The 288,358-nt window shown below is 37.4% G+C and overlaps 10 protein-coding genes and 1 long non-coding RNA gene across 22 annotated transcripts in view; 2 read left to right on the top strand and 9 right to left on the bottom strand.

The window, feature by feature from the left end:
• The window catches only part of unc5a (unc-5 netrin receptor A), a 154,958-nt gene extending 130,865 nt beyond the window's left edge, over nt 1–24,093 (bottom strand). For all 6 annotated transcript variants that reach the window (XM_043257248.1, XM_043257250.1, XM_043257251.1 and 3 more), the window contains exon 1: nt 23,509–24,093. In XM_043257248.1, coding sequence (XP_043113183.1) covers nt 23,509–23,546 — 38 coding nt within the window. In that variant the 5' untranslated portion in view covers nt 23,547–24,093. The remainder of the gene's footprint in view (nt 1–23,508) is intronic.
• Nucleotides 24,094–152,065: 127,972 nt separating this feature from the next.
• Nucleotides 152,066–176,840, bottom strand: LOC122357324. Its single transcript, XR_006252454.1, has 4 exons — nt 176,347–176,840; nt 167,800–167,945; nt 154,464–154,664; nt 152,066–152,470 (listed from the first exon to the last, which is right to left on the bottom strand). It is a non-coding gene; the product is annotated as an uncharacterized LOC122357324 (long non-coding RNA).
• Nucleotides 174,573–175,693, top strand: atoh1b (atonal bHLH transcription factor 1b). Its single transcript, XM_043256673.1, has one exon. The coding sequence runs from the start codon at nt 174,646–174,648 to the stop codon at nt 175,339–175,341; it is 696 nt and encodes a 231-aa protein (XP_043112608.1). The 5' UTR covers nt 174,573–174,645; the 3' UTR covers nt 175,342–175,693.
• Nucleotides 176,841–176,845: 5 nt separating the features above from the next.
• dok3 (docking protein 3) lies at nt 176,846–183,093 on the bottom strand. Its single transcript, XM_043256672.1, has 5 exons — nt 182,985–183,093; nt 181,817–182,125; nt 180,723–180,804; nt 179,066–179,235; nt 176,846–178,447 (listed from the first exon to the last, which is right to left on the bottom strand). Exons 1-5 carry the CDS (start codon nt 183,039–183,041, stop codon nt 177,245–177,247), a joined length of 1,821 nt encoding a protein of 606 aa, XP_043112607.1. The 5' UTR covers nt 183,042–183,093; the 3' UTR covers nt 176,846–177,244.
• A 224-nt stretch (nt 183,094–183,317) lies between these two features.
• Nucleotides 183,318–189,959, bottom strand: LOC122358244 (probable ATP-dependent RNA helicase DDX41). Its single transcript, XM_043258038.1, has 17 exons — nt 189,771–189,959; nt 189,401–189,490; nt 189,164–189,317; nt 188,565–188,639; nt 188,415–188,475; nt 188,179–188,315; nt 188,020–188,092; nt 187,774–187,927; nt 187,445–187,581; nt 187,131–187,293; nt 186,805–186,936; nt 185,575–185,646; nt 185,393–185,489; nt 184,937–185,086; nt 184,263–184,334; nt 183,963–184,073; nt 183,318–183,824 (listed from the first exon to the last, which is right to left on the bottom strand). Exons 1-17 carry the CDS (start codon nt 189,795–189,797, stop codon nt 183,688–183,690), a joined length of 1,842 nt encoding a protein of 613 aa, XP_043113973.1. The 5' UTR covers nt 189,798–189,959; the 3' UTR covers nt 183,318–183,687.
• A 410-nt stretch (nt 189,960–190,369) lies between these two features.
• On the bottom strand, nt 190,370–202,688 carry fam193b (family with sequence similarity 193 member B). Its single transcript, XM_043257016.1, has 10 exons — nt 201,993–202,688; nt 199,861–200,136; nt 198,790–198,973; nt 198,158–198,373; nt 196,840–197,248; nt 196,566–196,752; nt 195,853–196,086; nt 193,764–194,802; nt 193,587–193,662; nt 190,370–192,252 (listed from the first exon to the last, which is right to left on the bottom strand). The coding sequence occupies exons 1-10, from the start codon at nt 202,158–202,160 to the stop codon at nt 192,156–192,158; spliced, it is 2,886 nt and encodes a 961-aa protein (XP_043112951.1). The 5' UTR covers nt 202,161–202,688; the 3' UTR covers nt 190,370–192,155.
• A 367-nt stretch (nt 202,689–203,055) lies between these two features.
• abhd18 (abhydrolase domain containing 18) lies at nt 203,056–210,302 on the bottom strand. 2 transcript variants are annotated; one of them, XM_043257018.1, is made up of 13 exons: nt 210,154–210,302; nt 209,549–209,658; nt 209,022–209,106; nt 208,732–208,832; nt 208,547–208,622; nt 208,008–208,092; nt 207,871–207,898; nt 207,646–207,784; nt 207,447–207,536; nt 206,269–206,370; nt 205,754–206,132; nt 205,509–205,671; nt 203,056–203,964 (listed from the first exon to the last, which is right to left on the bottom strand). In XM_043257018.1, exons 2-13 carry the CDS (start codon nt 209,638–209,640, stop codon nt 203,910–203,912), a joined length of 1,395 nt encoding a protein of 464 aa, XP_043112953.1. In that variant the 5' UTR covers nt 209,641–209,658; nt 210,154–210,302; the 3' UTR covers nt 203,056–203,909. The 2 variants fall into 2 exon arrangements, with proteins under 2 accessions (XP_043112953.1, XP_043112952.1); XM_043257017.1 differs by lacking the exon at nt 210,154–210,302 and adding an exon at nt 209,953–210,109.
• Nucleotides 210,303–211,156: 854 nt separating this feature from the next.
• LOC122357678 (metal cation symporter ZIP8) lies at nt 211,157–220,827 on the top strand. 2 transcript variants are annotated; one of them, XM_043257153.1, is made up of 8 exons: nt 211,157–211,745; nt 211,860–212,019; nt 214,581–214,750; nt 215,354–215,476; nt 215,819–215,950; nt 217,607–217,796; nt 217,921–218,105; nt 219,020–220,827. In XM_043257153.1, the coding sequence occupies exons 1-8, from the start codon at nt 211,530–211,532 to the stop codon at nt 219,167–219,169; spliced, it is 1,326 nt and encodes a 441-aa protein (XP_043113088.1). In that variant the 5' UTR covers nt 211,157–211,529; the 3' UTR covers nt 219,170–220,827. The 2 variants fall into 2 exon arrangements, with proteins under 2 accessions (XP_043113088.1, XP_043113087.1); XM_043257152.1 differs by having other exon boundaries at nt 211,158–211,745; nt 215,816–215,950.
• Nucleotides 219,514–248,444, bottom strand: LOC122357677 (diacylglycerol kinase theta). Of its 2 annotated transcripts, none has more exons than XM_043257149.1 (23): nt 247,687–248,444; nt 244,206–244,285; nt 236,533–236,632; nt 235,130–235,215; nt 233,967–234,092; nt 232,123–232,279; nt 231,056–231,130; nt 230,624–230,724; nt 230,276–230,490; nt 228,444–228,528; nt 228,180–228,234; nt 228,016–228,077; nt 227,728–227,878; nt 226,969–227,007; nt 225,570–225,685; nt 225,020–225,171; nt 224,593–224,741; nt 224,308–224,486; nt 223,946–224,046; nt 223,715–223,861; nt 223,510–223,621; nt 222,971–223,123; nt 219,514–222,791 (listed from the first exon to the last, which is right to left on the bottom strand). In XM_043257149.1, the coding sequence occupies exons 1-23, from the start codon at nt 247,892–247,894 to the stop codon at nt 222,690–222,692; spliced, it is 2,751 nt and encodes a 916-aa protein (XP_043113084.1). In that variant the 5' UTR covers nt 247,895–248,444; the 3' UTR covers nt 219,514–222,689. The 2 variants fall into 2 exon arrangements, with proteins under 2 accessions (XP_043113084.1, XP_043113085.1); XM_043257150.1 differs by lacking the exon at nt 247,687–248,444 and adding an exon at nt 246,667–247,115.
• Nucleotides 248,445–251,692: 3,248 nt separating this feature from the next.
• nfkb1 (nuclear factor of kappa light polypeptide gene enhancer in B-cells 1) lies at nt 251,693–275,041 on the bottom strand. 3 transcript variants are annotated; one of them, XM_043256655.1, is made up of 25 exons: nt 274,708–275,041; nt 274,538–274,616; nt 273,425–273,459; nt 272,618–272,717; nt 270,596–270,636; nt 270,184–270,282; nt 266,410–266,558; nt 265,585–265,748; nt 265,017–265,175; nt 264,375–264,479; nt 261,501–261,592; nt 260,679–260,817; nt 260,207–260,350; nt 259,998–260,093; nt 259,550–259,720; nt 259,294–259,435; nt 259,003–259,117; nt 258,716–258,917; nt 258,460–258,629; nt 257,672–257,774; nt 257,278–257,417; nt 257,142–257,202; nt 256,494–256,660; nt 256,165–256,291; nt 251,693–253,636 (listed from the first exon to the last, which is right to left on the bottom strand). In XM_043256655.1, exons 3-25 carry the CDS (start codon nt 273,452–273,454, stop codon nt 253,542–253,544), a joined length of 2,811 nt encoding a protein of 936 aa, XP_043112590.1. In that variant the 5' UTR covers nt 273,455–273,459; nt 274,538–274,616; nt 274,708–275,041; the 3' UTR covers nt 251,693–253,541. The 3 variants fall into 3 exon arrangements, with proteins under 3 accessions (XP_043112590.1, XP_043112591.1, XP_043112592.1); XM_043256656.1 differs by having other exon boundaries at nt 274,538–274,587; XM_043256657.1 differs by lacking the exon at nt 274,538–274,616.
• Nucleotides 275,042–275,737: 696 nt separating this feature from the next.
• ube2d2l (ubiquitin-conjugating enzyme E2D 2 (UBC4/5 homolog, yeast), like) lies at nt 275,738–283,540 on the bottom strand. Of its 2 annotated transcripts, XM_043256658.1 has the most exons (8): nt 283,228–283,540; nt 278,276–278,339; nt 278,153–278,184; nt 277,957–278,034; nt 277,667–277,772; nt 277,462–277,555; nt 277,289–277,345; nt 275,738–276,629 (listed from the first exon to the last, which is right to left on the bottom strand). In XM_043256658.1, exons 1-7 carry the CDS (start codon nt 283,249–283,251, stop codon nt 277,297–277,299), a joined length of 447 nt encoding a protein of 148 aa, XP_043112593.1. In that variant the 5' UTR covers nt 283,252–283,540; the 3' UTR covers nt 275,738–276,629; nt 277,289–277,296. The 2 variants fall into 2 exon arrangements, with proteins under 2 accessions (XP_043112593.1, XP_043112594.1); XM_043256659.1 differs by lacking the exon at nt 277,289–277,345 and having other exon boundaries at nt 283,228–283,536.
• Between the last annotated feature and the right edge of the window lie 4,818 nt (nt 283,541–288,358).

Raw genomic sequence — 288,358 nt, 5'->3', positions numbered from 1 at the left:
TCGAGAAATGTTTCACGTCGCCAAGCCCTAATGTGCATAGAACACACAATAAAGAGAAGCCCAGACAAAACAAGCACAGAGAAACACACACACACCCAGACAATTAAAGAAATGCTTTCCAGACAGAAGGCTGATTGTTTATCTGTGTTGTAGCATAGAGAATTGAAATCTTCTGCGTCAGATAAGACATCAATCTCCCTCTGTGGGCTGCGTACATAAATCTGATTAGGAGCAGAATCATTTCCCCTTCAGGACTGTTTTATCTGTCCGTTCCATGCCTCGGCGGCAGATAACTCTGACGGAACTCACAGCCAGAGGTTGATGTTCTTCACTCACCACTGAGATGGCACACCAATCCAAATGATGTTATATTTGCCAAACAGGAACATGTCCATCAACTGCGGGTGACTGCTGGTAAGCCGATGCTCGGTTAGCAGGAGAGGATACGTTTGAAATGAGATTTTCCAAATTACGCTCGTTTAAATATGGACAAAGGCACTGTTTTGTGTGTGGCTCATTTTTTGGTGTGATTGCACAGAAAAAAAAAAAGAAAAATCACTTCTCTGTAAAAATAGTTAAATGTACTTGAGAGGCGTGACTGCATAAAATAAATACTTGCTGGGAATATATTTTGAATTAATTGCATTGTTCATAACTCATTTGATGGCGTTTCTGATTTTCAAGTGAACGCATGTTGTTTCAAGGATGTTCTGTCATTTTTCCTGGAAAATAGGACTGACTAAGGAAATTATGAGTACTTGAGTACTTCAGAATGCACATTATCAACTTACTATAGCACTGAATAGTGCGTCATGGAAAGAAGTAATTACTGGAATAAAATTAGTGCTGGGTTGTTGTAGTCAACAAAACTGCAGCTTTTCAACTTTAAAGGATTGCATGGGAACATGATGAAGTCAGAAATACCTGGTTAAAAAAAAAAGAAGAAAATTAAATTAAAATAATCGATAAGACAACAAAACTCCATGAGAAAGTAAAAGGAAATCAAAGATAATAAAAATATGAGTAATGCCTCTGATCTGTGCAGATGGGGGTCCACCCCCATTGCCACTTACCTCCTCTATAGAGGAAATAAATCATCCTGGTGAAGGACCACAAATAACTGCTCAAAGCAATAAAACAGGAGGTAAGTTGAGCTTATCAGAACCAACTATTCTCTGAGGGAACTCTACAGTAGCACCCTAAACAAAAATGTGTTTTTAACTTGTATGGTATTGTTTTGTCATGTAGCATTATCAAAACAAAACAAAAAATTGACCAGAGAGAAGCGGAGTTGGATTTGCTGCAAGTGATGAAACGCTGAATTTCTATTCCAATGATGAAACAATTTTGGATAAACTGAGGGTGACTAAATTTGCAGCAAATTTTCATTTTTTGGTGAACCATTTCTTAAATGAGATACCTGAGCTTGCGAGTGCATCACAAATCTTTAGAACTCTGGTGGCAATCATTGCAAAACTTTCTCTGATAAACACCTACCGCAACAGCAAATTTATTTAGAGATGAAATCCAGATGGGACATTAACATGTCATTTAGACTCTTTGTATGGTAGAGTTTAAACCATAGATGCTCAACGGGTATGAAATATCGCCCGCAAGTGAATACACTGTCATTTGCTCATATTTTAACGTGAAGTAAAGACTTACAGGTTTAAAAATCGAAATATTTTACCTCCTCATGCACTGCCATCCCTGCCTGGGAATCAGTTCTCTTACAGTACACTATAGGCAATAAATAAAGCATCGTACGTCACCACAGGCATAGAGAAATAAGCCCTGCCACATTCTTGTATGCAATAGACATGCCTTTCAACAATTATCCATCATGTTTCTCGTTTAAAAGAGCATGCAAATTTCTGAAATAGGGATGGACGGTTTTCTCGGTCAGACCAGATGCATCAGGTTATTTCCAGAGGACAATGAGGTTCTGGCATGAAGCGCAATGGATGAGCTAAAATAAGATGATTATGATGCATTGCTAACAGAGCTGCTGCCGCCAATTATATCGGCCAGTTAAAATGACAGACCACATTATGTGCATTTCCCTCCAATCACGTTGGGAGGGATACGGTTAGTTTACTGTAATTCCCTGCATGCGAGTACATCAAAAGCACACTAGACCATCGAGACAAGCTCTTTTTTTTTCTCCTGGGTTTAATTGTAGTTGAAGAAAGACAGATCCAATACAAGCACTCTACACTGCCATGAGAGCACGAAGGCACTCCAGATCAGAAAAAAAGGGAATCTGCAGGAAACATTTTTTTATATTTTTCCTTTCAAGGTCTTGAAAAAAGTAATTCAAGTGATATGGAGAGTATGAAGGCTATTTATTCGATACATACGGCTTATTATTGATGAATGTTTCTATGAGATATCTAATTATGGTAAAATGTGAATAACATAAACATTGAAACATAATTATTGCTCTCAGAAATGAACCATGGACTGACAGAGGTCAGTTACAGAATTTATTTATTTTTTATTATTTTCAACATAATAAGGCAAAAGTATTTTATATTTATTTCATATTATTTCTCATCCTTAAAGAGCTGAATACGAAATTTGAATATGAAATTGAACGGGCAAAAATACTTTTCATTCAAAAAGTGTAGCCATTTTGCAACTTTGTTGGCATGACAATGCAAGGACACAAACCCTAAAATGATGATTTAAGCAACTTTACAGCTCGAATAAAAATAATGATAACAATACATTAAATTATAATACAATTGCTAGCTGATCAATTGATTGCTCAGTTCTCCTCAAAACCATTCACATATCACGATTTACAATCTCTTCTTCATGAAGTTTTACTAGAAATATTTGTATATGCAGGGTATAAATCTAACCCAGCAGTTTCTAACCACTAGCTATAACGCACATGAAAGCCCAACAAAAAACAAAAGAATCCTCTAAAATGTTCTTTAACAAACTGGACAGCAGTCAACATGGGGAAAAGCGGTAAAGTGGATTATTTCCCGGTGCTGAAACTCATCTTGTCGTTAGAGCACAAAGTGAAAGGATGGATGAGAGAAGAGAGAGGAGGATAGAAAGAGAGGAGCGCAATGGAACTGATAGCGCATCATTTATCCTCACGGCAGCCTGGGCCTCTTGTGAAGTATGAAAACATAACGCTGATGAAAATCCTATTGATTCCCGTCGATTCTGCTTACATAAATTGCACTCTGCCTCCGCGCTCCAGGCTGTTAGAGAGGAAAATTTTGTTGCATCGCCTAGAAATAGCTTTACTGACGGTCAACAATGACAAGTGGCAATATTGAATGCAAACAGATGCGGTTTTACAGCTCAACAAAAGGTTTGACCTTCAGGGCGTTACTGAACAATTCTACTGGTCACATTAGATCTTCCTGTTCAGTGTCGGATCAACTTTTTATTTTTATCGGAGAATGGCCAAGAGCGGTTTATATTGTAAGATTTATAACTGTTTTAATTAATTCATGCACTTCCACAAAGCCCTTTGTTTCAAAATGTAGGGCAGAATACTTGTGTTTCTTGCTTATTTTTGTGATAATCTATTCATGAATAGAAAATATTATACAAAATTCAGTTCTACCCTGAAAACGAATTGATGTGGAAAAAGTTGCTTACTTTCAAGAAATAAATTTGACTTAATGTGAACTCAGTTGACAAAATAAAAGCAAATATATATATATTAACAGCCAGTGCACATGCATCCCTAATAAGTTCCTGTCAATCATCACTTTCTGTCTTATTAAAAACTTCAAAACAAAACAAAAAAGCAAAAAAATTAGCATACATATTACTAGAATAGTAGCCATATATTATTATTAATTAAACACATATTATTGCCTTATTTTACATGACCTAATTCTACATATATACCCAATCCCTAAACTTAACAACTACTTTACTAACTATTAATAAGTAGCAAATTAAGGATTTATTGTGGGAATAATTGTAGTTGATAGTTGATAAGTGTTCCCTATTCTAAAGTGTTACCAAAAACAAAAATAATCAATTAATAATTAACAATTATGAATTAATTTCCATTGCTTACAAGTTTTACTTGACCTTTTTATTTTTGTATTTATTTATTTTTTGCTGTTCAAAAAGCCAAAAAGACGTATTTTTAAATGATCCATCTGTATGCCTTTCTGTGTTCTGCAGACAGTCAAGTCTAAACGACTAACTTTATTGACCAAAGAAAATGTGTTTATTTAAATTAATATATTAAAAATAATAATTAAAAACTATTAAAAACATGCATGTTTAAAACAACATGCAGGTAAGAAATGACAAAAAAAGACAATTTTACATTTTAGGGTGAACCATTAATATCCAGAAAGACCTATAATTTGAATATAATTCAAAGAGAAATTAAGAAATGTATAAGAAGAGTTCTAGTAAGAATTAATACACCTGCCATCTTTTCCAAAAGACTAACCCCTTCACCCTCAAAACATTAAAAGTTGAGTAGCCTCATAAAGAAGTTCATTCAAGCCCTGAAAGCAGATTCCTGAAGCATCTTGTGCTGATCCGGTTATATTTTTTTCACGGTATTTGGGATGTGTAGAGGAGTCCCAAGACTGTGCTCCAGAGCTAAATGAGTCTGCAAACCCACCATTATGGCTCCCTCAGCTCTTCTCTTCATCTCTATGATGAGCAGAAGTCAATCAGATGGGAACAGCAGAGGAGCCGGAGCTGATTTCGAGCCCAGAGGTTAAAAATGAAAGGGCATTCGACAAGACTGAGCAACATGTATGTTGAGACAAGACGGACGGCCGGTCCTGATATTTATCTCCCTCTCTAGCAGTCCTGCTGCATTTTTAAATTAAAGATAGTGAGATAGCAGCGGTGGGGGAGTGTTTGAAACCCTGTGATCGGACAGAGTAATGAGAGATGGAGAGGGGGTTAGTATATCAGCCCATCTGGCCTCTATCATGGGGTCAAGAGTTCCTGCAATGCTATTCCATTATTACCAGCGCTCTGCCTCATCTTATCAGCCTGCATTTCCAGCAGCAGAATTACCATTGCCGAGCTCTACGATTAACAGCGATTATGTTTTGATTGCTACTTCTGTCTTGGTGTATAGATATGGGGTTTTAGGGCTATTCACATGATCAAAATTCATACAGAAGGTATAAAAAAAATTGCACATAAACATTCATTACATTCAGGTTTAGCAACGATGGGTATAAACAAACACTAGGCAACAGTTCACTGCACTGCATTTTACAATCAGTGTCAGAATCTGAAAAAATGATGAATCTGTTCTGACAGATCCTTGACAAATCATTTTCACAGTTTTCTGGTACGATTTTTAAAATTAGATAAATGTACTATGTTAAAAAAAAGTGTCAAATATTAAGCCTCATTTTCTCTCTTTTCTTCGAGCTGTGGCTCTCAAATGGACAATTTCATGTCATTTCATAATCCTGTTCCTCCACACTATTTTCCCCATCTACAGTCAATAAAATATCAAAAGGCCTTTCTTTCTTTTTTAAAAAAAGGAAGAAAGGCAGAGCAGAGCATATCAAAGTCTCACGTATTTATTTATTTATTATTATTTTTTAATAGTTAATAGGTTACAGTCTACATCACAACTATGAACCATGATTTGCTAGTCAAAGGTATATATTTTATCTGTTACTAGCAGGGTGTGGATTCACAATCTAGTAGTCACTTCTGTATCTGAATATTTACATTTTTTAGCAGTTGAATAGCAGAATTTTCAGCATCATTACTTCAGTCTACAGTGTCACATGATTACTCATAAATCATTCTAATAAATCAGAAATCATGCTGATTTGATGCTTAAAAAAACACTATTAACATTACCAACATTTTAATTTAATTTCAATATTGATTTTTGATCATTTTATTATTTTAATTTTTTTTTAAGAATAAGAATTAAGAATTTAGAATTTGGAGTTAAAATGCATAAACCTGTAACAAATCTGTCAAATAATTCTGTAACCATTTAGGAATACAAAAAAACACAAAAGTTTAAAGGGGTCTTTAATGAAGCCAAAAAATCAATATGCTTTTGGTCTCCAATGTACCATATAATCCAAAAACTATATTTTTATTGCTCTGTTTGATATGGTAAAATAGCCTAATTTGAGTTGAACAAAATTCTTAAAATACCACACAAAAGCGCAAGGATGCAAGCGGGAATACATGACCAAAAAGCACAGAAAGCATAATTCCCATCACAGTATGTTCACAAACAATGGAAATGTGAAAAACGAGATTCACATACACAGACAGATGGGCCACAAAGGCACAAGGAGGAGAATGTGAATAACACTTCAGAAACATGCTGAAACACCAGCCATCAAAGACAGCCCAGACGCTGATATAGACACACAAGCACAGCAGGACCACACTGGGCTGAAATAACACGATATGTTCCAGCTATTGAGGGTATTACTCGGATATTAAACATAAACCAGTAGGATTGGGATGAACTGGCACATGTGTAGCCTCATGTAGCCAGACCTTTGACTAAACAAAAAAACATGGTCCACACTGAGGTTTTTTCTTGCCCACTTCAATCAACATGTTAAAGTGGCTGACCACTGCTTTTGTTTTGCTATCTGAAATAGATACGGCACAAAAAGACAAGGGCATTACATTTATAGATAGATAGATAGATAGATAAATGCCGGCAAATGATTAATCGCAATTGGCTTTTCTTTATATAGTATATGTGCTGTGTATAGTTATTATGTATAGGCTATATAAAAAAAAATATGTTCATATATTAAATATATTTATTTAGAATATAAATTTCATATGAATATAATGTAGACGTCAATATTTTCTAAATATCTACTGTATGTATATTATATATACATAATGAATATACAGAGAACAAATATTACGCAAACAAAGACTGTATTCGTGATTAATCGTTTGACAGCACTAACATGTAGGAAGAATTAACTAGCATATGTATATATATAAATACACATATACGCGCCTTATTATTACATATAATTAGCAAGTACTGTATCATGAAAAAAAATTATATATACAAAAAACACTGTTCTGCTCATGAATATCTAGTTGGCCCAAACAAAACCAAAATATCTGATGGCAGTAACCTGACAAAATTCAGTGATTAACCTCAAAAGTGTTTGGACCAACCTGGTACCTTGCAAACTGTACTTTTCTTTATTATTTGAGAACAAATTTGTTTGCAAGTGAATTAGGTGAAAAGGCTGCCCTGGTAATTTAATTCATTTGCAAAACTTGCAAACAAGTACAATTTTTATGCCCAATATGCACACGGCCATTAAGTGGGTGGCTCCATTGAGAATTTCACAAAGATTCAGGTTTGCAGATGTAAGAAGGTAATTCCACGCCTTGATCATCCCGGCAGAACAGAGGCGACACACTTTGTCATTGTGACTCGGATGGGATGTGACACGAGTGGCAAAAGCTATAAACGTATAACCCCAGAAAAGTGCTCACAATGCAAAGCTTAGGTGCTGCCGTTCAGCGCTTGACAATCTCAACACACATCTAAATGGCAGATCCCATGTCGCTTCAGCAAAGTGCAGGGCACTGTTAATCCTACTTTCTTTCCATACAGAATTCCTTACTTTTGAACCTCCTTTATGTTTCTAGAGTTCTCGGGATTAAATTGGAATTTCTTATCTGGAGCGCTCATGCCCGACTCGCTCTGCACTTTAACTATGAAATGATGCAAAGCTTTCGCATGAACTGTAAAAACGGCACAAAAAAAGTTGGCAGCTGCATTAATTCAGAATACGTGAATAATCTTAGCATCTGCTTACAGTGTAAATCGGTTATGAGAACTGAGAGCAGATTTTAAATACGAAACCAGCTGACATCAGGCTTTTTTTATGAGATTGATAACATCCGTACATATCTTTGATGTCGATGGGTACAAATAGATTCTATCATCTTAATATGTACTTTCATGACTAAAGAGTTGCCAGCAGTCACAGTCATGTGCTGGCATAAATTGAGAATGATCAAATTCATACTGTACGTGTGTGTGTGTGTGTTTTTAATCATACATTTACTGGAACATCAGTAACTGTAAAGTTTGATTTAATTTAATGAGGACGAGCATGAAAAATTAAGTATTTATCATGCATTTCTCAGCATTATTTACTTATGTTGTTCCAAAGCCATATACTGTACCTTCTACAGTAGTAAAAAAAATAAAAGTAGAAATCCAGCTGAATTTGAACAGCTTCGTTATGTACTTAATACACTTCTGTGCTTAAAATGTGGTAGTCAGATTTCATCAAAAATATCTTAATTTGTGTTTTGAAGATTTTCAAAGTTTTTACAAGTTTGGAACAACATGAAGGTGAGTAATTAATGACAACATTTTCATTTTTGGATGAACCATTCATTAAATTCTCAGGTAATATGAAAATCCTGTTGTCTTTGAAAATCTATGAAAATCATCAGGCATATGGGCTACTTTCAAAGTACTGTTTTTCATCCTTTTTGAACTCCGTATGAACTGATTCTTCATAAAGTTCTTCTATATCACATGAGGAAAAACGGCATGTTTAAAACAACAATACTTTGAGTAAATAATGGTATAAATTCATAGCCGTGTGGAAGTCCTCTTACGCTTCACCATCACGTTAGCAGGTCGTGCATAAATGGAGATTACAGACGTTTTCAGATACTGAAATCAAATGACGAGCGGATAATGCAAATGGGGTTCGTTTATAACTCATTTACAAACCTGCATTAATGTGATGATATTCAGAGCTCTCGTTGTCATGCGGAGACGAGAGAAAGAAACAAATGAGACAAGTTGATTCATTACTTTTGTGAGACTTCTTTTTTTTATGCATTCATTATTCGGAAGCCAATTAGCAACAACCATTATGCCATTTCTCTGGATTCTCTCCAATCACCCTTAAAAACAGAGGCAGAAAAATTGCAGAATGTTTTTTTTCATTGCAGGATTTTTTTGTATCTATTTTGAAATGAGCAAAAAGTGAGAGAAATATATAATATTATATATATTTAGAAAACAGGACAAAATATGAGCAGACCACGTGCAATAAAATAGCAAGTTTGAGTCAATAGCATCAGATCAGATCATGTGATACAAATGTGTACTGGAATGTAATGGACCACATGCGCTCTCACTAGACCATTTATCCAGCCATTATGATTCATTATCCCGGTTGTAACAGACTAATACACTGATCCATTAATGTGCAAGAACAGTAACATGTTGAGCAAATGAGCTCATCTTTTCATCCAATTAGCACTGAGTGTGACATCTATTGTGGATCAACATAAAGAGTATCATTAAAAGAGTGGAGAGCAACCATCACGTGATTGTCCACTACACAAGCATTAAATGTTCACTGTGTGAGATCATTAAGTTTTGAAATTCAGTTGTCAATGAATGTTGAAAATCTCATTACTCAGTTAATACGTGACATACAATATACGCCACAGTACGTTTTGCTCTCTCACAGGCTTGCTGTGAAAAGCTTTCAACGTACAGTATGTATATGCGTGTGTGTGTTGGTATTTGTGGTTTATGGAGACACAAATGTGTTTGATGACATTAGTGTGAGGCTTAAAAAACGTGTTTTTTTTTCAAATTTAAAACTTCACGGTTTCCTGTATGGGGTAGCTTTAGGTTTGCTGTAAGGCAACAGCACATACAGTTTGAACAGTATAAAAACCTATGTAAAACCTACAGTATAATTACTCTTGTGGAGTGTCCCAGTAAACAACAAATACCAACACGTGTGTGAAAGCTATGTGTATACACTCAAACACACACAAACTTTATTTCTGTGAATTGGGGGGGTTCCATAGACTACCGCAACCCTAAACCTATATTTGCTCCCCAAAATGAACAATGATTTTTTTTTGCCTATTGTACAAGAACAGTCTGCTTATATCATGTATGTAGCAGTGGTTTCAACACCACTAGTGGCATCAAATGGAATTGCTGTTTCTTTAATAGCTTTGTCTCAACCGGTGGTTTCTGAACAACTCAAAATATGGGAGATGCCTGCAACTGCTGCAGAACTTGGCCACTTCACCTCTAAAGTCCCACCTAGAAAAAAACACTTTGTCTTAGAAAATGTTCTTTAACAAAAATAGCACTAATGCTTTGTTTTCCACACCCATGTTATACTGGCTTGGCTGCACCTGCATCTCTGCACTTGAGCTTTTCCAGACATTCAGCTTGTGGGCAAACTGCCACAGAAAATTAGAGGTTGAGCCGGTGCTCCTTATTTCCTGTCCGTATCTCTCTCGTCCGCTCTCTCTGTCCCCGCCACGTCTCCATGTCTGAGGCCACACCTTTGTGTGTGAGCACAAACAAAGGCGGATGCTCTAATAGGAAGGATCTTTGTGATTTCTCCCCTGTAAATCCGCCCTTTGTTCCACCCCACACTATTAGGAAATGCCATTAGTGCTGTGCCAGACAGTGATGGGTACTGACAGCCAGCGACTTCTCTGGTCAAGAGAGCAGCCTACAGCCATAAGTGTGTCACCAGCCTTCTCACATGTCACTGCCTCTGACTCTGGCTCGCAGGGATCACCTTTGTTCTAGCTCTTTCAAACAGGACAGCTAATTGTGTGACCGAGAGTCGAGGACAGAAGACGGGCGAAGGAGGGGGTGGTCCAGACGACCCGTAGTTTGCTTAATGTTAGCGTGACTTGTTCAAGGAATTCAGGCAAAATTAGAGACGTGTGCCCTTTCTCTGTATTGACAGGATTCTATTTATTTATTTATTTCCATACACCGCCTTTGTCGGGAAAAATTAATGCCATGTGAAAAGAACACATAGGCAATTTTGTCTAGTGGCTGGCTAATATGATAAGACGGCTTCTACAAGGCCTGGAAAGAGGTGATAGCAAAGACTCAGCATATATCACACACCTCCGAGTTGATTAATGTTTTGTCAAATAACACCTTCTCACAGAGCGATCTGCAAGAATGAAAAATTCTAGGGTGAGGAAAAAATGGCATATCTCAGCATTTGAGGGATATCGCACCATAGACATGTTTTAGTTGCTTTTTAGGGGGAAAGACTCGCGTTGACTCACGCTGTCCTGAGATCTGGAGGGAAACGTGGGAGGAAATGGACTGGAATATGACTGGTTTTTGTTCAACCAGGCAGACGGGAATGACATGTGAGTGGCAGAACAACGCTATACTATTCTTTTGCCATCTTACAAAAGGTTTTCTCCGTATCAATCCCGACTCTCGAGCGATTGCACTTCTGCCAAAAGCAATTGTCTTCATAGTAGAGGATTTGTAGAACAGTTTCCAAGAACATTCACTTACTACATAACCAAATGATCATATTACATTGCTCAACATTAAAATCACTGTTTAACTTTGGAGGAAAAAGGTATAATCTAATGCTTTCTTAAAAAGACACACATTAAAGCAGAACTTTGGTTTTAATTAGATCGTATTTGAAGATCTTCAACTCCATGACAAGATAACTGCAGATTTGTTATGAGTAGGCACAGATGCAATCTGAAGACATTTCCGTGCTAATTTTTCAGGAAAATCTAAGTTTTGCAAAATGGGTTTCAACATTGTAAAATGTGTGAAAAGGAGCAGAGAGTATGAAACTCTTATTGGTATCTTGAGATCAGAATCAAATTAATCAAGATGATTAATAAACATGTCTAGAATAACAGGTGTACCAATGTTTCCTGGAAATTCCCCCACAGAGTTCTGATTAAGAGTCAGTACCATGACAATACAGTGTCATATCAATAAGATAAACACACAGGACTATATTATACAATCAAATGCACTCTTATTATCATCTCATCTCATCCCTGAACCATGTAAGCATAACTGAGAAACACCAAAAAAATCGGAAAAAGTCTTAAAATCAATTCCAACTCCAATCATGCAACTCAGTATTTTTGCATCTTGATAAAACTATCAGGCAAGAGATAACAGAACTGAAGACAATCAGAGGTTTTTATCGATGCCATCTAACACATTTAAAGAGCTGGCTCTGATACGGTCTTAAATCTTAGAAATGTTGTTGGCAAAAATCCTATTTTGTAGGCAAAATTTCATGGATAATGATTTGGAAAAGAAGAAGTAATTTTGTGAATCAAGTGAAGCTGTATACCTTTCATGAAAACACTGATATGTTTTGTAAGCAACTGCTTTCATCGAAAAATGGTCATTAATGGAAGCACAGAATGGCTCAAAAAAAGAAAGCAAATTATCCTACATCTCTCTTCCTCTCTGTGAGACACTGTCTCGTCTAATGCATAAGGACAGCTAATGTATGGCATTGATTAACTTAATAGAATCTGAAAGGTAAGACGTGCTTGTTAGACTAAGACCGAAGCTTGTAGGTAAGAGAGAGGGCTATGGGGAATCGTAAATCATTTATAAAAATGACAGGGTTTGCGTTTCATTCCTGCTTGTTTCAGCGTCCAATTTTTAATTCCTTATCCTTTAAACCCAGAACAAATCTCTCACATTTGGCTGAGACAAATCCTTTGCTACTTTCTAGTAATTCCAAGTAGGAGAATTGTTGAGGGTACAAAGTGGCCCATGTAAATAGAACAAAAAAGAGAGGAAGAAAAATAAGCAGAATTAATCAGGAATGTCGTTTATCATTGCTGGCAGTGTGGTGTTTAGCCAAACAACAACAAAACTCCTGAAGCAAATCTGAATCAGTCATACCACACCTCTCAGAAATGTAATTTAGATTTTTCATAGAAATAGAAATTTGGCTGCTTTTAATGAGGCGAAAACCCATGATGGCAGCATTATAAGTCTATAACACGACTTGTATATATATCTATCTATCTATCTATCTATATTGTCTAATGAACAGAATGTTCAAAAGAATTTGAAGTAGTAATGATATTTAACATGTAACAAACGGTATGTATTTATTTTCTTGCTAAATGAAAACATCAATCAAAAAAATATTTTGGTAATATAATTAAAATAATTACATGTGGGTAATTGTTATAGCACATTATAAATAAAAGCTGCTATGAACATATCAAATGTGAGAGACAACATCAACCAAATATAAGAATCTGAATGTGGCACTCAAATGCTAGCCAATCAGAACACAAGTCTCTGCCAATCTTAACCAATGGCAGGGACATCTAGGGTCTAGGGCGGGACAACTGTGTCAAATCTGCAACTAAATCTAACATCAGCTGTGTCATACATTTGGCTTCTTCAGCTAAAATAAAAAATAAAAATAAAAAAATAACTATTACATTGAACTTTTTTTTTTCTTTTATAAAAGCAATTTCAACTAAAGTCCACACTAAGCAGCACAATTTCCAGTAAACCATCCTCCTTATATCGTCTCTGGAAGAGTGTACTTTGAAAAGGCTTGGCTAAATAAAAAGTAGCCAAGTCTGCTTTTGAAAATGTTACACTTAAACCACATTAAAAACCTTAACACAATCTCTGAAAAAGGCTGAATAAAGGCTTTTCACCCTATGTCTATCTCAGCCAAACAGCAATAATAGAGTACATTTGTGAAGCACCAGTGAATCTCAAAGCTCTTTGTACTCCGGGTTAATTCATGAACGAGAGGCTGAGATTGTTATCACCTGAGCTATACATAACCTGATTTGGCATCAAAACAGCTCCTATCCCGAGCGTTTGACTATTTGGAGAGAGACGTATGCGTCTAAGTTTAACAGTGTGAGATTTATTGTAATGATTCAGCGGGTGAAGCCGCATGCTTACCAGCTCTCGGCTGGGTAATTAGGTGGCCCGAGCACTGAGAATGAGACAATGCCAGGACACCTCTACTCTTCTCAGCGTGGTGAAGTCTTGAGTAACCACAGTGAGTCAGGGAAAGAAGAAAGGAGATGATTCATAGAGCTCTCAATGAAGGCGCTTCGTTGAGGAAAGCAAGACAGAAATGTTTCTTACACTGGGAGCTGTAAAAGTCTGGGCAGAAAATTGAATTGTTTTTAAAATAGCAGCAAACCACGATCCACAGGCAGAGAGTCTGCCTACTTGGGTTATGGTGGACTCCACAGATATTTTTAGACACATTTAAAGCAAAATTAAGCATCCTGACATTTTTCCACATGCTGTTCTAAACCAGTAAGCTAATTTATTTGTTCGTAGAGCACAATAAGAGAAAGTCTTTTCTGTGTTATTTTTGCCTCAGAGTTTTACTTTGAGACACTGAGATATCATGACCGGTCAAACTAGGACAATTATATTTCTAACACAGTAGTTGTAAATTCCGAAGCCATATGACGACTGTTTTTTGGCGCAGCTCTTGAATATCATTACGAAAGACATTATATTAAGAAAATGATTACTGAATGCAAACTATGCCTTTAACACTTGAGAAAAACTTCAAAAACAATTTTTTGACCTTGCTGAAAAATCACAGACCTTTAAAAACATAAACTCAAAGTCTTTTTTAAACCCGTTGCAACTTCTTGTGTATAGACCATGACTGAAGCTGAAGGGAATATTCGGGGGTTAACTACAACTTAATGTCTAAAGACAGCTTTTGTAGCATGCTGTCAATTACCGCAGCAATAATTTCAATGTAATGCACTTACTGAAAGCCTTGCAGGCGAGCTGACAGCGGCATGAATAAACGATTAAAATAAACATTAAGTTGTAAATAAGTAGGAATATTCCTTTAAGGCTTTGAAGTTATTAAAACAGCAAAAATCCATTTACATTGGCAAACTCTCTCACTTTCTCCCGTATGCATTAATCATTATTAACACTTCATTTCTGCATTGCACTTAAATATTCTAATTTAAAATGTGCTAAAGATGTATGACAATCACTTGAGAAAGAAGATGGCACACTGTCCTCTAAGGACAAGATGTGACATAATGAAACATTTGGCACTGTGGAGTCTTTTATTGCAGTGACATCAGATCTTCGGGTTACATAAATCTTAGAAGAGGTTCGCTTTCACAGCGAGAGTAGAAATTAACAGAAGGCCTTGTTAATTTGTATGACCCAGCTCTCAAATCCTTTTGCCCCTAGAGACTCCTGCTGAACATGCAGCATCTCGGCTGGCCGTTCCTGAAAATGTGTGTGATTTACGTCGAAAAACTAATCCGATACGTTTGGCTTTGTTTAGGAGAAGCCAAGAGAGGCAGCAGCGCGCAAATTGCGTTTAACCACTCTCAAGAGCTGAATTTGTTCGAATACCTCAACGTTATCCTTGATAAGCTTTTAAATCGAAACAAAGATGTCGCTTGTATCCTCTCATTGCTAAAAGACACCACAAACGTCCTTCACTACAGCTCATTCAACATGCATGAGAGCCAAAAGCTAACACGAGCTCATCATTTTTTGTAAATGAACCAGAAAGCATGTTTTACGGCTGAAATAATACGATCAAAATCATTTCAGACCGCACACACACACACACACACAAACACATTTACAGTAAACACGTAGACCGACTGTCTCCGTATGCCATTTCACGGAGGCACGAACAGTCAGGTCTCTAAAGAACGCCTGTATGACTAATGAGCCCCATGGGTTACTATAAACAAAGAGAAAGCGGCGAGAGGACCACCTTTAAAGGTCTTTCAAACGTACTGAAATCCTGCGCTTACAGGGATTAAAAAAAAGTATAGGCTTATAAGAAAAAGCAAATGACACATTTACAGTATTCATTAAAATCCATAGGCTGTGCAAAGGCCCAGAATGAGCAATTCTGTCATGATTAATTATACAAGCATGAAGTCTTAAATCTATTTCAATGGCTTCACTGCTCTTAACGTCCTTGCCGGGAAATGTTGCTTCTCCATCTCAAAATCTAAAATCTTGTCTGCTACGACCGTATTTCGCACGCATTCCCGAGCTTAACGCATAGGGCTGGCATCATTTTATTCTCAGTTAAAGTAAAACGAAGAAAATTAAATGTTTTACCCACACACTTTTCACAAGCTAGAGGCTGCTAATAAATATGGGTGCCAAAGGAAGTAGTAAACGTGCTACTTTTGCCAACCCTGAGTCTTCCAAATGAATATAGTGTCATTACAAATGCTAGTGTGATTCTGACATCTAACCTCACAAAAGATTTACTCTGGTAGCTTCTGCCAAAATACCAGTTACAACTGTTATTGTTCTACAGAGAAATCGTAATAAATTAAACCTGCTGTAAAAATGGACTATACAGTGCATAACATGTAGATATCACTAAAATATGTGGTATAAGAAAGCAAAGTCATTTTTGTGAGCGCCCAAGTTTTATTTGGCTTATAGAGTCAAATAAAAGTATGAAACTAAATAACAAAATTAAACTAATGTTCAGTGAATAGTTCATATCATATTGTCACATTCATGACTAATCACCCTCTGAGCTACAGATTATATTTTTCCTATTAAAATTGTTTCTGTAATAAACACTGCATTACTGTACATTATTAATTTATTGTTTCCCCTACTGCCAGATATTTTCTCAAAACAAACAGAGCCATGAGACTATTAGTTTTGGCTACTGCTTGTTGATTCTGGCAAACATCCGAGTGATCTGACAGGAAACAAGGCGGCACTGATTGTCATGACAACAACAAACTTTAATTTTATGCGACATTGCATTTTTACACAGTATCTGGAGCTGGCACAAAAGGCACTTTGTAAGAAGCTTTTAGATTCTGTTTTAGTTATCTGTTTACTGACGACAGTGGTGGCTAATACCAAATTACGATCATTTACCGCAAACAATGACACCAGAAAGGTCATTTATTGAGATTTCTATCATTTTAAAATCACAACATGTAAATACTTAAACACAGAACGAGGTTACAGAAGCCGGCAAAGTGTAAAATTAAATATTCAGATTTTAAACGTCTTCCGTGTCTCTGAAAAGGGTGAGCAGATGTTTTGAGCTGGCCGTTGCATTCCCTGATGACTGCTGAGTGAGGGCTGAGCTACGGCCAGTGTTGACTCAGTTGAATTGCCAGCCTGAGGCACAACCGCATGGAATATGAACGTAATGAGCAAAGGTCAATAGGTCTCCTTCCCTGTCAACATCATCACTTCAAGAGGACACGTTTTGGCCATCTCCGAGCCAAGCCGCCCTCAAATATCCTTGCCAATAGAGAGCTTACCACCTCCAGCCTGCCTGAGGTACTTTGTATTGACATGAGACATGCTCATACACTCACATGGTAATGCTAAAACACGCCAACATACAGTTTATGTGTTTCATATGACACGTGGAAATCTTTCATACGCAAAGAACTGCCTTTTTTTTTCTTATGGAAATGTCACAAAATACCATGTGTGCTGCTATGTGTTTCTTAAGATTGTTGCTATATGCAGTTGCTAGGGTGCTTAAATAGTGACTTACTTGCTAAGTTTAAAAACCTCACCCTCTTTTTGATTTATGAAGAAGGAGAAGGTAACCATAACAACAGTACTAACACAAGTCCTGTCGTTATGTATCGCTTTATTACAGGTTTAATCCACAAATATAACAAACATTCTCATTAAATAAAACAGCAGACATTTAAAATTAATTTATCATTCCTGCACCTTGAAGTTTAATAGTATTTTTTATAATATTTAGATTTTCAAATCTCTAACCTTGAGTAATAGAGATGCTTATGTATGTAGAGTGCAAATATTCTTGAATGATCAACCTCTATACTTTCCAACTGCAATATCAACAAAGTTCACAAAGAAAGCTCAATCATATTCAATATCTATATCTCTTAGTGACCAAAGAGCTTTGCTTTGATACCCAGCGGTCTAATAACCGAAAGCCCTGATGTTTGCCTTCGTGATTATAAGCAAGCAAGTTTGAATTGAGGTTAGCCAAGAACGGCAAAGACAATTTTGCACTTCAAACTCACAGAACACAAGGGTCAACCGAGTACATTAAACTCAACAAAACTCATCCGGATCAGCCATACGTAAAAGAGACAAGGCTGAACTCTAGAGTTTCATTAGCCTTGAAGTGGGCAAAATATCAATATGATGTACTGTCATTTCTTTTGATGCTGGACCAGTTGTGCAGTTCCGCCCTCCCTTGTATTATGGGCTGGCAGAGTGTTCAATCTACATCACGGCAGTAGTCAAGACAACGCTCCCCGGTGGAAGCCCTCTGGAAGTCTCGTGTGCTGCCTCTGCTGCTGTGCGGCGCATACAAATAACAATATTCTGGATGCAACTTAGACAAACTTAAAGGCTACAAAAGCACCCAGAGGAGTTGCATAAAAGGCTCAGATTGAGCACCTCTGTGTTTAACTCTACCCTGTCGTTGATTGATGGCCAATTAAACAGTTAGGGGGTTATTGATCACTGGAGAATGAAGAGCATCCCCAAACAACCTTAAATATGCTGGGTGATGAACCACAGATGGGCTGAGAGCAAGCGGAGCTCCATAGCAAATTTTTCATGTTTATGTTCTCCGTCGCCACCGAACAAACCCTATGGAGTAATAACAGTTGGAAGAAAAAATTACCCCTTTTGTTGCGTTACTATTGCGAGACGAGGCAAAGTGCTCAAGTCTATTGAGTATTCAAGCAGATGGTTCATCATTAAAGCGGACAGATCTTACTTAGATCTCGCAGGCTGCGAGTCAAGCCAAAAGCACCTTGGGAAATGCACTCTTATCTCTTCGGGGAAGGGCATTCACCCAAGGCTTTCATAGACTCTAGTGCTCACAATGTGCTGAGAAGCAGTGTCTGCACATTAAATGCATCTGCTCTCAAGGTCAACAGTACTCCAGCTTTCTCTGGCCACTGACAGCACCTCGGGGAAGAACACGATTAGTCTCTCTGGTGACAGCGCTGATCTTTGGTTCCTCCTGCTGACCGCATCCTTTCTGAAGGGCGTCGCCGCGCTGCTTGCAGGAGGGGGCAGGTGCTGAAGCCCAGGACGGGACCAAAGGGGCCTACAACAAAGATTGTACTACAACATGCAATTCCTCATTAGCAGCTGTTCCTGTATGCAACGTAGATTTTCAAGTTGCAATATACTAAAAGTTCAATATACTAAAAATGACGCAGTTCTACGCTAAACGCAATGGAGAGATACATCTTGTATGTGTATTTACGCTTTGATTTGTACAAACAGCGTATCTTTCCATTGCGTCTAATGCAGAACTGTGTTCTCAACTTGGATTTACAGGATACTGTCCAAAATGTCACAACAGTGTTGTTATTTCGGTTTTCTCTCCATAAAAAAGTATTCTCGCTTAATAACGTTATGGTTGAACCAAAATATCTTAAATTGTGTTCTGAGAACAAACAAAGATTTTACGAGTTTGGAACGACATGGGTTTATCTTGATGTAAATATCAATATCTATGGTCTAAACTGTAATTAAAAAGACAGGACACAGGGAAAACATAAGTTCATTTCACACTTTTAAATTGAGTCCTGTAAGACATCTATATTACCAAAATTGTTTGAAAAATGTACATGTATTTATTCACCATGCTAACCAGCCAAACCTCGACCCCTTGGAAGGCACAAAGCCCATTTCAAAAGGCCAAGGACCCACCTATAGCCCACAATCCACCTCATATACATTCATCTCCATGTGCTTAACTGGAGAAAAAGGGTGCATTTCTGAGATCTGATGGAGTTTGATAGGAGACTTCCCCCACCCCAAAGGTGCGTGTCACACTTTCTCATGTTCTCTGCCTCGCCTCTCCTCCATTTGCATTTGACACTTATGGAGAAGACATATATAGCAGTGGGAGATAAGAAAAGACCACATTTGTCATCAAATGGAGCGTGCTCTTGGATTATGGAAAGCCAGCTGCTGTTGACTTACACTGTTTGCCTTTTCCTCATCTCTGTTACACCATTTCACGCCTCTCCATTCATCAAACTCAAATACGGCTATACATATATATATATATATATATATATATATATATATATATATATATATATATATATATATATATATATATATATATATATATACGTGAGGAAACTGTGAGAGTGGGAGAAATGTACCATTTATTTAAAATAAAAAAAAAAACATGTAAAATTTTTTGTGAAATTGCTATGTGGCCGGTGTCGTGCTAAACGAAACACAACAAAAACAGATTTAATCACGTTCCGCTTCTAGGCACTTGCTGCGACTCCAAATAACTCTGCTCTCAGACATTAATCTGTTCAAATCTTCCATTTTTCTTTGAAATTCTGCACTGCTTGGTTCTTTCGGTTCTTGTACTGTACATCCTGAAAAGTCATTGGTTAGCAGTAAAGAGTCCTCTCTTTACATGCATCGTTTGAGTTTATAGCTTACAAATGGAAGGGCAAAATCTTTTTCATCTTTTCTCTTTTTTTGACAACGTATGCTGTGAAAATCTGGTATGGTTTATTGAAAGGCCTAAATGATGTTTAAAAATTAAATGAAAATAATTTCACTGTAAGTCGTGAACACCAAAACGCCAGCTACATCCTAATTGAAGTAATCCAAAGGACAACAGTAAAATCACGTCTCTGGCGTCTGAGGGGCCTTTGAGAAGCTTCTTAACCACATAAGAAAGCTTTTGAGTTTCACTGCACCCCAAAACCCATCCCTTTCAATGAACAACCAAGCACACTCACAGTGGTGCCAAAAATCTCTGAAACAAGCCCACCACAAACTCCAACCACAAAAATCCCCTGCCTTTTTCTCTCACACACACAGAGAAAACAGCAAACCCATTATATCACTCCTTTCCAAAGAGATGGGAGCAAATAAGAAACCGTACTTTACTGCAGGGTTGTGGTTTGATTGCACGACTGATTCCTGTACTTTCAGAGTGTGCATTGAATTTGATGAAGCTGAAGTTGTGTAGGTATGCATCATAAACATAAACGATTTGCCATGTCTGAATAAAATGCTAAGGTCGGAGGATTGCAGATCTGTTATAAGACCACAGACAAAACGTGGGAAAAAAATGCTCAACCAATAAACCACATAATCATATTTGGTCAGGACATCAGAATATTTAGCCTATATTCCTATATACTTATTATTTATTTGAGTTCTGCATTGGCTCAATATAAAATCCTAAAGCAAAACAGATCCACTAACACAGGCTATAGTATGAAACACACACACACATCACAAACACAATGTGCTGATTCCTTTTGTCTACAGACTGATGAAAACCCTCCTGTCGGCTCAACGGTAGCTGATCTCCCTGAAGGCACCACATTGTTCGAGGAAGAGCTCTGTTCTGTCTCTTGCGTTCCCTCTGATGAAGACTGACAGGTCGACCTTTATTTTTGACCGAATTATGTTTCAGGGGAAAGACAAGTTAGCTTTTTTTTTTTTTTTATAGGAAAATGCACCGTCAGCCCATTTCTCCCTGGTGAGAGCACCTTATGTGATCTTTTATGATCTTTTGGACTAACAGCGTCTGCGAGCTCACGTGCTTCCATTATTTCCCCTCCGTCCAATTTACATTTTCTCCTCTTACAAGTCTGGAGAATAAGAAGATTCCTGTCTGATCTTTTTTCATTTGGAAGCGAAGCAAGATAAGTGTCCTTGACAAATTAAACAGAGCATGTGAAGATGGTGGGAATTTAGGGCATTTTTCGTGATGCCCTGCAATCTACTTAAAAAATGCTCCGTTTGATTGGATGTATAAAAAAACCTCAGAAATGCCACTGCATTTCTTATATGATTCCCTTGGGTAGGACTGTTTACCTAGTATTAATTTATGCAAAATCCTTCACTAATTAATGTACAAGAAAATACCCTCTTAATTTAGATTTCTCATGCAGAGTTTCCTAAAGCAAGACTAATAATTACACAACTTTTAACAAGTTAGCCCTCTGTCCACAGCAGAGAGAGGGCAGAACAATTTACGCCAAGTGTGAAATTTTGACGGTTGCTCTGAGGATACTCATCAGCGGTCCCCAGCTGGGCTCTATGGTGATGATTACTATAAAACCTCCAGAAACTTTCCCACAGTCAAGTTTCCCACAGCCAAGACCTTCCTTACTTCTCTTACTCTCTTGACGCAAAGTAATACAGATCTCAGCAAGCCCAAACTGGTCCACAAAAACACATTGTGGGTGGACTAGGTCAGTGTTTCCCAACCTTTTTTTGTTTTATGGACCTCCACAGCCCAAATAACATTACAAAACGCCAAATATAACCAAATGCAGCCAAGAATACGTTTTTTTTAGCTGATGTTACACTGGATATAATTTAGTTATTAATAATGTTTTCAAAATTGTTATTTAAAATACTGTGCAATCAAATGCATTTATATAATTTATATCTTTGGATGTCTGGTTTACAGGTTTAGCAAGATTAAAAAAAAAAAAAAAAAAAAAAAAGCTAAATCTCTCAGGACTACACACACCCCTGTGGCTGTAATTATGTCCAGGCATGGACAACAGGTTAGTGTTATTTGATGTAATATGATGTTTTAATATGCAACCGTCTTTCTTTCATTCCTTTAACAGTACGAAGCTGGCAACAAAAACAACTCCAGCACAGTAAACAACGGTTTACAACACAATGTGACATTTCTCCCATTAAATATATGCCATGAATTAATCTTAATATGCATATCCGTACTGATTCTTATGTAAAAACGCATAAGCTTGGCATTTTTGTAATGATACAGGCTTAATTCTGGCTGTGGGAGCAATAACAAAGAGTCATTATTTGAGCAACCTTAACAATGTGTCACATCGCTGCCTTAGCAAATAAATACAATTAAAAAGAAGAAGTACTCATAACGAAAACGCAAATTTAAACAGTTTATTGACCACCGTCGCTTTCCGCATAGTAAATATTCACTTCTTTCCTCGTAAGGCTACAACGGGCAGCTAACCAAGACAAGCGCACGATGTGTGATGGGAGGAGAGGGCGATTATTTCTGCACGTTCTTTTCCATTGAGCTGACCGCGAAAGCGTGTTTACCTCAGCTTATATATCTGCACACAACAAATGTACCCCGCGCCGTTCGATGACCGTCGGAGCTCACCGTACTTCTCAAAGCTGTCAGAAACGCTGCCAATGCAGCAAGAACGGATGAACGTCGGCGCGTGGAAATGTGCGCGTGTCGAGTAGTTCGAGCTGACGCTCGCAAAAACGCAACACGCAATACAGGACGCAACATTTAACAATATCTATCTCTTTAACCCCCCGCGGTATACATTTCTAGTCATTTTAAAATAAAACCTTGGTTTCGTGTATTTATAGTCGCTCAAACGCTCGGCCGTAGCGTCTCACGCGCGCCGCGCGAGTCTCGTGCTCGCAGTAACACGTCAATCAAACTTACCGCACGTTCAAGTTCCTAAATAGATTCTTCGCCTCTGTTTCTGCGTGTTCCGGTCATTCAAAGTAACAACAGTACTACAGTTTGGAGCAGACTGCTTATTTCGCATACACGTGAACCCCGTGAAATATTATATTGTGTTATTTTTCGGGAATTCGCATCACAAAGAGAGCCGGCTGCTGTGTGTGAAAACAATTACGCCTCGCTTACGCATGCTTTTATCAGTCGAAACTGAAAGATGCGTTTCGAATTGAACGAAACTCACCCGTGAAGGTAAATCCGGACGAAAACAAGCAGATCCATGTGAGTACAAGCCCGGATCTCCAGCGGACAAAGGGACCCAGGTGTAACGGCATCTTTATCACCTTCTCGTTCAAGTTGAAGTCAGTAATATCTGCTGAATGAGCTGCGAGGAGTATCTGCTGTCTGTCTGGGTTTAGTTTTTTTGTAATATAACACCGATCAGCGCATTTAGAAGTCCTCTTTCAACACATATCCTCTTCCTGTACCTTGGCCATCAGTGCGTCTTCGTTGCTCAGATACAGCAGCGCATCACAGGTGTGGTAAATAAAGACGCGACTCTAATTTCTTCAGCTCACTCTCCCGCATACGCACGCTCCAGACGCGTGAAGAGAGAGAGCAAACGTCCTCGCTCTTCTTCGTCTTCTCGCTGTCCGCTGCAGAACACTTGCTCCGGTTCACAGAACGGTGGATATGGGCTTCAGCGCGCGAACATCTGCTGCTACGGCAATGCAGGAGTGAGGAGACGCGATGTATAGAGCAGCGAGGGAGCAAAACCCGGAGCGGAGTCCGGAGTCTTCACTGGAACGGAGCGCGGAGACCCTTGGAAACGACGCGTCATGTAAGCGGATAAGTGAATGAATGCGTCTTTACGTGTTTCACGAACAGACGGGAGCGGGGCTAGTTGTCGCGCTTTCGCCAAAGTCGATGTGTTTAAGGCTGGGTTTGTTGACAGCGTTTAGTCTTGCCGTATATAGCTACTTAACATTTTCACCGGGGAAAAGATAAAGTTCATTAAACACGTTTACATTTGGCGCAAACAGCGGCGCGTGTGGTTTAGGTTGCCATAATATAACCCTCCATTAAAAAGACTATTCTAGTCTCTTTTTTTAAAGCTCAGTATGAAGCACAAAATGCACAAAACAGGGCAAATGATAAAAAAAAAGATGCATTGAAAATATTAGCTCGCTGTTTTGGCCAATAGTTATTATTATTATTATTATTAGTGTTAGTATTGCTATCAATCAAACGTTTAAAATTGAAACCTTGTAAGAAATCTTTAACCCTCCCTGTGACAACTAGCCCCGCTCTGCCCTGCACAGTACAGTACATGTTATGGATATTACTCCATCCAATGCAAAATCATTGAACAAACCTAATTAATAATTAATCGCTTCTATCTAGTAATCTAGCTATGATCTCTTTCTTCATTAAACGTTTTGCCTGCCCACACACGCTAAAGAGGAAAAACAGGGGGGGAAAAAAAAGATGTGCTGTCTGTCTATTATTGCCGATGGCTAGTAGTTAGAGATATTAAGGGCATTGTCAGATTAAAAAGGTTACAGGTTACAGCTTCCCGATTCGACGTGTTTCGTACGATTACACATGAAATTTAAATCAAAAAAGAGCTTAGCGCTTTCCACCCAAACATTATCCTATTCCACATATCTGGATCGTGAATTTCAGATACCTCCCCAGATTAAAGAGACATAAGTGCAAGCGATATAGCATTAAATGCAATCATTTCAGTGTATTACACACAAACAGCGAGGCAGTTGAGGTTTGATGATTTGAACGGTTTGGTAGCAATGTAGACCAATGTAGGTTGGTTTAAGCAGCAAACATGAACGCCGTTTGGACTGCAAATGGATTACAAAAATAAATAATCTGTTCATAAAATATGAGCTCAATACCCGCGTCGCTTTACGAGCTCAGTGCATGAGCATCAAGTTCAATTTGTGTAAAATGAGAGACGTCAAGGCAAAACTTCTAATTAGCGATAAGGGCATTTGCATTGTTTGTTTATTGATCTCGTGTCCATTGACTGAAACTGGAACCGGGCTCGGGTGTTAAGTTAGCAAACATGCAGAAAATACCGTACTGCTACACATCTGGGCCTTTTGAGTCGAGTATGATTAAAGATTTAGAGACACCACCTTTATAATGAATTGTGCTGAAGCTGTAGCCGTTGATCAATAACAGCATTCCTCGATGCTTTGCCAGCAGCCTGTTCCTTAAGGTGTTTTGCATCTGTTCAGTCGATGTTTGTATCAAGCTAGAAGTTACTTCAGCCTTGATGTACTTTTCAATACTTTTCAAGATAGGCTTCTCTGAACTGGCAATATTTATCTGCTCCCCAAAGCAATTAGCTGCGAGGTACGAAGCGGTCAGCATGACTCTTTGTATTCACTGACTGCGTTTCCAATTTTCCCTGAACCTCTGCTTAAGATGTTTCGTGGAAGTAACTAGGGCGTTCAATAAACAAAATTACATAATTGCTTAAACGTAGTGCTCTGTTTAATGGACATGCTCTAACATCTAAAATTTGTTTAATTCCGTCTTTGTTTGCTTCTTATGTATTTTCTTTTGTGCCAACATGCAAAATGTTCAAATTATTCTTCACAGAGGGTCACAGAGGACAGGGAAAAACGATGCTAAATGCAAATAGTGAAGTACCATTTTGTAATCATGCGTAGTTAGAACAGCAGAATAGTTCAAATGGCTTTTCAGAGAAGAAAATGCTTCTTTAGATATTGCCATCAAAGGCCATGCGCCTAATAAAACAATATGGTATAGCAAAAGAGAAAATTGACCCAGACTACATTAAAAACATAAAAAAAGCTATTTTCTCAACGTTTCTTTAATTGTCAAATCGGACCAACAGCTTAAACGTTATTTGGTGAAATAAGTCTTTTCCCTTTGATAAGTTAAGATGCGTTAAAGCGAACAAACAATATACTATGCGTTCTGTTACTAAATTATAATAATTTAGTAAATGATGACAGAAAAAGCAAAAACGCAGTAAAAGAGATTCAGCTGCAAGGTAAATTTATTCTGTGACATATATACAGGCTTATGAATATTTGCATATTTAATTGCTCATAATGTAATTGAAGATATGTCGTAGCAACCATCTGAATGCAAATTCACTGATTTCACTCAATTAACCTGTGGGTTTTAATGAAAAGCTGAGATGTGAAATACTGTTAATTAAGTACAATAAGTGTTACATTAGAAATTAATAATCATTGGCCTATCTTTTTACTTCGAAATGAAAACTATCATTCTAAAAATATGAATCAGTCTACTAATCCTCCATTAAGAAACAGACGAAAAAACAAATATGTCAGATCACTTGCTCACACAGAATTGTTTCGTACAATTAAATTCCACTATTTTTTAAAAACTATTTAGCTATTCATCAAAAGTGCTGAGATGAGATTTTGTGCCGCCTAAGGTCACGAGAAATATAAATAAATAAATAAATAAATAAGGAGTGTGTGTGTGTGTGTATATACCCTACATTTGAAATATTATGTTACAAATTGTGTTAAAAAAATTGTATTTGATCAAATAAAGAGAAAACAAAACATGCAAACCACAGCAAAAAAAGCATGCACAGCTTTGGGCCTGGGTAACATTTCCCTACTAGAGCAGGTATAAAAAAAAAAAAAAAAAAGAACACCCACAGAAACACCTACACACACACACACACTGCACACTGATCACCTTTAAGCAAATTAGCTGCATCATATCATCTTCTACTGCGCTCGCAGCCTCTCAGTTTGAACTTGTGTTTTATCAAATTAGATTTCAGCGCCACGACGCAGCGGCTGAGAGACTGTGCGATCATAATAGCTAGTCAGTGGATTGCACATCGTAGTGAAAGTCACTTAACCAGACTGCAGGAAAATGATGGGTTTGAATTTGCATACTTTCCTTTTACTCTCGTTGTGTGCCATCCTCGAATTAGCATGGGTAATGTGTAACTGCACATTAGCATAGCATGTGTAATGGCATATTAGTGTTAGATTAAATTCCAAAAATTGAAAAAACGCTGTAGAGATGCGAATACGAGAGGCGAAAGCAATAAATAAACCAACAGAAAGTAGATATTTATACAGCCTGCCACAGATTACTGCTGCATGGACATTAGCATTATCTGCACAGAGTAAAAACAAAGTGCTAATATATATATCATTTATAGATATTCTAGTTTTATAAATATTTGACTTCCGTTTTTTATACCCTCAGAAGGGCTATAAAAGATTACAAATTGATAGTTATGTCCTCTTATTGCTGTCATTATGAAGACGTTTCAACACCATTATATCGCAGAAGGCTTGCAATTTACCAGTATCCAATAACAAAAGACCTCTAAGGGATCTGTGGCACTTCAGCATGCTCTGCCTTGATCATGGCTGCTCTAGAGCACTTTTGAAGTCTGGAGATTGCTGATGAGACCATATTCCAATATCCCATCATTCTCTGCCACAGCAATTTCTCACTTTCACAGATGCAGGCATGAAATGGAAAAAAAAAGGGGGAAAGACACTATGAGCAACAGTCTATCGCAGATAATGCTAGTAAAAAAAATCATATGTTGATGTTGAGTTGATGTTTGGGGGAAAATAAATATTTAGTATTTTACAAGCTTGAGCAGGGTCAACAGTTTATGAATAAATGAAGAATATTTACTGTTTGTAAGTTTCTATCCGATATCTAACTGTATTTTGCAGCACTTATATTGTTTTTTTATTCAAAATTATAAATAAATAAATATTACCTGAAGTATAATGCAATGCTATAAGAACATTTAATTAAGAGTATTTACTGCCTTTAAGTTTCTATCCACCACTTAACTGTATTTTGTAATAATAATAATAAAAACACTCACTCAATCAATCAACCGATCTATATTTATATATAATGCAAGGTTGCAAGGGTTTTTTTTCCTTATTTTTTTAGAAAATAAATATTTTGCGTTTAATTTAACGTCTAGTATAATTTAATCATATTTATTAGGTACAAATGTAATTATTTACTTATCTATTCTGAGACATATGGCATTTGCAGTATAGATGTTTTCGTTACCAGACAATACGCTTGTGCTTTATTTGTCCTTACACCCGTAAGAATCAGCCTACCATTTTACAACCTTGTATTCTTTTGCAGTTCCTAATAAAGTTACCCGCCATGCCTTTAAAGAAACCTTTACTCGTATTTGCCATTTTGGAGCCTTTTCACGCATCAGTCCTGCTAAAGTCATAATACATCAGGTTACATCCTAAAAGCTTGTTATCCTTTTGAGCAATCTTATAATACTTGCAGAACCAATTTAACACCACCTCCCCCTAAGGTTTAAGTTCCATATATAAGGTTTAATTAGATTCTATAGCTGCAGGGCTTAAAAAAAAATAAACACCAAAATCAGCTATTTAAAGTTTTCTTTCATGCTTTGAACTTAATACACAGTGCATATTCCTTCTTAAATACATTGTGCTAAGTATCTTTTCCCACTTTAAAAAAAAAAGGAGTTAGAAAGCAAGAAATTCATAAATACATTTTATAAATAAAACAGGTTGAATTGTTGTTTATGAAATGGGCTTCCGAACCAGTGAACTATGAAACTCAATTTACAGACCTTATTAAATTTGTTCTCCTTTATCTAATCTTCAGGCCATTGACCTTCATAGAGTGTTTAGCCTGCCTGTAGTTTTGAGGGCACTGTGACATCAGTTCCTCTGTTGGGTTGACTGAAATTGGTTCAGGGAGTCAAACACAGCCTTTTGATTATGAACCATCTTCATTTCCGACGCTTTCTTCTTTTTAAAAGACTCCATTTACATGATTTGAACAAAGGGACAAACAATGCTCATCTATCACAAAATATGATGTCTTTACTATTACACACCAGAGGGTTGTTTTAGGAGATATGCTGATTTAATTTTCTTTCAGTCTTCAGTGTTGTAAATAAATTAGCATCTGAGAAGGATGAAGTACCGATACCTCTGAATTTGTCGAGTTCACTGTTGATGATAGTGTAGTTCAGCAAGAGGTTACCACATCAGGGGGCTCATGATGTTTCTAGTCCTACTTCCCAGCTCTAAAATATCCAGTAATCAAGTAATAACATTAGAAACAAGTGCTGCTGTACAACAGAGACAGAACAAACAGATTAATCCAGTGTTTCCCAAGCTTTATTTTCCTTTGTGTGTTCACTAAATATTTACATCTATGCACAACCATTAATAATCTAGTATTAAAATGATTCCCTCTTAATGACAAGAAAGATCATTTTATTGTTGTTATGCAGAAACACACACACACACACGCACACACACACACACCCACCCACCCACCTAAAACTAAAATACATTAACTGATATAAAAATTATAGACTTAAAAAATAAAATGTATTTTATTTCAGAAAGTTGCCATTCAAATTTCTGGGGGGTTTTTGTATTCAAACTGCTATTTAATTAAAACGTAAACCAATGAATGAAAATGATAAATATTTAAATGAACATTTAAAAATATATATATAGTTAAAAACGCACAACAAAGTAAAATGAAAGTAAAACAGAAAATATAAAAATAAAATGTAATTCAACATTTACAAAACTTTTTAAGTTATTAAATGTAAATATTTTTAAACTTTATATCACTGAAAAGGGCAAATCTTCAGTAGGAACTGTGTACATTAACATTACCATCAAAAATAACATCAAAAATCACTACATCAATTATTTCACAGCCGTACTCTCTCTCTCTCTCTCTCTCTCTCTCTCTCTCTCTCTCTCTCTCTCTCCCTACTCTCTTTTTTTTTACTGCAGGTTATAATTTCTGTTTTATAGGTTTAACAAAGCCAAAAACCAAAATCTCTTCAAGTACCCTCTGGATCCTGGGTAAGTACCCCCTGGGGTGCACGTGCCTGCTTGAGAATCACTGGATTAATCAGATTTTCAATTAAAGGGCAGAATCCGGAAAAATACGCCTCTGTTTCTTCCTACCTTCTTCCTCTACATTTGGATGATTTTTTTCTGCTGTTGAAGACGGCAGCATCACCCTACCTCCCGTGAACGGTGGGTAAGATGTGATCAGACAAAAAAGGTGCCTTTCTCTGAAGCACATATGCTCATTTGTGACAGTAACTTCTGAGAGAGACAGAATAAAAATGTCAAGTGCTCAAGACACGTCGCCTGCAAGAACTTCATTGGGATCTTTCACACTCCAAGCGGTGACATCAAAACGCATAGAAAATGTAACACAACATGTCAGCGCTTAAGCAGGAACAGCTTTTGGTGACAGTTCCTTGCCCAAATCAGTGGGTAAAGACACACACATACGTGTGTAGGTGTGTGTGAGAGGAAAGTAAGGGAATGTTAGTACTGACAGTCGAGTGTAACTGCATGTGAATCCAAGCCTCTAGACGCTGTGCCTCCTCATGTTTTTGCAATATGATTACAGTAATGATAGACAGTGTCTTTTGGCACAAAAGACATAAACGTCTTCATAAGCTGATACCGAATTTATGGTGTTTGCGTCAGCCTCCCTGAACAAGACCATCCACGTCTATCAAACTTGAGACTGAGACTGTTCAGAAACCGGGGAAGTTCACATAGCGTTTTAGTATTCACCATGAGTTTCTGGATAGGCTGAGGTATTGGTTTTATACCAGAAGGATATTCCGGCAGAATAGTCAAATTCCTGAGCAAGCGTAGACCTTGTGAACAAAGAAATAGAGGCGTGTTTTATTTTTAGAGGTTCCTCAAACAACTGAATATGCTTTAATAAGCAAAACTCCACTGAAGGCGGTTGTTTCGGTTTGCTTGCTTTCCTGAAATCTTTCTGTGGAAAAGAAGCATGCAAGCTTGTGGTTTGTTTCTCTCTTTTTCCGTATTCTGTACACTCTCTCCGGTTGAAAAAATACGTATTTCCTGTGCTATACTTCCCAAGACAGTGTTCCTTTGTTTTCTAAACAATCCTATTGTGTAAGTGCGGGCATAGACCTTGAGTGATGTTGAATGTTTTATGAGTTTGCAGCATTCACATCCACTGACTGGGAAAGGAAGGGCTTTAGGAACCAGCGTGATAAAATGCGTTGAAAGACAAAGAATAAAACAAAAGAAACTTATAATAGACAGTAACGCGTTTAGTTTAGCAGCAGGTCCTCGGTTCTTTGAATAAAGTCATGTGTGAATGCTTTCAGCTTATGTAAAGTCACTGGCACACTGGTGAGTTTGTTTACTTCGTCCTTGGATTTGGTGTCACGGCTATGTGTGCTTGAAGGAAACCAGGAAACCAGGAGTTCTCTATCAGCTTTATGAAATAGTAACTTGTGTTTGGTTCTCCATTCTGGTTTACAAGCCAGGTACTGCTTGAAACAACTCCTGAATAAAGCAAACTCACAGTGTTGTTGCGGTCAAATAGATTGCACCGCGGCTGGCAGGTTTTTAGGGCTGATGACTGTTTTGGTGGCTTAAAAAGAATAATGTTTCATTCCTTTTTAAGGCCTTCTCGGATACTAGTTCACTTGCTTGAACTGTGATCTTAAAGGCACAATTCACTCTGGATTGAAACGTTCTGTTATCGTTACCATACGTCATTCAGAACCCATATGATTCTTTCTCTGTGGAACACAATAGGAGAATTTTGAAGAACTGGCTACTTTTCCCATGCAATTACAATGAATAGGAACTGCTTCTTTCAAGCTTCAAAAAAACGACACAAAGGCACCATAGAAGTGGTCCACACCACTCATAAACACTACTGTACATGCCACGTCTTCTCAAGCCACATGATAGCTTTGTGAGAGAAACAGAGCTAAATTTAAGCTGTTATTCACTCATAATCTTTTACGTGACATGAAAACCAGAAGAGTCAGATTCATGAAATCAAACCATTCAAACCAGATCAAATGACTCACTGAATAAATCCAACTCAAAAGAGAGATTTTTTTCAAGTATCAATCATGGCTTCTTCTTCTCAGTGTTTTGCTTTTCTCAAAGATCTGTTTATATTTTCAGTAAATAATGTCTTTTATCAGCTTACAATTTGTTTTTTTCGAATGAAGACTCTAAATATTGCTCACAAGTGGCACTTTTACTTTTGTATATTGACAACAACGACCATGATATTTATCAAACATTCATGTTTAACAGAAGAAAGTCGTGCAGGTTTGAAAGGCGTGAGGGTGAGTAAATGATGTTGGAACAGTCATTTTCTGGATGAACTGTTCCTTTATCTCAAATAAGACAGATTTTGAAACTGTGACAGTGTGCGTGCGGAGCAAAAAGCTTGTCAAGGTAACCGCTAATTAAAATCTCTCTGATTCTGTCATATTCACTCAAAGCCTGTCACATCAACACTTCGGAATAAAAACAGAGATGTCATATAACCACAAAGAATACTTTCCAAGCTAAATCAAACTGTTGTAGTGTCAAGAGATCTCCGAATTAGCTTGAATATGGCAGGCCAATGATCTCCTAACTAAAGGGAATAATTAACCAGCATGTACAAATTACATTCTATGAGCAGCAAAAGAAAAACTCAATATTCAATATGCCAGTTCAGAGCTGGACCAAAAGGAAGGCGACCTTCTGTACACCGCTCCTCTACTTTATAGTTTGGCTCGCACATTTCTTTTTGCAGCTTTCATCTTTTTTTCCTCTTCTTGGACCCTGTCCATTTATCTGACCACATTTCCAGAGACATGTCAGATGGATATCGACAGACAGCCCAATCTAGTGGCAAGTGCAGATATTGTACGCTCCACACATCCTGCTCATTCAATTCTGGGAAATTGGTCTCTTTGAAAAAAGCCTGTCATTATTTTGTCACGCCTTGTCCCAAGTGACATTTACAGCAAATAAGTCCACCAGCCAAACGGCACAAAAAAGGACTACTGTGAAGTCATGGCGGTTTTGTTGTTCCTCTTTTGTTTTCGAAAAAGAAACAAAAATGTATTGGCAGACATCTCTAATCTCGTATATGTACTGTACGAAACAGAGAGGTCATAATTTCTTTTAGCTTCTTTGTTTTGTGTTATGGCCCCATTTAGGCTTGAGTCACATCTCAGGCGCAGAGTTAGTTCTTTTCAAACTTCCCTATCGCTGTCATTGCCTTAAATCAAAACTCATGAGCCAGTGCAAGTGGACAGGACCGTTATTGTCCTGTCTGCTTGAACTAAGGCAATGACTATATCTACCCAGAGTGATGCTGTAACTGTCTTTGTGCTTTAAGCCATGCTGTTTGTTTTAAATCTTTATAATATTTACGTTCAATTAATAGTAAATCTATCTGTTAGTATAAAAATGTTTGCCCCCGTTTGCCCCCAAATTAGACAAAATAGTCTAATGCCTATATTTTTATAAACTATTTTAATTAAATATAAAAACACTGCACAATTAAAAACTTTGAAACTTTGAGATATTAAAATAGACAAATCTATATTTGAAATAATAAACATAAAAAATTAGCTAGAAAATAGATTAGTACTATTAATGCAATAATAATATTTATGAGGAAGCAGACTTGACGTCAAATGGTGAAAAGCTTTGCTACAGTCCAAAAATACAGGCATACATTAAACATTATGCAGATTTTTGTAACAATCTGAATGAATGCATTTTTTTTAACTCTTTAAATAAAATACATTTTAAATTAATAACAAACTATGCCATGTTGTATGACAAATATGTGTCACATTTATTAATTTATGTAAAAATGTGTAATAGGAATTATATATGCAATAAATCGTGAATTTTTATATGCAATAAATCGTAAATCCTAAATGTTTGCCGCTGGTTCATTAACTCACCCAAAAGCATCCCATACATATGAGATTAAACAAATGCGTCAGTATCCAGCGTGTCACACCGCTGTCACTGCTTAAAATGTCACGCCAGCCACCCCTAATGTGGTGTTGTCAATATTGGTTTGCTAATGCTAGTGCCATTGTCCCCCTCTAAACCCTTCAAGGCAACCATTATAAAGTCTATTACTCTTTTTCATCATTCGAAGTCATCCCAATCCAGATAAACAAGAGCATGTCATGCCACAGGGACTTAATATCCAGATGCCTGTCACATAAATCAAAAGCCTGTCTTTAATGAACATGCTGGAGAAATCTTGTAAAGGAGATACATTACATCAGTAAACTGAGAGAGGAAATAAAAGACGACCGAGCTTCCTAAAACCTTACAGCATGCAGTATAATGTTTCATTGTTGTCAGCGCAGTCACAGGTGCTAAACAGTAAAGAGTAAACAATAATGACTCCGATAATAAGTTTAAAAACACAAATAGGCCCCAAGTGGTGCTGTTTCAGCAGCTACATTATTATATTTCAGTGATGCTATTTATTTCCTTGGGTTCTCTTTCACGTAGAAATACTTTAGGACATTTCTTTAAAATTTGCACTGTTTTAAAAGCTGCAATATCAGACCTTGACATCAGATGGGAGAGACCCCCAGCATTTTTAAAGAGCGTTCATCCTCGTGTTGTTCTTCCTTTGCTGCAATTGTCGAAAACAAGTCCGTAAAAATAGTTCAAGGAGCCATTGCCATGATACTCAGAGGTTCCTTTCATCTTCTCAAGCTCTCCATCAGCAAAACATCCGCCTGATCAATCTGTCTTCACTTAAAATTAAGGCACTGAAACACATTAACCACTGGACGCTACAACCGTGAAAATATAATACAGCACTAATCATTCTAAACCTAGCTGAACTCTAGTGGAGCCCATGAATGAGGGATGAACCTCAACGCTTGTGCTGCTTGTTACTTGAAAGTATAAGAAGATGGGATTGGTAAATGAAACAAACTAAATTCAACAAAGACAGAAGGCCTACACAATGAAAAAAAAGAAACTTTGCAACTTATTTTACTTTCAGACATAAAGAAAATAAAATTAAAAATAACATTTATGAAACAAGAAGTAATGTAGGATGAGAAATTAATTTCCGTCATCATTGATTTGATTGTGAATCCCATTACACAGGCCATGTCTGTTATTTAAAAAAAAAAAAAAAAAATATTTGTGCGATAGTTAAAAAGAATCACTGAAATCCACAAAAAATACAATTAAATCATTCACAATGCATTATTAATATTTAAAATGTTTTTTTTTGCTTTAAAGTAATGAATGCTTTCATTTTGCAAGGTACATTAATATGATGATCAATGAGTGAAAATTTTACATTCTTGCAAAATATTTATATTTTAAATAAATTTATCAAAGAATCCTGAAAAGTTCCAACATTAAAAGTGCCTTAGAATGGAAAACTGTGTTCACCTTGATATAGTTGAATAATAAGAGTTCTGTACATGGATGCAAATACAGTGAGCCTCGAACACCATTGTTTCCTCCTTCCTGTGTAAATCTTGTGAATAAAAGTAGGTGAACATAACACTGTCTGTGACATAACAGTCGGGATAACAAATATTTACACCCCCAATATTTGCATAAGGTATACCCGCCCATGTTCTAGGCCAGCCGCCAGTCGAACCTACACACAGCTGAACCATCAGAAGTTCTGCAGGTATCGTGAAGAAGCAAGATAGGACAATAGTGAAAATGGCAGATCATAGAAATAAATGTTATGTTCCAGGCTGTGCGGGGGATGTGAACTGCAGGGATGAGTTGGTGTCACAGAAAGCTACTAAAGGGACATGGTTATCTCCTTGCTTAGCAGTTGCCTGTTACAGTAAGTACATAAGATTTCACGTACCACATAAACAGAGTAACGATTTTTTTTCTAATCTTGTAAACTATGTGGTAAGTACTGCCTCTCCGTAGTATAAATAATTAAGTGCTTGCGAATCTCGTAAGCGAAAGTGAAAGTAAAAACCAATCATGCATTTGAAAGCAGTTTCAATGCCCTTCATATTAATATATGATCCCAGATTTTTTTTACAGCATAATTACCCGACGATATAACTGTGAGAGACAGTATTGAAATATACATTTTCCTCCTTGTAATTCCTCACTACTGTGTGAGCTAACTTATGAAATGAGCCCTTTGTAAAACAGCCAATCAGAAGAGCTCAACATTGAGCTGCACTGTGAAACAGCCAATCAGAGCAAGTCTCAACATTATTATTCATAACCCATCCTAATAAGCCAACAACAGACCATTTAATTCTAGTGAGAAATGCTAGGGTTCTAAATGGACATGTAAAAGTGGAAACATACGTTCTATGTAGATATCAGAGAACTATTAAAACAGTGTGTCAGTGCATTCTATTGAACCTTTAAGGAAGAAAGCAACAAATAAGCTTATTAGGATGATGTGACACTTACCCATCATTGGAAGAAATTATATTAAAATATTATAAAATAGAAAATGTAACCTTAAAAAAAAAAAAAAAAATCACAGTAATATTTCACATTATTACTGTTTGCACAATATCAATTAAAGAGATAAATATTATATTTAGTGTAAATACTATATATTTAATCAAATAAATAGATAAAAATAAAAACATAAAATGTTGTATATTTATACATAATTTTAAACCCCATCATATCATGTGAAAAATGGATTGCAGAGGTTAACTTACAGAGGTTAATCTCTTAATTTGAAAGTTTGTGTTGTCTTTTATTACTTTGATTGTTCAGTTGTGTTTTGTTTAGTTGTCTTGGGTTGGAGGTCTTAAAACGCGAGATGAACGGGAATGCTAACAAACAGCCATCTCTATATATTACCGCCACCATTTACCATTATAGCCGAACATTAACAAATAAACAAATAAATAACATTATTTGCTATCCCTTTCTTTTGTTCAGGCTCTTGCAATGAAAAATATCTATAGATCATCTTGTAAATAAAGCTGTACTCAGATGCACAAGACTTGCATTGCAATCACAAAGAAATGTTGCAAACCGCTGTATTTCATAGCAGACGTGCACGGCTGTTCTGAATGTCAAGCATCCATCAAGTTCAGCGGTATTCAGATTCCACGTACGGGAGTGAAGTTGATTAATGATGCATCTGGAAAAGATCTGCTCAGATTTGACTGAGAGAAGGCATCCCAGATAGATTCTAGGGGAATCAAATATCAACAGGAAATAGCAATACACTTACAAGCGCGAAGGTTGAGTGTGTCAGAGAAATTGTATACAGCTTCCTGACGGAGTTCATTTTTCTCCACTCCGTGTCCTTTTATAGTATTTAGTGAAGATGCTGCAAAACAAATTAGAGCCGTGGCCTCTCGTGACCTGCCACTGCATGGTTTTAAAGATTGATACGTATCGATGAAGTATGGATATCAAGACAGCGACTGTCTCCGGTTACCCTCGGTTTGAGTGACTTGACTTGAATGCCTGCCCAGACAAAATCTATACTGAATATATTCAAACACGGTTTATGCTACCGCAAATATAAAACACAAAAAGAATCACACTCTCTGATGGAATCAAGCCTTTAAAATAAATACTGAATTACTCTCACTTAAAAAAAGAAAACGAAAACAACAACAACTACACAGTGGTGTGTTTTCAGCCATAGTCCGCCTTCTTTTATATGTATGAAGCCATAGCAGGTGTTCAGAGCACTCCGGTCGATCCTTACATAAACCAGCTGAATGCTGACTTTTATGAACACTTTATGGAGTATTAAGTGAAAGTACGGTAGACAGTGTTCGATTCACAGCTGTGATTGTAGAGGGATATAAAGACAGCACTCCTAAAGACATAGTGCAGCAGGAAGGTAATAAAAACTTACTTCATTTCCAACATCCGCAGCTGTCAGAGAAGCAACACCTGAGACTGCGGCAAACGAAACAGTGCCTTTTAAATGAGAAACTCAACTCCAAAGCACAGTTCTCAGTCTATTACAGCTAATACGATCCACTTAGCTCTTAATTTACAGTCCATCTGTGAAGCATTTGCTTTGTCACCATCTCAGGCCCTAATAAATCACAGTGTTAGTTCTACATGCCACTGATACACCTTTAAAATTGAAACCCTTTTTAACATTTACACAACCCTGTCACTCACCACCAAGCAAATCCTGAGAAAGACCTGAAGAGACACTTTTGTAGGCAAATTAAACCAGCAGAGGGACAAATTTATTCTTATTGTTTGAGGTCACTAGTTTGAGCTGTGTGTGTATATATATACAGACGTGGACAAAATTGTTGGTACCCTTTGGTCAATGAAAGAAAAAGTCACAATGGTCACAGAAATAACTTTAATCTGACAAAAGTAATAATAAATAAAAATTCTATAAATGTTAACCAATGAAAGTCAGACATTGTTTTTCAACCATGCTTCAACAGAATTATTTAAAAAAATAAACTCACGAAACAGACCTGGACAAAAATGATGGTACCCCTAACTTAATATTTTGTTGCGCAACCTTTTGAGGCAATCACTGCAATCAAACGCTTCCTGTAACTGTCAATGAGACTTCTGCACCTCTCAGCAGGTATTTTGGCCCACTCCTCATGAGCAAACTGCTCCAGTTGTGTCCGGTTTGAAGGGTGCCTTTTCCAGACTGCATGTTTCAGCTCCTTCCAAAGATGCTCAATAGGATTGAGGTCAGGGCTCATAGAAGGCCACTTTACAATAGTCCAATTTTTTCCTCTTAGCCATTCTTGGGTGTTTTTAGCGGTGTGTTTTGGGTCATTGTCCTGTTGCAAGACCCATGACCTGCGACTGAGACCAAGCTTTCTGACACTGGCTAGTACATTTCTCTCTAGAATTCCTTGATAGTCTTGAGATTTCATTGTACCCTGCACAGATTCAAGACACCCTGTGCCAGACGCAGCAAAGCAGCCCCAGAACATAACAGAGCCTCCTCCATGTTTCACAGTAGGGACAGTGTTCTTTTCTTGATATGCTTCATTTTTTCGTCTGTGAACATACAGCTGATGTGCCTTGGCAAAAACTTCGATTTTTGTCTCATCTGTCCACAGGACATTCTCCCAGAAGCTTTGTGGCTTGTCAACATGTAGTTTGGCATATTCCAGTCTTGCTTTTTATGATTCGTTTTCAACAATGGTGTCCTCCTTGGTCGTCTCCCATGTAGTCCACTTTGGCTCAAACAACGACGGATGGTGCGATCTGACACTGATGTTCCTTGAGCATGAAGTTCACCTTGAATCTCTTTAGAAGTCTTTCTAGGCTCTTTTGTTACCATTCGGATTATCCGTCTCTTAGATTTGTCATCAATTTTCCTCCTGCGGCCACGTCCAGGAGGTTGGCTACAGTCCCATGGATCTTAAACTTCTGAATAATATGTGCAACTGTAGTCACAGGAACATCTAGTTGCTTGGAGATGGTCTTATAGCCTTTACCTTTAACATGCTTGTCTATAATTTTCTTTCTGATCTCTTGAGACAACTCTTTCCTTTGCTTCCTCTGGTCCATGTCGAGTGTGGTACACACCATATCACCAAACAACACAGTGATTACCTGGAGCCATATATATAGGCCCAATGGCTGATTACAAGGTTGTAGACACCTGTGATGCTAATTAGTGGACACACCTTGAATTAACATGTCCCTTTGGTCACATTATTTTCAGTGTTTTCTAGGGGTACCATCATTTTTGTCCATGCCTGTTTCGTGAGTTTATTTTTTTAAATAATTCTGTTGAAGCATGGTTGAAAAACAATGTCTGACTTTCATTGGTTAACATTTATAGAATTTTTATTTATTATTACTTTTGTCAGATAACAGTTATTTCTGTGACCATTGTGACTTTTTCTTTCATTGACCAAAGGGTACCAACAATTTTGTCACGTCTGTATATATATATATATATATATATATATATATATATATATATATATATATATATATATATATATATATATATATATATATATATATATATATATATATATATATATATATATATATATATATATATATATATATATATATATATATATATATGTATGTATATATATATATATATATATATATATATATATATATATATATATATATATATTTAAATGAATAAATAATAAATTCATTTTATAAATATGACAATTAAATCAAAATATTTATGTGTATTCAATCTTCAATTAAAAACACAAAGTATCAATAGGATGGCTTACATTTAAATTTATTTTAACACAATACACAGTTGCACCTGTGTATATATATATATATATATATATATATATATATATATATATATATATATATATATATATATATATATATATATATATATAAAATTGTAATGAAATAAAATGTGAATAAGATATTTGTTTGCTACAATGAAAATTTTTTTTTGAGAAAAACTAAAACATTATTAGATTACATTTTAAAAGAACAATATTATTTTTTACTTGCTAAACTGTTTATGTTTTTCTACTTCTTCAAAATGTCATGTTTAGTTTAACCTGTTGTTACACATTTCCTCATAATTGTTTAGCAATTTCTGCATGAAAAATGTGTATGTTATATAAAGTTGTGCTGCACATGGTTATGCACATCAGTCGACAAACTTAATGGTTTTTTTTTTTTTTTTTGTATGGACCACAACAGTTGCGTAGAGCATTTGAATTCGAATCAGTGTGTTTTGAGTTTTCCTGTTGATTGAATGCTGTTTTAGGAGGCAGCTGCCCTTATAGACAGTAGACAGCAAAGAAGTGCACTATTAGATTTTGAAACCAAGCTTATGTCGCTTCTTTGTACAGTTTCTACTGGCTGTGCAATAGCTTTTGTTATTTCAACTGTTACACATTTTAATTCCTTGACTTAAATTCACCAACAGATAAAACACACAATCCCTTTTACATTTATAGAGCCAGAAGCACTTCCACTGTTATGAGGTAAACATATTCCTCTGTAAACACAGTACAATTAAATCTCTCAATAAAACATGTACTACAAAGCTCTTCCTGTTTTTCATACCTTCTAACAGACTGTTTTTAAAGTTGTTTCCTTTTCTAAACTCAATGTCGTATAGAACCACAGAAACATCCCTGCTTTCATACAACTTACACAGAAAGGTTCTAGAAATGCTGGGAGGTGCAAATGAAGCACTGGGTTCTGCATACAAACTCTTTAACCTGATGAAGAGGAATTAAAAAATAAATATTAATGTAGGTGAAATCCCCTTAACTGTTTTAACCCTGTCCACAGAGTGTCCGCTTCAAAAGAAAAGCTTAAATGAACCATGGAGCTAACAAATGGCTTGAACGTGTTATCTCACCATACAGATTCTGGCCTGCGTTTTACAAATGGATTCATTTTAAAAGTACAAATAATTCCAAAAAAAACCTATTTAAAAAAAAAAGCCTGTTTTAAAAAGTTGAGTTGGTGAAAGTTTAAACAGTGCAACTCAGAGGATGAAAGCCTACTTTATGCTTGAAAGACAAGAACACACTTTCTAGATAAATGGATTTGATTATGTATGACTTATTTACTTTCCATAATTCCTCATATGCCAAACTACCAAATATGATGTTTTGAGTAATACTGACTTATCTTTCTCAAAATAATATACTTTGTAATTTGCAGGTAAAAGAGTGGGTATTTGCTGTGCAAACCTTTGGAGCGCTCTTGCCTCTTTAAAGATGAAAACTAAGATCTCAGAACAAATAATGAAAAACAAAATGAGAGGTCACTTTTTAATGTCCAGTGTAAAGTGACACTGCAGTTTGGTCATCTCTCTTTGTGTGACTTTTAAAGTGATTTTAGAAACATCTTTATTCTGACTCACTTTCCAGTCCATGGGCTGGAAGTTCACCCATCCAAACCGTTTCTATGATCGTTCTGCCTCTTGTTAGATCTCAGCTTGGAAGTTGGTTCTCTTTTTGGTCAATTAATTTTTTTTTGCTTTGATGACTGAAAATTCTGCAACTTTTTTCACGCAGAAACACACAATACTTAAAACTGTGCAGTTTACTGAGGAGGGGTAAGCTATGGCTATGGGTTTGAAGCGGAGCTTTTCTTCAATGCCAGAATAAACCTACTGAAATGTATGAAAATGTACGCTTTTCAGTTTTGCAGAAATATATGTAGAGGCACACATTTCCAGTGAGCAAATGAGAATTTTGTATTTGATTCACTCTCCCACATAAAAAGGTATAAATGTTGTTAATAAGGTACTACCTTATTTAGTCCTATAGGGTGTCCTATAGCACTTAGATAGTTCGTATTAGTACATCTTGTTGCCCCAATATTAAAATTCACATGCTGAATGCAGTGTCAATTTGGATAGATGGAAATGCCTGGTAGAAACTAAAACTGGGAAAATGAAACTCGTATTTAAGAAGCAACCTGCGTCAAATCCAGGGGGCAGAATGACTTCTGGGTAGAATGTTTAGATCTCGCAACCACCTAGAAACCAAAACATCCTAGCAAACATCCAGCACTCTCAACACCCACAGCAAGTTCTCTAAAAATGTCAAATTACATAGTAGAATTGAAAAGCATTGAAGAGCAATATCTTTCACTCAGAGACCTTACATTACCAACAGCGCGCTTTTTTTTTCTCCTTTCAATCTTTTCGAGTTTCAAAACGCCTCGCTCCTTACAAAAGGCCCCTAATCTTCTGTTATGAGATGCTCCTCCCAGTTCCACCAGCCAGAGCCACTCGCAGTGACAATTCAAACAAATGTATTTTTTATGAATTACACTGTTGGGAAGAGTCTTGTAAATTACATCACTGCAAGGCATGGTGTCTTTGTGATAAATATATATAAATATATATCTAGAAGAGAAAAAAATAAACAGTGTTCAGCAAAAACAAACATCCCCAGTAGCTATGGGTAGTGTTGCGCTGTATTTGGAGGCAGTGAAAGCTTAGGAACAGCTTGTGAAGGATGCGCTCTGCACTTCCCATCGGCACCACAATCTGGCTGAGTGTGTCCCAGCGGACACCATCCACAGCACCACATCGCAAGCGGCTCACACCTATACGCTTACGTGTGCAATCTTCCCCGCTGTGCTTGACCTTAAAAAACAAACGCACACATACACGACCGCAACAAGCCTGCAGAGAAATATATCCTCATCAGGCTCTGTAATTTCATCTTAATGAACAGAAAAAGGCCGACATTCAGGACTTGTGGATGTCAATCATGTATTTCATCAGCGAGAGCTTATTCCTGCTTAGCTGGATTAAAAGAATGAATCTGCACCCAGTGCCGTTTGAATCATTTGAGTGACAGTGTTGATAAAAAAAAAAAATTCGACATGCTCTTTACTGACAAACAACCGTTTTTCAATTAGTGACATTTTGTACTTCTTAAAAAACGTGTTGAAGATAAAATCATGCAACAGTTTAGACTTTTGATATTGTGTGTGATGTTAATGATATTTTTGGAAATTCTGAGGGGGAAATCATTGGCCTTCAATAATCTAGCTAGAAACAAAGCAATAAACTTTAAACTTTAAATCAGTTGTTTCTACATTTAAATTCTCAAATGAAGAAGCAGCTGACCTGTTTTGTAATTACACCAATGAAACCTCGTTAAAAAGAAGAAAACAGACAAAGACATGCCTTCACTGTAAGATATAAGAAAAAAAGTACATTCTGAGTGGCTGACAAGTTTCAAAGTCATTTTCATGTAACTTTAATTTATAAAATATTACAAATAATTAAAAATTAACCATTTTATAAGCAATGCTTATAAATTCTAAACCATTTATAAGCAATGCTTATAAAATGCTTATAATGCTAATTATCATAAAAAAAGGAAAACTTCAAAATCATACAAGGATGAAGAAAAGTTCCCCTAACTGAATTCATCCATGTACAGTACACTGAAAGCTGCCTACAAAATATGTGGCCTACAATATATTGCAAGACTTGGATCTATGTCAAGTCACTGACACGTTCAATTCTTGTTGGAGGGTTGTGTGCTTAGGCTGCGTTAGAAGACAACTAATAGGAACAGATCGCAGAGAGCACATTTCCCCTCCTCTAAGTTTGTTTGAGGCGAGAACAGCTGTTCCGGGCTCGAGAGGCACTGGGATTGAATCGTAATGAACCAGTCCTGTAGTTCGTCAAACAGCGCTGTCAGATACAAAACAAAAGAAGACTTGCTACCCACTGTAACGCAAAATGTCACTGAGTCAACGATCAAAGAAGAGGGAGGCTTATAAAAGGCCTTAAATGGCCTATTCAAAACCTAAAACTCATTTGATACACTAAAAATGTGGTGTTTGAACACTAATGTCACTGCTACGCAGGTCGTTGCTGGTATGCAGCACCTTTTGATCTCTGTACCGCTGTAATGAATACGCTTGCGTTGTAATTTAAGAAAGACTTTCAAGTAGACCGTCAAAAAGATGATCTGATCAAACTCTAGCATTTAAACTGTATTGATTATAAGAAAATGAACATGATGGAAATAAAGAGTTAAAGTACATCATTATACTTATTTTATATTCTAATTAAACTGTTTGCAAAGCTTTAAATTGAACAGAAAGGATTGAAACATCACAGAAGTGATCTAATTCCTGGAAAATAGAAGAAACTGAATTTTTAAAGGGACATTACAAAAGACTAACAGAATAGTAAGTGATATTGATGACAGAAGAAATCGCTAAATAAGAAAAAAAATCTATAATTACAATTATGTTTTTTTTTATTGTGGCACTTTGGACTATTTGAAACTTTAAAATGGAAGAAACCTATGATTTCCAACTCTACAAATTGTCGTTTGTACCATTTTATTCGTTATACTGAAACAGATATGGATATGAAAATGAACTGCATAGCAGGAATGACCCATGCACTGGATTTGTTTCCAAAAGAGTCTATTACCATCCTGAATAAATGGTGTGTTTTCTCTCTAAACAGCCTCTGCTCAGAATAAAAACATCACTAAACATGTAACTTTGGATTGCAAAATGAAATAATAGTGTAACATAAGTGTGTCAGTGAATTAATTGCTGTAGACGGACTGTATCATATGGGAATTGTGCTGTCTCCGCAATGATTTTCCACAGTTTTTTTCCCTCCCTTCTCCAGGAGAAGCATCATAAGAGGCAGTTGTCAAGGGAATTTGCAGGTATATGCAGGCTTGCCCTTAAAAACGAGAAGTCCCACTGAACTGTACTTGAATCTGAGAGCCTGCACCAAAAGCCTCATTAAAACACTGCACCACAAAGGAATCAACAGTACTGTGCACTACAGGACCAAAGTGGGGAGTTTGTTCCTTTCTTTCAAAGTGAAATTATAGGACTTGAGCCCAAGGGACAAAATGCTATACTTATTGCTGCACTGTTGCAATGAACCCGAAGCAAAAAATAGCAAAAAAACATTTGCCAATGGACTTTTAACGTCATCGTCAACCTTCTTTATTTTCAACTCAAGCTCCTGCTTATTATGAGCAATTCATCAATGCACTTTATTGCAAATAAAGAAAATGTTTCCATGATAAATGAACTCATAATCTCGTTGTCGTAACATTAGGACAGTACCATTCAGAATTTAATAAAGGATGCCCTTTACATTCCAAACGTAAAACTGAATTTCAACTGAGATAGAAAATGTCATTTGAATGTAAAAAGATAACAACATGGATGGATGGATGGATGGATGGATGGATGGATGGATGGGTCAACACATAAGCAGATAATAACACACGTAGATAGATAGATAGATAGATAGATAGATAGATAGATAGATAGATAGATAGATAGATAGATAGATCCATTGACTACCACCATATTGTAAATACGCCATTAGTTGCATTAAGCTCATCATCCCAAAATTCAATAAAAGTGCACTAAATGTCAATGTGATCGCTTTCACTGGACAGGAGAGATGGCAGAGCAGGAAAGCTATCTATGAGAAATTTCAATCATCGAAACAGGTTATTGCCCGATCCCGCATCTGTTGGTATGCAATTACACGCGTTTCAACTCAGATGCGCTCTGGGACAGGAATCAATAACGACCAATTAAAGGTATTCATCAGGGAAAAGGGCGAGACATTTTACAACCCTGACAATCAGGAATAACAAGTACCGGATTGCATCACATCGGACGGCCAGAGGAGGAGAACACAAACAAATAATCCTGCATCCTATAAGTTTATCTCGTCCTTTCTACGAAAGCCAACAATCCCCTTCTTTGTCCGCGTGCCAAGCTCTTCATAAATGACATAATCTTCGGCAGGGAGCGCATTGGGTCATTTGGAGAAACAGACATGAAACATCAGCGGCCGAGCGAGCAGTCTGTACCCAGATTACCGCAGCATGCTGGAAACAAACGCTCGCTTCACATTTTTTGATACGCGGCAGCGCATTCACACGCTGATCACAGAAGAGCGTGTGCACGAGCAAGCTGGGTGCTTGACATGGCAGAACCATTTCTAAGAAGATTACAGATTTCTTCAAATGAAATAGGCCTAATTTCTCAAGTGAACAGAATAGATACAAGAGAATATTTCTAGGGGCTGAACGCTTTCAGAAAATGACACGCAAAATTTGGCAAATTATTGTAACGTCAGCCTCATTACAGACCAAAATAGACGAGGTCGCATTCATGCTGAAAGAACGCTGAATATTAGACTAGTTTTTACAGCAATTTAAAGCAGTACTAAAAAAGCGCCTGTACTTCTAATATTGGAATTTGTTACTTGGGGGAATAAACTGATGCCTAAAAAAATAAGAACAACTTTTATCTAGTTTCAACTGGATTTTTTTTTTTCAAGGAGCAGGGTAGTGGGCAGGACATGTCCCATTAAAGTAAAAATGTCTTGACTCGCACACTGGAGAGAGAAATTCATAGATTTGTGCCGCTCAAACACTTCCGCACCATCTGTAACTGACAGCTGTGAAGATGTGCAAATGAAGCCTAGCAGTCTTCCGAGCAGACTGAGAAGATTTGATAAGCTGAATGATTTATCTGGTTTACTGAACTTATCATTTACATATACATATATAAAGTTGGGTCCAAATGTCTGAGAACAGCAGTGAGAATGAGTGGATTTTGCCTTGTTTTTGAGCTGAATGTGAAATACAGCTGATAGCAACAAACCAATGTTATTTTCAGTTGATAAAAACAAACAGAACAATATGTGTGAAATGTTTGTGTATACAAAAAGCATGACATCTTAATATTTAGTTTGTACATCTTTAAAAATACAGATTTTTCTTTGTCTGAAAAAGCCTATGCCATATTGTATTTAAAATGCATTTATTTCATTTTAAGAGTACTTCAAATCCATTAACATATTTATTAAAGTATCACTTAAGGCTTACTGATATAAAATTATAACAGAATTTTATTTGAAGTATTTCTGCGCATTGCTCTTTTTTATATTATGCTTAAATTTTTAACATCACTATTAAGGTCCTTAAATGCAATATATTTAAAGTGTATCTGTAATAGTTCCACTTTAGCTCAATCAAATATACTTCAGTATATCTTTATTTGGACCTCAGAATTACTCCTGTGTTTGCATGAAAAATTTGCATTAATTAGTTCCAATTTAGCAGACTTTAAGTACACCAGTTTAGCATAATTGCTAAATATTTCTACAAAAATGTGTAAATGTATTTGTAGTATTCTTAGCACAAAATAAATGTATTTAAAATGCATTTGAGGAATGTATTACTCATGTCTTTATTTTGCCACTCTGAAAACACTTAAGTTATCTGAACTCCACAAGTTTGCACAAACCCTGATGATTCCATATTATTTGCTTGTATAATGTTCATTTTATATAATAATGAGCATAGTCTGAAACTGTAGCTTGTCAAAGTTATACTAGCTACTCTTTTGCATTATAGAAAGTAGAACTAGTATTATGTTTTAAATATTTAACAGTATACCCTACTTTTCAAAAGTTTGGGGTCAACACACTTCTTTCTGTCTCTCTCTCTCTCTCTCTCTCTATTTCTTCTTCTTCTTCTTCTTCTTCCGCTTATCCGGGGCCGGGTCGCGGGGGCAACAGTCTAAGCAGGGACGCCCAGACTCCCCTCTCCCCAGACACTTCCTCCAGCTCTTCCGGGGGAACACCGAGGCGCTCCCAGGCCAGCCGAGAGACATAGTCCCTCCAGCGTGTCCTAGGTCTTCCCCGGGGCCTCCTCCCGGTGGGACATGCCCGGAACACCTCCCTTGGGAGGCGTCCTGGAGGCATCCGGAACAGATGCCCGAGCCACCTCAGCTGGCCTCTCTCGATGTGGAGGAGCAGCGGGTCTACTCCGAGCTCCTCCCGAGTGACTGAACTCCTCACCCTATCTCTAAGGGAGCGCCCAGCCACCCTACGGAGGAAACTCATTTCGGCCGCTTGTATCCGAGATCTCATCCTTTCGGTCATGACCCAAAGCTCATGACCATAGGTGAGAGTAGGAACGAAGATCGACCGTAATCGAGAGCTTCGCCTTGCGGCTCAGCTCCTTCTTCACCATGACAGACCAGTACAGCGACCGCATTACTGCAGAAGCTGCACCGATCCGTCTGTCGATCTCTCGCTCCATCCTTCCTCACTCGTGAACAAGACCCCAAGATACTTAAACTCCTCCACCTGGGGCAGGAGCTCCCCACCAACCTGAAGGGGGCAAGCCACCCTTGTCCGACTGAGGACCATGGCCTCAGACTTGGAGGTGCTGATTCTCATCCCAGCCGCTTCACACTCAGCTGCAAACCGCCCCAGCGCACACTGTAGGTCTTGGCCAGATGTAGCCAACAGAACAACATCATCAGCAAAAAGCAGAGAAGCTATTCTGTGGTCACCAAACCAGACCCCTCCGGCCCCTCGGCTGCCTAGAAATCCTGTCCATAAAAATAATGAACAGGACCGGTGACAAAGGGCAGCCCTGTCGGAGTCCAACATGCACTGGGAACAAGTCTGACTTAATGCTGGCAATGCGAACCAAGCTCCTGCTCTGATCATACAGGGATTGGACAGCCCTTAGCAAAGGGCCCCTTACCCCATATTCCCAGAGCACCCCCACAGGACACCACGAGGAACCCGGTCGAATGCCTTCTCCAAATCCACAAAACACATGTGGACTGGTTGGGCAAACTCCCAGGAACCCTCCAGCATCCTGAAGAGGGTATAGAGCTGGTCCAGTGTTCCACGTCCAGGACGAAACCCGCATTGTTCCTCTTGAAGCTGAGGTTCAACTATCGGACGGATTCTCCTCTCCAGTACCCTGGCATAGACTTTCCCAGGAGGCTGAGAAGTGTGATCCCCTATAGTTGGTGCACACCCTCCGTCCCCCTTCTTAAAAAGAGGAACCACCACCCCGGTCTGCCAGTCCAGAGGCACTGTCCCCCGCGCCCACGCGATGCTGCAGAGGCGTGTCAGCCAAGACAGCCCTACAACATCCAGAGACCTGAGGTACTCCGGGCGGATCTCGCCCACCCCTGGTGCCTTGCCACCGAGGAGCTTCTCAACAACCTCAGTGACCTCAGCCAGGGTGATGGTCGAGTCCCCCCGGGTCCCCGGCCTCTGCTCCTCAGTGGAAGACGTGTTGGCGGGATTGAGGAGGTCCTCAAAGTATTCCTTCCACCGCCCGACAATATCCCCAGTCGAGGTTAGCAGGTTCCCACCAGCACTGTATACGGTGTTGGCAGGGCACTGCTTCCCTTTTCTGAGGCGTCGGACGGTTTGCCAGAACCTCTTTGAGGCCGTCCGATAGTCATTTTCCATGGCCTCCCCGAACTCCTCCCAGACCCGAGTTTTTGCCTGCACAACCACCCGGCAGCGGTCCGCTTGGCCCACCGGTACCTGTCAGCTGCATCAGGAGTCCCATGAGCCAACCAGGCCCGATAGGACTCCTTCTTCAGCTTGACGGCATCCCTTACTTCCGATGTCCACCATCGGGTTCGGGGGTTGCCGCCACGACATGCACCGGAGACTTTACGGCCACAGCTCCGGACGGCTGCGTCGACCAAAGAGGTAGAGAACATAGTCCACTCGGACTCAATGTCTCCAGCCTCCCTCGGAATCCGGTCAAAGCTCTGCCGAGGCGGAGTTGAAGATCTCCTGACAGGGGTCTCTGCCAAACGTTCCCAACAGACCCTCACAGTGCGTTTAGGTCTGCCAAGTCTGTCTGGCCTCCTCCCCCGCCAACGAATCCAACTCACCACCAGGTGGTGATCAGTTGACAGCTCCGCCCCTCTCTTCACCCGAGTGCCCAAGACATGCGGCCGGAGATCAGATGATACAACCACAAAGTCGATCATCGACCTCCGCCCTAGGGTGTCCTGATGCCACGTGTACTGGTGGACACCCTTATGCTTGAACATGGTGTTCGTTATGGACAGACCGTGACTAGCACAGAATTCCAACAACAGAACACCACTCAGGTTTAGATCGGGGGGGCCGTTCCTCCCAATCACGCCCCTCCAGGTGTCACTAGCATCATCACCAACGTGAGCGTTGAAGTCCCCCAGCAGGACGATAGAGTCCCCGGTTGGAGCACTTTCCAGCACCCCTCCCAGGGACTCCAAGAAGGCCGGGTACTCTACACTGCCATTCGGCCCGTAGGCACAAATGACAGTGAGAGTCCTCCCCCCAACCCGAGTCGCAGGGAGGCGACCCTCCCGTCCACCGGGTTAAACTCCAACACATGGCGGCTAAGCTGGGGAGCTATGAGCAAGCCCACACCAGCCTGCCGCCTCTCACTGTGGGCAACACCAGAGTAGTGAAGAGTCCAGCCCCTTTCGAGGAGATGGGTTCCAGAGCCCAAGCAGTGCGTGGAGGTGAGCCCGACTATCTCTAGCCGGTATCTCTCGACCTCCCGCAACAACTCAGGCTCCTTCCCCCCCAGAGAGGTGACGTTCCATGTCCCTAGAACTAGGTTCTGAGTCCAGGGGTTGGGTTGTCGAGGTCCCCGCCTTCGACTGCCACCCAAACCACAAGGCACCGGCCCCCACGGTCCCTCCTGCAGGTGGTGGGCCCACGGGAGGATGGCCCCATGTCGCTGTTTCGGGCTGAGCCCGGCCGGGTCCCGTGGGGCAAGACCCGGCCACCAGGCGCTCGCATGCCGGCCCCGGCCCCAGGCCTGGCTCCATGGCGCCATACCGGGCGACGTCGCGACTCCATTACGGTTTTTATCCATAAGGGGTGAGGTGGACCGCTCTTTGTCTGGCTTGTCACCTAGGACCTGTTTGCCTTGGGAGACCCTACCAGGAGCATATAGCCCCGGACAACCTAGCTCCTAGGGTCATTCAGGCACTCAAACCCCTCCACCGCGTTAAGGTGGCGATCCTCGGAGGGGTGGCGATCCTCGGAGGGGATCTCTCTATTTTGCTAAATCAAAATTCACTCAGCAATAAACTGATCTAAAAGTAGCAGACCTTACATACAGTTAAATTTTTAAATAATTTTTTTTATTAATCAAATACTCTAAATAAATTCTTGGATTTCAACTACATTACCAACACGGTCCCAGACCTCCCTGTATAATATATGCAGATGTTTAGTGTTGTTTATGCTTCAGAGATGTGGGAAATAAATGTCTTAGCCTCTCGTCTTTTTTCTCGCCTTAAACAACTTGCTAAACGCATACCGTCTCATCTGAGAATCAATCGCTCTCTCTGAATTTCATATTTCACTCCCGTTAGCATTGCCGCTCTCTCACTACATTAGTATGGGGCCACTAAAGGACCGCATTAATACAACTTCAGTAATAAAACACACGGAACATCCTTGACTTGCATTTTGTGAAGCCAGGCAATCAATAAGAACAGAATTATAGTGCAGTGGAGTGAGAGATTTTAATCTGGGACTAAATATCATGCAGTGGATTAGTTTTAGACGCTTTCATACCCCCAGTGTTCTTCATGAAATATGGATAAGGCAGGGAGAGGATTATGAAAAATAAAGGCATTTTCCCAAACCTGTCTCCACAAGACGGAGATCAAAAATGGGAGATAATGGGCGGCTAAAGGATTTCTCCGTGCTGTTCCCCAGCAGATGAAGCTCCTCGTCCCCCGGTTTGGGTTCTAGATTAATGAGAAGCCCCCCTGGTACGACACCTTACAGCAGTGACAGGGCACTTCCTCAAGAGACTCTGCCTTCCTCTCTCTGGGGCATATCTCATGGTCACTCCTGCTATGATGAGCTAAGAAGCTTTTATAGAAAGAGGAGAAAGAAAAAAAAACACAAAAAAATGCAAATGTGCGAGCATCATTTACATACAGGAAGATTATAGAGGTGACATTGATACAGCACTGATACGGTGTAATCCTTCCCAAGTCCTTGGACAAGCTGTTTCCTGTGTGCTTGTTTCAAGGAGGCATTTCAACCTTCTTGGCTAAAGTCTGTGAAAAGACGAGGATGTAATTAGGGCCCCTTTTTCCCTGTGTGATCTAACAATGCAGTTCTAATGGGAAATCTGTGTTAGTTCCATGCAGCTTGTGGGCTGTAACTGCTTCATAGTATTACATGAAAGAGGATGATGCGTATTAATATGTATGAGGATGCAAACACGAGGCTTTTTTGGAATGTATAAGGCATTTCAGCCCTTGTCACCTACACGCGTGTCTTGCCCTGGGTGAAACAAACAACCTTTTGCCTGGTGTGTGCGATTTGTTTTCGTGCGTATGTCTGTGTTTGAATGCGCATATAAAGTTATATGGCTACCAGTATTAAGAAACTAGATTTTGCCATGTTTCAAACTAATCAGAAGTAGTTATCTGTACTTCGAGCTACACTTCTACAAAAAAGCCAACTGTAAATACATAAATAGTTATATATTTGACATTACTTAATGATTATTACCATTATTATATTATACATTATATTCATTGTAATATGAGTATCATACTATTATGTTTTTTGATAACGTTTTAATTAGATTTTCTTGCTTTTAAGTCAATTTTAGTAAAAAATTATAATAATAATTTTGTTGTGTTTTTATGTAATTTTCTTTTATTTATTCATTGATTTGTTTATTACTTTATTTAAATTTTTGTCTTAGTTATAGTATTATAGTTTTTAATAGTCTTTTTATAGAATTTTATTTCAGATAGTTTTATTTTAGTATTTCAGTATATCAGGTTTGACTAAAGACTAGCTGAAAGATTAATGATTTATTTTATGTTTACATTTATTTTATTTGAAGTAAAGAATTATTTTAAAAATATTTTAGTTTTTGTTATCTATAATTATTATATTATAGTAAATAAATTATATTATATTATATTATATTATATTATATTATATTATATTACCTTTTAATGTAGTTAGAGAATTAATTTTGGGGTTGTAGTTGTTTTTTGTTTTTTTAGAATTAGGAGTTGAAAAATTAAAAATGGAAAAATGGTACCAGGCAGCAGTGCAGTTGATTTCAAATAAACATTTAATTACCCCTACACGCTCTACATAATTTTTCATAATTTTTACCAACAAATACTGCTATAAAAACACCTAAAATTAATTGGTAAATTACCTTGTGAATCAGTTCATTTATGAGAATCATCCGAATGAATGATTCACTGGAATACATCAAAAGGTTTAGCACTAAACATAAGATCTGTCCAGCTCCGATGGTATATTTAAAATACAATATGACATTAAAAACAGCAATGCAGCCTGTTGTTGCTGTGTTCAAATGAGCTCCAAACCAGAAAATGAAGTTAATATTGAAGCTACTTATATTTAATTAGTTCCTACATTAGAAAATCAGAAAAGGGAAGAGTGATCAGAGCAAGCGAATGCATCAAAAAGAATCCCAACTGGGCCAAGAGTCAAACTCTCAGACAAAATGTTCTCAAATTAAGCTTAAGCACATAAAACAGAATTTGACTTATGGGTAGTCCCTCAGAGATAATTAGCTTTGGCTAAAAAAAAAAAAATTCTCCATTCTCCTGTAAGATGAATTAAAAGCGAGGAATCAATGAACATCTTTGTCTGTTAATGCCCTTTAGTAGCACAGATAAGAAACAGTGATTACAATTAGATGTGTAATTGTCTTAGGCAAAATACAGCTGGCGACTGAGATCGATGGGGAGGGTTTTAAAGGGACGCGTGATAGGGAGAAAGATAATAACAGTAATCAGTCTGTCATTATACAGATCATTCTGATTTTACTAAGGACCTCAAGGTCTCCACTGAGCATCTTAAAATATTAATATGTTTTCTTGAAATTGCAGCCGGGGTAATTTTATTTAATGCCTCAAGGAAAACAGTGCACTGTAAACAAGCTTGCCGGGTGGTTGACACTACTCAACTGGGAACAAAAACATTTAGCACATACTCTCGGACGCATGTGCCACATACGCCTTATCCACTGGCTCATCTACACAAAGTAAACGTGCTCAGACGCCGCCAAGAACGGTTAAATCGAGTCCAACTAGCATATCACCTCATCTTCTCCCAACGTAGGTCAAACCACATTGTCCCAGTGATAAAGCGGCCCGTGCTTCACGGTCACCCCTAAATCTGTGATTTAGCAGCCGAGAGGCTTCTCTTTGCATTGGTGAAGTCTGTTTTAGGGATGCAACGATGCCATTTTTTTCAAAACCAATCCAATCTGATACTGAAAATTTGAAGTATTGTGTGATACCGAGCCAATCCAAAACCAGAGCATTTTTTCTTTAAATGTTAATGTTAAACACAAACTACATGGACAACTTAATTTTAATGAAGAATAATAACAATTATTATTATAAACTAGGCCAGTGGATAACTCAGCAGCAAAAGATCATGCGTGCACAATAATTTTATAAAATCTAGTAAAACATTTTTATTAACAAATAAAAGGAAAAAAGTGCAGAATCAAATCTGCTAAAATGTTACACATTGCTCTTTGTATCGTTGTAAAATACATTGATGAAAAAAAAACAAGCAAAACATTCATAAATGCACTGTAAAAGAATACTTTTAAATGTATGGCACAGTAATGAAGGCAGCAACATATGATGAAAATAAATATTATTTATAAACTGTCATTGTTAAGCAGTTATTCATCTTGTATCGCTCGGGCTGCGCAGGCCTCCGAGTCCGCATACAAAAGTTCAAAGTTCAAATCTGTGCGATGCTTTACTGAGCCTTTTTTTTAACAGCTTTAAATCTCTGTACGCTCTGGAAAAGAGTTTAATCGTTTTGACTGTAGCAACCGAATGCAGAGGACAGAGGACAACAGACAGTCGCAGCAGAGAGAAGACTAAAATATTCATTATATTCATTTACCTCGCATTAAACTATGGGACAGCTTCAGAACACTTGAAATACAGAGCACAAAAACTATGGTGATTTATAATGTTTAACAAAATATATAAGATTGGATTTGGATCAGTCTTGTCTCACCGATACCTAACCGCAGAAATTGTCCGTATCGGAGCCGATACCGATCCTGAGCATCGGATCGATGCATCACTAGTCTGTTTTCCAAAAAGAGCTTCCTGGCCGTCCCCATCCCGGCATCTGTTTAATTGTTTCCGCACATTTCAAATGTATCAACCGACTCCTCCACCAAAATTGCTGTTCACCCTGGAGTGATTTCAAGCTAATTGCGTTATCCATTCTCTGTTGATATCCGTTGAAAACTATGAAGGGAAATTCAGATCTGAAGTTTGTTAGCGTGAACATTTAGTCACCCAAACGGCTTCAAAACAACACAAGAAAAACTCTCCAAATGGACTGCGCGCCATTATTTCACCTCATTACTATGTATGCTCTTATTTTCGAGATATACTCAGTTAGCTCTGCTGTAATGGATCTCATTTAGGCAAGCAGAGAGGCAGCTCTCCAGGGCCCTGCTGTTCAGTTCGGAGTCACACTCTATACTGTGACTTACATTCTCCATACATACCAGTATAATAGCTGCCCACCAATCAATAGCCTGGATCAATAACTGCATGAAAGTCAACAGGGGTACGCATGTGGACAGACCAGGCTGTACCTGGCTTCTACAGAAATACAAAATGTTTGCAAATGCAAGATACATACTGGAGCCATAAAAGATATATTTATCTTCTTACCAAATTATTGCCATGGTAACATGACAAGAAATTGCTCAAGAAAATATTATACTTCAACCCTTTTTTTTTGTTGAGGAAATTAACACTTTTATTCAGCATAGACACAATAAACTGATTCAAAGTGACAGTTAAATTGTTACAAAGAATTCTATCTTACATAAATGCTGTTCTTTTGAACCTTCTATTCAAAGAATCCTGAAAAATTTATAAGAAGAAGAAATGGTACCTAAATACCAGTTCTGCAATATTAAATGATTTCTTAAAAGATCATGTGACACTGAAGAATAGAATAATGGTCGCTGAAAATTCAATGCTTCCATCACAGGAATAAATATATTTTTTTTTAAAATGCATTTAAATGTAGTTTAAATGAATGATTTTCATCCTCCACGCTGTATCGTACAGTTTACTACAAGGATGATATTGTTCAAGAACAAACATGTTTGTTAACAAACAACCTCTTAGTTGCCAATCAGAAAACCATCCCAGAACATCTAATAGACATACATATCACAATTTCTTTCCAGTGTACCCAATTGGACAATATAGATTGGCAGTTTCATCTAATATGAACGGAATGTCGTTTCCATGGACAACGGCGTAACCTCTTCGCAGACTGAGCGGAAGCGCTGGAACCGAATTGCTTAGCTGATGTAGAGGTGTGAATCACGCAGTATAGACTACATGACTCTGCGCTAAACACTAACACTGAGGAGCTCAGCAGAATCAAAGTGCTGATAGATTGAGAGCTTTACAGCAAAGAAAAAGGGGTCATCAGAGGCTGAAAGGAGTTTTGCATGCATAAACAGCACTGCTGGCCTCAGTTTATTCACTGCTGTCAGTCGGTTAGAGCAAGGAAACATGCTTAATGAAATGCACTCTGCAAATTCTCCCCGCTTTATCACTCCAGACGGGATTCCAAAGTCTCGTAAACCCACTTCAATGAATCAAACATGTATCCATTTCTTTTCCCACTGATTTATATTAGCTTGCATCTGTTTAATGAGGAGTCTCAGATAGGTGGAGAGAGAATGATCTTGCCTGATGACCAGCAGTAAAGGAAGATGATGGCTATAGATACAAGAACTCTCCTGTTTGTCATTGTAAATTATTCTCCAATCAGAGCACCTTTATTTTTCTCATTCTGTATGTCTCTCACCTTCTGTCTGAATCTTCTTGTTGGCATTAGAATTCCTTTCAACACTCTAATGCCCCATCAAGGATAAATGTTAATTAGATTTGTTTGTAAACTGGAACCCTTCTAGAGCTCACTATTCGGGAGGATTAAATGCAAGGCACTTTGGCCTGTTAAATATTAACGATTGTTTCCTTGGAAGTTCTTTTTAGGTGAATCTCATAAAATGTTCAAACAAGTTTGTATTTTGCATGAAAATGAACCCTATTTTTACATTGCAAGATTATTTATGAGACATTTATGCCAACTAATTTCTCAATTACCATAATGCATATACATGTTATACTTTGTTTTGGTTTTTCTTCTATTATTTTTCTTATAGCTACCATGATGCAGTATTACAGTACAAAATATTCTAAAATAATGCTTTTAATCCATTGTGATACAAATGCTTCAATGACGTATAAACACTTCACCATTTAAATATCATTATTTTATGCTTGCATTAAACTAATAAAAAAGAGATTTTTTTTTTGCAGTATGATAATGAGACATGGGTTTGGGCTGTGTTTAATTGTCAAGAAAATAATGTCATGATGCGAAAATCTTAATGGTCCTAAAAATAGGCTTCATTAGGTTTTCATGAGATTCGCCCATATACCAGTCCAGAAACTGAAGTCATGTTGTCATTAGAGAGCAAGAGAGAGAACGAGTGAAGCAAAATAAAGAAAAGGTCAGGATAAAATTTTAACATGAGCCACAAAAGTAGCAGATATTTTTTTTCTGTTTACAAACCGCACCCAAACTCTCCCACGTTTCAGCTCCCCACTGTGTTTTACAGAGACAAAAATAAAAATAATAGTCTATCTATAACCCTTTCAATACACCCAACTCTTCGTACTGTCTTTTGGGAGATAAACAGTGACACAAATCAAAGCTCCTTTAGGCTATTTGGTGGTTTCGATCAAATAGAAATGAACAGATACACTGAGAACTGGATACATATTGGATGGATAAACTGCTGAGAAATGAGAATCGAGGAGAAGAGAAGCTTTCTGTGATTTTGGTAAGTACAACACATGGATACGCAATATTGCTGGTTTTGGAGTAACATTAAATCAATAAAAAGGTTTAGGTTTTACCTATAATTTCCAGCAAATATTAGATGAATATATTGTTTGTTTGACAGGAACAAAAGTACAACTCGATCTAGGAGGGCTATTCGATTTCAGTACCACGGACAGCTCTGTTTGTATAAGACCCCTGCAAAATAGCAGCCTAGATCAGCCCATAATTTGTATATGAAAGCCACAAACTAACATGAAACTTGACCGAAATATAGCTCTTTCAGATCACACCTGTACTGACAGCAGTTATGGAAGTGTTCACTAATTCTACAGCTGGCAAATCCCTCAAAAGACTTCACAAACCCTGTAAGCTGAAGGTTCTGCGGATGGCGGCAGGAGATGAGGAACTGAGTGGCAGCACACAGTTTACTGATTACACGCCTGACAGATCTTCAGGGCAGATGTTTTCACAGCCACCCCCAGATCTGTTCAGCTGCTTTGCCACATTGCAAAAATTAATTAAAATTAAAAAACAGAGACAGAATTTGGATGTTTCCCAAAGTGATTCAGCTAGAGAGCGTTCTTTTTTATGATGACTTTGAATGACAGGTGTCCGAACAATATGTGCAACCTGCTTAAGTGCTGAAACAACTAGATTGAGTTACGAATGTTTTCTACTTTATACTCATATAAACAACAACTGTTGCAGCTAAGGTTTTAGGGTCTTAAACATAGTCAACCCAATGGAGGATTGCAAGAGTGACCATACACTGTAGGCAGCCTTCGTACCACAACTGTTCACAATAAAAATCTTCAAGACGTCTGAGCATGGAACCGCACCAACAAACCCGAATCATAAAATGGAAACTCTTATTCCGATTTGAATTTTATTTGAAAGTCACTTAATTAAAACGAATGAGAATTTAAATAAATTTGCAATAAAAAGCAAAAAGTCTCATTATCGAGAAAAAAAAGTTTGTCAAGACCAAGTAAGAATGATGGCTTGAAATGTTTAACAGTTTTGTAAGCCTTACAGACATATACACAGAAGTGTACATATATGTATTTCTGTATATTTAATAAAGTTAGACAGTTTTTAAAATACTAGTTTAACATTTCCATTTTGAATTTTACACAACCCTGCTATAAGTCACTGATCATCGGTATAAAAGCACTGTAAATAATCTGATGTGGAAACATTTGATTTATTTGAGAGTGTAGAGACAGCCTCTGTTAGGTCAGTACTGTTGAATCACATTGACTTGTGGCTTAGACAGAGGTATATACCAACAATTAACAACCTCAGAGATCATGATAGGTCTGTCTTGAAAGGTTTATATTTCAGCACTAAAATCAATTTCTCTATGGAGACAATGAATGGGATTTTTACTTCTGGAATCCTGCTGTTGCGCTCTATAAATGAAATATGATCAGCATCTCTTAAGGATGCCAATAGCCTTCTACAGAAAGCAATATAACATTTATTTCTTAATATAATGCATTAGGGGGGTTGTTTCACCTAGTAAAACTACTCTATATTCAAAATAGAATGCTGTAAACCCAAAGTTTAAAAACCGGCTCCCTTTAATAAGTGTGAATAAATCAAGTCAAAGGAAAGCTATGTTGAATGTTAAATTTAGACGTTACAGATGACATCTCAAAAATAATCAGACATTAACATGATCACACTGCATTCACATTAGTGATCTAAATCACATACCGAACCTTGAAAACACAACCATCCTGGGCTTTAGAACAACATCTTCCTTTCAAGGCAAAATCCACAAAAAGAAAAAGAAAACTTTCGCATTAGTGTTTGTTTCTATTTTTGCCCTCTGGACTTTAATGGCCTTGCTAAGGTCAGTTTTCCATAACAGTTTTGGCAATGTATTCATTTGAGGATTCATTTCCTCTGAATCTTTGTGTGTTTACAGTTATTCATTAATAACTTTCTCTTTCGCTGTCTCTCTCTCTCTCATGAATTATTGCATGCACAGTCAGTGAGCAACCTGAACACTGTCTACCCATATCAGAAATGAAACAGTGCAGTTTGCTGAAATTGCCCCTGATTTATGTGCACCTTACGTCAAAGTCAAGGATGAAGTTTTTCTGTCACAGGTCCAACTCAATTCTCAAATTCTTTTTGGCAATGGTTTTATATGTTTTTTTCAGCTGGCAACGAAGGGATGCACACCTAAAAATTAATTAATTGGACAACTTTTAGACAAGTTTTTTTCCCCCCTTTTTGTGAATGTCAATTGATAAATTATTCTGTGTTTTTTTTCAATCATAAATTAACAAATAACTAAATTAAAAAGTAAAAAGTATTTTTTTCTAATACTAAACTTCTCGAGGGAATCATGCTGAAGTGCATAGGAGCAAATGCAATCTCACAAGGAAAAATTACACAGCACACATAAAGCATCTTTTAAAAATACAAAATACAAAATATTTTTCCTTGTTTAACTAAAGACTGTTCACGAGTTCAGAATAATCCGAATAAGTCAATTTATTTCACCTGGAGTTTCCATCTCTGCTGTCAGGCTCCAAAAAGCACAAAAATAAATAAATAAATGAAAAAAGCAACAAAGCTTCAAAAGACATAGAAGAACTATGTTTATGGTGACTTTTTTTTGGTCTTTTTGGAGCTTGAGAGGTGATTGACTATTGCAGCATAAAAACTCCCTGCATTGAAATACTTGTAAAAATAATTGTTCCTTGAAAAATAACAGCGATCAGATCTGACAAAACAAAAAAAAAATCATTTATTTTGTTTCTACCCGCCCATCTTTGTTTCTTTTGTCCTTTAAGTAATTAAATGCTAAAACTCATATTCTTTTTTTTAATTTTTTTTTTTATCTATTATCTGACAGTGAAAGGTCCAGAAATCCCCCATCCTTTTTTCATTAGGTCCAGGGCAGGCCTATAAATAGGACTTTCTTTGCTGGAGTACATGCACATATGAAAATCACATTTAAAATGCAGATTACACAGAAATGTAAATTTTTCTTCCAGGTGCACTGCTTTATTACCGGCCTGCCTGTCAATATGACAAATGACATCATTTAACTCTCAGTCAAAGCAGTGTGTCGAAAGGGTTGAAGCATTTCAAATTTCGAACCCCTGAAAATTTTCTCACTTAAAGTCCTAAAATGCAGCAAAACTTGCTGAATTCCAGCATAATTTAAAGTATTTAGTTATCAGCAGTTTTCTATCCATTGCAATGAACAATTCCCCTCCAGCAACTTTCTCAAGAGCACAGTAATAATTAGGTCTTTACCTATAACAACCATTTAACTCATAGCATCTCATAATAAGTCTCAACATTTTTGACTTGGATGCATATAAAACAATAACGGAACACCAAAGCATATCATATCTGAGGAAAGTGCAAGTATGTGTCTATTTTAATGTGCAGCTCTCTTCTATATCTGGATGTTTTCTCAGCTTACTGGTACAGTAAAACAAGAGCTAATTGCTGTTTATTTACTTTATAAACCGTGTAACCCAGAGCCTGCTGACGGAAAAAAAATACACAATTAAATGTTTCTCTTCAAATGTTTTACTTACTTTGTATTAAAAAAATAATAATAATAATACATTTTATAAATAAATAACTACTAAATGAATTATTCATAACGGGGACATACTGCGTGCATTTTTTCCAAGGCTGTCAATCTAATAAAACGTTTTAATTACATGACATGCCGACTAATTGATCAACTAATCAAAATTAATCACATGCATCAGTATTTACAAAGTAAAGCCCCAGACATTATTATGGCACATGAAAACAAAAACAAAGCCCAAGTTAAAGGTCAGATGGTTTTAATGGTTTTATGTTTTAATGGTCTTTTTTTAATATATAAATAATCGTACGAAATTAACATGTTAAATTGACAGCCCTGGTTCTTTCACTGAGTCTACAGTAGCAGCACACCCACTCAGGCCAGATTCACGCTCCAACAAGCGTTGTCACACACTAGTTACCTAAACTGCAATCACATGCAACTTTAGTGGGATGTTGCAGAATGTTGCATGAACAGTTATGTTGCACATAACAAGCTGGCGTGACATGGCATTTGAAAATCCACAAAGCAGGAAGCCTGACAGTTTTGTCTCCGTCTTGTCCATTCTGTCAGCTATGTTTTCGGGATTGAGGCTCTTTAATGATATACCAGAGCAGCTGACTATGGGATGGCAGCCACTCGGTTGCTCATATTTAATTGGATCCGGAGCATTGAAATTTATACCTCATTTTCAAAGTGTAACAAGTTCCCTGCCCACCCCAGGATATCAATTTTATTACACATACTGGTGACAGCAGCGTTGCCATATTTTTAAAAAAAGAGAGAGAGAAAAAAAAGTCTCTGAAAATGTTTCAAAAATAATTACAGGTCAAGAAAAAGAAATTCGTTACATCAGCTGAAAACAACGCCAGGATGGGAAAAATGCATATCGAGCACACTCTCGATGGGCAACGTAGCTTGTTACGCTTAATTAATTTCACCAATATTTGTCATGTGCACCCAGCCTGAAGAGTTATGAACTCATCATTTACATACTCAGAAATCATTGATCAGAACAACTGCATTGATTCGCACCATTTATATAAGCGACGCGACACCCACGCTCATTGACAGCAGAATCAGTCATGTCAAAGACGGCTTCATTAGTGCTACAACCATTTGCATGCTGAACGAACGATAATAATGTGATGTGAAATATGAGCTAACAGAACAGACATTACAATGCACCACTGATTTCCACCCCCTACGGTAAAATAAGAGGACATTTACGAACACGTTACGAACATTTTAGAATGGGGACCACAAGAAAAGGGCCGCTGAACCTCCGCGGCAGTCCTTGAACTCTAATCCCACATGCCCCTGATGAGGGAACACAAAGGACCCCTGGAAAAGGCCACATCAATTTACGAAGACGACCCAGTCTAACCTGCAAGCCAAAGAAACAGCGGCTGTCTCGACTTGAAACGTGAAGACACAGAAGGAGTGTGATGCGTATGGATTTTCTTTTAAAGGTAATACGACTCTCAGGGGGCCGTGGCAGCTCTGGTTTGGATTTGGAGACACAAACGGTGATAATTGAAAGCGACAGCAGGTTGAGTACAATGAATGACTTGATAACAACAATCATAACCCTGTAATCATCTCAGCAAGGTACGCTCAACTTCCTAGGTAAACAAAATTACCCCGACTGACACACACCGTCTTGTTTCTTTGCCTGTTTTGGCCATTGATCGTGATTCGCACATTGAAGCCCGCAAACAGAAGAAGAGCGACGGAGCCGGGAACAGTTCGTCCTATATTTGCACTGGAGGGAGCGACAGCGGGAGTGTCATTCGCTGATGCCCCTCTTCACAACCTCAGGGACGGCCGCAGCCACTAACGGACACATCCTGCCCCACTTTCCCTCCTCCGGATGCTCACTGCGGTCGGCAGGCTTGTGAGCGATTGTAGGACTAAGCGGTTTGCCTGAATCCATGCGGCTATGAGTGCACAGGACTGCTTCATGTTTTCTCAATCTCAACAATAAATAAGTAGAGACTATAAATAATGAAAATTCACTTATTTTAATTTTAAAAGCAAGACGAAGTGCTCAGCTAGCGAGGTAACCAAATACACACTGTTTAAAAATAATTAGATATATAATGAACATAAATTAAATATAACAACTTTTACTTGCAGAAATGAGGCAAGCGCACAGTGAACTTGAACTAAGGCATGCTAGTTAGAATGGGTGAATCACATTCTTCACGTTTAATAATAAATAACTAAAGCATAAATAATAAAAGTACAATTAGATCCTATTTAAGTCAGAGTTAATTTTATAGATTAAATGAATACGGAATGATGAATTATTGACTACATTTAAAGAACGGAAATTTGTCAAACAAAAAAAGGAAAAATTGAAAATAAGTGAAATTAGATAAAATGTTAAATTATTTGTACACTATGTAATTGATTGTATTACAAGATATATAAATATTTATGAGACAAATAAATAGTTGCATCACCACAAAATTATTTAATAAACAAAGCATTTTCTCTGTTGATACTTGCATTGCATTATCAGCTTTGCCATCTGAACTGTTGCCTTCTACTTTTCACTTACAGGTCAGCTATTGTGAAATAGGATGAAAGTTCGAACTGGTCAGGTTGAAGTCAACATGTTTATTTCAAGTAGCACATTACCTTCAAATAGCACAGAGGCAGTTCAAAAGATAACTGGAGTTTCTGGGGGTGTTTCGGGGGAATGGGGTTTTGGATTTGACGTGCCCTTACAATTGTGCTTTTTTGCAGTTGCTTATAAACAAATAAATGGGTAAAGTCTAAGAACACTGAAATCAACAAAATCTGGGCTATCTGGGCATGTACATGATTGTGTTTTTGTGTTTTATGTGTGGTTAGTGAAAAACAATCATTTCGAAGTCACGAAAGTAAAGGCCATTAAAACATATACAGGAAATGCCCTGTGGACGAACATATGCACTGGCCAAGCATTAACATCTATATGCACCTACTTGCACAGAGTATGTTACTGGTCTTGGGAAAGCACGCTACTATTCAACATTATTCCGAATAACAGCGACATCCATTGTAGTTTTATACTCAGCTGCTGAGCGATCTTTTACTTGAAATAAACAGATGTATTGAAGCTCCTATTGTGATCATAAGAATCTAAAAAATCTAGGTAAATGAAAATCATTTTTCAATCACCAGGCTGCTTAAAATGATTTATCAAGACATATCAAACAAAGACCAATCCACCTGCAGTGAACTGTCTTTTTAAGATACAGTGCAATAAAATGTGTACTTATTTCATATTCACCACATCTAGGGAAAGTCCTGGCCTAATGGACTTGTAAGTTGCAATCTGTACTTTACAATGCTGTCTTTAGTGCCTTGAATATACACATTATAGTGGTTTCCAGTATGATAGTTATACACTGTTTATCAGCACTTGTTTGTGTGTCTCAGTGAATTCCGCAGTGCACACAGTGCTATCCAGCCACCATCTGTGGAAATGATATTTTAGCATTATCCGTGCAAAATACCACTTTTTATGTGTTTTTATCATCTGGTATTGCTAACAATGGACACATCACGAGTCTTCCGACATGTGTACTGGAAAGCGTTCAACTCGGATATGGCATCATTCCTAGCTCTGACTTCCAAGGTAATAGAACGCAGCATGAGACTACTTTTTAATGACTGCCAATATACAGAAAGAGATGTTTTAAAATAAATAAATAAATACTTACAGCTGTTTGGAGGTGAACTATGAGGACACAAACCCATTTTGTTGGGTGAGACAGTTTTATAGTTTTCGGTGGTTGACTAAAATACTTAAAGCTGCAGTCCGTAACTTCTGGCGCTCTAGCGGTTAATAAACAGAACTGCCTGCGTCGTGTGGAAGAACACTTGTAGCCGGAGCTTCTTCGCTGTGTATGTCTACATACCTGGGGCTACTCCGCAGCGGTACCTACCCAAACCAGTCTAAATAGTCTGAAAATAAACACTTATTATAGATGTACCGTAGGGATTCATTACAAGTCAAAACCACGGTTTGAAAATGGATTCATGGTGTACTTGCTTAGTATATATATTTAGTAAATTCTGAACACAAAAAATTCAGGACTGCAGCTTAAAAAAAAAAAGATCAGTGTTTTAATAAATTCTCAGAGTTAGTACAGGGAAACCAACCCACATTTTTTTATTTATTAGGTTTTTTTATTATTATTATTATTTTATTATTATTTTTTGCTTATTAACGTGGGCTTAAAGAAAGTATTCTGGCATTGAAAAAAAAATCATACACTTCGCCCTTTAACAGCTTATATACTAGTTAACAAGTTCTTATGGGCAAAATTCCCATGACTCACGTAGATAAACGTCTGGCGTTGAAAACAGTGCTGCAGGAATTATTAAAAAAAATATTCTTGTGCAAAGCTACTCTGAATGTAGTGACCTATCTTTCCAGTCTGCTGTATCTTTGAGAATGTGTCTGTACGTGCAGTGTTGACTCAAGCAACAGGGAAAAGGAATTACAGGTTCACATCCCCTGGCAGTGTACCTTGGCCCTGTTAAGAAAGAACATGCTCCACTCCGCTTCCCATAACATCAGATCTAGGCTGCGCTGCTTTTACAGGATGTTTACTCCTCAGGGGCTCAGATTCATCCTCTTTGGGTTCAGGTCACCTCTCTTTTTTACTCTTTCTTTCTCTTTTTCTCACTCCCTCTGTCCTAACACCATGTACCATATGCATTACCGACTCGAAAATGGCTTTCCATCAACATGTACAAGGGTACTTTAATGAATAGCAACGACCTCTGTTGATTAATACATAAGAGACGTTTGGCTTTTTGCTGGGGTTAAATTAATCTTAAAATAGACTGTCGACTTAAATATAAGCTGCACTTGGTTAACTTGGTCTTTTGAAATGGCACCAGTGGTCCCTTTTTTTTTTTTTTCAACTTTCAGAAAAGCCCAGTAAATATGTACAAATCACTCGCGCTGCATCATACCGGACAGTGGACTCAGGGTGACCCAAATTGTTATATATATGCATAACACATTAAAGTAATGAGTTTAATCCTGCCCATGAATTTGCTTTCGGTGCAGACCCCGGATGCGCCCTATCTTGGCGGGAACACCCGCCTGCCATTGTGACACAGATAATTTCACAGATGATAAATTAATAATAAATGCTGTGATCATCTTTGCAGGGGCTCAGTTGGGGGCAAATGCCACAAACGTTTTTCACACCGCAGCTTGGATAGGCCACGCGGACACATGGCAAAACTGCTTACCAGACATCCCAAGATAAAGGGTGTTGCTCATGGGAGAACAGCACTTGTCAAAGGGTGTTTGTATAAAGACTACTAGCTTCACAACATCCGATGCATTATCAAAGCAAAAGTGAGAAAGCTGCACACCAAGAAATTGTCAAATTGTTGATTTTAAATGCAAAACTATATTTAAACATAAATCTAAAATGGTAAAGTTGTCATGTTGTATGTTTATCTCAAGTGTCATAATGTGGAGACCAAAATAACATTGTTAATACATAAATGGTTTAGAAATTATAAAAAAAAAAAAGTAAATTCTGCAGTTCTTACCATATACTGGTGGCGAAACATTTTTAATAATTAAATGTGGGGTTTTTTTATTGTATTTTTATTTTAAAGAAAATAACAGCATATTAGAATAATTTCTGACCAATAATGTGACAGTGAAGTAATGGCTTCTGAAAATGTAACATTTTTGAGTTTGATTAAATAAATATTATATTATGCACTGCCATATTATAATCAAAAATTTTGTGACATTAAATATAGACTACCTAGTTTCATAGACATAAAAGTACCTTGGTGCACAAGTACATATCACTACAGTTTCCAAAAGACATGAACATCAGAGATACTTGAAAACTGATGCTTTAGCATCACATATATCCAGCTTCATATCTGTTTTTTTATAGTCGGTAAGTTTGTTCGTTAGCTTACGGAGACATACTTGAGAGGCAAGGAGCCCCGGTTTGAATCCTGTGTATGGCTCGACAAAACAGTTCAAATCTGTGTAAAAGAAAGCTGAAATGGCATAGTTGCATCAGCAAATGTGTTTTCATACCAGTTTTGCATTTGTTAAGACTATCGGGTCGGTTTAGAGATTTGGTGTAGGGCATATTTCCAACATGATAGAGCGTTCATTTTTAGAAACAGACCATGGATATTTCAATTCTGAATCACCACAATACACACCTATATGAATGTAATAAAAATGTGCCAGGAAACGTGTGTTTTAGCGCCACATTTTCCTTTGAAACTGTGGCGAAGCACACAGTAAAGTACGCAAAAATTGCACGGAGGTACATATTTTTATTAAACTACGTTGATTATAGAGTAACACAAAGCTATCCAAAAATGCCCTGCCTCTGTCCACACTACGGTTTGTTTTTGGTAATGTCTAGATCACAGCATGTGCGTCTTGCCAATAAATTGCTCAGAATTGTAAGGAGGATGATTCAGAGACCCCCGTGATCACTCTTCAATCTCACTCAAAGAAGAGCATTTCAATTAACCATTGTGCTAGGCAACAGTCTGCCTAACCCTCGGATTGGAGCCGGGCTCGGAGGAAGAAAAGAGACGAATCCTGCAGTTTGGAGACCATATACGCATCATCATCACCCAGAAATTCTCCTTCTGTCCATCCCAGCCTCCCTTTCTTCGGCCCAAAATGGGTCTCCATTGAAAACGTTCTGTTGTTATTGACAGTCAGGGGAATCAATTAAAGCCCCGGCAGTTTATTCACCAGCCCAGCGAGAGCCGTCTACGGAGGGCTCTCCAATGACGGAGAACAGTTAAGATTATAACTCATTTCCTGTGGAGGCACAAAGGGCCTCCTGGTGACACAATGACTTCTGAGTGCTTTCTAGAGCTCTTTGAAAGAAGCAGGAAATGTGTTAAAAGGACATACAGTAATAGCTGCCATGCAGCAAGAGGACGGACAGACCCTTGTACAAGCAACTATTTGTTGGATCTGTTACCCAGGGTGCCCATTTTGGCTTTCTTCAAATATGCTTTAAAGGAATAGTTCACCCAAAAACGAAAATGAAGTTGCTTACTCATTCTTATGGCAAACCCTCATGACTGACTTTTTTTCTATGGAACACAATAGAAGCTGCCACACATTTCAGCCTGTCTCTTACACAAAGCTATTGTAAGACATCAAAAGACTGCAAATGTAGCACACAAGTCATATAGACCGCTCATATGGTCATTTTATTCAGCTTTTTTGAGTTTGACAGCCCCTTGCCACTATGTGATTTCACAGTGATAAAAGATCATGCAATGTTGACAGGGAAGTAAATGATGTTGAATCACAGGTATTAAACTAAAGCTATTAAACACAAGAAAATATGCGTATGGAAACCGTAATCTTTAATAATACAAGGAATACAAGGAACAGCATTTATTTGAAAAAAAAAAATCATAAGAAAAATCATATAAGTCACTTTGTCTCTTTGCTGAATAAATAACATAAAACAAAACCAGTATATTGTGATAGGAACTATGCTTTTACTGATAAACAAGTAATTTTGGTTATGGGTTAACAAGAATATAGCTTTGCTCTTTATACTAAACAGAATAGCATTTTGTGATTTATCAAATTAAAAAAAAAGCAAGACAAAATAGCTTGCAATAACATACGTATTGAAAAGCCAAAAAGATGCAGTGTTCTCCTCATACAGTATATGTCTGAAAACTGCTGTGGCCTTTATGATTAGCATCATCTACAAAACATCCCGTCGGATAACCTTAGGAGACTACTAACATATTGACTTTAACACTTTGAGATCAGTGATCTAACTATTTCTCCCTCAAAATAAACGCTTGCATCTTTGCAAAATTGAAAAAAGAAGGGAGGAAAACTGAAAAGAAAGGCATGCCGCAAATGGATATTGGTGATGGATTCACTTTCACGCTCTGTATTAGGCGGTAAATTGTTGCGCGGCTTCTAACGTGCGTGGCTTTATCGGCAGCCATGCAGGTCTGCTGAATTTGAATCCGCTGTTTGTAGGTCTGTGTTGTGATGCTGGATGTCAGGCCTGTGTTAATTGACTTTCTGCAGGTGGTTTCCCACATTTCCAGCCTACAGAACCCAACTTTCACAGTCTCCATCTGGGCTGATGGGTTTGGATTTTTCACACTGTTCTGCTCTGAAGGCTGACTTCAGTGGGAGAAACTCCAAACGCGCTTCACTCTGTTTTTAAAGGCCACCTGCACATCAGCTACATGGAAGGATATACCACACATATCACATTAACTCTCTCCCACAAGCGCATGTGTACTTACCCTTTTTATATTTAGCCAATACTTCACAACTTCACTAAACTACAATTCACTTGAGTGGTTCAGTACGGTTTCACGAAAAGGGATATTTGAGCAGACGTCTTGACAAACAATGTACACGTCAACAAGAGAAAAACATTTGTTCTCTAAGCATACATTTCAGACATTTAGGAGCTGACATTTGGAGATGTTCTGCCAAAGATAAACCTTGCTTTGTGCTGGGTATTTGATGAAAAGTATCATTTAAACTGTGTTAGCAATGCAATAATACGGTGTGTAATAAATACTTTGCGGTGTACAATATACAGTAGACATTTTAATCAAAAGCACACTGCTACAATGTGGCTTTGACTTATCTTAAAATGTAGTTATTTAGCAATTTTAATTTAATTTTGTGTAAAAAATGTAGTTTGATCAGATCAAATTTGTGGTTTATATTCCTGTTCATTCATCATCTTGAAAACTCAAGGTCAAATTAAGCTGACTGGATAGGGATATAGTATTTCACCTAATGTGCTCTTTATGGACATTTTGGCTATTGTAGCAGCTATTTTAAACACAAATAAATGCAAGCTTACTATATATAGCCTACTATTTTTTAAGTTAACAGTATTAGCCAACAAAATTAAGAATCAATGTTTTACCTGACAATGCTTTGTTCTACTTCTAAATTTCACATTAAATTTAAATTTTGTAATTGTTTGTGTAATTTACTAGCGATATCTGAGACAAAAAAAAAAGTCTACACCAATTATTTTTTCCAGCGCACTATGCGATGATACATTTTCCAACCGTAGTTAAATAGATGTTATGTACAGATATCATCTAAAAATGTAGCATTTTTAGCAATGTTTGGACGCAACCACACTAAGATTGCATTCCTCTTTTTTAATTCCAACAAAAACCTGTGTTTTGGTTTTCTGAGCAGTATGTGTCATACATCTCAGACTAAAACAAACAGACAGACACTTTTGCTGTGGCACCCAGGGAGCAGTTGGTGGTTTAGCGCCTTGATCAAGGGTCTCACCTTGTGGTATTGAAAGTGGAAGAGAGCATTTACTCCCCAGTATACAGAGACTCAAACCCACAGCCTTCGGGTTACATGTCAGACTCACTAACCATTAAGCCATAATGGCGTCTGACAAAATTTAGCCAAAGTATTTTGCAGACATTTGCATATATTAATGAAGACACTAAAGAATCACAGCAAAAACTGGTATCCGATGTCCTCTTTAAACAGAACATGAAACTACATTATGCAACTATAAACATTTCAAATGCTAGTATGCTACATTTCTTTTAGATGTTTAATTCAGCCGGTGCAGCTATTGGAAATTATTCATTATGGACGTCATTTTGCATTTTAACTTTAGCTTGAACTTACAATTTCTTCTGGTCCATTTATCAGAGTAGAGACGGAAGGTCGGTTTGAGCGCATTGCACTGTGGGATACAATATTCTACTCAGTGTGTTTTCCGTTGCATACTGCTCATTTTGACAAATGTAGTAGCTCAATCCGTGCATATCATTTGCATACTGTGCAAAGTATAGTAGTTACTATACACTACATTATTAAATGTATACTCTAGAGTATGCTATTCATAAAGTACATAATCTTTGTATTTCAAACGCCATCAAAAATGTAGCTATTCCAGTAATATTTTGGGAGCATCAGCACACTGTCGGGGTCAGATAAACACCCTGCCGTTAGATTACGCCACCGCACCTCCATCTGAGTGCCGTTTCCTGTTTCAGAGACTTGTTTCCTTGGCAATTCTCATTGGATGATGATGAGGAAAGCTATCATAACATCTGAGAGTTTCCACATATACTGTGCAGCTCACCGAATGCAATGCAATTCTCTAAAGCGAAAATGCTCGACTTATTGGATCTGGTTTCACAGGTAGGAGACAGACTGAAATTAGCATCCGTGCTTTTCAGACATGTGAGAGTTCAACGAACTTTGACGAGCATACAATAAAACAAACTAAAATGCAATAGAGAGACTATAAATCTAGTGTTTCACCCTATCAGACCTCCGTGATACAATCAGAGGAGAAAGAGATGCCCAGAAACCCACTCAGTGGTGATATCCGCTGCCTGTGGAACCTGACCAGAACGCTGTGGCATAATGTAGCTGATCAGTAAAACTGACAGACTCTGGGGGTGTGAGAGTAGAGTGAGACAGCTGGAAAGGTCACAGGATACAAAGTAGCTATACCTCTTATTGTAGAATGAATCAGCTTAGTGAAGCTGCCCTTTCCTCTCTGTCATCCCACCAGAATCCAGATGGGCTCTGATGGAAAGACCGTCCACAACTCTCCATGGGATCTGGGCGTACTTCTATACACATTTAAAAATGTCTATAAAACCTACAGTGTTCCTCTAATGACCGTATCACAATTCTCATTATAAAAATTCTACATTCAGATCGGATTGAGGCATAAACGCACACTTGTGCTACATTGATTTCCAAACAGCTGACAGACTAATGAATGTTATTACAGGAATACTTGATTCTGATTGGTCAATTATAGTATTCCGTTTCCACATATTTCATTATAATGACCGCTGCTCTCAACAACACCCTTTGACTGACAATTAATCTGGGAAGCCAATGTTTCCTAAAGTATACGTTAACTGTTCTTTCTCTGTATGAGAATAAAATAAATCAATATTTCATGTCTAAATATTTATTTATTCTGTAAGTAGTTGCATAATATGCTAGATAATGCAAAGTCAGGCTGCCAGTATTACAATACACACACTGACAGGTTGATCAGGACTCAATGTACGGCTTAAATCAATATTTTATGAGTGAATTTCATTGCAAAAATAAGCCTTTCCTCAGCACTTCGGTATCTTAATCAACCTGTCAGAGCTTATTTTGCAATTACATCTAAATGTACATCCTTTACATTTTACATGGTGAATGAATGTTTATACTGGTCAAAATAATTCGTTAATATTTACATAATATCCGTTGACATGAAAAAAAAGAGGTTATTAGAGTTATTTTCACTTCTATATTATAACAATAGTACTAAATGGCCATATAATTAATAATTGACCAATAATTAAGCATTTAATCGGGCAAAAATAAACATGGAGAAAAATCATAAAATCATTTAAGTTCAAAAGACTTTTGTCTGTGTTTTTTTGTTGTTGTTTTTTTTGTTAATTTTACACATTATTTGGGTTTATGTAGTTTATTACAATTAACAGCAACAATTTGAAATTATCATATTTTTATTGCAACCATTTTATTTGTTATATAATAAATAATAATATTATTAATAATAACAACCAACAATTACCCATTTAATCATGCATCGATCATAAAAATAGAGGAAAAAATTAATGAAATCACTATAATTTAAAAGATATTGAGCAAACACCAAAGTTTGCATATCATTTGGGTTTGCAATAATAATAATTCCTATATGTCACTTAAGAAGCTAACATTATGAACAGAATAGCCCTTATTCCTTTCTGATTTGTCAGTGCGAAATGTCAGCCACGCAGAAGTCCAGGATTATAAAAAGGACTGCATTTTTTACCAGAAAGATGGAAGTTAATACATTTGCTTAATAAATGCGCACATTATAAAAATCACTATACAGTCTCCTCTCTGGCTTATTGCTTAATTTGAATGTAGATGAGATAGCAGAGACAAAGTCACACATTTTGTTCAGCTAAAATCCAAGACATATTCGAGATAATTAGATTGCATAGATTGCTGCTTAAATGTGCAGGCAAGAACTCGCTGACAAAAATTCTTGAAATTTCCTCGCAGAGCACGTTACACATGGAAGACACCGTCACGTCTGAGCCACAACAGATCAGAGCATTTACCAGCCCAAGCAACAACACCATCAATAAAATCGGCAGACTTAGCCCAAGAATTTTACATGCTGTGTGCTTAACAATTATTGAACCGCAGGGAGGAAGGAAAGAGAAGGAACACAAGAAATAGAAAGAGAGCGAGAGGAAAAAGGGAAATGAGTTTTAATTGGTTATTTAAACCTGCTGGACATCAACAAAGCACAGCCAGCTGAGAGACCAGCATTATTATATGCAGGAAACATGCACTAATTTTATCCTAAAATGACAGCCCCGCTGGTCAGCTTCGAGCTTGTGGTGCTTCTGAAGATTAATCAAATCACTCAGTAATTTTTTTCCTCCTCATAATCGCAAAGCTTATCCACACTTCCGTTTTTAAAAGACTCAAATTGCAGGATTTCACATGATGCCTTTCATTTGGCGTCCACGTGCTCGCCGCATGTTAAATTGTTTTTGAAAATGATTGCAGACATATTTAACCTGCGTGTGTTTGACTGCATTCATCATGCCCGGGGCACATGCTCCTGCCAAACACAACTCCAAAATGGAACTAGAATGTGACAATTGTGAATAAAGCCATCAGTACCTGGCTAAGACTGCGAGTGTGCAATTTTATTTTATTTTTTTGGAAGCTAGTGTGGCATTACTCATGGCTGCAAGGGCAGAAGAAAGTGGAGGGATGTCAACTCCATTACTTTGCTACCTGAAATGGACAGGTGACCTTTCTAAAATCAGATCAGATCTGTATGTCACATACTACTCCATGCAGTGCTAGAAAATCATAATATCTCTAAATGGGATGACATTCGGGGGCTGCAATGATATTCCCGGCGATATGTGCGAATTAAGAATTCTCTGTGCAGGCAGAAGCTCAGCTTGAATCGAAGTTTTCACACAGTGGGAGCTTTCCCCTCTGGGCCAAGGTTTTAGAAAGTGATATAGCAAGATTTTAGCTCTTGCACTTGGAGTTGACATGCATTTCAGTGCACAAAACTCTGTGAAGCTCACACAGAAACTCCAATTCCAAACAAATGTGCATGATTCTCAATTAAAATGACTATGGAACTCAGTGTTTTGCGCATGAAAAAACATGAACGCATGCATCACCAAAATAACGATAACTTATAAAGGAAGATCAGCAACATAATGGCATATGATTGTAAAGTAAGTATTCTAAGTATGGAGTCGTAAAATTGAGACGTTACAAACAAACACCCTTCATTCACGATGATAACATTCATGTCAATTTATTAGCTACAATCCATGTTTGATGCGACTATTCAGCAGAGTCCAGAAATAACCACAAATGTCATTTCATCAGCTGAACAACACTCGGGCAATAATTAATGAGAACATTTTGTTTCTCCTACCCTTGACTCCTTTGAAAAAACAATTGTAGCTACACCACTTTGACATTAAGGTTAATTTAATGAGCGTGTTATAAAAGCAAGGCTTTAAATAGCAGTCCAGTTGGAGCCAGAGGAGAGTGCAGTGAATGAAAAAGCAAGTCTTTCCGGGATCAATGCAGTAGGTTAACCTATACTGTTGTATCAGTGCAGTCAATGTGGACACATCAAAGGAATATGTCAATGAAGAGAGTTAACAGAAGTTAAAGGCCAACCCTGTGGGATGGAGATCAGATTTGGGTCAAGAAAACATTCCAATTGGGTCAAAAGATGATGTGGCGGTGGTTGAAAAACCCTTCAGACTTACATGGGTCAAAAAGGCACCTTTTCCACCTCTAAACAAATCCTTAACCCTAAGCTTTAAAGGAATGGTTCACACGAAAACAAACATTTCCTGAAAATTTACTCACTCTAGGTCCATCCAAGATGTAGATACGTTTGTTTCTTCATCGGAACAGGTTTAAGCAAATTGCATTGTAGCATTGCATTACTCGCTCATCAATAGATCCTATGCAGTAAATGGGTGCCATCAGAATAAGTCGAAACAGCTGATAAAGACATCACGATAATCCACAAAAAATCCAGTCCATCAATTAATATCTTGTGAAGTCGATAAACTGTAGCGCTCTGTCCACAGTAAAAAGTCCACTGTTGTCCTTTCACATCAAAATCCACTCACAAATTTGTTTCAAATTGTTTTTGCTTGTAAATGGTGTGTGAGAAGTGCATAATGTTTTACTAAAAGCAATCTATGGCCAGAAGCAATGGTCTGAAGTTAAAAATGTCTTAATGATAAATTTGTCTGTTAATATGCTGATTTCAAAGATGTTAACTGATGAATGGAGTCAAGTGAATTGATATTTAAACTCTCATTTTTACGGCACCTATTCACTACAGAGAATCAATTGATGAACAAGTGATATAATGCAAAAGTTCTCCAAATCTTTTCTGTTTTGGGCACAACTTTCTCTAAGGGTATAGAATGCAAATCATCTGGCATGTGGAAATTTTCACTTTTCAGACAAAAAAAAAAATCCTGAAGACTTTCATTGAAGCCTTATATACAGACTTTTAGCTTGGGCTAGTAAACAACACCCTACAGTAACAATCGCAGAGCAACAACCTAGTGTAAAAGCAATTAAAAACACAATATGTTTTCTGTGAACAAACCTGTTCATAATAAACCTGTGAAAAGTTATTATAGAAAGCATATTGCATTTTCAAATGCTTTGTTTAATAGATTAATGGAGGTAATGAGGCATTGCTCCAGTTCCTAATGAAACGGAATGGCTCCTCCAGCCGTATGTGGTCCCCGTCCGTAGTTTTTATCGCATTCAGCATTTCTTTACAACAACCCATGTGTAAATTAATCTACTCAGCTAAACAGGCATCGTTTGAACATTTGAAAATCCCTAAAAAATGTGCTGGAGCAAGCAAGTCAACGGAGTACATGCTAGTGAAGAGTTGTTAAAGCTTTACGGCTCTTCCTTATTTTTTATTGGTGTTACTCATGTCTGAATAGAGAGTATTTTTCTCTCTTCTGTCAGATAGTCGATATCAGCTAAAGTTTGTTCAGGCTGTAGCCTTCCGAGGTTTGGTTTATGCTTCCCCTCCTGGAATACAAGTGGATGTTCAGTGTTTGGTTGCAACGACAACTAGAACTAGCAAGCTGAACATGACTTGAAAAGAAAAAGACTGTAGTGCAACATGAAATGTGTACTAATGACAAAAGAAGAAAAGTTCTCTTTTCATCAGTATAGAAATGTCATTGCATTTGACTTCTAAAGGTCAAGAGGCAAGACTCGCATAAAGCGGAAGCCCATTACTATATACATCATATCTTGAAAGGACAAATAATGGACAAATAGAGTTCATTTTTAACTGTTCCTCAACAAGCCATGAAGGTCAAAGGGTCTTAAATGAATTGTGCGTGTCCGTTTCTAACAAAGCTAAATGCAATTTTTACAACACAAATAACTACATAATCAGGACACCTAAAGTTTCAAGTTTCAAAAGAGGAAAATTCATAAAACTATTGAAATACAATAATTGCTATATTATAATATTACAATAAACGTTATTTGGTCTGTGTAGCTTATGATTATCACGTTATTACAGTATGGTATTACAACAACAACAGCAACAAAAAAATATATAATTATATAAGATTAAATTATGTGTTGTGTTTTTGAAATACATATATACATACATTAAATAAATAAATACATTTATAATTAATGGTTGTACTGCCTAATGTCTAAAGAAAAACATAAAAAGGGAGGCCAATTCTGCATAAAATGTAAATGAATCAAATATATACTGAACAAATGTATACAGTATATGGACTGAAATGTGCTCTGGATAAAAGTCAATGCATAAAATGTTAAAATTTAAATAATTTGAATAAAAGCAATATCACACTCTCAATCTTGCTGTTGTGGCTACTGAACATCACCACAGCTTTGATTACACTACAGACAGAGCAACACTACGTTAACAATCTTGCTTCTGTAATATTGCTGAAATAAAAAGTGGGGGAAAAAGAAAAACCGTGGTTACTGAAAGAAATGGAACAAAAGTAAAGCAAAAAATGAAAAAAGAAAACAAAAAGATGTTTGGCGGACCAGGCTATGGGTTAGTGAGTTCAGGGCTCAAAGCAAATGTCAAAGGGATCATCACGGATCTATAAAGCACCGAATGGAAGCTGGCGAGCACAGGTCCAACCTCCATGGCAACCACATGCTCGGATAAAGATGGTGAAAATCGCACATTAATAAAGAGGCCGCACATGCTCTGTGATTTCAATAAAGCAGAGAGAAAACTGACATGTCTGACATGCAGGACAGAAGTCGATTCCTTCAGCCTTCTGGGGATTCAGCATGTGCACTGATGCATGCTGCTATTCAGCTCTCAAGATCTATGAGAGTCACCATTCATGCTCATAAAGAGAGATCGTATAAGATTCACAACCCTGTCAGCCCGGTTGGCAACCATTACATCTTCCAGTGTGTATTCTTCAAGTGAACATATTCAGGTATTGAAGGTTATGGCCCAATATTAATGGGCGCGGAGGTTGTGAAACATTTTTTAAGTATTTACACAGATCTTACTGATTTTTCCCTCAAGCGTGTACATCAGAGGTCAATTAGCCGAAGATCCGGACCGCGATTCATAAATTAAACAAACATACAATGTGAACTGAGAACGAGAACATGTCTGCGCTGGTGCAATGCAATGTGACAAAACTAGACCGCTCTCATAATCAACAGAGTTGTTGATTTATACATTACATTTACATTTATTTATTTAGCAGACGCTTTTAATTAAAAACGACTCACAAACGAGGAACATCACAAGCAATTTGTCATAACTGCTCATTTTTATGTACATTTTGTCAATTATTTTAAAGGTTTCGACATAAAAACAAAGGAATTTTAGCCCCACTTGCTTTTTTACTTAAATGCACAAAATATAACGAAGAAGCTTGTATAAATGTATAAACATTCCATAAACACACATTATTTATCATAGCCATATCGGCTTCTAAATAGAGTAAGTAATGGTTTTACAGACCTTTGCTGGAAAGGAAATTCAAATGTTTGACCTCTTGAATACCCCTGGTGTACAAGGTTCATAAAGCAACCATGAAATGGATTTTCTAAATGCATATTAATGATCTTACTGTGAACAATGCGCCCATGCATGTTTCATATTTTGACCTGTAATTTTTAATAAACAGATTCCCTGGTGATGTATGCCAGTCATTTAGTCCACTTTACCCCCATCTCTTTCTTACAATTGACTGCAAGTTCACATTAAGAATGCCTCCATCCAATCCACAACCAATGGGTTTAAACAGGACTTCTTTTTTTTTCATTTTTGATATTCATATTTAACAGAATACTTCACCCAAAAAAATTGATTCTGCTATTAAATACTCATCCTTATGCCATTCCAAATCTGCTAGACCTTCATTCATCTTCAAAATTTAAATTAAGATATTTTTGGAGAGCTTTCTCACCCTGCATACAAAGGCCCAGAAAGGTAGTAAGGGCATTGTTAAAATTGAAACCCAAATAAAACTACAAGAAAACATTTTGTGCACAAAGAAAACCAAAATAATGACTTTATTCAACAGTTCTTCTCTTGATGCTTACCTACAACGGATATTTCTGCATCTTTGTAAAACTATGGTTGAATGGTCACATGGTCATATGGACTATTATATTGAGCTTACTTTCAAGGTCCTTACTATGTTTTGGGTTTGTTTTGCTGTCTAAGCCGAGTCATAAAGAAATATCTTATTTTATTCTCAGAAGAAGAATCACATGAGAATATGTCATTAAATATATACAATATGGCCCCTACATATTTGAACATCCACTTTTAAAATTAAATTAAAACTAAAAGGCTATTCCAGCGAAAGATGAACTCTAATGCTGTTTTATACAATGTGTGCTTGCAATTTTATAGAAAAGAAACGTTCCTTTTGACCATGGCAATGTCTTACTATCCACGAGTTTATCTAGAAAGGTCATAAATAAATGAGTTACTGGAAGAACTCGACTGACCTGCACACCTTTGGGATAAATCTGAACGGCAGCTGCAAGCCAAGCCCCATTGCTCAACATCTAGCGGAAAGCATTCCCAGAGGTATAGAAGCTGTTAGGAAGAACCGGTGCCAGTGGTTTTGAATGGAAATGTTCAGAATGCAGACTTAAGGCCATATAGTACTTTATTCAGAGTTTTTCCTTTCAATACAACCGTGTTACAGTTATAGCTAATGCAAAATGATTTCAGCATTTGAAGATGGGTCATTTCCCTAACCAAAGCAGACTCAGAAACACAACAGAACCCCAGAATAGGAGCGTTTCAGAGATCAGGCATGTGGAAATCCTTCGGGGTGGTTCTTATGGCTCTTGACTGATGTTTAGTTGTCTTCAGATTTGGATTTCAAAGCTTCTCCTCTCTTTTACAGCCTTTACTCCTGAGGACGCCTGTGAATATCTTGCATTTCTCAAAGCATTAAATCTGTCCCCTTGTCACTATGGTTACAGACAGCTTGCTGACGTACAAACCAGATGTAAGATCTCCCAGAAAGCCTTAGGAGGGCTTCAGTGTCTTCCTTCCCCATTAACAATACATGGAACTCATAACTGACCCTCTATATTAGTCAGCAGGTTTCCGTTTAACTAATGAGAAAATCAAGGAAGCCATGCTGAAGACATGATGTCTTCAATACATAGAAAACTAACAAAATCATTTCTGAGCAGAAGACTCCTTACTGTCTCATTAGATTTACTTGTGATGAATGACTGCTTAGATTTCCATATGCAGTTGAGAGGTTATCATTCAATGGAGATATTAAAATATTGGTCTCACATATGAAGATATTAAACGAAAGCCTTAAATTATGTTTTTAATCAACAAAGCTAATCACCAATATCCTGCATGAGAGATATTCAAAGACGTGTTACCAATCACTAATGAATCTTCCACTGTCACATGACAGATATTGGACCTGTAAAGCGAATACATCAAGCTGCTCAGGATTCAAGGACAGTAGTTACAGTAGTTTATCTGCTGGAAATAAATGAGGATTGGTAGATCAGAAATCTTCCACTTCGCTGTGGTTTAAACTGTAATGCCCTCAAGGAGAAAACTGTAAAACTAACCTACTGGTTACTTCAGTTAATTAAGCAACAAAATCACTGGGAATGCGTCATAAATATTACATTCATTGGCCAGAAGGTTATTTCTGGTTGTTCAGAGATACATAATAAAAAATTGATTTATCCATCCTGATCTCATAAGGGTTCATAAATATACACTTAAATGCACAAAAAGGATGCATTGATATTTCATATAGAAAATAATCTTCAGATATTTCTGAATAATTTCATGTTTCTGGCAAAAACTTAAAAAAATCATTTATAAATGCAGGTTGCATACTTCAAGGTGTCTTGCACCCGTCAAGCAACCTCCTCTGTGATGAAGGAGAATGCTAAAGGATAGCTTTCTACACCTCGTAGATGTGGACTCTATAAAACCCATCGTTTTCATCTACAGGGGAGAAAATTTTATCCAGAAAACACTCAGACTAGGAAATTGAGGCTCATTCTGACATGGTGTATGAAATTATTCACACGGGTGATTCAACATTAATTTCCCTCTTTATGCTTGGCAGAGATGAGACTCATGAGAGCTTCATTTTGTGTTAAATAAATATATTGACAGAGGATTCTGCATAAGGACGTGAAGCTATTAATAATACAGTTATCCTCCTCGTCCAGCTCCAAACTTTAAGACAGTGATCCAGCTTCCAGGGGCCCATATCTCACTTTTATAATCCTTAGAACAAAACCAAAACTTCAGGCAGCGGCACATTAATTTTGCCATTTAGACTTTATATTCTGCTTGGGTATTCACAATTTCAGAGATTTCTGTCGTCATTAACAATTTAAAACTAACAAGGACTTTCTCAGAGGAATTCATTAGCCGCTGTGCATTTTGCAAAAGAGGAGCTAAGAAAGGCTAAAATAATGGAGGAAACAAAGACCAAGTTAAGGTCTTCTGAAAATGTAATCCCACTGTGTTTAATATGCTCTCATGCATATTATATGCTTAAAGTAGCTATCAATCAACGAAAAAAAAGATGAAATTATAATTCCTGTTTAATCAAATCACAAATATCAACATTTTCTAAAAAAATATCCAAATGAAGTTTTGTAATAACAATACATTATTGATATTGCATAAAAAATTATTTTATTGGATAATTTTACTAAATAAATGAACATTTCTTATCTTCTGACAGCACCAACCTCTCTTACTTTTCAACTTGTAACTCAAGATCCTATCAGTTCTTAGTAGGTATAATAATGAATAAAGTAATAAAAGAATTCTCAAAAACCCAAAAGTTGAGAAAACTCAAATACTTAAAGCAAGCAGGACTTGTTAATAAATGTTCAAATACGGGAGAAATGTGTCTATGCAACCAAAGTTGGTCTGTGCTTTTATTAAAAATAATAAATACTTTCTACCAACCAATAGCTAATAATTTTTCTTACCTGAGGATTGATTCAAGCTCAAAAAGCTTGCATTTTCAGGTTAATCAGTTAATTGAGAATTGCATGTAAAACGTTTGGAATTTATCTAACTTGTACGAGTCTTCGAGTTTGTTTATTAGAAAACTGTTTATACAGAAATCTACACACAAAATAAAGTCTAGATTTATTAAAACGAAAGAAACTGTAAGAAAGTACAGATACGTCATAAGCTGTATTTAAATTCCACAAGCTAGGATTTGCAAACAGCCACCACATGGTTATATATATACATATAGCATAATCTCAACAAAAACTTTCTCCTTCTTGCCTTTCCTTATGTCTGAACAGGTTAAGACCTGCCAATGTGTTTGTGAAAGCCTTTTGTTTTGTTTTTTTGGCACAGCACAGGTAACGTGTCGGGCGTTGACAAGATTGTTTTTGTCGAGTGTAGCACTTGGCACCCCATAAATTGCACCACGCTGATAAATTTCTGTCATTGTGGCTTTCCATCAGTGGCTGCTGGTGGAACCGTAGCATCTCTCCAAAGTGCTTACTGTACTATTGTTGTATTAAAATAAACAAGAGCCTGGAGGTAAATAGATGCATGCCAATGAGACGAGAACAACTGCTCTCATGCAAAACAGGCAGAGACAGATGACAGAGCAGAGGAGAGTAACTATGATAGATACGCCAGGAACATTAATGAACAATACATACAGTTGAAAGAAGTGGCTAAATTATATTGCAGTGACAGGGCTGTGGCGCTCTTCAGAATTGAATAGAGAATGCCTTTAAATTAATTCCAAAAATTGAAATAGTAAAAGAAAGTAGAATTAGAATAGGAAATAATACATAAGGTAATAAAAGCATCGCTTCTTTAGTACATCAAACATCTAACCAATTGGGTTTTTTTCCAATAAAATATACTTGTGTGTTTTTATTACATAATGCTTTAAGGAAAGTTTCTGCTGTGTTGGGTTTTGCGTCTATGTAATCACGAATTCCTGGCTTATTGTTTTACAGGCAGAAATTCTCAGATTTCTGGATTTGTGCATTAAAGATGCAGCCTAATAAAATATTAAGATCCTTTCCAGAAGCCATGAAGTCTGAACATGCACAAGAAAAAAAAAAAACTGGAAAAGAGCTCTTTCTTTCCTATGAGCACATACACATTCTTGTACATTGAGCTGGTCTTTCGGGGGAAGTATTATGCGTGCTGAGAATGTCAGAAATTATTATTTTATTTATTTATTATTTCCCTATTTTAAAAATGGTAGAGAGCAGGACAGCTTTGGTCGCATGGTAGGTAATTATAAATTTTAAATTTTTATTTTTTGAAATGCAGCCTTTTGTTGCAGTTTCAGTCAGATACATTCTACAGCTACATTCGGTTTAAATTTCCCTACATAGATTTTACTAAATATACAAGAATGAAGCTGTCTTCCTCCATATTTTGTACTCTCTCCAACCATAAAAAAAAAATGAACGTGACATTTGTTTACAACTTCAGAAGTTGAAAATAGGATGCTGCAGCGTGGGAAGTCAGCATAACGCCAATGACAAATTCTCATAAAAGATTCATTTCTCAACTCTTCATCTGAACTTTGACCTTGGAACTACTTTACCATCTTGAGTTTTTTAAATATACATTTTAAGATTTAATTTTTTTACAAATATTATTAAATAAAGTTTTTTTTGCAAATGATGGTAATATATGCCATTTCTGTGCCCATGTCTTTTTTCGTTCTTGTTGTTTTTTTGGTGAGTGACCTAAAACTGAACTCGTATTCTTGTGGACCGCCAGCCGAATTGAACTAAGCACACACATTCAAACAAACATTCCCACCAGCAACATGTTGACATTACAAGATGGACAGGTGGGACGCATTAGCAGAATCCCCTTGTAGGTGACAGAATGATTTGCCCTATTTCACTCAATAAGACAGTTTGGACAGATACGGGCAGATAAGCTGAATTCAAATCAGTCATGCATTGTGGAGTGGCCCGCAGCGCATTCGCTTGAACTCTAAACCCTTCAACAAAGAGAGGATGCATCCCCTTGATCCTGTGACAGGCTTTATTGCAACAAAAGAAACCCATCGCGGCAAAGTGATCCTCAAAACGTATTTCCTTCATCTGTTTGTTTATTCTTAAGAATGAAATATCGCAATGTTTGTACGCTACCATGCTCCGCTAACCGATCTAGAGATTACATCCTATAGGGAGTCATCTGGTGTGTTAGGAAGCACTTGATATATCCGAGTCTCTTTCCAGACGGATAAGATCTTGCGTCCAGAAGCACTGCTGGTCAGACTGAATGACTGAAAATGCCCTGTGTGACTGATCTACAGCCTCTGAATCAGCCTGTATCCCTCGGCCACGGCCTGTAGAACCTCACTAATAAATGACACTGGAGGACAATGTCCTATTTCTACTGCAGACTCATCTGTCATAGTGTAGTGAGAACAGCCCAGAGACACGGCGTTTAAACCGCTAACAGTCTTCGGATGACAAACATTAACAGCCAAAAGAAATGTTTAACACTGTCAGTGTCATAATACTCATTATCTTAAGAAAGGTCTCAGACAGCCCACAAAAGCACTTTGTAATGCTCTAATCTGATTGGCTGGCTGAGAACAGTTTCAGCGAGTGAGCGTGCACATGTTTTTACAAGGCTACCATGAGAGCTTCTGGGAAAGAAATAATCAAGTCAGTAAGGTTTATGACTAAAAGTCTTGAAAAGTTATTTCGTTTTTGAGATATTGAAGCCAGTTCACCTACAAATAAAAACTGTCTGCTTTTACTCGCCTTCAAGTTGTTCCAAAATGTAGGACTTCTATTGCACTCAAAAGAAGAATGCTGGTGACCAGATAATTGAAGATAGCCACTGACGTCCAGCATTTAGTCAATGGCTACCTTTAAGCTAAGTCTAAACTTCAGATATAGTCACAGTTTTAGACTCTGATATGCAATGTCCATCTGTGAGAAATATAGTCAAAACAATATAAAGTCACCTTGTGAGATGTAGTCAGATATGACAAAGTCAAGCTGCGATATAACTCAAGTCAAACTGTGATATGCAAAATCAAACTGTGATAGATCTATTGTCATAACCAAGTCACAAACATATCTTTTACACAAAATTGTGGGTAATAAAGTCAAAGTGGGAGATAATAAGTCTCATTGTGAAAACAGTAACATAATAATTAAGAATAAGGAATTATATAAAAAACGCCGGCAACAGAGTTTAACTTGTATTGAACCAACAACATTTCTTCAAGCTGCAAAGTGGCCAAAACTATGCCAATCCAAAGTCCAGCTATGCAAGACTGAAACTATCACGATTTCTGCCGCTGTCCTCATTATATCCATGCTACACAGGCACTACATCTAATTTGGTGTATTAACTGCTTAATTAGGCTTCGGATTGTATTAACTGAGTGCCAAGAAAGACATCTTGAGATTTAATATCAATTTGTAGGTTAATCAGGTCAGCATGCGTCACCTGCCAAAACTCACAGCGCCTTTGAAACACTGTTTTAATTACCAAAAATCCTGCAACCTGCTCTTTTTATCATTTACCCGCAAACTTTATTAGACTGTTCTCAATATTGTTTCTTTTTTTTCTGACAGTTGTTTAATCTCTCAGAGTCTGTGGAAAAGTTTAATGAGCTGGATTTAAATTACAGTAATGTGATTTTTATTGAGGCTGCATTAGTAGATTAAATGGCTGTAATAATTCATATTTTCCAGTTCCTCGGGGGTGAAACCCTGGTGAATAAGTTCTCAAGTTTTTCTGCATCCACATGACTGCTTAACATTGACAAACCTTATTAATATTAAAATGCAAAATTCACTCTGGATTACACTGGAAACGGGACAAGTGAAGCCCAGGGGAAGATGACAAGACCTGCTGAATGATGGTTAAATTAAATAATGACAGCTAGGAAGACGAAAAACAGCTTGATTTCACCTTCAATTCTCCTTACTGCAAATTAATAAAACATTCTTGTCCTCTATAAATACTTAATATATTTTTATATATATATATATATATATATATATATATATATATATATATATATATATATATATATATATATAAGAAATGTATATTTTTATGAGTTTGTTAATGAAAATGTTAATATGCATTTAAATGACTTTAACATTAACTACATTAGTAAATAGTAAATGCATTTTTTTTTAAATTTAGTAACTTGTATACATTTTATATCTTTTAAATTGCAAATAATTCATAGACTCACCAATCATTCGACCTTCTCCTTGACAACACAACGTCCCCCTCACGTGAAGGCTAGTTTTGTGAAAAGTCATATTTCTATTTTCTTATTCCGTTTGATAGCAGACAAGCTGAAATATAATTAGTCATATTATTTTTACCTCCACCTCATTTCTCTTTGCCTTGAGGACAAAGCACAAAGCTTTGGTATCAATGCACATTGGTGTGAACTCTCTGAATGATTCCTAACGGTTTCTCTCATTTGCACAATCAAAAACTGACACAAAACAAAAACATTGCTCATTTTCGTTCTCCAAAATAGAACCAGCAGTGTGATACTTCTCACCTGGCTTCCTTTCCCCTCTATTTCTCTCACACAAACACCCTTTTTTCTCTCTCTCAATACCTGTTTCTCTGGTGAAAAATGTTATTTACATGGCGAGGGGAAGCGTCGTGAATGCTTAGAGTGAGGCACCTGGTCGTTCGCAGGCAGAGACAGAGTGCCTGCAGATAGAAATCTAACAGCACTATCTATCTGGGTTATTAAACCTGCCCCTCAGGATTCTTCTGAACAGAGGACTGGCTATTATGTAGGCCAGAGAGAGACAATACAGGAAGGCCACGTCACCAAGACTGCGCCTACGTAGGACGACACCGGAATTAACAGAGTTTTGCATATAAAACTCGGCAAAGCGAAGCAATGGCTGCTGATCGCCGTTTCACAGTCCATCAAAGCAAAGTCGCGCAATGACAGCTAAATAAATAACGCGCAGGAGGAAAAAAACCAACACAGACGCAAAGATCCCACCAGAAGCGAGGAAAAAGAAACAATTATGCAATGCCACGATAAAATATGCACTAGTGCATTTTACCATAAATAATTGTTTTGTTCTACAGGGAAGCAATTTCGACACAGGAAAGCGAATGAAGCAGGAAAGCGTGATATTGGAAATTCCGTTGTAAATATTAGCACATGAGAACGCTGTTTGCCAGACTCCAGAGACGACAAAGCGAGGCAGGAGGCAAAGAGGACGGAGTAATTGATCAGGTTGCAGCCCTTGTACTGCCTGTTTTGAATGTTCAAAGAAACGCTGCTCTAGCTGATAAATTAAAAGCGATGGAGGATGCGTTTCGTGGGAGGGAAAGGTACACCGATACCTATTCTGTCCCCAGGTAGGAGGAAGGAGCACGTTTTTGGTGTACATAAGGAAGATGAGCAAATTTGAGCTGCTCTCCAGCGAGTTAAATACTTCTTGTTGTTTACATTAGTTATTAAATTAGCAGAATAAAAATGTCATTACGTAACATTTCATTGACTGATCACACTATGGTCCCTGCATTCATTTCCTTGCAAAGGTAGTGACTCGCAAAACAATACAAGGAGACTTGACTTGTCTGAAATGCAATTACAGATGTGTGGGTTAATAAAATAAAGTGGAGATTACAGTGTGCGTGTGAACATCACGGCTTAATTTCTCTCACACACACACACACACACCTGCAAAGCAATTCTCAGACAGTCAAGTCATTAAGGCCGATGTTAGTTGGGAGCGTTTAATTAAAGCTTAAAAATGAGGTCAGTTTCAGAAGGACAAACATATCCTGATGAAGAACCTCCCATCGTTCAGCGCTGGTCTTCAAAAGCACTTACGTAGCCGGATTCTGTTTCTTCTGAAGGTCTGTCGAGACCCAAAGATCCTTTACACTGCGGAAATCAATCTGGACAGGTGGATCTCCGGGGCCCTGTGTTTGAGAGAGAGGGGTCAGCAGTGTGAGGTGAGCTTGACCTCGGCTCTATGCCGGTCCTGACACGGTACACCTGCCCGGGCCGATCTGCATCCCGTGTCAGGTGGCGACACACTCGGGTCACCAGCTTTCGGCGCCACGGAGCACCGATGCGGAAACATTTCGGGAACACACTCACCTCCGGGATCTCAGAATGAGCCACTGATAAAATGTTAGAGCTCTGAAATATTTACACATGCCATGCGTGTGTATCATCCAGGATGTCTTCTACTGTTTACTGACGGCGCACGATCTTGTCTCTTGAGTCTTTTAGCACACATGGCACAAAAGGTCATGCAATGTTGACGGCAAAGCAGAACGGACTCTGATAGCATGTGAAATTACATTCGTCATCTTCATAAAACCACTTAAAGATTTCATAAAATGTGTATGGCTGTTGATAAAGTAGGAATTCATGCGTTACGTGGAACGGCGCAGGCTTTCAAAAAGATTACGAGCGATGGAAATGACGTGGACGCTAATGGCAGCTGCTATTCTTGGATGTAATCGCTGGCAAATGACTACAGGAAGCATGCAGACGGGGAAGATTTCCCTTTTGCTCTCAATTCTACTTATTTCCCTCTCCACAACCTCCACGATCGGCACACGAGAGCCCAGACAATTTATATGCTGAGTGGAGTTTGAAATTCTTTTTCATCAGGACAGAAATGACAGTTTGCACTCTTCACGCATTCTTGCTCCTGTGTGCGCTGACGGCAGCGACATAAAACAGCCTGCCGCCGGTGTAGAAAAATTAAAGCGAGTAATGTTATTTTTTCCTGTTGTCTCCTTCTAACATTTCTGTCATATGTGTTTTAAATATTGATCAAATTAATGCAACGGATATGCCATCATCCGGAAGCAAGAGTGTCACAACATGGCAAATTTACAGTGTTAAAGAGCCGTACACTGACTGTTATAAATTATAAGGCATCTGATTAATATTCAGGTGCCATCTAGGGAATATAATCCTATGCTATTCATTTTCAGTACCATGGCGCAAGTTCCCATAACTCATGCCAAAAATGAATCAATAAATCATGACTCACGGCAGCTATATGGAGGCCAAATATTGTGCGGCCACTAGGAAGCCTTTCAGGAGGTTATTTGCCACAGACAGATCAAATAGTACCATATGCTCCACGGCGACATGACTGCGGTACCACCCACAACATTTCAAAGGTCTCAAGCTGAAGTCAACTATGATATAACATTTGATACGACCTGTCACAATAATCGTATTAGGAGTGTGTCAGCCCCTGCCATGCACGATTCAAAATTTGCATCAACTTTTTCAACAGGGACACAACCTGGAAAACAGGATTTTCCTTGCTAGTTTAAAATAAAAGAGATACATATAAACATACATAGACATTCACAAACACAAAGCTCCCTTTCAAGTCAGTCCAGAGCATATACGGAAAATATAAAGCTGTAATCGGTATGGTTATGACACCATAAACATTAACACACTGATATGTGAACCTTTACCGATGCAGAGTGATGCAGCTAAAAAATAATTAATATATCAATTATTTTATGATGAAACACTTTAGACTTTCCATTCAAGCATCACAAAATTATAATGTAAAAACATCTAAGACAACTGGATATGCACACTTTAAATGAGCGTTAGATGACAGCAAGGCAAACCTAAATGTAAATTATTGGAAGTGAACATGAACAATTAAATCTCTAATACCCACAAAAAATATATTGCGCTTTCAACAAAAAAAGAATCACGGTAAAATCAATAACATTTAAAACATCTAAAACATTTAAGTATGTAGAAGACACTATTAAAACACAAAGTTCTGTTGTCAAACTCTAGATACAATAGTACAATAGGTTCTAACTCAATCTGATACAATGACAACAGTATTCATATGGTGCATCTGATTGGTTTCTTTTAGCATCAGCAGCCAATTGTAACAGTTGCAGTGCGCTTCAGGAACCCTCCAATTTCCCCAGGTCCACCTGCATAGATCTGCTATGGGATGATTTCAGGTATGTTAAAGTACAGTTACAGTACAGTAATCTCATATATCTTATATTTGCAGCAGCAGTATTTCCCACATGCTCACAGCAACATGCTGTGGATGCATTGGCAGTCACAAGTCTCGGTACTTGCTCTGCCACAGAAGCAGCTGCTTATCAGATCTATTCCGTCAAGACCAGACACATTAATATTGCTACGTACATTATCACTAAACTCTCATGACCTTCAAAAATGAAGCATTTTTCGTGCAAAAAAAAACTGTGTCTAGCACATATCTAACAAATCTGATTAAGTGCAGCTCTCCGCTGGCCACCTGAGGGAAGAAAATTCTGACACCATCCCATGTTTCTCATGTTAAATGTCAGAGTCCATTTGTCTTTAAAGTCACCTGTTTGAGATCGCACTGGGAACAAGAGGGCCAGGGAGCCTGCAGCACTGGAAAGTAGCTCTCCTGCAGCTCCAAACCGCCATGTCACACCATTACAGTTAATACATACTCTGCTGTTTGAAAAGAGGGCATTTGGAAATCTGCACACTGCTGTGATAACCGGGGAGATGACAGGTCTTTTTCTCCCTCAGCCTCACCTGCCACTACCTGTCCCCGCCATCTCCACTCAGTCAGCCAAATGTCACGAAACAGAAACTGAAATATCAAACTGGCATCCGATCCACCGGTGAAATGACGGGGCGGAAGGAAGGAGCTTCAGAGATGTTGTCCTCTGAGGTGGAGCGAACATCATGCAGTCCTGCTCACCTGGACTCGCACCATTCTAGATGACAGCTAACCTTCAGAGACTCAACAGGTACAGATTACAGCTTCATATGTTAGTCACAAGATATCATGCACTAGTTTGACATTAATTCCACCTGTTTGAATGCTGCCACAGGGCTACCACAGCATGATCATAATTTGTTGACATTGAATTATGGGGTGCAAGGTAAATGCAATGTTAATTATTTAGTAGCATGGTACAGTATATAATCAAATACTGTATGGTTTCATAATATAATATTACAGAGACATAAATACATAAGTACATAAATACACATACATGCATGTGTAAATTTAAGATTTCTTTATATAATAAAAATATGTGTGTATATATATATATATATATATATATATTCTTTCTATTTTTCTATTTTCTAAATATATACTGTATGTGGGTGTATTTATACACAAAAGTAAACACACATATATTATGCAATTAATCACTTGACAGCACTAATATATATATATATATATAATATATATATATATATATATATATATATATATATATATATATATATATATATATATATATATATATATATATATATAAGCTATAGACATATACAATGATATCCCATCCATGAAATTACTGTCTGATTATTTTAGGGCACTTACTTTAGCATCATGTATATTAAAATAAGATTTTATTATTTTTGTATCAAAAATTTTAAATGTATCAAAAAAAGATATTCTGTACTATGTAAAACTATGTAAATATCATAGTAGATGAAATGTCATAAAAATCATAACTCCCCATGGTATTATTGGACATAGAACATTTCATGGCTTTTATTGAAGTACTTAGAAAGAAACCGTGATTGCACTATTAATGTACCTTGGTATTTAAAGGTCCCATGTTGTACACTTTTTGGGAGTTTTATTCTAATTGTTGATGTCCTTAGGAATATATATTTGTGGTATAAGTAACAAAAACAATCTCAATGTGTTTTTACAGCTCCTCTCTCAGGAGATTTTGGCCTAATTATTATTCATGAGCCTCTCTTCTGATTGGCCTGAGCGATGTACGACCAGTACAATCAAATGTAATAGTGTCACAAATATGTCAGTGCTAGCTGGATGCACAACAAGAAGACCTGAGGGGGCTTTTTCAAAACAATGCAGATTCGGCTATAGAAGGAGCTTAAAATACCCTCTTCTTGTGATGCTGGGTGCCAGATTTGATGTAACAGCCTCAAATTAGAAGTATAATCGTATACCTGATGTTACTACCTGACAAAAAATAACAACAGCTGTGTATTTAACAATGTACTATAAAATGAGTGGACTAGACAGAAACGACGTTAAAAAAGTTTGAGTTTGCACACTTCTTATCAGAAAAGGTTCAATAAAGTATTGTCTTTTGTTGTTATGGGTGCGCCTAAGTTATATTGCATTTCACGACTATGTAATTTATCAAATGTGTGCATGTGTGTAAAACAAACTGACAATTTATATATAATCAATTGTTACTGTATATGCATTACTGTGTACAGTTTGACCGATCTGGTTTCGTCTGTTAAATTCTCTGGGCGTGCAAAACCTTTCGCCGTATGACGACATGAAGGGAAGATTAGAGATTGGGGCATCTGAGCTTTCAGGATACACAGGGTTCGCTTTAAACCAATCGACATTTCAAGCCACCGGGAGGGCCATAGGCAGGCTAGGGGAACTTATATTAATGTTAAAAAAACTAAAAAAAAAGAAATTTACATGCCATGGAACCTTTAAAAAGGATCACGGTATTACTATCTGTTAACATCATTGTACCATGTATCACTGCGGTACTTTTTTGTGAGGTCATTCTAGCAGAAAAAGAGCAAATCCTATTTCTGCAAACTGTTATATAATGCATCTGCAACAGAACGCTGTGCTAGGAGTTCAAACTCAGAAACAAATACAACTACATTTATTTTAGTCAGTGCAAATCCACTCCTAACAAAATCTACGAGCGCGCTTCACCCGGGCGGCTGGATTTAATATTCCGAGTGAGAGAGGGAAAATGCACCATCCCGAAGGTGTTTAATAAAAATGATTCTGCTTTATACACAGTGTAGTTTAATAAAGTACGATAATTGACTGTTTCTGCATGTATCCGCACACGTTGCACAAGTTCTGCGATACAAGGTCATGCTTTATGAGCGCAGTTGCACAGCTTTCAAATCGTCATGGTCAGCGTCAAAACACTGACATGAGCGTGAAGCACGTTCTCTCCTGAAACTGCCACGTTAACCTAAGCTCAACGAGCTGTCAACATGTGTCAGCCAGGTAATCCCATTCAATTTTCTAAGCCTCGTGGCTTTAACTTTGAAAAGTTTGCTTGCTCTCCAGGGTCATATATAACAAGGTTTGTCTCTGTCCTAATATGGAATAACAAGATGGCAAAGAATCAATGTGGTGGAAAAAATCATTAATAATAATCACAGAACTTATTGGCATTTGTAAGACGGCTGGTACAAATCCCAAGTGTGATATTTCGATGACTAGAACCATTTTAATTCATGGAGAAATTCATTTATTGTGACCCTCAATGACAAGATCTGCTAGGATAAGATATGAATGTTTAGGAAAAGCAGACATATTCACTAAAATCTTGGCTCAACGATAAACACACAAAGAAACGTGAGAGACTGTGTGTTCTGTATGTATTTAGCTAGTGTTTGGACAGAAATGACTTTTATATTGTGCATTTTATTACAAAATACAATGTATTAATAATATATATTATATATATGTATACCATATATTTAATGTAAATTTACCATGATGAAAGCTATACAAATATGGAACCAGTGAACATGACACATTTCATTGTTCTTTTTTTGTTTTGTTTCGTTTTTGTGAATGAGTCCGAAATCAGCAAAAATCCCATTTCCCTTTGTGGAACAGATTTTTTTTTTTTTTAAATAGAGGAGACCCTTTGGCTATGTGTTAATCAACCTCTTTATCTCACACCTAACACGAGTGTCCAGAGCAAATCCCTGTGAATGGTAATCAAGGCTATTTTGCTGTTGTTGAGATGCCTTTTCCCTCCAGTTGTTTACTAATGAATTCCTAAAGTGCTGCAGCAAAGTTGATTAGAATGGATTAGCTGACCTCTCCTCATCGCCATTTGCATTCGGAGAGGAAAGTCCAAGTGCTTGCCCGGCCGTACCGGCAGCCAACCTTAAAATATCTCCATCTCGCTAATGGGATTGCCACAGATCCGATAGAACTTTCCTAGACTGGTCCTTCATGCCTCATCCGGTCCAGGCACACACACTGGTTTGAGAGCGTGCAAGCAGAAGAGCCACGTTGTGAAGGTTTCAAACCAAGAGCCGTGGGACTTCTTCGGAACATGACCCCTTGGGCGCATTCTCCAATCATTTTGGTCAGCTAATTAAGGAGCAATGTTCCAGCTGATTAGTTTCCATTGTGTAATTACCATGCAGTCTGTTGTGGGATGTTTCCGTATGACTGCCAGCCGCTCGTGACTCACCACAAAGAGAGTAAGGTGGAAGGAGACGGTGGCCTTGTGGAGAAAAAAAGCTTCCCTTATAAACACTTAAAGAACAGATCTGTGAAGAAACTAGCAAGAAGAGGATTAGTATATACTGTACATTAATATATATATATATATATATATATATATATATATATATATATATATATATATAGTAGAGATACCAGCATTTTATTGTTCTGTATAAGGACTAGTGTTGTGGAAAATATTTTGAAAAATATTAGCTTGTTAAGCAACAAGCAACTTGGACTTATAAACCCGTATGACTTGCTTTTTTCTGTGGAACACAACAGGAGCAAATATCATTAAGTGCTTCAATGAGACTGTAAACTATAATATTATAATAGTATTATTTCTGTCAACCATTAAAAAAAAAAAGGAATAAATCTTTTTTTTTTTCCTGAAAGAAATCGTGATTAATCCCACCCAACAAAGTTTTTAAATACTGCAATATTTCCACATTCAATATTTGTGTTATTGTAAAAACAACATATTATTTTTTTTTATATATATATTTGTTCAGAGGACTTTTTTGACTGAAGACCAATACTGCTGATGTCTCTAAGAAATCGTTATTTTTTCTTAATATTTAATAATTCACTATACATAATGTTGACATTACATTACAATATAAGTGAGCGCTTTACTACACTTTAGAAAATAACCACCTTAAGTAAACTTAAAACAATCTTCACATAAACCCATTATAATAAATGTCATATTTACCTGTGCCCTTCAGAAAGTAGGAAATACAAAAATGTAATAAAGTTATTTAACAGTAAATTCCGAGAATAAATATAAATGAATCCTTAAGGCTACAAAAGATATTGATTTCCTCAGATTTCTTTTTGTTGTTTAATTAACAGAAATCATAGCAGCTTGTTTTTTCAGTTTTTTGGCTGCTATTATTTTAAGAGCTGCCGCTGCTGAATGTGGCACGGTTCTGACACGCATGCTAGTAGTTATATTTGCGCTTTAATATGAAATGATACAGGCTACAGTGTGTGCCACCATATTTACCAGCCTGACAACGTCTCATCTGACCATAGTTCACTGCTGTTCTGCTGAAACTCCTTGTCAACTGTAGCTTTTCTGTGCTCATTTGACTAACACCTGTTGCTGAGGTGAAGTGGAGCATGTGTCTGAAAAGGCCCCCATTTTATGTAGTCGTTAAGACGTTCCGGATCTAAATAAATTCAATTCTTGTCAAGAAAAAAAGACAGAAGCAGCAGTTGTGAGTGGGGTGGCCAACCTTAGCTCCGCCCCGCTCCGTTAAATATTTTTAGGCAGTGGCTATTTGGACTAAGTGAAAATAGCAGTAATTTTTAGTGAAAAGCTATTTACACTAAGTGCAAATTGCCATAGATTCTATGTACTCTATGTTAAAATAGCAGGATTTTCTTACTTGTTGCAAATAGGTACAATTATCTGCACCTCAGTATTGTAGTACATTATAAAACAATTGAAATTTTAATTAAAATAATTAAATGGATGCCATTCCATACATCTACCCTAACTCTACCAGAGCTAAATTTTAAATAGTGTATTATGCACATTCACAAAAGAGTGGCATTCGAGCATATGTTGTAGACATGACGTAAGTTCAGATGAGAAGTGACAAACTATTGAAGAGGAGAGAGCAAAACAAAACACTGATAATGAAGTAGAAGTACAAAACGTGGATTTCTAAAGAAAAGTATTGAAAGAAGCCAAGAAGGTTTTTCTTTTCAGTAACATACGTTATCCACTGGAACACCACTCATGTTTAACATAACTCTGTTTGTCATATAGGATGACTTGATTGTGAGTCAATTATTAGGTCATTTTCATTTTTGGGTGGACTATCCCATTAGCTTAAGTGCGGTTACCCACTGTTTGCTAGTAGCTTATAGTGTAGCATGACTGTTGTTTGACAGTCGTTTCACAGTAGTTTCTGCAACACCAGTAGGGACACATCTTGACTAAAAAAGGAAAAAATCTAAAAGAAAATGTCATTTCTTTTGTCCAGAAAAATCGAAGGCCAAAGTCAGCAAAACTGCTCCCTCTAAAGGAAAATCTGTGCAATACTTCACTTATACATTATGGACTTGGAGCACAAAAATTTCTGAAACAGAGTTTTATCACAGAGGGCCATTCAGGGGACCACTTTCTCCAGAATACTTTCCATTTATCAGATGGAAAACGATTGTTGCAGAGAAAAGACTAGAAAATTGCTTTTTTTACTCCCACCCAATACGTCCATTCAATTGTCCAAATGGTGCTTTAATAGAGGTACTTGTAGTGCAATAACATAATAATCAACGTATTTCACATTCAATATCATACAACGATTTTACAGTCGGATTCCGCATCCTCCGTCTCTTCAGCCGGGCCAGTTTATCTTTACAATAACACTTAGTATTTATAAACTCTGTAAGCCATGCACAACTAATAACCCATTTCCTCAGATGTTTGTCACGCACCGATGGTTCAGTTATATTGGAACTGGCTTGAGAATTGGTAGCGGTGGAATCGGACATATGAGCCCCAGCTGCTTGGCTCCCATTTGTTGGATTTGAGGTGGCTAGCATGATGATAGAAAATGAAATAATGCAAAAATCCATCTTTCCCCCACATCGTTGAGCAAGCAAACTGGATTCTGCTTAATCTACAAAGGCCTCACAGTCAAAGGCACGCTATTTTCAGAGAGCAGGGAAAGAAATCTTACCTGGCAGTCTACAAAACGCATGCTACAAATAGATTGCCACCCGTATCAAAAATGAGTTTTCCTGGTGTGATTAAGGAAATAGCGAGCCTGCTTTCATAGCGAGGAATTTGCTTACCCTTGTGTTTCATTTTTAAAACTCGCATTCAAAGTGAAACACGCTTTCCGAGCACCCCCACGGGACAGCATTTGTGCAATGATGACGCTTACGAGAGATGCAACAAGCGTCAGCCAATCTGTGTCTGGAGCCAATTAACACTTGAATCAAACCGGAGTAGCTTCATTTGCAGTTTTAGAATAACTGACAAACATGTTTAAACAAGCGTCGAATCAACTCTAAAGGTGCCACAGGCCAGAATTCACAAGCAAAACAAACCAACTGAACAACAAGATTTCCCCCCGTCGTGACTCTTCCTGTTTGTTCCAGGTTCCAACATCATAATGTAGATGATCTAATAGAGGCCTCCTTAAAGAAGCAGTAGGAAGTGTCACAGATTGCTTTGATTGCGACAAAACTTGAGTCGAAGCACTGAAGCAATATGAGGCACTGCAGAAACACATAATGCCATGCCATCTCTTCCCAGCTGGTGGGCAATCTGGGCAAATCTCGCACCGTGAATCGGGAATGACACGAAGACGGCGCATACCGCAGCAGTGTTTTGTCAAAACATGACCTGTCTTCACAGAAGCAGAATTCATTTGCTGGAGTGCTTGGAGAGGAACAAAAACCCCCACACATATATATAACATATACATTAACATTATATTATTGAATAAATATATGGGTATGCGTTTGAAAATATACAAGCAGTATGCTATCCTGTAATAAAGAAAAACACTGTTGTGATATTTTTTTACAGTGAATGTAGTTTTTTTCTGGCACTTTTTAATTTTACTGTAAATTGAACAGGGTATTTTTACATTTTATTTAAAACCATAAAAACATTATTTATTAAACAAATAAATATATTAAACTAATAATAATAATAACTATTATCAATTGCATTAAAATAAAACTGTAAAACTGTCAGTCAATAATTCTGTGCTTTTGGACATATATTTTCACATGACTTGAATGAGAATCAATAAATAACAAAAGTACAATAACAAAAATTAAAACTAAAATAAAAAACAGACAAATTAAAACATAAATATCAAAAACAATACAATTACTCAAACTAAAATGAATACAAAAAATAGAAAAGAATGCTCTTAAAACTATACTACTATCGCAAAGACAGTAAAATAATGCCAATAACGTCAATTGATAATGTAGTGAATTGTATTTCTATGCTTTTGTGCAAATATTTTTACATGGCTTTCTTGAATGGCAATTAATAAACAGATATACAATTAAAATGTTTTATTCAATGGTTAGAGAAGCTGAAAGTGTGTGAGTGATATCTTGATTGTATTACGCAGATGAGAGATGCTCATCTTCTGGTTTTCTTTTCCCTGGAGTGGACAGGCTTTAATCCGAGGCTCTCTACTGTTTTGTCGGAAATGTCATTCAGTAAACAGGAAGCATTTGCGGGACCTGACAGGATCAACAAAGCAAACACCCCCTCAGATGTGGACGGGGTGCTAAGTCACGTTGTTCCCTACGCAGGTGAGAAATTATGCACGGACATGACCACGCGTTCTCCAGGCACTGTCCGTTTTGAGCTATGAATGAGATTATTCATTCACAGTTTACCGTTTCTTGTCATTGTTCAGGCCTGCTGTAAACGATCAAAGAGCTAGCCTAGCCTAGCCTAGCGGACTAGCACTCCCGCGAGTCTGCGAAGCCTCGACTCTAACACTGTGGCAGATGTCAATGTGAGTCAACGTGAGACTCGCAGACAGATCTCTCTCACACCACCTACATGTTCAAGCTGACACGCGGGGGAAACGTTTCAAAAAAACAGAGCCGGGGAGCTGGTGTCAAAATATATATTCGACGGGGACGTGAAATGCCAAGAGCGTTGGTCAGTGCGGCCCATGTCGTGTTGCTGTGGAAATACTGCAGGGTTTGATATTGATAACCGACCTAAGAAGGAGCTGTGCTACTGAGCGGCTTGGCCGAGGATAAAGGCAGCGAGGAACAGACAGGTGGACGGCTTAGTTTGATATCTCGTTACTCTCATTTTATCTCAGTATGCCGCCAAAGCGCGGCATCGCATGAAAGCCCCAGGGGAGGAAAACACAAACTTCTTTCTTCTTCCTTACTCTCTCTCTCCACTGCTTGTTATTTATATATTTCTTACTGTGCATCTCAGACTGTTCGGATTCATTAGTTTTTAGTGTAAGTAGCTTAGGTAGGCTGAAAACCCTCCCGTGGAGCAAGGTAATAGCAAGGTTTCTAGCGGCAAAATAGTCAAAAGTCCTATTGTGTTTTTGTCTAGTCTGTGTCTATACAGACAGGCCGCATAATGAAAAGAAGTCTTTCAAAACGCAAACGCTTTTGAGCCAAATCAAACCGCATGTTTGATTTCTTTATAAATGTTCCTAGTCTTATTGTGTGCGATTGATCAATGCACACTATTCTGCAGAAAAAGAAAGCTAATTGAGCTGTGTCCAGTTTTGCATACTGTCATGCTGCTTTTGATAAAGAACTTACTAGCTGACTTAAAATAATGTACACTGCCATTGAAAAGTGTGAGGGAAGATTTTTTTTGTTTGTTTTAAAAAATAGTCTCTTATGTTTAACATTCGATCAAATACAGTAAACAATCTGTGACATTAGGACATATTATTACATACATGTGACCCTGGATCAGTCTTAAGTCCAAAAATACATTTTATGGGTCACAATTATCCATTTTCTTCCATGCCAAAAATCATATCATGTTCCAAGAAGATATTTTTTAAATTTGCTACTTTAAATATATCAAAACCTACATTTTCATTAGCAATTTGCATTGCTAAGAACATTTGGACAACTTTAAAGGCAGCTCTAAACGTAAAATTCAGATAATGTATAAATCTCAATTTAAACAAATTGACCATTTTGACTGGTTTTATGGTCTAGCTTTACTTTAATATATTTTAAAATATAATTTATTTCTGTGATGCAAAATTAAACTTTCACAGCCATTACTTCAGTTTCAGGTGTCACATGATCCTCCAGAAAACATTCTAATATGCCGCTTTGGTATTTTTTCTTATTATCATCAGTGCTTGCTTAATATTTTGGGAGAAGCTATAATACTTTTTACAGGATTCTTTGATGAATAGAAACAGTCAAAAAAGAAAGAAAAGTCACTTCTGATCAACTTCCTTTGCTGAATAAAATATTAATTTCTTTAATAAATAAATAAAAGGATGACGTGTAACAGTAATACAATCTGGACACACCACATCTGCCATGTTGGCGTCATGTGATGCTACCCCGTGGGATAGTAAAGTGCCCAGCGAACACACTCTCCAGAATCTCAGCAGAAGCAGTCAACGTACTCTTTAATTAGGACAATGAATATAACAGACGTTTAATATGCTGCTTTTGCTATACTACATAGTAGTGAATATGTACATTCAGACTGATTTATCATTGTAACCTTTCATCAAAATGAAACCACATCTAAATCGACTTTCCTTTCCACATGTCATCAACAAGCCCTTTTCCTTGTAACAACCCAATAAACTTCTGACTGATAAATAATAAATTTTCCCACTATGAGTATCACACACACACACACACACATGTATATAAGTTTTTACATTCAGAAATACTTCATGCTACTGAATATAAATAACATTTTAATGCCAGTTTGACACTGACATGAAAATGCTTTATTATGGAGAATATCTTCTTATGTCAAATATGAGACCACCATTCAGGCGACAAATACAGCCGTCACTTCTCTTCAGACGACTAGAAACATAACAGACGTCATCACCAACACAAGGTCTGACAGAGGGGCCACGTCTTTGCATTATTACTGAGAGAAGCTCAGCCCGCTCCCTTCAACCCACGGCGCACAGACAGGCCTGTAGCGGGGGCATCCACAAAAGAAAGAAGAGCCGGCAAGAGTCTCAAAATAAGAACTCCAGCTGTCATTCTGGAATCATGGAGACAAAGTCACCTTGCATCCCCCTCTGGACAGGTGACATGCAGTGAGTGGGTCGCAGGGCCGAGGGTGGTTTTGATTTGAGGAGAGTGAACAGAGGTGACAGGCCTGGAGCTCAGAGCCCAGGGGAACACGCGCCACAATCCCACACCTGCAGCACACGGCATGCTGCTTCAGCAACATTTCCCTATTTCCTTCCTTCTCTCTCTCTCCTCTCTCTCTCTCTCTCATATCGTACTTTATCTATCCCTTCTACCCACCGCCTCCCCAGCCTGCATCTGTTCATCGTCTCACCCTAGACCCTCAAGGCAGGAGCATAAAAAATTTATATGGTTAGTGTCTCACGTTGCATTTTACAGTAACGGTGTAAGGGCATATAGATTTCATCGTTTGCTTCATCAATACTGAGAACAAAGCAACAAATACAGCACGTTTTCCTGTTTGACAATGCGGTTGCCATGCGTCCGACTCTCTAAAATTGTTCTGTTACCACAAAATGAGCCATATATAACTATCATACGAGCAGAACAGGTGGTTGGTGAAGAAAGGTTGAAAAAAAATGATAATTTTGTGATGTCACCCAAAAAGATAAGTCGTTTTAAAGGTGAAGCAAGTTTTTTATAAGATTACGAAGATAAACAGAGCAAAGAACAGATTTGCTTCATCAATACTCAGAACAAGGCAACAAATGTTAACAATGCAGTTGCTATGTGTCAGACTATAAAACTGACCTGTTACTTCAAAATTACCCATTTATAATACAGGGCAAAACAGATGGTTGGCAGAAAGGGATTAAAACAACAACACACAAGATCACAAAGACAAACAGACAAAAGAACAGATTTCACACCAAACACATGTCATAATTTGCCTTATCAATAGAGCAAACAAAACAGCAAAGCAGCGAAGACACAAAGATTAAAATACCAAAGAATAGATTCCATAACAAACAGCATTACACAACTTAATTGCTAAATAAATGTAACTAATCGATTACAGTTACTGAGAAAAAAAAATGCAATTACATTACAGTTACTTTTGAAAATGTTAATGATTAAAAAGGGGTTACATCTAAATATTTCTTATATTCATATTTAATATTTTTTGTTACTTGGTATTAGAACAATTTAAAAATAAAAAGAGGTGCTAAAATCTTATTTCGTGGTTGTAATGTCTATCAATAATCAATGTCAAGTACGACTGTAAAGCTAACCTGCCTGATTTAAATGTTAGCAAATGATGAAAATTAGAAAAATACTCAAAAGTATTCAGATGTAAACAGTTGCAATACTTTAATAAAGTAATTGTGTAATTACACTACTTATTACATTATAAATAGATAATCTGTAATCTAATCTTTCCACTTTCCTTTTTCTAACATTGCATACTCGATTTCACTGTTTGCTTCCTCATCTCTGAAAACAAACAATAAATACAATATGTTTTCCTGTTGGCAACACAGTTGCATCCAACTCATTAAAACTGATATGCTATCACAAAATGACCCATATATAAGCACAAGCAAATTACACTAGCAAAAAATACCAAAGAAAAGATGTTATTTTTTGTTTCATCGATACTGGAGATAAAGCAAAAAAACACTGTACATTAACAATGCAATTGCTATCTGTCCCACTCTCTGTTACCACAAAATGATCCATATATAAGCACTGGGGGAAAACAAATAGTTGGTGGAGAATGGTTGGGGTAAAAAGAAACATCGTTTCAGAGTTAAAGCAAGATTTTGATCAAGATTAGAAAGGCAAACAAAGCAAAGAGACATTCACATTGCAACCAAAAATTAAGTTAAATTAAGGTTTGTTTTGGGTTAATGTTAATGATTTTCCCTCTTTCTTTGTCTTTGCTATGGTCATTTATGAAGCGAGGTGATGATGTGAAGGAGCAGAGTGCATCATGGGAGGCTGACACTCCCCCTCCCAGCTCAGCATCCATCTCTGCTCAGGAGGTTGTAGCTCCTCTGACAGCTTTGTCAATGGAAATTACTCCAATCTGTCTGGAGTGGTTGCGCACGGCACCAGCTTTACCTCTCTCCTCGGGCTTTAGTGTAGGTAAGCTCAAAATAACTGCCTCCAGGGGTTAAACCCCCCCAAAACAAGACAGTCAGGTTTCTGAGATAAATTTAAAGGAGGAAAAAAAAAAAAGAGAATTCAAAGTTTAGCGAAGAGAGCAAAGCTACACAAACAGCATTGGTGTGTCAAATTTGTGATAGAGTATATTTTGTCTGTAGTACAAAAGCGTCTCATAATAATTCAGTATTTTTATACAGTATTTTTTTAATAAAAGTTAAGCTTCATGTCCTAATAAGATAATTTGACTTCATGTCTCATTCTATGTTACCTTTTTGACAGTTTCTATTTTTTGCCAAATTTCTCCAAACACCAGTGTCAGATTTAATGGTGTTTTGCTGGAGGAGGACGTGGCCTATTTTTGTGCTTCAAATGAGGTCTCAAAGGGGTGTATTTACAAAACAGCAAAGAGCTAAAGAGATTTTTGTAGTTGTTGTTATTAGTGATGTACTATATATATATATATATATATATATATATATATATATATATATATATATATATATATATATATATATATATATATATATATATATATTATTAATTAATTTTTTTCATTTATTATTAAAAATTATATTGTTCAGAAATGTAGTTATAGAATTACTCCAGTCCTCAGTTTAGCATCACATATACAGGTGCTGGTCATACAATTAGAATATCATCAAAAAGTTGATTTAACTAATTCCATTCAAAAAGCAAAACTTGTATATTATATTAATTCATTACACACAGACTGATATATTTCAAATGTGAGCATGTATAACATTCAATACTTAGTTGGGGCTCCTTTTGCCTAAATTACTGCAGCAATGCGGCGTGGCATGGAGCTGATCAGTCTGTGGCACTGCTCAGGTGTTATGAGAGAGCCCGGGTTGTGCTGATAGTAGCCTTCAGCTCTTCTGTTGGGTCTGGCATATCGCATCTTCCCTTTCACAATACCCCATATATTCTGTATGTGGTTAAGAGCGAGTTTGCTGGCCAGTTAAGAACAGGGATACCATGGTCCTTAAACCAGGTACTGGTAGCTTTGGCACTGTGTGCATGTGCTATTGGAAAATGAAATCTGCATCTCCATAAAGTTGGTCAGCAGCAGGAAGCATGAAGTGCTCTAAAACGTCCTTGTATACTACTGCGTTGACCGTGTACCTCAGAAAAACACAGTGGACCGACACCACCAGATGACACGGCACCCCAAACCATCACTGACTGTGGACTGGACCTCAAGCAACGTGGATTCTGTGCCTCTCCTGTCTCCCTCCAGACCCTGGGACCCTGATTTCCAAAGGAAATGCTAAATTTTATTTTATCAGAGAAAAGAACTTTTTGTCTTTAGCCCAGACGAGATGCTTCTGACACTGATGGAATGCACAAGGAATGCGACAGCTGAAACCCTTGTCTTGGGTAATGGCTCTTGAAGCACTGACTTCCTACTGCAGTCCACTCTTTGTGAATCTGGGTTTTGTTTCACAATCCTCTCCAGGGTGGGGTTATCCCTATTGCTTGTACATTTTTTTCTACCACATCTTTTCCTTCCCTTCGCCTCTCTATTAATGTGCTTGGGCACAGAGCTCTGTGAACAGCCAGCCTCTTTTGCAATGACCTTTTGTGTCTTACCCTCCTTGTGCAAAGTGTCAAAGGTCATCTTTTGGACAACTGTCTAGTCAGCAGTCTTCCTCATGATTGTGTAGGCTACAGAACTAGACTGGTGACCATTTAAAGGCCTTTGCAGGTGTTTTGAGTTAATTAGCTGATTCGAGTGTGGCACCAGGTCTCTTTAACATTCAACCTTTTCACAATATTTCACAATAGTTTTCTGAAGTACTGAATTTGGGGGTTTCATTAGTTGTCAGTTATAATCATATTGATTTTTGTTTGTTTCATGTAGTTAAAAGATTTAAAATCTAAAAATGGTATACTGAATTTTTTTTAAATATTTAGAACTTATGTTATGTGCATGCATTAGTTAAGTTTACTAATCATCAGTAAAATCTCCCTCCCTCTCTCGCCTCATAAGCACAATCAAATATACAAAATTGCATTCAAGCCTAAGGTCACATCTGTTTGTTTTGTCAACATGACCTTTGGTGACACTCGACAATCGTGCAACCTTGAACCAATTGACTCACTGTGAGCACACAAGGGTTATGTGTAGAGGTCAAATACAGGATATTGCTGAGATTATGCGCTTAAATATCTCCCCTGAGGGTCACCACACACAACCAGACAACCAGTGTTGGGAAATAACTAAAATTAACAACACAACTAACCTAACTATATTTCAGTAGCCATTTAGAAAACAGCTCCAGTTTTATAGTTTAACAAACTACTTTTCCAGCAGGTAGAGATGCAGCATGACAAAACACTCAATATCACAGTGCATTCATTGAGCTGATGTATCTGGCTGGTCGAGGTGCACAAAACAAACAGACCAATGATTTGAAAGCACCTCAGAGCCACAGGGAAATCAGCCTACAAATGGCTTATTTATAGTTGTCTACACAGCAGGGATACAGAAGAACGTACTTAACATTAAAAGATTTCATACTTCAGCTTTAAATTATACACGCTTTACTTATAGCTTGGCAAGCAACCGTTTTAGAGTAGTTTCCGCAACATTGCATACAGCCAGCTAAAACACTTCTGTATTCATTAGTCTAACGGAGAGGGAAACCCCACTCAATTTGGTGTGTGGGTTGAGATGCTTATTGTCTCTAGCTGTGTACAGTGAGGCCTGCTGTAGACTAACAGCAGCTGTTTCAGAGCTGGTGTTATTACTGGGGGGTTTGGCAGTGGGAAACATCTCCAAAGCATCTTTGCCAAACACTGTAACTCGGGGAAACTATTATTGGCCAACACATCAAACAGCTTGCGCGAGTACTGGCCCCCTGCCACTGCGAGGGGGAGCAGACAATTATTTAGCAAAACAGCCATAAGAGGGCTTCGTTTTAGTGATGTGACACCAGGAAAACACACAGGTTTTAAAGGGGAAGGATGAAGATGTTGGGGGTGGTGACAACAACCAAACGGCGGAAATAAACATTCAGAATCTTTGTTGGCATTAGCGCACTCACTGACCGCTTAAGACACTTTTCAAACCAGAAACGTAAAAAAAGGACATCATTACCGTTCAACCATCCAATACAATTCCAGTCTACTGCGCATTTTACCGTTTCTGCAGCACATATTTTTGAGAATAATATCACGAATCGAAAGGGATTCAGTTAACACAGGAATAAATTCAAAAATCTAGTCTTGATGTGCAAACCAATACTAACAGAAAATTGGATTGGTAAGACTTAAAAAAATTGGTAGGACTTAAATCAATGGAATCAATTCCAGGAATATGTTAAACGAACATTTGAAGAACTTGCTTGTAATACTAAAAAAGATATTCACTATTCACCACCTACTAATGTAATTATGTAGTCTACAGAAAGAGTAAATAAAGTTAATGGAATTAATCCAAATCCCTCTATTAGGCTCAGCAGTAGTACTTTCCAGAGTAGAATCGACTCAACTGAGGTTGACTCATGATTCCTAAAGCCTCAAAATCTATGAATCAATTATTTTCTGAATAGACTCCCAACACTAGCAGTCTGAGCTTGTGAAGAAAGCCATTATCTTTAGCTATATAACCAAGATGGAAGATCTCAACCACAGGTTAAAGACAGTCTGCAATTATTCTACAAACAGCTATTCTCGAACATAATGCAGCAATAAAATCAGTTGCTGAATATGTTTAATTTCATGTAAAAACCTCTGCATATCCAAGTGTTACATAGTCAAAACCTTTACAGACTGCTTTACAAAGTTCATGCATTATGCTACCTTTACCATTATGCTAAAAAAAACTCAACAGTCTTGTTTTCATGTGCTTGAAACATTTCACATTAGCACAACTGAATGTGAAAACTTTTTACTCACGTGTTTTTGGTCATACACTTCTGAGTAAAAGTTCAGCATACTTTAATACAATTTCACACCTTTTTCCTAAAACTGAGTCCAGAAGTGCTACATCAAAGTTATGCTTATAATCTCACATGAATCAAATCGCGTATGAATAATAAGCTCTTCTGTATTGAGCTACGCATAAATCAAACATGCATTTGCCATAGTACATATACAGCGACCTTCTGCACCTGTGCTCTCAGCACTCATGCGACCAAATTTTATGCATTCCTTGGAAATGAAAGCTGATAAGAGCATAAATATATAATGATGTTGCTGTAAAGCTTCAAACTGCTTTTGATCTCAGCTGGGTATCCAATACCTGGGAACTGGGAGCAGAACACATGGACTGAGTAGGTAAGATTGCCTGCCTTCAAGCTCGGAGATACGGCCACCTGTCACTTGTCCAGTAACACAGCACGCAATCATCCAATTTCAGCCCCACTTGCGGAGAAGGTCACCGGCAAAGTGCTCCATGCTTTGCTGAGGGACAGAATCACTCTTACTTATAAAAGCACCCACCTCCAATTCCTTTGACACATGTGCTGTTCCGTCACTGTAAAGCACTCCTAAAAACACAGCAGATGCACAGATGGCCTGACAATGAGAGGGTTAAATTCAAATTAAATTGACAAATTCGGCGTTTAATAATATGCGCTTACCTTAGCAAGTTTTAGAGACATGGAGATTGTGCTACAGGGCAGTCAAACCACTGAATATCACGTCTGGCCTGGAGGAGAGAAAATAAGAAACATTAGAAAGAGACGAGTCTTAGTCCAAACTTTTGCAGAAACTATTGCACGTAACATTAAATCGAAAATATACATATATAAATCATGCAATGAATGAATACGCCAGAGCAGGGAAAAAAATGGTAACACTTTATAATAACAGCACGCTATCATGCATTAGTAAATAGTCAGTTTATTCTTTATAAAACATTGTTCCAACATTAATAAGCATTAGTAAGCAGTTTATAAATGCAGCTATAAATATTTTATTCTTGAGCATATCTATAATGTTTACTAATTGTGTGTTCATACTTTATTAATAATTATTTTTTTAGTTTCCAAATTATTACATTATTCACAAACCAGTTCTTTAGGAGCCGGCAGTGGTTCATGAGATCGTTTAGAAAGCGTAAGTACTATTAAAAAGTAGATTTGTAAATCGTATTATTTAGACGCATGATAATAGTTGGTCAATTCATGTAATTCATGTGATACAAAACAGAGAAATATTTTATTCAAAATATAAAAAAATTATCTGTTTTAAACTTAACACAAAATGAAAAATAAACCTCTGCAACTTCATAGTAAACAATTAAAATAAAAAATAAAAAATATTTTTTGAGTTCTGTATCCCTCTGTGTTGTGTTTGTTTATTTTTCTGTTATTTTGTATATATGGATAGCATTTAGAAACTGCTTACTAATGACTATTAATTAATGACTAATAATGTATAATGGCAATGCTTTATAAATAATGTACTGACAATTTGCTAATGCTTACTTAATAATTCATAGTGTGCAGTTATTTTAAAGTACAAAAAACCCTTCTTAATGCGGTCTACTTGCAGTAATTCCATTAAAGCCAATCACAATATGGCATATGTTCTACAGTATCACTCCACCACTACAATCCAAGTACCTGAATCAACTCTTTTAAATGCTAAGTGTGCTTGACTGCACAGCCCATTTGGATATATGCCCAGTCATAACACTCTTCTCAATCATTTGATCATCATTTGATGAACTACTGCAGCCACGATCAATAGAATAAAATCTCATTTCAATTTGTTGTCAAATGTAAATATACTGTATTTACTGTAATAACCACTAAAAAAACACACAAATAAACACACATTATAATCACAAATTAATGCTGTTATTAATATTTAAATTAAATACTATTATTATTCCATCCCAGAATATTTCATAGTTGACGTCCCTGCAGGCTCCAGTCTATCAGATGAAGTTGTGAAGAGATACACCTTCGCCTTTATATAGGCAGGATCAAATTTACTGCTTCAGTTTAGATCCACAATGAGCACAAAAAGAGAGAAAGACATAAAAACTTCAAGCTCTGAGGCAAGAAAGAAGAGAGATATCTGAGAGATAAGAGGCACTTCAAACGCTCAAGGCACACAATAAAATCTGACTGAAAAGTAATCAACACACATCGATCATGGAAGTGCCAAAAAAAGATTCAAGCCATTGCGTGGCCTTAGATATTCAACGGTGGTCAGGAGGCCCATGAAATATTGAGGGCTGAGGTATGTTTGTGTTGACTTTGATCCCCCCCCCACCTCCGTCTGCCCACCTGTCTTCAGCCCCTGCGCCCAGAGCCGGCTCACATCAAAGCAGAGACTTCGCTTTTTTTTTTAAGGGCGAGAGATTTGCCCTCGCTCAGATTCGCACACTGCGTCTTATTATAACAGAGGCCTGTTACCGCTCACCCTGTCTTGTTCTCTTTATTAATTTATTTAGTCTCGCAAAGACAACTGTTACGGGGAAGCCACTCTCGCTGGCGCAGATTCCTGACAAGTCATCAGTGAAAACGGAGGCAGGTGATTTTTGGTGAACCGCGGAGGGTTTGACTGACAGGAAGGCACTTCTACCGCCTCTGTGCTCAGGTGTTACCTAAAAAACTGTTCCCCCTGAGTATAGATGAGCAAAATGTCAATTTCTCCTCAATCAGGGTACGAAGTTCGGTGACAGATGACATGAGTGCAATTTAAACTGTGATTGAAGAAACATCTCAGGTGTAAATGTCTTGACGGGAGGGAGGCAGCATTTTTGTTTCACCTAAAAGAATGCAAATCGATCTAATTGCATGTAAAGAATTAATGTCTTCTTCACACCAGTTGCACTGTGCGAGCAGATGCTATCCAAATCCAACTTCCTGTTCTGTTATGTTCTTTGGGGTGCGAGGAGTTAAGTATAACGCACACCGCAAGATGCTTGTCAGTCTGCGCACATTTAAAAATAGCAGTTTTCTGTTATTTTGTTGACATAAACGCATACTAGGTGTGTCGATGACAGGATCGCTCTCCTCCTCGACTGAAGCTACGAACCTGGAATACATTCTCGCAAAAAGCTTACAGTTTCTTCTTGACAACATGTCAACATAATACATGCAGCTAGTTGGCACAGTTACATTAAAAATATTTATTGCTATTAAAGGAATAGATCAACAACAACAAAAAAATGATTCTGTCATCAATAACTCATGTTTTTCTTTATGCATTTCTGTCTTCTGCTAAACACAAAATTAACATTTTCAAAGACCGCTAGTAACAGTTTAGTTCCCAATGGCTTCCACTGTACTTTTTTTTATTTCATACAGTGGATGTCAATTAGAAACATAACTTAAAATTCTTCTGAAAATGTTCTATTGTGCCCCACAGAAGCAAAAAATGCTATTAGAATAACATGAAGGTAACTTGACATAGTGTTAATTTTTGGGTAAGTTATACCTATAATATACATTCAATATGAATATTATACTTAAAAATTATATTAAGTATTTAATAAAAGAATAGCAATAAAATATTATGCATCCAAAATATTTTATATTCAAATTTCCAGTGGTATTGCACGAACAATTGTGATTCTTAAACTTGTGTATTTATGCCTTTCTGTTCCTAACAAATACATATCATCACATTCATATTTTTTTCTGTATCCCTTGATTATTGATATGGGCACTAAAAACCAACATCAAATTTTACATGTTTTGAAATAGAGACTAGGTACTTAATTTTACTCGTAAAATTTTTCTGGTTCTATTAAACATTCTCTAAAGCAATTGATTATCTGTTCTCATTCATTTTATTTTCTATCTATCACTCTATCTATCTATCATCTGTATATATATAAACACATATAAATATAAAAAAATAAATAAAAAAATGCATGTCACTGATACTGCATGATAAATTCATTTATTCATATTTATTCATTTGAATAAATAAACAAACATTTATTTTAAATAAGTAATTTTGTATTTGTAATTTTATATACTTTTAGTATTTGTTCTTAATACTTCCGAACCCCAATAATACGTACTACAGGCTGCAGTTATTATCAGGTATAGCATCATCCCTAACAAATCCTTAGAGTAAACCTTCAGTGTGTGTTTGTATATCTTAACTCGGTAGAAATGAATCTCAGTGGACCTAATTTCACCCACTGGCCAATTTCATCTGGGAATTCTCCTGGCGTACAGGACTCAACCGCTAGAATTGCAATGAATAATTTCCTCCCAAATATCTACAGAGCACCACAGTGAATAAAACCCAATGAGCTGCAATTGAGCCGAACGCATGAAAAACAGTCGGATATCAAAGAAACAGATGTCAGACATGGATTTGGTAATGAGCCCTGCGCAGATCAATTTATTCCGTAGCCTTCTGGATCCCCTCGCACCGTGAGAAACAGAGGTCAGAGTTCGTCTCCCCCCGACAGGAAGTGATGGAAAAGATCCGGCATGCACAAAACACAAAGAACCCCCTGTATAACACGGCAGTGACAAATGACGGGATAATGAGTCTAGGGGAGCTTCTGACTTCCGCGCTGAATTAATCAGTGGGGATCCTGAGAACGGGACGCAGGAAGCCGAAAGGATGACGTTGGTGACTCGGGGCCCGTTTACTGGAGTGTTTTCTAGAGGTCAAGTGACTAACATGTTGCCGGTCCTGTCGCTGATGTGTCATCAGTAACCTCTATAATCTGCCCATTGTCTTAATGATGCTGTCAATGGGCACCTAATGGTGGTCCACCGGCATCGCCTGGCTGCTCCATATTAATTTGAGCAGGGCCCTTACTGCGAAGGTTATTTTTTATTGTGTCTGTCAGGGGCTGATAAACCTGCTCACTGCCATCCATCTATCAGCGGCGTAGCTCTCACTTTCTATTTTCCACCACCCTCACGCGCTCGCTCACCTCCCTCCCACCTCTCTGTCACTCCCTGCTTGCTATTTCTAACCCTCTCGCTTCCACACCCTCTCGCCCCTAACCTCCACGGGACTTTTTTTAAAAACACATTGCAGCTTTATATTATCTCATGTGGCCTGCCCACTTCTCTCATGCTGTGATGAATGACCACGGCACGGGTATCGATTTCCAAACCGAAACAATTTGGACACAAAACGAGTAGCAGTTTATCATATTGATTTTCCTCCCAATTTAGTTTCTCCCTTTAAGGTGACACGACAACGGGAATGAATAAATAAATAAATGAACAAATGAATAAATAAAGACAGGTGCTGAGTCGTATCGATGATACCGTCTGACCCAACCCGTCATTGGTGCATTTTACTGTTTTATTCGCACTCGTGTTATTTTTTTATTTATTTTTTTTAATGTATTTTGTTATTTAGAAAAGAAGTCTTGAAACTTTCTGGTTCACTCTTGATTTATACGTACATTCATGCATGCATATATACCACTCTCAGGTTAATATGATGAATCGAGTATTGGGATACTGTGACAGCGATTTAAAAATACAGATAAAAATTACCACCCTGTCACATATTCCTGTGGAAATACTTTCAGGCTAGTAAAGCAAGCTAGTTAAGAAGTGGAAGATTAATGTAAAAGTCACTGGACTAAAAAAGCTCAGCGTTTCGCAGGCTGTGACAGGCTATACTCCATCTAAAGCATTTTTGTAATTCTTTTGTAATTATTGTGCATGCATATTTAATGAATTCCCATTACCTGAGAGACTACATAGCATACTGAAGCAATGAGCCACGTGGTTTCACCACATGCTAGGGTGTTCTTAAGCAAACATAAAGCGGATTATTGCTTTAATATAAACACATGTGAAAGTAACATGAAAAAAGACAACAGGCAATACTCAAAATCACTAACAATTATAAACTCAACCGACAATCACGTTCAAATTATTTGTTTCTATGGCAACAGTCATAATGCCAATATGGATGCGTGTGTGGTTTTGTTGTTTATGCTTATGATGATTGATTACTTCATTAACTCTTTATACTCCTTATACATGTAGTATTTCATGTGTCACTAAAAACTGCGCCCAGGTATGTTTACGCCATGAAACCATGTAGTTACTTACACACAGTATGTATTTATGTTGTCTGTGGAAGGCATAGGACCATAAAATTTCTGTGCAGTTATATCCCTCTGTTCAAGGACTGCAATAGGCTGTGCTGCCTGCCTGTCAGCATTATACATGCATAACTGTGCTCACCCTGTTCACACAGACATGGCCATCATGTGTCATATATTGTGAAGCTCTTTGGGCAACTAAGTTGTGTTTAAATGTGCTATATAAATAAACTAAAGTTGATTTTGAAAATTGATCAGTGCATCCATTACACTATTGCAAACCAAGCAATGCTTGATCTTATGCTTTCAAAGCTAGCATGCTATTGCTAGCCTCTCTGAAATCACGTATCCTACGTTTAAAAGTACAAAGCCCATGCTCTGATACAGCGTTACTGTTATACAAATATAGAAAGCTATGAAATTTTACCCTCAGCCAAAACTACTCGCTTTTTGAACAGAAAGATTGCCAATTAGGTATGCCTGAGATTAATTTGATCTCGTGTTTAACCACTATAGAGACATCAGAGGTAGTCTCTAAATACTATATTTATGTATTCATAACTACACACACATGCATGTATAATATTAAAAAACATGTTATTTTTATATTAGGGATTCACAACAATCACCGCTATGTAATGCTACAAGAAAATCTTTTTTAGAGCAAAGAAAAGAAAAATAACAATTTATTCAACCGTCCATCTATATATAAATATAGACATCTAAAAATCTAAATATATACTGTATGTGTGTGTACTTACATATACGAAATAAACATACACAGAACACACACATATATCATGCAAACAAATGCGATTAATCATGATTATCATACAAATTTGAAAATAATAATAAGCTCATGTCCGTATTGTTTGTGAATTACCCGTCTGCAGCACATGAGTGCACATGTTAGATGCAGAAGTAGGCCACTCCACGCAGTGTCAGTGGGTATCAGTTCACAGCCGCATAGGTGACAAGACTCCACTTCAATACAACACTGACTCCTTTGAGATTAGACTTCTCAGAGAACCAAGAAAGAAAAGATTGCATCACAGGAAAAAAACTATTAACACTTTCCATCTAACACATAAACACAATGCAGATAGTGTTTCTATAGCCGAGAGAGCACAGCGGTACCTGAATGTGAAACTCAAGTGGAGAAAATATGCTTTTCGATCTTGGTCTCGCAGTGCTACTCTCTTTTTAATAGAAACCATTCAAATCGTACTAAAGAATAAACAAACAATTCTCCGCCAGCACAAAAGAGGCCAGTCGAAAACTCAAGGCAAAACATACTGAAGTAAGGCGAGCGAACGCTGAAGGTGCAATATTCACATCGCCTCGCCGCACACCGCGGTCATCGGGGACTTCGCTTCCTCTCCAATCGCATTATACAAAGTTTTTGTTTTTCTTTTGATGGAGCCAAATGTCAAGAGCATCTTTTAATAACAGATTGGATTTGATTACAGAGTGCTGACGAGGCGCGGTGCTGGGCACCTGAAAGGCGTGAAGTTCTGCCCTGAATACATTACCGCCGACGGGAGGGGGGCCTCCGCGACCGCCGCTGCCCTTGGCTCCTGATCTCACGGCCAGCCGCTGCGGCAGACAGCGAGCGCGTTGGGAGGGTCTCAAGACAAGGATGATGTCCCCGAATAAAAACGAGAGGCCCTTACGAAAGCCAAATACGAAAAACCATAACAGCAAGAGGTGCTGCACACTTGATATCAGCAGCATATTACAGAGTTAACCTCGTGTCCTTTCCCATCCCTGGCTTTAAACACCCCTACTGTTTAAATTAGCCCGACACCCCACCGTGTCCTCGATTGAAATTCTCTCTCCGTGACACTCTCTTCAGTGTGGCACGAACGCTTGGGCGGTAACAGGTGATCTTGTCGCCGCGTGTTCGGGAATAATGGTAATGATGAAGCTGAATGGAATATGCTTGGCCAGAACCTAAACTGGGTAATGATGGGAGATACAGAGACGCTCGTTTCTTCCATTCTTTATATAAGAGCAGCGCATAACGTTTTGCTGATGACGGGCGGAAAGGAGGCAGTCGAGAGAGAGAGAGAGAGAGAGAGAGAGAGAGAGAGAGAGAGAGAGAGAGAAGGTGAGTCTTTTTTGTAACCTCACAGTCACATATGAACACATCAACTGCTTCACTGCCAGCTGGAGAGCATTCCCCAGGGTCTACACACAGAAAACTGTCTAAACCAGCACAATGTTGCCTAATTTTTCATCTACACTATGAACAGTTACATAAAGTCAGAGATCCTCGAGTTTTACTTCTCGACGCAGCTGAGAAATGATCAGATAATGTGTGTTTCTTCAAACTCAGGTACATTCGTGAGCCACGTGTTGGTTTTTGCAAATTAACAGATTTCCGCTTCAACATTTTTTGCTGCATGAATAAGTTTAAATCTGATCTGAAAACCCGAAACAATCGTTTATCGTATATTTTTGCTAAATGGCTTGCACTTGTGTCAAATTCAGACATTTCGAAATGAACACGAAGAAAAGAAACAACAACAAACCATAATGTCCATTTTTATTAGGGGTAAAAATACACTGCTGTTTTTTGCTTTCAGTGAAATATGAAACAGAATATTTTTATTCAATCTGATTCAATACGTGTAATTATGTCTACTCTTAATATTATTTAAAAGTGAGAAAATAAATTTGATATATTTATAAACTATGTAATTATGTATAAAACAGTTATGATTGCTATCAAATGCTGTTTATACACACAGAGAAAAAGGCAACAATTTTTTAAATGCTAGCTATCAAATGGTAGCTACTGTAAATTAAGAAAGCTGTCTGAAATTTCGGCCCAATTTTTGGTTCATCTGAATCATTTCCCATTACTGTTTGTATACACTGTTTGTGAGCAGGTGAATAAACTAGCAGGAGTGTGCCAGTATCCCCAGGTCACAACAAGGCCAAATGTTGAAGAAACACCCTTAAAGTGATTAACTGCTCACTCTTTAATTAATAAGTTTGCTCCTCTAAAATAAAAAAAAGTTCCTCCTCAGATGCTTTGCACCAATTACCTACTTTTGCTTTGAGAATGAAGGGGAAAAAAAGTGGAAAAAATGTCATGTTTCAGTTAAATTGCTTGCAAAATTCACACCTCCTAAATTCCAGCTCTTACAGACAGAGCTCAATAACTCTCGTGAGATAATTGTGTCTCTTGTCTTTCTCTCAGTGCAATTCTCTGCACTTGGAACACGATCTGCAACTGACCCGCTCCTGAGATCCGCTGACCTTTTGATGACACGCTCTGTGATTTGGGTACAGCGCATGCAGCTGTGCACGAGCACACATTTATTTCCTCTGGATCAGAAATTCTGAAGTGCAATCAAGGGGCCTGGAAGCTGAGCTGGGTTATTACTGTTATGCCCCCATCAAATATGTCTTAATACGCTAGAAAACAAAATTAAACTCTAAAATATTAGTTTTCTTTAATAAAAAAATATTATTAGATACAGTTGGGTTTAATTGTAATATATGCAACTTTGGTTTTGAGCAGATCTTACCATGTTCTTGTCATTGTGTATAAAAAGTGCATATTTCAAAAAGCAGGTCTGTAAAATTTCTGCAATTTGCCAAAAATTTAGATGGATAAATAAAAAGTAGGTCAACTACACTTAAACTAAAAGCGACATGTGTATGTGCGTAGTTTATGTGCTCGCATTTTCAGCCTCTGCTCCCATAACGTAATAGTACATGAATACATGAACATAATCTCTAGAACTGCTCTAAGATCCGCTTCATAATCATTTACCATTTCTTTTGAGTATTGTCATATTGTCATATTATTGTTTTGTCTATTGTCATACACAAAAACAAGCCTAAAGTTCTTCACAGCAACCCATCAAAATAAAAGTTTGGTTTAACTTGAAGAAACTGGGGCAGAAATACATTAGTTAATGTATTGAGGACAATAATACAATTATTAAAACACGATTAAAACATTTTTTTACAAAAAACTACCAAAATTTCGCAGAAAAATTTAAATACACAGTTTGTCTGAAAAAAAATCATATAAAAGTCTATTTCTAAAGATTAAATCAATTAAAGCTGAATAGAAATGTGTATTTAAATAATAACATCACATAAAATAAAATTGAAACTCTCTCTCTGTACAAATATACAAATGACTATAATATATTCACTACTCTGGTTTGAGTACGTAGACAGCGATTTTCTAGTCATTGCGTAAACAATCAAGGCATAATTAAAGTTTAAGTGCCTCAGCTGTGACCAGAGCATATTTCTACTCTTTTAGAGAAACACAAGCTTAAATTTCCATGTTCATTTCTTTGAAAAGCTACAGAGTTCAAAAGATACTGCATAACAGGAAATGTTTGACCAGATTTTGAACTGGCGCTGACTGCTAAAAGAGCATTACAGGGGAGTTAAAAGCAGTCAGCAGCACAGCGGACTTGAAAACACTTGATTAAGTGGTCCTTTTCCTCAGTTAACTTGAGAGCATGTTAGTGTCAGGGATGACCAAAATCAAATATGTTGATTGTAATTGTTATGAAATGATGATAGCGATGAAGAGAGCAAGGAGAGAAAGCGGTAGAAGCAACGGATGATTTCTCTCAACAGCCCCTACTCCATCAATGACATGGTTAGTTACGAATCGCAGCAGAAGAAATTTCCATAGGGGGGAAATCCCTTCAGCTGCAGAATAAGAAAGACGTGATTACAATGCAACTACCTACATCAGCCGTAAGTTCTGTAGTGAGCTACCACACAGTCAGATACCAATTTCTAAAGTACAACATGTGTCCAGCAATTGTTAACAGTAACTAACTAAAACTACTAAAAAAACGGTTTATTATTTATGAACACTTTAATTAAAAAGCTGAAATAAAACATGACATAAAGATGACATAAAAAAGTTTATTTTTTTACAAAAATTACAAAAAAAGAAATAAATCTTAACACGTATAATTTTCTGTGTTAAGGTGGTATAAGAACTTTTAATAAAGTAATATTAATATAATCAGCAAGGATGTGTGAAATTGATTAAAAAGGTGATAGTAAAGACTTAATTTTTAATATTGTAAAGTTTTTAATAAATGCTTAACTTTTTATTTTTGATTCATGAACCAATAAGGCAGAATAAGTGCTGAAAGTAAGTAAAAAAAAATAATAAAGTAAGTGGAAAAAAGCATGCTTAACGCTGTTTGTGTGTAATTGCTGCCTAGAGCATTTCAAATCAGTCACTTTTAAAATTAACATTTACATTTACTCATCTAACAGATGCTTTTATGCAAAGCGACTTACAAATGAGCAACAACACAAGCAAAAGAGCCAACACTATTCATAGTGCACAATGCCAAGTTAAAAATCTAAACTGAATTAGCACAAGCTAGACAAGATGTCACATGCAGACGCGAAGAGAGAGAGAAAACTGTAATATATAAATAAAATCTAAAGAAGTAGACAAGTTCATTCAGCACCGGAGTTCGAGTTTCTTTATCCTTTTCAGATACGGAGCTATGACTCATAAAAGCACATATTTTGTTACCTGAATTTTCACACGCACGCTCTAATTTGAATACTTTTCCCCAGTTGCGCAGCGGGCACATCTGGCAGAGAACAAAGCAACAGACAAACAAGCGAGTACGGACAATGCACCTGGCTATATGTGGGTCAAGGTAGATAGAGCGGAATATACGGCTCCCATATGTTCGGATTCCCAGAGATCCGCATTTCTCTTCCCACGTGTCAGAGCGAGCTCACCAAACTTAGAAAAATCTCCAGGCCCGGCGATTCGTTTAGCTGCCCTCCGGAGGCTGGGGGTCTTGTGCCGGCTGAGAGTTCTTAAACTCAAACAATAGATTATGGTCACCTCCGCAGTGCAGTGTGCTGTGTTAGGGAGAGCTCTCTCAAAAGGACAATGGGGTGCAAATTGATTTATGAGGATTCTGGGAGCCATAATGTGCAGTTGTAACAAGGAATCAATGGGCTAGAAAAATGCTAACAGCAGACCTTTATGTCCTGGGCCTTTGTCCCCACACAATTTAATTAATTTTCCTCTCTCTCTCACTCTCTCTTTTTTTTTTTTCGTACAGGCTGTGACGGGTGATGGAAAGCTACATCAGTGCTGCTCGCGTGGCTCCGGTTCAGCAGAGGTGAGCCACGGCAGCGTGAAGCTCATCTTACAAGAGAAAGAAGAGTAAATATGACAGACAGAATGAGGTTTCTCTCTCCCAGGATTGTCTCCAGGTGAAAAAGTTAACTGGAAAAAATTAAAAAGGTGAGAGGACTGTGATTTAGGGGCAATGCTCAATATTGAGTTGGCTGGAGATCCATATATATATATTTTTTATCCCTCCTATGGAGGAAGAATCACAATTACGGTGCCAGTTTCAATAAAACTAATGAATTGTGCTTTAAAATCAACTGCCATTTTCATGTAGCATCTCTCTTTTTTCTCAGGTCTGTTATTTTTCCTTTTATTTCAGCACTCAACATAGAAAATACGAAACGTTGAACGTACAGACAAATTGTTGTGACATTATGCAGTAATGAGTGTTTCTCCGTGCAGTGCTATCGGCCATGCACATCATGCCAAAGGCAAAAATGAAAGTATTATTTTCTTCTGATAGAGTGTTTATTATAGTAAACAACCAAACCTTATGTGCTGGGATGTTGCTTTGTTTGTCCTAAAAATAGTGTAGTGTGCCAACTCCACTACACGCACACACACACACACCAGGACTAATAAAACAGGAAATTGGAAACAGGATAATTAGCTGTGGGTACTGCTATTGCCCTATTACCCAAGACCTCCTAATCCTCTAATTACACCATTTGTCTATCCATTCCTCCATTTTCCTCAAGCTGTAAGCAAGAGGAACACTGTAGTAATTACGCTTTGCATTAGAGAGACTTGGCTGGGCTCGTTCCTCTGCGGTCGACTCTGAGGTGCACAAAGAAAGCTTAAGCGAACACAAACACACGGAGACTTTGGTAATCCTCTTAAAACATGTTGAATGCAATAATCATAACTGAATTTACCATAATGTCACAAGTTAGGATGTAATGGCTCTACATTTTCACTTCACAAACAGAGCTCAGAAAAATCAGTTCTTTGAGATAGATGACAAACTGGCTCCTCACAAATAAGCAAACACATTTTTTTGTTAACTCCTTTTTGTATTTTCATCAAAGCGGCACCATATGGTTCGGTTTTGGTGACATCAAATTTTTATGTTTTCGTGAGTACTGTCCTGCCCTAGAAAAGCAAAAAACAGCAACCACACACTTTGTACTGTGACGGATAAGTATACCTCCACTATGCTCAGATTCAGAGAAACAAGATGCATATTTTAAATGCTTCTGAGTGTATTTAAAGACCCCTGACCTCCTAAATGTCAGTGAAATCCTTTTGTAATATACAAATAGGCTATATTGAATTAATTATACCATATAGTTTGGTCGGTATAAAAGTATTATGAATCTATGGAGTCCCCACAATTCACAGAAACCTAATGTGTGTTTGTGTGTGCGTACACATACAGAACAAATGAAACAGACAGATATATGTGTGGCCCTAAGTCGTATAATCCTAGCGACTTGAGCTATCATCTCTAATGCACTGTACACAGCATCCTGTTTCTGTTGTTACCATGGTTACTACACCTGCTTGAACATGACGAAGACACTGGCTGTACACTTTACAGATCGGCAAAACCAACCTCTTTATTCTACCCAGACTATTTCCACCGTGGCTTTTCATAAACACATCCTCTAGAGAAGAATCTTAATTTGATAAGGCAATATTAATTGACACAAGTACATTCCTTGCACATTTTCACGAGGGAGCTGTCTTCATCACATCATAATTAATACATTTGTGCTAAGCAGAAATTTATCAAAGCGGTTATTAATCGGAAGCAATGATCAAATATTTGATGCTTGAGCCAAAACTCACCCACTACACTAACGCTCTTTTACCTCCAACCTTTATTAATTATGGATATGAGTTCTGGAGGAAAATGGTTGTTGAAAGGACTCTTAACCCGATGCAAAAAACAACAATTCCCTTCAGCTCAAAGGTTGCCTTTAGACGGCTGCTTCTCTTACAGCCTTGTATTCACTTTGTAGCAAGTACACAGAAGTGCGCAAGTTAGAAAGCAAATCTATAAAATATTCATATTTCTTCAGATTTCAAGCACTCGTGTCAGAGGTGAAGTTAGGAAGATACAGTAGAATAGCACTTAAAATCATGTTTCATTTTTCTTGAACTGTTTTCAATTACTAAGGGATTCATTTGTTGTCTGTGATTCATTTAAAGAAGCAGTTCAAGTCTTCTGAGGTCTTATGATAGCTTTGTTTGAGCAAAGTCATTAAAGCACTGGAAATCTTGACATCCACCCCTTGCTCTATAAGTAAGTTAATGAAAGTGATAGCCGTTTTCTGACTGGTGGACAAATCATTCTTTTGAGTCATTTTTTTCAGTTAATTGGTTGATTCAGAAAAGGGTCTGAATGATTCATTCACTAATCTAGTACTGAGGTTTAAAGGGATAGTTCGGCCAAAAATGTACATTTTACTGTGATTACTACTTCGTTCATCTTCAGAACACAAATTAAGAGATTTCTGACCTGCGTAGACAGCAACACAATACCACGTTCAAGGTCCAGAAAGTTATAAAGGACATCATTAAAATAGTCCATATGACGTCAGTGGATCAAGCATAATTTTATGAAGCTACGAGAATACTTTTTGTGCTCAAAGAAAACATGCCACATGGACTATTTTATTGATGTCTTTTTGAAGGCCTTGTGTTTCTGTCTCTTCACAGGGTCAGAAAGCTCTCGGATTTCATAATAAGCATCTTAATTTGTATTCCTAAGATAAACAAAGATCTTACAGTTTTAGAAGTAGGTGAGTTATTAAAGGCAAAATGAATGATCCAGTCCTATCAGAGTTAACTGAAGTGAAAGATTACCTGACAACAGCTTACAAAACAGCCAGAACACGCTTCAAAATTTCCCTTTTTGTGCTATGACTTCTTTTATCCAGGTTTGGATCGAGATGAGGGTAAGCATCTGATGGCACAATTGGAATTTTGGGGTAAACTGTCCCTTTAATGAAACATTATGCTGTGTCATGAACCTGGGGTGAGAATAAAGTCATCATGAGTTAAGTTAGAATTCAGAGCCCACAAACACCCAGCATATAAATGAAGCGCTTCTATTCAGCCTTAAAATGAAACTTTCCAAGTTATAAACCAGATGTCTCTTGACTTATATGCTAAGGCCTGCAGTTTTTTGCCAATCTTAGTGCATTATAAAATATGACAAATGACTTTTTCAGCATGCTGGAAGACTAAAATAGACTACCGTCACACTTCCCTCTGCTTTCAATTAATATGGCAACCTGCAAGCAGCTGAGGAAGCACATGAACCCATGAGCTTTCTGAAGGAGAGAATGAAGCAAAGGACTTTAATGATTAGTTGTTTGGTCAATGAGCATCCGCTCTGATTTGAGAGTAGAAATTTGAAAGTGTTTTGGAATTCTTCCAGAATGTTCCCTGCATCAGCATTCCTCTCAATCAATGGTTATCGACGCAGGTAAGTAGGTGCTTAATCATTTTTAATTAGTGATAATCAGACATCTTGTCTGTTTCGGTAAAAGGGCCGCAATCCAGGCTTGTTAGGTCAAGTTTTCTATTCAAATGGCTTAATTGTGATTCATTTTATCTGGTTTCTGGAAAAGAGGATGAATATTTTAAGGTTGGCTTATGTTGTTTTCTCCTGCAGCCAAGATATACACCTGCAGCTTACTTGAGCATTTCTTCTATTCTGTTCATTTGCAGATCTCACTTCTAAGTTTAATTTCTGTAATGTGAGATATTTTTAGGTGAAATAGCTTAATAAATGTAAAATTGAGGGACGATATAATTGTATCTGCGTGTAACTGATCTGTGCATGAAAACTGAGCTTTTCGTGCCAAAATGGAGCCAAATGAAAACTATTTAGCTATTTGTTTAAATGGATGAAAAAATGAAAAGGTTGATTTCTTCTGTGGATATTTTCACAGGTCATGCAAATGAAATCAAAGGAGTATTATGATGAAATGATAAAAATGAATTTAAAATCTTACATTAAAAATAATATTAATAATGTTAAAATAAAATATATAATAATAAAACAATAATAATAATTTGTGGGTGAACTTGCTTGACATTATGAAATGGCCTGCACTGCCTAGATGTCATCATCTAAAAAGAATGTCATTCCGATGTATTGATCAGTCTTGAAATATTGGCATTTCAGACACAGATGTGGCATTGAGACGATTGAACTTCACATTAAAAATACTATCAAAATCTATATTATCTTCCAATCATCTGCTTAAAAAGAAGTGCTGAAATCTGTCAGAGAAAGTATATTAAGATATTTAATGTAATTAAGTAATTAATGTAACTAAGCTAAATGTTACATTTATTCTGGCTAATACTGAGTAATAGGAAATAATTATAACTACAGAAGTAGCTAAATGATTGATCATGTTCTATAATTGTTGTTAATAAATGTGACGGGAGGTTAATAAATAAGTGTTTAATTCATGTATGTTTAATTAACCATTAAAAATGGCTCTTGTAATAGAAGTAATACCAGTTTTATCCTCAGAAATTACTTCATTTGTATCAGTATCGTCCGTATTAGCTTTGATGACACCTTGAATCAGTGAATCAGGCCCATCCCTAATTCAGAGGTAAAGCAAATTCTGAATGCAAGATCACAAAGACAGTGACTCTGATCATTAAGCAAACAAGGCCATTTTGATCGTAAGGTTGCCTTTAAACTTCCTAAGTACAACAAAGCAGGGTTTACTCTTTTAGTTTCCTCCAGATAATGAGGTCTTGAAATTCCAGACTCCCTGCATCCCTCCAACCTCCCACTGAACATTCATACATCATTAATGCTCACACATCATAGCAGTGATAATTGCGGAGGACGTGAATGTCACACGAGTCGCACCTCCCAGACACCGACTGACAATTCTCTGGCCCCTGGTGCCCCGGCTGCCTCGCGTCATGTGAGAGTGCAACATTCGCTCCCTGTCCTCTGACACTCCCCGTCGCGAACGTGAACTCGCTCCAACCTCTGCCAGTGAAAATCGCAACCTAGATTTGGAGCATTACCGCAGTCAAAGCCTACATAAGCTACTCGACAAAAAGAGAAGCTGTTATTATTATAGTTTTTTGGACAGTTGCCTAAAGCATATGGCCTGTTTTTATTTTTTGCCTTTTTTTAATCAATTGCAGCATAACTTACACCAAGTAACACTGTATTAAACAAGCAGAGATCGATTTGAAGAGTACGCTAGCTAAGCGGGCTTCTTTGATCCCTGAGCTTAAGGATCAAGCCTTTCTAAGCATCCAAGGATGATTATACCATAAACCAGCTCATGTCTACAACTTATCACAGATAGCTCAGTATTCACTGAACCGCAAACATCACATGGATCAGTCCCTAATTAAAGTACACCCCCACAGCTGTACTGGCAGGTAACACATCTGAACATATTTATTGCCTGATTTTCCTCCTCCAACACATCTCTATCAAGTTGCTCTGCGCTCGTACCTGTGCGTTTTACTTTTTTAACAAGCCTGGTGTAGACTGTATTGTCTCTAGCAGTCGTCAACTTGACAACCCGGCCCTCCCTTTGCCCCCTGAGCTCCTCTTAAAGGTGCAGCTGACATTTTCAACAAGTGCCCACGCTGCCACCTGCTGCAGGAATGCTCCCAAAAGAATTAATTTAAGTAGGTTTTCTGAAGCAATTCAGTCTTTACTTTGTTTACTAGCAGAAAAAAGGCTGCATGAAGTGCTAATTTTATACAAAAAAACTTATTTCTGGTTTCTTTCGTCATGCACTAAATTTTAGAAGCACATCGCCGTCAAATTCTCAGATCTTTTCCAGGAACCCTCACAAGCTCAAGCACTGTCTTCATTTGCGGAGTTATCCTCTCGAGCACAGGCATAATTTGCCACGCCACAGAGTTGCGGCGTGACAAAAACGACGCGCAACACAAACCGCAGACTCATCTCCCCTTCATCGACCGCCATTTCTTACACCCCGAGCACATCACAAATCCCTCCACTTGAGATTTCAGCTGCGGTCGAATCTGCATTATTCATCTGAGGAGCATATTTACTTGGAGTCTGCAGTGATTGAGGCCGCCGGCCCCAAATTAACCTTCTCATCTCAGAACGCATCCTCCCTTCGGAGCCGCTCTCAGACTGGGGGGTTCATATCGATCAGCGGACTCACGAGAGGTGGGTGCTTGCATGTGTGTGTGTGTGTGTGTACATGCGTGCGGGTTTCTACAGAGCTCTGCGGAGGTGCTGGGCAGCAGGTGGTGCTTGGCTGACGGTGAGCCTGCTGGCTTCTCTGTTTGAGTTATGCCAGCAGTGAGTATAAGGCCCCTGCAGTCTGTCTGACGAGGCTTGTTAGACGCTGCTTAAAATAGAGAGAAACATCTCTACCTGCCACTCAGCTCCTGGCAGAAGGTTACCTGGCGCCCAAAGTGCAGCGAAAAGACAGAGCAAGGGAGGATCTGGATTGTTTATCGGAGTTCTCCCTCAGCACATGTTCTTATTGGAGACAGCCTGCCGAGATTTCCCTCAGGACGCGGGGCGCTACGCTACAGGGGAGTCGGGGAGGAGAGAGGGCACCGCACCAACCTTCACTTCATCACACAACAACACCTCTGACTGGAAAGCTCCCCTGCTAGTTACCTGCTCCTTTTGTTTTGTGCCATTCCGGCTGATTTACTCAGCCCTTTTTCTCTTCTAGCAAGCCGCCTGCTAGCAGGTAACGTAGCACACATATGGCAGATTATTTCAAGATGTGTGAAAGAGATTTGTCCTCAAACATTCCTGTAAAAGATACCTTTGTGTTGGGCGCAAATGTGTAAAACAGATATGGCGAGCGCTAATATCAATTAGCGTGCCGCATCAATTAGCATGCAATCTCACAGCACATTAAGGAGGGTAATGGCTTGACCCCAAATTCTGCAGGCTCTAAAACACTCCAGAAAGTCCTTCTACAACTTGCGTGAAAGTCATTCGAGCGCTATCAGATCTTTCCATAAATGTGACGTAAAAGCAATAATTACATTCGGCCGACTATAACTTGCGCAAATCATTTCAAACATAAAAAGTGTACCCAATTTTTTTTTTTTTTTCCCCATTTCAGAACAGTATTTCATTTTAAAGATCTGATGTTCATTTTCAAACTGTAATTAAGTCAAAGAGGCACTTGAAACCACTTGAGATAGCAATGTCAATGGTGTGATTTATTCCTTCTCCAGATGTGATTAAGGCATTCGCTTGTTATTATTTCTTTCCATAAACGTGATATAAAAAATGTAATAATTTGTCCAACTAATTTTGGCAGCCATTACTCCAGTCTGCAATGTCACGCGGTCCTTGAAAAGAGTTTTGGTGTTTAATTTTCATTCCAAATATAAAGTGTACACACTGATTTTTTTCAGTGTTTCATCTAAATGATTCTCTAAATCGGCATAAAATTGGCATAAAAGAAAAATTCATCATTTTGATCCATGCAATGTATTTTTGGCTATTTCCACAAATATACCTGTGCTGCTATGATTAGGTTTTGTGGTCCAGAGTGTTTAATATTGAAATTGACTTTGTCCAGCTAAAACATGTGCAACTTGTTGTAAAATTAACCATAAAATTAGCAATGATTTTCCACAGTTTCAAAACTATCTTTTAAAGATTTGATGTTCATTTTCATACTGTTAAAAAAATCAAAGAAGCACTTCAAACCACTTGAGATAATTATGAATAAACACTGACTAGTCTCTTTTCCAGATGTGATAAAAGCATTCTCTCGCTATCAGATCTTTCCAAAAATGTGACATAAAAGCAATAATTGCATTTGTCTGGCTAAAGCATGTGCAGCTCATTTTAAGCATAAATAAGCAATGATTTTTCACAGCTTCAGAACTGGCTCTTGAAGATTCCATGTTCATTTCCGGACCGTTATAAAGTCAAAGAGGCATTCGAAACCTCTCGAGATAACTATGAATTAACAGTGTCAATGGTGTGACTCGTTCCTTCTCCAGATGTGATAAAGGCGTGTATGAGGGTGCGAAACAGGCGAAGATGCAGTGAACGCACCTCGCTTTGGTTTTCATGAGTTATACTGTTGTGAGCCCATAATAACCCACCCCATTAAACTTTATGAGAGGTTAGAGAAGAACAATTTCTTGCTGCCACCTCAATGTGATCTACAGTCGCATCCATTCTTATTTCTCTGCGATATTATTGTCCATATACATATTACCCAGTCTGTGGTCGTAAAGAAACTTTGCTGTTTGAAATGAAACATGTTTGCTGTGGTCAACACTGCGTTTGGAGACCAAGGATAGATTATGGACCAAGCCAATGCAGCATCTACGCTCACCAGAGAGACTAGTAGTGGATGGAAACCTGGGAACGAGCCACTGTGCATTTAAAAGTGATATATAGACAAACATCCACTGCCACAATGAGAAATACACAAAGAAATGACCTTATAATGTTGTATACTAGTCGTGATACATTGTCACCTCTTTTGCAGTGTATTACTCCCATGGTGGGTTCAATGTAATTTCTTGTTATTTGGACATTAATTGCAACAAGAGGAGCCTCTAGAGAACCTGGTGCCCTGGGGCCTCGCAAGACCATAATCAGTCCTTGTTAAGAGCAGCTTCAGTAGAAGTTCACCACAACAGAGCAGGCCACAATGCAATAATGGTGTCAGACAGTTCTACTGTAATAGAGCGCAACAGGGTTCCAGAAGTAAAAATACCATTCATTCTCTGCTTAGAAAATTCGATTCTTAGCAATAATGTGTATAAGCCTTTCGAGATTCAGCTACTGTGAGCTTACGGTTTCCATCTCTGAAAAGAGACAATTTTTTTTTCAAAAAGTTTATTTTTTACGCTTATCACAATATATAAACATATATATATATTTGTGACCTTAGAAAGATTGCTTATGCTCACCAAGGCTGTTTTTATTTAATTAAAAAATACAGCAATGTGAAATATTATTAGAATAAGTTTTTTATATCTGTATCTATCTATTTTCTTTTACTATTTATTCCTTTAATGGCAAAGCTTAATTTTCAATGGCACATGATCCTTCAGAATAATTAAAATATGCTGATTTAATGCATTTCTTTTTATTATCCATGTTGAGTTTGTGCTCGGTGACAGTAAATGACAAGAAAATGTTCAGATGTATCCTGTATCACCTTACAAAGCTCAAATAAAAACATGGAATAGGAACTGTTCTCATCCATGTCGTTTTTTTTCAAAAATGTTATATTTTTTCACACGCATTAGTGCTGTCAAACGACGAATTGCAATTCATTGCATTAACATGAAAGTTATATGTATGCGTACTGTGTATGTTTATTATGTATATATAAATACACACACATACAGCATATATTTTGAAAATATTTAGGTTTATATTCTTTTATATATTTTATAATATGTATAAATATATTTCATATATAAACGTGACATTTTTTCTTTATATTCATGCATGTGCTTGTATTTATATATAGGTAATAAATACACACAGTATACACAAATATAAGCGATTAATTGCGATTAATCGTCTGACAGCAGTAACACACATCTGCTTATCTCTGAGAAAACACCTTTTTTCCTTCTTTTTTATTAAACAACGCTTCACAGTGCAGTTTTTTGTGTCATTACGGTGTAAATGGATGGACAATTCAGCAACTTACCGAAAATTAAAGAAAAATATAAAAAGGAGACATACAGTAATATTCCTATTGTCAGTTTATGATACCTCATTGATACCACATTTTAACAAATAACTAGGAATAAATGTGGCAAACTCTAAATAGTAAAAACAAAGAGTAAATTATTCGTGAAAGCAAGGTGACTTAAAAGTAGTCGGTCACTGTTACAGGCGCGCATTCTGTTACTGTGTCTTTTTGGCATGCTGTTGAGAGAAACACATGGGTGATGTAGGCAGAATCGGGCCCGAGCGCAGGCCAAGGGCAAAGGATGATATATGATTGAATGTGCATCTCTCCCAGGGGAACTTCCTTCCAGTCGGCTGAAAGGAGGCTATTTACTCGGTCACAGTGCTGCAAAGGTGCGAGACAGACAGGGACTGAAAGTGCCGTTAATCCAACCCGTTTAGGCAGGCCTGTGACTCCATCTCGAGCCAAATAGCTCTGCAAGCGGCAGATATACTGCTTTTGCAGAGGAGTGACAGTGACATATGAAGATTAAGGGGGGGTTCTGGCATTCGCTGCCTCCTTTGCGGGCTCAGACTGAAGGAAATCAGAGAAGTTCTCAGGTACGGAGTTGCTTTTCCCCAACACGGCCTCCTCGCGCTTTACTGCGGATGCTTGATAATGCCAGCCGGCAAACAGTCATGCGCAGATTAAGACATAAGGCTGTTATAATTGGCGTCTCTCTTCATAACGAGGTGGGAAGTGCCTCTTTGATGTCCTCTGATCTATACGTGTGTCAAGTCTGCGCTCGCTATTTTATGCCGCATCCTGCTATCGTATTAACTGTGCAAAGTGTGCCTTTGGCGACATATTGAGCGCTGCAAACTGACAGGGCATTTTTTTTTTTTTTTTTTTTTTTTTTTGCAGTTCACCCTCTCTCTGCCTTTTTGTGCCTCTGGGACTAATGTTTACAAAGCCATCCGCATTACACACACGTCCACTCACTCGCAGCTGCTCCAGACCTATCGCGTGCCAGAGAGGGGCAGACAGGAGAATGTTAGACGGGATGAAATCAGCTCGATCACCCATTCCCTTAACTTTCCAGTGAATCACTTGGAAAAACAGATCTTGTTTATTTAATTAGGCTTGATAAGGAAATCACCACAGGACAGCGGTCAAACTCCACCGCGTTTCAGATAAATTCGATCCCAAGGTGAGGTCACCGGACAGCGCTGCTATCTCAAAACTGCAAGTCAAATGTAAAAAGTGTTTACCAAAAACATTTTTTATTTCAGAATCTGGAATTCAGAGCCGTAACGCAGCTAAATCCGACATCAAACACTGCATCTGTTGAACAAAGAAAAGACGGATCGTATACATGAAAATTAATAACCGTGTTGAACGTGTGCTGTTTATTTTGGTATTTGAGCAAAACGGAGTTACTGTGAGCAGAAGAGTTTGAGCTTAAGACAAACTTTGGCCTGTAGCTCTGATCAAATCGGCTCCACTGTTGCTTGGGATTTTACAGCAATTACACATATGAAATTTTCAGCATTTCATATTACAGTCGGTACCACAGGGTGTTTTTCCATATTTTTATTCTTCTTGCAGTCAGACACTAGATTTATTTTAGGGGCTAGATCTTAACAAACAATCTGAAGTCCAATGTTAAACATAGAAGACTGCTTTTCTTTATTTTTATCATTCTTTCTCTCGATCACTGTCCTGCACTATATAACAGTTGGAACGATAATTATGATTCTTCATGATTCTCTATGAAAGCCATGATACACAATTCTCCCTTGCAGGTGACCGTGTGTGCCATTTTTACCGAAAACGTTCTGGCCAGGATTTCTTATATATATATATGTCAACCTACATATACTGTTCAAGAAAGTCTGTTTTTTTTGATTGGGCATTTTTATTAAGTACAAATGCAATAAATTTATCCAAATTGATAGCATAGACTTCCAAACAAATTGCAAGTTTTATCAATATCAATATTCTAAATTCAAATAAACTTTTTATTCTTTAAAGAATCCTGAAAAATCGACCATGGTTTCCACAGAAATAAAGCATTTTTAACATTGATAAAAATATACAATGTTTCTTAAAGAGCAAATCAACATATTAGATGGATTTCTGAAGGATCACGTGACACAGAAGACTGGAGTAATGATGTTGGAAATTTGGCTTTGCCATCACAGCAGTAAATTACATTTTAAATATATTAAAACTATTGAAAATTATATTTCACAGCATATTTGATCAAATAAATGTAGCCTTGGTGATCAAAATAAACCTTTCTCCAAAAAAACATCTTACGAACTGAAACCTTTTTTAATTAAGTATATCTTTGATGAACAGTGTGCAAAACATACAGAAGCAACTATTTAAATGTCCCCCATTTCTATGCAAGCGATTATGTTGAACCATTACTGTAGGTTAAAAACATCTAGCACATTGTGGCAGAAATTACCATTCAGATGCACCTTTCGCAGATCATTTGCTTTGCATCATCCATCCTCCCTCATCATCCCTCATCTCTCAAAACTGACACAAAAGAAAGTGTAATGTCAAATCCGCTGTTTTCAATACAACAAAAACATGTGTGGATCACTGTTCAGTCAGTTTGATTTAAAAAGAAATACATAATTTGAATATGGGTCTCCTTGTTCGCTAAACAAAAATGGCTGCATTAGACTGACACTGAGAGCTTTTTTTTCTCTTTTGGTCTTCTCTTGCCAAGGGCACCAAGTGAGCCAGAACTGCCACTGGTGCCCCCCGGAGAAAAATAGGTGCATGACGCCCCTGGAAACGTAGTATATGAATCCTGATGAGGATGCAGGGTTAATTACACACACAGGCAGCTGGTGCATAGTTTAAAGATACCACATTACTGCCTTTGGCAATGCATTACTGTAATGAGGATGTCAAGAATGTCAAGATTATTATTTAAAGGTCAAACAACTGCTAAAAACGCTCTACTGCACTCTCTAGAGAACATCAGACGTAGGTAGTACAAGATGTCACAATACTCTTACGCATCTGATGATGATTAAAAGCCTGGATATAAACTAATTCATATTTTTAAATACATTTTTAGGAAAGGTAAAATTCTATGCACAAAATGCAATACATATGTTATATACTTTATATTTAAACTCTTCCCCCACCATCCTTTTTTTTAAATGTTTTTTTAAAGTTGCCAGCCTTTTTGAGGATTGTCGCCTAAATTTGACGGCCTTCAGAATATTTTCTGCTATGCATACAGTATATGAACATACTATGCATCAAAATAAAGAACCGAACCTCTGCTTTTAAACAAAACAAACAAAAAAAAAAAACCTACTTTTTTATTCTATCTACTACTATCTTTATGTGTTCATGTTTTATCATCACTTGAATGCATTTTTTCAAAGCAGTGCATTTTTGTAGTGCAAGTTTCAAGCAACATACATTCAGAAATCATACTCTTCATACACTGAAATAATTATAAAAATAACTGAAATTGCATTTAATAAACACAACAAACATGCAGACAAACAGACACATACACACACATTTAGGACACATACAGTATTCACCTACACACATACACACGCGCTCGCGCACACACACACACACTCACACACACACACACACACACACATACACATATAGGGTTTACCGTAATACATCTAGAACCTGACGTAAAACCTCGTGTTTGGCAAGTGCTGTCTCTTAATTGACAATATATTTCATCAATGGGGGGGATGAGTAAAAAGCACTTTTTATAGAATATTGTTTCAACCTGTCAAATATAACAATCAGTTATCTTAAATTATACACAAAAAGTACTAAACATTTCATATAAAACTGTAATTTGACCTTCACCTGACAGAGCAGGAAAAAAAGTTGAAATCCGTAAGATGTAATGAATGGAACATAAAACCACCTGCACCTTTATATATGATCGCAATTTCAAAATCATGTCAGAATGACAGCTGAAAAGAAACCTGTCTGTTCTCACAGACCGTCTGAAAGACTGAGACGTACATGAAATTCAATTGTTTCCGGCCCACGTTATCCATCATTTTTATTAGTGCAGCACTGAGATAAGACTTAGTTATCTTTTCAGGGAATCCATTTGCTCCACTTGAGTAATGTCAAACGAAAAAGAAAATCTCGATCCGGGGCTAACGCCACCACAGCTCGTGGGACACGCGTCCCTGTCATTGATTAGAAACAGTTAAAGTGAGACGTGTTTGGGTCGGGTGGGGGAGCTGCTTTGGTATATGTATGTTATTTCAGCATCATCAGATTAGAGTCAGATTCAGCGGGCTGTTCCTTAAGCATTTTGCCAAAAAAAAAATGCTATGACGGATTGAGATGAATGGGGAGCCAAATGAGCTGACAACAGAACGCCCCAGGCAATGCTTTACTATTCAATTAGTCTTTAAAAGGGCTTTGGGGAGAATGGCTTCCTTCCATCAGTCCACATGAAAGAGAACTGGTTTCATGCGGTATTCTCATTAGGGAAAGCTTTAGGGGGAATTCTCATTCATTTATCTCCACCCATCAGCCCACCCAGGTGTGCATTATCTTCAGACTTAATAAAAGAGGTCTCCCTCAACAGGTGATAAATGTGTTGAGCCATGGTGCTCACATGGACAACGCAGGTTCAAGTCCAACTAAAAACGAAACAAAAATTTCTAAACACTTTTGCTGCTATTGAGGCGGGATACGGGTAACGTTAGGGACAGGTTTGGTGGTAGGTATAAGAGCGGGTATAATATAAAGTGGGACTAAAACGTAAAATTACTAAGTATTTGCAGCAAAAAAAAAAAAAAAAAGTAAGTTTTAAAGATATTTATAAATCTTTAGTATCATTAAAATATAGTGTTGTGCCCATAGACAATAGTATAGTGTGGACAATAGTCATATACCTTTGATGATATCAAGATTATTGTTATTAGTTGCAGTAGTAGTATCAGGTTAGTGTTAGTATCTAATGTTAGAGCTGCATATTATAACCAATCTCACGTGATTCCATAAAGTTTGTTAGTGCAACAGCCAATCAGAGGCTTTCAGATGAGTCATCGCTGAAGCCCCGGAGTTCTGCTCACTCGTAAAATCTTTCATTTAAATCCTTAACCTATCCCCCAAACCTAAATGTACCCATTTCATAGCGGATATAAACCTCAACAGACAAAAATATGCAGGGAAAAAGAGTTTTAGTAACAATGTAGCATTAATACCAGCTCTAAAACCACCTACCTCTAAACGTAACCATAACCATTTCTTAAAATTACTTACAGTATTAAGAAAAAACATGACAGACGGCAAAGTCAATCGAATTCGCAAGAGATCATGTTGGATTAACATGAACCCTTCAAACAATCTGGTTTACTAAAATGAATCAAAGTTTCAAATGTTTTCAAAACTGAGCAATTAAAGTTAAAGTAGCATTAAAAGTAGCATCACTAATTTTAGTTACTAAAGACTAGTGCATATAAATACAGTATAAATCCTGAGTTAAAGCATGTATACTTTAGTGAACTGTTATTATTTAAATAATGCAACAAGGAAAGTCAATAAAAACGTCACATATGATGCTGTCTTCTTGGTTTTAACACCTTTTAATTTGGCTCGAAATCTCAGGTTAAATATGGCATTTTGACCCTCCTCTATAAAGCTGTGGACTACTAAGTAAATATTCACCAAATTTCAGTTTGTTTGTTTGTTTTTGATAAAACTATTTTCAAATTAGGATCTCTGGTTGAGTTGACATGGAATGATCCAATAGTGTTTATATTAATAAATACATAACATAGCAATGTAAAACCCTATCAGTCTAACGGCACACCTTTACTGCCTATATAAAGCCATTTATGAGCACGCAGGGAGACACAATCTAGTACAAATCCATCATAAAATCTGATAAACAAACAAGACCTATGCTACGTTCATGAAAAAAATCACATTAATGCATTGTGGCAGGGTTTGGTTATGTTTTAACCTGCGGGTTATAAACGACTCAGGAGGCTGATAAGGATACATGTCGCCTTGAGCCCGTGTTCTCCCACCGCTAACGGCAACGATGAGAAAAGTCAACAGCAAAAGGCCAGACTCTGAAACTAATGACAGCCAGCAGCACCTGCCGAGCACAGCACCACCTTTTCCCATTTCTACTATGAATCAATTGAGTTTTTTTTTTTTTCTTTTTTTTTTTAATTATGCCAAGATGATGATGTATGCCCCCCTAATAAGACATGAATGGGAAATGAAAGGTCGGTGTTAGCTAGATAAATGACCACCATTATTTCACCAATCGCAGAGAAGCCCTCTATATGTTCTAATTTGAATGATAATAAAATTCTGAAATGCTTTGTCCTAGCAGGCCACTTTCTCCATGATAAGCAGCTTGGCAAGGTAACCTTGTCCGGTAACCCAGGCTATTATGGGCTTCTGAGAGCTGCTGTGCTTCCAAATGAGAATACCGAAAATAAATCACAGTTCCCCACCAAGAGACAACAATTACATGACAATACAAAAAGCAGCTTTAGAGTTTATAGATCTTTAACTTCAGACTGTGTTGCTTAACCCTGGGTAACTCTCAAACTAAGGCCTGGGGCAAAGCCACTTGCAATTCTGAAAGAGGGTTAGCAGTAAATAGAGAAAGAAAAACAGGTTAACTTGAGCAATACCCATACTTAAAACAGCCAGAGTAAACTTTGAGGGCATTATTTTTAAAAATCGCCTTTCGTGATTCAGAAGACTGGTCATGTGAGCTAAACTGACAAAAAAAAAAAAAAAAAAAAACTGAATTAAAGCAGACAAGATGCACTAGAATTTGAATGAAGTGTTGTTATTGTTAACAGAAATCATTTTACAATAGATTTGAAATAAAGCTGAAATTAAATAAAATATAAACAAATTAAGTACTTGAGGTAAACTAAAACTTTAGGTAAAATTAAAATGTTGCATTGGCGACTAACTGAATGATTTTTAAGTTGAAGTACTACAATTACTAAAAACTGAAATAAAAGAGAATCTTACAATAAAATGCAAAAATATTAAAAGCACAGATAAAATGACTATAATTAAAACAAAAACTGAAAATATAAAATCCAAAGCTAATACAAAATATTACTAAATACTATAAATGTATATAAATAAGACTAAGATACACTGATTCACAATTTATTAATAAGAAATAGCAAATAATACACTAAATTATACATACTTTTTAAGTAGAAAAACTACAAAGCATTTTATTGTAAAACTGCAATACTTCAATAATCTCAATTTACAATTTTAAACATTCAAACAACTTTGATCATTTTTTAAAAGTGTACAGTATATAGACAGATGAAACTGAACCAATTCTGAGAATTACCCAACCTCTGTCATGAGCTGTTTTTATCCAATCAATGCCTTGACCTCGTATATATGCAAATAAGAACATAACCAGGGTGTTTTTTAACAAATGCACAGTGTGAAATCTCCAAACCTGCCCACCCACTATATCGTAGGAAAAAGTGTGAACAGCATGAAATGTGAAACAAGATAACCCAAAGGTTACCACGGCCCTCGGTTAACAATTTCATGTGTGAAAAGCCCCAAAAAGTAAGGTCGCTATTTTAAGCCATCAAGAAAGAGTTTTATCTCATATCCCTGATGTTTGATGTCTCATCCGACGTTTGAAGTCTTGGCTAATGTAGATGACACACAAATCTCTGATTAACCTCTTTCACAAAAGACATTTTGGAGCAACTTCCTCCCTCTGTGATTACATAAGAGGATTTTGCAGAGCAGATATTCCTCATTCAGCTTTATTTCCCAGCGTCTAATGGCAGTTAGAACAAACGAGGTGTCTAGACAAGCCGTCCGGTTGGGACAGAGAACCAAAAGTGCCGCATTTCCCACGAGCTCGGCTGTGCATCAATGAAAACAATCTTCAAAGCCAATTTATTTCGCACTAATGTGTTGTTTCGGCCGTATACGAACCATCATTAGTGTTTGGGATCCTAAATAAATAGTGTATTTTTAGCCTGTTGGAGGAGAGGTATAGGATGGCCATGCAAACATAAATAATAAATCACATTGTCCTTGTCTTAAAATACATCTGAAAAGCAATGAAATGTGATAAACTGTTTCATCCGGATAGTCTGATATTTGTGGCAGTCACTTTCGAGCCGATAGCACGACTATATAAGTTACTGATAGCACTGCAGACTGGGTCTCTGTGGGTCTACAGCTCAGGAAGAAAGAGGCCAAACAAGTCGATCCCGTATTGTAACTCAGCAGCAGTCCCAGCCGAAGATAAGTACACGTCTGGTGCAAGATTGTCAGGAACTGCTCCACAAAAACACAACCTTCTGTGTCTGTCTTTGCTGACCAGCAGTATTTCCTTCCCTTATGCCCTCTTAAAACCAGCTCCATGTCCGTTCTCAGCACTGTGGTTTTTACTGTTTCTGAGAGCCGCCACACACATCCTGTTCAAGTTCAATCCAGCTAATTCTCTTATTAGTGGAGCTTGCTTATGCTCATTCTTGGGGTTAGGGATTTTAACAAATCCTTAACCCCGAGTGTTAAGTGTTGGCACATAACTCGCTGCACTCACTGAGCTACAGACATGAATGAACAATACTTCTAAATAAATACAGCTTGTTTAAGAATGATGTGCTGTTTTAACTGGAAATCAAATCTGACTTCTTCTCCAGTGAACAATATAGCTCAAAAAATAATCTCAGAATTTTTTTTTTTACCTGTCAGTCAACAGAACAATTACTTGCATAATTACTTTGTAGTTTATTTAAATTTATAGAATAAACCCACATACTGTTTATTGTGCCACAGAAATTCTCCTAGTTCTGTGTGCTATACTAAACTGTATTGAAATGTGTGGTACAGAAATAGTGTGAGACGGAAAAAGAATAAAAAAGCAAAAGGTTTGAGAGGCAGAAATGTATGTGTGTTGTGTGTATGCGAGCACACCTGGGAACAGTGTGAGAGATGATGGAGTGGATGAGAAAATGGAGGCTGGCGCTGAGGGCACAGTTTTAGCTCAGAAGAATAAAATTGGTGTCCGGTGAGCCAGATCTTCCCTCCGAGCACCGATCAAACCGTCAGCTAATCCCTCACAGCTCACCATCACCCGACTACAAACACATTTACCACAGAAAACAAGCAACATTCAAGAATATACACTTGAAAGTAAGCCTTATAATAATGAATACATTAATATTTATGCGTGTTTGAGCATCTGATGAAATTGGTTGTTTACTGTTTACCTGATAAAAAAGCTTTAGGTCAGGGATGGTTCATCCAAAAATGAAAATTATGCCATGATTCACTCTATCAGGACATCAATGGTTTTCTTTCTTCAGAAGATGGTTTGCAGGCTAAAAAGTACCATAAATGTACCTTGACTTATATTACATCTTTTAAAGCCACCACTGATTACAAACCTGGTACAAAAGTGCCATGCATCTGCAACAAAAATCAGCTTAACCACAGGAAATGTTCATCTAAATCCAGTCAAGACCATGAATGTTTATAAATGTTGCTAAGGAGAAGATTTAAATAGAAACATATACCATGTTGCGATAAAATATATTTCCATCCTAAAGATTTTCTCATTAGATTTTCTCATTAAGTATATGCATGATCATTTTCGTCTCAAGAAAGTTGAGTGAAATTGTCCATGTCCTCCCTCACTTTCTTTTCAAAGCGCTTCAGTTCCCCCCACTGAACATCATTCTCAATTAAAAGGAATGAAAAGCCTTTAAAAAGCTGAAGGCAGCAGAACATGAATTGGTTCACATCATCAAGATTGATTTGTCACTCAAAAAAAGGTACGTTTCCAGCCAACAATGGTTCCTATTGAGCACATCAAAGCTGAGTTCCCCCCAGGACACAATAGTGTGGCGCACCTGTTTTAATCTCAAAATTGCTGTTCTGATGTTTTCAAAAAGCTGTCTAGCTTTGTCACAAACTTCACACTTCAGTCCATACCTTCCAGTCTTTTACACCTCCTATGAAGCACAAATACACTCTCAGCTTTACACAAAGCACACAGAATATTTATTTTATTTAACTCCACTTCTCTGCTATAATACAGTAGAAATGTACTACGTCAGACATGTAGATAAATTCATTGTTCTAGCATCTTTTCTATTATAGTTTTTGCTTAAATTTGACCACAAATGTTCACTGTTGGTTATTAATGTTTTAAATTATCAAAAAACACTGCATTTACTTTGGGACTTACACCATAATACAATTTCTCCCAGACGCTTAAACAGATTTCCTGAAATCAGCGATACATTTGTCAAAATAATATACACCAAAGCGAAGCTCATTTGTAACCCAATTTAAGCTTAAGCATATTAATCATTTAATCTTACTGAAATGTTTCTTTCTAATGACAAACAAATGTGATAATGTTTGGTATTCTGCACTGTGTAAGTCTCCAGAGGTAATGCATCGGCTTTGAGCGTGTATCAAAAAGCAAGTTGTTATCGCCACATAACTTACTGCTTTATAGTGTTACAGACAATAATAACCTGAAATAATGTAGCTTGTTTAGGTGAGATTTTTTTTGGTTTTCCAACGAGCAATTAATAAAATGACTGGGAGGTGAAAAATAGTTTTGGTTTGGGAAATGGATGCATGGATGGCAAATATTGTCTACTACTGTTCATAAATAGTTGCAAAATGGACAGAAAAACTACTTTATGGGGAGATAGATTTGTTTGAACACAGATAAACTTTTAAATTCTGACAGACAGATAAATTAACCGTTAACTAGTATCATTTCTGATTTGGTTGCTTCTTAAATTGACAATGTGAAACTATTAATGTCTGCTTTTCATTCTAATTGCTGAAAATGTGATATATACACTCCTAAGTGATACAATAACTTTATGTGAGAAACGGATCCAAATTGAAATTGTCATTCACTCTGAAAATCAATCTGATCCGGTTCTTGAGTCAAACTCACTATAACTCAATCTGGTCACAACAGTTAACGGTTCACTGGAGGGGGAAATTATGAATATGAATGAATAAAAACTTTCAAAAGTATGAATTTAGAATACTTAACATATGGAGTACGGACCACTTTTATGGGTTCTTTTCTGAACCTTGACAGCCTTAGTCCTCATTCATTTGAATGATGTTAAAAGGAGTAGCCAGAGTATTCTCTGAAGAAGAAAAAAACATCACCTTAAAAGCTCCTCAAGAGAAATAAAGTGAGATTGAGAAAATGACCGAATTTTCATTTCTGGCTGAACGCATTCTTTTAAAATATTAACCAAAAGCAGTAAGAGAAAAACAGCTTGTAACAAATGTGAATCAGCATCTTCAGGGTCAGGCCAGACAACCTCCTCTACATCACAGGCAATATTACAGGACAGCAGCTCTGGCCAGACAGCGGGAGGAAAAGCCTCCTGTTTGCCTCATGAACTTCAGGCAAGACTCCAAGGCAATGTTCTCACAAGCCTCCTCCACAGACTGCAAAAGATTTTACTGCTCAGTATGCAGATATCTGCCACATACTTTCCAGCTTTCCATAAAGAAGATCAACTAGTAGAACAGATCTCATCACAGACGAGCATTATCCTTGACCTTCTTCTCCCTCATCCTCCTCCTCTTCTAATTTGAGCACTTGCTGCACTGCTTTGATTCGGAGCCAATGACCTCACTCATCCGTGAACCTTTTTATACATCCTAAAGTTCTGCCTGAATAATTTTGCTTACTAGCATTCACATGAGTTAAGTGTACTTACGTTGTGATGGTTTTTGAATGCCAGTGCTTTCTACATGAGCACCTGGTGTCAAATCCTGAATAGCTTGAAAATTAGAAAAGGTTTGCAGCGTGTGAAAGAGAACGATAATGTTTGTAGTTTTGATAAATGATCTATTCTTTTGGTTTGTCCGATTTTATTGCATAAGCAATTGAGAAAGATTTCAGTGGACCGCAAAGGCATTATCTTGGTAAAACTCTAGCACATTACAACATCTCAAAGGTTAATGGTTGAAAAGAGCTATGCCAGCAATTCCAAAAGTATTACGAAGTATTTATGGTTGGATTAAATCATGAGAGATGATTATGTAAATTTTCCCATACTACAAAAAGGGTGATAAATAAACTGGAGACGTTCATTAGCGCTTTGGCGATGTAATGTATGGACCTGGCATCTGATAGGAGGGTTAGTTAGCCAGCTATCAGCATGATGCATCAGACCAGGCCTCCGTGCTCAGTGCTAGATTTGAAATGTGTCAGAGGTAATGGGAAATATCGTCTTATGTTTTTGCTATCATGACTTGCAGTGAGTTTAACTCCATCAAAGGTGCAGTGCAGTGTGAAGAGAGAAAATGCTCTCTATCCAAGATTCACGATGAGGCAATTCCCATCGCATTTCATATCGAATAATATTATGTTCCAGTTGCACGGAGTACGTGATGCTTTATATCTTCCACTCAAGATTTAGAACACCAGCCGCACGAAAATACATTACAATGACAGTAAATATCTAAACAGGGTTTTACAGAACGTATCTATTTACAACAAAAGACTTACACATGGGACACGATTCATCCCATCATTCATGCCAGCTATATGCTGATCCACTTCATTTATTTTCATTCATTTTTAATGGAAACACAAGAACGGCTTTTCGTGTTGCAGCACGCCGAAGCGTGTGCCTCTCTCCCCAGAGGAGGCAAACAAAGTCATCTCAGCAGGGTGCTGAAATTTATTTCACCCGGTCCTTTTTCTGCGGCCCTAAACCGCAGCTCCTCACACAGCAGGGGCGTTTTTGCAGAGGATCAGAGAGAGACAGTGCCTCCCCCAAAAATTCGGATGAGAAAATAATTGGCAGTACAAATATAATGATGAAGAAAACACTTTAAAGTAACACTGTTTAACAGTGACACCAGAGGATTTAAGACTCGCGAGACTCATAAACCAAGACTGCAGTGCACTATATTTACTATCTTAACTTATGTAGTAATTTACGTCTAGGGATGCATCAATATTAAGATCCTGTCTAATAAGCAGATGATCACTGCCATGTTATGCCGGATAACATATATTAAAATTCTTTGCAATTTTGTCTAAAATTAATACCGAAAAATCTCAAATTAATTATTTTAAACGCTCAAAATTAATTTATTCATAACAGAATGAGAATTTCATTTAAAATCAGCAAGAAATTAATATTTTTTAAAGAATTAAATGATCTTTCTCAACAATTGTTCAAAACTTAATTATTATTATTATTATATGTTCTGTTTTGTTAATTTTGTTAATAATTTCGTTACTCAAACATTTCAGTCACATGGTGAAATGTCAGACTTCTCCAATCACATAGCTCCTTTTTCTACAATTAATCATTTCACTTGGTTGTACACAATATGGAAGAAAACAGCCGGCGCTACAGTACTTTCTCATCATAACTTTAACAAGGTTATTATTGTTTTAATAGTATTAGTATTAAAGATTAAGTGAGTGTGACAGCTAAAGTAATCTTAATGTAAATAGAAAAAACAGAGCACACTTAAAGGAATAGTTCACCCAAAATTAATATTTTGAAGAATTTTGTAAAATCAAACAGTTTTTGTATAAAAGAAGATATTTTGAAAAGAGTTGATGGTCCCCATTCCCTACTATGGAAGTCAATAGGGACCATCAACTCTTTTCAAAATATCTTCTTTTATATTCAGCTTAATAAAAAAAAGTAATACAAGTTTGGGACAACATGGGGATGAGTTTTTTGGGTGAACTATCCCTAAATAAATAAAATAGCCAACATGTACAATTAAATATCCAATGCAGTAATCAAAAACAAAACAAAACAAAAACAAATCACAAATCTGATAAAAGATATGCCGTACTGCTTCCCTATTTAGAATTAGTTAGAGTAGCTAAAGACGATTTAGATTTAGACTTCTAAAGACACTGAACACATAGGCTAAATCTGAAATCAAGATCTTGCCACAACAAACACCCAGTTTTGGTAGAAAAGAGGAACCAGGGAGGATAACTTTGCCTCCTAACTTCAGAAGTTCAGGACAAAGGCTGCAGCACTGTGCATCTACACTGTGCACGAAGAGTGACAACAGAAAGAGTGTGACTAGCATTCAAAGACGACCCACAAAATCAGTGCATGGCCCCGTTTCTACATCTAACTTTTAACTTCCTGCCCAGCAAACAGAAAGGGAAAGCAAGCAGAGGGAGGGGGTCGCGACCCCGACTCCTCTGGTTTTGAGTGGCGTTGGTTACTCCAATGAATATCAAGGGCAGATCAGTTCCATTATTCATCAGCAAGCTGCTTAAAAGTGCCTAAATTTACACATATATTGGAGAAGACCGCGTGAACTTCCTGTCCTCTCTCTCTCTGTATTATTGCCTCACTCAGAGTTTTGTTATTGTGGGATCTTCACAAAACCTGGCACCCCAGAGGCGTTGTGTGCATTTGTGGGTGGCAGAAGATTTATAAACATAGGACAGCCAGATCACATTTACCCGCTGAATTATTGAACAGGGATTTTATGAGTTTCTCCTCTCTCTCCATCACATTTTCTGTTTGGCAATGTCATTCAGAGTTTACCGAGTTGCCAGCTGCCTAAATGATCTCAATATACTGAAAGATGATGAAATCTGTGAGGACTAAGTACTACAGTGTTCAATCTCTAGCCCATAATCCATAGTTACTGGGCTGATGATGTCAAACATCTGAGTTTCCGTTAGAGTGCATTCAAAACTGCTTACCTTACTTGTCATTCTGTAGCCAAACTGCAGCCGTGTCACGTCAGGTGTTTGTGTTGTGGGATAGCATGTGCAGGATTTTTTCCTAGCGTCATGCTGAATCCTACATCCAGTCGGTAGCCTGATCGAAATGCCAGTCATGTTAGGGGCATATTTTATTCCAGCTAATCAAAATCTTATTCTTTTTAGCATTCTGCATATCAGCTTGTTAGTGGACTTACCTGGCTAACTAGCTAGCTTGCTAACTGATAATAATAATAAATATTGCGTGTGTGTAAAACAGAGGTAACATTGTTTTTGAAAGAAATATACTTATACAATGCTCATTTATTTGATCAAAAATACGGTAAATATTTTAAAATGTTATTACTATTTATATATTTCATTTATATATTAAAATGTAATTCATTACTTCAGTCTTCAGGGTCACATGATCCTTCAAATGATGATTTGCTTTTCAAAAAACTACATTATTGTCAAAATCAAAAACATAAATGTCTGGGAAATCATGATACATCATGCATACAACCAGACCGATGATGGCAAATACTCACTGCATAATGTATAACGTTTCGCTTACTATTTTTATTATATAGTATAACATAGTATAAAACATATACTTCACTCTAAGCACTAGTCCAGAGATTCATGCTGAACACAGCAATGATTTTGATCATTTCGGACATGCACTTATAGTATGGTAAAACAAATCAATAAAAGAATAAATGCATTATCACACATGCAGAACAAAAACCATTCCATCAACCTGACAAATAAATTAACAGGCATACTAATGACTCCGGCTTCTCACCCCCCAGGCAGAGTTCATCAGCCCAGGTGTTTACACCTCTTAACATACTGAGCGGAGCATGTAATTGACATTCATTTGAATAACAATAGCACCTGTGTGTTTCATTATATGGACGCCAGCCATCACTCCTGGCACTTTGAAGCCATCTAACCTCTTACAAGACCATTCCAATCCCTTATCGAAACCAAGTGATGTAGCGGCCGCTAATACGGTAGCAGCTCAGCCCTAATGGAAGATAGCTTGAAGCCTGTTGACAAAGCATTTGAGAGCAGGCCCTAATGCTGTGCCTCATTAGGATTACCCGGGGCCTGAGCCCCAGCAACATCACTCACCACGGCCGTCATGACAACAGGAGACTGCCGAGCTGTCACAGAGCCCCGGCTACAGCCAAACATATACTTCAGGCGGAGCTGGAAAATGAAGCGTGCGACAAAGGAGAGAGAGAGAGAAGGAGGGGGAAAAAGAGAACAAGGGTTGATATACAGTCTATCACTTTCCCCTAAATAAATCCTCACAAGGGCAGACCGGCGGTGTCTCTTACCGTGAGACGGTCCAGATAGCTGCACAATACAGAGGCAGGGCTTGAACTGTCCCCAATGGCTAATAAATCTCTGCATCAAGACAACGCTGCAACATGAGCTAGTTTTATCCAAGCACTGGTCAGTCCAGCAAAGGCCTGGTTATCGTCTCAGGGCTTTTCATCGCACGGCCTGAGGGGAATCGAGACGGCCAGATGCCGATGACAGGATGTATTTACGGCCCGCATATCTTATTCATGTGGTCAGATTCCTCCTGGGACTTGAGGTCGTCTAGAAACATCTATTTGCCACCATTGTTATTTTTTTAATTTACTGTGTACCTCAGGGGACGTGCCAGACCAGACAACCATTACAGGAAGAGTAAATACATTTCAGTGCTATCCCAAAGCTAGCACGGTACAGATAAAGCCAGCTGAGTGAAAATGATCTGTGCACCGTTTATACCTTGACAAAGTGTTGCTAGCTAGCACCCATAATCAATTTCAGAAGGCGTCTTTTAATTGTGTAGCAAAATGTAACTTTAATGTGATCTGTAAAAAATTAAATATACTGTTTACTTGATCCAGACACATGTAGGTTAGTATACTCAAGTGTGCCAATGTATACAGCACATCTACTTGATCGCTTGCATTATTGCACAATGCAACTATATTATTGCCCAGCTCTTATCTTATCATTTTGACAATACGTGGGCTGTGTGAAGCTCCAATTATATGCATATTTGGAAATTTTGGATCAGATTTTAGCTTTAAAGATAAATTAATTGAAATCATTCATTATACTATGGTAAATAACCAACACAAGTAGCAGTCGCTCCACAAACAATTTGAAAGTTACATGCTTCTCTCACTGAAATTTGGAATTTTTACACTACTTAAACTATTTATAAAAACAAAAATGGCATAGAATAGTGAAAAAAGATACAAATTGCCAAGCACAATGCATCTTTCCTGAAGGTGCACAAATCAAATGATTGAGATTCAGCAATGTCTGTGTTGCCGAACATGGTTTTACATTCTCAAGCGCCAACAATAGCTTGCAGAAATCAGAAGCTGAGGTCATACACGGATTCAAGGTTGGCCTGTCAACACTTTTTGTCCACGGGAAGGGAGGCACTCCAGAGAGGGCATTTGCATGACTTCATTGTTTTCTGCCGTGAGTCATTTGAATGGCGCAGGGGGAAGCGCTAGAACAGACACTCAACGAGAACGAGTGCCGGGGCAACAGCTGCCTTATCTTCTCTCCATCGCTTTTTTTTTGTGAGCAAAACCATAACGGCTGTGGCACAGTAAAGGAGATGTCATCGGAATGGAAACGAATTTGACAGTTGCGAATGAAATGAGGTGAAAAATCAAAGTCACATTCTATTTGGACTCAGTGTGTGTGTGTGCAGCTGTCTGGTCTGAGATCAAACTGAGCATGTGCGTGTGCGTGTGTGTGTGTGTGCTTCCAATCGCTTGAGCCCCTGCCCGTTCATATTATCGGCAACACACTGATAATTCACAACTAATCCCAGCCGTATCAAATCACAGATGAAATGCAATTTACAGCAGTAATCACTGGCGATCATTGAATTTCTGGCTTCAAAATTGATTGGCGCGATACACTCGAAACGTTCCCCTTACAGACTGGAAATGGAATTTCACACAAAATATCTGTTCTCCGGATTAACCTGTGTTTTGCAGGCCCACCATGATGTTTATTTCACAAAGCATGTTTATTTGTGTGCACATGCGTCAGCATAAACTCAAAGAATCACTGTAGTCTGTTCAAGTGGCCTGTGTTTTGCTCTGAGAACAGCCTGTGTCTAAAGAGCCCTAAAAGTGGAGAGAGGCACGGCAGTTACATCTGACACCGTGCCGGTCAGGGAAAACAAGCAGGATGGATGAGTCTATTCACAAGCTGTCCATTAGTTTTCATTAGTCTGTTCTGGGAACCTGTAGATTTATTGGCCACATTTGCCTCACACTAAGTCCTGGGGGCTTCCGTCTGATTGCTGCACTACACAAAAGAGTGATCAGCTCCCATACATTTCAGTTCGACCGCTTCATTTTTATCCCTCCCAATTCCACGTCAGGGAGAAAAGTCTGCCAGATGAGGCCTACCATTACCCTTGATCTGATTCATGCGATTTGGACCACTTCGATCAATTTCGAAAAATTCGAATCTCTCTACGCTCTGTAATGTGTCCTTAACTACTCAACACTTGCATGCTTGAGTAAGCGTCCTTGATGGGCTCCTCAAAAATTATCCTCACAACATGGTGGCTCTAGATATGAATTTTCCTTGGCTTGGGTTGGGAATCACAACTCTCCTCCATCGACCGGTGCGGCTAGTTGAGAATCGCTAAAGATGAATTGCTTTTATCGATTACGCGAGTATCGATATAGAGGTGGACATAAAAGAAAGCACAATCTTGACTAATAACACCCTCCATTCATATGCCCACTTTGCACAAGCTGACAAAACCCTCATAATATTCATTTCTCGCCCTGCCTGCGTTTGTTGTGACATTGAAGCATTATGTTCTTGTTTATGCGGGGTGAGGTGACAGAAAATCGGGCGTTTCATGTATCAAAGATATGATATTCTTGACCGCATCCACCCAATATTTAAAGTGCAAACAGAAATGATTAATCTGATCACCATGGAGATATTGGATTCCTCCGGCAGTCTCCAATCGATACAGTCTTTTTCTCAAAGGGGAAATTTGGAGATTTCATTAACTCACTACGAACCTCTTGACTGCGGTGGGTGAACCATTACACGAGGTGAGGAAGGGCAAGTCCATTCTTTTGGCCTAATCAACAATATTTCCTTCCGCATATCTACACTACTTTTTTTGGGCTGTACTTTGGCAAAGCAATGGCCAGGATTTATGGTGCAATAAACTAAAATGTATTCAAAAAATGAAGGGCCATTTTTTACAGCTTCCCACTGGTGATATATACTGTTTTGCTATTTGTTTCAACGTTTCATCTTTCTCGTCGACAATATTTTGTAATTAATATCGGTTTATGTTTGCCGACCGCGTGGCCTGCAAACATCTCTGCAGTATTGCATGGTTTATTCATGTAGAATGTGTTAAATATGCTTGCAAGCCATGCAGATCAATTCTTAACGTACCATTGTACTCCGAACATCTGAAAGCTTTGACTTACTGTCTCCAAGGAAACCCCCAGTTTACTGAGTCACTTCAGTAATCAGTCATTAGTTATTTCATTTCCCATTCATCAACAAACCTTGTGATTCATATAACACCCAAAGCATCACTGTGAATGAATGCTTTAAATCAACATTGAAACTAATTTTACAAATCTCCTTTGCTTTTCTATCTATACAATCTCATGCAGGAATATGAGTGGGCTTCTGCACTGGAGTTCATCCCAAATCCTCCTGAATTTGTATTCGGGAGGGCACCTTTTCCTCTGAAATGCTCACAGTTTCCAAAGAAAGACAAAAGACAAAAGCCTCATTAACAAAATTTGTCAAACTTGCGTCTGATGTGCAAAATTTGCTCTAACACGAGAGTGGAAAATACAAGATGACCTTGTTGGTAATATATAGCCAGCTCCTCTGTTTTATTTCTTTTAATTTTATGGCTTGGGAGGCACAACTTTTAAAGCTAAAGTGTGCAGAGACTGGCAAACATGCTCAAACTTTAATCTTTGCAATGGACAGGATGGACAAAGCACTTTATTGTAGTTTTATAAATTGCTGTCGAGTGCTACTTAAACCCTTTCCAAATCATGCATACTACAGACAGTACAGTCCCTCGCAATGTCACAGCGTTTTGTCTTAACAACCTTGCAGCCAGTATTTCCGTTCCTCTTGTCTTTCATTGATTGATTATACTCTGTCCTCACCACAAACCCACCAGACGGGGATAAAACACAAATGATTTTTCTGCTCTGCCACAATGAGGATCTGTTCAGCAGACCCTTGTCATTACGTTGAGCCATTTTAATCAAGAAGAATGCCTTCAAATCAATGAAATTACATTCGATTTATTTTCTATATATTCTTTAATAAAGTTCTACCAGTGCAATCTGTCAATGTTCATCTAAAAGCTTCGTCCCAAAGGTACTGAAATGTGATAAAAACAGTGGCTTTATCTCCATGTTCATTCCGTATTCTGCTCTATATTGCATTAAAAAACTGATTTCGGTACCGCATTCTGATTGTTCAATACAGGATTCCAGCCATGCTAAAATAATTCTGGGAAAAACCCTATATGCTATAATTTCTGTAATACCTAGTGAAAAAAAATAAATCAATCAATGAAAAGCAAGTTCCAAAAATGACAATATAACACCATAAAAATGTCTATACTTAATCTACCTTAAGACATACTTCTGAAGTATCTTAAGTATATAGACCTCTATATATATATATATATATATATATGATTATACCATCATGTAAACAAAGATAGATCTAAAATTTCAAACTTTAGTCTACAAAGCGTTTTTAACCAGAGCAAAAAACAACTAGAAATGCTCCCGCTACAGACCACAGATGTTGCTGAAGTCATTTTGTCTCCTCTCCTGGTGAAGAGATGGAATTACCCATCCTTATGTGCTCATACATCTTTTCTTCTCCAGATGACCAGCTCCCCCTTTGGGATTGACATCTACCATTTATTCTCATTTTATGCTTTCTTCAAGACGTACAGAGCTCCTTAGTGAGGTATAACCAGCCTGGCCATCAGCAGACTGTGTCGTCCGAGCTATCCGGGAGCTCTGAAGCTCCCACTGTGCAAAGCCATCAGCGATGGCCAGCATCAAAAGACTGATGCTATCCCATCATGCTGTGGGAATAAGCGGCAACACATCAGTCCATCGTCAGTGAGGAGGGTAGAGAGGAACCATTTGTCATTATCAAATGCGGTTTAATTTCAGCACCTGATTTATGAGTTTCATTCCTCAATACATGACATTCATTGACAGTGTTTTTCTATTTTGTGACATTTAGTCACAAACATTCTAGAACCACTGATGTAATAATTGCTGTAAAACAGCATCTCCGTGCAATTGAGATTTTAATTAAGAATTGTAATGAATATTACATTTTAACTGATGCAGTAAGTCATATGTAGAATTGTCGTTAAAATTTCTAAGTTTTTAAAACTAAGTTTTGCTGACTACGTGAATTGCCTTATTTGTTTTGCAACAATATACAAATAGGCTACTATTGATTTTTAACCAAAACATATATAAGTCTTACGACAAAAGACTACTATATAAAACAACAGCCTCACTACGTCAATTCAACACAAATACGTCATCTTACAGATCATAGGTCAACTATAGAATTACTTCAAAACGATTTGACTGCTAGCTACTCCTGTATATCTGTTGATAGTTACTTTAGCATTGGGCAGAATACATAGGCTACGAGTTTCATTTATCCAACAGAATGCAGCCATTGTGCTGGAGAAATAACAACAGTGATCTTAGCAAACTCTGGCGCGTGCACCTGCGTCGCATACCCAGTACCAGCCAAGTGTTTTCAATGCTAGAGTGCTTCCTTCCCAAGCACTACGGATGCGTGGTGCTATGCGGATATTTTCACCAGAGTCACCTCAGTTTTGAGTTTGAGATTCTCGCAGAGCCCATTAATTTTCATGTAGATGTAAATAGTATATGTATGTATTTTTTACTTATTTTTAAAACCACTATATAGTAAGATATATTTAAAAAAAAAAGAGACTTAAACTATAGCCATCGCTTCTACTTATTGTATTCTGTGCTTTTTTTTTTTTTTTTTTAAAGTGAATGAAATTATAGGCATTCACAATAAATATTTTAAATCGTATGCTGCATTGTGATATGATCTCACCAGGCTGGAAAAAAAAAAAAAAAACTTTGCATTTTTAATCCGTTTAGGATGGTAATGTAATTTATATGCTACTCCGCATACAGTCTTAAATTCTGAATATTGTCCAAATATGTGCACACCCATACAACTAAGCAGTAATGTTCATATGGTAATGTAGAATGATGATAATGTACTATTTCCTTTCATGTTTTATGTATACCTTCACAGACTCCAGCAAAGGTCTCGGCAGATTCCAACAGGCGTTGTCTCCAAATTCTCATATCTATACAAACATGCCTTGGGCCGCATTGAATATGCAAGTCGTATTAAAACAGGCCCCTTTAGCTTTGTAATGCATGGCTTCACTTGCTCTTTGTTTTTCTTTGGAGACAGTGTTTTGGTTTTAAAACTTTTCTCTTTTCTGCACTCTTTTGTGCTGCTTAATTCATTATTCGTGATTTACAATGGGACACCATACTAAAAACTAAAAAAAAAAAACATACAGTTGCTCCAGCATCCTTGAATTAGTCTAGCCCTTTTAATGTTGCGTTTTTCATTGAGTTTATTCATTCTTTTGACATTAATATTAAATATTGGTCTTTGCTGAATTAATTAATTCCCCCAAGAAAGTAATGTGCAATTCTCACAGATGGAGGCAAGCGCGTAGGTACCGCTGTTTTACAAAGTGAGCAAAACTCTTTGTTCTGTGCAAAACAAATAGGCCAGGAAGCCACTATCCTGGGCCAAGGTTATAAAGAACCTCATTTATTATGTTTGCAACATAGAACGTAAGGTAAATGCACCAACAGCTGAGCAACAACCAACCACTAACCTAAAAAGCTAATTTGATTCATTTTCCAAACAGCTGAATTGAATCCCTTTCTGTGACTCATTTGTTTGTCGTCCATGACTGAAGATCCACAATCACTGGAAACTACATCTAGAAGCAGAAGAGGTGAAAAAAAGTGTCGCTGGTGAAATAGACTGTGATTCAGATTGCTCTTAAAGCCTGCTGATTGTGTAGAGAGACCTCGTCTCCACTCAGGAACAATCTCGGCAGCACAGGAGCGTTCCAGTTCGGGGGTGGCATCTAAATTGCAAACAACAGACACAATCAGCAAGGAAATGGCCATTTCCTGTGAGTCAGTCACCGTGACAATTCTCCTCTGATAGCTACTGTTACAGTACAATGAGCAGGCATTGATGGAGATGCGGGCAAGGAAAACAAACCCTCAGTAAGTCAACAAGCTTGTGCAGTTTGGGATGGTCAGTCGAGGAGAAAGGGGTCCGGATCACCTGCGGGTTTAGCAGGGCCAATGCAGGACCAATTGCAGCTCTGATTGGGCCAATTTGACGCTTTTCTATGCAGTGGGAAGGTAAACAACTGGCCAGGGTTGCAGACACACAATCCCACCTGCTATAACTCATTACAGACTGCAGCAACTTTAAACTGCATTTTAAGAATTTTATCAATTCTCTTTGATTTGACCAATCCCGCATTCATCAGAAGAATATGCTATTCGCATTTGCGTTCATTAAGTCAAATAAGAGAAGTTTGAGAATTATATTGCACGGGACGCTCTGATGTCGCTTTCTCACTGATGGCTTGTTTATTGTTTAATTTGGGTTCAGCGAGAGCTCCTGCCCAAGTGCTCTAGCCCCCAGTCACAGAGCAAAACAAGCATGTCTTTTCACTGATGGCTTTAATGATTGTCTTTCGGGCTTGTTGTCCGGGTAACCATTCCTTGTTTAGACATGTTGTCAAGGCAACAAAGATGGAAAAATCAGTGGATTGAAATTATATTTTTAGAAAATCACCAAGATGCTGCTCGAGGTTGATCTAAGGGGCTGTTAATTCTCAAGATCTGCATGTGTGAAAAACACAAGAACGTTTCATTTTCTGCCACTCTGTAACCCCGCAATGTCTTTTTGAATGGACCATTTAAATGAAAGAGAGATCAAGACTTTGGCTTTTGTATGAACTCTTTACAATAAAACCTCTTAAATGAACTTCTGTTCACAATTATAGATTTTTCACCTTGATTATTTATTACTCGCTTGCCTGAGGCTTGGATTAATTTGTTGTTTGTTTTCACAGGTTTTCATCGGAAAGCTTTGAGCAGTGCAAAAAAATAAATAAATAAAAAAAATTGCGATTGGAGATTAGATAGATTTGTTGTGTTCCTATATAATTGCTCTTTCTGCATGAGAGGCTCGCACTGCTGAAGTTTTAGTGCTGCGGTCTTGAGAGAATAGTCAGGCAGTATGGCACTGTATAGTTCTTGCCTTAAACTAAACCTGGCCCAAATCTCTTCCCACATAGCTCTTTTGTTTTCTGTCAACACACCCACTGCATCTGTCATGTTAAGCATTCTCCTCTCACTTCACTTTTTTCCTTTTTCTTCTTTTCTCTGCAATTCACACTGTCTGCAACAGTGATGCATATTTGAGTTTATCACCTTGAAGTCAATGCGATACACAGTTCACAACCCACTTTACTTCTGCAAAAAATGTGATATTCTGTTCTTTGTACTTTACTGTGTCTTCCAGTTCAGTACAATTCTTACTGAATTCTGTTTAGAAGTCATACTTTGTGTGCATTTTAATATACAGTCTTTATCTGACAAATGGCTAGGTGACAATAGCTAAAAAGGAAGCAACTTGTATTGCATTTTGCAAAGGCAAAGTTGCTTTCTTCATAAAAACAAGCGCTGATTAATTACAGTAAGACCAAAAAAAGTCATTTTGATTTTATATTGACTTCAAGCAGCATCTTGGGTGCCTACCTGTGTTTTGTAGAAATGCTTGTTTTTTTTATTGCAGTGAACAGTGCAATTAGTATGTAATTATTTTAAAACCTCGCTTGTCATACTATTGGCACTTTGCCTCTAAGAATTTCTCTGTGCAAAAATGTTCATTTAGCTGTAAGCGATCATCTTCCTTCACGTAGCATTAGTCACAAAGATGAGAATTATGACAACTTCACAAAAACATCTTGAGGAGCCTGTCCTGGAGCTGACGGAGAGGCTTTGCAAAACTTCATTTAGAGGATAATTGGTGTGCAGACATTGTTAGATTACAACCTTTCAATGGCAGTTCACTGAAGGCAGGTGATTATAACGTCTGATGTTCGTGGTGAGGACAAAGCCGAGTGCACTGGATGACAAGAACTCCTTCTGCTGCCATTCCATTGCCCGACCCTCCAGAAAACACCTGCCATGTGAGACAAGGTTGTCTACTTTAATGGGACAGTGGGCTGCTTAGGGAGAAGGGGGCACAGGAATCTGTATGAAAAGAAAAAAAAAAACTCAAAAATGTGATGTCTTCAAAATCTCAATTATTTCTTCTTGACAGCAAAAGATTAAATGCAGAGCAACTTTTCCTTAAGTCTCCTGCTTCCTGTAAGAAAAAGACCAATCTGATGCATGCATCACCTTTATTTTCAGATGACAAGGGAAGTCCAAATTATATGAACCATTTATATCTATATACATGCCCAAGCCTATTGTCAAATTGGCAATTTTGTTTTAAGAATTGTAGGGGAACTTAAATTGATCAATAAATGATCAAAAGCTGTATCTCAAATATTCCTAACAAAAGAAAAAACTACCAGTTTTATGAAAAAACTATTTTTTCTTATAAATCCTGCATTTCTGATATATTGTGTGTGTGTGTATATATATATATATATATATATATATATATATATATATATATATATATATATATATATATATATATATATATATATATCTGTTTCGAGGGTCTTCAACTCTCATCTCTGGCAGAGATTTAACTGGATCCTGAGGGAGGTTGGAGACATTAGGTCTAAGTGGACTATGTTCCCCTCCTCCATTGTCGACGCGGCCGTTCAGGAACTGTGGCCGTAAAGTCTCCTGTGCCTGTCGTGGTGGCAACCCCTGAACCCGGTGGTAGACACCGGAAGTAAGGGATGCAGTCAAGCTGAAGAAGGAGTCTTTTCGAACCTGGTTGGCTCGTGGAACTCCTGAGGCAGCTGATAGGTACCGGTGGTCCAAGCGGACTGCAGCACGGGTGGTTGTGGAGCCAAAAACCTGGAGGGCTCAGAAGTGGACTCAACCATCACCCGGGCTGAAGTTGCTGAGGTAGTTAAGTAGCTTCACAGTAGCAAGGCACCGGGAGTGGATGGATCCACCCTGAGTACCTCAAAGCTGATGGCTGACATGCCTCTACAGCATCAAGTGGAGGTTGGGGACCGTACCTCTGGAATGGCAGACGGGGTGGTGGTCCCTCTTTTTTAAGAAGGGGGACTGGAAGGTGTGTTCCAACTACAGGGGAAACACACTCCTCAGCCTCTCCGGGAAAGTCTATGCCAGGATATTGGAGAGGAGAATTCGACCTATAATCGAACCTTGGATCCACAATGAACAATGTGGCTTTTGTTCTGGCCATGTAACACTGGACCAGCTCTATACCCTCTTCAGGGTACTGGAGGGTTCATGGGATGTTGCTCAACCAGTCCACATGTGCTTTGTGGATTTGGAGAAGGCATTCGACCATGTCCCTTGCTCTTAGCTAAGGGCTGTCCGGTCCCTGTATAACCAGAACAAGGGCTTAGTTAGCATTGCTAGCAGTAAGTCAGACTTGTTTCTGGTGCATGTTGGACTCAGGCAGGATTGCCTTTTGTCACTGGTCCTGTTTATTATCTTTATGGACAGGGGGTCCTGTTTGGGGACCACGGTATCTTATCTCTGCTTTTTGCTGATGATGTTGTCTTGTTGGCTCGTCACAGCGGGCACTGGAGGAGTTTGCAGCAAACAGCTGGGATGAGAATCAGTACCTCCAAGTCTAAAGCCGTGGTTCTCAGTCGGAAAAGGGCGGCTTGTTGGTGTCGGGTTGGTGGAGAGCTCCTGCCTCAGGTGGACAAGTTTAAGTATCTTGGAGTCTTGTTCACAAGTGAAGGATGGAACGAGAGATCGACAAACAGATTGGTGCTTCTGCAGCTTTTAGTCATAACCCGAAAGGATGCGATCCCAGATAAGGGCAGCTGAAATGAGTTTCCTCCAAAGGGTTGCTGGGCACTCCCTTAGAAATAGGACGAGGAGCTCGGCCACTCGGGAGGATCTCGGTGTAGACCCCCTTGGGGTCATTTAGATATGAAAAAAATGAATTTGGCATGTTTTTGCTATGTGTTGGGCAGGATTAGTGTTGTGTGATAGATGCATATCATATGTACACAAAACTGGGTGTAATATGCACACCAACAAATTTCTTATGCATACAAAAATTGCATATTATATGCACAGCATATATTTTCATATATATGAAAAAGTCACTTTTTGCATATCTATACCTCACAATTCAGCATGGTTCACATAGTTCTAAGTTTATATCTTGCAATTCTGCATTATATCTCACAATCTTGCAGTTAAATAAAAAAAAAAAAAAAAAAAAGAGGCTGAATTGAATCTCTGGTGTATTTTACTTTATCCCTTATTTACTTTAGGCTTCAAACTGTTCAGACTAAGTCAGCTTCAAGCTTTAGTTTCATCAGTGGGTTATAAAAAGTTTGTGAGCACCGACGTTCTCAATCTGATTTGTCGGTCTGCAGGGCAAGCTTTAGTATTTGCTACAATACATCTACAGAGAGGCTCATTACTGAGAAGGAGGGTCTTTTCTGTACTGGCTCACTCACCTTATTAGCAGTCTTTATTACTTTCAATTTTAATGAACCATAGAGCAGAGGATCAGTTTGTCTGTCTGTGTTTATTTGAGTTGCTAATGGACCAATCTAACGCTGCTCAAGGCTAGAAATTCAGATCTAAGAACTGGGAACAGTCCCTCAAGAGATGACAGGGAATTTTGATGAGTTTGGGGACAAAATGCCTTTACACTGAATGGAAGAAAATGGATTTGGGTGAAGTGACGATTTTTATTTAGGAAAGCCTTCTAATCATGCCTATAGCCTCAACTGATTAGACAGTTCAGCACTGTCAAAATGATTAACAAAGCCAATGTAAATTGCTGCACAGCACCACAAAAAGTCAAACTCAATGTTTTCATATAACTACATAAATAAATACTAACATAATAATATGAATATATGCATTTTATAATTATTTAATTCAACACAGCTGAGAAAATTAAAATAAACTGATGAAATATGTGAAATCTCATGCATAAAAATGTCAAATATAATAATTTGTTATTAATGGAATTACAAAGCTAATTATCTTAAGTTTAACTCACTGGAAATTTATACATACTCCTGTAACTAATAATCAGATTGTAGAAGAGATCTTTTAATTATTAGAGGACAGCGTGAGATAAAATGACACAAAGATCATTTTGTCACCTTAAACATCACCACAAATGAGCCTGTCTCACTTTTTTTTCTCCCCGTTCAGCAGGGTAGGTGACAGACCACTTGTTCTTAAACAAATATATAGCATTAAGAAAACATTTTATCATTACTGTTTCTTTTTCTTATGTATTAAATATGAGATAATTTAATGTATATTAATGTTTTTCTTCCTTGCATCTGGCACAGTGTTTTTCCTCCTTTAAGGCAGGTGACAAAACAGTTGTTCTTTAACAAATAGTTTAGTAGTTAAGAAAACATTTTGTCATTACGGTTTCTTTTTCTTATGTATTGAAAATATACCAGATAATTTAATGTATATGAACAGGTTTTTTTTCCTTGTTCATATCTGGCACCCAGTAGAGGTGCAAATTACATGTTCACTGATGTCTGAAGATATTTTTTTTTATCTTTAAGACTCGTTTTAATATCTTTTTTCCATCTCCTCTCTAATACCTTCTTGTAATGGAATAGTTCAACCATATATGAAAATTCTGTTATTATTCATTCACATATGTTGTATAGGTATGACTTTCATGTTCTCACTAATTTATTATTTTTTTTATATTTTACTAGAACCATTTTTCAAGAATTGATCATTTAGACTAGCTCATAAATTGGATCAATTTATTTCCTGAAATGATCGGATTCCACTGAAAGATTTGTTCACAGGAAGAGGTAAGGTCCAAATTTTGAGTGGACAATAACATTAATTTTACTCTTCTATTGTGTGATTTGGAACATAGTAAAAAAAATAAAATAAAATAAAAAACTTGAAATCAAAGTACTTTTTTGTTCTCATTTTTTTATTTATTTTGGAGGACAACAGTTCCAGTTATCTTTCATACTATTATATATAAAAAGGGTGAGTAATCATTCAGTTTTGGGTTGTCCTTTAATACTTTGTGTACTTGGTATTGCAATTAATAAAAAAAAGGAAATTTACAAGCTCATACCACCCAACAAGGCTGAGATCACGGATTATGGCACTGCATAAAAGCAAGTGCCACACAAGTGCCAAGCATGAGATATTCACTGCGCTAAAGCCCACCTTGAATAGAAAGGCACAAGGACGGGGTCTCTTTAAAGAGGAGAAATATCTACTTAGTCCCTTTCATCTACAGCCCACAGTAGGGAGGTGAAGATCAATCAAATGCATTTTCAAAAATGTCAACTCCCCGTCTTTCTCCAGCCCACTGTACTGTAAACAGAAGGGCCTCTATTCGCCGAAAATTGCCGCTGTTAATTATAAAGCCTATTAGGTTGGGACGCAGTCGATAGAATCCCGCTATAACAAACTAGAGCTTGTTTTTTTCCAAAACTCATTCCAGCAACCCTTCGCAAACAATCTCTGTCCGTGCGCTGTTAATCACCTCCACGTTGCCACGGCGACATTAGTTCTAAAGACAGTTCTGTCAATTAAACAGCATTCAACAAAAAACAAACAACCAATCAGGGATAGTGCGCAGCTTGGCCATTATGTGTGTGGCGATAATATTTATCTAGAATATGGAGATGTCGAATGTGGAGAAAAAAATGGCAGAAACAGCTACTGAATGCATCCAGGTGATACATGGATCTGGTATTTATATATGGAAATTAAAAGGACTGGAGGCATTTCTTTATTTTTCTACGAAAGAGTTTATGTTGTAGAAACTGCCAAGACATTATTAATGGATTATAAAATAAAATATTCAGTGGGTGCTGGTGAGACTTTTATTTTGTCTTGGAAAAGTGTGAACACTATCTTCAAAATCAAAAGCAGACTTATTAGTCCATTAAAAATAGATGACGTGAATTAAATCATATAAATAAATATAATTAAATCTTAATCTGTTGGTGAGAAAATAACCTAAATGAAAACATTTTTTTTTTTTATGTTACAATTACAAAAAAGTTGCTAGAAATGTCAATATATTATATAATGCAATGCTTTATTTGTCATATATATGTTATCACTGACTTACAGTCTACAGAATTCCATTTTGCAGTTTTCTTTATTTTCTATTGTACCTTCACTATTTAAGGCTCAGGGTACATGTGAATCAAATCAAAACATGTGGACATAAATCAACCGTAAGTTGAAAATATCAGTCTCAAAATCATTCTTATGGTAAACTGGCTTTTACACGGTCCTGGGAATGAAACAAAACTGTTCTGGGAGTAAGTGAACAAGTATGAAACTCCATAAAAAGACAAGTTTCAACAAATATACATGTACAGCTATGACAGTGAATTCCAGACACTTAACTGTAGAGGGCTCCAGAGAGGCAGAAATACACAAAATGGCAAACACTGGATTCATTATCGTCCTTGCACTAATAAAAGTATTGCATTACATTCTCTGTGATATATGTGATTTTGTGTTTTATAGTTATAGATCTGAGGTATTTAGCCCAGTTGTGTCATGCACCAGCCTCAAAAGGATTTATTGAGGTAGCACTGTAAGCCAAATTTCATGATATTAATAGCAAATCCATAATACTGGGAGACTTCCTGATGTTAAGCCGAGAAACACTGAGAAAGAGAAAATGTGTCTAAAGGAAAGAAAGATCTAGACTAAAATCTGCTGCATACTGGTGTGAATTTGCCAAAGAATCATCCCTGGATCTACCTCATATGAACCAATAGGATTTTAGTAATTAATAATTGGTTTATTTATAATACATAAATAATTTTGAAATTACAAATAATTTTTAGTACGTAGAAATCTATTTATAATTAAACAGTAAGTTCAACGTTAATAAGTATTCGTTTATTTATTTGTAGTTCCATGATCAAAAGCAGCATGCATGTTGAAGTTTTAATATCTGGCAGAAATGACTATGGATGTGCATCTACCTCAAACAAATCATTACCAGGGCCTTAAAATAGCACAGCTCTTTGTTTCAAACTAAACCTGCCACCACAGATTCTTCCTAAAAACAGACCTGTAGGCAAAAAAAACGGAAAAGATACATGATTTATAAGCACCTTTAATCTATAAGTGACTTCCTCATGAATCATTTCATTGTATTCTGTGTGTTTCCCCCGTTCTGTCCCAGTGGGGAAGCAGCAGTAATCAACAGAGCCATATAGAGCAGCAGTGCTCTTACCTCCCGTGTGGAAAACAAAGTGCCAATCCTAATAAGTAATGGTGCAGCTATGGCAACTGCGTTTGGCTGCTGGTGCTCGGACTCCATTCCTTCAAGTGCTCGCAGCGAGGAGGTGCATTATGGGATGTGTTTTCTTCAATGTCTGGACCGCCTATGAGTTAAAGGCTTCCACAGTGATTGCCGCACAACCGCCCGGGCCCTGTGTGTTGATGTTGCAAGCGGCGTGCAGACAGCCAGTCACGCTGGGGACTATAGAGGTGGACAATGTCAGGCCAGGCTGAATAATGGGCCCTGCATTAGCCTTAGCTCTCAGCATATGCCAAAAAAACACACTCCCCTTAGCTATTCCCTCTCATGTTTTTGGAGCACCTCTCGCCAGTCTGCTAACTGGACATGGATGAAAGCAGCAAGGGAAAGCCGAGACTTATATTTAGTTTTTCTGGTATGAGGAAAAAGGGAAGGCCTTCTTATTCCTCAGAAATGTGTCACTGTCATCCTTTCTCTTTCTCTCCATCAGTCGTATTCTTACATTCACAAAATGTATTACACAACAGTGGTTGAAGGGATTTGATTGAAGCTGCTCTGGATGCTGAGTGTGAAGGATTGTTGGTCTAGTGTATTTAGACTCTGAAGGTAAGGTAGGCAGTGCTTCTTATATATATAAAAATGTTAATATTACAACAAAAGCGTAAAACAATACATAAAAACACAAGTGAAGCATCTGGTGACAGACTAATTACCAGCATGATAAATAACTCTTATGAACTGGTTCTTTTAGTGAATGAAAAACATGCGGTTAAAACAAAATCGTACTGTTTCATGAACAGATGACTCATACAAGCCTTTTTTTTAGTGAACCAAAAACATGAGTGTAGTTTGATTCATAAATTCTTATGGGTTCTTTTTTGGTGTCTGATTCACAAACACCACTTAAGATGTTGTTCCTCTAGTAAATATTTACAAAAAAAAAATCGGTCTGATGAATCCTTCTCTGAACTGAAAGCTTTGTTTTCTAAAAGCATCATATGTCTATGTAGATCTACTTAGGTTTACAAAGCTTTTTGGAAACGCATTACAGAGTGGTTAAAGTAAAAATACAACTAATTAGTCTTTTAATGTGTCATACATTAACCCTTATTTATTGATTTATTTATTTTTTTTAATAGAAATTTCGAAATCATTTCACTACACAAAACCATTATTCCTTGGCTGGGATTGTGTTGAGCCCTTTGAAACTGCCCCTTGTTCCTTCAGCCCATTGAAATCCGCTATATGGAGAAAAAACATTGAACCTTTTTCCTCAGAAACCTTCATTTCTTTTCGACTGAAGAAAGAAAACATCTTGGATTACATAGGGTTGAGTAAATTATCAGGACATTTTTAACCTGGATGTGAACTTATCTTTTAAATGCACACAGTCGAGACATTTCACATAAAGGTCTTTTTCTCAGTAGATGCTGTGAACGCCTTTAACATCAGGTGGAACTGAAGCATGAATTTTTACTGGACCAAAAAAAAAAAAAAAAAACCCTCACACGCAGAGAAGAAACCATGCCTCTTCAATTCAGAAGACCAGCAAACAGCATTGCTTAGGCTGATATCGGGTTTTAACAGTAGCTTCTCTCCCATCCCACAATCACGACTGAGCGAAGGGTTTTACATATGACTCAAAGCACAAGCACACAGGGGTCTCTTTCTCCATTGAGCTGAGGTTTCCGAATTTGAATACTTCTCTCCCTGCAGTGATGACTGCGGCCCTATGCAAAGGCCAGACAAAATATCTTCAAAGCTGTTTCGCCGAATTTACCACCGAGCACGATCTCCGTTTACCTGCGCTCTACATTCATCAAGAAGCTTTCAGCACCTTTGGATTTCAAAAGGAGTGACTCAACAGTGCTGTGTAGTATGAAATCCTGTTGGAAAAACAATGCTGCATTCAGCAGGAAACATATTTATGCATGCACTGATGCAACGCTTAAAGTTGAATGAGACACACAGTGAGGCGATATAAAATGGAACAAAGAGTAATATAAAATAGAACAAAGTTCTGTGCAGATGCTCGAACTTCTTATTTTCATGTTGAAATCTGAGAAAACTTCAAACTGATAGCAAAGACCCCTTGACTCCTGCGAAGCCTTAAATATGTATGTTTCCTATTTAAGAATTTAACGGCACCATTCAAAAAAGCCCAGACTCCTGCACTCACTGTCTCACTAACATTCCTCCTCGCCCTTGACACCACTGATACACACAGACTTTATTTCTACAAGTCCATTACCGCTAAAACTAGTGGTGATGTCTCAACTCCCCTAATGCAACCCTGCTCATCCGTAAAATTATATTTTTTCATAAAGGACCTTAACTGAAGTAACTGAATGTGTGGTCGACCTGAAATATCCACAACAGCCACTCTCTCAAATGCTACTAGTTAACTAATACTCCCCCTGGTTTAATTATTCTATTTAAAGCCACCGACTTTAAGGAGGGCTGTTTTTTGGGGATCTAGTTTGCGTGCATGTGCGCTTGAGACAGCCAATTAATTCAGCTCGTGGAGAGCGGGTGAGGAGACATAGTGACTTCCAGGCAGTATTAGTCATGCGGTGTGGCACAGAACGCCAGTCATTGGGGAAGCTTTCATGCATTTTAAAGGTGATGGTGGAGATGTGCTCCTCCTCGTCTCTTTGCCTTCTGGCAGCGGTCCTGTCCTATTCATGCCTCCTCTCATATAGTAGCACGCTAGGGCACGGCATGCTATCGCTTTGCTGCTTAGATTTGTGCAACTCCAAATATGTTTCTGAGAAAAATGAAAAGTGTACTATTTCAACTCCACTATAAGAAGAATATTTTGAGAAATTTTTATTCATTACTTGTCCTCACTGTTGTTCTATCAGGGATTTGCACAATTCTGATTATAATTAATTAGTACTGTCAAACAATTAATCTCATCCAAAATAAAAAAGATTTGTTTATATAGATGGATCGATCTAGCACACATATACTATCCACGCGTATTATATGTGACCCTGGACCACAAAACGAACCAAAAATATGTAGCACAGATGCGTGTAGAAATAGCCAACAATACATTGTATGGGTCAAAATGATTGCTTTTAGGATATTAAAGATCATGTTCCACTAAAATATTTTGTACATTTCCTACCATAAACCTTTAGATTTCTTTGGTTTTTGTATCTGTTATATCTCAGCCAAATTATGTCCTATCACAACAATATTTGTTAATGTGAAAATAAAAATGCTCTATTCAACTTGTATTCTATTTTCCAAGTATTTTTAAAGACATATGATAGCTTTGTGTGAAAGAGTAAAATGTAGGTTAATTTTACATCCTTTTGTGTTCCTTAGAATTAAAACAACAACATATGGGTTTAAAACGACAAGAGGGTTGGTAAATAATTCAACATGTGCCATCACCCGGCAGTCATGCACAATAACACACACACACCGTGCAATCACAACCATGCCATGGGTAATTTCACTACTACTATAGGGAACATAAAGCAAACAGCCGAGTTGAAATTAAATTTCCAATCACTCAGGCTTGTTGTGTTTCGGCAGAAGCGTGCGGTGCCCGTAAGGATGAAAACATCGGTAGTTAAATAAGACCGAAGGAGCGCTAAGAGACTACAGCTGCACTGAGCTGTCTTTGGGCTTGCAAAAGTGTTATGAGTAATTAAGACTCGGTTGGAAGCGGTTTTGGACCACTAGAGGACTGTAACTGTACACTTATTGTTATCGACTTCTCTGCGGCTGCCAAAAGGTTACACGCGTTACACAATACAGAAGATGATCAAGAGCAATAAGACACTTGAAGATCAGTTTAGCATTTCTCAGCACAAGCCTCATAAATAAAGATTAATAAAACAAAAAAGTGAGGCATCTTCTCATCATATATTCATTTTTAAAGGAGGGTTTTAGAATAGGCCCTCACTTATGAATCAAATGTGTCTCTCGCTTCTTACAAACATCACTGAGTGCTTCGTTGTAATGCCTACGCTCACTTTATTAACACACTGTGCTCTTCACAAACACAAATGAAGCAGGGTATTCACCAGGCAATCAGTTGTTGTCAGTGCTCTTAAAAGTGTTTCGTAAGCCTAGTAGATTTATTGCAATTTAATGCATTTAATGAACATAGCCGGTTGTATTGATTTACTGGTTGTGACAAACAACAAAGTAGCAAATCATGATGTTAAACACTCACTTACACACACACACACACACACGCCAACTGACTTTTGGGTATGCAGAAGCTATGAGAATTTGGAAGCCTGTTTTTTTCTATGTCTATATGACTATATCCACCTTATTTTACTACGTTGAAGTAAGCTTTTTTTCTGTGAATGTGCGAGACTTCTGATTTATTAGCCACTATACCTAGAAAGGCAAAAAAAAAAAAAAAAAAAAAAAAAAATTGTAAAAACTAATTGTGATACAAACAAGTTTGCTAATATTTTGCAAATATCACTCAGCGTAAAGGCCAGCTTTTGTGCAGCTGAAATAATTGGAAACAGATAACACTTGAAGCCTCGCACATTTTAGTTACAGATGGCCGCACCTGCCTTCACCTTAAAAATATGGTAGATACTCACATAATTGCAATATATTTCATATATTTCATTCTCAGTTGTGTGTCTTGCATTATAAAATATTACTGAGTGCTTTGTTGAAAATGCCTGTGCTCACTTTATAAACAAATTTGAGTTGCATTTTCACAAGGCACTCATTTTTATTGGTTTTTCTGAGGCTTTTCTCAGCTACTTTGGCTTGTTTGTTTATTTATTTTACTCAAATGAGTTCAGTTCTCTTAATTCCTATGGATATTTCTATTTAAGCAAATTGCACAATTCAGCATGCAAAAGTATGTTTACAATTTGCAGAGACCGACTCTTTTCACATCTAAACCTTCTTTCAGCAAGCCATCACAATCCATCCATTTATGAACAATCCATAAATATCTAAGACATGTTGGCTTTTTATGGTCTTACTTTCTGTGTGCTACAGTACTGACTTTTACTTAATGTTGAAATCTGTAGCTTATCTAAAAAGGCTCAGTGTGATACACAGTACCCTTCAGCAAGACAAAATGAAATTCTTCTGCATTGTCAGCGTCAACAAAAAAGTAGTACAAAACCATTTTGCAGCTCACATAAGAGAAATAAAAAAAAAAAAATCTGGCATTGGACAATTTACTGACACAATGACTAAGTTTTGACACAAATGTTTTTGTTGAGTTACTACTATTGCAGCCATGCAACACAGTTGTGGTGTCCCATAAAACAGTTGCACTTTGTTTTTAAACACCGTTTAGGAGCCAAATCAATTGAGAAAACCTATACATTTATTTAAGTCTGTGGTATGATCTCACATTCTCATCCATCGCGCACAGGGGCGGATCCTGGCACAAGCAGCATGTTTTCCCGCACACAGGTCTAAGACACCCACTCCACTTTTCTTTTGCTCATTCGCTGCAGTTTAATGGGATTGAGCCCACTCTCCGTTCCGCCTCCAACTTTCATTGGAAATGAATTGTGTCCCAGCGGGTGACTTCTTCCAAGCTGCACCTTGCGCTATACTATACTGCCACCCCACCCCCATTTACACTGCTATCTGTTTGCCCGCTAAACATTTACCTTAAAGTCGCATGAAACAGAAGTTGTGACTGTCTTTTCTTGCTTAATGTGATGTATAACGAAGCCACTCGAACAAGGCATGACTTGATTTCTTCATCTACAATTGATTAGATTGTTGACAATTGTGATTTCATGGTGCAGATTGTGTTATAAAAAATAACGAATTCATTTTTAAGTTTCAATTCAAAGCGCAAATAGGCTTGTTAGTTAAATGGCTAGTTTACCCAAAAATTACAATTTATTTCAGATGAATCCAATCAGAGTTACATTAAAAGTGTCCTGGAACTTTTAAGTGCCATTGCAGTTTTCCTTTAACTGAGATGAAGGCCTTCATTTAGCATATATCCATAATTCAAATGTAATAAACACTTTTCTCTCACTTCCGCTGGCTGTGGCATGCAGAAGCAGTCCCGGAGGTAGACATAATATGTTTTGCGTTGCGTGATTAAAAAAACGAACAAAAACCGCAAAAAAACGAAACAAATGCCAGTCAGGAATTAAAAGCAAAAAATGAGGAAAATGTTGGAGGCCTTCGATATGAGCCAAGAGGAGACTGGCTTTCCATTTGCTAAAGGAAACTACATTTCCCAGAGGCACTCACATAACGAATACCTCCCATGACATCCGCCAGGACTGTTTTTGGTTACCAGTCAGCAGAAGTGAGAGATTGTGCTTATTACATTTGAAATGTGGATATTTGTCTTACAATATCGCATGGAATCACTACAGGAGGCCTTTATTCACCCCCTGGATCCATGTGAGGCACATTTTATTACAGATTTGTTATTTAACGTGTTTTGGACTGTTAAAGCGAAACACCTGCCCACTGCGATGATAGAGCTTCGAAGTGCCAGGACAAGTACCTCCAATTGGATTTGTCTGAAAGAAAAATGTCGCGTACACCTAGGACGGCTTGACGGCGAGTAAAATCACAGACTAATTTAAATTTTTAGGTGAGTTTTAGAAAGTGGCCTTGTAGCATTTAACACCAATCAATGAAAAAAAGTAGATCTTGAAAGGAGGGCTTGTGTTATTTTATGTTAATTCGTGTCAACTTGAAAGTTCTAAATAAAATTAATTGACAAAGTTGAGTCCTATCAAACCTTCTAATTGCACCATTAGCAACAATGTATGTGCAAGGTCAAGGAAAGCTTTGTCTGAAAGTCCAGGGATGCAGTCTCCTATTTACACTCATCAAATATGTACTTAACCTAGGTCAACTGATCTAAAACTCATGACTCAAACTCTGCAGTTGATGCATGACGGCTCCCCATAGATATAATGGCCATGTTATGATTTACAGTGTCTGTATTTAACGGGGGATATTAATTACCGGGAGTGGAGTGACAGGAACAATGGGACGAGGAGTGGGACGTCTCTGCTCTGGCGTTCTTCAACATCTCCCCCTGCAGCAAGGCTGACAGCAGCTCACTGGGCTTTACATTTGCCCTTCAGAAGCCCTCTCCCAGCCAGGAGCATCTGCAGAGAGAGAGAAGTATAGAGATGGAAACAGGAGATCAGAAAGATAAAGGGGATGATCCATGAAAGCAAAAAAGAATCTGGTTAAAAACAAAAAGGCCTTTTGAGGAACTAAAGCGCCAAAACAAGAGGGAAAAAACAAAGGATAGAGTTAAAGAGGGAACCCAAACGGTAAAGGAGGATTGAGTCGGTGCTCGTGAAAGCCTTTATGAGTCCCCGTGATCCATTTTGCCATAACTCACATAAGCAATGGCTCAATGATCAGAGCGTGGTCGCAAAATCATCTCTCTTGAACCAGAACCTTTCCCAAGGGGAGCACGGCCTGCCTTACTCTCCTTCCAGCTGCCTGCAGCAAACTAAGACAGCCTAGGACAAGACCGCACTGGCAGAGGATGTAAACATAGTTTTGAAACAAATTTTTAAAAAATAAATAAATAAGAACCAGTCTGAAACGCTCGTATCCCTAAAACAACCTGCGATGTTGAGCCCAAATCTTATGAAGTTTACAGAACGTTCAGGAAAGGATATGCAGACATCGTGCATACAGGTTCCTGCGTTTTCTCATCCCATCAGGACCTTGAAAGGAGCCGGTCGCCGATTTAATCAGCAGCCTTTTTGTTGACTTTTTCTCAGAACAGGAGTTATTGATTAGTGATGTCACCGCGATAAGCAAAAATGCCAGATAAATGGCGGTGAAAGACATGCAGTTCGCAGACGCCTCACCTTCCTCTCAATCAAATACAGTGTGCCAAGAGAGACGCTTTCGTGCAAACTGTGAATGTCACTTTCATTCTCATTATAGAGATTTCCCAAAGGACATGCACAATGACAGCGGTTAATATACAATCAACAACCGCCAGTTAATAAACAATTAAAAGAATGCTCGGTATAATTGAAACCTCGTCTGATGGTGTTACTGATTAGATTGTTAAATCTCTTCTTATAATGTCTCAATTATGAGAAACGCATCTATTGTTGCATGACTTAAATGAAATATATTCTCCCTTAAGTAAATCACTGTCGGTGAACTAAACATAGAATCAAGCTCTATTTGATATCGAGTTAGTTCGCATTTCGGCTAATTGCACCTCCTGTGAAATTCAACAGCAAAGCAGGTGATGTAATGAGGTTACTAAATAAACTGATGGTGAACAGAAATGAAGACAAATTCTGGAAAAATTGAACAGACAGGGACATGTTTGAAACACTAAAGGGGTATGACATGGGGGCATTTTTGAGAGTCTTCACTGATCAGGAACCTAAGTTTGAAACACCAGGACGCCATGACATTTCTCTCACCATGAATTTAATTACTGGGGTTACTAAGGGCAATGGCAAAAAGGGGGGAAAAAGACAGAAAGAAACTTGCCAACAAAGTGGAACACTACTGCCCTCTGTTGATCTGAAACAAACAATTTGATCTCAAATTTGTCAGCACGTGTATTTGACTTAATAGATGAAAAACAAACTGTACTTTTAAAAGGTTGCAGAAAAGTCAGTTAAAACAGTTTTATTTCTGTAACCTATATTGCAAAGTAGGCTATATTGTTCCACTAAAATCTTTTACTGTAGAAGTGATGAATCGTAGATTTATGCAATGCATTTATGAAATGTATTGTGAACGTATTTTATTGGTAGATTGATTATTCCAAGCAGTAACAGGATGTCACTTTGATTAGAAGAAATCAAACACTGCAGTGTTCTGGACTTTTGTCAACGCGCACGCGCATTTGCCCGATTGATCGGAGATTGTTTTACGCATGCGTGTTGCCGTCACTGAAGGGACAGACACCACTTATGCCAGATCATTTTCCTCGTCGCTGAATAACGAGTGGGCACAGTTCAATGAAATGCCAGCTGTTCGGACTTGGCAAGAATTTATAATCCTCTGAATAAATGGGAGGGTCTTTTGAGTGTCTTCTGTTTGGATTATGTTGGGTCTGTTGAACTAATTGGCCTGCAGAATAAACATAACTTTGGGGCAGAATGTTTTATATAGCCTTTAGCTAATCTAAAAAATAAAACGGCAAAATACAGAAAACTGATCATTCAGACACATTAGGGCTCTTAATGGCCCAGCTGCTTGATAAAATCAAATATGTTGAGTCTCTGAGGCATGGTCGCAATGTAAAGTTCATCATGTCCAAACGTTTCAGAGGGACCGATCTAGACGGTACATCACTGCCATCTGTCGGGATGTGGAGAAAATAACATGACCGTTTGAAACCCCTCCACATCCATATTAGTTTAGAAAAATAGTTAAATAAAAAATAAACAAACTTTGAATGGTTCTATGTTTTTCGTTTTACAATACCAAACATGTATACTAGAAGCATATAAAACTAAACTAATGAACTAATGCATTTCCTATGATTAAAAAGGCACTAAGTGTTTTCTTGTTAATACAATCTTATATAGGCCACTATTACCTGTATTTTAATTATTAGATTTATAGTCGGTATATAGCTAATATAAATACTTCAAGACAAGTCTTCCCTTATTATTATCTTGTTTTTGAAACAATCATCTTTGTTGTTCTTTGGTGTGGACTGTGTGCAGACCTCTCTGACAGTCACATGACACACAATTGTGAAAGCAAAGTTATTTGGAGATATTAAATTATGGGTGTCACTGCTGAATTGTTTGCCCAGGGTCATGAGTGTACCACGTGCCTCTCGTTGTCCATATGCCACTCGTCATGTAGGCTACTGTACATCTTTACTGACGGTCAAGCAGAATTACAGTTGACTTTCAGACTACCATAACACTGTAACCAATAACTTTCAGTAAACCAAATAAATGTATAATAATGGAGCAAGGATAAATAAATTATATATATATATATATATATATATATATATATATATATATATATATATATATATATATATATATATATATATATATATATATATATATATATATATATATATATATATAAAGCTGCATAACTATTTTTCAAAACTGAGAGAGAAGAAAAAAGAAAAGGCTACTTCTTCAGCACCAAATCAGCATAGAGAATGATTACAACTGTAGAAGGCCTAATGGCTCCTGAAAATTCAGCTGTCATCACAGAATACATTAAATTAAAAATAATAATAATAATAATAATAATAATAAAGAAACAGTTAAGAATATTACTGTTGTTTGCTTGTTTTATCAAATAAATGCTACCATGGTCATCAAAAATACTTCTTTCAAACGTTTATCTCAAATAATTCTCTGTAATAATCACAATAAATCTTACTGAAACCAAAATTTTGAAAGACTGCACCTTCACCGACAAAAATATAATAACCTAGGCTATTTATATATATGCTACTATATCGAAAGCACACATTTGCGCATCCTGCCAAAAGTTAGTCAAAAGATAAAACCAGTAGCTCAGCATTTTATGTCACGGTTTCCAGTTTTTATTTTAAAAAACATCATTAAGTTTCAAACTGCGCAGGCTATTCTTTATTGACACGAAAGATCTGATCAATGGAACAACTGCATTGAACAAATGGTTACTGTAGCCTATCATTGATTGCATTGATCCATCTTAATATACTGTGGATTTTAATGAGCCCTTAGGCTCAACACAATATTACTTCCCTTCCCAAAATTAATGAGGCCGCTAATTTGCTTAATTTGCGGGTAAACCCCTAAATTAGACTCAGAGTGACAAGTCGGTATCTAAAGAAGAACGTCCGTACCTCGGGCTGAATTGGAATAATTACATGGGGCTGAGATCAAGGGCGGTGTAGAGATGGGCCGACTGATTTTGACTGTTTCCCTGTGATATTGTCTATTGTGTGAAAAGTGGAAGCGTTCGATCTCGGCAGGTCTTTAATTAACCAGAGAAAACCAGGCGATGCACGCGCACCCCCGGTCAAACGGGGACCGTGCGCCCGCGCTTGACTGAGCTCCGAAGAAAGGATCCATCGTTTCACGCTCCGCCACTGGCTACGGCATATGCGCATGCGCCATATTTACAGTTTACGGTTTATTTTAACGGTTTATATCACCATTTTTTTTATTTTTCACTGAAATAGCTAATTAACTTTTTAGAGGCGGAAATTTCAATAAATCCTTTTTCCCATTAGTCTCTCGTCGCGTTTGCCGTTTTTCTGCCAAAACGTGACTAAACACCGCGCATCAATAACCAGGACGCCACGGGGGCTCATAAAGTGACCTTTGATATGCTCCCGACACCTTCCGCGGTGCTCCACCGCCACCCCCGTCCCGGGGCCTGCAGCAGATGGGGAGTGTGGCCCTGTCTGCTCAGGGCTGCAGGCTGTTGCGCTGGCAGTAGGGTAGCGAGAATTAAATATTCATGTAAAAAATGAATGGAGAACCCCTGGACTGAGAGCGTGCCCATTTATTCAGCTCGCGCAAGCCTCATTAACCCGATGACTGGCTAGCAGGTCACGCTGATTTCCTTACCAACATTTAACATCTACCGCCTGTCTCCAAACACATACACCAACGGAGCGGCTGAGAGGAATTCCAGACCCTTTTCTTCAGTTTCACTAAATAATTGGCCCGTTCAGATAAAACACGGTACAGTTCCAGCATGTTTTTATCTTTTATTGTGCATCTGTTTTGATGTTTCTTTGTTCAGCAAATGTAGGGCTATTTTTGTAGCCCATTTACGGTCTTCTCCCTTTTTTACCAGAACACAACTGCCGATGTATTTCCTATCACCAAAAAGACCAATTGATGAACAAATTGTATCTAAACCTATTTTCAAAATTAAACTTAGCAGTAGCCTAGGCTATAAAAAAAAAAAAAGTTTTTCCGCCATTGTCATCAAAACGAATATAGAACTATAATTAAGCAACAAACATTATACAGAAATTAAACCAAATGTAGCCTATTTTCTGCTTATTTAGATGAGGTACAACACAAGGTCATAAATTCCTGCCTTTGAGAAGGGAAAAAAATATATATATATATATATATATATAAAAATAATAATAATAATTAAATATATATATATATATATATATATATATATATACACACATACATATACACACACACACACACACACATTTATTTATTTATTTATTTTTATTTTATTTTTTTCCCTCCCTCTCTCTCCTTTCATTAACCATATTTTTTAACCATATTTTGGCTGTAGCTTCATTTGTTTCCACACGTTAAATAAGGCCTGCGCGTGAGTAGGGTAGATGAGTGCCGGCCCCAGTGAATTAAAACGATGATGCTGTAGTGCTCGGTGATTAACGCTGTCATGGCTGGGAGGGGAGGGGGGCGAAAGTGTGAAAGTTAAACCATCCCTGGACGCATCGCAGCATATGGGAGACGTTAGTGTCGGCCTCTGACTGTGAGACGGGTGCCAGGGGACAACAGCTGACTGGGCTGAAGTTTGCTGCTCTATTCAACCCTCATGACGAGCAGCCTCCGAGGGGCCGCCACTGTCATCACGCGCGCGCGCGCGCGCTCTCCGTCGCCTCGTCTGAGGAAAACGCTCTCGTGTCCAAAAGACGTTATGTTTCTATTGTTTTTGTCTGAGCGAGAAGTACAGGCTGCTAGGCTGTTCGAAATATACAATAGCCTGCACGCATAGTACTGCTGACATAATATTTAGAAAGGCGTCTAAATGAGTTTTGAGTTTCAGAAACCACAAAGTAAGATAAGTGATCTAAATACGCGCGGTCGCGAACGAAAGTCCCCTTCGCCTGAGGAGAGCTGAGCAGTTTCCGTTAAGTCCATTTTATATATATATATATATATATATATATATATATATATATATATATATATATATATATATATATATATATATATATATATATATATATAAATATGCACACACAAATAAAATATGATTTGTTTAAAGGTTTAGACTTAACTGATGAAAATATAAGAAGCAGCAATAGGCCTAATTGCATTAAATTATTTAGCCTGTTTTCCAAAGCCGTTTCGTTACAGTGGGCGTCCTATGATTTGCCCAAGTATTGTTTTGCTTCATTGCTAAATGATTTATGAGGAGTCTGAAGACACTTTATCAGTTTTCCTGGACTTCTCTGACGACAGGTGCGCCTCACGACCTGCTCTCCACCTGCTCGCTTTATGGCAGCAGATTTTACAGTTTATTTGAGAAGAAACACGACGCTGCTATGCAAGTTTCTCGCTGGATTTTATTGGACGACAATTCCGTTGCTTATCTCGAATAAAGTGGATAAGGATGTCGGGTCAAGTCTCCTGAGGTTTGAGATTTGGGTTCATTTATAACTTTGAATTATTTTCCATCGATTTTTAAAAACTCGGATGTTTTGTTAATTTAAATGCCTTGTAAAAAAAATTGAATTGAAAAAAAAAATACCACAAAATATGAAATACGTATATTTTTTTCTATAACCAATAATTTTAGCCTGTAGCATATTTAAATTCACGTATCTACAGAAATGTATGTAAAAATGTATAAAATAAATGACATGTGGGTAAACTCTGTGATCATTCTTCGGAAAAGATCTTCCATCAGTCCTCAATTGACATATGAGGGGGAAAAACAACTCTTTATTCTATGGAAGTTTGAGGGGCTTTTCTATTGGCTGTGGGCACTCAACAGGAGCGCTGAGGGGAGGAGAGAGAGGAGGTGATGCCGCTATAAGGCATCCTGTCTAAAGGTAAAGGGCCCACCCAAGACAAGGAGTTCAGCTCTCTCCGTAAAACTTTTTTTTTAGCAGAAATGACAGCAAAAGCCAAAATTTTGCAGTGGTCCGATGGAAAATTTCGCGAGAGGCCGGAGGAGTTTACCCTCTCTGAACATCCGAGGTTGACCCGCAGTGACCCACGGGCCTGGATGTCCTCCGCGTCCCCCGCGTACTCGCCCTCAGGTGACCACTACGCACACACGCCGGTGGACGCCGCCATGGACAGGTACATCTCCGGAGCCAGCAGTCCTCTGACGGCGGAATCCGATCTGGGAGGACCTAAAGCGCACGGTGGGGCCAAGCAAAACCTCACCGGACCTCAGAAACACAGACGCGTGGCCGCTAACGCCAGAGAAAGGCGGCGGATGCACGGACTGAACCGAGCATTTGACAAACTCAGGAGCGTCATTCCTTCTTTGGAAAACGAGAAAAAACTGTCCAAATATGACACCCTGCAAATGGCGCAGATTTACATCACAGAACTATCCGAGCTGCTGGAAGGCGTCGTGCAGTCGGAGTGCAGAGGTCTGCGGGACGGATGCGTCGCGTCTGGTAACCATGGTAACCTTGGACCCAGGGGTTCGGCTCAGACTTTGAGGAGCAGCATCCCTTACGCAATGGACGCGCCTTCTAATTTTGCTCCCGAGAAAAAAGATGTCACGTCCAACGCGAGTGACGGCGAATCGTCTCATTTCAGCGACATAGAAGAGGGACACACTGCAGGACGCTGATGGCTTTGCTGGATTGACTTTGAGACTGCGGCACTCTGATGAATGATCAATTATTTGTCTGTGTTTTAGTAGACACTGAAAGAACCAAATAGATAGGCCCTGCGGATGATGGTTAGCTCTAGACGACGTTTCATTAGGCAATTGATAAAACTACTGAAAACTCTCAAGAAAGGGAAGAAACAAAAAATGAGGAAAACACCTACAAGCCCTTTAGTTGCACTTTATGACATCTACATTTGGATTTTTTCACTTCACATGTACAAAACCTCCATCGGTAATGACGAAAATGTTATTTAAGTATCTTTGTGATTTTTTATTACCTCAAAACTTTAATAAAGATTTCTTTTCGTATTTTTATTCCAACCGATTCAATCCATAAATTCATTATAAAAATGTGTACAGTTATGAGCAGCACATATTTATTTCGATTATTTTATTCTTATTTTATCCAGTAATCATATTCTTCTAACAGCACTACTTTATTTTGAGGGTTAGCTGAAAATTATTTCTTCAGACGTTTTTTTTTTGTTTTGTTTAGCTTGCAAAGGTATATGCAATTATATGAGCCATTTAAATCATTAATTTAACCGATTCGCTAGAGAGTCGTTAAAGGCTGAACAAGTCATCTAAAAGCGTGTTTACACGACACGAGTCCTCCAAAAATTTGGATGGTAAGGAAGTATAACTTTTCTTGAACCGTAAAAACAACAATAATCCAACAAAGTCCAAATTCTCCAATTGATTTGTTCAAGCAGATCCGCACCACAGTTAGTTAAGTCTAACGGTCCAAACTCGGACCTGGAGGGCCGGTGTCCGGCAGAGTTTAGCTCCAGCTTGCCTCAACACACCTGCATGGACGTTTCTAACATGTCTAGCAAAGGCACGCCGCACTTTTTGATCCATTGACTTCCATTCAAACGTATGCGAAATAGATAAACCGGAAACTCAAGCGGAAAAGCTGCGCGTGCCGCTGCGTTCCCAAGTTCAAGTTTGGTGAACTCTTACCTGCGAAATAGCATCAGGGGAATGTCAGTTTGTCCACGACGTGGCCTTTATTTCTTCACGCCGTGACTTTAGTCTGGGAAAAAGGAGGAGGCACTAATTTTATGTCTGTGTTTACGTTTTGCTTTGTTTTTATGTCGTGTACGAAGAGAAACACGACTCGTGGCCCGTCCGTACTCTTAGCCGCAAAGCCAAACTCGAGCGTGAGCGTGACTTACTAGCTTGATTAGCTTGTTCGGGTTTGTTTAAATAGGCTTGGTTCAACCAATGAAATGCTCATCCAGAGTCCACAATCAAATTCTATTGGCTCGTTCTGTAGTCAGGGTTTAAAGGCAGTACCCCGTTAACGTTTGGCGGCTGATGGTTCCAAATGCTCGTATACGTTCTCGCGGTACTTTGATGTCAGCGCCGCTTCGAGTCAAACACATAAATGAAGAAAAAAAAAAATGAAGGAATAGTTCACCTAAAAATGTAAATTATGTCATCATCATCATTTACTGAAGTTCCAAACCTGTACAAGTTATTTTTCTTATTTTAGAGAATGTGGGTAACCAAACAGTTGCTGGTCCACAGTTTGAAGTAAAATATTATTAAATTCAGTGTTTGATTCATTAATTTAATTAGTCTTTGAAATTAGAGCTTCGGCTGATGTTTCATGCCAAGTCAGAACCAAACTGTTTTAAATAACTTGTGATATATTGGTTAAACATACGCTTTTACAACAGGCTATGTCTTACAAAACATTTTCAATAAAGAACATTTCCCTTATACATGTCACTAGATATTCTGTGTATTATTATTAAAAGTTTCGTGTTGAAACTTAAATCGCACACGTAGCGCATATCGCTCACAATAATCAGGCTAGCAATAACACTGACCTCAACGGCAGACAATAAAAACCTCAGTCAGTCATCTGCTCATCTATTCGATCTAACTGATCGTTACTTCCCCCACGTGACCTAGGTGGAAATGGGGGTGGGATTTTAGACAGATCTTTAAACAGAATGCTAGAAAGGGTCTCTTTGAACTCAGCAGGGATTTCACTGGAAGCGATAACAGGAGTTTGTTGTTCAGTGTTAGGCCGCTCTTGGTCGTCACCGTCCTCGGTTTGTCTGTTCTTACGTTTTGCTGCAAAATCCACTGTGCTATATAGGTCCTCGATATTCGGTCGATCGGTGGTCTTCGTCGTCCAGTTAGTGTAGGGAGCTTCTTCATTGTTGGCCTTGGAAGGTTCTTCTGTTGTTTTACAATCCTTCTCTTTATCCACGGTTACATCTGTATCCATGTTTGGTGGTAGACTGGGAGGAGTCGGGACTTTTGGGAGATTCATTTTTGATCTCGGCTTTGGTTGTGGAAAGAGCACTGAATACAGAACTTCATCCGGGCTGTTTACAGGGCTTTTGATGCGAGCCGGTGGATCCGGTAAGGAGATGTATCTGCGTGGTACTGTTGGACAGGGTCTGTCTGGAGGCATTTTAATATTAGGCCTGTCCTGCGGTTTGTTTTTAGGCAAGGGTGGTGGTAGTGGAGGGGCTTGTTGAGGAGTGGATGATGCCTTTTGCACATTCTGGTTGGTGAGAACCCCTTTAATGATCTTGTGTATCGGCTGCCCAGGCTTTTTCAGTGCAGATGGGCAAGGTCTTTCATTATTCTTGTTGGCTTGAAGTTGCATATTGACCTTAGCTTTGTCCGTGCCCTGTGTTTTGGTTTTTGGTAAAGGTGGCGGGGGTGGAACGGGTTGTGGAAGGGGTGTGGATGGCGGCGGCAGCTCTTGGTGATTCTGGTGTGTGAGCGCCTGCTCGATGGCTTTGTGTATTTGTTGGCCGTGTTTGCATTGTAATGCTGGGCGCGGTCGATCTTGATTCACACTGATTGGAGGAAGATTTTTCACCTTAGGCCTGTCCTGTGGTTTGCTTTTGGGCGAGGGGGGCTTGGAGGAGAACTCTTGCGGAAGAGCGGTGGCTTGTGCCAGCAGTTCTTGGACACTCTGGTGCATGATGGCCTCCTCAATGGCCCTCTTTATTTGCGTCCCCTGTTTTGACAGGAAAATAAACTGACCCTCCCCGGTGTGACAGCGACGACCTGCCTCGATCATAATTCCCCCCTGAAAAAAAACAATAAATACTGAATAAAATGTGAACTAATATTTCAAAGAATCAAGTCAAATAGATAAATAAACATCACAAATATATACACACTACCATTAAGACATCCGCGGCATATTCAGGGAGGATATATTAAAATCATCAAAATGTTAGAGACCATAGATTTGAATAGAGACTGTAGTTTCAAATAAATCTCTAATCATCAAAAAATAAAAGTCTTAAAAAATGCTTGACTGTTTCCACAAAAGCTGTACAACTGTCTTCAACACGGATACTGCAACTACTACTACTAATAATAATAATAATAATTTCTTAAGCAGCATATCTGCATATTTTATGATTTCTGAAGGATCACGTGACACTGAAGACAAGAGTAATTGCTGATGAGAATTCATCACAGGAATACATTTTCCATATTAAAATATATTAAAATATTAGTCATATGTAGATGACTGTTTTACTGTATTTACTAATTAGCATGCAGCCTTGGTCACAACAAGATGCAAAAACATAAAAACACTTTTGAAAGGTAGTGTGTGTTTCGTGTGCATATAATTTTACATTACTTAGTTTATACAAGCAAACATGTTGAATATTCTTTATTTTTAATGAAGCACCTTGACTTGGCCAAATCTCCTGAGGAGCCTATAGGGCCAGTGGTAGATGGCCTGTCCGGTCTTAAGGTCCAGCAGACAAATAGCCTCTTTCCCAGAAGACAGCAGGTATGACCCAGACATCTTGCACCTTTGAGACGCATCTGTGCTCTGCACTGTCACCTGGAACTGGCCTGCGGGTTCAAATTCATAAAAAACATCAAACCAAAGTCTCTCTGGACAAACCCTCAATCGCTGTGGTCAGACCTCCTGAATTTAAAATAGAGACCAAAAGAACAAAAGATATTTTACAGCGGTGGCCAGATACAGTGAAGCTGATTACATGATTGATTGGTTTATAAACAATCTTGACTCTTGAATATTAGATTATTAAAAATGTAAGTAAATAAATAAGGCTGTATATCTAATTGTTTCCAAAACATCTCCACATTCCTTGCATCATTATACCAAAGGGGTTTAAAACAGGCTCTTTTTTATCTGGATGAACTACTTTTTGCTACTTACGTAGGCAGTATGTACACAGGCGTGAAATATTGATCTGAACTGAGAAATTATTTATTTTCTTATTTATAGACAGTCTATTAACAATCAGCCTAGTAAATTGTTCACTTCAACAATTATAAATAATTTATTTTCCAAGTTACATATTTACCACAGATGTATTAATACTACCTTCAACTTCCTTCAAGTCTTTATATATATATATATATATATATATATATATATATATATATATATATATATATATATATATAAAACTATAAACAACTGTTCATCTACCAATTAAGGCAACTGTACTCAATGTACCAAGTGTCCTTAGTTCCTAAAACCTTGAATACTTTTATGCACACACACATTTATTTCCTCACTGCAGTACATCTGTGTGGCTCAAAAAGATAAGATAAGAACAAAATATGTTCTTACACGGTGACCGGAATGATATTAAATGGGAATTTCTCAAGTTATTTTGCGTTCCAAAGCATTACTGTTATCAGCGCTACAAATCAGCCTGAGAATGAACGGTTTCTCTAAAACAAGTAACTTTGCAAAAGGGTATCTGTTATCTCACATTTGTGGGTGAGCACTGTAATACTAAGAATATTACTAATATAGAATATAAAACTAAGTATGCGCTACCTAATATTTTTCAGAGGAAGATACACCCTCAAACCACTTTCTAATAAAGATTAAAATACTGAAGCTGAAAAAGCTATAAGATATGATGCAACATCAACGATATCTGCCTGTATGAGAAAAGAAAGCAATAAAAAAAGACAAAAACTTAAATTGAACACAAACTTGAACCCAAACGCTAAAAAATTGAATCGATGTGAAATAATCATCTAAACTGAGAAACTATTTATTTTCTCAATTGTAGAATGACTAAAAGCTTTATATTTATCATGCACTATATTTATATTGATATATGTCTATTTTTGAGAGTGGCCATTTTGTGCTCTGCGTAGATAAAAGGCCACACAAACACGTCTGACCTCAATAAAATCACTAAGTAATGGAAACATCTGCACCATTAAGACACACCTTCTTGCTCAACTGCAACAAACGGTTTGGCAACACCTAGTTTAACAGCAGATAATCGTTATTGTAGTTCTGGATCAGCTATGCTGGTAGAGAAGAGTATTTCAGAGCTCATTCTCACCTGCTCCCCAGGTGGAGTAGAGTTCATTATCAGCCAGGGCTGTGTATTTATCTTTCCTGCCGTCCTCGGGTCTTTGGGTCTTCTAAAAATGCAAGACAGTTGATAATAAGCGTACATCGGTAATTCCTCTTTTTTTTTATCGCATCATTCTTTGCAAAAAGGAAAGAAAGAAAAAAAGTCTTAACACTCTTGTGCAATCACAGGTGTGGTTGTCAGCATTTCCTTTGTCAGGGGTTAGCTGTTGTGGGAAGCTGTACCTCAAGTTCATCATAAATATGTTTGCTTTCATTTGCTTTAGTAGTGGGAAAATGCCCCGTATTATGACTTTTTTTTATGTTATTTTTATGTCACGAGAAAGATGCAACTGTTATTCATAAACTTGTTTCACCAAACTTTTTTTCTTTTGCTTTCTTGGCAGATTGAATATTAGACAAAATGTAGTGGTAACTAGTTTATGGTATTTATGGTTTATATTTGCTGTTGACTTCGGATGTCATAATGGATGCAAAATGGACTGATGCCATCTGGAAAAGACTCTGTATCAAACATCTTGGCCGAATTTAACAGGGGCAATATTTTCTTTTTCCCGTCTTCCAACATTGTTCAACATTCAGCATACTTGTTCTTACATTTTTTTTTTCCATTAATGCCACTTGACTTTGACTCATGTAGCTCAAAGAGCAGAGTAAAGTCCTGCCAAGGTCATGGGTCTGATTCCCAAGGAATGCATGAATTGCCTAAATGTATTCCTTAAGTGCATTGCAAGTTGATTCAAATAAATTATCTGCCATATATGGGTTTGTCCATATCCATAATCCAAAAATGAATGATTAGACTGCACTTAGACTTAGAAGAACAAAACTCAAACTGAATACATGTGAATAATGTGCTTTTATAGCTTGATCTAATTTGTTCAAATTAAATTTAATATATTAACAACATTAATACCAAATTGAATCAAATATTAAACTGATTCAAGCCGAATAAGAACGCTACGTTCTGCCTTCTGTAGAGCTGCTTTTAGTTGAATTGAACTTGTTACATTTTACAGGTGTAGAACTTATTAAAGCTGAATAATGGCGCTGTTGTCTTACCTGAAACGCTAGCTGGCACAGAACACTTATCCAGTCCTCCTGGGCTGGAGCGGCGATGGTGTAGGTGCATGAGGTGGTGTTTAAAAAGAAGGCCGAGCAATCTGTGGGACAGCTTTCTCCCGGGGCTGGAGTGATGCTCAGACAGTCTGTCAGGCGGATCACCCGTTTGTCCGTCTTCCTGAGCCCCGAAGGCCTCGCAGTGGCCGACCCTATCAGCCCCCCTCTATCACGCATGTCATACAGCTCCACACGGCCGATACCTGCAGGGCTGGGCTCGAACAGAATCAGCCAGGATTTCCGCCATATCTTCTACAGGAACAAGGGGAGATGTTAGTTTTAATCTAGGCTACGACAGAGCAAAGGAAATGAATTATTTGGGCGCGCAACTCGGAAGGGTTTAACATCAAACTCTCTGGTTCAGCACTCCTCCATTGGGAACGGTTAGATATTTGGGAGAACATGCCAGGGGGAGCAGAAGTTCTGAAACGGTTCTTCGTTTTATCTGCCATGCATGATTCATGGCCGTTAAACGCTACCATGAAGATGGAAGCACCTCAGGTGGTTAACCAGCTGCCGTTTCCCTTCTCTATTAATAATGTACAGCTGAAGATTTCTGACCACCTATGATTCCCAAGGCTTGTTGTAAATAATTAAAGGGGTGTTTTAATGCTGTTATATCTGTGATTATCAATGGCATGGGACATTACCTTTTGACTACCAAAACACCATTACTTAATCCTTAATAAATTCTGATTACATTACAGAGATAGTTCATATGAAGATTTTCATCTAAACATTTTTTCTTCTGCGGAACACAGAAGATGATACGCTGGTAACCAAACAACGGTGGAGTTCATTGTCTTTCATGGCATGGACATATCGTAAAATATCTTTTTTGTTCCACTAAACAAAAAAAGTTATACAGGTTTCGAACTTGAAAAGTCGAAAAAAAAAATTAAGAATTGTCATCACTCTGGGAACGATATTTAAATCTCAAATAAACTTAATTCTAATATCCTATATATAGGGAGAAATTTTAATTTACTTTTATTCCTGCACAGGTTGATCTCAAGACCTGACCTAGCTAACACATTTAAAAAAATGTATGCTATTAATATAAGCAATATAAAAAGCTTGAATAAAAATGCTAGTTTTCAGTGAGCCTCACCTTTCCAAACTTGACCCCCTGCAAAAAGAGCGGACCCTCTTTAGAGATTACATCCATTGCGCTTGTTTGCCTCTAAGTGCTCCAGTTCCTGTTTTATACAGAAGGTGACAAGAGAGAGAGCTAGAGAGAGAGAGAGATAGAGAAAGAGAGAGAGAGAGGTCTATGATGCTAAACTTGATATTAAGCAAGCGCTTCCGTGAGGTCGAGGGGCCCACGTCATTCACCAGCATTCATTTCCTCCAATGTTGAAAACTTCACACTGACATGTTCTTTTATTAATAATCACGCAAGCTTGCTTAGACATAGGATGTAGCAATGAGATGTGACCAAAGGTATGTCAGGAGAATTTTATTGCAGTTTGCATCATAAAATAAAGAGGGCGCATCATTTATTTACAGTGGACGTGCAGCAAAAAAAAAAAAAAAAAAAAAACAACACACACAAAAAAAAAAACTGTCAAGAACATGCACTGTAGATAAACACTGTAACAATCGAGCCGTTACATTATTGCATTATTACTTGTCAGGTGTTTTTCTTACACAAAGCTTTCTGACCGCGTTGTGCAACGAACAAGAAATAGATTCACCGAAATGAATACACAAATGCACCGTTCCAAAAATAATACATTATGTACAAAATGCTGCAAGACATAACACAGGAGCCTCTCCCAAGGAAAGATCTGATGGAATAGTAGCAAACAGCATTAAAAATCCATGGAGCTGTTGGCCAGATAATCCTTGCGGCCGATGTTGGTGACCTGTTTTGTCTGCATGGCCTCCAATTTGGGACAGTCTGTGATCCTGTGGCCCAAACCACCACAAAATGTACAGCCTCTTTCTCCTAGGATGGAAAGAAAAAGGTTAACTATCTTATACTTTTGAGCACCGCAGAGAGTCTTGTGCAATAATGTTGCAATAATTTTAACCATGTGCTTGACTACATGTTTGCTTGTTTCAGCAATAAGTACATCATTTGTACCTCCAATGTCCAGCATCGTCTCGTCTCCCGTTTGGAGAACCTGTAGAACAGGAGGAACTTTCTGCTTGGCTTCAACCAACAAAGCTTTCAGATCCATTAGTACAGACTCATCTATAAAGTAAAAAAAAAGCATTTTGATCAATTCTCAAATATATATAGTATATTACCTGAAGTAATAATTCATTGTGTGTGGTAATTTCATCTCGGAAGAAGGTACAAGATGACAAGAATTGCAAACGGAAAGACAATAACAGACATACATACATACATACACACACACACACACACACACACACTTACCACATCCTTTGTTAATAAATGTTGTGGCAATTCCAGTCTTTCCAGATCTACCTGTTCTGCCTATTCTGTGGACTATGAAATAAACATGTTAAATACATGTTAACACACACACACACACACACATATATATATATATATATATATATATATATATATATATACACACACACACACAAACCAAGTAGCATCTGCGGTTAAATTATGCATGAGTTTTCTCTTAGTACTAACTTCACTTTTTGGTTTCAAAGATGGTTTAGTAGTGCTTGTGCTTGTACTATCATTCTTCAATATAAATGCCAATTTCTATTTATAATGCAGATACTTTTTGAACTGTTAAATAAATGATTGTATCTAATTTATTACATTTGGTGCCAATGAACTGATTCGAAATCACATTACTTGTTGAGAAATTAGTGTAAAAATGACAGCCCTAACTGAAAATTGTTATAACATCTGCTTTTTAATTTAATATCATTTAAAATGGAATTTATTCCTGTCATGGCAAAGCTGATTTTTCAGTATCATTAACTCAGTGTCACGTATTCCTTTAGAAATCATTGTAATTTCCTGAATGCAAGTAAATAAATGCATAAATCTTACCGACCTCAAACCTTTAAACAGTAGTGTATACAAAGAAAGCTTTAACAATAAACTAATAATGCCCAAAAACCTACCATAGTTCTCAATCTCCTCTGGCATGTCATAATTCACAACATGCTGGATAGCAGGGAAATCCAAACCCTTCGAAGCAACATCAGTAGCCACTAAAACATCTTTCTTTTCCTCTTTGAACGCCTCAATGGCTTTCGTTCTCTCCTCCTGGTCTGAAAAGCACACAGAGTTTACTGAGTCGAGTGTGGTTGAACTGTATGATTACCTGTCTGATAAAAAGTCACAAGCACCACAATATATTTAACATAAAGCAAACAGCAGTTGTTTGTGCACGATCATGGCCAAGTGAAGCCACAGACACTGCTGTTTTTTGAGGTTAAGTGAGATCAAAACGTCCGTTTAGGGCCCTCATTACACACTGCTATTACAGGAGCCAAACCACAGTCGAAAGCACACGTAACTGCTGAAGACAGCCTACATATAGCTGATTGATAATGTTGAGATGGAGGATGTCATACCTTTTCCTCCATGAATAGCTACTGCCTCAACACCTTTTAGAAGAAGATACTCATGTATGGCATCTACATCTGCTTTCTTCTCAGCGAATATTAATACCTAGAAAACAAAGCAAGAAGTATGATTGTTAAGAGATTGTGTGGGGTTCTCATATGTGGTTTAAGAGGAGCTAGAAACTACGTACCGGAGGTGGGGTCTTCTGGAGACACTCCAGGAGATAAACCATTTTGGCTTCCTCTTTGACATATTCCACTTCCTAGAAGTCACAGGATGTAGATATGAGTAATAATTATGTTCTAAATTAATAATGTACACTAGAACCGCACGATTCTCGATTTCTTTTAATGATATTTTTTTTTTATTTCCCCCAAACAGAGATCGCGATTCTCCCTTGATTTCAAACTGAATAAACTTCAAATAAAATAATGTACATGTAATGCATTAGAGGCTGTAACTTCTTCATTCTATTCAAAAATGTTTCAAATTTTTTTTAAAGTTTGAATTAATGATTTAATGACATAGTCATAAATACATCACTGGTTCCAAATCTCTTGAATGAATGACTCAATGACAGATTTTTAAGTCGCTTGTCGTCACCTAGTGGCGAAACTATGTAATTAACTTTATAAACAACAAACATTATTTGAAGTGAAAATTAATTTCAAAAGATGAATTGCTCCATTTTTAATTATTTGAATCCTAACTATAACATTTTATCCCAGTACTTCTGGGAATATTTGCATTAGACAAATGATACTGTGTGAAAAGATTGTTTGTGAAACTGCTCCAATATGGCTTTGTCAACAGTTTAATAGACATTTAGAAATAAGAATGAATGAGTGTTTGAAATGAGAGTGCGATCATTAATCAATTAATCATGCAGTTCTAATATTCACTTGTTTGGCAAGTTTGGCTCAAGGCTGCATTTCTTTGATTACAAACACACTAAAAATAAGTAATTTCTGTGAAATATTATTACTATTTAAAATAAATGTTTTCTATTTTATTATAAATTTAAAATGTAATTGATTTGACTCCAGTCATCGGCGTCATGTGATCCAGAAATATATTCTAATATGCTGATTTGGTGCTCAAACATTTTCGATGTCGAAAACAGTTGTGCTGCTCCATAACTTTAGTTGTCACATCCTGTTTTCCCGACGTATTTAATCAATTTCTGGAGCAGGGAACATTTCAGTGGGGTTACTGTCTATATAGCTCTGATAGCTCTCTGATTTCATCCAAAATATCTTCATTTGTGCTGAATGAATTTACTCAAAAAGAAAAAAAAACAAAAAAAACCTAACCCCAAATTTTTAAAAATGGCAGTGTGCATTTCACAAAACAATTACTAGTTTTAAAAGGAACATGAGGAAAAAAATAATGCTGGGCCTTGCATGAATCTTAATGTTACCTGGATGACGTCCAAGCTTGCGGCTCCAGCTCTGCCCACATTAATGGTGATAGGTTTCACTAAAGCACTTTTGGCAAAGTTCTGGATCTTCTTGGGCATAGTGGCACTGAAAAGCAACGTTTGTCTTTGACCCTAAAGCAAATCATAATAATAATGAGCAAAAAACGAATTAATTAATCAATCAATCACTCTAGGTTATTAAAAAAAACTAACATTCATTACCTCTAAAACTGTATTATTCTACTTCTAAAACACATTCAAGAAAGCCTATATTTACAGACTAACCACTATATTTTTACACAACCGCTAGATTTACACAAATGTACCTTAAAGTAAGAGAAGATGGTCCTGATGTCCTCCTCAAAACCCATATCAATCATCCTATCAGCCTCGTCCAGTGCCAGATAGCGACAGATATCCAGACTCACCATCTTCTTGTTCAGCAGGTCCATCAGTCTGCCTGGAGTGGCCACCATCATGTGCACCCCGCTACAATCGCACAATTATTCATAAGTTAATAAGGGATTTCTTAAGTAATCAGCATCCAAATAAAGAGAAGGTACGATGTCCCATTCATTGACCTTGTCCTTTTTAAACACCATGAGGTGGAGGTGTTAGCTCTTTAAACAACGCGACTTACTGTTTCACCACCTCCATCTGTTCTTTGACAGACATGCCCCCAATACACAGAGCACAGCGCATCTGAGGAGCCCCTTCATCCTCTAGCAGTTTACAGTAGTATTCAATGATACCATGTGTCTGTCTCGCCAGCTCCCTCTACAGATGGAGAGAAAGACACGCAATAAATAAATGACCATACTGTTGCTGTCTGGTGCCTGTACTGTCTGCCTCTTAACTTACGATTCGCATGATGAAATATGGTGAAATATTTGTTACATATAGGTAATCTCATTTTTCTCATTTTTCAGGCAGATGACACAGGATGTGCCAGAGATAGAGTGGGCTTACAGAAGGACAGATGATGAGGCCATAGGGTCCCTCTCTCTTACAGAAAGGCAGCCGTTTCTCCTGCTCCAGACAAAACATAATGATGGGCAGCGTGAAAACCAGGGTTTTTCCTGAGCCAGTGAAGGCAATGCCAATCATGTCCCTGCCGGAGAGACTAAACAAACAAAACAAAAAAAAACAAACTTAATGAATATAACGTTTAAATATACGACCACCTGATACCGATAATGGCCGAAACAGACTCACATGGTTGGTATTCCCTGAATCTGAATGGGTGTCGGGTAAACAATTCCCTTTTTCTTCAGTCCTTTCAGGATGGCTGCAAAGACCATTAAAGTTGAGAGCGGGCCATTAGCGTGAAGATGTGTGAGGTGCTGCATGTAAAATAGGTGAGATGGATCTTACCCTGAGGAAACTTCATCTCTCTGAAGCTCTTAATGGGAGGAGGAATGCCTTCACCTTCAACAAGAATATGGTACTTCTTCCGTACGCGCTCGTGCCTCGCTGATGGCATGCCAAGAATGTAACGGGGTGCGTTCCAGCTGAGGAAAAAAATTAGGAGTTAATTGCTGTTGTCTTTCTTTGAAACAAAACAAAACAAAAAAATCTGACAAATGATTAGACGGTTAAAGATAGCTCACCTGGTTTTTATTGGATCTTCATATGTGATACCTTTGGCCATTTCCTTCACGGACATTAAAGCTAATAAAAGGTATTAAAAGATGCATGTTTATGATAAATAGTTCTGACCAATAAATGTATTAATATAGTAAATGATGGTTTTCACTCACCTCTGCCTTCAGCCACACTCTCCAGAATCTTTTCTTCCTCTTTTAACTGTTTCTCCTTGGCAGACTCCTTTCGAGCTATGATTATAAATATTAAGATTTGAGAATAAATAAAATAACTTAAACTACTTAAGAATTATAAAAAAAAAAATTGTAAATCACAAAAACCTACTAGTATTTCCTATCAGATTAGTAGACTGGAATCGTGCAAAAACTTTAATGATTTAATCGCTAACATCATAAAATTATTTTATTGTTAATTTCTAAAAATATTAGATACTTATGTATTTCCAGGTTTAGGTGTCATTTTGACTTCATTTCCACGCATAAGTTGGACAAACTAAAACATTTTAATAATGTGATAAACATTTCTAATATTAAATACAAAAACAGAAAGAACAAAATTAAAATTATTACTTGAATGTAAAAAAAAATGCTATCAAGATTTGAACGAAAATCATTTCTTTCACCCTGCAAAAATTTGTGGCGTTGTTTGAGTTTATTGAAAGTTCTAGAATCATAAAATGAATTGTGGTTCCTTAATTGACCTATATTGATACTCCGAGACACACTGCATTAGACAATAAATAAGTAATGAAGACCTTCAGCTTTCTCCTTAAGGTGTTGGTGCTGGTCCAGCAGACTGACATTGGATCGGGGACCGAGACCCTCATCCTCATCTTTCTGCTCTCCACCACTATCTTTCTGTTCTTCCTCTGTGAGCCCTTTCCCACGAAAACGCATCACCTTCTGGAGCTTAGAGTCACATCAAAGAAACGTGTTTCATCCAGCAGCACAAAGACAGTGAACCACAGAACCAGAACTTAGTAGTTGCTTACCATCTGCTGTTTTCTGATCTTAACAGGAACATACGGCACATAGTCGTCATCTTCTGAGCCCTCTGATCCAGACTTCTCTGAATAGTTTCTCTGACGATTACATAAAAGTATTACATATAACACTGTATGACATGTATGCAGTTTGTATCGTATGAAGTTACGCATCAATTTAGTACCATGTTCTCTTCTTACAGTTTTATATCGTTTTCACTAAAGCTATTTAATTTCAACACATTTAACTTTTAACGGCATTTTACATTAGATAACATGTAAAGAATAACTCGCAAAAATTACAACGTTAAATCTGCCGCTCGAGTCTAATACTTATCAAGCTGCGTTTATTACGACGTTACGTACTAGTAAAACTTACCTTTTTGGGTCGGTTTTCCGTTTCCATGATGCTCGACGTTACAAACTTTAGCGTTATAATTTAGCGCCAATATTTAGTGCTATAATGTCAGATAAATGTTACATTATACTCAAACACGCATTGTTTATACTAGCTAGCATGTTATGCTGCTGCTACTGCTGCTCAGCGGAAGCGTGACGTACGGCTTCCGTACACTACGGTGGCCCGAAAGGGACTAAATGAAACCAGAGTATTTGGTAAAAGAAAAAGGAAAAAAAAACACCGAAAACTTTAACTTATTTTAATATATTTTTCAGCATGATGTTGTTGCAAACCCGTATGACTTTCTTTCTGCGAGACAGAAGGAGATGAAAGGCAGAATGTGCTTAATAGCATCAAAGCGCCTCAGCCAATATTGACTTGAGAAAAACAATTCAAGTAAATAGTGGCCAAAGCGGTCATACTCCTAAAGTCACACGGTTTTACGAGGGTAATTGTTCAGTCACGAAGCTAAGTAAATAAAGACAGATTTAATAATAATAATAATAATAATAAGGTTTCTTATATTACCTCATTTACACGGTACCAAAACAGTTTAGAAAGCAAACACAACACATTTCTTTTCTCAAAACTGTCATGTTTTAATCTTTCATCATGAAAGATTTTCACAGTATCAAAAGTGAATAATAATAATAATAATAATAATTATAATAATAAAAAAACAACAAAATAAAACAGAAAGCCAACATACACTTGGCCATTAATGGTATAGTATAAATCTACATTCCAAATGTTTAAGATAATGTCTTCTAGTTTAATATAACCTGGATAGAGTCAAAGATGTTGGAAAAATATGAAAACAAAAACTCAAAACAGATTTCTCAAAGACATCTCAATCCTTCAATGGAGATTTAGTCTATCATAAACCCAGAGACCCTAATTTCCAAAAAGAAAACAAAAGTCATATCTGTATTTGGGACTTTAAGCAGAAGAGGCTCAGCTTCAGTTATACATGAGTAAAAAAAAACAACAACACATGACGCAGACATACACAGCTATGGAAAGGGCCGCTAGATGTTTCAAGCACCGTACCACTAAAGCCCCTTTAAATCATAAAACGCGTTTGGAAATGTAACAAATGGACAGAAACTACACCAGCAGGACTACTGCAAGTGCCTGGGTTGTATAAATTCAGGTCTGATACCATCATGCAGCCAAAACAAGGGTGCACTGCTGGAAAACCAACTACAAACTGAAACTCACAACAACAGCACTGAGAACGTGGTCAGCACAGCACAGAACTATATCCAAACCACCACATGGGAGGATCAGCAGGGACACCGCCATAAGATTTCAGTCAAGGAATTTTGCCACCAGTCAGTTTGGAACAGCATTCCATACAGAGTTGAAGGACAAGGGAGAGATTTGTAGTCGCCTATACTTGTCAGTTTTTACGCGTCATGCAAAGGAAACGTAGCTCATCTGCTCAACCTCAGATTTCATGTATAAAAGTGACAGTCAACAGATACAGGTCTTTAAAATCAGTTTCTTTTTTTTAGTGTTGATTCCTTTTCTTTTCTCGAAAACGTCCGAAGTAATAAAACAAAACAGTTTCACACATCATACATTGTAAGCATAGGTACGGATGTTCTCATTGTTCTAAAAGACAACAAAGTCCATGTGCACGGTTCACTTTTTGTGCATATAAACTCACAGCTGCACTTGGCCTTACAAAGTTGACTGCGAAATGACACGCGTGTAGTATAATCTATCCAGATCTTTGTAACTCACATGGACAGTTCTACAAACTAAAACACATCAGTGAACACAATAGCCTTTGCTGCCTTGTTACCTTCAATATGACAATCAGACATGATACAGCAATTTGAATTTCGTATTATCAAAAAACCCACTTTTTTTTTTTTTGTATATTCTAAGACTACAGTATACTTGCAGGGTGAATGGCGTCTGCAAAAATGCATGATGGTGCAACCGTAGAAGTACCTTTTAAAACACATGAGCAGCTGAGAAAAAGCGTGACGGGCCAAACCGCACCATTTTTGCAAATTTAAAACATTTTTATTGTAAAACAACTGTGTACATACGACATATAAAGCATGTAGATGCACTGGATCAGTACCCGAATGTGTTTTAGCGATAACAAGATGCAGGTTTTCGGACTGAGGTCAGGATGCAGTGTGATCCCCCGTGAACAATAGGTCAGATGAAAACGTGTTTGATGACTGGTGGTCAAATCAAGGTCCCGTGGCATAGAGGCAGAAAGGGCTGTGAGAGGGAGAAACCTTAGGCCCATCAGGTGTTAAGTACAGTAACCAAAGGCCAAACTGGTTTTTAGTACAGTCTTGCTGGGAGGGAAGGGGGGGTCTGTTTATCATCACCCATCTGTTACTGAGCTGCATTTGAGGGCATCTTTTTGAGGCTGAAGTTGGACCAGTTCACAGCCACCTTCTGTCGGGTTTGTTTAGCAGAGTCAAGGCAAAACCTAAAACAAATTGGAGAGTTTAAAAAAAAAGTTAAACAACAAATTTTTTTTTTTTTTTTTTTTTTTTTTTTACATTTCTTTTACATTCCTGTTGCAAGAGTGACCTGTAATATAATTAAAAATGAACAATTAATATCTCTTCCATGTAAATCCGAGATATTATTTTTAGCGATGAGCCTACGGAAGTTGTATTTTCTGTATCTTCATCACTTGGTTTCTATATCTGCACTTAGTAAGCCCCATTCACGCTAGCTGCAAATACGCCCGATGGAAACACATCAAACTCGCAAAAAGCCCCACATATTGCAAAAAACATTACATTCGCATGAGGTGGTTTTTCAGGCAATCTGAAAAGGAAATATTTTGCAAAACGTCCATAGAAACCATTTTTCCCGCACTGACAGGTCTCCAGGTCTCCTGGTGTACGTAAAGTCAAATGATAATTTTTTAATGCACTTTAACCTCAAAGAAACACCTCATACACAGCCCGTTAAATAAAGGGGGTTTTCGTTGCCATTAATGCTCAGAAAGCCCCTTATTTACACCGCACCATTCTGTGATGCATTACACACTGCAGGCACTCTAGTCAATGCTTGCGCCACAGCATGTTTCAGAAACCGACCAGACACATGCACATCTGTCTCTCCTTCGATTTAAAATGATGGTTAGCGTGTTGGTTGTGATACCGGTTTAAATATATTCTTTAACGTACTATAATGTCCAAAAAACACCTCATACATGGCAACATTCAAGTATTAAGGGCCTGCCAACAACTGTTGTCTTATCAGGAGAGGAATAAAAGGTTTAAGTCACATTGGTTAACGGAAATTTCGCAATTTTTTTTTTTAACTCGACATTTATAAAACACTGCAATTGTTTTGAGCAAATTTGTAATGGAAAAGCAGCTAGTGAAAAAAATCTACTTATAGATTACTTATAAAAATTGGACTGCTTCCTATGGAGTGACAGATAAAAAAAACAAAAACTACGCAAATAACGTGAGAAAAATGTATCCAATCTTAGAGTTACAAACAGCATTAGAGAGGTTTATCTTAAACCCTTTTTTGTTTAGTTTTTTTTTTTTTTTTTTTTTTTCTGTCACACTATAGGACACATATTGAAATGTCATCTACCCGCTGATATAATAAAATATACATATAACACTAACATTTATTAAAAATGTACCTAAAAAGTAACAAAATAATAATAATAATAAACAACAACAATAATAATATGATTTGTTATTATTGATTAAATTATAATGGTAAAACTAATTGTTATTAATGTTTGTCAAACACCACCAATTAACCAATTAGAGTTTTTTTGGACTTTACCTCTTGAAATATTCAACCTCACGATCAATCTCGTCCATTTCTGTAGGGTCAACATCTTTGGGAAGGAACACATCATCTATCAGGGAGAAAAAGGAAAAAAAAAAGTGAAGAGTTATAAACTGGTCTGATGCAACAGACCTACAAGATCACACCGACTTGTGCCCAAAGGTCACTTACCGATTGCGTTATTCGATTTTTCCGTCTTGTTTTTGTTCTTATTTTTAGTCTTTCCCTTCGCTTGCTGTGCTTGCTGCTGTGAAATGGAAGTGTTGGTGGTGGTTTTAGTGTCTACATCATGCTCTGACCTGTTTCCCCGTGACTCCAAGAGGTCGTTCTTCCCCCTCTGTGTGTTAGACCCTGTATTATGGTGACCGTTTGAGGCTCCATTGGATGACTGCTTGCAAGCTTTGACCTCTTCCGCTCTCTTATTTCCCGTTTTCTGCAAGTCTGCCTGCTGCTGAGTCTGGTGGTTCTGTTTGGATCCACCTTTGGTGCTTTTATCGGAATCAGCTGCCTTCGTTTCCTGCGCTTTGTACGTCTCCGTTTTTGCCGTTTTCATACCGGTCACCTGCTCCAGAGAAGCCTGTTCCTGGTGCCTCTGATTCTGCTGCTTCTTACCCTTCTTTGTTTTGGATGCGGCTCCAGTTGTGGACTTGGTTTCAAGGGCAGCATCGTTGGGTTTTGCCGCAGATGGGGTGCCAGGGTGGATGGACTCTGAACCCGTGGCTGGGCTTCGTTCTGGTGAGCGCACACGGATGAGCTTGGAAAGACTTGGCGTGGAGTGAAGCCTTTGGATGTCTTTGGCTGCAGTGGTGGTGTCCTCCCAACCGTTTACTATATCCAGGTCTCTCTTGAAGTTCCTCAGTGATAGAGGCGCCAGATCTAAGTCTATCTGCTGCAAATCAGAAGATCCGTTGAGGTGAGACAGCAGATGGTTTCCTTCCAGTGTCGCCGCCTTTTTCGGGAAGTCGTTGACATCCAGGTTGAGGTCGTACATGCTGAAGGAGGCACGGATGGAGTCTTTTATGGTGTTTTTGATCTCCTCCAGACGGCTGGTCAGGAAACTGTTAACTCGCTCCAGCTCCAGCTGAGGCCACTCCAACAGTCTGTTCGCTTCCCCGTCTGGAGTCGAATCTTCTACAGGGTCGGGGGGAGAGGCTGATCGGGGTTCGCTGCTGGCTGCCTCCACGCTGCCCTGAAGAGCCCTCTCCTTCTCCTTATCAACATTATTGAGAAAACAGTCACAGTTAGATTTTTTTGAAAGTTGGAAAAAGTGCTGCAATTGCATAAAGAATAAACACTTCAAAATAAACTATTTCTGGAAATCAAAGGCGGCAGAGGATCAAAAAGCTAAAATCTTGAAACAGACCCTCTTAGAAATCCAAAATAATGTTTTAAGCACATTATTCCGTTTCATTTGGTCACATCAACCACACTTCTCTTATGTTAAACCAGGCTGTAAATATTATATATATATATATATATATATATATATATATATATATATATATATATATATATATATATATATATATATATATATATATATATATATATATATATATATGTATTTTAATTTTTGAAATATATTTTTGTAATTTCTGATGGCAAAGCTGCAATTATTTTGTCCTTAAAGGGTTAGTTCACCCCAAAATTTTAATTCTGTTATTAATTACTCACCCTCATGTCTTTCCAAACACCTAAGACCTTCGTTCATCTTCAGAACACAAATTAAGATATTTTTAATTAAATCTGAGAGCTATCTGACCCTCTATAGACAGCAATACAACTGAAATGATCCAAGTTCAAAAACGTAGTAAATACATGGTACAACAGGATGTGACATCAGTAGCTCTACTTCAGTTTTGCTAAAGTACTTTTTTGACAACATTTCTGGACCTAGGAACATTCAGTTGTATTGCTGTCTATAGAGGGTCAGACAGCTCTCAGATTTCATCAACAATATCTTAATTTGTATTCTGAAGACAAATGAAGGTCTTACGGGTTTGGTGTCATTACATGTGGGTGAGCAATTAATTCATTTTGGGTAAACTAGCCCTTTAATTGTCACCTGACTTTAGAAATCCTTCTACTGTGTTGATTTGGTTATTTTTTCAGATTTCAAATTAAGATATTTCACTTCCATGATTTCCTCTCCAGATATATATATATATATATATATATATATATATATATATATATATATATATATATATATATATATATATATATACACAAAACCTGAACTAAACAACAAATACTGTACCTTTTTCTTCTGTTTGTGCCGTGCTCGTTTTGCAGCCTTGGCGCTGTTGACAGGCTTGGGCTCTGTGCTGTTGATGAAGTCTAAGAGCTCGTCCACGTCTCGATGGTCTATTGCACTCGGCGCTGCCGGGTCTAGATCCTGCCTCTGAGGAAGTTCCTCTTTACGTCGGGTCAGCCTGGACCGAAGCTTCTCCCTGATCTCAGCATAGTTCCGACTGGTGGGGGCGGCTGGAGGCTGTACAGAAGAAAACAAATCATTTTAGTCATGGCAGACAGAGAACAAACAACGTGTTAGTACAATGATTAAACATTAAAGATGGATCTTTAGGACAAGGTTTCTGCAGGTAATACGAACGTAATATGTTTTAAAAATGTGACTGTCTGGGGAGCACAGAATTAGTTGTATTAGCAACATTTCAAAGTTTTATCTCAATTTTTTCATTCATTTTGCAAAAATAACTTAAAAAAGGTTTAAGTACCTCTGCTTCCAACCACTACAATATAGATTAATTTATTTTTACACTGCAAATTCTATTCAGCATTTGTATCGTTTCGTAGTACAAATGAAGAATCAAAAAAACATATGAAGGCACTAAAAATATATTTATTTTTAGCTGTGCGCACAACATTTAATGCCCCGACTTTCTGCTCAGATTTGTGATTCATTTGTGAAATTGTAAACTAACTAAGGCCACAAAAAAAAAGAAAGCATACCGCGTTGTGGCCAAAGAACTCGCAGTAACAACAGTCACAGTATTTCCCGTCCTTCTGATTGGTGGAGGAGGAAGCACAAGAGCTGCGCTCCGAGCTGCTGTCTTCATCATCTCCTTCTTCAAGCTCACAGGGTGGAGCGTGACACAACGACCCGTTGGGCAACTTGTGCCCTTTACACGCCTGGTCCCTGCTCATACGAAACACCACAACTCAACACACAGAAATAGTAAGCAATAAAAACAACAGATCTCAGTGTACATCCACCGATGCTCACCTGCACGCCCCAGATGTTAGATGACCAGCATTGGAGGAGGCTACAGAGCTGCCGTTACTGTGTCCGTTGCACGGGTGACTGCATCCTATGAGCGAGTTGCTGAGTTTGCCGTGTTGTGGGTTGCCAGCGGGAATGTGGGAGTTCTTGCAGGAGTTGGGCTTGTGTTGGGTTACCGGACTGTCCGGCCCACTCGAGTGCTTGGCTGCGGGAGCGTGAATGTTTGGTACCAGCGGGGAGAAGGGAGCGTGCGAAGGCAGCCCCGAACTAGCGGAGTTGACGTGAACATGCTGACTGGAGTTTTGCTTGGGAGGAAGCAGCGAGGAATGCTGGGATGACAGACCCGTCGGACTGTTGGGGGGCACTGACAGGTCTGCGGCTTGATGGTGGTCATTGGGGTGGAACGCCTCACCTGTAAAAAAAAAACGTATGTTTTAATTCTTGCCCATTTAGTAGTTAAGCGATGTCCATTTAGTTTAAAGTTTGCACATACTGTATCCTGGCCAGACACAAGTGATAAATCATATCTCTTTCATGTTCATTTGAGTGACAGCAACAAGCAACAGGACATTTTATCGGTTGCTTGGTTTCTATTTTTACTGCGTACAGTGGTACTGCCCACGGAAACTTTATTGGTTCATAATATCACCTTACATAATGTTATGTGTCACAGCAAAATTTACTTTTAAATGTAATCCGATATGTATTTGTCACATTGGGTATGGTTAAGGCATGGTGTGAAGTTAAAAGCTTTGCGGTTTACACATAGTGCGGTCCGATAAGAGAAAATAATAATAGTATATAAATTAAAATGCATTAAAATGTCACCATTTACATTAAAGCTGTTGTGTATGCATACATTTTCTCCCACGCCATCTCCTCTAGTCTTCCTACAGTGACACCGCGCCAAAAATAGAACAAGTACCTCAACCCCGTAATCTATTATCTTCTATACCCAAAGACAACTTAAAAACAACTTCTGATTGTTTAGACATATTCACATACACTAAGTGGTTTACATTAGGTATCCTGAACCAACAATAAACCTTAAATGAAGTAAAACGAAACAGAAATGAGTACTTTTACTCAGCAAGAACGTATTAAATTGATCAAACGTGACAGAAAAGCAATGCAATGTTACAAAAAACTTATTTGAGTTATTTCAGCTTAAGAATAAATGGCATTAAAATGAAAATAGAAGGCTTGAAAAAAATGCTATACTATTTCACCATCATATCATTTTAACTAAACATAACTAACTATAAATCAAAACATATAGTGTTAGCCATATTTCATATTGCGGCCTGAGTTGTGTTCTTACCTGGAGGAGTCGGTCGTCGACACATTGTCTTGAAGTGCTTGGGGTTGGTCTTACATAAATCAGTGGAGGCAGACAGTGTCCCAGGAGAAGCCACATTGGAATTCTGGGATGCGGGATGACTGTAGGGACAGACTTTAGTCCCGAATGTTTTGGCAGCCTTCCCAGGAGCGTCATGAGAGGATCTCTTCTCATGGCAAGCTGGTCCCAACGTTCCGCCTATCAGGACGAGAAATAACAGTCAGTCTGTTTTAATTCCACAGCCAAATTCTATTAAATACTTATTGTACTCTGCGGAACGCAAGAAAAGTTTAGTCAGGTATTATATCAGCCCTGCGGGGTTTTATTTTGCCACAATCCCGCACATTTCCCCACTTATTACACAGATAAACACCAAATAAATAAATAAACAAACGAGCATGACATATTGATTCAAGTTCACAATCCGAGAAGAAAGAAGAAATCATGGAGCAGTGTGAAAGCTGAAACTAGCACTGTTACGCAGGAAATCGAATGCCCGAGACGGTCAATTCGGTGGTCATCACGCGACAACATCAGGCCGCACATCATGCTGCAACTGGACAACAAGAAACAAGTGTTCCAGAACACGGTTTAATGAAATAAGAGAGACGTACTCTGTGAAAGCGTAGGTGTGCTGTGGTTGCATTGAGACCCTCCGTTAGAATGAGCCGAATTCCACAGACCAGACAGTTTGCGCGCCGAGAGAAAGGAGCTGGGGTCCCAATCCACCGAGCTATGCTCTGGATAACCGTTCCCACAGCTCTGAGACTTACACGAGGACGAATGGGAGAGCGGCACCTGGATAACGACACATTCATCTTTTAGACAAGTGACAGAACACAAAATGCGTGTCTACAGAAACAGTCAGGGATCTACAGGGTGCATGGAAAATTGTGATATCAGATTTTATTTTGTCTTTTTTGTGTGTTGTGTACACAGGATTTTCAGGACAGTTTTAGTCACAGCTGTGGCGCAGTGCTCTTCGTCCAATCAAAGAATGGAAGCAAATGTAACATCGGCAATCCCGGTTAAACATTGTTCAGTCAGCTAGCGCAATCTTCCAATACAAATGAGCCCAAAAATCACTTGAGACAGTACCAACACACAACGTACAGCTAAAAACTACTTGGACAAAGTGATGGTAATACATTAGATAATTAAAAAACATCTACTCCTGGTGTTATACTCTTAAAATAGTTTACATTTAGTAAATTTCACAGTTACAAAAAATGAAGATAAGCAACACACTGAACTACATGTGATTTTATTTTTTTTTTTTTGAAGGAAAACCGAAATCTATTTTCTTGTAATACATGCGACGTGCATTTTTGTTTCATTTACAACTTTGAAAATAATTTTTACAATGCGTGTTTTTTGAACACCAGTATGCACTGCAATACTGGTCCCCGGCTAAACGTCACAAATTACCCAGAACTGTTTAGAAAAGCCAAGTCAGTTTTCAGAAAAGTTTTACTATGATCTGTTTACCATTCGGTTTCATATTTTGCCAAATGCTACAGCTTCTATATTACGACATACGGTCTGTTTTTAACAAAATTTCACACCGACATTCATTCATTCATTGAGACGCTCACCATATTCTAAACTCATGAAATAATGCAATTTTGGCTGTGTCTATAAAACGCGAAATCTGAGTTTGTATTAAATGAGCTGATCTCAATTACCTGCGCAGTTTGCTCCTGAATCGTTCTCCTCTCCTCCTCTTCCACACTCTTCCTGCAGCTCTGGCAGATCCACAGCGGCACCTCACCCAACAGTGACTGGGAGAGCGAAGGCACGGCGTCTGCCAGCTTACGGCCTGGAACCTCCCTCAGCAGGGCCTGGGAGAGAGCAGGTACAGCCTCGGCCAGTTTGGACCCGTGACTGGGGAGCCCGTTCACCTGGCCCGCCCCCCAGTCTTTAAACTCCCGATGGCACAGCAAGCAGCAGGTGTGCATGGACTGTGGGGTGAGAACAAATGAGTTTAAAAGAAAACCAGCAGATTGACTAGTTTAGCCAGCTACATCCATACTAAAAATAGTGATGATGTTAATAATTGTTTGAAAAACATTACTATTGATTTTCATACATTTTCAAGGTCAAAAATTCAAAGTGGCTGCATCCAGTGGAGTAAAATTAAGTTAAATTAATTCATTAATTACATTTGTGTTCATATTACGATTCATTTTCTGCAAGGAAACTAGCAACGCAGACATGAAATATTTGCTTGCTTATGTCTGAAGCTCATTTTAATCAGTTCTAGATCATTAGAGATAATGTTATGGTGCTCTGGAAGCCTGTCTGAAAGAAATATCAAAAAAGCCTTTACACAAAAACGCTGTCTGTCAAGTCTCTGACTGGCTGGTCAGCGAGACAAGCTTTTTATAGAAGGAACTCAATAATTAAGAGCACGATTCTTTGCAAATTAGTTCTTATATTGATTTAAATCACACCGCAAACAGAAATGTTCTACTTAGAGCTGTTCCAACATCATGGAAAACTGAAAAGGTTCAGTAACACCGCTGTAACCCAAAAAAAAACAAATACTAAACCGTGAGACTCCATTGTATGCAATCTAATCTGTGCGAAATCATAACGTTAAATACACCAGCTCAAATATTATTTATGTTTTTGTGCATTGGAAGCGCGACATTTGAAGTGTTCAAAGTAAGTAACAATCATATTAGCAGGTTGGTAAGCATGAAAGGCTACAACTGAACAGTGTGACAATAACGCAACTCTTTGGCACGTAGTAAACATGCCTCCCCAGTTATTTAACGCAAAAACACATGATAATTATGTCAGTGCATAAAGTGAGACTCCATGGTTGGGTTAGTATCACCACGTTAGCCGGATCTCTAGAGGAATAATTTAGTAGCCACAGCAGTAGACGACAGCAACATAACACACTGTTAGCTTTGTGCTTCACGTACTTTCGTTTAGCTTTCTTTAACCAGCTAACGTTATACACATGCGGTCAGTTTCTTATAAGACATTCAGATGTAAGGTACTGCACTGCTCGGGGCCATTAGACTGATCTAAAGGCAATATATTTATTTATTTATATCTTTGCATAGGTGGCGAGCGAGCTAGTGCTGCTCCGCCCGTGCAGAGAGCAAGCGTAGTGATGGGAAATCCGACTCATTTCCGCGAAACGGTTCATTCGAACAGTTCATTTCAGAGAACCGGTTCAAAAAAAGATTCGGCGATTCGTTTACGTCCGGATACGTAGATACGACATCACGTCGTCCCTGGCATCAAAAGCTGCATAATCTACCCTTACCGCTGTCAAAGACTGTCAAGTTTGTTTAAAATAAGCAAAATAATATTTCTGATGTGATATAGTCATTTATAAATATACATATGATTTATATTAAGCAATACACAATTTACATTTCAGAAGACGTTTTTATTTTTTACTTTTATCAAAAGAAACGGTTTTGTAGTTATGATGTTCCCAGCACGTTTGTGTACCATATTTGCTCATGAAAAAAAAACACGTTTAACTTCGTTATCAAAATCTTCTCAGTCAGTTGTTTTGATTCGAGAACTGCTCTGACAGATTCAGTCCCCTTCGCGAACGAATCTTTTAGCCCGTCTCGTTGAGCCGACTCCCAATATGATTCAAGTCGTTCGTGAATCGGACATCGCTAATCAGGCGCTACAAAACGCAAAATAAGCGCGAAAACACAAATAACTGCACGTGCAACAGAGCCCCAGACACCGCGCTCGTTAAAATCGTTCAAAATCACGTCGGTAACAGCGCGAGCCGGCTCAAGGAGGTGTGTTGTTGGATGTACGCGTTAGCATTAGCTACCTGATTGGTCCTGCTCGCTCCTGCATCTCCTCCACCGCCAGCGCCGCCGCCTGCCGCCGCCGCCGCTGCTGCTGCTGCTCCCGCATCGCCGGGTTTCTTCGACTGCTGCTGTCCCGACACTAAATCCTTGGCACCGACGCCCTGCTGCTTGCTTTTTTTCCTCGCCATCGCTTTAGTCCGTATTATGCCCGTCGGCTGGTCTCCAGGTTCGGTGTAAAAACACAGTTTCGGTTCTTGTAGGCAGTCGCGAACGCTCCTGTTCTTTCACAAGGCAAGACAACAGTGAATATGGCGGAGGGCTGGCACACACACACACACACACACACACACACACACTCACTCACACACACACTCTCGAGCAGGTTCAGGGGTCACGCGTACTGATGGCAAACGGCTTCAGCAGGCCCGGGGAAAACCGAGGACTCCATGTTTAATGACGGCAATCTTTTCAGGTGACAGAGTACAGTCGGTCAAACTACAGTAGCGCAGGATTGAGAGAGAAATATCAACATAGTTAACACGTGCAGCTTTAATACATAATAAATACGCGCAAATACGCTACTTGATGGGAGACAACGCCTGTAAAGTGATTCATTAAAATAAAATCTCTCTTATATGCCCCTGTGTTGTTTGATTTAAAATCTAAAACAATTAAATGCTTGTTTTTGTTAACATTTTTAACCTTGTATTTTTAAGCCCCAAACTGTAGCTTATACAAAACTAAGTTTATTAGAATAGTACATATATGTTTAAATGATCAGATAGCTATATTGTTACAAAATTATGTCTTCCGTATCTTATATTTCTTATACGTAATTTATTACGGATGACTGTATAATACGTGCACCATTGTATTTTTCAATTATTAATACTATTGTGTACTCATTTTTTATAACCCTTTAGTAATAGTTATAAAATAACTACATTTGACATATTACTGTGTTGTCAATCTATTATATCCTATATAATAATTTGGTACCTGATCTCATATAGTAATTATATTTCACTCTCAGCATTTGTGACTTGATTTTTTTTTCAATAAAAAAAAAAATGACACAAATACTGTGGTTTGTCTTTTTATTTTTAGAGTGGAGAAACAAACGGATGGCTCATGATGAATACAGTGAATATTGAACAGGATAGGTCAGATAAAGTGCCAGCAGTAATACATAAAACATTTCAGTCCATTGAAACCTTATGATTGTTAGCTGTTACCGTAGCAATTGGCAGTGATTAGGATTTAAGGGATTGAAAACCACGCAGGAGTTCAGAGAAAAATGTATATTTTGAATTGTGGTCATATTTTTTTTGGCCATCAGGACCTGAGTTCTGTCTCATGAGCACTAGTCGTTGCTAAAGACCCGTTTAAAAACTGGAAATATATATTGACTTGATGAACTCAATTTTTACTTTTTTTGTAATGAGATACATATGCAAGATTAAAAAGTGCCCTTGCCCTTTTTCTAATGCATTACTTTATAAAATTAGACTATAATTAGAAAATTCAGTTGGCAAAACAAAAATATCGCATTCGTATCAAATTCATTTATTCGCCCAACAATCCAAAATACTGTATTTTTCAGAGATCCGCGACATGAAGAGGTTTAAAGACACCTTTATATGTAAGTGGATTATGGTTTGGAGGCACATCTTCATTTCGTTTAGTGAAATGTGTTTTAGTCACGATGATGCATACGATTAAAGGCAATGAGGTCAGGAAGACAAGGTTCTGTATGGGTTGAGCGTATGTAAGTTATGAGGTGTATCACACTGACGTCCTTTGGTAGCACCAGGTTTAGTTCCAATAACACAATCTTCTGCAAGAGTCACAGTCATACTCATGATCGACATCTCCACATCATACTTTCAAAATCCAACCATTCTTGTCAGTACCGAGTACCAAAAATAAATCTGTGGCTATAGGCCGGAATACTTCTGAAGAAACCGGTCGTAGGCGTCGTAAATTGCTTGCCTAGAGGTGAACAAGGGATGAAACAGGAAATGTTATTACATGCATCTCAAATCGATCTATACACTTGATTCGCTTGATAACAAGCAGTGTGCTACAAATTAACCAAATAAATAGTATGCATTATAAAAACTGCATTTATTTGATCAAATATACATTTAAAAACATTAAAAATGTAATGTGTTACAATTAAAACGATGAAAAAATGCATGTGAGGCAAAGTTAGCTGCTGAAAAGTTATTGCAAAACATTTAAATCTAGAGATGCATTGAAATGAACGATAACTGGACCAAAACCGAAACCAAAAATGCTTTTATTAAAGTAATTTTGTAAAACTTTTTAAAATGTAACAATTTTAATGATACCGAATAAAAAAATATATATACACACTTTCACTGAGAGTAACAAAACTGGACAGAATTTATATTAATAACAGTAACACTTTACAACAGGGTTCATTAGTTATTATTTTATAATTAATGTTGCATTAACAAAATCAACAGTTGTGCTTGTTGGCAGTTAACGCACCCTGAATGAACATCAATGAACAGTGAACAACTATTATAATTAACTAACATTAAGACAAATTCATAAATACTGTAATAAATGTATGGTTCATTGTTCATGTTAGTTAACAACTAAAAGAACCTTATTGTAAATTGTTCCCGTATTATTTAATGGCAACACATTAATTTTTATTCATTTTCATGCAACAGAATCAGATTTTTAAAAATATATAATTTAACGTATATATTCCCACGAAGCTATTATTATCATCAGAGCACGTGAGCAGAGCAGTAGCTCTATTGCAAAAAGGAAGTATATTCCACAGCAATTTCCTGTCGGAGCATTATTGGAGCGGACTCTGAGCACGAGCGGTAGGCTACTAAACGAGCAGAAGAACATTTCTGAGCGGAGCGTCAAACGGCGCACCATACATTATATTATATAGACTGTTTTCGGTGCATTCTTATTTATATGCATTATTAGTGCTGTAAATGTGTTTTGTGTTAAATATATTTTGTATGTAATATGCATATATAAACACACACGATATATATTTTGAATAAAAAATTCTCTGTCATATATAATTAGTGTGTGTATTTATATATACACAGTACATATACACAGTACACTCACCTATATTATGTAAATAAAAACTTATTTTGGATGTGCTCAATGGGGAATAATAGTTTCACTCATTATTATCAGTGTGCTGCTTAATATTTCAGAATTAAAATATGTGGACTGAAAACATACACACCATAAATAACAATGTTGTTAGGGAATATTATTTGCGTATATTCTAATGTTCTGAAGCTTGTGAGAAGTGTTGTTATTCACTAATAAGCTTGACTTCCCCACTAACCACATTCATAAGAGAAGCAGAGATTCATAAATGAATCATTCTTTTGAATTACATACTTTCAATGCATTCTTTTGAACCGGGCATATGACTCGAGAAGATTTGAAATACAGTATATGAAACACAGACTACATTTATGATAAATCTATGATGCTTCTATTTTTTTTTAAGTCCGACTCACCGAAACAGTCCTTGTTTGAAGAGGTAGGCACTGATGTGGCCGCCATTGAGGTAGCGGACCTCACAGCCAGGCCAGATTTCCTGTAAACTGCGAACTCCGGTGCGTGGAACATATGCGTCTTCTTTTGCCTGGACTACAATGATCAGACTGGGATCTACAGGCACTGGAGACAAAGTATGCGACAACAACAGAGGATCAAAGGTGGGAACCTAACCATGATCACGTCAACAATAGCGGACCTGTACCTGAAAAGTTGGCGATGTGTGTGCATTCGTCCATAACGCCCTTCATGAAGCACAGGGACTCCAGCTGCAGCGAATGCCGTTGAGCGGCTCCGCAGCTGATGTTTTTAGCGTGTAGCATGTCCAAATGAGGACCGCTGCTGCTCACAGCGGACAGCATCTGATCCAGCCCGTCTCTCTCTCTTTGGCCCATCAGCAGGGCTGAGTCCGAGGAGTGACCTCCAGTCCCAGACTGAGAACAAGTGGAGTGCAGCCCCATCTGGTGGTCCCTTTCTGGTGAGTGGAGGTCAAGAAGGTCATGGGTGAGATCCAGGTCAGAGAGACTGTCAAAGCTGCCTGGGGCATTTTTTACGAATTCCTGGCCCATCCGGAATGAGTCCGTCTGAAAATCACAGGCGTATATCAAAAATTTTGCACCTTCAACACGAGTCATGTGGTACATTACGTAAGAAACAAATCACATCTTCGTCTGAGATTATTTGTGAAGTTCTTCATATAAAACAGAATAAACTACCTACTCCACAATACTCCAACATATTGATGATTTCTTCCTCATAGACTGGGTGTGCGCAATACTGCTTTTCCAGTTCTCTCCAATTCACAGCTCGACTTAAAACACCCTGCAGAGCAATTTTTAATAGATGTAAAAAAAACTAAACAGAAAAAAAGGAAATACTTCAATTTATTTGAGGTCAATCAAACTATTAAGCTGAACAGGAAATACTCTAGGGCACCGCATGTAGTAAAAATAAAAAGTCTTTGATTAAATGGGTTAAGTCACCTAGTTTCCTAGTTACCTAAAATTATTTCCTTTTAATTTAGGTTAGTTGAATCAGTCAATGAACTGAACCAGAATAACTGTAAATGGGAACTGTAAAAGTCTTAAGGCCTGTTCACACCAAGCATAACTATAATGATATAGTTCTAAAAAGCTGTAAAATTTGTAGTATTAATGATATTACGATATAACTATAAAGGCACAGATAAATTATATCGTTGGAATCATTTTTTTCTAGGTGAGGATGGATACAAAAATGGCAAGCCAACCAGAATCCATCCTGCTAAAACAGACGATACCGTTGACTGATATGGATGCTAATATCGTTATCTTTATAGTTATTGTGCTTGGTGTGAACGGCCCTTTAAACTAAACCAGGATTAGGACATTGTTCATTTAGAACAATACATTTTCATCAACATGACTTAAAAAAAACATTACTGGTGTGCATTGAGACAAAACAAAGGCACTGAAGATCAGTCAGAAACACAAAAGAAAACATTCTTAACTAATAACAATAAAACACTGCTGCTTCACTTTCACTTTCATTTTCTGACAAATATACTGTACGTTCAAAAGGTATAAGCTCTTCAGAGATAATGCCATAAAATTAAGGACAAAAGCTATGCACTGTGTGTAATTGCTTGCCACCGTGTTTTACATTCCATAAAGTCACTAAATAACCAGTATTTTCTAGAAAATGCAATTATTGGTGATTAAAATATTTTTCTATATTAAAAAATTATTAAAATACACTAAATTTTCACATTTAAAACTCAATTTTGACCAGCGACCACTGACTTGATAAATCTGAACTAAAAATGTGTTTCTTACTGGTAATTATGATTATGCAGTGTCTTATAAATACGACCGATCTGAAACTTCTTGTAGGCAACATTAACACGTCTTAAATCTTACTGTGGTAAAAACACTTGAAGCAGTCGTCCAGGATAAACAAGGTATGAGTGGGATTGGTTTGGGCCAGTTTGTTACAGCTAATGACGCCATCTAGGATAAAAATGGACATGTTACACAGGAACGGCTTCTTCAGAACACATTTGATTGCAAGCAGCGTTAAATAATTAAATCAGATGTAAAGGAGGAACACAGAACATACATGTCCACCCATGGAAATACCGGTCATTCCCAGGGGCCAGAAGCCCTCTCGCTCCAGCCAGTGTAACAGTGTAGCGGACTCCAGGATCAGCGCTCCACCCATCACAAACAGATCGGAGACGTTCTTCAGACTGGAGCGGCTGCATCAGAAACACAAAGCATATACGCTGTGAACACGCACCGTTTCTTCTAAAGACATAAGGGCAGCGAGTAATCAAACACTCACAGCTGGTCTTTAGGTTTTCTGTATCCGTGTACAGAGCAGAGTCAAGGAGGTGTCAGATAAGATCGAAGTCGTTCTTGATACTAGGGTATACATGGCAAACTAACATGCGATCGGCAGGTTAATACTTCTAAGGATATAATAAGGATTCTCCAACAGTAGAGATGCAATGCCTGATTCTTTAACCATTGGTCTGGCCATTAGCGTTCGTCTTCTCCAAAAAAACTGCAAAAACACACACACACAAAGATAAAATACCTGTGGACAGAAATGTATCATTTTCCACCATTTTAAATATTTGTCCAAAAACAAAACCCAGTACATTAAATAGAAATTAAATTGGACAGTAAATCAATTTAAAAAAGGTACTACAGCTGCATTTATGCATCACTGTACAATACAGTATAAAATTTTAAATTCATTTTGAGACTTCTTTAAATTGCATTCAGCAATTTTATTACATTTTTTGTTTTTAAAAAGTGAATGTAGAAAAAAACAGGTATAATAATTATAAAACAACCAATACTGACTAATATCAATAAATCAAAAAGAAAATTTTAACATCAGCTGGAATATAGGTTACTGATGCACGACACGGATGACTGGGAAGATGTTTCAAAACACATCTGTACATTAAAAGTGGGCACTGAGCAAACGGTCACAGATTTTCCACACTCACATGGTCTCCTGTTCCAGCCAGGTGAATACAGACTGGTCTGTGCCTTTTCCATTTCTTAGGTACAATAAATTGGAACCTAGCAGGAAAGTTTTCGTTTGAAAGGACTTTGAATACAAGCCACACAATAAGTCACATTAATCTTTGACATTTGCATTCAGTGTTTGTGGGCGATTTGTTTTGGTTACCGGGCTTTGACGGACTCAGCTGGCAAGATGCCCGGGACAAAGTGCTCCAGCGGCGATATGAAATGACCGTTGTGAATTTTGCAATCTGTGTGATCTTCTACCTTCGGGCAAAGTGGTAACACAGTTAATGGGTCATAATGCAGTTATGCTGAATAGGTGTTTATACAAAAAACACAAACATAGATTAAAAAAAAAAAAAAATTATTACACACATTTTATACATTAAATATATAATGTGTGTCTTTGTGAATAAATTTTTTATATAGAAGTAAAGATAGATTTGGATTTACCTTGTCAATAAACACTGGGTAGTCTCTTTGTACCAGATCCTTGCATTTCTCCCTGTTGCCAATAATCTTCCGGAATGCAAATATTCTGTAATATCCGATAAATAATTATATAAAAAAGAATTATATTAACTAAACAATTAAACAAATATTATAAACAATTAAATAAATTGGGATCACTCGTTTTCATTCATGTCAAGCAGCTTGATATCGACACAACTGCCATTACTGAGAGGTTTTAAATAAATTGCTATGTATATTTTCTTCAAAAAAAATATTTTATTTTTATGCATTTTTCTTTTCTTTGGAACATCCTTTTGGTACAATAATATATATATATAAGTCCACCTTAATTTAATAAGAACATAATTCATAACACATACTTCACGCCACTACTAATTATTATTTAACCCTCATTAATCACACCAAATGTGAACTCACTGAAGATTCATTGCTTGCTTGTGTGTGTGTGTGTGTGTGTGTGTGTGTGTGTGTGTGTGTGTGTGTGTGTGTGTGTGTGTGTGTGTTACCTTTTCAGGTCTTCTGGCTTTCCCCATCCTTGAATGAAGAGTTTGGTGAGGAGAAGCCTTCTATACAGAACATCAAGCCGACTCACACCCATTGACAAAAACACATTCTTCTGCAAACAACAAAAACACACTTAATCAGAAACGAGTCATAATCCATCAGTCTTATGGCTTTACACATTCCAACATATAAGTACCAAGCAGCTGAACGGGTTTAGGAGCACAAAACACACTTATAGAAAACGAACAGAAATCCTACTCGACAGGGCGCTATAACTTCCTTGGTTTCTGAACGAGAGCGAGTTAGTTTCAGACGTGTCGCCTCTCATTCATGATAGCACGGAAAACTGAGCAAGCCCTAAGCCTAACAGCGACACTTCTTGTTATTAGGACCATAAAGTGATTACCTGATTTGTCACACAGTCCCTAAAAGAAGAAAAGTGTGTGAACATCTCACACTGACCGCCTGTTGTAAATCTAATCAGCTGTCAGTGAGGAAGCTGTGGTAGAGTTAACGTTACGGCTTGACAAACCGTTCGCTTTCCCAAGCCCACGCGAGACTTTAAAACAAACTGCGTATGAATGAAGGTTAGGAAATAAGTATATACCTTAAGCTAAAAGGACGTGGACGCGAGTGTCTTTGAAGGAACCGGATCAGCGCACATAACAGAGGGCGAATTCCGTTTGACGGTGCAGCGCCATCCCAGCGTTCACTCGCTGCCGGAAGTAACTCTTCTTCTACGCTCAAGTTCGGAGCTGCTTTATTCAGTTGCACCAGTAGATGGCGGTCGAGCTTTGCATGGACTCCTAGCAACCGGGAATCCGTTCGTTGCTGTGGATCGTTTCTTTATAGGACTGCAATATAAGCTAAATATGTTTATTTGCAAAAGCAGATAACGTCGTTGTTTCAACTTGTCAAAAATAATTTATTTTGTTTTGATTGTGTTTTACTGTGTTAGTTATTTTGACTTCAAAAAAATAACCAAATTTCAGTTTTATTTAGATTAATCAATGAAAAATAGTTTTAGTAGAAATAACATGCATACGCGTATCCTTGTTGGACAGTCAAATTAATTTCTACACTAAAAAACAACAACAAAAGCTAAAAAGTAAATAGTGATAATGTATGTATTTTTTTATTGCCTCATTAAAATGTACTATTTTTTAGCCTACCACATGCTCTTCTAAAAATATATACGGTTAGAAATAGACACATACAAATAAAAACTATATATATATATATATATATATATATATATATATATATATATATATATATATATATATATATATATATATATATATATATATATATATTTTTTTTGTTTGTTTGTTTGTTTTTGTTTTTTTAAGATTCCAGTAGTCAAAAGTGCCTAATTAATTTAAACATATTTTCTATAATATGCTCCCTTAATGTCTGTTATAGGTGAATTAAAACAGTTCCCTTTTTTTGCCAGGGAAGTTATTAAATATATGTATTGCGCACAGAATAGCGTAGTAATTACATGCAGGCCCCGCCCACTCCCCGCCCACAACCAATCAATTATTCAACGTTTGCGAGGTGGATTTATTCACATACACTTCAAGTTTACTAACTAGCAAGCGGGTTTGCCTGTAATTGTCTTCTCGCGAAAGTTTATTGAGTGTAACTAATTTGCACTCAATCCCATCCCAAAATAAACGGATGTTTCTTTAGATGAAGCCACTTCTTCTGGATCACAGTCGGGATGTTTTGACCGCAGGAGGCTGGTTTGAGCAAACGAGCGCAATTTATCACGGTTGGCCGGCTGCCAAATGAAGGTCACCGAGGATACTAATAGTGAAGAAATAATTAACTCTTTTAATTGTTCTTATCTAGATTCCTAAGATGCAACTTTGCCTGCCGATGTGCTGCGTTAGATCCAGTCCTGCTACCGGGATAATCTCCAGACGGGACGTTTAAAGCCCGCTGCTTTTTGCTTCATTCGGGCCGTGGTCTGTAAGAATGGCAGGCATTCCCAAATCTTTCGCTCATGTGCTCGCAGGCTTTCTAATAACCGTAATCTCGGGATTAAGAGCCGGCGCTCTGCAGCAGGTTTTCGTGAAGGATATCTTGGCCGTTTACGGAGAAAACGGTTCACTGGATCTCAATGGCATTAACAGTTTGTTGGAGGCAGTCGCGCAAAACAAGCTGGACCCGGACATTCCTCTGCACGCTCAGGTAATCCGCTCCCTTTAGTCGCTGGAAGTTATCAACTCCAATGTGTGGCATTTTTTCATGCATCTATGTTTGGTTTGGTCATTCTTCGATGACTCGAGACTGTCCGTGTTTCAGTGCGTGTCCGGAGAAGATATTCTGGGGCACTACGGGCTTCAGAACCTCTCTCATCTGACAGAGGAACATCTGGTCACTGTGTGCCCGGCTCTGCTCAACCAAGCTGTCCTGCCGCCCTGCTCGAATCAACCTCCGGGACACGGTGACACTGATCTGCGCGGTGAGGCTTCAGCAAGTCTGCTTTCTCCTGATGAGAAGCACCATTTAGATGGCAGAGAATGATGAGAAGCTTGTCATCTAAAATAAGTTGCATACAAAGTTAATAATACAAAGTCCTATAGATTAAAATAAATAAATATATATATATATATAAAAAGAAAAAGTGTAATAACAAATAAATGAAAAAAAAAAAAAATATATATATATATATATATATATATATATATATATATATATATATATATATATATATATATATATATATATAATTTTTATATATATTTTGGATTATGTTTTGTGGCACTTATTTATCTTAAATATTAAATAAATACAATGTAACTATTCATTTACTGTAACAGCAATCAAACATTAGAGTAATGATCGCAGCTGAAAATAATAGCAATTACTGAATATTGTGTTTAATGTTACAAAGCTTTAATCTCTCTTCAGGTAAAACACAACTTCTTAACGTTAATGCAAAAGATATCAAATAAAGTGTTTTAAATTTGTTTTTTTGTAGCGATATTTTTGTACTGTGTTTATGCTTATTAAAAGAAAAAAAGAACTTTAAGTTACACATTAAAGTTAAGTTTACGTTTAGTTTTACACTAATAAAAACTTGAGAATAACGGCAATTGTGTATAATTGATAAGAAGGCAAATATGGATGGATACATTTTTTATATTGATTTTGTTCTAATTTAAAAAAAAAACAATCATAATATGCATAATGTACTGTATTACAGTAATGAAAATCACAGTTCAGACAATAATGGGAGTTACGTACAATTGTGTTTAATTAGATTACACACTTCCTTTATGCAAAATACAACTTTTGTATTAGTGCTATTTTGGACCGTTTTTATGCTAATCTAAATAATTAAAAAAGCTAATGGGTTAAAGAAGAAAATAAGTGTAATACTGCTTTGAGTCTTTAGTTTTTCCTAAATTCGTTAAAAATGTTTTTGTTTAAATTTATTGCAATTTGTTCTTTTGAGCTAAAAATAAATATCACAAAAAAAAAAAAAAAAAATGTATTTGCTAAATGTACACACTAAAATGCCATTCAGTGTAACACTCTTTTCAGGCATATTTACAACAAAAAGTAATTTGTGACACATTGAAAGGTAAATTATTTTCACCCCAAATACTAATTAGTTAATTTTAAAATTTTTTATGTCATAGGTTATTGCGTGTTAATTTATATTTTATTACTATAGTTGTTTTTTTTTATTATTGTTACCGTATGTTATCCTGTTGGTTCTGTGACAAAGCAAAGCACTAAAATAAATGTAAAAAACAAACTGAAACTTTAAAAAATAAATAAATAAATTGAAAGCAAGGAGACACTTTACTTACATTTAAAGTGCTTTTTATGGACATAAAATCACTTTTGTGAATTTCTTTTGATGCAGACATCTTAACGTCTTTGACTCAAACACATTTATACTTATTTTTTTAAAACAACAACAACAACAGTAAAAAAGTACAAATTTGCTGAATTACAGTTATGAAATGTCACACCGAGAATGACAATTACAATCATTTCATTGGCTTAAAAAATATCAAAGCAAAAATCTTTCTTTATGCAAAATATACACTTTAATGTTTACAGTATATATATATATATATATATATATATATATATATATATATATATATATATATATATTTTTTTTTTTTTTTGCTGTTTTGCACATTTTATATTCTGTATCTTGTATAGTGTATATAATTCTCTTTACTATTATCTGTCTTGTCTTGTTATCGTGTTGCACTGTAGAGTTTCTGTCACTACAACAAATTCCTCGTATGTGTAAACGTACTTGGCAATAAAGTGATTTTGATTCTGATTCTGATACAACTTCTCATTTACAGTTATTATAAATGACCTAAACTAAAACTAAAAAAATTAGTTACTTGACCAAAAGTAGTTACTTAAAAATAAACATGAACTGAAATCAATTATATATAAAAACGGAAACTTATATAAGTACTAATTTAAATAAAACTAAGGTAAAAACAATAAAAAATATGGACATGTTTAATCAGACAACAAAACCTAAAAAAAATGAAATGAAAACTACGAAAACTTTAACATTAAAATAGAAATAAAACAATGATTCAAACTATTCATAAAATCAACAATATTAACTTAGTGATACTAAAATAACACTTTAAAATGACACTTTAATGCAAATAAATACAGTAAAAATATACTGATTACAGTAATAAAAATGTCATTACAGCGTCACAAAGCAAAAATCTTTACGCAAAACACTATATAAACACCACTTTTTTTGTATGTCTTATGTTTTGTATGTCTTTATTTTATTCTTTATTTTTATACAGATTGTTTGCTTGTTTTAAACAAAGCTATATATATATATATATATATATATATATATATATATATATATATATATATATATATATATATATATATGTATACACACGTCAGTATAACAGAGTAATAATACTGTAATAAAGTAAACATTGTTGAGAATATAGACAGTTTGCATAGAAAAAATATGTGTGTGAGCCCTCCCTCTCTTTCTTCACACAGTTTGGGGATTCGGCTTCCTGGCCGTGACCATCATTAATCTGGCTTCACTGCTGGGCCTGACTCTCATTCCTCTCACTAAAAAGACTTACTTCCCCAAAGTGCTCACCTACTTCATTGGTCTAGCCGTTGGCACGCTCTTCTCCAATTCTGCTCTCCAGCTTATACCTGAGGTGAAATGCTTTTCCATACGTCGGTTTATCACATTCACGCAGTTCAAAGTTTTGCCCTCGTCCCACGGAAGTCACTTAGGTCAGTTTAGAGCACTCTTTCTTCTAAGAGGTTGTTGAAGGTCACGCTGGCGGCACAACAGGATTATGAACCCAGTAACCTGCACTCGATCATTCTTGCTTCACAGAAATCAACCTCCAGCCGACAAGCTACCATCATACATCTTTATTTGCCTTCTTATCAGCAGCGCGATGCTGATGCAGATTATTTATGCTTAAAATGATTGCATAACAAAACGCGAATGCTCTTTACAATCCGCTGATGACCAATTTACTCAAAGATGACACTGCAAAGACTGCTCATCCTGCAGGTCCCTGCCTTGAATTATTAATTGTTTTTTTATTTTCTAGAAGAGTGCCAGTGTTTCTTGATATGCATTACGTGATGTTTTTGGTTTTTTTTTCCCCCCAGCGGTTACATGCTGTAATATTTATTTTGGGTTTACAGTTTAACATAAAGACATAATGTGCTTGTGTACGCGGGGAGCTCTGCTTTAACTTGCTAAAAGACACACGATAATAGAATGAATTCTTCTCATTGAACAGGCCTTTGGGTTCGACCCAAAAGCCGACGGTTACGTTTTGCAAGCCGTTGGGATCTTCGGTGGATTCTATGCGCTGTACATCACTGAAAAAATCCTGAGGATAGTCCTGAAACCAGAATATGAGGTGGGTTCATTCACCTTTATATAATTCAAAACTAACCAACAACAGTAAAATACGCAATCACCGATTGAAATATGATTGAAATATTTCACTTTGCATTTTTACGCATGTAATATTCTACTCAAACCCGTTTTTCATATTTGTTATAAACGGTAGTTGCATAATAAGCTGGCTAGTGCACAGTCCTCCGGTCTTTATCGCTAACTTAATCCGTTCAGGGCGATAAAAAGGGTGAGATTTTTTGATAATGAACTATCGACTCTGCATTATCTCATAATTACAATTAGGTACAAGCAAACGGCATGTTCTTTAAAACCGTATCAATTCATCGTATGACTTCAGCAGGGACACGGACACGGTCACTTTCAGCCCTCGGAAGGCATTCAACAGAACGGCGCCATCAGCACGGTGGACTCTGAATTCAACTTTGCCGGTACAGACAAAGCAAGCATCGCCTCTGACCCTCCGGTGGAGAAGGTACAGGTCTCACAAAAATACTAATGAATGCCAAGCGATGTGTGAATGGACTAAATATAGTAACTAAATACATAACATGCCTTACATGAAGGCTAAAAATTGCCAACGGTTTGAGAAAAATTGATACTGATTTAATCCCACATGAAATCAAGATGCTTGAAATTATAAATATACTAGTAAAAGTACATTTTTACAGATTCAGTGTGAGTGCTTGCTTATGGGATGACAGTGATTGATTGCTGATCCAAGTATAATATAAAAAGTATAACATAAAATAATTCTGAAAGAAAATACATACACTATTGTTGTTGATCAGTAGGATTTTTTTTTTTTTAAGAAATTAAGACTTATATTCAGGAAGGACCCATCAAATCAAAAGTGACAATGAAGACTCCCGTATTGTTACTAAATATTTAAAACACGCTGTTTTAAATTCATCAAACCTAAAAAAAATAATGTGTCGGTGTTTCCAAAAAAATATTATAGCAGAATAGTTATAGCAACAACAGTTTTCAACTTTAATATTAAGAATTTTACACACATTTTACGGAATGATTTCTGAGTAATGACTGCTGAAAATTCAGCTTTGAACCATTGAAATAAATGTAATTTTAATATATTACTTAAAATATATTAAACAATAATTTTACTTTGCAGTAATATTACTATCCCTTTAAAGAGCCCTCCTCAAGTCTCAAGTAATATAAATAGTTTTTATGTTCCTGCTATTTTATTTTTGTCCATTTTTTTATATGTTGTCTTGCTGGAAAGCACTTTTGTCGACGTCACTTGATTTTAAATGCTATACAAATAAACAACAACAATAAAGGGCTCAGGAATCTCCTCGGATACAAGTCTGCGGGATTTTGGGCAGCCTTTTACTCGAGAAGCTTCATTATTCGAAGCTACGTTAATTTTTTCAGTACAAACTGGAGGAAAAGTTAATGCGCCAAATTTTACTACTAATAATTTGATTCGTTATCGTCCAGATATACTGAAATTCCCATATAAGCAATTATATCAGTGATGTTTGAATTAGCAAACACCTCTATTTTTTTTACCATATCTATAAAGATTCTTTGATTATCACAACATAAAGCAATTTACGATTACTTGAAAGCGTATATCATTATCAAACAGAGATAAATACTAATTATTTGCCATGACGACTAGGCTGTTATACTATTTAAGTGTAACATCAGACTGTGGTCAATGGTTAAACCAGAATCTTGAGTCATGTGATAACACTTCTCCTTCAGCAGATATTTGGAAGCCCCAAATTGGTGGTTGAAGTGTTGTTAGCATGCGAACCGGCTTAGCTGGCGTGCAAAAAAAGCAGCTTTTTAGCTACAGAGTTAAGAAGTGCATAGCGTCCAGGTCAGCGCAACTTACAGTCCAGCCGTAGAGACACGCACAGCTGTGTTTGCTTTCATCCGTCACAGCTGCCAGCAGAAACAAGATTGTCCTCTGTCCTTTGACCTACATCGCGAGCACCACGCAATCGTAGCGTCGTTTCGCCCCTGCAACAATACAAAAACTTAGACCTCGGGGCTAAAAGCAAATAGCATTTGAAATATGAACCCAGGGTCGAAGCTCATGAGACGTTGTTATTAGAATGAAGCGAGGTTTTTAGTTTGGACGCGACCGTCGTTGCAGGGGTCCTGCAGATGGCTCAGGGGGAGACGGCTGGCCAGCGTCAAGACGGTGGCATGGATGATTTCCCTCAGCGATGCTCTCCACAACTTCATCGACGGACTGGCCATCGGCGCTTCGTTCACCGTGTCTGTTCTCAGCGGCTTTAGCACTTCTATCGCTATCGTCTGCGAGGAATTCCCTCATGAGCTGGGTGAGCAAAATACAGACCCGTTTACCTTTAACAGCTCTGACCTTTAACCCCCGTGGCAAAAACACTCTGCGCCTGCTGCCCTTTGATTGTCGACCTTCGTGTCGCGTTCTGTCTCCCCCTGTAGGTGACTTCATTATCCTGCTGAACGCGGGGTTGAGCGTTCCACAGGCCATCTTCTTCAATCTGCTGTCTGCTATGTCCTGCTACCTGGGCCTGGTCCTGGGCATCTTGTTGGGTAGCGCTTTTGCCCCTAGCATCATCTTTGCCTTTGCTGGTGGCATGTTCCTTTACATCGCCTTGGCTGATATGGTAAGAGCAGCGTGGGTTAGAAATCGCAGGACATAACGTTTGATCATATTTATCAATATTTTTTATTCGCCAATGATGCATCGAATTGTTTTCCAGTACACACACGAAAACAGACTTAGGTTACATTTACTTGAGAAAGTAAATGATGTCAGATATTAAGTCTCGTTTTTGAAAATAGTTTACCAACATTAAGTAAGCTTATGCTTATAACAAGAATAACGCATATTTTAATGGTGTAAGAAGCCATCTTTTCCCTTTGAATTAATACTTTTTCATACTCCACTCAAAGATATTTTTTCTTGTATTAGGTAAACAAGTTATAATTAACAATGAATCATTTTTCAAAATAAAACTTAATGCTTTTCCTCCATTTCTCAATTAACTGTATCTTTTTAAGATAGAAGACAGTTCATTAGAAATTGTTTTTAAAGAACATTTAAAAAAATTATTTTTGTTTTGCCATTATATATATATTTTTTTTTTAATCAATTAAATGCAGCTTTGCATTGAAATCCTTAAAACCCTTTCATTTGTGAAGTGGTTTTGCCATTAATCATTTTTTACTAACAACAATTAATGTTGTTTTTCTCCTCATGACAAAGAAGTGGTTGCTTCTTTCTAACAATCCTGACAAATCATTCAGTCCTATACTGACACCTAGAGGCATGGAGGCAGCATCAAAAAATGATGCATTATAGAAACATCGTTTGCCTTAGTAATCAAAATCCTTTTTTGTAAAACAATATAGCCTTTATTAGGCCACTCATTTAAACACATCGTGTTTTTACCATTTTTTTCAAATGTATTACTCATTTTTAGAATCAAAATGAGGATAAGAATATTTTTCAGTGACTGAGTGCAGCATAAATCTGTGTTAGCCGAGCAAACACTGACCATCTTTCTCTCTTACCTAGCTGCCTGAAATGAACATGATTGCCAACGAACAAGTGCATAGCACGAAGACTGATATAATTTTTTTTGCAATCCAGAACGCAGGAATGCTAACAGGATTCGCCATGATTCTTCTCATTACATTGTACGGTGGGAACATTAGCCTGGGTTGAGCCCTTGCTTCACACTGCCCTAAAATTCTGTGTCCATTCCAGATCGTGCTCTCATTTAAGCTATTTATTTGAGAAGTAACTGCTTCGTACTATTATTAAATCATTTATACTGAAGAAACTTGAAAATCATTAGGTGTAAAATAATTCGATGATTTCTCGATATGTATAATTTCAGCCATTTTATACTGTTGTAAATAACTGACTGACCTACTAATCGTGTTTTATAGAAAAGAAGGCCTAGAGTGATTTATGGCTCACATTTGGTGCTATTTAAATGATTAACTTTGTTACTTTGTACAATAGGAACCTTAAAAATCATGCAAAATAAAAAGACAAAACAGAAATGTATTAAAAAGTCCAAATTTATGTTTTTTTTCCTTTTCCACTGGACACATCCATCTGTTATACAGCTGATGATATATCTATACATTTAGTTATTTAATATTCATTAAACACAATGTACACTTAAAAGCATCTTTAAAACAGTACAGTCAGTGCAATATCTTTATAGAATCAAATTAAAAACATTTTCTCTCCAAAAATATACATTTATATAGATCTCGAACATTAATTCTAACCCACTTTACAAGTAATCAGAAAATTCAATCACACCAGGAGGTAAAATAACTTAAACAGTTTTGACCAAACAAAGTCATTGGGTGAATCTCATAAAAAAAGGTCACATTTCATTCTAAAAATCAAAAAGAAACCAGAAATTATACTCAGCTTTTTCCATTATTTTCAAGATATTGTGAAGAGTATGTTCAGAATTGTACTTGTAGTGCTCCCTTACTTGCATTTTTTTTAAAAGTGGGCTTAAAATGTGCTTAATTAGCATGAAAAGAATGCCAAATCTTATTGGTCCTAAAATGATCCTTTAATTTAATATATAGTTATTTAGATTTTTTGTGGGGTGAAATGTGACGCGTTTTCATGCAATTCACCCTGTTAGGAGGCACATCAGCTCTAAAAGACCTAGAACAGCACGGTTCTACTTCATAGTCACTGAACCAGCAGAACAAACAGAACGGCATGGAGTTAAACACGTACGGCAATACCGCGGAGGTTCTAGAAGCACTTATATGAGGCACTAAACGCAGAGCTCGGGCCAAACCACAACCACAGAACAGCACGTTAGCCCGAGGGGTTGTCCTGGCAACAGGCACGACTAATGCAGAAATCACCACTGTACACATCTCTGGCAAATAAACGACACGAGAGAGGGTGAATCGGCGAGAGAAGACAGCATCTTCATCCTGGATCTGTCATTGAGACCTAAACCATCAGTCATACTGTATAGAACAGTAGTCTGCATTATATAATCCAAAGCTTATTTCTTACTAATCAAGGGCCCTATGGAATCAATTTTACATGTTTTTTTCAAAATACTGGTTTTCCATTTAAATTTTTCTGGATTCAGTTTTTATGGTTAAACAAAAATGTACTAAATAAAAATCATGTCTAATTCAACGAAATCATGAACCGTACAATATAATTTTTTTTTACGTTTCTTTAAAGGCCATACGAATCAATGTTTTGTTTTATTCTCTAATTCAGGTTTAATTTTTCCAGATTCTGTTTTCTATTAATTTTTATTCTATTTGAATAGTTTCTTTACATATTAATGATCAAAAGTGTCCCTAATTAATTGATTTTATATATTATTATTTTATTTATTAAATTTTTCCAGAAATACTGTGTTGCGTATTTACAATTTTCTGCTAAAGATATCCTGGTAAATATTTTTTTTCCTGGTAAATATTCCTTTAAAAATAATGCTTTAATAATAATAATTGGATTAGCAGTAGTAGTATTATCGTTACACAAAGTAATATTTCCGTGTTCACCCAAACTTTTATTTTGACGGATTCCTGTGAAGCCCTTTGGCTTTCTGTTTGTATATGATATGATGAGATTTACTCAAAAGAAATGGTAAAACGCTCTCAGAGCAGTATTCACGTACTCTTATGTATTCGAAACCCACGCGCATCTCGGAAGTCATAGGGCCCTGCTAATCCTGTGGTGTTCTGTTTCGCTCCAGCATGTCACACCTTCTTTTGTAGCATCAGTGTTAAGTTCAACATGGCATCCAACTCGATTGTGGTCACAATCCACGAAGTGCGGGAATAAAAAGCAGGCGCAAGTCTTTGGGCGAGCTTGGCATAACTTCGATCCTCGGAATGATGTGTGCCGGTGAGACGAGGTAGATGAAGTCAGACGGTCCCCGCATCCAGCACGTTTACAGAGCAACTCACGGGGAGTGGAGTGTCTAACCGATCGTACATACAATATCTAAAGCCAACCACGCGAACCCAGGGCTGACCAGTCACTGTACAGAGACCACATATACACTAACCAAAATATTACAGCACTGCGCTCGCCTCTAGTTTTAGCTTTACAATAGGACGAGTAGCTTTACACGACTATGTCAGGTAACAGTAACATATTTATTTACTCACAAATCAATGCTTTCACTAGAACATGATAAAGCTATGTTGGCTTAAAGGTTCAGTTACTGGCACCACGTTAAATACCGCAAATGCTACGTACGTGATCTTGCATGGAATGTTTTATCAAGTATCATGCGGCATTATATTACTATTAACGCCAAAAGTGGTGCATTCGTCCACAAACATTACAGGAAATGTACAAACATTCATCCTCCGCAAAAACCAACAACTCTTTTCACAGTATTTTTCGGTACCACACGCGTTCAAAAAGCTATTGATATTCTTCGTGTTTTACGAAACGGCTGCGATGGCGCCGTATCGTCTCTCGCGCACAATTACGCCTCCAGTCTCAAAGCCGAGAAAGCTACAAAAGTTGATACACAAGGACAATTATCTCTCCCCGATCCACTTATACAATCAAGTGTGCTCTTAATGAAGAAGAACTAGAGTCGTTTGTACATTTATACTGCATTTTGGTTCAGATACTTGTGGAAAGCTACTAGGGGGCTGCTATTGCAAATAAACCTCAAGTAAGACATTAATTATTATAAAAGACGACAAACGACCGGGTGACTCACAGTATGTACCATAAACCAAAAAGGCCATCGTCGCACACGAACTTGGCGAGCTTGATAACTTGGCGATGCTCACAAAACTATTTTTTTGGCATTTGTGATGAGCGCAATGCGATTGAATACTGGTTGCTTATTAATATGTGCCGTCGGATTTCAGTGATGGACTACTTTAAGACAATGTTCCCTTTGAAAAAAAAGATGCGATCAAAATAAAACCAACTAAAACATCTACACCAGTATGAATCTAAGGCAAAAAGAGGCCGGAAACAGGCCGAGGGCAGCTAGAGTCCTGAGAAACAGACTGCAGTGCCATCGTCAGATGGGGCGTTTGGACACTACAGACTATGAGATGATAGAAACGCCTGCGAAACACATTTTAGTTTAGCCGAAGTTAATGTTGATACCCACCCAGAGTGTAACAAAGAATAGACAGACTAAAAGAAAAGTTGTCGAGGTGACAGTAAAGGGCTGTCAATGAAGTGTTTGTGCGGTTTGTCACTGCCCACCATCGCTGGGAGCTGGACTGTCGGAACGGCCTTCCTTCAAACTGCCTGATTGTTTCTTCTGCTTGGTTTTGGACTTTCTCAGCATGCAAACCTAAAAAAAAACAGCCTTTTTAAAATACACAGAGCTATATTAGAACCCGAAGACCAAGAGATGGCCAGGAAGCAAAGTTCTGGAACGGAATGACTTGGGTTTTATTAACAGTTCTGGAACATCTGCATTCTTCCACCGGAAAAGAAACGAGAAAATAGAAAAAAAGTATATAAATGCACCTTTGGTCCGGCAGCAGAGATGATGATCTGTCCAGGCGATTGTATCCAGGGTTCTCCATCCACCTGCACTGTAATGGGTTTGTTCACAGTGATGCGAATGTAGCTGCCCTGAGCGATACGGATCCCAGAACGCATCCCACTCTGAACCTGACCCTAAAAAAAATGAACAATTCAAAAACGTGAAAACTGAATATGCAACACAAATGAAATACACAACCATTAATTCTGTTTAATAAACAACATGCAGCAAAAATAATATTGGCAAATATTTTTGCCGATAAGCTAATCAATGTGTGTGATTCTCGTGATTCCACAAGAATATTAAGCATCACAACTTTTTTAACTCGGCTTTGCCATGACTGGAATAAATTCGATTTTAGAAATATTTAATAATAATAAAAAAAAAGATACAAGATGTAATGATATTTTATAATAATCGCAAAATTATTGTTTCTACTGTGATTTTGATCAAATACTCTCGGACAGAGAATTTGTAAAAAACATGACAAAACCTTGTCAAAATAACTATCAAAACTCACCATGTGCACCACCCCAGTAACTCCCACCACCTCCAGCATCCCGTCATCTATCCTTGGCCGTCCAAACCTGGACTCGCTGTCCGAGCCCCACAGGTCAGCACCAGAACCCCAGCTAGACACATACACAGTAGCTTCAGTCTTCAACAGCAGAGTCAGGTGTGTGGAAGCGTCACAAAAAAAAAGTTTTTGCTAACATGAAGTTTACCTGGGAATATTAAGGAATATCAGTCCCTCTATACTGGGCAGTTCCACATCTTGTTTGTCCACTTGCAGTCTGATGTCTTTATGAAGGTTTCGTGTGTGACTCAGCTTCTGTAGGCCCACCTTTACGTACACACCTTTATTGTGGAACCTGCAAGAACAATGACGAAATGTTAATTGCTCAAATTCATTGTGAGCCAAAGGGCCACTTCTGAGGCGAAATAACAACACTCGCCTGCTGTTGAACTTGTCTGGGTCCTCCTCACGAGCATGATGGAAGTCCAGACTCAGTTCAGCATCAATTCCCAGCCCAAAATAATTATTCATGTGCACAATCTATAACACAGACAGCAACAACCCTGTTATGATTGATGCTTTAAGCTAAAAGTAGAACTAAATGCATAAAAAACCAAAAAGGTTTATTTAATAAATATTAATTAATTATTTAGTAATTTTTTATTCATATTTTATCTATCTATCTATCTATCTATCTATATCTATCTATATCTATATCTATATCTATATATATATATATATATCTATATATATATATATATATATATATATATATATATATATATATATATATATATATACCTTGGGTGGCTCTAGGAAGCCATTTTCTTTTCCATCCTCTGTCATTTCCTGTGCATCCAAAAGAATTGTCCAGCGGTCCATTTGCACTTCTTCTGCCTCATCCACAGACAGCAGGATATTGTAGGGGTCCTCGCCGCTGTATCCGGCCCCCCATCGCAACACCCGTGCCAGATCGTTTCCTGACAAACACAAGCAGCAGAACTGAGCACAAATAACAACGGATGCTAACAAACACACAGCATTAAACGCTAGAATTAAACGAGGAACATTCCCTCCATCACTCACCGGTGCCCAGTGGTATGATGCCGATCGCTGGCTCAGGACAGGCGATTTTGTGCCGGATAGACTCCAGAACCCCCAGCACCCATCCCACTGTGCCGTCTCCTCCACACACCAGGATCCGAAAGTGAGGGACGTCCCTGAACGTGTGCAGCCTGTACAATGCACAAGCTTTTATATGTGAGAAGGGAAACGGCAGCGTTTATCCAGATAAAATAAACATCCTTGCTTTAGGTGTCGAGGGCCAAAAAAAGTCTTTACAAATTAACAAAAAAGTCGCAGCTGCACACTGAATTCAAAAAGTCTAGCAAAACATATTTTATTATATAAACTGCATAGTCACGGCAAAAGATTACAGATACAGGGGATTTAAAAGCTATTTAGTCACAACATCCATACATTAGGCACTATTCAAAACTAAATCTGATCTAACCCAGGAAGTGGTCCTCCGCTGGTCAGCTCGAACACTTGGTGAGGGTTAAGAAGTTTCCGGAAACTGTATAAGATCTCTCTGCCTTTTAATCCACCACTTTTAGGGTTGACAAAGACTAGCAGGGGGCAACTTCCTTTGGCCAGCTTGCTGTGCTATGGGTACAGAAAATAACATTTATTACTGTCGGGGAAATGACTGTTGAATTGTACTGTAGGTTCTCTGTTGGCCAGTAGAGGGCACATGAATATAAAGATTGAGTCAGCATTATGAGCTCTATTGTAACAATGTGTGTGTGTGCGACATACTGATCAAATTGAAATCAATACAGGTGATTATTTTGAATCAGTTGTTGGGCCCACTGCTTATATATCCAATATATGGACACTTAAGGGGCAGTTCATGACAATAAATGAATAAAAAGAGAGTTCATTTTCTAGAAATAGATTTTATACACACACACACACACACACACACACACACACACACACACACGCATACATACACACAGTATGAAGTGCCCAGTATGGCTTTTAGAGAAAAGGTGGTGTACCATGATCTCAGGTATGACAAGTGAGTAGAGTTGTTTGCCGCTGACGCTGGTGTCTTTGGCCAGCATGTAAATCCTCTCGGCCTCTGAGAAACAGCTGATCTGTAGAACCACAGCACCTGAAAGCAGCACAGCAGCTCCATTAAACAAACACTCTCTAACACCTGCTCACACCTGGGACACTATTATTTTTAGCTCGGAGTACAATTATTTTTAACACCTATCTTGACATGATGGAATAAGACAAAGAGACAAAAGATTTTATGCAAGCCTCTATATATCACTATTTTTTTTAAAGTTTTATTCATCCATTTTTTAAATTAAAGAAATTATAAATTATACCAATATACATTTACCAAAATCATCAATAGTTGCAAATGAAGTTCTTGTGAGCTTCCTATTTAAATACCAATAAAATATATGAACATTTTAAATGTCACGTCATCTTAGAAAAAGATAATAATGTTTCTAACATATCCTTTGTTCATTTGTTTCTTGACTGAATCACCATATTAGAATGATTTCTGAAGGATCATGTGTCATAACTTTGACAAAAAAGGAATACATTTCAAAATACATTAAAATAAACAAAGGTTCATTTAAAGTGCAAAACATATTTCATATTATTACTGTTTACTGCATTTTTAAAATAAAAAAATGCAGCCTTAGTGCCCTTTTTAAATGATCTAAATGCAAAGTCTAAAGCACACGGTGTAGGTGCACTCTACATATACACACACACACACACACATACACACACATTCATATATGTTAGTATACCACGTAAAATGACTGAAAATATTTAAATTGAAAACGTTTTAATTTTATTATTTAGCATAATATTCACTCTAATAAAACACTGCACTTATGTAATGTATCAGTCAAGCAGAATGGTCTATTTTACACATTTAAACACCCTTTGTTCCATGTTTCAATTACACTGGCGAATGACAGAGAATCATACTGCAAAGTAAAGTGAATAATAACTCTAGGTTATTAACTGTTACATATTGAACGGTCTCCACACAAACCAACACACTGATGCGACAATAATATAAAAACACATTGAAAGCATCAAGGAGAGTGAGCCAGTGGGCATTTGGTGGATGATTGAGAACAACCGGTAGTTCAGAGCATTTGTGTGCAGAACAAGGCCTCTCATTTACAGAGCACTGAAAGTAGGCTAGACCGCGGCTCATGCACACAGCAGGCAGTTTGTTCTGCAGCACGCAGCAGCGACCTTCAGTGTTATCAAATAAAGTCATGCAGTTCAGTTGCGCTCAGAACAAAGATGGACATTATAAGCCAATTCCAAAGAAGGGATGCATTTCCTGTGACAACGAAACAAACTATTCTTCCACAGAACCCTATGATACAGATTTATGAATGCACTTTCTCTTACCTTGTTCAGAGTAAATGTGAGTGATGGTGACCAAATGACCTGGGTGGGGAAGAAATACAGGCACAAAATGAGTTTCTTTCTACATCAAATCAAATTTGGAGAGATTTAACATTACATCACATGCTCACGAATAAAAGCCACGTAGTGAATGGATGCCTTCATCCTGAAAAATCACAGTAAACATCACAATAATCCACACCACTTCAATCCATAAATGAACACCTTGTGAAGCAAGACAAACCAATCCATAAAGACATTTTTCTAAACATCTAGACATTGCTTTCGAAATACGCACATATCAAGACTGTTTAAGTTCAGTCCTCAGGATTATTGTGATGTTTTTTTATCATCTGTTTGAACTCTCATTCTGATGGCACCCATTCACTGTAGATTATCTACTGATTAGAAAATAATGTAATGCAAAATTTTAAATCTTGGATGGCCTGAGGTTGAGGACATTTCTAACACGTTTTCATTTTTGGGTGAACTATTCATTTAAACCTCAGATGCAAATACAATAAATGCCCAGCAGTCGCTTCATCATCCGTCCTAATCCCTCCCAGCAGAGGCAACAGGCATATTTATGATGAGCACACAAGATGCCTTATGTCAGACTTAAAGGTCGGCATTGTTTAAGGACAAATTCACAGAAAGATTAATAAAATCCTAAGAGACTGACAAGATGACCGATTGTAATCCAGAGGCTCTGAGCGGTTTAAATCTTGATCGTACACATCACATAAACGCACAAAGACTCACTTTTGACCGAGAGGTGTTTGGACAGCAGGTGTGTGTATTCCTCTTTTTCAAGTTGTGTCGGAAAGCCTCCCAACAACAGATTGACTTGTGCCACTCGATTCCTGCTCTCCTCGATGTAAAACCGTGTCTGGTTCATCTGACGCAACGATGTCTGAAAGTCACAAACCCAGAGTTTGAGCTTACCAAGAAGTTCTCAACTATTCCCCAACAAGCTCACACGCTGTCAGGTAAGTGTGCTGCTTATTTTTCCAAATGGTAAACAAAATCTTCACGACCCGCCTAACATACCTTCCGTATCTCCTGCAGTTTGTCCAGTAAAATCTCCTGACCGCTGAGGACCTGCCGTTGAACTAGACGGATAAGAAACGGGAAAATATATTATGAAACGCTTTCACCTTTGGATAACTGATCAACCAGACTCTAAGATTCACAAGCAATGTAAGAGATCTTACCTTGTTTGCTGCTCATGAAAACTTCTACAAGGTTATAGTCGGCAGGGTTTTCATTCTATGGACATTTGCAGAAACCATGTGAATTAACGTACAAATTGTGCAGTAGGTATAATAACCAGATTTGTGTGTTTTCTGGAAAATATATTGTGCCGTTTGCTTGTGCAAATCTCTTCATTAGGGTACAAGAGTGCTATGTGGTAGGCAAAAAATCTTTAGCTGGTTTATGATACAGATTTCCACACTTTACCAATACAATAAAAATACCTGTTTTTCTATTCGTGGCAGCACTTCCTTTAAGATTGAGTCTACTGTGCTGATTTTCCCAGCAGTAACTGAGGTGACTTCAACCCTGAAACACATGTGAAAAAATTTTCCTCATTACACCAACTTTTAAAAACGTTAAGCATTAAAAAACGTTCCATCCCTTGATTCACCAATGGTCTGCCACTGAAACTTCAGACAATGTTTTGATTTACTGTGGTCAAATATTGCATAAGAACATTAGCGTTTGATTGTGACGCTAACTGGCTGCATGTGTTAAGTCTGACTCAATCCCTCCCTGACTCAAAACTGTTCATAAAACACCAAATGCTTCATTAGTTCCAGACCCGCGTTAACAAAACAAAACGCCTGATCTAATGGAAACATCAAGCACATGAGTGGCACTGCTATTCTTTTCATGAACTCTCAAGGTTTCCTGTTGAGTTTCTGTAAGAACACGAGGTTCTATTATCATTTGTGATCCATTTCGTACTGGCATGGCAATAACATCTAAGATAAACCATAGATGCAGTGTCACTTCATCTCCGTGGCAACCAGACACACAACAGCAAGCATGTCATCAGTCAGGCCATGTGCGTTTTGATGGGTTTCATATACACTTGCCCTCGCTGAGTGGTACATGACACGACTATTGTCTATATCCTTGCGATGTCTGGAGTTGATTTATGGTTTGTTTGGAGAAGCAAGAGTTCCATAAAACCGATAAGTAAACTGTAAGCTAGAACTCCCCTATTTACGTAAGAACTGCACATCTTTACGATGTGTTAGCATCGGTTTTGTATGTAAAATACATTTTCCATTGTGTTCTGCCTAGCTATATAAAGTAACCATTAAATAGTGTCGTGCGATATGTATCAACAAATAATAACAAAATTAGAGTGACCCCAGAATTTAAGATATGGGGATCTAAATGCTGTGTTTTTATTCATATAAAATTTTATTCATATCATGTGATATAGTTTGATATAGCATTATCAAACAGGAAACAATTTTCTCCAAATATCAGGACAATAATCAAATACTCTATCAGTGACTCTGTCAATTCATTCTATAAAATGTGGAATCCTCTGCTTTCTTTCTTTGAGACCATACCTGCATTATAGATACAGAATCTTTATTTACCCCCTTTTTTTTTTTTTTTTTTTTTTTTTTTTTTTTAATTTAATTTCCTTTTCTTTATTAGAAATTATCCCCCTTTTCTTTTTTTTTTTTTCTTTCTTTTCTTCTTTTTTTTCCCCTCTATTTTCTGTATAATAAGTTGGGCTGGGAAGAGATTATTTGTATGTGTATTCCTTTTTTTGTGTGTGTGTGTGTGTGTGTGTGTGTGTTGTTGTTGTTGTTGTGGTTGTTCAAAAAAAAAAAAAAACGTGTGTGTATGTATACATATATTACAGTAATAAAAAAAATAAAAAATATCAGGACAATTGCAAATGTAGAATTGATTTCATACAACAGTTCAATAAGCAAGAACTTACGCACTACACGTATTAAGCACTACATATCAGACACAATAATGTCTGTTGTTTGCTTTATTTCTTCAAAGAAAAACATTGCAAATAAAGCAACAACCTTTGCACACCTTTGAGAATCACACAGATCTGTTCCGTTACTGAATGAATCTATTTTTTGAACAAATCGAGTGAGTCAGTGACTCAACGACACATTTAAAGACCCATTTGAACAAATCATTTGAATAAATGACTCAATTCATTTGATCTGAAGTATTATTTATGAATCTATGAATTTAAGACAGCTGGACAACACAACACAAAACAGAACGACGCATATGCAATAAAAGCAGAAGAAGAGCTCACTTGCGAGAACTGGAATAAATCTTCACCACTTCCGTTTCTTTAGGTTTTGATCTGAGCACCCACGAATCAGACAAGGTGTCCTTAAATATGGTCTTGTTGTCCGGCGTCCCGTTACGGTTGATGATGTCATCTGTGAACAGTCCCTGTTGACTGTAACTCTGTAGTTCGTAATCTTGTGGTTCATCTGGGATGTAGAACGCTCTGAGCGATGCTTCCTGTCAGGACAGGAAGTACAGAAATCAGCATAACATTGGCCAAAATGTGGCGTGTTATTTCATGGATTTATAATAACAATTATAAAGTATTCAGGTGAATCCAGATAAAAAAGGTTAAAAAAAAACATCTCACCACTACTTCCTCATTCTTGATTATTCGAGGGATTGAAACCAAACGAAACTGATTCCGCTTAGCTGCATCGTCACCTTCAAAAACTTTCAGTGTCTGTTTACCTGTAGGCAAAGAGGAAGGAGATTAGAGCCTGAGGGTGATGAGCATTATCCATCTCATTTTTGCTCATATTTGTACCCGTGTCAGGTACTTTAAATAGTTATTGTAATTATTATTTATGAATTAATTGATAATTATTTATAAAGTTAGGTTATTTAATCAAAACATAAAATAGTGATGGTGTGAAAGTTTTCTAATATTAAATATTATTTTTAAATGTAATTTATCCTGGCTTCAGTGTCACATGATCCTTCAAAAAATCTGATATGCTGATTTGATGAATACATAGTTCAAAAGAATAACATTTTTTTGGAATAAAAATCTGATTTGCACCTGTGTCCGGGGATCCCGTAGACTGATTTTCCTTCGAAGTTACTGGACTCTGAGTTTCGACATCATCCAGGTTATCTGAAGAAAACACACTTTTCTATGAGCATGTACAGACATGTGATCTTGTTATTTGGAGGTGAATATGACACTCTTTAACAATAAATTAAGGGGCATTAAAGGTGCAATTTACCAACCAACTTATTTTCAAGGCTTACACATTTATTCGCATCAAACAGTAATTAAAGCAGAACAGGATTATTTTGCTCATTGTGCCTGAACAAATGTTCCGGGTTCAATACAAGTTCAATAAATCTGTGACAAGCTGTCGAGTACCACAGAAAACATCTGTACATGTCTCCCAGTTCATAAAAACAAGTAAAAATCAAGTGTTGAGCAATGCACTTATATATATATATATATATATATATATATATTATATATGCACAATATACATTTTTAAAGTGTAACCACAAGACTAAAAACAGCAATTCTGTGAAATATTTGTAATATTAATTATTATTTTAAATGTTATTTAATCCTGCAATGAGAAAGTTGTAATTTCAGCAGTCATTACTCCAGTTTTCAGTGTGTCGTTTGATGAATATAAAGTTCAAAAGAACAGCAGTTATTTGTAATACATTAAATACATTTTACATTAACAAAATAAATTATAAATATCTAGGATAGAACAATACTCTGGGAAGGTAAAAATAAGAAAATCTGGAATCCGAGGATGCAAAAAAAATCTAAATACTGATCATCCAAATAACGTTTTTATATATATACGGTGCAAAATATCTTAATGGAACTTATTTATAAATACCAATGATTTTAGGCGTAAAAGAAAATGGATCATTTGATCAATACAACGTATTACTACCTACGACTGGTTTTGTGGTCCAGGGTCACATTTTAAGTGCATTACTATGACACAATTTGAGTTAAAATGCTTGTCTGTGCCGATCAACAGTGTGCCACACACGCACTACACAGAACTTGTAAACCTGAACACCAAGTTTACCGGTGTTCGTTCAAATTTCAGTGACTATGTGAATGTGTCCGTGCATTACCCATCTCGTTGTTCTGGGAATTTTCAGAGATTCTGTAACAGTGCATCTTGCTGAAATTCCGTGAGCAGATCCGCACGCAGCTGGGGTGAAGAATCATGTTCTGCAACCGTCCCATGCTGCACTCTGGGGCGATGATTATGTAACATGACGCATGTGCCTGCAAACATATAAACACAGATAAGTGGTCGAGCCAAGAGATTACGAGCTGCAGTACAGCTTTAAGAAAACTGCAGTTTTCTAATAACATCAACAGATTCTACATTAATTCGTCCGAAGCAAGTGCACCTTATTAACCAGAGTTTAGGTGGTTTACTAAAGAGCACAATGGACTGACCTTTGCAGGGTTACAACCAACAAGCTTTTGGTTACCAGGTCTGATGTTCAACACATCAACTCGACCCAAATAAAAGTACAGCTACATTGAGTGAGTGTGTGTTTAAGTCCTTATGTCTTTGTTCTTAAATCCCTCTAAATCCTAGAGGTTTGTGCATTCAAAGTATTTGTGTTGCAAAGAGCCCTTTCAAATATGCACCCTGCAGTCTCCGTCCTCAAAATACCTTTTGCTCAGGCACTAGTGCTTACATCATCTACTAACCTACATGCTGAAAAACCAGTGCTGAGGAGAGGATAAAATGCACGCTAGTGTTCGGAGGGACAAGGTCTGATAGCAGGAGTGCAGCAGAGTGGACCTTTTTTTTTTTTTTTCACTCGGAGCTAAATAAAACAACGCAGGAGAGTGGAGAGTGAGTCAGTGCAATGCCATGCTGTTATACTAATGGCTCCCAAACCTGCCTCACTGCCTACACAGGCAGGTGACTTCTAAGTAAAATAAGTGAAATGGAAACTCGTGCAACACAGTCATAACACTGATAATACCAAAAATGCAAAATGAAAGTCTTGATAACTCATTTAGAAACAGGCATCATGAGGAAAAATACAATACTAATATTGAAATTGTGAGGTCAGTTATGTTATTATTATTTTAAAGAAATTAAAACCTTATTCAGCAAGTATGCAATAAATTGATCTAAAGTTACCATAAATGACAACTACAATTTTACAAAAGATTGTCATTTCAAATAAGTGCTGTTATTTGTAGTAACGTTCATTTAAAAACATCCAGAAAATCTGACACTGATAATAATAGTCATTTTTTCTTAAGCAACAAACTGAAATATTAAAATGATTTCTGAAAGATCATGTGCCACTACTCATAATTCAGCTTTCCATAGCAGGATTAAATTACATTAAAAACATATTAAAATAAAAACAGCTAATGTAAATTGTAATAATATTACCAAAATATTACAGTTTTTACTGTATTTTTGCTAAAACAAAATCGCTGCATTAAGGGACCTCTTCAACTCCAAATGTTCAACATCTTGAAATTATTTTTCCATTTTAGCCCATAGTAATGATTTAGAAAGTTGATATAATTCTTGTACAGTGCAGTACATTGAAACAAAGAAACCAGGTCAGGCAATAGAAAAAAATATCAACCGCTAAGGTGGCGAAGAAATAAAAACCCAGCGAACTGTGTCTGTAATTCAACTTCAACTGAGTACAATTGTCTGAGTGCTGACAGGAGCTGCATCCTACATTGCACCTGTTAAATTATAAATTGATCCATTGTGAGACACAACAGCCTGAGAGCCCACTCACCTTCATTCTTATAACTAAATAATGAAGCCGTTTGTGTGATGAATCCAACTGACAACAGGCAAACTGAAAGCGTTGAATGATAAGACGAGTACGGCTTGGGTGCCCATTAAAAAAAAAAAAAAAAAAAAATGAAAGAAAAAAAAAAATATATATATATATGTATATAAAAATCACACAATTACCGTAATGCCACACCATTCGCATCTCATGCCAGCCAGGACATCTGAAGAACTGCAGGTGCGACGACAGACCTCACAGCGGGCACCTGAGGACATGTTCCCCTCCCGCCAGTGGTGCTGGTATGTATCCTATCGAAGCAGAAGGGGATGATGGGTTAGCAGAAACCATGTGACCATTAACACAATCTACAGCAATAATAAAGCTAGGGAATGTGATTTACTCAGGACTGGCTCCTGGATCAACATCCGCGTTGTGCTTTATGTTTGGGCTAAACAACATTCTTATCAGCCCATCATTTCCTGTCAATTTAAGGAGTAGGATAGTTTGATCTATAATTAGAAATTATCCAGTTATATAACTTTATTTGTAATTAAGTAAATCTAATTAAGACAAAATCATGTTCTATTGAGGCAAATCAGTTTGAGCGCTAGGCAACAATATCAGTCTTCAAAATTTTTTCCCCCAGCCAAGGACAGAAATATTTACTTTTAGAAATTAAGGACATTTGGAAATCTAGAAATTCATACTTTTAAACTGTAAACTGTGTAAAAGCATAGTTGCATTATTGTAATTTGTGGACCACAGAAAGTTCATTGTTTATTCTCAATAGTATATCAGTTCATGAAGTCAAGCTTTAAGCCGTTTTCTGTTTGTTCAACACAATGAATTAACATTAGCACATTTATACCACAGCTTGAGATTTTTTCACTTTAATCAGTCACTGTGCTGTGGGCGCTCTGCTTTTATTCTGCTCCTTGCAATGTGTAAATACAAAAGAAAAAGAAAATGTACTGAGAACTTGCAGTCTAACCTCCCACTTCAATAAACAACATCCTACGTATCATTTCACTAGAGTACACTTGGAGTTTCTTGTTTCTCTCTCCAATTCTCGTTATTGTAACAACCCGTTTTCTCAAGTGGAAATAACATTTTATTTCCTTCATTTCTTCAATGCTAATCCGTATTAGCATCCTTTGCCGTGGGAGCGTTTCTAGAAAAATCCAATGCAGATAATTATGCCAGATCATGTACACCAAAGATGGCCCAACTCTATATGTGAGGTTTATTACAAGTGGGGGTCAGCCATGGATTTGTTCTCCGGTCTAGGATTTAAAAGTCAGGTCAATACATCAGTAGATGGTGCAGTCGTGGTTCTCATACTCACAATGTCTTGTCCTCCATCTTGGTGGCAGAAACGACAGTCGCTAATGCTGAACGGGGCACAGTCGCTGTGCACATGCAGCTCGCACACTGAAAAACACATGAGCTGAGGTCACCGTCTTTATGCGATTTATCCACTAGGCAAACATCATCTGAGGAAAAACAGTTTATAAGCTAATTTTTATTTCTATAGGGAAGTGGAATTGTGATGAACAAGCACTGCCTGTGAGGTGATACAGGTCTCAAAAAGCCACTTAATTTATGTTAGTGTAACAACTGCTTGAGTGGGTGTGGGAATTAAACGCAGACTTTTCTTCCGAGCTTCATTTGTGCCTTTTGTAAGCCCAGAGAGAGAGAGGAAGAGAAAATGAAAGAGAGAGTTAGAGTGCAATGTTTTTCTTTTCAGCTCGGTTCTTAGAATTCAGCCCACTGCAAAAGGCCATTCTGCCATTTCCATGGCAACAGCTGCTTTCCAAACAGGGACGACCAGTACAGACAAATGAGCAATAACAGAATATAAAAAAAAAAAAAAAAAAAAAAGACCAAGAAGAGGGTCTGGGTAAGCAGGAAAGACAAAAAAAAAAGGTTTTAGAGGAAGCAATCAGATTGTGAATCTTATTATTAAAATAAGACTGCACAGTAGACAACCACAACTTTGTGAGGGAAAAAACCCTGCTTTAATCTGCCTAGTTTCGTAATCTATAATGCTTGCGAAAGACTGGGTTACTGATCTGGTTGAGCTGGTTAAATTCATCAGCCAGACTGACCAGCGTCAAAACTTTGCAAACACCCTTTGAAACCAGCAAAACAAACCAGACTTAAGAGCAAACAATACTAATGGGTGTCAAGGAAAAGCAGCTGACAGGCTTTCAGTAGGCCACACCTACACCTTTCTATTTTAGTTCATTTCTCAAAAAACTATTTGAGTCGAGACTCATTTATTTATACATTTTCCACACTTCCTCTCACCTTTGTAATTGAACAGACTGCAAACCCTTCAAGATATTTTGAAGAATGATGGTAACAAGAGAGTTTTAGTTTACTTTCATGGTATAGTAAAGAAAAGAAGAGATGGTCATGAAGGTTTGGAACGAGGTGGCGAGTAAATTATGATGGCAACAAGGCAAACTATCACTTTATGACTAAATGTAAATTACTTCTGTTATGATTGACTAAAGTATTTGCATTTGAAATCCATTAATTCTCACAGAAAATTGGTCAGAAATTAGCCCAAATTTGTTTATTTTGATATGCTGTGTAGTATTCTGTTTATGGCAAAGTCAGCTCATGTTATGTGAGCAATGTTCTTAAATTAATTAAATACAGTAATAGAAATCATTACTAGGGTGAAAACCTCCTCATGCCACACACACACACACACACACACACACACACAAAAACACACACCTTCACAGCGCAGAGCCAAACTGCCTTCCAGATGCTTTCGGCAAACACAGCAGAACCTCTTCTTCTGACCGGCAGGACCGAAGCAGTGTGCTACAGGAACCTATACCACAAACAAAGAGAAACGTGATTATTAAAAAATAAAAAAATCTGGGACATGTGCTGCCAGTAAAGCTAGTACTTCCGAGTCAGACGTTCAGATTTAAGTCAGAATAGCATTTTAGCCAGAATATGGAAGTATCTGAAAAACAAAACGCATAATGATACTAATTGCACCTGAATCCAAAAAGAAAAATATACATTTTTATCACTGAAGTAAGTATACCTGTCATCACAGCTGTATGTGAAGCAAACAACTTTGATCGGTCTTTCATGTGCTTGAAACTCATCATTACAATATTTCCAACTCGACTTGAAAGACACATTGTGCTGGTCGAAATTGAAACTAACTCACAGGGTTATATTGTCTGGGAGGTCTAATTCACTTTAAGATTTCATTAGATTTCAAAGAAAGGGTTCAAATGATTCAGTGGTCTGTTTGAGTCATTTCCAGTCCCACGAGAAATCTACATCCTACTCTGTAGATTTGGAAAGTTTATACTTGACAAAGAATGCAGGCCTCTCAGGTTCTTCAGTTTATCACATTTTTACCAAGTTTTGAGATTTCATCTTAAAACCCACACAGAAAATGAATCGGTAGATTTGATCAGTGCCTAGTCATCTACATACCACTTAACTAAAGTTTTCCAAATCAGTCAAAGAACTGGTTATTCTAACTAGTCTCAAATCAGACATGTCTAATGGGCTAGTCGTGTGTCAATATGTACCTCCATGACATCACTTCCTGTCTGAGTAGTGTAAATAGTGGGAAAGCGTGTGGATTCCCCCACTTCCTTCCTGTCTGGGGGAGGGGAGTAGAAACGCAGAATGCATTTAGGATTTAAATAGCTGATACCTTCTTTTTGATCTCATGTATCAGTAGTAAACTGAAAATTTCCCCATAAAAATGCAAACTAGGATCTTATGATGCTGCACACCATAAAGAAGCACCTCAGACGTATTTATAAAAGAGGAACGTTTTGGTGTACAGCAATGCATGTGTAAAATATAGAACGAGAACTGTAGTTTACCACATACACCAAACACGAGCCATTCTTAGATGTCCAGTTTTATATTACAATAAATAACATTTAGATAGAAGTTAATATAATACATCCCTGAAACCTAATCCCTCCTCTGTTAGAGTGCATTTAAGCTTTATATCTAAAAGCATTTACCTTTAAAAAATAAATAAAAATTACGCAATTACACACACTTAAAGAAAGTGGTTTTTCTCTTCCTTCCACACATTTACTTCCTATAGAGGCCCCTTTTACATGTAACAAGCAATTTTGGTTCAGCCTTTTATAATCAGGTATCACTGAACATTAAAAATGCAAACCAAATTTAGGTTATTATTGGGTACAACAAAGAATATTAAATATTAGTAGTTGTCCATTTTGCAGCAATTCATCTTCAAACGATTCTGGGCGCTACATGATTTCAACATTTGATACAATAAAAGAAAGCATGAAAAAATATGTTTCTGCAGCCACGCGTGTATATTGTAAAACAATGCATTTACACTGAAAACAAGAAAAAAAAAAATCTGATGCACTGTGACTGAAAGGACTGAATCAAATTGATTCACAATGGAATTCAGCTAAATAACATCCAGAATACAGCATTGAACTTTTAATGTAAGCATAGCTTGAGCTTTCGAAGACCCAAAGTAAACTGTTCTGATGTGAAGAAAAAGTGAAGAAATGCCCATCTGTGATGATGGATTTCACAGGAACACATTCTGAATCACAGAGCAGATTGTGACGGCACAGAAACAGGGGAGAAGTCAGGCTTTCTGCCCTCTCACTCCCATTTCCTTGCTCTTGATGGGCATCAATGTGACTCCTCTAGAAAAATATCTCCAGGTCTTTCGGGTGCTTGATGTGCAGGTTGGTAAATAATTCTACAAACACTTCAGTTGGTTAGTGATTTATTGGTAAGAGGTGTGTTCTGTTTCCAAACCAATTCAACCAATTAACCTCCCCTTCAGACGTCTTTGCTTGTGAGCATTTGCACTAAGCATTCTTAACAAAGTGTGCCATTTTTTACCTATACCAGTTCCTCCTGCCCAATTTAAACGGATAGTTCACCAAAAATACAAAAATCTGCCATTAACTACATTATATTGTCAAAAGAACCACTCTCTAATGAATAGGTTTGACTAGCACTTTAGTAACTTCCATGAGTACAAATCTGCTCCTATCATGAGTTATGAAAGGTTAATATTTTCGTTGTGGCAGTCCCCAACAACAGGTTGACATTCCATTTTGCAAGGTAAAAAAAAACACTTTTATTGCCTTATAATGCATTAATTTTTTACCTTACTTCCTCAACAACTCCAAACCCCTCCTTTCCGTTTCATCTCACCTGTACTGCCTGATACAGCAGCGTTTGTTAGCGCAGTGTTGCTTTTACACAGCATTACTGGGAAAACTGCATTTTTATTCAGACCGATGCGAAAAGACAACCGAGGTGTAAAATATGCTAATGTTTTATGTTGATGTCAGCATGAAATGGCCTGGGATTCATTTCAAAAATCACTTATTTCAACGACTCAAAGTCAACTCTTTCTTTTGAGAGACAGTAAATTTATGCACGGTGCACTTTTTAAAATGTTTTAAAACTTTCCAGGATGTTTCCTTTCACTTAGAGCTGTGTTACACACTGCATGAAATATAATTTCTAATTTAATGTTTAAGCATATAACAACATTCAAGGAAATTGTGTGCTTCTAATTTTATAGCAACAGTTTAAACAGAACCCTTTTCTATTCTTATACTCTTATTCTTATATACTAAATTCTAATGCCAGCTGATCTTTAAATGCAGACATCAATGATTTGTATATACAGTTAGGTCCATATATGAACATAGGCACAATATATATATATATATATATATTTTTTTTTTTTTTTTTTTTATTTTTTTTTTTTTTTTTTTTTTGCTAACCAAAACATATTTAAGTTGAAGTTCTATAAAGCTACAGTTATATTAATAAGGGGTTCAAGAGCACAGTCAGAACATTAATTTGATTCTATTCTCATTCAAATTGGAGGAAAGGTTAAGGAATTACAGATCTTTAATATGTTTATCAAAGGACCATATTGTACAATTGAATCAAAGGTTTTTGGTAATATAGTGTACTCACCCTCGTGACTGTCCAAACCCATACGACCTTTATTCATCTTTGGAACACAAATTAAGATATGTTTAATGAAAATATTCCCAAACCCAGAAACACGGTCAAGACATTGATAAAACAATACATGTGACATCAGTAGTTCAACTGTAATTTTATGAAGCTAAACAAATACTTTTTGTGTGCAAAGAAAACAGAAATATCACATGTATTCAACAATTTCTCGTCTTTCCCGTCAGTCTGAGAATCTCAGAATTCATCAAAAAATATGTTCCGAAGATGAATGAAGATTTTACGGGTTTGGAATGATACGAAGGTTTCATTTTTGTGTCATCTATAGGCGAAAAGATACTACTATTTAATACACCAAAGGTTTTGCTGATTTTCTATGAACATGCCAGTACTGCAGTAAGGCAGAGGACATCATCTCAGTTTCTGTGCTGCTAGGCAGACCTGTCAAACAAAGTGACATTTATGGGCAGACATTCTCACGACAGCACACAGCACAGTGTGGATAGATCAGGTGCCTTACTCAATATTTGGATATATGGCTTGGGAACACAAAGAAAAATAGCTTGACATTTGCTCAAGCAAATCAGGCTATTTAGACGCTTGTGAGGGAGCCAGAAATCGAACACGCTGATGTCTGTGAGCTCACAGACACGGAGCAGCTGTTCAGAAGCCTGGACTGCCTACATTTTCATAATGCTGAGAAATGTCATAAGCCAAAATACAGGCGTTGCAAAGAAAACACCTAAACTCCAGGGACCGAAATAGAATTCCATCTAATACGGAGGAAAATATGGTGAGGTTTTGTGTTTAAGGATGCAGAGGTACACAAATCTTTGATGATGAGGCCCTAAACACACACATATACACACACATATACACACACATACACAACACACACACACTCTACAGCATGTGTCCTTGAGCTGCGGTCCACCTCTCCCTCTTGCAGTGGACACATCCTCACTGGCTCTTGTCCTCTCAGGGGAGTCACTACAGTGGACTGCAGAGCATCCTACCGGACGTGACCTCGCTTCCTGTCATTAGCTACTATCTCTCTGATCCTAAAGGTGATGGGCTCCTGTAAATGTCTACTGCTGAGGTGCTCTACTAAAACTGAATTTATTTACTAAAACCCTAGAACTAATATACATGTCACTAATATACAGGTCTGTTAATGTGAAGATTTAATCAGTGCAAGTTATTCTAAAGAAAATTGTTAATTCACAACTTCATTACATTTTATCTTGCCAAATTGTTTTTTTTCATATGGAAACCTGTTATATTTGGTTTCAGTGCAATGTGTTGGGTCGAGTGCACATGATTTCTTGATTTAAAGTCACCCCTTTATTTGTAAAATTACGTTTTTAGTCTTACGGTTATCTATATGGCAGTGAGCTCCAAAACAGGAACAAAATTTTCATTTAGAAGATATTAGATAAGAGTTCCGTCACTTCCCGCCAAAACGGATCAAAGACTTTTTTGATGTCATCAAATCTTCTGACCAATGCTCTCTAGAATCTGAAGGGACCGCAGCCTACACTATAAATAAATGCTAAAGCTGAGATCGGTCACTTATGCACAGTATTGGTTTGTACAGTGAATGGCACGTGGTGCACAATGTAGGCGATAGGGACTGATTTAGACAGTGAAAATCTGCTTTCGATTGGGGCTAATGAGGTCTGGTTTTGTCACTCAAACCACAGCAGTGCTCACAATCTGACCGGACTCTGTCTCCGGTCCACAGACTCAATTGCATAATGCAAATCATACGGCTTAAACACTTTTAATTACGTTCACCATTTTGTTTTAGTAAGAGTTTCGTATTAAATCTAAGGGGGAAGCCTATTAGATGTGGCGGTCAAATGCAGCTCAATGGCTTTGGCCAGAGAAGATGTAAACAAAACGCTATTGGCTATTTTAAAAAGGGAGTGGGGCTGCTCGATAAGTCCCGCCCTATCTTCCTGTTTCTTTTGAAATTATGTCACCACATAAAATAGCCCTGCATGTTTCAAGGCACTTTGTTTTCTAATTTCTACTTTTTTTTACTGAATTTGATACATGACTGTTATGAAGTTTTTCATATTGTTGATTTTCAGTAATAACAGTGTCGAATGTCTGCGAATGTTGTCTTCTGTATTTCCTCATGCGGTTCAGAGAGGTTGTTGAGTAAAGGTTAATGGAGCAGTTGGCTCGGAGACTGATTCACTCCTACACCACCCACTCACCCACACAAACACACACACACACACACACACACACACACACACACACACACACACACACACAGAGAGAGAGAGCTGAGAAAAGTCTTCAACCAGTACAAAATAAAAAGTCACATCCATTTCCTTTTCAAACCGAACACATCGTTCTTATAGCCAAAAGAAACTAGAAAAAGAGAATTAAAACACTGCATGCATGCACTTTCTTGTTGTCTCTACATGCATTATGTATGAAGGCAAACTTCCAGAAGAGTCTCTGAGGGCCAGTCTTTCATTCAGACCAGTGGTTTCTGTTCCACCTCGTTATCTTTCTGTCTAAATTAAGTTTTGCTGCGGCATGGTGCTTGACTCTGCCTTCTGTCATGCCCTGCGGCTGCTCTGAAGCGATTGGCCGGTCCGTGTCACCTCTGTAGGGTTTTCTCGCTGTGAACGCAGCCCTAATGCAGTGGCACATGTGGCATCAGCACTTTGAGAAAAATGCAGTTTCCAAGCAGCAAGCATCTCATGCGGTTACTTTATCACACGCTGTTAACCAGCAAGAACTGTTCATTTTTTATGGTAAGTGTACATCCTGTTTTACATATATAGCAGTTTTTCCAAATAACTGTTCCAAATAACTGTTCAAAGCCTTTTTGTACAACCAACTGATACAATCAATATGTAATGGATGGTTTATAGTTATTATGGGAAAACAAAACTGATAAAGTGCACTATATTCCAAACCTAATGAATTATTTAAGACAAATAAATAAATAAATAAATATGTGGATAATTCTTGATTTTTATGTAATTATTTAATTTGTAATGCTCTAATTATCTATGTCAAGACCTGGCCTTGCAACTAACCAACTATATATATATTTAAATATTATTATTACATAAACAAGATTAATTATTTTACAGTATTAATACAAGTACAGGCTATTAAAAATTAAAAAGTAAAATAATATCATAGTATACAAATAATACTAAAATAATACTTAAAGAATGCAACGGTATTACAATAAAAAAAAATTATATTAGTTGTTTTTTTCTATTATTTTTTTCTTATGGACTAAGACATTTACCCACAACGTGACACATCAAGACCATGGGCTTATATTAAATACACCGAAGCAGGACCACCAAGTTAAAATGGTGAAATGAAAAGTTTAGCAGCCATTATAAAGATATTAAATGTGACAGAATCAAAAATGCTAAAGTGAAATATTACCAACCAGATCAGCATACCAACACAATATGTTCATATCACCAAGGCCCTTCTTCCAGGAAGAATTGTGGCCCAGCATTATATCAGTATAATGAGGTTATCAGCTATAGATTGGGTTTATAATCAGTAGTGAGCAAGCGGAGAGGAAAAACTTCCGGGCAAGGCTATTATAATAAAGCTCCTGATTGCTAGATGAGCTGCTATCAAAGCCACAAAGGCTGGCTGACACCTGGCCTTCACGAAAGACCACAACACAGCAGGAAGTCATCAGTAATTCATTATGAAAGCTGGACAAAGGGCTACACTGACTGCTGTGTCACTCAGCAAAACAGCCCCAGTCAGTATGTGAGGACTAAATTATTCAATGTAGATTCAGGGCGTAATGAACTTCCTGTTTGTCATGCAAAGCCACGGATAAGACAGGTAAAGAATCAGCTGCTAATTATGATCGTCCTTGCACGATCATACCCTGCAATACAGTTTGATCGTTATTCATTAACAACATAATTGATCAAGACTTTGTGTCCTCTATCATCAGAGCATCCATCTAGTGTTGCGATGCCTCAATAATGCTGTGTTAGTGGAATCAATCCCACCTTGCCTTATTGGTTTCATTTCCAAGCTACATTAAAAAAAAATAAAAAAAACATTTTTGTACAAAGACAATGAAACTAATTTTTATAAAACCATTAACAGAACAAAACCATGTTTTTATTATTATTATTTTAAGAATAATTCTTAAGAATTATTTAAAAAATATATTACAAATATTTTAATTATTTAAAAATTCTCATTATATTCTTGTGATTTATATTTGAGTGTTTTTAATTTTTAAAAAAATCCAATATATTTTTGCAGTGCAGGAATGAGGATTTTTTTTTTTGCTATAAAACATGACCAGATTTTGTGTGTGTTTGTGTGTGTGTTTACAGGTTTCATTAGATTTACCTATAAAATGTTTGTCTGCCCTGTCATATGTGGCACGTTTCACTCACCCGAACTTGTGTGGGAGTCATACAGGAACACACGGTCCTGACGTGCTTCAAACACTTCTCATGTGACATGAAGTTACACACTGCAAGGGGAAACAAAAAAAAAACAGAGAGAGAGAGATTTAGCGAAGGCCACAAAATTATGGTGCATTATATTGCCAAGATATGTGGGTATAGCAGCTTTAGCAAAAAGAAAACTTGCCATTCTTTCTCAGCAGAGAATATAAAGCCCAGTGCACCATGTTACGATTCTCACAATTTAGATCTCACTTACATCATGCTTTTATAGCACCAAAAGGAATAGCAGGCAACCTGACTGGGCAGTATTTCACAAACAAGAGAACAACCTGAACCAAAGACCAGAACACCGATCAGTTGTCTGCTGGATTGCTGTGTGCCCTGTTTACGCTCCTGCCAGAGCCCACTTTGGCCCTCAGTACAGACTGAACCTCGTTGATGCATTAGTTGGTTTTCATGCTAGCCAGAGACAGGAAGTGATCTCGCTGGTCAGGCTGAGCTCCTCTCACTATCAAAACCACAAGAGCAAGGAAAACATTTCAAAGTGCACCGTACCGAAGACGTGTTTTCACGCACACTGTAAAAGCCACCGCTCTTGTGAAATCAGAAACGGTTCGAAGTTGCACGCACACACTGCTAAGGAAATCACAAAGGGTTTTGTTTACACATTCATTATCAACAAAAGCCTTTGGCATATGAACCGTTTAGCAACATTTTTAAGAGTAACGTTGCAACACACTAGTGACAGAAAACCAGATTAGCCACTTAAATAGCCAGAATAAAGTTTCTCGTGTTAATTCTAAAATGTACAGAAATCAGTGGACACTTTTTAATTTTAATTGTGACCAAAATTTCAAATGCCAACTGTATTCTATAACATAAAGAGTACTTTCTACTGATTTGATGCATATAAATTTGTTTGTATAATGTTAATTAATGTATTTAAGTTATTGGTAATTCCCATGAAATTATTATGCTGTTATTAATAATTAATTTGCACAGTAATACAAATGCTTATGCTCGCACGATGGAAATACTTACTAAAAATACATAAATATAAAACATACATTTTCCATGACAGACCTATTTTATATAAGCTAATGAATAATTGCCTCATGCATTATATCTAAAAATCATGCTAAAATTCATTTTGATATGATGATATCTTGATATTTGGGGATTGATTAATGTAACATTGGATTTAAAAAAAACTTATATGCAAAACGTAAAAAAGAAACAAAAATACAAAATACCTCTACAGTTGTGAATTCTTTATTAAAAAAATTGTTAGACCACACCATTTAAAATAAGTGTGAATACTTCAATTATTATTTTTACATTATACAATGACCAATTATTCCCAATTTCCTAATGTAATGCTAGCACTTTTCGATTTCAAACAAGAATTTCCACTTTTGTGCATCAATATACAATAACGCACATATTTTGCTTTCAAGTATTTATGTCAATTTATCTTATTAAACTAATATTTCATAATATTTATCTTAATAATAAATTAATCTTAATTTAAGTACATCCAGTGTATTTCTATGAATATTTATATCAGTTGAACGTAACAAAGAGCTATAGTCATGTCTTGCATTAAAAAGCAACAGTAATAAATGAACAGATGCATAAATTCGTTAGTCTGAGCTTGACATAGTACCTACAAACACACAATGCTAATGACACCATAGAGCATGCATGTGTGTGTTTATGTTCTACTCTCTCGGTCTGTCTGGCTACAGCATCCAGCCTACCGCCTTGCTCCATTGGACTACGGGTTGCCATGCCAACCTGGAAGAGTCAATCACGACTTCACTGCAGCACATTACGTAACAGAAACATCTCATTTCTGCCTAACTCTGCCTGGTAACATCCACATTGTCAATCAACATCTGCTTTCCAGCCCTGCCAATCTCACAGGCACATAAATCCAGCGTACTTGTTTCTAGTAATACCGCTTGCTGCCAGAACCGTTTATATCGGACCGGTAGTGAAACCCTGGGGAATAACATAGCGGATTAAAATCTACCCAAGAAACGGCAACTGGCTTTAAAAGAGCAAGACCAGGCAAGATCTAGTTTACATTCACTCTACGTGCGTAAAGAAAAACATCAGACATCAGATGGAAGCGGATATGGCTCTGTCAGTAATTTTTTGCAGTCATTTGAATCATACAAGTTTCTACAGCTCAGCAGCATTGTGATGAACTCATGAAGAGTCAAATAAAATACATAAAGGCTTCACAAAACAATCAAGAATTCACATAAGCATCATAAAATTGTTCATATGACTCATGTACTACATTCCAAGTATTCTGATGTCATATCCTGTGTCGTAAATTTAGGTTGTTATTCAGTGAAAATGCATTTTGAATTCATGAGGAAAGAAGTGAATGATTCATTCATTAAGTGACCCAAACCAGTTGTCAAGATCAACTCACCGATTCATTGATTTGTTTGCTGATATTTACAGCTCGCTGGAGCGGAAGATTATCAGGATACATGAGATCAAATATCGATGTTTATTACAAAAACATACCGTTTGATTTCTGAAAGCTTGGATTATACTAATATGGACCTTTGGCTCTTTTGCATCTATTTTGTCTTAATTCATTGTAACCACTGGGCATAACTGAAGTTTGTTTAGAATAACTGCTTTGGATTAAAGTCCAATGTAATAAGCTAAAAAACTACTCGCTCGTGTACCACCCAAATGATCAGCTCTATAAAGAAAAAGCCCAGATCTTCCGTCACTGGCCTCCATCAATTACTCCAGGATACGAGCGGCCAATCACGGATTCCTGTCCAACAGAAGGAATGTGTCGGATCGATCTGCATCAATCTGTCTTCTCCAGTTAGTAGACAAGCTATTCGATCATTCTGTCCAGAGGGAGGTGTGAAGGATAGAGAGAGAGAGAGAAGCTGAACATCCTCCATCTTTTTTTAACATTACCTTCTTCATTCCTTGCCTTTACAGCACAGCACGTGCACAGATCGCAATCTGTCCAAACTGAAAAGCAAACTGATTTGGGAAAATTCCATTTGACACTAAATTAGAAACTTTCTCTATAAATGCAATGGTTAAGTGATCCAAAATGCATCAAAAGTGTCAAATTACATATGTTTCTTGGAGAGGGCAATCCTCTTGTGCTACCACAGTATTGTGCTCTAATACAGTCACTTTGCCATAATACTACCGCAGCACTTTTGAGTGAAGGCATCTCTCAAGGCTGCTATCTGCCTGCTCAAAATTAAAAAGTAAATTAAACCTGCTCTGCCTCTGTCCCAGTATCAAAACATACAGTTGTATTCGAATCTCTGCAAAGGCACTTGTCTGTAAAGATACCTAAAGCGCTTCTCTCCTTTGCAGCAATGTTGAATGAGAGAAGGCAAAGACGCTTTGTTGACATCGCTTCGCTGAACGCAACATGCCGACCAAGTGAATTCACAAACAGTCTTACCTTCACAAACAAACCCGACAATGCCCCATATGAAGTCGCTGCAGTGATGACAGAAGGTCGGTTTGGTCAGGGTCACTTTCCGAAAGCAGTGTCCGGGAGCGTTAACCGAGTACCGCGCCTTTGAACCGGGCGACTGCTGCGCCTTTTTCCTCCCGGGTCCGGGGCTCGAGCTCGGGCTGTCGTGCTTCACCCGACCGCCGTCTGCCATCTCTGCCGCTTCCAACGTAAATCCAGCGCAAAACGCCGAGATAAAAGACTCCTCTAGATTAGCTGCTGTGGATGTCACATACGCGCTTCAGCCGTTATGTTAAACCCAATCGAGTCATTGCTGAAGAAAAAAAAGAAAAGTGATCGCTTCTATTCTCCCGCTACAGGGTATCGACAAGAGTCGGAAGCGCGCCGCCTGGCCACAACGTATCAATGTCACAGAACGCCTGGACGTTCCAATCAAAGCGCGCGCGTTGGTTACTGTGAGAGCTTCGCTATCTGACCATCTAAACAGACATCAAACTCAATAAACGTGCCGGTCCGCCTTTCCCGACGAAGACCAGCAGTCCGCCAATGCAGGAAGAGGAAAATAAAGCGACCGCGTCCACATGTATGATGCGCTGATGTTAAAATCGTCACGGACGCCTGCTGTTTATCATTTACGCTTTTTCACTTTCTCACCGCAGGAGATTTTCACCAACACAAGCGCCTCTAACTTCCGCCTGTAGTAGAGCTCCGGCCAGAGAGAGAGAGAGAGAGAGAGAGAGAGAAAACACATACACACGAGCTTCACAGCAGGAGCGTCAAGTATGGCAAGCCGTTTTAATGTGCATTTCAACGGAATAACGTTATCTGTTACCAGCGCTTGCTTTTCAAGTTAGCCTACTCTTCAAAAAATCCTGTAACGACTAATTTTAAATGTCACTTTATTCACTAGATGCTAATATTTACTACAGTAATTACTATGCAGATATATGTTACAAATTTTCCTTTACATCAGAGTATGTTTGTGGTCAGTAGTCCCCAGCCTACTCTGATGGAAATTTACAACCATTTTACATGTTGATGAATTGTTCGCTAATACATTGATCTTAGATAGAAAATCTTTCCATAGAATCTTTCCTCTTTCCGTAGAAAATCCCCTAGTGTATAATGGCCACAGACTCTTTAGCTTCATACCCTAAATGCACCTAATTGGAGTATACCAAACATGTTATTTTTAGAGCATGATATTTTAGGACACATGTGTGATCCTGGACCACAAAACCAGTCTTAAGTCGATGGGGTACATGTGTAGCAATTGCCAAAAAAGCACTGTATGGGTCAAAATTATAATATTTTTTAAATATCCTACCAAAAATATTGCTAGCGTTGCTAAGCAATATTTTTTTCTTAGTATATATATATATATAATATAATATAATATATATATATATATATATATATATATATATATATATATATATATATATATATATATATATATATATATATGCAGCTTTAAATTCTCAGTTTCTCAATTTTCAATAGTTGTATCTTGGACAAATATTGTCATAAATTTGACACTTATGACTGGTTTTGTGGTTGAAGCTCACATTGTTTTCAATTTGTCAAGTCTTGTAGTGTATGGCAGCTGGTTTTTCTTTGTCATTTTTTTAAAAGTCAGTAAGTGCATGATGCCTTGTGTTTTAAAAGTCAGATTTTTAAATATGTGTCGTACATTCCAGTCTTTATGCATTAAATTCTATCAGATATCTGTTGTGTATTCTAGTTGTAGCAATACATGATTTATATGTCAGAAGGCAATATCCATCTGATATCTACACAACACAAAAAATCTATAATAAACTATTGCAATTTGTTAACAGTCAAAAAAAAACCGTTAACTCCATTTTTATTAATTTGTGTTTTCAGAGATTTCACGTTTTTTAATATGCATTCCAAGGAATATCAATCTAACTGCATTTGGGTTGTTTTGATTAAGTAATAATAACTATAACAAATACAAATTCACAAAATTAAAGTTCGTTGAAAGTGTATTTGCTGTTGCATATTAAATGTTTGTTTTTATAGCAAAAGCAGGTAACTCCACATTTCATGTTTTACAGTAAAAAAAATTCTTTATATATCTTTATATATTTAATTTTTAATACGCTAGTATCTACAAAAGTAATAAAATATTATTATTATTATTATTATTATTATTATTATTAAAGGGTATGTGAAATCACGATTTCAAGTGTTTCTTTCTCTTTGGAAAATATGCACAAGCTATTTGTGCATAGATAAGATCCCTAAACTTGAAAAGACTAAAGTCTCAAACCCAAAAAGATATTTGTTTAAACTCCGCTTTCCTGACTTGCATAACACAACCCAAATGTTTAAGCTAAAAAAGAAGGCAGGATAATTTTTCTTGCTGTAGTGTCAGCAAGTGTTGCTGCCACCATGTCGTGTAGACGCTGTGTTTCATTGTGAAAATGAAACTACTTTGTTGGGGCTTCAAAAGAGGACACAACTAGAAACCAGTAATTCGTTTGTATTTACAACACCGTTACAGAACAATTCAACCCAAATATTCAGATGTGTTTAGCGCAATTTAAGAAGAGCCTGATAAAGTAGCCAATGCTGACTGTGCCCAGAAACTATAAAGTGGGACAAATCCAACTTTGCAAGGACAGCCTGGCGCTTCTGACTCACAGCATGCAAGTTTTACTATTTAATGAATCTGCTACTTACTATTTAAACGCAAGTTTTAAGCAGTGTAATGTAGCGCTGTTTGTCTGTTTTTCTCCAATCACAAATGCAGACATGGTGTTATGTGTATAATGACTTAGCACTGTCTTTTCCCAAGTCATTATAATCAGTGACTATCTCCATACTGGATGCAACAAATATCTAATTTCTGTCGTTTTTGTTTTGTCATCACGCAATAAGGCACGTAATAAGGGGCGTAACATTTCCGTCACATTCTTGAGGTATTCTGGCAATCACAACCCACCGGATAGCTGGCCAATCAGCGTACACCTCGCTTTTCAGAACTGTGAGCTTTGCACAAATCGACGCGTTTCAGAAAGGCTGGCCACAGAAGAGCAACAGCAATGTATTTTTTGAACTTTACCAAATACACAAAATAATGTTCTTTGTAGCAACCCTAATCCTAACGAATCCTAATCTATTTAACATTTAAACAGCTTGCCACACACACACACACACACAAGCGCTCCAAGCAGGATCCACAGGCTGTTTTTAGAATGCGGAATTCCGTTGTGACGTCGACAATCGCAGGACATTATGATGTTCTTCAGGGGCGAGAGTTCCACGCCCTCCTGGCTGCTCGCTTACAGCCAAAAGAGCAGAATGAAAAGTGGGTGAATCATTACTTTGCCTGTGAGGACATCCCAAACTTTTTTGTCAGAAATAGTCCACTTCTGGAGGCAATTTTGTCCCCAAAGTGTAGCTAAAGCGGTATCAGATTAAGTGAAAGGTATGCGAAATAATAATCTTGTATGTCACCAAGATAGATAAATACACTGATGACACTTTGAACCTACCCGGAAGAACAATGCTGTATAGGCCCAAGGATGTTGCTTAAAGGAATGAATGGTTCACACTACAAATGTGCTTAAACCCCCATAGGCCATTCAAGACGTACATGTGTTTGTTTCCTCATTCAGATTTAGAAAATTTCTTCCATTACAACCCACCAGTAATCCACGCAAATATTTGTAATTATTACAATTATTTCAAATAGTTATTTGAAGCAAAAAACTGCACTAAAAGAAAATAACAGGTTGAAAAAAAAGTTGACATTTTGAAAAGTAATAGGAAGTTAAATAACGTTATAATTGCCATTGAAATTATGATTACATTACAATATAATTGTGAAAGGTTTTGTATATTGGTGCTCAAAGAAGTGCATGTGGTTAAAAAGATATGATTGGACACCATCTGCTGGTGGTTTTACAGAAGACAACAACTACAGAACCAAAAAAATGTGTGCAACATGCATAGTCAAAGGAGCAGTACACAATGAATTGTTTTATTATAAAAGTATCACAATAAAACCAGTTACAAAGCACACATTTTTCCTCTGTACAACACTGTTTCACAGGGTACAGACATAAATACCAGTTTACAGCAAAAAAAAAAAAATGTCATAGTGCCAGTCAAACCTTTAGTTTGGGGTTTTAGACGGTTTTGTTGCTTTTTGAATACTATTTAACTATAGTATGAAAATATTACGGCAGCTAAAACATTTTGGTGACAAGTCCTCAAGTCAGTTCAAAGTTCAGAGGCCATCTTTTGAAAATTTCACAGAGCAAAAAAAAGAATCAAAACAGACAAAAAAACATGTGAAACTAGGGTCAGTTCTAAATGAACTGAACTGATCCTAGATCAGCATATTATCGGAGTGATATTTTGTCTAATACAGCCTGAGTTCACGCACAGCAGAAGGGAATGAGATTAATTTTTCAACAGAAAGATACGAATGTAACCGAAAATATTTCATGAAGGGCATTTGAGGCATCTGGTTATCACAATCCTTATACACACATCCAATAAAGCTCCTCAAAGTCACACACACGCACATACACATACGCAGTTTATCTAAATCTAGTCAAACACACACCAATTGCTGCCCAAGACTGACCCTCCTGTTTTTTTTTTTTTTTTTTTTTAAATCGATCAAAACTGTGGAAGAGAAGGATAATCTCTGAAAGCTTATTCATTTTTAAAGGGGACATTGGCTGCCCATTTTCCACAAGATGGTATGATTCCTAACGGTCTTCATGAACGGTCTGTAACATACGTTGCATAAAATTCCATAAAAATAGTTTAACCTGTGTAGAATTCAGCTACATATTGAAACAGCTTGTTGGATAACAGACTCAAACAGCCAGTAACAAACTGGCTGTATGTATGTTTTCTTTTACTCTTTTCTGAGCTGGCAAACGTGCCGGGATCCTAACTAAAGGCAAAAAAAGGCCAAAAACATGTGAAAATTTTATCCGATGTCCCCTTTAACAGAACCAGTGAGCAAAAAAAAAAGAAGGAACTATATGTAGCACCACTTAAATCCAAAATAAATTCTAACGTCACTCCAAACAATGCTGCTAATCACAGCTGAAGGGGTGATGGACGACAGTAGCATAGGTCTTTAATAAAGGGAAGAGCTTTTTCCGTCATATAACAGATCCAATTGATCCAGAGGGTCATAATCCAGTAGACCTCCTCTTCTGCTCCTTCTCATTGTGTTGCTGCTGCAGATCAAAACTCTTTGTAAGCAAATGACTACGAAAGAAGGTTTGAATAATAAGTTATATCAATCAAAGGGTCTGTTGTTAACCCCCGATTACTTATTAAAATATATTAACAAAAAGAAACAGATGAGGCCAGACTGGCAAATCAGGCTTGAGAATGGTAAAAATGTGAAGTCCAAGACATCATAAACCTAAATATTGAGTTTCTTAATGTAACTATAGATGTTACATATGTCATCTGCTCCCTCAGATTAAGCACAGCTGAAACGAGTCACTTGGAAATTAAAAATGAACAACAAAACATAGCTCTTACACAAGGACATAATAAAACATTCAAATAAGTGCTTTTGGATATTATTTGTATTAAAAGCAAAAAAAAACAAAACAAAACAAAAACACTAAATCCCTGTAAGGAGAAAGCTTAAGGACTCCTCAAAGTTCCCTCATTTGCAGTTATGGGTGGGGCATCAATCCAACTCTCAAAGAGCTTGGAGGCGTGTCCTGAGTGGCGCTTCTGCTGTAGTGAGGAGGAAGAAAGCTGGTTTTTAGGGTCAGGCCTCAGTTTGTGCGATTGTGTTTGGAGTCGGCCAGACTGAGGCTGGGGCTCTAGAAAGACGTCTCCACCCCACTGTCGCAGATCCCACTCTCCTCCTGATGATGGCCCAGTTTCAAACCCTGAATGGACTTACAGAGCCCTGGACCTGAGAAATTGTTTGTTTTAAGAAAAAAATGGCAATTATTAATATTGCCATGAAAGCATTTCAATTCTTTTTTTTATATTTAAAATATTTTTAAATACACACACACACACACACACACACACACACGTATACACACACATATATATATACATATATATATACATATATATATATATATATATACATATATATATATACATACATATATATATATATACATATATACATATATATACATATATATATATATACATACACATATATATATAAATATACATATTTACACAAACATATATATACAAATAAGAGACAGATAGAGACACAAACAAGATATATAGATTAGAGAGAAAGAGAGAGAGAGAGAGAGAGAGAGAGAGAGAGAGAGAGAGAGAGAGAGAGAGAGCATGTGATCTTGACGCAGCTGACACAGAACAACATACAACATATATTGGGTGATGTTTTCCTTCAATAAATTCTTAAATGACTTCTAATACTAATTAAATTGTTAATAGTTAGTAAGGTAGTTGTTAAGTTTAGGTATTGGGTATTATTAGGGTTGTAGAATAATGTTATGTAAAATAAAGGCAGAATCCTAAAATTTACAGCCCAATAACAAGTTTGAAAATTTGGCAGAGCCAATAAATATTATTTTGAATGTTTTAATGGAGCATCTTATCAAAGCTGTATTTATTTGGTCAAAAATACAAAAAAAAAAAACCAAAAAAACACCAATATTGTGAAATATGAATGTAATTCCTAATATTGGTTTCTTATTTTAATGTAAAGGTTGAAGTGTTAAAATTGTTATGTTAAAGTACAGTAAAACAGAAGATTGTTATTTGAAATTGCAACGATATTTCAGAAAATTAAATTTTTGCTCTGTACAAATAGACACAGCTTCGATGATACCAAATGTTTTACATCAGAACATTCCCTAAAACCTTTTCTCGAACATTCATGCGTTCTTAATCATACTGCTATTACAGATGCTCATTAATCTCTAAAAAGGTGGCACAACAATATGGGCAACCACGAGAAGGAAACCGAAACTGAACTTTCCCCCGGTGGCTCACACACGCTCGCTCGACCCTGATGACGACTATGTCAACCCTTCAAATCAAACAGAGAGGTGGAAATACTCGTTTCAGAGAAACCGTTCCAGAGTCGAAAACCAGAAGTGCCATATCTTGCTTTCACTTCTGTTCCTGGGAATCCCCCCTCTCTATCGTCCGCTTCCCCCTGAAACACGGCCATGGCTGCAGAGTCTATATGTGAACACTGCCGCGGTGCGACGGGTCACCCTGAGACCGAGGGGAACTCCCACAGAATGCAGTGGCTGTGCTGTTTTGTTGACATCACGCTCGAGTTCACATGAGGTAATGTCAGGGAGAACCGCAACGTGACACTATTGTTAAGGACAGAGGGGCAGGGGACCGAGACTGGCAGTGATTTAATCGGGGGGTTTTACAAACCATATTGCGGGACAAAAAAAAAAAAAAAAAAAACCCCTCCCCAACAGAACAGTACAGTACAATTCTCACTCACACTACGAAATACCACGGTGACGTGTGCTCTTAGGAAAAGATCAAAAATGCTACACCAATGAGCAAAAACATGTTTTTTGAAGATAGTTGAGGTTTACAGTATGGTCTGGTTTGCAGAACAAAGGAAATATTAAAAGCACACTCCACCCCAAAATGGAAATGTCGTCATTAATCACTTCAAAAACCGTAAAAAACTATTTCAGGTATTTAAATAAAATGAAAACCAGGATGCTTGTGACTGTCCCATTGACTGCCAAGTAAGTTTCATTGTCAAAGTCCAGAAAAGTATGATAAAACATTGTCAGAATACTCAATCCGCCATCAGTGGTTTAATCTGAATGTAATGAAGCGGTGAGAATACATTTTGTGCGCAAAGAAAACTGTATATGACTGTATTCGATGATTCGTCTCACAGCAGCGGCATTTTGGAGAATATCCACTGAACTTTCTGTTCAAATAAAATCGTAAATACGCATAGAAAATGGACTGCGGCTAACAAAAGAGCGTACGTAGTTTGGATCCTGTTCGTATTCTCCAAAAACGCCACTACGATTCTCATCACTTTCAAATGGCAAATGGACTATTCTGAAGACGTTTTTCATACTTATTTTCAGCGTTATTGCCTTGGAAGTCAATGGGACTGTCACAAGACATCTAAAATATCTTAAAATACACTATTATTTTAAACTTTTAATATTTCTAGTATTTTACTAAATTTTGGTGAGCATAATTCAACAGAAGTTGTCACAGGGCTGTGTAAATGCTACGACGGCTTTGAACTCTAATCTAATCTGAAATAGCATTCAAATATTTTTTTTTTTAAAAGCAATTTGAATACTTACTCCTTTACAGAATTTATACCGGAGCACAATGGGAATGTTTCATGTATCGCTCATTTTGAGGGACGAGAACCAACATCATTTTTGCTTTTGTTCAACCACCAAGGCCACATCACCCAATAAAGCATATATCAGTTAATATTACCTGTGAACTGAGTTGTGGAGTGGACAGCTTCAGGCTCCTTGCACACAGCCTGGAGTAAACCGACTGCACTGCTGTTCCCGACGTGCTTCAGTCCCTCCAGCAGCTCACGCACCGTTCCTCCAGACACCTGCAGAGGAGACAGATCATCAGCAGTCAAACCAGAGCAACCACAGGATACACAAAACAAAACCTTAAAAACCTCGTATAATACATATTAGAGCAGTTCATTTCTTTAGTAGTTCTGAGAAAAGTAAGTAACCCTGTTATGATAGACATTTAAAAATAAAATGCAGGACTTTTCCTATAAGGTGATTTGTAATCAGAAAGACCTCATAGCTGTCCAGCAGCTTTCCAGCAGGGCAGGGGCTGAGTCTGAAGGCACTGGTCAGGATGCCAAGCCCCAGAGCGTGAGCCAGACTCTCCCAGCCTCCTGTCTGTTCTTCCAGTGCCTGGCACAGCTCCTGCTTTGTGTCAGAGCTCAAGCTGTTCATGTCACCTGCCAACACAAGCCAGACACACATTTAAATGCACGATAAGACAAAATTGTTACCTGTTCACGTATTTATTGGATGAAAAGTTTTATCAGGGTTTGAATGAATTCCCATGAGTTTTCTAAGGGTAACAAAAAAGACTTATACAGTGACCAGACGTATTAAGAGTAATTCCTAGTTGATTAACTATTATTATTTACACACACACACACACACACACCTATAATACGTTTTTCAAAAATGTAGAGTGCATAAATAATAATAAAAAAAGGATAAATATTACAAAAAAATATATATTTTGTTCAACATTTATGACATTTTTTGTAGCCTACTACATTAGTTTTGAAGTCTTTTTATGCTCAAAATATTTATTTGACCAAAATGCTTTAATATTGTGAAATATTATGATTTAAGATAACTGTTTTCTATTTTAATACATTTTAAAATGTTTTAAAATGCTGAATTCAGTCTTCTCAAAATTCCTACCTTGTTGTGGAACGACAATGGTGGCTGGTTTATACTCTTCTCCGTTAAGAATGTCATAAACCTGATAACACAGACACATTACATACAGTTACATTACACATAAGAATTATCTGAAGAAATGGCTCTCTATGCTTACCTCTGGAGAGGCTGCCATGTTCATAGGGGTAGTTCCAGGAACATAGCCTTCATCTTCCTCCTCTTCCTCTTCACATACACCGCACAGCTCATCATCTTTGAAGAACAGTGGTTCAAAGTTTTCTTTATGAGGATCTGCGCCTAAAAGCAATGTACACAACACTAATTGGTAAACTAAAGTACTTTAAATCAACTGAATATAGTCAGAGAGGTACTAATTATCACTTGGGATGAGTGATCATTCATCGCCAATACCTTCATGAAGAATTTGAACACGTACTGTATTCAGAACATTGACAATAGCAGAACAGGTTGTTACAGTTATTTGTACGGACATGTCATGTTAGTCATAAATATTTCAGCATGATAATTCATTAAAGCACACACTTCCTTACCTGCAGCCATCAGGAGAGCGCACAGTTTGGCTGAGTCCCGTCCTGCAGCGATGTGCAGAGGAGTTGAACCGTTATAGGTGACGCTGTCTACATATGCATTACCCTGCATAGACAAGATGTTATACAAAGCGTCATTTATCAAGGGATTTAAAAGAAATTAATACTTTTATCTAGCAAGGATGCAGGAATAGTTAAAGGAATATGAAAATGAAATAAAACTTCTGTCATGATTTACTCACTTTCCTACCATAGCAGGAAAAAAAATACTATACAAGTCAGTGGTGACCCAAAACAGCCTGGTTAACTTTTTTCAAAAATATCTGAAATATGTGAAAGAAATTCATAGAGGTTTGGAACTACTCAACGATGACATAGTTTTAATTTTTGGGTGAACTGTTTTTTTTAATCTGATCAAAAATAATAGTAAGGACATTTAACAAAAAAAAAAAAAGTTTTTCACAAAAATATTAACAAGAATAACTGATTATTAAATAGATAAGAAAATCTAGATATTAGAATAGAATAGAATATTAGAATGGTTTTTGATTCATTTGAAATGTTGACTAGCGTTGTTTTTAGCTGAAAAAATAAAAAATAAATCAATCAGACAACGAGCCAACCAATCAAAATCAATCATCAAATCAACTTTTTTAATTAAAAAAACATGGAAGATTAAATTATAATAAAAATGGTGGGAATACTTCATGTGAAAAAATAGGTTCAGTATGTATAGAAAAACAATTTTAGGAATATGTAATATTTACTACAGCAACACCCCATCACTGTACCTCCAGCAATAAACAGCCGGCGAGGGAAAGGTTTCCCATCTCTGTGGCCAGATGAAGTGCTGTGCGGCCACACGTGAGCTCCTGGACCTCCACATCCGCCCCGCCATCCAGAAGGGCCCGCACACAACTCAAAATGTTTGCCTGCACAGCCAGGTGAAGTGGACAGAGACCTGAACACACACAGACACACACACCTCAGCATACAGGACAGCTTCAAACCAGCTTAAATGGATCTTGAATAGTCAGTCCGCTGTACCTGCTGTGTTGGGGATGCTGGTTAATTGCGCCACTGATTTGTGCTTCAGCAGCGATCGCAGCACACTGTCATCTTTCTGCTGTGCCGCCAGGTGAAGTGGTGTGTTTCCATGGCGATCTGTGAGCGTGACATCCACCTCGGCCTCCAACAAGGCCTCGACTGCCTCTTTTTGCTGCGTCAACACTGCTAGGTGCAGAGGAGTCTGGAACAGACGTATCAGATGTATCCGTTTTCATAAATTTCGGAAAAAACTGAAATCCCATCGTAATACACAGTGTGAGTTTTACCTGGTAAAGATCATTCCTCATGTTGAGTACATCCTCTCCGGGGAGAGCCAAGATGACTTGTGCTAGATTTCGCACGGCATCCGTCTGACTATGGATCACTCCCAGATGTAAACCCCTGAAAGTCAGATCCAAAACAGAACATTTAAGTAAAAGTAAACCTTTGATCTTGGGGAAACAAAGACAAAACAACATCTGAAATCATTTATTCATACCGACGTGTTTTGTCTAGAAGTGGGAAGTTTATGAAAATGGAACTTCTAGAGAAACATGAGGTCGGTTTTTCGGACTTACGTGTCTCCGTTCTCGTCTTGAGCGGTCATGAGGGGGCGCTGCGGAGCCAGAAGCATCCTAGCATCGCCGCTTAATGTGTAACGAAACAGGGCTTGAGCCTGTCTTCCAGCAAGCTCAGCCAAATGAGACTCTAACACACAGCCTAAAAAGAGCAGAGACACAAATACGCACATTTAGGTACACACAGAGATTTGAGGTTTTTGCCCAGTTGAGCTGGAAAACTTCACACGAGCTTAAGTTTCAAATAAAGTCTAACCAGTGGTGTTCGACTCCAGATCTTCTGTAGGATCTGTGTCCTCACTTGCCACTCCCAAACCAACAGGTTCAGACTGGGCACAGATTCGCACCGCCCCACCTGCTCCCGGATCATCATCATCGCTATCACTGTCACTGTCCTCATCACTGTCTTCCACCGGCTCTTGATACGCTGTAACATGAAGCTAAACTGAGAAACTGGCTTTGATGAAGAGCAAAACCATTGTATGTTCACGGTTTCCAGAAAAAAAGTGCCACAAAAGAAATGCTTCAACACCAAATAAGCATATTTAAATGATTTCTGAAGGCTTATGTAAACTTCTGACTTGAGTAAAAACAGTTTTTTCAATTTCTGGAATAAATGGATAGCAATATGTATGGCAAAATAACGGTAGTATGTGTGATTATATAGTCAATATTGCTGTGATGAGAGCAGCTCGGACACCCACTGTACTTGATGGTGGTCCCGCCTCCCCCCATGCCTGGGGAGAAGTTGTATCCAGACCCGTAATTGTTATAGGCTTGATATCCCTGGAAGAAATGCCCTAGAAGACAAAAGAATGTTTAGCTAACATAACTGACTTTTTATGCATGGTGGGATTTTCACGATTCTAATAAAACAAAAGTGCTGGTATGTGAAGTGTAATTGATATACTACCTCCTCCTCCTCCGCTGGGACCACCCCCTGCTGTTGAGCCACCCCCTCCTCCTCTAAACATGCCCCCAGCTCCGCCTCCTGCTCCACTGTAGTCCTGGAAGTTTGGCAGAGTCTTCTGTCTCTTTCTCTGCACTTCTTCTTTGTCTTAAAAAAAAAAAAAAAAAAAAGTAAAAGAGACGTTTCATGACAAAAGTAAAGAATATGGTGTAGCGATGGCACAAACGATTATATTGTTAATTGGTCAATAACTCAGGCAATTAATTGAGCAATGGGATCATTTTTGGGGAGATATAGGCCTAAATTAAAAAAAAAACTGCCTTTAAAATTACTTACATTTACAAGGGCAAATCAAGTATTTTTTATGAGAAATTCATGACATCCATAATATGATACATAAACAGACTTATATATATATATATATATATATTTCAGAGTTGCAATCAAAGCTTATGGAGTTGCTTAAAGACTCTACCTATAATCTGTGGATGGTAGGTGAAAGGCTTAGGTTCGCTCGTTTCATTGTCTGACTTTCTTTTTAGCTGCACAAACACAGAGATAGGCTTCTGGAGGTTCAGGTCCCGATATTTAGGCGTCTTGAAGACAATGGCAAACTAAAGGATGAAATTAAAACGTGTATTATTCATTCCACCAGAACATTTTTTTTCCCCCACAGTCATCTAAGGTCAAGATGTCAAGATTTTTTTTTTTCAAGAGGCATTTCAAAAGGCATTTATGATGTTACAAAGTATTTCTATTTCAAATTAATGGTGTTTCTTTAAACGTTCTATTCATCAAACATTCTGCCAGAATTAGCATTACAGTTTCCACAAAAACATTAAGAAGAACAGTTTTCAACAGTGGTAACGATAAGAAATGTTTCTTGAAAAGCAAATCAGCGTACTAGAATAATTTCTAAAAGTTCATGTTACACATATTTAAACAGAAATCAATTATTTAAACTGTGAATAAAAATTCACATTATTACTGTCTGTATTCTATTTCAATCAAATAAATGTAGCTTTGGTAAACACAAGAGACTTCTTTCAAAAAATGTAAAAGATAGCTTCTGAAGAAAGTAAACAGGGTCAGTTTTGATTTCACGTTGACTTAATAAATCCCCAGTAGCTGTGCTTTTACCAACAGAACTATCCATAAGAAAATAGAACAGAGATCATTAAATCAGAAAGCAAGTCACTGAACATGAAGGATTGGTGTTTCGAGCAGCAGGGTCAAATGCGGATGCAGAAGCACAGTGTGGCCGTATATGTGGCGGCAGACAAGTTCGTGTGCTGACCTGTCTGTGGACGTCGGTGGGGGAGAAATCCCCGAAGGCCTCCCAGGTTAGACCTGACTCATCATCTTCATAAAACCGCACCTGGATATCATCTGTCACAACACCAAAAACAAACAATGACATCACTTATAGTATGAGGAAAATGTAATTATTGAGAACCAGTGGGGAAAGAAAGAGGAAATCATTGTCACCACACACATGCACAGAGCACAATCTAAATATCAGTCTTCAGCATGAAAGACTTCGTAAACTCCACAAAAGTCATGATTTACCACAGTATAAACTTCATTTAATGACGCATCTGATATCCATATTATGGACACATGTCCAGTCTAGGTACCAGATGGAAACACCCTGGTATATACCGTGATGCCAAATAATTCAATATATCATCGCTATATGATTCACGCTTATATGAATGTCGTTTAATGAGTTGCAATTTATCGCAATATAACAAAAGAAACTATGCTATGAATCTTATTCCTCTTTTTTAAAACATCCAGGAGCTTGCTGTAAATGTCACTCGGAGGAATAACGATCCTTTTGTATTTCAACTTCATGTATTTGTCCTACATGCCCATAAAAATCCAGTTTTCAGTGTGAGTGAAGGGAGGAGAAAACGACACGAGATAAGAGAAATGGCGAGCCAGCAAAACATATGTATTTTAGTGAGCTTTCGTTGGCCGCATAATTTGCATACGAAAAGGGGAATTCCCTATAGCTGGAAAACTGCAGTGAAAACTTCCTTTAAGAGTGGAAATGCGTGTCCAGCATCTACCACAAGAGCAAGGTGGCTTATCAGCTGTATAATGTTCAAAGGTGGCTTCATTCAGAAAAGATTTCCTGATCTTTAAATCATCTAAACCATTATTGCTTTTTCTCCTGAAATAAACAATTCTTGTACCAAAACAGTCACTATTTAGTTCCCTTTCTGACTCTTAAGTTCTAATTTAAAAGGAATAGTTAACCCCCAATTTTTTTTTTTTAGTTTTAAAATGCTAACGTAAGTAAGTGACTCACTGAGCGTCGAGTTCCGGCTTCTTGGCAGTCTTCTGACTCGACGTATGACGTATCGCAAACTTGCATATAGGTTAGATTTTATGTCACAGTACCTGCAGATATATCCGTTTTATGGAGATTCAAAATAATGGACGCTGTCCACGAGCATTATCAAGCTTGGAGGAGCCAGGATAATTTTTTTATTTTTACAAAAATCCTGACTGTATTTTACTGAAATAGGGTGGCTTTGGGGTAAATTATGCTAGAATTTTCATTTTTTGGGTGAATTATTCCTTTAAAACTATTCAGTTCCCTTTGGTGGCCGTATAGGTATAGCTCTTGCCTGCTTGAATGCTAAAAATCTCAGAAGACTGAAATCTCTGAACCGTCAATATTATGTTTAAACAGCATTTCAAACCACAAATCATGCAAATGAATCATTTTTTTCAAGCAGGTCCAGCTAATTACAAGAATAAAACAAACAGGTGACGACTCAAAAAGGGTCACTGGCCCAAAAGGTGGGGAGTCCCAAAAATTGAGCAATTGATTTGGTAAAAAAGAAAAAAAAAAGTCACACTGTAATTATTACAATTTAAACTAACAATTTGTAATGTTAATACATTTTAAAATGTTATTTATTTTGTGATGGCAAAGCAGAACTGTCAATAGCCACTATTTAAAACATTTATTATTAGTAGCAGTGTGCTTTTTATTAATTCTGTGAAAAGATTGTATCCTTTGATGAATAGAAAGCACAAAAGTATGTTTATTTGGAATCTTTTTGTAATAGTTTAAGTCTTTAATGCGTCAACTAAATGCAACCTTTCTTTAAGAGAAATAAAACAAATCTTACTAACCCCAAACATTTGAACAGCAGTATATGGACGCTGTCGGGCGCAATCCAAGCATCTCCAAAACCATTATTTTTTTAGGAAATTAAAAAAACTGCCTACTTTTTGAGTTATTAAACATTGTATCATTAAAGTTAGTATTATACTTTATATTGCTATCATATACTGTTGTTTACCAAAATTAACACATTTCCCCAAAATCGTATACAGCAGGGTGATATGATAAGAATAGTATGAACACAGACGTCTCTGCTGCCAGCAGTTCATCAAAGTCTGCGGTCGCGTTGAGCCTTTTGTCAACAGACAGGGCTTTACAAGCTAAACAAAGCTGATTGCGGGAACATACATCTTCCTAAACTCTATTTTAAACGTTTTTTAGTGATGTTTTTTAGAGTGATGCAATACCAAAATAAAATGATAAGGTTGTCTAATAGGTGCAAATGAATCTGCACGCAAAAAATGTTGGCGGTCGCATTGAGCCTTTTGACAAAAGAAAAGGCTTCGATATTTAACCGAAGCTAACAACTGTGGTTACGTACATCTTCCTAAAAAAATTAGCCTAATCTGCTCGCAAACTTAACTTCGAGGCTCACAGGCTTCCTTCTGTATCGAAGCATTAAAGCTATCGATTTTTAACAAAACAAGCCTACTCAAATGTTAAGAGATTTGCTCTCAAGCTATTCACTTCAGATTGTTTAATAATTTTTAAAAATAGCAGACCCGCTCGTGGACTAACCAATATTATCGATTTGTGAAACAATATAAAATTGACAAAATTTGGACATAGAAAGTTTCTACAATATACGAATGATCTGTAAATCTAGAAATGTGTATGTTATTGTTAATGCCATTATGGTTGTGATATCACAACCATAGTAATTTCCGAAGGACCCTTTAATATGTCCTTTTATTTCAGAGCAGCATTGGAAAATTGATGCTGTTCACTTACAGCACGTCCTTAATTCTGTTCAGCAGTAGCAGACAGGCAGAGCATGCCGTGACTGTTATGACATTGCTTTCTGACCTTTCTGGACTTTGTCACACAGCAGATAAACCTCCTCTCCTCCCGTCACACAGCCAGCGGTCCGATCCATCCGCACGATCTTCAGATTGGAGGCGTTCGGGGCTTCTAAAAATCCAGAGAGACAAAGGCATTAGGAATGAAACAAGTCTTTTTGTTTTTCACTTTTGTGGAGTTTCCTCATTTTCCCTTTCCTTTCTGTAGCAGTCTCGTTTTACCAACATGTACTATGACAGTGCTGAGAAGAGAGGCAGAAATGGAAACAGAGGTTATTAGAAAAGGGAGGGGAAATCGAAAGTGTAGGCCTAGTTTCAAAGAGGAAGCAATAACAGACAGTTCTCTGTCAGCGAGTAAGAATACGAGCGAGAGAAATAGAAGATAGAAATCCATAATTAGCGACAAAACTCCAAATCATGTAGCTACTCTGTTAACAATCACTTCTCATCTTCTGAGTCATGGCAGTTTCCTCCGAATTTTGAATTTTTCAACTATAACTAAACACTGTAACTATAACTGAACCCATTTCGTTACTTAACAAAAAAATCTAAGAATATAAAAATGTTAATAAAACCTATATTAGCATATAAATGACACTGAAATAACACTCCTATGAATGCTTTGACCATCAAGGAGGATGATACTCACTGCTGTCAAAGATGGGGTCTGAAATAACCGGTTCAAGTCTGCGGGAGAACCCTCCATCACTGTCGGGCAGGAAGGCTGTGAACATGAGCCGTACAACGCTCAGATCCATCTCCTTCGACTGATGAACCGATGAACTGCTAATCAGGTTCCTCTCAGCGTCTACGATACAGGAACACATGGTTAAAATGTCAAGCTTTCTCTTAAAGCTTTCTGTTGACCAAAGCGTTCTTAGATCAGCAGGAGAATTGTATCCATATTGATTTGCGGTACGTTTTCGAGCCCATGGACCAAACTGTATCGGCAAAAAGTGAAAAGTGATTGCTCCTTGTTTGAACCAACAACCTGTCGGTTAACATCTTCAATCTTTAAGTTATAATGACCGTAAACTCATCAGGGCTCGACGATAAGGATGGCTTAATAATTACAGACCAATAGTAAGGCATCCCATTGCGTGCCATCGGAAGGGCAAACAAATACCTAGCAGCCTGACTTGGCCAGCAGAAAAATGAATGGATATCCTAAACGGTGACAGTATCTGTCAGGAAAATCTCACGCACACTTCTCCTACCTGCGAGTTCTCTGGGAACGCGGACCTCTCCCTGAAGAGCATCTATCTCGGGATGGATGGATATGCCGTAGTTATAGCCCATCCTGTAGGCCTCAATCATCCTCTCTTCCAAAACTTTGCTTACGTTCTTCTTTGTCACGTGCAAAATGCCTAGGTTAGGGAAACTGTAAAACAATTTTAAGCGAACATTAATTAGGAGCTGTTATCGTTGCATGTATCATGTAGTGCTGTTGCTTAGAATAAAAACCAGATGACACTTTATCATATATGCACGCTATGAATCATTAGGTAATCATTAGTAGTACATTTATAAATCATTGTCTCAATATTAATATTCATTAATGAGCAGTTTATAAATACATCTATTAATGCATTGTTCTTAATTAAGAAGCATATCTATTACAAACGAAATTTAATTGCTCAGTTATTTAAAAAAACAAACAAAAAAAAAACAGAGGGATAAAGAACTAAGAAATATATATAAAAAAAAAAAGAAATTGTACTGAAACTGTATACATGAATGTTTATTTTATTGGTTTTTTTATAAATTAATCATTTACTTACGCTTTCTAAATGATTTTATGAACCACTGACAGCTCCTACATAACTGGTTTGTAAATAATGTAATCATTTAGAAGTTATAAAATTAATTGTTAATAAAGCATGAAAATACATTACTATTAATATGCTTACTAACGCAGTAAAAATTAATGTTGGAACAATGCTTTATAAAAGGATAAACTGACTATTTACTAATGCATGACTAATGATTCATAGCGTGCGGTTATTAAATAAATAACTGAATGTTGAGGGACAAATGCAGACCTGATGCTCGAATCTTTGGGCTGCAAGTCAGCAATGCAGATTCCTTTATCGCACTGTTTGCCCACCAGGCTGTGAGCATGAAGATGAGGGCTTGCAGAGTTGGTCACTAGCTGAACAACCACTCTCGCTGCACCCTGGTAGTTACAGATCTGTTGACCCAAAAACAAACAGAAGTAAAAATTAAAAAGTAGCAACGTTTTGACTTTAACCTTATAAACTCCATTTGCAAAAGTTTATTTGTGAAAACAGACAGCTCATGTTTTAAAAACATTCCATGTTTTTTTAATATCCTGCATGTTATATATTTTTAAACTGCAGTTGGGTAGTTTTGATTAAATAATAATAGCTAAAATAATAAAAATACAGCGCTCTCTCTCTCTTAAATTTTACTGTAAATTTTACTGTATAGATATATATATATATATATATATATATATATATATATATATATATACTATAAAACATAATACCTATAAAACATAAACCTTTATATAATCTATTGTAAAATTAAATGAATTCTAAAATAATAATCATGTATCAATAAAAAGCATTATTAATGGTAGATTTTACAATACCATTTTACAATAAATATCATTAACAATTTATACAATGTTAAATAATAATCACCATTTATCAATAAAACAAATAATATCAAACAAATTAACATTTTAAATATGTTTATGTGTTTTAATTTAAAAGAAAAAAAAACCATCAACAAGTAATAAACCAACTATTTATTGATTTTCTATATTTTATGATAAATGATAGATTCATTTATACAATTCACTGTGAAATAATTTATTAATATCACTAAACAATAAACAGCAATATTATACACTAAAATGACTGTACATATTTCAAATAGGTTGGCTAAATACAATCTTCAGCATTTGTTTAGAAGTTCTGCAAATACTTTAAATAAAGTCTAAAAGGCAAAGAAGAACACATTAATGGCAAAGGAATGTCACAGGTATGCTAATCTCATTTTGGTGGGGGAAATCCCAGCATTCACTGGGAAAGTGGGCGGACCATTTGTGGACTTTTCAACAACATAATTTGGCCATTCTTATCAACAACATCCCCAACACACAGAAAAGCTAAAAAAAAAAAAAAAAGAAAACAAAAAATGAGTAGACTGAATTACAAGCAAGTCCCAAACATTAATAAGAAAAGCCTTTAAACTGTCTCTTCTTGACTCATATGACAAAGTGTGTGGTTTGACTGCTTCTATAGACCAACTTCAAATATGGCTCATAAGACACTTTCTCTGGAACGAAATGAGTCATCCTCATAGCAATATCAAACCCCAGAAAAAAAATACCCTGTGAATATCAAAGAATACGAACCTAAGCTAACCTAAAAAAATTATTTGATGATATCATGAAAGCAGCGATGCCACGCACGAAAACGTGCGCTTATACGCGAATAATAATCCTTAATAATCTCACCCTTTCAGATCTGGCCGAGAGTCAATCAGTACTAAAGACAGCTGCAGAACAGTTGACGTGCTGTATGGGCAACAGCTGAGCGAACTTCCTCTTACTGTGAGCAATGACATTAAATTCAGCAACTCTGAAATCCCTACAATAAACCTGTATTGCTCATCTAGCAGAGCGACAAATGAAGTGCCTTTTAGTAGACCGCAAGTTAAATACCAGCATGAAAAGAACAGGAAATCCCAGCACTTCTGTTGAAATAACCAGTTCTAATGATTTAAAACAAAAGTCTGCATAACTGATGTAGATATACAGTATAGGTTGTGGCTAAAACGGTAAATCCAAGAACTTTTTTTCAATAATAAAGGAAATGTTTCCTCTTCTTCCACATTCAAATTAAGCTGGATGAATGGGGAAGAATTTAGGGAAACGCTTCACAATTCAGGTTAATTCATATTTGTTTTGTGTGTTTAAATGTTCATTTATATTTGGTTCCACAGTTTAATGCTGATCAAAGTGGGCATACACGTACTTATACAATTGAATATCAGAAAAAGACTGCACTATATATAAAGCATTGCAAATATTAATATATTAACTACCAAATGAAAGGTGCAGCTGCATTTTAGTTAGCGCAGACCTGAACTGAAGAAAACTTCAGCAATTTCAGTGGTGACTAATATAACTGCCTCCGATTGGCCATTAGGGAATAGTTATAATGCCCAAAAACGCAATGTAAAAAGAAATCTAATGCAACCTTAAAATTAATGCAGATTTAAAATTAACGCTGCAATCAACTCTTTTCATTTCTAACTTTAATCGTGACTGCTTTAATAATTTTAATTGCTCAGGTGCAACAATTAAGCACAGCATTTTTTTACTAACATTAACAAAAGGTTAATAAATATTCTAACAAGTGTATTGCAGATCGTTAAAGTTAATCCATTAAGTAACATTAACTAATGATTGACAGAGAGGAAAAGAAACAACAAAAATACTAACTATAAAATCTGTACACAGAATTGGTTTTCAGCGCCTTTAGTGCTTAGGGGATCTGATGCAATACATTTTCATATAACATAGTTTGATTAAATTCAATCAAGTTTAATTTTGGACTTTTTCTTCATTTACACTAAATGTAAAGCATTTGATCAAGAACTTGGAGGCCTAGTAAAAGCCACGCTTACTCGGAGGTGTATCTCTTTAATGTGTGTTTTCGTAAGCTGCATGTCAGAGTGTGTCGGTGCGAGAGGGGGCGAGGAACTTGTTTACCATCTCTGACATCACATTACACAGAACGAGTCTTCCCACTAATTACACGAGTGACACACTGAGGAAATTCCCAAACGGACCGCCATCATGAAGGAGAGCATGGTAACAGAGAACCAAGTCCTTCTTTCAATTCACTCCTTTCTTCCCTTGTTTTGTTTCACTCCACTCACTTTCTCCACCTTCAGCCACTATAACCCTAAAATAAGTGACCTGGCAGAGAACAGCAGTTGTAAGAGACAGCAGCTATATTTTTAGCTGAGTGCTCCAGCAAATATTGCATCACTGGGATTTATCATCTGACGAAAGAGCTGCCGTATCAGACAGCTCTCTCTATATAGATCTCACAATTATGCAAACTAGTTTTCCTGAAGGAAACAGTTTTTGCAAGCTGCTTTTTTGAACAAAAAAAAAAAATAACTTTTTCACCAACTTTTTTTTTTTTTTTTTTTTTTTAGCATTGCTCTATCCTCATTTGTCTATTCTCTTCTGAGCTTACATTACAAATGCGGCTTACTTCATACGTCGAGTAAGAGGTCAGCCAAGAAGCCAGTACTTAACTCTCTCCCAAACGTCCATGCAGCCATTCCCGGATGTCAGTGATATTTTTTATCTTCAGAAGACACACGTTAACCCCCAGGAGGATTATAGGTTACTTTCACAATGGATTTATTCAACTTATGGAGCTTCAAAATAATGGCCGCTACCCACCATCATTACCAAACTTGGAAGAGCCAGGATACATTTTTAAAAAACTGTGTTCGTCTGAAAGAAGAAAGTCGTATACACCTAGAATGGCTTGGAACTTTTATTTTTGGCTGAACTATTAATTTAATGCACCCTTGCTGATTAAAATTAATTAAAAACAAAAATAAAATAAAATATATAAAAAAATTTTTTTATTTCATTAAGAGGAAGTAACAGCCAGTTTTGTTTGATTAGAATTTGGAAAGTAAATAGAAGTTTATCCTCTTCATCTAAATCCTAATCCACCAACCAGAAACACACCACAAGAGAATGGTTTTGTTTATCTCTGGGCATCAGCAGGGCTCTGTTTGGTTAAACCTACCTTCACTTGTGGGTAAGACTTCCTGTTCTTCTCACTGGAGGCCCCTGGGAGTCCTCCGTGGGAGGGGCCTTCACATCCATAGCGGAACCTGAAGCCCCTCTGGAAATGACAATGTCGGACTTAGTATTTTGCTATAATGAGTTTGTTATTGTCACTGACTGCTGCCAGAGTTGCCGGTCTCTTCTGAGCCATTGCGCCATTACAGTGTGTTCAGCTTAACACATCGGTCTCAACAATTCCTGAAGGGCCACAGAAGGAGCTAAACGCTGCAGAGCTGTGGCCCTCCAAGAATTGAGTTTGAGCTTAACACTTTATTCACTTGCAAAAGCAAGAGAACATTTCATTACATGTCTTATTTAACTAGTTCATAACATTTAACATGAACATTTGCAAAAAATATTATGTGCACTACCTGTTTTGGTTGTTCGACGATTCGTAGATAAGGTCCGTCGACTGCAAAAGAAGAAAAAAAACTTTCATTCAACTGTCCCTCATTCTTCTGTTAATATTCCACTCAAGTCCCATCTTTAGCTTGCTAGATCATGATTGGTTTCGAAACAGAAAATGCCGTTCCGATAATGTTTAGCATTATTTATGGCAAAATTTATCCAAAATGTTTGAACGTCATATAATAAATGAAATTTGTCAACTACAGTGAATAACAACTAAAATCTTTTTTTTTTTTTTTTTTTTCCCACAAAAGGCGAATGAGAGGCGTGAACATTGTACCAAATATCTCCTTTTGTATTTTATGACAAAAAGGAACTTCAGGAACTGAAGAGCAAACAGAAATAAGCAAGCGAGACTAGCTGAAAGCAATTTTAAGCAATTTCAACCAGGTGTTGGGATATCAGAAGGATTAGAACTCAATCTCGTTACGCAGCCCTTCTGGACATCAAGCATATCACAGTTTCCGTTGACTCTCATAGGCGGGTGTTCTGCAGATATTTCAGAGCCAAAGCTCTTGCTGCACCACGTGTTTCCACAGAAGTGCAAGCCTCTTCCTCTTCCTGTGCACTACAGGGACTGAGACCACATCCTTGGTGAAGCGCAGCTAAATCAATCAGCTGCTAAACCTGCAGAATTGAACCTCTTACAGCACAACTTTTGCGTGTCCACTTGCCCCCACTACAACGACATAATGAAAAGGTCCAGATAAGCGTAACAGGGACGGGTACTTTATTTGGCAAGCTATAACTAGATTGCTTTTTCCAGCGTTGCTCATCGTTTCTTTACTCAATGCGGTCTCTCAAATCTAAAGGAGATGTCAAAACCACAGGCGCACTGAAATGAAAAGTTCACCTAAAAAAGCAGACCACTCTGCTTTACCATTATCCAAGACGTAGTTGTGTTTGTATCTTCATCGAAACAGATTTAGTGAACGCATTACGTAACGTGCTGATCAAAGGATCCTATGCAGTAAAAGGGTGCTGTCAGAATCTGAGTCAAACATTGCAATAATCCACATCACTCCAGTCCACTTATTAATGTCTTAATTTACAAATGAATCAAGATTTTAATAAATTGTTGTTTCCATCCAAGTCCTCTATCCGTAATATTGCTTTCTCAAGTGTCATCTCAAATAAATACGTTAATGGATTTTGATGTAAAAGGACAACGGGTACCTGGAAGAAGTGATATTATAGACTCACATTTTAGACAGGACTAATTTACAGTTAAAACACTGCATTTCTAACAAACACACAACTGTTGACTTCACAAAATGTTAGACTTATTGATTGATGTTATATGACTGCTTGTGATGTATTACTCTCTAATTTTCATAGCATCCATTTATTAGATCAACCGGTGAGCAAGTGATGTAATGCTATATTATCAATTGACAATTTTGACAATTTTTCCATTTAGAAATATCTTCTGTGTTTCTCAGAAGAAAAATGCTATACAGTACTCGGAATTATTATTTTCGGGTAAAACTCTCCCTTTAATCAAAACTCTTGATTTACAGTTTTACTGTTCTCAGGTAGATCAGTCACGCGTGTTCAAAGGTGGCAGCCCAAAGACTGCACTTATGTCAAAGAGGTTTCTCGTGGAACCACATGGCAGTGAAAAGCCGTTCATGGGTTTCAGTCGTATCTCTGCAATCCAATGAGGAAGTGAAAAGTGCGGGGGGAAAAAAAATAGATCAGCTCCTGTAGTGCCATCACACACGATATACGAATGACTGTGTGTGCCATCTCCATGCAGCGAGAGGTTCCTGGGATTTTCTGTCTCCACCTCTCTAGAATGGTTTATTGGATTTAGGCCTTTTACTGAACATTACTGCAGGGTGACACTGTACTGTATGTTTTTAAAGGCAAGAGTAAAGCAAAAAGAAAAAGGGAAATGAAGGCTAGTCTTACCACATCTATTGGTTCAGCAAGATATCTCAATGTCAAGACCTTGATTTACTTACAAATCTGAAAACTCATACCTGTCCTCATAACGTTATTGTTGTGGATGCCTGAGAACGATGTCGGGTCCATGGTCATCCATATTGGGTCGTCTCTAAACGGGTCCATTTGTCCAATGTACTTGATTGAGTGAAAGAAAAAATGTAAAAATGAGACACACGGGCAGTTATTATAAGCAGCGGTGCACTTTATAAACAGCTCCGTGGCTTTGTGTCGTAAACTCAGAGGGGTTTTCAGTGTTGTTTCATAAAGACAGACTTTTAATTTAGGAGTCGGATTACTAGCACAGGTGTAAGGTGTACACTGCCAGTGTAGAAAGACAGGCAGTAATATGATTTTGCAATATATCTGAACAAATAATGTGTACAGCTTCGTGAGGTGCTGTGTTATGGGTGAATCGCAACCGCAGAAGGCAGGAAAAAGAAAAACCTCCTCAGCTTTCTAAGAGACACTTCCTATGTGATGCTGCGGTATTAACACAAATTTATATGCCCCATTTCGAAAAATTAATCATTTACTTTCAGGCTTATGCCTTCAAAGCCCTCCATCTGTTTCAAGCAACACAAAAAAGATGTCTGAGATCTATGTTTATCTTGTGAAGATAATTATAAGGCATGAGCTTTACGCTACCTGTCTGCTATCAGCTATCACGACAATAAACATTTTCATAAATAAATTAGCAGCTAGCAACAGAAGCAAGTCTGCATGAAATCCAAAGTGACTCGATTTACAGTTGGCACCAAAAACATTCAGAAATATGTAAAATTACAAAATATTTCATTAAAATTGGTGACAGTTGTTACTTTTGAGAGGAAACATTTCCTCACCTCTGCATGGTATGGATCCTCTCCAGCCATGATTGCTGAAGAGAAAATTAAAACTATGAATTAATTCACATTTCATATTTAGACAGGCTCCAAAAGTAGTCAAACACTGAAAAAATAAAACAGAAAAGGGAAGTAAAAAGCTAAATCGCTACTGGTTACACGGTTACAACAGGTATTCTGTTTATTAGTGAATTTATGTTTTTTTGATCGAATCTTTTAAGTGAATCGTTCTCGTTAACGTCCATGCGCTAAACTTACATTTTCGTTACATGAACTCACTGAACGTCGAAGCAACTTTTCTGCCTTCAAAGATTGAATATAGCTATCGCATGAAATAGTTTGCAAGTGCGGTATTTTAAATCAACACGGCTTTGAATTAGTGGGGGGGGGTTGTTTGAGTCTGAACTGTACTCGATTGTTTAGTCAGTCCGTTAACAAACGGCATCTCCTTTGCAAACAATTTAAATGAAATAAAACACTGTTTTATTGCACGAGCCAAAAGACGTGCATAAACACATAAATGTGAATAACGTTCATGACAGGGGAGATTATTTAGTTTCTATAGTTAAATATAGTTTTATAGTTCGAATGAAAACACGTACGTTATGTAGTCATATGTAGGGAATCGGTTGAATGAATGATCAAGTGAATCGCTCACAGTAGAACAAACAAAACAAAAATCGCATTGTACCGCCACCTACTGGTGTTAAGACCCGAGACCTGCAGAAACGAATCAGCGAGCAAATCATTTAAATTGTAAAACATCGCGTTATTGGATTGAATCAAAATCCCAAACAACTTCTACACGTCTCAAACATTGAATGACAACAAACTTAGACATCTGTTTAACAGATGCCCGCTAATCTAAAACTAACTATATACACATCACTTCGCGTTTAGAACATCGAAAATGGAACTTTACTGTTCGAACAGAACTTTTTTAATCAACTCCCGGATGTTCGGACCGAACGCGCCTTGATTGTACTGTATTTGTACGTTCTGACACACAGCCAGCACGACACTTATCAGTCACTTAACCATTATACTGTCGGATCCCGACCAAATTCCACTATAAAAACACATTAACGTACATCACGAGGTGTTCGTACTCACCCGAACCAACTTATCAAAACTCCTTGATGGCTGAAACGTGCATTTGGCCTCTGAGGCAGAAGTAGGAAGTTCAGCAGCACTTCAGATACAAAGTATCACAACAACCTTTAGATGGCAACACGGGCAACTCACAGAGAACAAGCATGGCTGGATCTACGAGGGCTGCTTACCTTGCCCGATAGATATCCGAGATTCAGAATCAACATTAAACAGCTGGAATTTGGAAACCAGAGTCAGGTTTTCTTATTCCTCGCAACTTATTTCTCCATTTTGCGGTGAAGTCAAATAACGTAAGCCGAAAGTCAGTTCAAGGCAGGTTCCTTATTCAGGATGACTGCTGCGTCTGCTAGACATAGATATGCAAGAACATCCACTAAGGTTAAACGGCAGATCGATAGATCGATCGATCGATTTTAATCGCCTGTCTCGAGTGGCCGCAGTAAATCATATCGAGATCAACGCGATCGTTTGAATAGACAGCCCGACTTCCTTACTGGAAATTCCCTGTGACGTAACACGTTCAACATGTCTCAAACGCGTCCTCCTGCGCCCACTTCTGGACACCGGTGCAAGAACCCACTATATTTGAACGTGAAAACAAAGAGAAGCTAAAATGGTTCACAGGTCTAGCTTCTAAAGAGTTAGGTAGAAGATCATCTAATATCAGAAAACAAACCAATCAATCAAAATGTATATTAAGAAGCAATGACTAGTGCATATGCATAAAAAAAAATCCCAACATAAGCAGATTTCAAAAAGTGTGTTTTATGATCATGATTAGTCAGGCTAGTGTTATTGTATATACAGATTAAAAAAAACACATATTTATGTGCTACCGTCAATATAATTATGTATTTTGTACCCAAGCATGTTTTAGTGCGATTGAACCGCAATTGGATTAAAAGCTCAATAAACTGCTTATTGAACATTTGCATTCCTCTCTACTTCTGTCTACATACACATCAGTGACAACATCGTTGCTGCTATTCACCTCACGAATGGGGGTTCCTCCTACAGGGAACTAATAATAGTCCAGCAGTTGTTGAGAGATCTCAGAGAGACCTAGAAACACGTGTCGAACAACTAGTGTCAAATTCAGTTCATTCACCTAATGTTATTGTACCAGGTTAATGTCCCACACAGCGAACTGAATCGAGCACAGCTGCGATGATCGGTGGAACCGCAGAAGGAAACACCAAGTGATAGTTTAGCAACTTTATTGAGCAAACAAAATGAACAGCTAGTAGAGCTATTAGTCGATCGGTCATCCATTGAGAGCTTCCAATCACATATATTCAGTGCAATGAGAGAACAGTGTTTGGGAGGATAGACAAACTAATAGCTCCCCCATTCTAAAAACATCAAAAAGAGGAGAGAAAAGGAGTAACAAAATAAGTTCTCAGACTCTAAAAGTGGACATGTATTCGCTTAACATTGTCTGCAGATATTCATTTTTGGCAGACCACAGACCAATTACTTTAATTGTTCCATTAACATGCAAAATATATATTTTTTTCTTAACTGCTGATACAATGACGTGACTGATTTGGTAAGAAACAGTCAGTTATAAGCAAGAATATATTTCACAGACCATAGTTCTCATTGCTATTGTAAAAGCATATAAAAACATGAAGGCCAACCGAGCAACAGATCGACTTTGAGGTACGCCGGCACCTGCAGAATCGTTGTTTCTTTTTCTTAAGTAGCACCTCTAGCCAGCGGCGTGAGTCAGAAGCTTTCGATGGTTTCACCTTAGTTATGTTTTTTTTTTTTTTTTCTTATCTCAATAAAAAAAAAAATGGGTGAGCTCGTAGTTAAAACATGCTTCTTTGACACGAGCATTTTTCTGAACATAAAGTTGGTGATCGTTGCAACGTCGTGGTCTTTTTACAGCATGTGAATGGAGGTTGAAAGGGGTCAAAATAACCAAGCAGAACTGATATGGTCTGAACACACGGGGGAACTGTCAATTCATTGAGGGGAAGAAAAAAATTTTTTTTTTTTGTTTCCAGCTATACTGCAGATCGGTTCGATGTTCTTCAGGTATCACATGGCGTACTTTTGAGTCCATTCCCGAGCTATTCTGTTGTACCTGTGTGAGAGAAAGGGAAAGAGAAAATGAAATGTGGCATTGGTGCAAACGCCGTTGCAGAGGCAGTGTCACACATGCTGGGTAAGCGGACTGTCTGCCAACTTGGCTCACACCGACATAAACACAGAGTGCAGAAACGACTCAAGGTCAAACACAGTGGCATCCTCTTCATGTCTATACTGCAACTCCAAACATTACTTCTGTTGTTTACTTTAACTAAACATTAGTCATTAAATCTACGACAAAACCGTGCCGGCTGGTATGTTTAAGAGCCACAGAAGTTCTATAGAATTTTTCTGGCGGCCATTTATGAAATGACATCACGTAGAGGAATTAAAACACCACCGAATTAATAATGCGGAAATAGGTTACGATTTAGCTTTGAGATATGAATGTGCAACCGCGTCGCATGCACGATATTCATTTTAGTAGACAGAAAAAAAGAACCGTTACACACTACCGACCAAAAAAAGGATCAGTGGGAAGTCCGCATGTATTTCTGACTTATAGTGTTTTACTCGTGTATATAATACATTTATAAAGTTATGAACGGCATCCAGTGCCCAACAATACTGAAACCTGTTGGCATCCAGAGATTAGTAAGGCTTTCATGCTCGGATAGCTCACACAAAAACACTCTCCCATAATGCCTTGCTCACCTTAACCCCTATAACATGGCATATTTTTCTGTCCATTCCCTGGCTAGTTTATTATACCTAAGAGAAGACATCAAACTAGCAATTTACGCTACTTAAAATGCATCTCTATTATTCACACCAGCTAAAGAATAATCAGCCTAGATTAAATTGGATTAAGACGCAAGTATACTTACTTTTCATTGTCTGTTTTATAGATACGTGCTATCTCTGGCACTAATGGATCATCTGGGTTTGGATCACATAACAGTGAGCAGATGGACAATAGAACTGCAACAGAAAGAAGAGGTTGGAACATGGCATAGACATTATCGGTGCGCAACTTGGCGATCCTATAAAAAGACTCTTAAGAAAAGAGTACTTTCTTTTCTGCTGGCTCACCTTTAGAGATAGTTAACGCAGGAGACCACTGCGACCTTAGAATATCCAAACAGATGCTGCCGTTACTGTTAATATTTGGGTGATAAATTCTTGTGGTGAACGCAACCTATAAATCAGAGGTGAAACAGACAGAAAATCAGACCGCATGCATTTCAACCCTACTGTACATCTTCAGAATATCAGCGGCTTTGGGTTGTGGTGTTTGACTGCAGTATGTGCAAAGAACTGCTGGGAATGCAAAATATAGCCAGAATATTGGATAGTTTGTTTAAACAGTTATTTATTCTTGCCTTAGGTGGTTTGAAGGGGTAGTCTGTAGGAAAATGAATGGTCAAAAAAAACACACCCCCTTGATATGGACTGTCATTCTGTAAGGAAACGCCAGAGAAATATTACTCGATGGTAAATGCAGTGGCACAACATGCAAATAAATGTCGCAATTCATTTTTAATATGCACATGCAAATAAGAACATATATCCACTTACAGGTCCCATAATTGTTGCTTGCCAGTGAAACACTGCACATAAAGAATAAGAAATGCCTCATTAAGTTGAGTTCAGTGTCATGCTCCGAGACAGGTAATGAAAACAAAGGGCAAAATAACTCACAGTCATCTCCAACCGGTCCTGCTGAGCACTGTGCTGGAGGGTCCCGGCCCAGATCAGTCAGTTCCTAGAGAGAGAGATGGATAGAGAGACGATGCGTCAGTAGTGCAAAGAACTGTGCTGAATACATTCTGGGCATTCGATCAACTGTGTTGTCTTTCATCCATCCTTTACATTACATTCTTGAAACAAAACATCAAAATGAAAAACATTAATTCATGAAATAGTTACATAAAAATAAATAAACAACTGATAGAATTACATAAAGCTAGTCGACGTGAAATTAGCTGGGAAATTTCAAATGGAATTCCGTCCCCAAAATTATTATGTGCTTTTAGAATTCTTTTACATGCATATTATTTTTACATGCAACCTTAAATAATTCAAGACACTACTTGGAACCTGCCAAAAAAAAAAAAAAAGTGTCATAATATTAAGTCATCATTGGGCTATGTAAGCAATACACAAGACTATAGCAGCCTGCATTTCAATTTAATAAGGAAATAAATACATATTTTTTATACATAAGTCATCACAATTCAGACTTTCAATCAGATTTTTAAAATCAGAATTGCGAAATTCAGCGAGATATAATTGCATTTATATAATTGATATAAATAATTGCAAGATATAAACTCGGATACATTTGCTGTTTTGTGGTGGGGAAAAAATGAATTGAGAGATGTGACTCAAAATAGAGAAAAAAGTCAAAATTGTAAGATGTAAACGTAGAATTCAGGTGGAAAAGGACAGAATTACAAGATATATGGTCAGAACTGCGTGTAAACCACACACACACACACACACACACGCTTAGTACAAACATTAAGTCGTCATGGTGGGAAACAGCGGGTTCATAATCTTGTAATGTATTAAATGTCTCATTTAAAAATGTAGGTGTTCACAATAAATCCTGCGGCACTATCAGGAGATGAGTGAGACATGGCACCAGTTATAATGCCCCAAATGTACTCTGATAGATAGACGCTTTTAATTTGCTGGATAAGCAATCTGATTCTGATTTCAAGTACATTATCTGTCAGTGTGTCATTTTACCGGTTCTAATAAAATCCACATTTACACATTTAAACAGCTGAAATCTAAGATGTCCTGTAGGAAATCCACTTGATGAGCCTTTCATTTTAATCCAGATTTTACACTGATGCGTTCATCTCTCAGACAGATAACGCAATTTATGAACCATCACAAGATGGCTTGTCTGTCCCAGAGGCCCAAACAGATGATTCTGGAGAACAATCAAAGCAGAGATTCATGTTTTATCAGGATTAAAAGGGAACAGTAGACAGATTATCCTATAATTTCACTCACTCTCACCCTCACTGATCTGAATATTGACAGCTTTCTCCACACAGAAATGACAGTACTCCTTAACTTCATCAACAACATCAACAGAGGTCGATTGAGCAAAACGTTCTTTTGGTTTCCTCATAGTCACCTACAAGCCACAAACACCAGCACAAAACCAAAGACCAAAACCAAAAACAACAACAACAAAAACTATCCGTTTTAGGATCAGAATCAGTTCAAACTATTTTAAGTCTGTTGCGACATACATTTTTGCCTAGGACATGGTCTGATAATAATCCCTTTCTAATTAATTTTTTTAATAATTCTTTCACGGTTCAAACCAACTAAAGTTATTGTGCCAACTCAGCCAAACAACCACCAATAGAAAACCCAATGAAAAACAGAGCACTAAAAAAACCTACAGATTTTTTTTTAAGGTAAGTGGTTGCAAATCTATTTTAGCTTAAACAAATTTAGTTTAAAAGTTATTTAAATGTAGCTAAAATTAAATTGATTGCAACCGCATACCTTAAAAAAATCTAGGAAATTCAATTAATATATTTTTTGTGCATTTGTGGAGGATTTCCAAATGTTACTACCCAATAAATGGTATGCACAAAGTAATTTAATTCATTCAATTATATTTAGCAAACAGTAAGACAAAAAATTAAAATTACAAATATGTACACTACAGTTCCTAGGTTTAGGGTCATTAAGATTTTTCTTTAAAAGAAATTAATACTTTTATTTAGCATCGATGCATTAAATTGATAAAAGAACACATAAATTGTTATAAAATATTTATCTAGCAAATAAATGCCGTTTACTGAACATCAAGTAATCCTAAAAAAAATGTTTTATGGTTCACAGAAAAATAAGCAACACTGATAATATTTATAAATGTTTCTTAAGCAGCAAATCACTATTAGAATGAGTTTATACAGAATTAGATTTATATATTTTAAATTCTAAGAATCATTTCACAACATTACGGTTTTACTGTTTTTATATAAATGCTAAATAAAATAAATGATGCCCAGACAGCATTTTAATGTTATTTTACTGTCATTTTATTATTATGACTAATAATGAAATATTAATCAAGCATATTGGCTTAATGCAATCTCTACTGTCAAAAAGAAATAACAAAATAATCTTAACCAACTAATTATTAAGTGTATAAATTACTTAACAAATGGTATTATATCAGCACTTGACCAAGGCCTTTAGACAGCAGAACGGGTTGCAATGTTTGTGTTTTGCAATGGGTGTTTACAATAAGGCAAGTGCTGGTTTAAACACTGGTTTAGGTAATAATGACAAATTCTGGCATAATAAGCCAGTCCCCTGATCTCTAGACACACCTAGGCATTAAGACAACAAGGAAATAACAACCGTTCTTTCAGTCTCTCTTTATGAGAAAATAGAGTGACTATATAAACCACTTCTGAGAAAATAGCACATTTCTGAGAACTCATTTGTGCGAAGTAAAGACAACCTTGTGGCAGCACTCGCCTGTGCGTGTAAACATGTGAGCAGACAGGAAACAGGAGGTCAGAGGTTTGATGATGAGGGTGTCTAACATCAAAACAATCAGGCAGACAGTTCAGTTCAAAATATTGTTGACACGCTGCACACCAGTTGACACTACAAATTTCTATTCTTTAAAGCTGAATCGAGCGCGTTGCATGATTTTGCAACAATGATTGAACTGAACTGAATCAACACTGAGCCCGGACTGGACTTAAGCAGAAGATCGCCAATATAGTCTTTTGAGCTCATTTTACATTTTTTTCATAATAAACAACACTGACTTGTTAGACCCGCTTTTTAAAATTAGTCATATTATGTTATTTCTGTTATTTAATCCGAAATCTGTAGTGACTTGAGAACATCAGTAACACAAACCTGAGGGATTATTAAAAATTAAACCGCTGACATTTTTCAGATGCCAGTACTGGTATTTTCCACCACCGAAATGAAGAACCACATTTATTTCAACATTTTGACACATCGTACTGCAACAATAAAAACATTAACCACTTTACGCAATGCAACAATTAAATTATGAATATCTGTAAAGAAATATGATTATGGTCCCGCTGTAGTTTGAGGAAAACTGAATCTGAATTCTTCCAGCCAAGTACGGTATAATTTAGCTGTATAAATGAGAAAAAAAAAAGTCTATATGAAAGTCTCAGATTTGTTTAGATTGATCTCTGCTACTAACAAGGAACTAACCAAACTAGGAACTAAACCCGTGTCACAATCCACACGAGAACAACAGGGCTGGAAAGTTAAATCAAGGCAATTCGTAACTGGCGAACAACATTTCAGCTAATTGTTAAAATGGCAGTCAAATCAACCAAAAGAAATAACATACAGGCAAGCGAGAAGTACGGATAATTTCATTCTGTCATCCTTAATCAAAGCAGCATGGATGACGTGGAGGTGAGCCTTCTTGGGGAACAGCGTACGACACCAATTCAGCTAACCGATATAGGACAGTGAACATCAGCACTAGTGGCATCTATTTTTACGTCTGCATACTTCAGATGAGGGCGTTGGGAATAAACCAGCCCTGCCATCACTTAAGAGACACGCGGCTGGTATTTTCAACCAGACGTCTGTGTGACCGCTTGGCAAAAACGCCGTCCTAAATTTCTCAGCTCCGTTTTCGGTTTCCGCCGCACTTCATGTTTCCCTGTTAAACAAGCCGAAGCCCCCGAAAACTGCTTGATACGGGAGCAAGAAGCCACATAAGTATTTGGCCATTAGCCCACAGACAATCTGCTGTGTCAGTCTAATTCACAGGAGCTCTCAAAGTCAGCGAAACGGAGGAAAAAAAAAAAAATCATCCAACTGCCAAGTTCAACAACTATTGTGCAACTACTTCACGCTGGTATGGGCCGGATATTTCTAACTGGAGTATTGAGCACTCATAGTAGCTTTCCAGGAAGAACTTCTAGCAATGACGCAAACTTGTTGCCTTCACCAAAATGAAAGAACGTCACTAATACTGGGGATAATATTAGTATCCCATAAGAAATGATAGGAAGCCACTGCTATATGCCCATAAGATTTACTCGAAACCAGTTCCAAATCCTGTCCGAACTAGTAATGTCTGTGACCGAGATGATTCAGAAATTTTATTCATCTGAATCAACACCATGAGTTCAAGCATGAGAAATCACATAAGGTTCTGTTTAACTGGATGTGACTCACAGAGGAAACACATCCACATTAAATCCTCCTTTTCCCACTTTTAAAACCTGATTCCGGTATTGCCTCCTTTTTGATATAAGAAATGTTGTATATAGCTACTTAAGACTGTAAAACATAAAAAAAATATGTAAAACTATGTATTACAATGTGGCACCTGTTATTATGGATATAGCATGTAGATAGACAGACGGATAGATAAACAGATAAATGTCAGCGTTGGCGTTTTAAGAAAATAACACAACAAACAACATGAAAATGAACAACAACAACTACAATAATAATAAAAACAAAAACAGCTCCATGACCAATTCTGCTTTCCTCGTAGCATTTGCTAACGTCTATATCTTTTACATATCCAGCAAAAACCCAAAGGGTTCAGGAGGCGAATTTAAAACACATAACATAAAAGGTATACATATTACCTTATGAATTCGTTTTAATGCCATTCTGTGTGTGTAATGGGCTCCTAAGGCCGAGGGAAAAGATTTATCCGGCTAGCTGCGGTTAGCTATGCTCGCTAGCCAGACACTAAAGATCCAACAGAAACCCGACGAGACCGAAGCGAATGAACGAAATAAACCGTTATAATGAACCGACGGGATCCCAGCTGTCCGAAAGAGAATAATCCCGACGAGAATGAAAGTTATATTGAGTATGAACGAGAAGGCCTGCGTTTCAACACTGAACACTTGTATAGGTATGTGTGTGTGTGTGTGTGTGTGTGTGTGTCTCCACCTCCTCTCTCTCTCTCTCTCTCTCTCTCTCTCTCTCTCTCTCTCTCTCTCTCTCTCTCTTTACAAAATGTCCTCTTTCTCACTCCCTCTATCTGTCCTGACGTCTACGGCATCACTTTACGGAAATGTAGTGTTAAATGCTGGAAGCAGTGACACATATTGAGGAAAAGACATTACGAAACAGTGCTAGAGAATATGAGGATCTGCGCCATGCCTGCTTTCTCTTATTTTAGCAGCCGTGCGTCTCAATAGCCAGTAAGCTGCCTGGTGTTTATATACAGTAGAAAGGCAAAGTCACATGCAGACATTTAGGCTATTATTTAAATAGATAATAACCTAAATGCTGCTCCAAAATATTAAACATTGGGAATATAAAAATAAATCAATTGTTGAAATTTAGCTTTTACCTTCCGATATGTAATTGAGTTTGTTTCTTAATAGGCACTGATTTGGAGAAATGTAACACTGCATTGCTTGTTCATCTGTGGATCCTCTGCGGTGAAGGTGATGGGTGGCATCAGAAGTAATTCGTGATCTAACTAAAATGTGGGTCCTCTAACATTGCTTTATTCAGTAAAAAGGTCGCCTTGTCTAAATCAGGAGAGGAATATGCGCAGATCAACCACCTTTTCATCAATACATTTAAAACTCTTTTAAACATGTTGGATTTTAATGTGAAAAGACAGCAGGGGATGGATTTTTTTTCACTGAGAAAGCATTATGGACAAGTATTTTGGCCAGAAGCTGCAGTTTGAAGTTAAGATTTTGTTTCTAACGTACAGTTTTTAATATTAAGACATTAATTGATGGACTAATCATATATATACAGTATATATATATATATATATATATATATATATATATATATATATATATATATATATATATATATATATATATATATATAAACTGTTTAGACTCTCATTCTGATGGCACCCATTCACTGCAAGTTAGTAAGCAAGTGATGTTGTGCTACATTTCTCCAAATCTATTCAGATGAAGAAATCCAGCTAGATCCTGGCTGAACTGAGGCCATGGGTAAATCATTTTTTTTGTGTGTGTGTGAACTGTTTAAAACGAGTAGAATATTCACATCCCGCTCTTCTTTCATCTTAAGGTTTAATGAAAATTGCATACATACATGAACCTTATGCATGATTTCAAGCTTTTTTCATGCCTATCAAAATAATTCTTATTATCAATGGAAGTTGTACAGCAGTACAGTGCACTTTAGTATCTTGCTATCTTTCAGAGTTAGGTCTCTTTACATGTCTCCCAAGTAGTGAGATATGAACTTGGCCTCCTCAGCATTTTTTGCAAAGCAGGTGTATGCAAAAAACAAAATAAACACTAAATCAATTATGGTGTAGGTAGGTGTGACTCAGTGGCCAGTTTGTCCGCTGAAGTGGTTCGACAGGAATAAAGGGGACACCAGACAGTTAAAAGATAAAACAGATATACTGTAGGTGGAGAAGGGAACAGCGAGTGAATTATACAATGACTTTTAGTGAAGAAAAATTCATTACGTATCATGTACGTATCATTTGACAGTCAGTGAAATGCCATTCACCACACTGATAGGCCTACTGATATTTACACCGTGGGTAAGTGTGTTGTGTGCTGTCGCACACTTTCCAGTGCCTTTTCACACTAGAACTGCTTTAATTTAGTGGTTTTAAATCAGCTGTTTAACAAGAGACAAGCTGGGATTTGTTTTAGAAAATTTTATATTTAATTTAAGTTGTATAAAATCATTTGTAATTAGTGTTTTTTGTTTCCAGGAAGCATGTAGACATCTGTACCGAAATATTTCACTTTCAATTTTCATTTAATGATACAAGACATAATTCATTGGGAAACCTTTACAAATCAGATGTAAGACCTTTGGCGTCACCTTCGTCATTTTGAAAAATAAGGTGAATATTGACCATACTATTTTACATATTGCCTATGGAAGGCCATTTACGCCACCGAATAAAAAAATGCTAAGAAAAGCTATTGACTTTTTAACCTCAGTTATCGAAAGTTATTGAATTCTGAGAACATATCAGTCTTTTGTTCTGCACAAAACTTTGAGAATAAAATGTCAGGATTGCAAGTTTGTATCACAGAATTCAGAGAGAACAAAAGTCAGAATTGTGACTTTATATCTTAGAAATCTGACTTTACAGCTGTGAGTTTATATCTCACAATTCTGAGAAAGGGAAAGTGAAATAAAAAGCATAACCTTTTTTCAACTGTCAAAATAAAATAAATACAAATAAATAAATTGTGCAAGAAATATACATTCTACAACAGCTTGAGAAAACTGGGGCAGTAACAATGGAGACATCTTTTTTCCTTTTTCAGGAGAAATACCACGCAAAGGGCCTCAGAGCTGGCAAATGCTACAGATGACTGTTCAAGAAAAAGTGGGATAATAAACTTGTTTCCCAAGACACTTTTTAATACAAAATCTAAGCTTCTGGGAATCCATATTCTGTTCTCATGAGACCAAGTCAATCAATGCAGATCTAAAACCATCCAAAACAATGGAGATGCAGTGTCTGTTTCCCACGGTGAAGATCAGTAAAGCTCTTAGGGATGTGTGCATGCTGAAAGTCTGAATTGTATTAGTGTACATTACTGAAATATATATATATATATATATATATATATATATATATATATATATATATATATATATATATATATATATATATATTAGGCTCTTAGAGGGATGTACTGTTTTATGCTGTGCATTGTATAATGTGTTACCGCCTTTTCATTTTTTAGATGAATAAATAAATACATAAATAAATATCGACAAACATTGTTTTGATGTCCTATACAGCAGACCCCCTCAATCTTGAGTTATCAGGCTCAGATATATTGTGTATAAAATATATGCCACCTGGGTGGAAGAAGATGGTTTTGGGAAAGAGTCATGAAAACCTATTAAACACAGAGAGTTTAAATTACAGTAAAACTTTGTTTTAAATTCTTTTAGACCAAGAAAAAAAAAAGATTTCTAATTTTATGTAGAGTAAGCTGTTTAGAGGTGAAACTATCTGTGCGTGCATTACAGCTTGTTAAATTTATTTTATTGACCATCTTGTATTTATATTACTTTTATTTTACAAGGTAGTATGTTTTCTTCGGCAGGTGAATTTTAAAGGTAAAAAAAAAAGGCAGCACTGCTAATGACAGGACTTTTTTTGTTACTTTGGAACAGTTTGAAATATCGTTCACATTTATAAAATGTATAAACATTTATTTGAAAACATGCAGGTAGTTTATGAATTTTTATTTATTATCAAGTAAATGTTTACAAGGTCAAAATAAACAGTTGCACAAGAATCTTCAGGTATATGCGTTCTGTTTTATTTTAGGAACTGGGGGTTGAAACTGACTTGAATGCAATAAATGACAGGTTTGTAACGCAATGATTTCACGTTCATGATCTTGCAATATTCAGTTTTTAACGCTAGATGGCGCTACGGACCTGTGAACATCTCACAGAAGTGCATGGCGTTGAGTTCTAGGCCGCTCAGCGTACAGCAGTAGACCAGGCCTCACGTCTAAACCGGTTTGCATGCGTGGTGTAACGCTATTAATGTTTTGAAAGAGATTACCAGCTAAACCGGTTTTGATTCCCTTGTGACGCTGGCTTTTTTTACTTTCTAATGTTGCTCAGGTAGATTGATTTGTTTCAATTTGTAAAAAACAACAACAAAAAAAGTATACTTCAGACGTTATGTATGCTGCATATTATATAAATATACACAACCAAAATCTCATTATGCATTATAAGTGTTGCAAGACAAAATTGCAGAATATGAATATGTGTTATGGGCTGCACACACACACACACACAACCCTTTTTAGTATATTAACCACCGTTTAATGTTTCAGATACATTCATTCTTCTCATTCCTGCAGGTTTTAAGCTAAAAACACGGTGACAGATAACGGGATGTATCATTTGCACGTGTTTGAGTCTTGCTTATTTAAAGCGAAAGATGACAGACGGTTCAGTTTAATAACAGTTCAATAAACAAGATAATACCATATTAAGTAACTTTCGTTGTCTGACTATAACACTACTGCCTTATTTTGCTTTATTTCATCAGCGAATATTATTAAATATACAAACTAAAGGCAAACACAGCGGCGTTTCATTGATTAAAAAAACGTTTGAACGAATCTAATGAGTCGGTGATTCATGATTACCAATTCATAAAGATTCATTTGTCAATGAATCAGCGGTTTGAACGAATCATTTGGGTGAATCATTCAAGGATAAATCAGTGACTTGTCGCCACCTGCTTGTGGATTAAATTTGAACTTTGACCTATAATCGCAATTATTTAAATCCTGTAACATTTCTATATTTAAATATATATTATATTTAAAACATTAATCTTAACATGAATTTACCTGCACTCACGCCACCTCTGAGCCTCATTAAATGTCTGAAAAAGTCCCTATAAGCCACTTTTGTGTTCTTCTGTGCAAATATTTATTTCGTTGATACTAATTTCATGTGATAATAACTTCTTTGTCTGATTCTACTTTTTAAAGTTAAAAGAATCAGGAATTCTGTTTAATTACACATAAGATATATTGCATAAAGAAGGTTGAATGCTTGCCAGATGCTACATATTTACATTGTATATAGTATTGTACAATTGTGTAACTTATTCTTTTATGTATTTCAGGTTAGATTTATCACCCTCATAGCAGCTGAACACCTCAGACTCTACTACAGTGTATTTTACTGCTTACAAGCAAATTTCTTCACCGTGGACCAATGATGTTTCACAGTTGGTTCCAGGTT

The sequence above is a fragment of the Puntigrus tetrazona genome, chromosome 14 (assembly GCF_018831695.1).
Source record: "Puntigrus tetrazona isolate hp1 chromosome 14, ASM1883169v1, whole genome shotgun sequence".
Classification (NCBI taxonomy): Eukaryota; Metazoa; Chordata; class Actinopteri; order Cypriniformes; family Cyprinidae; genus Puntigrus; species Puntigrus tetrazona.
This window is presented reverse-complemented; position numbering and strand designations above follow the sequence as displayed.

Bases quoted from the DNA above. Each gene is read 5' to 3' on its own strand.
- atoh1b (XM_043256673.1), top strand. From the start codon at position 174,646: ATGACAGCAAAAGCCAAAATTTTGCAGTGGTCCGATGGAAAATTTCGC.
- dok3 (XM_043256672.1), bottom strand. From the start codon at position 183,041: ATGGATGTAATCTCTAAAGAGGGTCCGCTCTTTTTGCAGGGGGTCAAG. The intron at 180,805-181,816 runs GTAAGACAACAG...TTGCATTTTTAG, and splicing joins TGTGCCAGCTAGCGTTTCAG to AAGACCCAAAGACCCGAGGA. The intron at 179,236-180,722 runs GTGAGAATGAGC...TTGAACCCGCAG, and splicing joins CTACTCCACCTGGGGAGCAG to GCCAGTTCCAGGTGACAGTG.
- LOC122358244 (XM_043258038.1), bottom strand. From the start codon at position 189,797: ATGGAAACGGAAAACCGACCCAAAAAG. The intron at 188,093-188,178 runs GTAAGATCCATC...TGGTCTTTGCAG, and splicing joins AGAGATGAAGTTTCCTCAGG to CCATCCTGAAAGGACTGAAG. The intron at 185,490-185,574 runs GTACGTAGTTTC...TTTGTTTTCTAG, and splicing joins TCCAGAAGACCCCACCTCCG to GTATTAATATTCGCTGAGAA.
- fam193b (XM_043257016.1), bottom strand. From the start codon at position 202,160: ATGGCGAGGAAAAAAAGCAAGCAGCAGGGCGTCGGTGCCAAGGATTTA. The intron at 200,137-201,992 runs GTAGCTAATGCT...CTCACCCCACAG, and splicing joins GAGCGAGCAGGACCAATCAG to TCCATGCACACCTGCTGCTT. The intron at 197,249-198,157 runs GTAAGAACACAA...TTTTTTTTACAG, and splicing joins TCGACGACCGACTCCTCCAG to GTGAGGCGTTCCACCCCAAT.
- abhd18 (XM_043257017.1), bottom strand. From the start codon at position 209,997: ATGTTCACACACTTTTCTTCTTTTAGGGACTGTGTGACAAATCAG. The intron at 206,371-207,446 runs GTAAGATTTAAG...ATTGCTCTGCAG, and splicing joins CTTCAAGTGTTTTTACCACA to GGTGTTTTAAGTCGAGCTGT. The intron at 206,133-206,268 runs GTAGGTAGTTTA...TGTGATTTTCAG, and splicing joins ATATGTTGGAGTATTGTGGA to ACGGACTCATTCCGGATGGG.
- LOC122357678 (XM_043257152.1), top strand. From the start codon at position 211,530: ATGGCAGGCATTCCCAAATCTTTCGCTCATGTGCTCGCAGGCTTTCTA. The intron at 214,751-215,353 runs GTGAAATGCTTT...CTCATTGAACAG, and splicing joins CTCTCCAGCTTATACCTGAG to GCCTTTGGGTTCGACCCAAA. The intron at 217,797-217,920 runs GTGAGCAAAATA...CTCCCCCTGTAG, and splicing joins GGAATTCCCTCATGAGCTGG to GTGACTTCATTATCCTGCTG.
- LOC122357677 (XM_043257149.1), bottom strand. From the start codon at position 247,894: ATGGCAGACGGCGGTCGGGTGAAGCACGACAGCCCGAGCTCGAGCCCC. The intron at 232,280-233,966 runs GTAATTGTGTGA...ATATGTTTGCAG, and splicing joins GCGAATGGTGTGGCATTACG to GCACATGCGTCATGTTACAT. The intron at 223,862-223,945 runs GCGAGTGTTGTT...TTGTTCTTGCAG, and splicing joins CCAGACAAGTTCAACAGCAG to GTTCCACAATAAAGGTGTGT.
- nfkb1 (XM_043256655.1), bottom strand. From the start codon at position 273,454: ATGGCTGGAGAGGATCCATACCATGCAGAG. The intron at 258,630-258,715 runs GTACAGCGGACT...GTGTGTGTTCAG, and splicing joins CAGCATCCCCAACACAGCAG to GTCTCTGTCCACTTCACCTG. The intron at 256,292-256,493 runs GTCTTTCTGATT...TCTCCTCTGCAG, and splicing joins AGCTGCTGGACAGCTATGAG to GTGTCTGGAGGAACGGTGCG.
- ube2d2l (XM_043256658.1), bottom strand. From the start codon at position 283,251: ATGGCATTAAAACGAATTCATAAG. The intron at 278,185-278,275 runs GTGAGTTATTTT...CTTTATGTGCAG, and splicing joins AGGACCGGTTGGAGATGACT to TGTTTCACTGGCAAGCAACA. The intron at 277,346-277,461 runs GTAAGTATACTT...GTCTTCTCTTAG, and splicing joins TATAAAACAGACAATGAAAA to GTATAATAAACTAGCCAGGG.